Genomic DNA, 288,358 nt, shown 5'->3' on the forward strand with positions numbered 1-288,358 from the left:
AAAGTGGTGCTCCCTAAATCCGTCCAGCTACTGCAAGAGTAGATCTGAACCTTACAGCAGAACAACTCCAAGAGAAATGTGGGGAGTAGTACTAATCCCAACATGTGACCTTCTTCAATCTCAGTAAAGACTGACTCCATCATGCAGAAGTTATGCTCTGTTGCCTGCACCTCTGTAAATAAATTTGCTTCATAATGAAATCAAGCCATAATCCAGTGAATCTACAAGAGCCTGTGTTTGTGCAGACTGAATTGAAGTAAGGCTGTGTCATTGCACTTTATTCCCCCCAATCTTTCTTGCCTCAGTCCTGTACCTCACTTCCAACAAATTTCCATTTAGACTGAAGCACCTGCACAGGACTTCTAGAAAACTGTTCAACCTACTGCATTTGATTTCAGAGCACTGATCATCATAGCCGCACTGGTCAGGCTGTAGTACTCCGGGATTTGCCTTTTCACAATTGAGGCTGAGCTCCAAGTTCTTATCAGCTCATGCAAAGAGGCATACTTGCCTTACGAATGGGCCTTGCATTCAATGTCCTTGACCAACTTCTTCTGTTGTATAACACCTCTGTCTGACAATAAAGATTTATAGTGAAACCTTGGAAAACATGACACACTTCCCACATCTGGGAGCTACTTCTCAGCAAGGGCAGACATTGTTTGATGCAATGCACCACTGTTTTCAGCAGGTTCTTTACCTGACAGTAGATAGGAGTGGTTGAAAATCATTTTCTCAAATCAAGCACAGAAGTCATTGGTGTAACACACAAAGTATTGGAGGAACTCAGCAGTATCTATGGAGAGTCAACATTTCAAGCTGGGACCCTTTATTAGGACACTCAATGTCCCTGATTCAGTTGTCCTCAGCCACCTAGCAGCTTCTAGCATTTGGATTACCTGCAGCAGACAGCTAAAGGCACTTACAACACCATCTCCATTTGAAGGTCGGCACCTTCTCTCAGGCCAATATCCCCAGCGGTAATGGTCTGTTCAGCAAGCCATGTTGCTCACGTGCCCAGATAAAGACTTTTGAAACAGCTGTAGCAGAACGTGATCAGGAGGTGGACAAGGGAAATAGTTCAAAGATATTTTCGAAGCACTCTTGAAAAACACTTGACATTGCCAGCAACCTTTGGCGACCTCTGGCTCATACCTTCCCAGTGTGGCAGTGATGGCTTGAACCCTTTTGTCAGGGTCGCACAGAAGCCCAGCAAATGCAATGGGAGGAACACAGCATTTGATAATTACCACTGTCACGAGCCTCCCCCCACCCCCCCCATTCCACAACCAAGACTGCAGTTGCCATATCAGCCTCATAAGACACATAAGTCATAAGCCTCATAAGTCCTCCAGAGTGTAGGACTGGAGTGGAAGCAACTTGTCCCAAGAAAAAGTATAAAAGGAGGACAGATACTGGTCTGAACACCTGCATGATCCAGTGCATCACTCCTGAATTATCACCATGGATAGTGCCCAGAAAATGTCTGCTCTTAGCCTGAATACGAACTAGGAGTCTGGGCAATAACAGTAATGCTGAAGATGTGACTGAAATCCAAGTGGTAGGATTACAATCTGTCCAATTTTCTCTCCTACATTTTTAAGCGGGCTCCAATAAGCAAAGGCTCATCTTCCCCCCCCCCCCCCCCCCCCACCCAACCATTTGTTTACTGCTGTTTATTTGGCTGCTGCATGAAGTAAATTACAATGTGTCTGCATGAGGAGAAGGATCCACTAACACAATATACTGCAAAGGTGCAATGTAAATTAAAGTTTTTTTTATTAAGTAACCTAAAACGTAATCAAAGCCCAAGGTTTCCCTTAAAAAGATCAAATGAAGTTTGTTACAGATACAAGTACGTGCCCCATTACTTTCCAGCAGGCAGGAAGTGTTCAGAAGATTTTTTTTGAATATACAGTACAGACAGACATGCAGTTTTGCTGTATACATCTGCTCATTTGTCTTCTGTCAGCCTGGTGCTCCGCAGCAATAGTGTTTCATTCCAGCGCAGAAGATTCCTTTGACCAAAATACAGCCTTTAATGGTGCAGTTTGTGATAGTGCACTCAGGGGACATGATAAAGTAGGCAGCTGCTTGCCTCCAGGACAACTTATTTCACTGAAATTTGAACAAATGATGGCAAGAATTTGGCACCAACTGAAAGATAATTCTGAGATTTCCAAAGCTGTTTAAGTATTTTAGTGAAGATGCTTTTTTTTTATAAAAGAAAAGCCATTTGGATTGGCAAGAATGCTTTCTCAGAATTCCACCAGTATGATGATTGTGAACAATGTGTCAACTTTTAAAGCTAAAAGTAACATTTACATTTACAAAAGTAAAGTAAGAATAAAGGAGGCTGCAGATGCTGGTAATAGGAAATAAAACCGCAAAAAAAAACACATTTGAAATTAAGTTGTGGAGGCAGCTACATACATGATTTGTGTCAGAGGCAACAGCTTAGTCAGATTGTCTTGGTCAAGGTTGCTATACCATCCTAATAGGATGTCCCTGTAACCCTAGCCTAATCAGAGGACAATTTACAATGACTATTAACCAACCTGGTACATCTTTGGATTGTGGGAGGAAACCAGGAGGACCTGGTGAAAGCCCATGCATTCCCCGGGGAGAGCATAGGGAGACTCCTTACAGTATAGTGCTAGAATTGAACTCCAGAACCCCAAGCTGTAGTAGCATCCCACTGTGTCTCTTTGCTGGTTTTAAGTGGTTCAGCAGAGGCTACTTGAGAGTTGTGTTCAGGAGCTACTGTGCTGTTGCAGTGTCTGTGGGAATACCCCCAGGAAATCAGGGATGTCATGAGCAACAAACAGAAACACCTAAAGTAACTTGATGATAAACTCACTGCAGAAATACCAGTGTCTGTGCACTCATACCAGGAACCTGTTACATAAACTTTGCTGCAAATTGTTTCAGTCTAATATGTCTCTCACCATTCTCCAGGCAGGAGTTTTTTGGGGTCCTTGGGGAAATGACTTTTTAGATCTTTCCTTTGGGAATCTCCAAGTGCTCTGTTCTTTTGCATCTTAGGTGAATGGAAAGACAATGGAGAATTTCAGGACCCAGAGCTGTTTGTCCTTTAGATCATGTGCTGCAGATTTGAATGTAATGATATATCTGTTGTAAAACAACTGCGGGAATCAGAATTCTATTTAACACCTCATGAGTACCTATACAATACGACTCTCTCTAAATGCTTGTCAGGTGTTGACCTAATTTCACATTGTAGACTGAACCCATAATCTTCTGAGAAGCAGGATGAAATATCTTTAGGGTTTTGCAGAGTGCACCAAAAAACTGTGATAATGCATGTTCAAATGCTTATGTAATAAGTGGGTTGGTTGGGAATTGGAAGTCAGTGTTGGTTCATTGTCCAGCTGCTCCAGACTCAGTCTTCTGAATTGGGTAGTTGGTCAGTGTGGTGCTGCTGACCATGTAGTCTGTCAATATCTTTGGTAAAAGATACTGAATGTCCCCACCCTGAGTTAATTCTGATCCTTATCTTCCAAATCATGTTCAATGTGAAGGAGCACAAACTGACTTCACAGCTGAACAGGTGAGAAGACAGCTGAAACATCTCCACCCAAGCAAGGCTGCAGGCCCGGATGGTGTTAGCCCCGGGGTGCTCAAAGCCTATGCCCCCCAGCTATGTGGAGTACTTCACCATGTCTTCAACCTGAGCCTGAGTCTCCAGAGGGTTCCTGTGCTGTGGAAGACGTCCTGCCTCATTCCTGTACCGAAGACGCCGCACCCCAGTGGCTCCAATGACTACAGACCGGTGGTATTGACCTCCCACATCATGAAGACCCTGGAGAGACTTGTTTCCACTTGGCATGATTAACTTATTATTTAATTAATTATTGTTTTATATTGCTATATTTCTTCACTATTCTTGGTTGGTGTGGCTGTAACGAAACCCAATTTCCCTCGGGATCAATAAAGTATGTCTGTCTGTCTATCTGTTCACCAACCAAGGGAGAGCTATAGGAGATGGTCAATGGGAGCTGTCCTCTGTTTTATTTGTCCTGATTCCATGAGATTTCTTGCAATCAAATCAATGCTAAGGAACTGTCTTCCTCTCTGTGCACTGTGTAATGAACCAAGTTTGCTAGTGGGATTGAAGGTAGAGATAGTTATTGAAGTGGATTGTGAAATTATCAAGCAACATAAAATAAGCATATTTCTCAGATGTGTCAAACTACACAGTGGACAGTAAGAAGCAGAATAGGTCCATAAAAGTTGGGACAGGATTAAAACATAGGCAACAGAAGTGAAGAAGGAGAAATATTAGGAAATAACTTGTTTTCAGTACGTTCCATTGATCAGCACACCCCTGAGTCCATATAAAATACAATCCTGGTATTAGAACATTACAGGAAAGTGCTTGCAGAGTTACTAGTATAAATGAATAATAATTCATTGAGAATGTGTAATGCCTGAGCACTCAAAGATGCCTAAATGAGCACAGTACAATGGACCAGCCCAAAATTAACTTCTCAGATAGGCAGAAGAGGCCCCATGGCATTGTTTGAAAGAGCAAGTTCTCCCTGTGGTCAATATCTATCCCTAATTCACAATACAAGAGAGAATTATTTGGTTAGTTATATTGAGCAGAAGGCGAGGGTGTTCAGCACCATCTACCAGCCTCTCACTGCTACCGGAGGAAGATGTTACGGGTTCTAGGGTTCTCTTTGTTTCGTGGCTGTCTGTGGGAAGACAAATCTTGGGTTTGTATATTGCATACATTCTTTGATAATAAATGTACTTTGAACTTTGATATTGTGATTTTGAGAGCTTATTGTATAAAACTAATTGCCATGTTTCCGACATTACTACAGTGACAACACTTCAGAAGTATCGCACTAACTTTAGGACATTCTGAGTAAGATTTGAAAGGTGTAGATATGCTGGTCTTCTTTTCATTTTGGCACCCACCACATCCAGTTAAAGGGTGCACAGTTTAAGCTACTCAGCTGATGGCATTAGGCAGAGTCCTTCATCTTCATGGAATTTAATGCTGACAAGTGTGAGGTGTTACACTTTGGGAGGATAAACCAGGGTAGGAATTATATGGTGAACAGCAGGGCAGTGAGGAGTGTGGACCTGGGAATATAGGTGCATAATTCCTTGAAAGTGGTTGTTATACAGTAAATAGATAAGGTCACAAAAAGGGCTTTTGGGCAGGAGTTGTGATGTTATGTTGAAGCTGTATGGTATAAGACATTGGTGAGGCCTAATTTTGAGTACTGTGTGCAGTTCTGGTCACAGGAAAGATAACAAGATTGAAGGAGTGCAGAGAAAATTTACTCAGTTGTTGCCAGGATTTGAGGACCTGAGTTACAGGGAAAGATTGAATAGGTTAGGACTTTATTCCCTAGAGAAAAGAAAAATGATGGGAGATTTGATAGAGATATACAAGATAGGACAAATGCAAGCAGGCCTTTCCCACTGAGGTTGCTTGAGAGTAGAACTAGAGGTAATGAGTTATGGTGAAAGGTGAAATTTTTATGGGCAACATGAGGGGGAACTTCTTCACTCAGTAGGTGGTGAGAGTGTGGAACAAGCTGCCTGCGGAAGTGGGGGATTCAGGTTCGATTTTAACATTTAAGAGAAATTTGGATAGGTACATGGATGGGAGGGCAATGGTCCAGGGGCAGATTGATGGGAGAAGGCAGATTAATAGTTCGGCTTGGACTACATGAGCAGAAGGGACTGTTTCTTTGCTGTAGTATTCTATAACTCTATCTGAGAAGGTGTTGAATTCTGGTGTTTTTGATGGTAGTAGCTTGGGTGAGATTCAGTATCTGGTTAGAGTGACCAGTGTTCATTGGATGATCAGCTTTGTCCAAGTGCAAGGCTGTGCTGTACCATGACAGCCCTTGCTGTGGATTTGGCAGCAGCTCTCCTGTGATCATGACTGAAGATGGTCACTGGTCAGCGTCCTTGTATGAGTGTGACCATCTGATCCCAGCTAAACTGATCCAGTGTCCCTGGGTGGGGTCTGACCACTTGATCCAATGCCTGTGTGTGGGGTCTGACTAACTGATCCAAGCCCAATCCCCCAACCTGATGGGACGTGTCACATTTGTCTCAGGGATAAAAGGATTTCAAGCCCACTTGCCCCCTTACTGGCACTGATACTCGGCCTGTGGGGCCTGAGGTCCCTCACAAAGCCAGCAGAGTGTGGGGGATAGCTCTTCCTCCTTGAGCAGATGATAAAAATCTTGGGGAGGGGGAAGATTCAGAGTTACATGGCAGGTCAGGAAGTCTCTGTACATGAGAACTAGTGCTATTGTTTCAGTTTGGTGCTCTTTCATCTATTTAGATATTGTTGACTTACTGACTAACTGTGGCACTGGCTGTTTTTTTTAATTGTTTTTCTGCATTAGCCTTTACCTAACCTTATCCCATTAGGAACCAGGTCTATGTGTCTGGTTCAGGTCAGGCTAGGCATTTAAAGATTACCTGTCCTCCGGCTCAGGTAGAGTCTGAATTAGCCATGCTTAAATTGTGCTTTAATTCTGTCCATGAACAGATCCCTGCCTCAGGGTGAAATGGGGTAGTTAGTCTGAGAGGAAGGAGATGGTGGATGAGTGCTCAGTCACTCGGCTGATGGCCTTCGTCATGTTGTTTAATGGACTGGTCACTTGTCAACTTTGGCTCCAGAGTACAGGTGAGTAGATCCAACCCTCAGGTGAGCCGGGCTAAGGAATTCCTCCAGAACCCTGGAAAGATTTTCACTGACGGTAATTTTAAAAGCATCTGTCAACCACATTGAAGGGATTAAAAATGAGAAGTGCTGATGAAGGGTCTCGGCCTGAAACGTCGACTGTTTACTGTTTTCCTTTGATGCTGCCTGGCCTGCTGAGTTCCTCCAGCATTTTGTGTGTGTGGCTTGGATTTCCAGCATCTGCAGATTTTCTCGTGTTTGTGAGCAGTCCTAAATATTGGTGTTATTTAGTTTGTGTGTTACCCTAATGGTATAAATTCCAAAATAGTTGGGTTGTCAAATTTGATGTAGATCTATAAAGGTGCCTTTTAAGTATCAGCTGAGGTCCAGTTACCTGGGAAGCTCTTGAATCATTGGCTGGTACTTGGCAGGTTTTAATTTGTTCAGCTGTAATTATAGGTGTGCTTAGGTGAAAGGGTTATGAGAGCATTGAACTCTTTTATGAAGTGTGAACGAGCTTAAAACTGACTGCTAAACAATTTCCTGGCAATGCAGAGTGATTATATTTGGATAAGGCTAAGTCTGTGATTGCATGTTATGGCAGAAAGGTTTGTACTGTATAAGTTGTTAAAGTTTGAAGTGTAAATTTCAAGAATGCAAAAGAATTGTTTCACAGCAGGAAAAAATGCTTAGGTGCACCACAAGAAAACATACCCTATGGTGCTGTTGCGAGTCCTCCCTTTCCCACACCTTTGCTAATTATAGCCACAATCATAAGAGATTCTGCAGATGCTGAAAATCCAGAGCAACACACCAAAATGCTGGGAGAACTCAGTAGGTCAGTCAGCATCAACGGAAATTAGTAAACAATTGAGTTTTCAGGCCCAGATCCTTCATCGGGACTCGAAAGAAAGGGGGAAGGCGCCAGAGTAAAAAGATGGGGGAGAGGAAGGAGGACAAGCTAGAAGGTGATAGATAGGTGAAGCCAGGTGGGTGGAAAAGATAAAGGGATGGAGAAGAAGGAATCTGATGGGAGAGAAGAGTGGACCATGAGAGTAAAGGGAGGAGGAGGAGCACCGGGGAAGTGATAGGCAAGTGAGGAGAAGAGGTGAGAAGCCAGAGTGAAAAATAGAAGAGGGAAATGGGAGGAGAAAAATAAAATAATACCAGAAAGAGAAATTGTTGTTCATGCCTTCAGGTTGTAGGTTACCTAGAGAGAATGAGGCATTACTTCTCTCCCCTGAGAGTGGCATCATTGTGGCAAAAGAAGAGGCCATGAACCAACATGTCAAACAAGAATGGGGATAGGAATTAAAATGGTTGACCACTGGGAAATTAAACTTCTGCCAAATGGTTCATGCCATCAGGTTGGAGGCTCTCTAGATGGAATATAAGGTGTTGCTCCTCTAGACTGAGAGTGGCCTCGTCATGGCAAAAGAGACGGCCATGGATCAACATGTCAGAATGGGAATGAGAATAGGAATTAAGATGGTTGGCCACCAGAAAATTCTGCTTTTGCTGATGTACCTCCCCCATTACCTTCATTCAGGGCCCCAAATATTCCTTCCAGGTGAGCCAACATTTCATCTGCAAGTCTGTTGGGGTCGTCTTATTTTATCCCAATGCAGCCTCCTCTGCAATGGTGAGACCCATCGTAAATAGGGAAACCGCTTTGTCAGGCACCTCCAGTCCATCCCTAAGGAGGAATTTCCTGGTGGCCAACCAGTTTAATTCCTATCCCCATTCCCATTCCGACATGTCAATCCATGGCCTCCTTTTTAGCCACGAAGAAGCCACTCTCAGGGTAGAGGAGAAACACTTTGTTCTGCCTGGGTAGCCTCCAACCTGATGGCATGAACATCAGTTTCTCCTTCCAGTAATACTTTTTCTTTTTTTCCCTTTTTCCCTCCTGCTACCCTCTTCTATTCTCCACTCCGGCCTCTTACCTCTTCTCCTCACCTGCCAATCACCTACCCGGGTATCCCTCCTCCTTTCCTTTCTTCCATGGTCCACTCTATTCTCCTATAAAGGTTCCTTTTTCTCCAGCCCTTTATCTTTTCCACCAACCTGGCATCACCAATCACCTTCTTGCTTGTCTTCCTCTCCCCCCCCCCAACCTTTTTTAATCTGGAGTCTTCCCCCTTCCTTTCTAGTCCCAGTGAAGGGTCTTGGGCCAAAACATTGACTGTTTATTCATTGACATAGGTGCTGCCTTACCTGCTGAGTTTCCCCAGCATTTCGTGTTGGTAATTTTAGCTCATTGTTTGAAATCCACATGAAGGCACTGACTGGTTTTGGGAGGTCATCACAGAATTTAGCAGCAGATTCTTGCAATCTTGCAATTTGAACTGCGATCTAATACTCACATCTAGGCTTGGGACCTTACAGTAAGCACAATGAGAACAGGACTACAGGTATTTTACACTTTGGCAACAAACCTTCATTGTGACAAATTGAAAATGAACAATGCTGACCAAGCTTCAAATTCACTAAACGTGACAAAAAATTGAAATTCCGAACTGGAAAAATCATCAACCTAGAGACTCTGTTACTCTCTTCAGAGAAACCAGCCAGGTATCTTCAGCAGTTTTGGAATCAGTTTTATTATGACTGACATATGTTATGAAACCTGTAGTTTTGTGGCAGTAGTACAGTGCAATACATAAAATATAATATAAATTACGATTAGAAATGTATATGAAAATAAATAGTTCTGGTTTTGTTTCAAATTCGCAGCTGTTTGGACAGAGCACAGAACTGTGGAATAGAGTGTGTGTTTTGAGAAGATGTAGGCTAGTGAAACTAGATTTTTACAGACGCCTGCCTGAGCTTGATACTTTTAGCTGAGTTGGATAACTGGACATTGATTTGCAGCAAATGCCCGTCTTACTTTATGCTTACCATAAATGTACCTGTTGCTGCTCAGTAGTAAATGTGAATGATGGTGATATATTCAGTGGGCAATTCAGTCTTTGGGAATTAGGAAAAATTTGTCATTCCTAATGTAAGGAGGATTTTTTTTCACCAGAGGGAATTGAAATCTGTAACACTTACCTGAGAGGTGATGAAAGCAGAGACTCTCCCAACACTTAACAAATATCTAGATGAGTACTTAAATTGTTACTCAGAGAAGGATCGTGTGGTGGCAATCGGGATTAATATAGATAGGTATTTGAAGATCAGGTCAGTGTGGGCATAATGGGCCAAAGGGGTAACTCCATGAGAAACCGTGAGGAAATTGAATTTAGCAAATGTGTGTTCACAGGAATCTGGACAGCTTTATTTGAAGATCACTGGTTGTCAACATGGAGATTTAGCAAGTAATTAGGAAGGCAACTGGATTTTATTACTGTAAGAACACTCCCTGAGTACTTCCTCTCCCACAATGTGGCACTCCCTCAGTATCACCCCTCCAACAGTGCAGTGCTCCCTTAGCACCTCTCTGACAGTACTGATCCCCCCTCCGCAAAGTGTTAACTTCCTCAGTACCACACCTCCAATGCACAAAGGTCCCTTAGTACTGGCACTCCCACAGTGCAGTGCTCCCTCTCCACCCTTCTTATAGTGTGACACTTCTTTTGTACTTCCCTTCTCACAGCACAGCATTCCCATAATATGGCACTCCTTCAGTACTATCCCTCTAACAATGCGACACTCCTTCACTGCTGTCCCCCTCACAGTGTGGTGCTCCCTCAGTACCAACCACTTTCTGAATCCACCATCCTTACAGTCAAGTCTCTGGGGGGTTTTGAAGCCACAGCCTCCTACCTTGGAAGTGTTTTCCACTGAAGGCCATTTAGCACCATCAGTGCAACAAAGCACCAATTATTTGAAGTGCATGAATGTTCCTCAAGCCATCTATAACAATTCCTGCTTTTATGAATTTTGAAATTTATTTGGAGGCTAGGATGAATCTTTGTTTGGATTGGCTGGTGGAGGTTACAAATGAAGAGTCTTTTGGGCATTTTAACCCAACCCTCTTGATTAAAGCTAACTTCTAACTTTAGTGGATCAAGGAATGATTTAGAAATGTTGAAATATTTGTCTGCTAATGTCTCTGACAGTGATTTCCAGACTGTGAATTTTCATTGTCACTTGTCTCATCTACATCCTTTGCCCTCATGGGTGCTGGTCTGTATTTCAAAATGGCACACACATGGCTCCCTTAATCCCAGTCCTCTAGCAGTAGAGATGCCAACATGTATTAATGTGTAAAATAATTCATTATCTAGCATACTGTCACAGAGGGGTGAGAACTGGGCTGCATCTCGAGTGGTGTGCATCCAAATGGCATCTTGAGAGGTGGATCCAAATAGTGTCTTGAGGCCAGGTGGGTCTGGATTGTATTTTGAGTGTGAAGTCTGGCTAACAAACACAATGAGGCCGTGGCAGATTGTGGGGAAGTGCCATTTCGAAGGGGAAAGTAGATAATATGTAAAACCCCTGCTCAGAATTGGACATTTCATTGATTCAATACCTATGAAAAATTAGCTGTGGTTTTCTGTTGGCAGGTATGGAGGCTGCTTTTTGCTCATCCATATCCCACAACCAGGAGAAAGATAACAAGCAGTTCTTTAGTTTGCTCATTGCTTTTGGAGGTACATGGTGTCCACAACAGCAGAGAAACCTCTTGGATCTTTAGTTCACACCTGCCAGATGGCAGGTACTCTGTACCTTACCTGAGAACATAGAACAATACAATGCAGTAACAGACCCTTCAGCCCACAGTGCCTGTGCCTAACATAATGTCAAATTGAACCAAATCTCCTCTGCCTATGTATGATCCATATACCTCCATTCTCTATGTGTCTATCTGAAATCCTCCTAAACGCCACTATTGTATCTGCTTCCATTACTATCTCTGGTAGCCCATTCATTTCAGGCACCTAGTAGCGCTCTCTTGTCTGCACATCTCTTTTAAACTTTCCCCTCTTACTTTAAATAAATGTACTGCCGTATTTAACATTTCTGCTCTGGGGAAAATGTCCTGACTGTCTTCCTTGTCTATGCCTCTGATAACTTTATAACTTCTATCCTGTTAAGGAAGTTTGTATCTTCGATGCTGAGACTGTCACTAATAGCATTCCATTTAGCATGAGAAAAATTCACCTGTACTGTCAGGAATGGGAGACTTCTGATACAACATTTGAAGATACTTATAGATGTGGACAATCTCAATTCAACCATCCAAAACATCCTACACTTGCCCAATACAACAAGTAAAGCTGTTTCTGAAATAATTCACCTGGTTCCTTATCTTTACAAACTGTGTTCTTATCTTCCCCTCACTGTATACTTGGTTGTTTTTCTAACTAACCTATCTCATTTCATTTTGCTCTCTTATATCCTCAGGAACCAGCTTTCTGAGTTGATGCCCATTTCATCACTGATGTGTGTGCGCTATGGGAACCCTTTACCTTCCCATGAGATACAGAGAGCAAATAATGCATCACTTAATGCTGTCAAATTTTGGTCAGTATTCCCTACTCAAGCAATGGCATTAGCAGTCATTGTAAATGCAGCTCCTTACTGATCTGTTTCCTTTAAACTTGAAACCTATTTGTGTCATAAATATTTCATTGCATTAGTGAGGTAAGAGTATTATGGTCATTGTCTGGGCCTGAATATGATATCTATTGCAGAATTATTGCCTTCAGAACTTGTCTGGAGTAGTCAGAGGCAGAGCATTTCACAATAAACCTCTCAACAACAGCAAATTGCTAAAGATCAACTCCTATTCCCCCAGAAATGTGTGATATGCTCCTCTGGCACAGAATCTGAATCAGATTTATTATCACTGGTGTGTCAAGAATTTGTTGTTTTAGTGGCAATGGTACAATGTAAGACTTTAAAATTACTACAAGTTACACAAATAGATAAATAGTGCAAAAGTCAAATGATAAAGTAGTGTTCATGGATTCATAGATCATTCAGAAATCTGATGGTGGAGGGGAACACGGACAGTATTGCTCAATAAAAGAGTTGGCCTGAACATATACTGTGGAAGATTTGTGATCCAGAGACAGTTCAATAAGCCTATCATATTTGTGCTGGCCACTGATAGCTCCTAATCTTCCTATCAATCCCTCTACCAATTTCTGTAAATCTGTGTTCCTGGCATTTGGGCCAAGTACATCACAGCTGAGGACAGCAACTACTCTGCTTCCTCCTTCCCCCTTCCATTGAGTAAGAGATGCAAAAGTTTGAGAACACATACCACCAGGCTCAAGGACAGCTTCTATCCTGCAACTGTCAAACTTTTGATTGGGTCTCTTATATGATAAAGATGAACTTTTGATTTTTCAACCTATCTCATCATGGTCTATCTATCTACCCACACTTGTAACTGTATTCTGCATTCTGTTTTTTTCCCTTTTGTACTACCTCAATATACGTCTGTGTGGCATGCAAAAAAAAAGCTTTTCACTTTATCTCAGCACATGTAACAATAATAGACTATTTACCAGTTCAGCCAAAAGAAATAAACTCTTCCTACTTATTTGTGTGGCATACCTTTCGAAGCACTTCATTGACATGCTGCTCCCTTTTAGGGATCCATGGATCTTCACTCCAAGGCCCAACCATCTATCCCTTTAGACTTCTCAATATTTTTTCATTTATTGCACTTTCTCTCCAAATACATTACATCACACTTCCCTGGATTAAATTCCATTTGCCATTTTATTGTCTAGCCAGTGACATCATCCAGATCTTCCTGTCATTTACATTTTCCTCTTCACTCTCGTCCGCATGACCAACCTTGGTATTATCTGCCTATTTCATTGCATATGTTGAAGGTGTCATGTTTGATTACTTGCACTATGGATCAAAATTAGCAAGAGGTTCTTTTGTAAAGAAAAGGATCTTGTATTTCTGCAATGCCTTTTAGTCCTCTGAATCCTCAAGAATTACTTACAAACAATTTATGCACAGCAGTTCCAAAAAGCAGTAATAAGAAATAAACAGGATATCTCTAAGTAATCTTGGTTGGGGTAAATGATTCATAGAGGATATCATAGACACAGGCCCTTCAGCCTGCTATGTCCATGCAGACCATCGTTCCTATATACACTAATCCCACCTGTCAGCATTAATTCCACATCCCAATAAGCTTGGTTACTCCATTTTCTGTCTAGATGCCTCTTAAATGTTGCTACTCCCCCTTCCTTTGCCACCTGCTCTGGCATCACATTTCAGATACCAACTACTCTATGTAACATTTTACCCCTCATATCTCCTTTGAACTTAACCACTCTCACCTTAAACCAGTGCCCTCTAGTTTTAGACACCATGCCATGCCATTGTTTGTCTTCCTTATCTATGTATCCCATAATTTTATAAAACTATAAGGTCACTTCTCAGCCTCCCTTGCTCCGAAGAAAACAGCCCTAGCCCATCCAAAGCAACACACCTAAAATGCTAAAACAACTCAGCAGGTCAGGCAGTATCTATGGAAATGAATAAACAGTTGACATTTCGGCTGAGACTCCTCTTTAGGACTGGAAAGCAAGGGGGAAGATGCTAGAATAAAAATGTAGTGGGAAGGAAAAGAGGACCAGCTGGAGGTGATAGGTGAAGCTAGGTGGGTGGGAAAGGTGAAGAGCTGGAGAAGAAATAATCTGATACGAGAGGAGAGTGGGCATTGGGAAAAAGGAGGGACCGGGGGAGGTGACAGGCAGGTTAGGAGAAGAGGTAAGCGGCCATAGTGCGGAATCAGAGCAGAGAGAATGGGAGGGGAATTTTTTTAAACACTTTTTACTAGAAGGGGAAATCGATGTTCATGCCATTAGGTTGGAGGCTACCTAGACGGAATATGAAATGTCGCTCCTCCACCTTGAGAGTGGCAAAAGAGGAGGCCATGGACCAACATGTTGGAATGGCAATGGGGTAGGAATTAAGATGATTGGCCACCAGAAAATACCACTTTTGGCAGATGGAGTGGATGTGCTTGCCAAAGCCGTCCGCCAGTTTATGTTGGGTCTCACCAGTGTACGGGAGGCTGCATTGGGAGCACTGGATACAATAGAGGACCCTAACAGATTTGCAGATGAAGTGTTACCTCACTTGTAAGGATTGTTTGGGGCCCTGAATGGAGGTAAAGTAGGAAGTAAATGGGCAAGTGTAGCATATCTCTTGCTTGCAGGGATATGTGTGAGGAGGGAAATAATTGGAAAGGATAAATGGACAAGGGAATCATGGAGGGAGCAATTTCTGCAGAAAGTGGAGAATTGGGGGAAGAAAAGATGTGTTTGGTGATTGGATTCCATGGAAGATGGCTGAAATTGCAGAGAATGGTCTGTTGGATGCAGACTCATGGGATGATAGGTGAGGATAAGAGGAACTCTATCCCTGTTAAGATGGCAGGAAGGTGGGATGAGTGCAGATGTCTGGGAAATGGAGGAGATGCAGGTGAGGGCATCATCAATGGTGGAGGAAGGTGAACTCCGTTCTTTGAAGAAAACATCTTTGATGTCCTGGAAAGGAAAGCTTCATCCTGGAACCAATGTGGCAGAAACAAAGGAACTGAGAAAAGAAAAAAGAATTTTACAGGACACAGGGTTGGAAGAGGTGTAGTCAAGATAACGGTGGAAATTGGTAGGTTTATAAAAGATGGCGGTAGACAATTTATCTCCAGAGATGTAGGCAGAAAGATTGACAATGTGTGTCAGAAATGGGCCAAGTGAATTTAAGGGCTGGGTGGAAGTTAGAGGCAAAGTTAATGAAATTGATGAGCTCAGTATGGGTGCATGAAGCAGCACCAATCCAGTCATCAATGTAGCGCAGGAAGATTTCGGGAACACTACCAGTGAAGGCTTAGAATATGGATTGTTCTACATAGGCAATGAAAAAGCAGGCATAGCTGGGGCCCATGCAGGTGCTCATGGCTACACTTTGAGTCTGGAGAAAGTGGGAGGAGCCAAAGGAGAAATTATTGAGGGTGAGGACCAGTTCTGCCTGACAGAGGGGGGTGGAGGGTCTTTTGTTGAGAAAGAAGCATAGAGTTTTAAAGCCTTCTTGATGGGGATAGAAGTGTATAGAGATTGGACATCCATGATGAAAATGAGGTAGTTGGTGCCAGGGAATTGAATGTTTTTGAGGAGATTGAGACTATGTGAGTGTCACAGATGTCGGTGGGAAGGGACTGAACCAAGAGGGATAAAATGGAGCTGAAGTGTGCAGATACGAGTTCAGTGGGGCAGGAGCAGGCAGAGACAATAGGCCTACCCCATCCAATCTTTATTTGTATCTCAAGCCCTCCAATCTAGACATCATCCATATGAATGTTTTCTGTATCTTCTTTTGTTTCATCACATCCTTCTTATAATTGGCGACTAGAACTGTACACAGTACTCCCAAGTTACAACCCAACCAATGTTTAGTACAACAGCAACATGACATTCCAAATCATGTACTCAATGCCCATCCATTCTATATACCTTCTGCTCTGGCCTCTCTGTCTGCACTTTCAGAGAATTATGTATAAAGACTGTGGAGTACAGAGGTCCAATGAGGTGTGGACTAGTCATCAGTGTGCATTTATTGTCATGAAGGAATTCCACTCATGAGCAATTTCTCATGGTGCCTACTGCCCGGAAGGGTCAGATACAGAGGTTGCACCTGATACAACCATCTGAACTGCAGTGGTGATCTGGGTCACTGAGATCATTGGGATGTCAAGGCTTCCTGTTTCAATTGCCTCTTGGATGCTGCTGGAATGCTGTGGGGTGCTTTGGTGTGAGTTGTGTGAAGCACGCAGGAGGGTAGAGATCACACTTGTTTCATTGATCAGCTTGATCGTGAGCTAAGTGCTGAGTTTCAAGTCGTCTTCAAATACTCTTCCTTAGTCAGGTAGGATTGGCATTTTTCATCACTCAACGTCTCTCTTTACTAAAAGGTGACTTGCAAGGTATGGAAATAAATTGAAAATCAAAACTGCAGATGTTGGAAATCTAAAATGAAAAGAAAAAAAATTCTAGAAATATTCAACAAGTCAGGCCACGTACCTGTGGGAAGACAAACAGAGAATATTTCAGGACGAAGACCCTTCATCAAGATTTTGTGTCTTGGCAACAGGAGTTTGAGGACAAACAGCTGAAAGAATATTCAACATTCTAAAGAACTCCTTCCCCTACTCACCCATCAGGTACCTCCTGCCCTGTCTGTGGCAGAGTCTACAGTTTCCACATTGGTCACATCAACCAGAGGTTCTGCAGTGTCAGTGGGATGTCACATTTCCTCAAAGAGCATTTGAACACACCCTTGAATCTTTCTCTCTGTCCCCCTGGCAATCTCCTGACATGAAGGAGCTCAAAATAGATGTCTGCTGTTGGACATATGAACACCACGCACAGCTTGGTGGATTGAGATGCCTGCTGTAGGTAGTCCAGGTCTCAGATGCATAAAGGAGGCAGGGATCACTGCTGAGTGGTAAGCTGAATTTTGAGCTCAGTCAAAGTTCTTGATTTTCAAGTACTCCTTCCCTTATTCAACCAAAGACTGTATTAATGTATTGAAGTTGGTAGTGAATTTCATCTTCCATGTCTGTCCCAAGAGGTCACCTCTGACATATCCATGTTTTCCAGAGTCACGTGAATATTTATTGTTGAAAGGTAGTGTGGTACAATGAAAAAGTTGGTAAAGGACTTTTCTTTTGTGGATATTGAATGCAGGCCCGTTTTCTCATAGGCTGCAGTGAAAGTGACAATGATGCCTTGGAGCTCAGCACAGAGGGCTGTCTCAGTGTAGCAGCTGGACCACTGAAGTTTGGTGAGCTTGGTTTTGCAGTGTAGGTACTGTGGGTTCAACAGCTTTCTTTTAGTTCAATAGGTTAGCTCCACTCTTACAGGAAGTTCATTAGCGTGAGCTGCAGTCTTCTCTGAGACTGGTTCTGTTGTAGACCCATTGATTAATATTACAGCCACGAGCTGTTGAGGAGAAAGTAGTGAGATGGTGATGAATTTCTGTGAGTTTGAGATGGTGTTCCACTGTCCCACTGTCGTGAGGTTCTCCTGGACTGGAAATTGCATCATTCTTCAAAGGAAAAGAATGAAAATTCAAGGCTGGTCATTTCCCACTTCACTGATGGCAGAAGAAACTGAAACATGAGGCAGAAGGCAAATCCTCAAACAGTCTGATATTGTGAGACTGGTGCAGATCTGTTCAGGACAAGCAATTAACACTTGAAGTTTAGATTCTTGCTGTTATTCTAAACTAAGTGCTTGTTTTATGACCATTTTTTTGAAAATACAGGCTGTACAGAAACTCAGGACCGGGTGTGGGCACCATTGGTTTTCCTTCACAGCCCACCATCACCAACTGAGTTGGCACATGTCCACAGTCCAACCACTTTTCCAACTTGCTGTCCTCAGCTTGTCACAGGCTTGTTTATGTGTGTGTGCCCTGCATACAAAAGGCTTTGGCTATAACATGGTGTTTTGTTTGTTGGAATCCAGTTGTCCCAGGTAATTGGAGAAGGATGCATTTTAAAACAAAGGGGTCCATTAGGAGCACTCTGTGAGCTTCATTGTTTGCTGTGTCTGTATATTGAATCTCTTATAGAGCAGCCCACCCTAAGTTACTAGATGTTCCTAGTAAATTCATGTGAGGCAACAGTATATTACACTTTTTCTAAAGTACATCTGTGTCTAAGGCATCTCATTAAAGCTGAATGGTAATGTTGTTGTGGTTTGAAAAGGACATTTTCACATTTCATGTATACTGATAGACTTTTAGACTTGGAAGTTTGCATTTCAGACATCACCCATCAATTATCACAGAATATAAAGCAGGGTCTGAAATGAGTTAAGAATTTTCAATGACTTACTCATCACCTTATTCACCATTTGGTTTCCAAAGATTAGAGCTTGTGCTTTTAAAAGGATTCCGTCTTCACTAGAAGTGAGAGACACCAAAGGCATGACCCAACAGAGACCATTATCTCACTTATCGTGAACAGGTGGTGGAACAGAGGGCTGTGGAGAAATGGTACAAAAGAGAAGTTGAGGCAGGTGTAGATCAGTCACAATCATACTGAATGGTGGGACAGGTTTCAGGGACTGAATGTCCTGCTTCCACTCCTATTTCCTCCTCCTCCTTAACCTAAACTGGTTCTGAAGTCCTCATTTGGGAAACTTGCTCTCTGATTCAGCCTATCAAATCCCTTTCAATGTTCTGAGTTTCCATGGAGAATACAGTCTCAAACCCTGGAGAACAGGTCCACTCTGACCTGTTCGTGTTTACAAGGTAAACTGGCTGTCTGACCCTCATCCCTCCCCCATCCTTGGAACCAAGTCATCCCATCACTCCTCCATACTCTACCATTACTCCATTCCCTACTCCTCCTCAATCCTGGAGAGTCCCTCCCCATCACTTGACTCTTCCTCCATCCCTCATCCCAACGCCCACCCCCACGTTCTGGAGATAACCCTCCCCTATCACCCACACCTCTCCTGTTCTGGAGACACCCCTCTGTCCTCCACCTCTCCTCTGTTCTGGAGATAGTCATACCATGTTACCCTACCCACTTCTCCATCCTGAAAACAGTCTTCCCCCATCTCTCCACCCCTCTTCCATCCCTGTCTCAGCCCCCGCCACTGTCCCCATACCCTCTCAGTTACAAACTCCTCCTTCATCCCTGTGATACCTTCCCCTGTTCTGGCACCCTCCTTCATCCCATACCCCACCTCTTCCCTGTCCATTCGCATCTACACCCCTCTGCTGTTCTCCTCCCCCATCCTGACATCCTCCCCCTTCTCTTGCCTGGCATTGAGTGGGCTGGAGGAATGGTTGCTGCTCACTTTAAGTTGTTATTTATGCTTGTTGAGTCTGCATCAATGCTCTATTTGTGTACACAGGCTGTGGGCAACTGAGTCTTCTCTGACCAACCCTCAGAGCCACTCCCCAACCAAAACGTCTGATCTCTTCCCAGTGACTGATGAAGCACCACCCTTGTGTTGTACCACCCATCAGGACTGGAATCCCTTGGCCACAGTTGTAGTCTCCAGATCTTCATTAAGCAGGGTGAATGCTCCATGTGAAGAACCCTTGCACGCATTGTGGTTGCCAAGTATTTAACATCAATCCGTCACCAAATTTATTTGCTACAATCCATTCAAAACATAGAAGTTTTACTTTATAATATTTACTTGTACTATAAGATTGTTAAGCTGTCTACCTCCACAGGAATAGTGTAAAGATTATGTGAGTCAGGCACAAGATGAGACAGCAATGGCTCTGTTACACCAATGCTGCAACACATCCCTGTATATGATCTGGTGCTTGGTTTCTTCTCCCTGACACTGTGCATTTATTGGAATGTACATGACTGTCAGCAACATAAGACTTCAAGCTGGTGTGTTAAATCCTTTGCTTCGATTCATGCCAGACATGGTCAGTGTAAGAAATGAATTGCTTTCATATACAAATACAGGCAGTCATTGGTGAAATTCTCTGTTTGTAGCAGTTGGACAGTCGTTGATCATGTTGTCCAGGTGTAGGTGGGATCAGTCATTACTGTACAAGAACAGGTGAGACAAACCGTTGATCATACTGCCCAAGTGTAGGTAAGGCAGTCAATGATCCTGCTGTCCAGGTATAAGTGGAACAAATCATGACATGATCCTGCTGTCCAGGTGAAGATGGGGCAGTCATTGATCTTACCCTCCAGGTGTAGGTTGAATTGGAATTGGTTTATTATTGTCAGAAATACTGAGATAGAGATACAATAAAAAGCTTGAATTGCATACTATTTATACAGATCAAATCATTACTTTGAAGTAGTACTAAGTAAAACAATAACAATACAGAATAAAGCGTAATAACTACAGAGAAAGTGCAATGTGGGTAGACAATAAAGTGCAAGACCATAACAAGGTAAATTGTGAGTCAAGAGTTCTGTCCAGATTTACATGGGAATAGTCAATCCTGTTATCCTGGTGTAGGTGGGGACAGTCGATACTGTTGTCCAGGTGTAATTGGGTCATTTGTTGATCCTACTGTCCATTTGTCACAGTATCTTAGGCTCCAGGTCATTCATTTCTACATATATATATATATATATATATATATATATATATATACACACACACATATCAAATAACATAATGAAGTAGGCATATTCAGATACTACACAGGAATGCTTGCGTAGAGGAAGATTTTCATCCCTCAGTGCACATGCTATCATTCAGCTCCCAATAATTGTAACCTGTAAATGCTTGCAGTAAAAGTAACCTCATGGTGGTATATGATAACATTTATTTGTTCATTTATTTATGTGGCGATGCAGTGCAGAACATGCCCTTCCTACCCAATGAGCTGTGCCACCCAGTAACCCACCTATTTAACACTAGCCTAATCACTGGACAGTTTACAATGACCAATTAGCCTACTAACTAGTCTGTCTTTGGACCATGGAAGGAAACCAGAGCACTTGGAGGAAACCCATATGGTCATGGGGAGAACATTTTAATTCCTTACAGATGGCACTTGAATTGAATTCTGAACTCCAATACCCCAAGCTGCAATAGTGCTGCACTAACCACTACGCTACCATGTACTTTGATAATAAATTCACGTTGAACTTTGAACTTGTATCATACCCCCTCACCAGTGGCAGATTATAACAGCCTTTTATGAACCCTTCCATCTTTGAAACTGTGGAGGATGAACTATGTTAAGTTCAAGCTCATTGGAAAATTCTATCATATTCTAAACCATTATGGGCCCTTGTAACCCACCAGATCATTAGTGAACCCTCCTCAGTCCAGCAACCCAAGTTCACTTCTGTCTGTGTGGAATTTGCACTTTTTCTCCATTACCATATGGACTTCCCTCTGTTGTTTTGATTCCCAACACATCCCAAATACGCAAGCTGCTGTGTAAGTAAGTGGTAGAACTTGGAGGAAGTTCATGGGTACTGTTCAGTAGTCTCTAATTAACTCTACCAAATACTTACTCCCTTGCTGTTTCTTCATCCAGCCTGATACCAATTCCAACATCATTGTCCACATTGACTTCATCTCTTAATACCAGCACTATCCCTGCTAAATGTCAAATAGAAGCATAGAAAACCTGGAACACAATACAGGCCTTTCAGCCCACAATGCTGTGCTGAACATGTACTTACTTTAGAAATTACCTAGGGTTACCCCTAGCCCTCCATTTTTCTAAGCTCCATGTACCTATCCAGGAGTTTCTTAAAAGACCCTATCATATCCGCCTCCACCACCATCGCCAGCAGTCTATTCCACGCACTCACCACTCTCTGCATAAAAAAACTTACCCCTGACATCTCCTCTGTACCTACTTCTGGGCACCTTAAAACTATGCCCTCGCAAGTTAGCCATTTCAGCCCTGGAAAAAGCCTCTGACTATCCACATAATCAAAGCCTCTCATCATCTCATACACCTCTAACGGGTGACTTCTCATCCTCCGCCGCTCTAAGGAGAAAAGGCCGAGTTCACTCAACCTATTCTCATAAGGCATGCTCCCCAATCCAGGCAACATCCTTGTAAATCTCTTCTGCACCTTTTCTATAGTTTCCACATCTTTCCTGTAGTGAGGTGACCAGAACTGAGCGCAGTACCCCAAGTGGGGTCTGACTAGGGTCCAAATATTCTTGAAATTTCTGCTCCTTGTCTTGGTCACCAAGAGACCACACTCCAATATGGCAATTTAGATCATGCCTATTTACTTCTGTCTGGTCAATCAATTCAAGATTGGTGACAAAAGCAAAATGACAGGGACTGAACTTTACTCCCAAATGATTTGATTTGGCAGAACATAATTAAAAACAAAGAGAGTAATTGCGCAAAATATCAGCAATAATGTGTTCTGCAACAACTTGTATTTTTAAAAACCATGAACATTAAACATTGCAAGTAAGATGGCATCCACCACCAAGCCACTTGAGGAGACATAATGGAGCAGGTGACTGAACAGGGTCTTCTGGTAAGATGGAGGTGCCCTCAGTTGCAGTGGCTACTGTGGGGCCAACCAACTGTGTTATTGTTTTTTAAAAACTTATATTTACTGATTGTGAGATCCTGCTGAGCATTAAGAATGTGAAGTACTATCCCATCAGAGAGTTGCTCATTGGCAAAGAAACTGAAGGAGCTGGACTCATTGCGGGCCATGCTGCTGCCTGCGCCGGATTAGTGTCCGAATTAGAGTGCAAAGGCGGTGTGCAGTCTAACAGTCTTAGTCGTTTTTCTTGTGATCGCAACATCCATTGGGCATTGGTAAGGTGGAATACTGCAAGTACAATTCACTGGTTTATTGGTGAGCAGTAGGGGTGGATGGCAGGGAAGCTACGTGACCTTGGTTGTGGCGAGGATTAGGCCTCAAGCTGCGGTGTTGCCAGTTTGTAGCCATCCAGGGGGGAAGTGTCAGAGTCAGTGTGCTCCTCGGTGTTGCTCTCCGTTATTCACTTACCAGAAGATTAGCTCTTTTGTGTTTGACTGCCGACTGCTGCAACATTCATGGACTCAGGGACTTGGACTATATTTTCTTGTGCTATATGTGCCTTGTTCTATGTATGACTGTTGGTACTATGTTTTGCACCTTGGCCCCGGTTTCATATGGCTGTATTCAAGTATGGTTGAATGACAATTAAACTTGAACTTGAAAGCTGGACCAAAGAGCTAAATATTAAAGAAGAGAGATTTTTGCTTTCACAAAAATAGTTGTTCTTTTGAGTAGAAATAGGAAAACCATGAATGACTACCTAAGGAAAGAGGGAGAGAAGCAAAGAGATCTAGAAAGGAAATTCAAAAGCTTTGCAACTAAAGGCATAGCTACCAAAGTTGAGCAATTAAGTTATGATCTGGTGGAGCTTTGAGCAGTACTTGCTCAGGGGGATTGACCCTCGATCAGAGTGAGGTTTGCTGAGTCTAGCTTGAACTATAGTAACACCAGCAGTGAGGAGACGTCTGGGATGTATAAACTCCGTACATCCACTAGAAGTCCTGCTTCAAGGGCAGCAGGTGAATTTGAAAGCCAATAAAGTGGTCACTTACAAGGGTGAAAAATGAACGGACACACAGAGTGAGAGGAGAGAAAGTAGGAGCAATGTAATGACTGTTCACAGCAGCAAGTTATCAGTGATCTACTTTCTTCGGAACTGCCTGTCTGGATGTGGTAGATTTAGAGCAATTTCAATTGTCTACTGTCTGGAAAAGGGGTTTTTATTTGGGGAAAGAAGAGAATGGAACTTGTGCAAAACCTCTTCTGAAGTTGCTGCAAGTTAAAAGTTGCTCCTGATGTTTAGATGTTTCTGATAGCTTCTGAACAATAATCAAATCACGGCGCCTTTGAAGAATAATGGCAATTTTATTTTAGATTCCAATCAGGCAGGTGTTTTAGAATGCAGGTTCACAGACATCATCACATCAACAGAGACAGAGGCATCAGAAATACCCTTTGTTTCACTAATGCTGGGCTGGTGCGTGCTGTGTGTGTGCACCAGTGATGCTCGGATAAGGTTGCACCCTTTGTTGGTGTTCAGCAACATGGAATGCAACAATCTATCAGCACTGTGACTAGTTTATAGTCTGTGTACAGGAACTGCTCCTTAGGTGATAACTGTTACAAAGTTTAGTTCATACCTTTAAATGCAGGTTTTTGTATGCAAAGCCATGGAACCAGGTGCTTAAATTCCATTGGGTAAAGGACTTATTTTAATATTTTTGTCTTTGTTTATTATTTCTTAATTTCTCAAAAGCATTTTAAAGTATTAGGGAAGTAAAGTGTTTCTCTTTATATGCTGTCTTATTTCATTTCTCTATAATGAATCTAAGATTATGAGCACATCAAAACTGTGCAGCTTTGTGTACCCAAGGGTTCTCAAAAATATATTGTGTCTAGTAGCTCAGGCTGCCAAACAGAAGGCTCAATTTATGTGATGTGGCTCTGCCTTAGGAAGTTGCTTATCTTTTATCTCATAAATAAAGAGCATTGGGGAGAGAACCTGTTTCAGTCAACACGTGTTCTTCTATTAGACTTCAATGAAAGGGCCAGTTTTCTGCTCCAGGCACAGTTTTAGCTGACGGGATCTGTCTGTTGGCTCGCAGACTTCCACTAGCACACACTGATGCCAATTCTCGGGTCCTCCTGTGAAGAGTTATTTATAGCTGCCTGCCTGGCTTAGCTCATGCAGAGGGAACCAAACTAAATGGAAAAGCACAAAGTCTGCTTGGCAGATTAAAAAGGGTGCTTGTGCTCTCTGGAAGCAAGGGACCACATGGCATTGTTTCAAATTTAAGTAAAATCACAGTTTTCAATATTTGACAGACTTTAGAGTTGAGCTGATGTGAGTGGAGTGGTGGACAAGGCTAACAAAGGATAAGGACAATAAGCACAGTATCAACAGAGGAAAGCAATACTGCATGTGTCTGTCGATATGGCATCAAATCCATGAAGATGGGTGGGTGAGGTCCCCCAGATATTGTCACAGTTGCCAAACTCTGACGTTGACACTTTGTGGAATGTGCCAAGCAAGAGGCCACTGACCCTAAGCTCAGACCCAGATTATGTGGCACAGTGATGCTGCTCAGTCCTGTTAACATATTGGCAGATGTTTCAGGTAGGCAGAATAGGACATGGTAGGGAGCTGATAGTGTGGGAGACGGTTGGAGCCATTGACCAGCAGAAGTCACAGTCCCTTGAGCCTTCTCAGCCACTCATGGGTGATCTGCTATGTATTTTCACCTCCCCCGATAAAAGCGTAAGATATAAGAGCAGAATTAGGCCATTTGGCCCATTGCATCTGCTCTGCCATTTCATCATGCCTGATCCAATTTTCCTCTTAGCCTCAATCTCCTGCCCTTTCCCTGTGTCCCTTCATGCCCTGACCAATCAAGAATCTATCAACCTGTGCCTTAAATATACATAAAGGTATGGCCTCCATAGCTGCCTGTGGCAAAAAGTTCCACAGATTCACCACTCTGTGGTTAAAGAAATTCTTCCTCATCTCTGTTCTAAAAGGATGCCCCTCTTTTCTGAGGCTGTGTCCTCTGACTCTCCCATCATAGGAGGCATCCTCTCCACATCCACTCTATCAAAAGGCCTTTCACCATTCAATAGGTTTAATGGCCTCTCTACTTCTCCAAACTACCCGCCCCTCCACCTATCTTCACATTGACTGCAAATTCTGCAACAAAGCTATCAATTCCACCATCCAAATCATTGATATATAATGTAAAAAGAATCAGTCCCAACACAGACTCCTGTGGAACACCATTAGTCATCAGAGGCCAGCCAGTAAAGGCTTCCTTCATTCCCACTCTTTGCCTCTCGCCAACCATCCTCTGTTTTTATTCATACTAGAATCTTTCCTGTAATACCATGGGCTCATAGCTTGTTAAGCAGCCTCATGTGTGGCACCTTGTCAAGGGTCTTCTGAAAGTCCAAGTACACAAAATCAATCAATTCTCCTTTTTCTACACTGCATGTTATTTCTATAAAAAATTCCAACAAATTTTCCCTTGAGGAAACCATGCTGACTATGGCTTATTTTATCACATGCCTCCAAGTACCCTGAGACCTCATCCTTAATAATCAATTCCAATATCTTAACCACTGAGGTCAGACTAACTGGCCTATAGTTTCTTTTGCCTCTCTCCCTTCCTGAAAAGTAGAGTGGAATTTGCAATTTTCCAGTCTCCCAGACCCATTGCAGAACCTAGTGATTCTTGAAAGATCATCACTAATGCTTCCACAATCTCTTCTGCCACTTCTTTCAGAACTCTGGGGTATAGACCATCTGATCCAGGTGACTTATCTACCCTCAGACACTTCAGTTTCCCTAGGAACTCTGTCTTGTTATGGTAACTCCACACACTTCATTCCACTTGACACTTGGAACTTCCAGCATTCTGCTGGCATCTTCCACAGTGAATTCTGATGCAAAATACTTATTCAGTTTGTCCACCGTTTTGTTGTCTCCCATTATTATATCTCCAGCATCGTTTTCCAGCTGTCCAATGACCACTCTAGCCTCTCTTTTACACTTCATGTATCTTAAAAAACTTTTGGTATCCTCTTTAATTTTGGCTAGCTTACTTTCGTATTCTATCTTTACCCGAGTTACTTTTTTAGTTGCCTTCTGTTGGTTTTTAAAACCCTCCCAATCCACTAACTTGCCACAAATTTTTGCTCTATTATATTACCTCTCTTTGGTTTTTATGTTGGCTGATGAAAAGTACATGTCCGCTGATGAAAGGTATATAGAGACTCTGCTTCCACTGCCCTTTCAGCAATAGCCATCTCATTTGTTTTAAACAGTGATCCCTGGTTCTAAGTTACCCCACAAGAGGAACCAATCTTCCCACATTTTCCCTGTGAAGGCAGCTCATCGTCTTAGGCATCTCAACCAACTCCCCTCTCACTTTTCTCAACTCCAGTGAATGCAAGCCCAGCCCATCCAACATCTCCTTGTAAGGTTTCCTGCCTGTTCCCAGCAGTAGGTATGACACAAGGAAGGGCTGGGATATTGATATTCCTTGTGATTTCAAATGAGGTTTAGAACCAGCTTGCCATGGTGGTAAAAACCTGAACAGTTTTTCCCTGGATCTGATTTTCCATTGGAAATAAGATAGGTCAGAATATCACAGATCTTTAAAGAATCAGAATCTTTGTTCTGATCAGCAGTGATCTTGAACAGAACATTATTCCATGTAAAGGACACTGAGGGTGTGGTGAACTACATATACCTGTCTGGACTGCTCCTGTGGCTCCTCCCACAGACCCCTGTATAAAGGCGACTGAGGCCTGTTGCCCAGCCTCATTCCCCAGGATGTAGTGTTGTTCGTTCTTCCAGTCAATAAAAGCCGATACCTCGCTTCTTATGTCTCAGAGTGAGTTATTGATGGTGCATCAGAGGGACTTTTGCACAATGCTGTAACATGTATGAAAGTGATTGAGTTTAATTAAATGATCTAACAATTGAAGGTTAATCAGTTCAGCATTGTTGCATTAAGTTGATAGAGCCTAACTATGCTGCCACTCCTGTCTACAGTCAGAGGTGGTGTCTGAACTGTTCACACTCGCCCACCTGTCTGCTCAGTTGCCACATTCAGTCTCGTGAAGGTTGCTGCCCCATTTTTAGCATTTACAGTAAACTAGAAGAGAAGGTATGTGGTGTTAATTTGACTTTGTTAGTTATTGACTTCTACAACAATTCTGAGAAGATACGGTAGACTAATACTCCTATACTCTTTTGTTCCAAAGGACTGCACTGATTGAAGGTAAACTTCTCTAAAATCCCCATTGCGAATTATCAGGTCATTGCCTGTCTCTGTGATGCGAAGTGTCATCTGCTTTCCTTGCTACAAGCTTCCCTAGGGCATCTTATGCATTGCCAACACATTATAAATGTTATTTTATAGAAGTCCAGGTAATGACATGAATTCCTTAGAGTGCATGTTTTGATTGCCCAGTTCCAACTTTAATTTGCTCTCTCCTCTATCCTTGCCCATCTCTTTCTATTTACTGATCAGCTAGAGTGCACCAGCTATCTTTGCCCTCTCCCAGCCAGCAGCAGAACTGCTTGTGCCATTCAGATCCTCCCACTCCCATCCTGTTAGGCACTCATGTTGTTCCCTCCATCCTAACCACTCTGCAACATGTTTGGTTTCTAATTTGAATGAAAGCTCATAACCTACAATATTAACTCATTTTCTCTCTTAAAAGATGCTGCCTAACCTGCTGAGCATTTCTAAAAATTTCCGTCTTTATTTCAGGTTTCCAGTTTTTTGCTTTTCACTGTTTCATAGCCTTCTTGTCACAGATTTAAAAGCCAGGCCGATCTCCAAGTCCAAAGTTCACAAGTTAGAGCCACACTCCAGATATTTCAGCAGATAATCTAGACCGACATTCAACTGTGATAGAGACAGAGTGCTGCAGGGAGGGGCAGTACTAATGGAGTATCAGACTGTGAGATAAGCTGTACAGAGGGAGCCTCATCCTGGGAGGGAAGATTCCATGGAGCTGTCACACTATGAGATGAGCAGTACTGAAGGAGGGGTGGTAAGGAGCACCACACTGTGGGAGGGTGGGGGCAGTACTGAAGGAGCAGCACACTGTACGAGGGGCAATACCATGGGAATGCTGAATTGTAGGAGGGGCAGGAGTATTGCACTGTAGGTGGGCTCTAATAATCTGCATCCCAGAGAAATGAGAGAAGTAGCAATGGAAATAATTAATGTGTCATGGTTATCTCGCAGCGTTCTGTAGATTATTGAATGGCTCCTGCAGATTGGGGGATGGTCAATGTAATCTCAATGCTGGAAAAAAGGAGGGAGGAGGGCTGAGTACCACAGACTAGTTAGTATGGACAAAATTGCACAAAGTCAGCATGGATTTATGATAAGGAAATTGTACAGATGTAGATTATGAGGTCTGAGGATTTCCCATCTTCCAGTTCTTTCAATTTCCCCCCATTCCACCCCCTTCAATTTCTCCAGTTTTATTTTGCTAATTTCCTTTAATTCTTCCTTTTCATAGACACTCCGCTCCAGCATTTTTGGGAAGTTATTTGTGTCCAAATCTCTCAAATAAAACCAAACTATTTATTTAATTACCTTACAAATTCTTAAACTCCACATTATAAATTTTCCCCTTTCTGACTGTAGTCCTCACGAATATTTTATTTTATATTATTGCAGAAGATTTTTGTTTTGTATTTCTGACAAGCTTATTTTTATATTCTACTCCCTCATTTTGAGCAGTCAAGGACCAAGGATCCTCATGCTGATGAGGATGTTCCATCAACTCATAAGAGCATCGGGAACATCCTTGAAATGTTCCCTCATTCTTCTCAGTGATCCCATATTGTGACTGATTAGGAATCTGGTGTTGGGCCTGTGAACAACTTAGCCAACCTGTTACACCTCACTGACTGCACAAAGTTTGAACAGTCCTTGCAGATGAGGCAAAACATCACCTGCAAATCTGTTGGGGTCATCTATTGTATCCAGTGCTCCCAATGCAGCCTCCTCTACAACGTGAGATCCAAAATACTGTAAATATGGAGGACCTCTTTGTTGAGCACTTCTGCTCCGTCCATAAAAAGTGGTATTTCCCAGTGCCCAACCATTTTAATTCCTAACCCCATTCCCATTCCGATATGTCACTCCATGGCTCCTATTCTGCCACACTCAGGGTGGAACCTCATGTTTCATTTAGATAGCCTTCAGCCTGATGGCATGAACATTGATTTTTCCTTCCGTTAATATTTTTCCCTCCCCTTTCTCTCTTCATATTAAAGAATGTCATGTGCTTTAATAATGGGTTTTAGATTGTTCCCATAGAAAGACTGTGTGTGGAAATGAACCAAAGCTCAGACTACAATTAGCTGGAGAAACTCAGTGGGTCAATTAGCATCTTTGGAAGAAAAGGAATTGACGACATTTAAAGTTGAAGCCCTGCTTAAAAACTTGCCCTATCACCACATTCCACCATTTTACTAAAATTGCATTTATTGATGGCATCACCAGCCTGATTCAGAATATTTCTGTGGATTTCAGTGTGTGTTTGGTATTTTTGTTGGAAATGTTGATGCAGATGAATAAATGATGTATGGAAATCTGTCATTGAGCCTGAGTGAAGTAAAGTTGGCAGAGTACAGCTGTTTGTAGCACATTTTAGGCAGACAGACTGAAGGAGTAAACAAGAGAAAAACCTTTCTGTGGACAAGTTCTGGCTGACAGTGGGGAATGAAAATTGATGGCTGCTGAGGGGGGAGAATGCCTTTTTGAGGTTAGAGTTAAGGATACATTCTTTGGGACATTGCACAGGCAACCAGGAATGTGCACAGATATGGCAAAGATAAAATAATTATTTCAAACTTTGGTTAGTCTGTAAGAACATTAGCAGTTTGTGTATGGTAGTGTGGCTTCTGACAAACCATTGATATTTTCTATGAGTCACTAATATTGTAGTCATATTCAGACTTAAAGTTGCAAAATTAGTCTCTTGTGCATCATCAGTTATGAAAGACAATGAGGTATACTTTAAAGAGCTGCACAATTTTGAATGCTTAATTTCTGCCTCTGATATTATCCACTTTATAGAAGGACAAGTCAGTGCTCCTTGGCATTGCTTTGAGTTCAGCATGCGCAATGTGCTGTGTGTAAGTAAGCAGAGTTAGAGGGCAGGTGATAATTTAGATAGAGCACACAGATGTAATTCATTTACCACTTTGTTATTATATTTTTGTGTCCACCTTTATAATGGAAAATAGTCCTGTGAACCAGCACACTGTGGTTATTTGCCCGCCTGGTAGGCAAGTGTAATTACAGCCTAGTGCGTTTATATTGGCAACTTCCATTGTAAATGTTGCTTTTGGAACTTAGAGTGGAAAGTTAAAGAGTATACAGGCACGGAAGATTTTTAATCTGTGAAGGTAAGGTGCGTTATTAAAAAGCCAGTTCACTTATGAAGACTTGGAGGAAACTTGATGTCATCAGTTTTTAAGTCCCTTCTGCAGTGATGACCGTACCTTTCACCAGCGAGTTCTGTTTGGATCATTTGTGTTTTGTAGTTTATTTGAAGAATATACATTTCTGTACAAATATGATAAACCTACTCTACACTGAACGGACTGATATGACTATTTGCTTCATGCTGTAGAGACAGTTTTTCAGAATCCACTAGATCACCATTGTTTCCTAGAGTACATTGATTTTTAAAAAAAATTATTGTATGTTCTGGCAAGCTGATGCATCTTGATTTTTCCAATGTTGATCACCAAACAGATATGCTGGAAGAGTATATTTGTTCTGAGAGTGGCATTCAGTACCAGCATGAAATTATGCAGAACAGATCTAAATCTAGGAAAAAGAGACTTGTTAAAACTTGGATGAGCCACATTGATGAAAAGATCTCTGCTGATTCAAGAACACTTTGAATCAAACTGAGCATACGCCCAATCCTAGGAACTTGGCTGAACGTTAATAACATGTAGCATGCTGCTTCTTTATACTGTTTGACCATGTGAAGATTCAGTCCTTCTCTTCTATATGTAGAAGCAAGTGGCAGATAGCATTTGTATTTTTATTAGTCCTTGTCCCCTGTTTCTCAGAAAGTGATAATGTGAATAGAGTCTGCTTCCTTTCATGAGGATGTCTGTACACAAAAAAAGTGGGTAATTGGGGTACTCTCACCCAGCAGAAATCCAGAGCTGAATTCATATCAGTTATGTAGAATAACACTACAAGGTTCTGTATGGGAGCTTTATAAGGCAAAATGTTGACACTGAACCATATTAGGAAGTATTTTGGTAGGTTTAGGAGAAGGCAAAGAGAGAGAGAGGAAATTTCGGAATTTGAAGCTGTTGTTACGGTGATTAAAATAGTGGGCAATTGTGAAGGCAGAATTAGAGCATTGTAGTGCTAGAGGAGTCTGAAGAGAATGAGGAGAGGATAAGGTTATGAAGCATTTAAATAAAAGGTGAATGTTTTTAATTTAAAACTTGTATCCTGTGGATATTAGCAAAAACCTAAACTGATCCTGCCCCATTTTCTCAATACTCCCCCAAATAATGATAATGCCTCCCTACAGCATTACCAGAGTATAGCCAATTGACCAGTTGTTCAACAACTGCAGCTAAATAGGTCGCATTTCGGTGGATGTGTCCTGTCTGAGTTAATTCCTTCCCTTTTTAACAAATCTCATTGATCGTGCCATTTGAAGTTACGACTTCACCAGAGTTTATAACGGGACTAAAGAATGTTTGTTACCACAGTAACTGTGTGCAATTCATACATGTTTAAAAAAATAATCTGACAGACAATTAACCATGGAGTTCTTCACAATTATAAACATGTTTTGTTGCAAAGAATCCAGTACTTGTTCAGTAAGTTAATGGGTCAGCAATTCTGGTAATCCAGATATCAAGAATTAAAATCCCACTATCATTTGTTGCCAAATTCAGTTGATCAAGGGTAACATAGGCCGGTACTGAAACAAACATCACCATGATAACTCTTGGACTGATAGAAAAACCCAGCTGAGTCAAAGTGAAGAGGATCTAACTCCTGTCCCTGGCCTGCTATGAATCAAGTGCATTGTCATTCACTTTCTTATTATTTACAGTGTTCCATCCTGTTCTTAACTGACATTATGGCTTGCAGCTTTTGAAGGTGTTGGTTCTATTATTCCCTATAACCAAATCATAAAACCATATACCTTTACAATTTCACTCTGAATATTAACCAGCTGAAATTTCACCCTTATTTTTTCTATTTGTAGGCTGCATTTATATGGCTATTTTGAATTATTTTCTGGCTGTGTTAATGCTGGTATTGTGATTACATGGGAAGAGTATTTTTCTTACATATCTGTCAGCTTGTTTTATTTCTGATGTTTATACATTTATGACTGTGATTATACAAATGGCTACAGTGTGCAGCATCTACGGAATGCACTGCATTTACTCACCCATGCTACTGATAGCACCTCACAAGTCTAGGACTTCTACAAGAAGGACAAGGCATCAGGTGCAGGAAATACCAGCACCCTGTATAGCAGGGCTTCCCAACTTAGGGCCTACGGATCCCTTGGTTAATGATAGGAGTCCATGGCATAAAAAAGGTTGGGAAGCTATGGGTTCCTCTCTTAGCCACACATATTCTGATTTGGGAATAAATTGCTGGTCCCCAAGAACTCCCTCCTCAGCAAAATTGTGGGAGTAGCTTCACACCACCCTCTACAGCATTGAAGAGAGAGTTCACCAGCCATCTTCTGAAGGACATTAGGGGTAGTCAGTAAAAGCTGGACATACCAGAAAGGCTCCCAACCCAGAATTAGCTTTTCAAAAAGAATTGCTTCAAACTTTCAGTCTCCAGTGATTGCTTCTTTCTGCAGAAATCTTGCCTGACCTACTGAGGGTTTAGATATTTCTTCTAATCTTAAACCTGTATGTCTCACCATATGACCTAGAACATAGAGGACTATAGATGATTAAAAATAGGAGCAAAACTAGGCTGTTTGGCCAGTCAAATCTACTCTGACATTTCATTATGGCTGATCCATTTTTCCTCTCAGCCCCAATCTCCTGCCTTCTCCCTGTATTCCTTGATGCCCTGACCAACCAAGAATCTATCAACCTCTGCCTTAAGTATACATAAAGACTTGGCCTCAACAACTGCCTACAGCAAAGAATATTACAGATTCACCACCTTCTGGCTAAAGAAGTTCCTCCTCGTCTCCATTCTAAAAGGACGCCCCTCTATTCTGAGACTGTGTCCTCTGGTCTTAGATGCTGCCATCATCAGCCCTCATTCTTCTGAATTCTAGTGTATACAGGCCCAGAGCCATCAAATGCTCTTCATATGACAAGCCATTCAGTCCTGACATAATTCTCGTGTATCTCCTTTGAACTCTCTCCAGTTTTAGCGTATCCTTTCTAAGATAAAGGGCACAGACCTGCTTACAATACTCCAAAGTGAAACCTCACCAGTGCTTTATGAAGTCTCAACATTACATCCTTGTTTTTATATTCTAGTCCTTTTGAAATTAATGCTAACATCGCATTTGCCTTCCTCACCACAGACTCAACCTGCAAATTAACATTTAGAGAATCCTGCACAAGGACTCCCAAGATACTATGAGTCTCAGTTTTTTGTATTTTCTCTCCATTTAGAGAATAGTCAGCCCTTTCATTTCTTCTGTCAAAGCGCATATCCATACATTTCCCGACACTGAATTTCATCTGCCATTTCTTTACCCATTCTCCCAATATATCCAAATTCTTCTGTAGCCTTTCTACTTCCTCAAAACCATCTGTCCCTCCACCTATCTTCATATCGTCAAACTTTGCAACAAAGCCATCAATTCCATCATCCAAATTATTGACGTATAACATAAAGAGAATTGGTCCCAACACAGATTTTCCCTTGAGGAAACCATGCTGACAATTTGATTACGTGCCTCCAAGTACCCTGAGACCTCCCCCTTAATAATCGACTCCAACATCTTCCAAACCACTGAGGTCAGAATAACTTGGCTATAGTTTCCTTTCTTCTGCCTCTCTCTCTTCTTGAAGAATGGAATGACATTTGCAATTTTTCAGTCTTGCAGAACCTTTCCAGAATTTAGTGATTCTTGGAAGATCATTCTCGGGGCCTGACAGAATATTCCCCAGGCTGCTCCATGAGGCGAGGGAAGAGATTGCTGAGCCTCTGGCTAGGATCTTTATGTCCTCGTTGTCCACAGGAATGGTACTGGAGGATTGGAGGGAAGTGAATGTTGTCCCCTTGTTCAAAAAAGGTAGTAGGGATAGTCCGGGTAATTATAGACCAGTGAGCCTTCCGTCTATGGTGGGAAAGCTGTTGGAAAAGATTCTTAGAGATAGGATCTATGGGCATTTAGAGAATCAGAGCCTGATCAGGGACAGTCAGCATGGCTTTGTGAAGGGCAGATCGTGCCTAACAAGCCTGATAGAGTTCTTTGGGGAGGTGACCAGGCATATAGATGAGGGTAGTGCAGTAGATGTGATCTACATGGATTTTAGTAAGGCATTTGACAAGGTTCCACATGGCAGGCTTATTCAGAAAGTCAGAAGGCATGGGATCCAGGGAAGTTTGGCCAGGTGGATTCAGAATTGGCTTGCCTGCAGAAGGCAGAGGGTTGTGGTGGAGGGAGTACATTCAGATTGGAGGGTTGTGACTAGTGGTGTCCCACAAGGATCAGTTCTGGGACCTCTACTTTTTGTGATTTTTATTAGCGACCTGGATGTGGGGGTAGAAGGGTGGGTTGGCAAGTTTGCAGACGATTCAAAGGTTGGTGGCATTGTAGATAGTGTAGAGGATTGTCGAAGATTGCAGAGAGACATTGATAGGATGCAGAAGTGGGCTGAGCAGTGGCAGATGGAGTTCAACCCGGAGAAGTGTGAGGTGGTACACTTTGGAAGGACAAACTCCAAGGCAGAGTACAAAGTAAATGGTAGGATACTTGGTAGTGTGAAGGAGCAGAGGGATCTGGGGGTACATGTCCACAGATCCCTGAAAGTTGCCTCACAGGTAGATAGGGTAGTTAAGAAGCTTATGGGGTGTTGGCTTTCATAAGTCGAGGGATAGAGTTTAAGAGACGCGATGTAATGATGCAGCTCTATAAAACTCTAGTTAGGCCACACTTGGAGTACTGTGTCCAGTTCTGGTTGCCTCACTATAGGAAGGATGTGGAAGCATTGGAAAGTGTACAGATGAGATTTACCAAGATGCTGCCTGGTTTAGAGAGTATGGATTATGATCAGAGATTAAGGGAGCTAGGGCTTTACACTTTGGAGAGAAGGAGGATGAGAGGAGACATGGTAGAGGTGTACAAGATATTAAGAGGAATAGACAGAGTGGACAGCCAGCGCCTCTTCCCCAGGGCACCACTGCTCAGTACAAGAGGACATGGCTTTAAGTTAAGGGGAGGGAAGTTCAAGGGGGATATTAGAGGAAGGTTTTTCACTCAGAGAGTGGTTGGTGCGTGGAATGCACTGCCTGAGTCAGTGGTGGAGGCAGATACACTAGTGAAATTTAAGAGACTACTAGACAGGTATATGGAGGAATTTAAGGTGGGGGGTTTATGTGAGGCAGGGTTTAAGGGTCAGCATAACATTGTGGGCCGAAGGGCCTGTAATGTGCTGTACTGTTCTATGTTCTATCATTACTAATACCTACGCAATCTCTTCAGCCACCTCTTTCAGAACCCTGGGGTGTACACCATGTGGTCCAGGTGACTTATCTACCTTCAGATCTTTCAGTTTCCTCAGAACTTTCTCTCTCGTTATGGTAACTTCACACACTTCATGACCACTGACACCTGGAACTTCCACCATACTGCTAGTGCCTTCCACAGTGAAGACTGGTGCAAAATACTTATTCAGTTCATCTGCCATTTCTTCTCCCCCATTACTACCTCTCCAGCATCATTTTCCAGCAGTCCAATATCCTCTCTCACTTTTACACTTTATGTATCTGAAAAACTTTTGGTGCCCTCTTTAATATTACTGGCTAGCTTTCTTCTGTATTCCATCTTTACCTTCTTAATGATTTTTTTTAGTTGCCTTCTGTTGGGTTTTAAAAACTCTCCATCCTCGAACTTCCCACTAACATTTGCTCTATTATATGCCCTCTCTTTTGGCTTTTATGTTGGCTTTGACTTCCTTTGTTAGCCACAGTTGTTTCATCTTGCCTTCAGAATACAACTTCCTTTTTGGGATGTACGTTTGTATATCTCCTGTGCCTTCTGAATAGCTTCCAGAAATTCCAGCCATTGCTGCTGTACCATCATCCCTGCCAGTGTCCTTTTCCAATCAATTCTAGCCAACTCCTCTGTAATTCCCTGTGTCTCACTGATCCATCTGACTTTAGCTTCTCCTTCTCAAATTTCAGGGCGAATTCGATCATATTTTGTTCACTTGCCCTGAAGGTTTCTTTTACCTTAAGCTTTCTAATTAATTCTGGTTCATTGCACAACATCCAATCCAGAATAGTTTATCCCTTAGTGGGCTCAACCATGAGCTGCTCTAAAAAGTCATCTCATCAGCACTCTAGAAATTCTCTCTTTTGGAATCCAGCACCAACTTGATTTTCCCAATCTACCTGCATATTGAAATCTCTCATGACTATTGTAACATTGCACTTTTGGCATGGATTTTCTATCTTCCATTGTAATTTGGAGGCCACATCCTTGCTGGTGTTTGGGGGGTCTGTATGTAACTCATTTCACAGTCTTTTTACTGTTACGAAACCAGCAACAATAGATGTGGAATGAAGTCGGAAAATTATGGAAAAACAACAAGATTTATTAACACTCACGCAGAAACATAGAAAGTTAAACAAGCGACTAACTTAAACAGAAGTTAACAACACTATACGTCTATAGCTCCTAAACAGTTAAACTTAGAAACAATTCTTAACAAAGTCTTACTCAAGTACAGTTTCAAAATGGCAGTTCAAAAAGTTTCAGTGATTCACGGGGTAGTTGAGAGGAGAGACTTTTAAACTCAAAATGTGGCAAAGAGGCGATTCTTGAAGGAACGAAGATTCAAAATACAGCGGAGAAGTGATCTTGGAGATACACAATACCACAGGGAAGCGATTTTGCAGAGATACACAAATACAGCAGTCTTGCAGAGGTATACAAATACAGCGGAGAAGCAGTCTTGCAGAGGCAAAGCAACAGTTACAGAAGTTCAAACAACACACACAAAATGCTGGTGGAACACAGCAGGCCAGGCAGCATCTATAAGGAGAAGCAGTGTCAACGTTTCGGGCCGAGACCCTTCGTCAGGACTAACTGAAAGGAAAGATAGTAAGAGATTTGAAAGTAGTGGGGGGAGGGGGAAATGCAAAATGAGCTGGAAAGGTGATTGGCGAAAGTGATACAGAGCTGGAGAAGGGAAAGGATCATGGGACGGGAGGCCTCAGGAGAAAGAAAGGAGCACCAGAGGGAGATGGAGAACAGGCAAACAACTAAATATGTCAGGGATAGGGTAAGAAGGGGAGGAGGGGCATTAACGGAAGTTAGAAAAGTCAATGTTCATGCCATCAGGTTGGAGGCTACCCAGCCAGTATATAAGGTGTTGTTCCTCCAACCTGTGTTTGGATTCATTTTCACAATAGAGGAGGCCATGGATAGACATATCAGAATGGGAATGGGACGTGGAATTAAAATGTGTGGCCACTGGGAGAGCCTGCTTTCTCTGGCGAACTGAGCATAGGTGTTCAGCGAAACGGTCTCCCAGTCTGCGTCGGGTCTCACCAATACATAAAAGGCCACACCGGGAGCAATGGACGCAGTATACCACACCAGCCGACTCACAGGTGAAGTGTCGCCTCACTGGAAGGACTGTCTGGGGCCCTGAATGGTGGTGAGGGAGGAAGTGTAAGGGCAGGTGTAGCACTTGTTCCATTTACAAGGATAAGTGCCAGGAGGGAGATCGGTGGGAAGGGATGGGGGGAATGAGTGGACAAGGGAGTCGCGTAGGGAGCGATCCCTGCGCAAAGCAGAAAGAGGTGGGGAGGGAACGATGTTCTTGGTAGTGGGATCCCATTGGAGGTGGCGGAAGTTATGGAGAATTATATGTTGGACCTGGAGGCTGGTGGGTTGGTAGGTGAGGACAAGGGGAACCCTATCCCGAGTGGGGTGGCGGGCGGATGGGGTGAGGGCAGATGTGCGGGAAATGGGAGAGATGCATTTGAGATGCGTTACAGAAGTTTACAGCAGCGCAAAGTACCTTTCCCAACAACCACGGAGTTCGGACACTGAGTAAATGAAGTAGTGGTTGCAGCCACTCCCAGCCGTGACGTAATGTTCCGAAGAGTTCCTGAAGAGTCCACAAAGAGCGAGATTTCACAGCATAACTGACGGGGCTGTCCCTTTCACGGGAATGGCCACTGCACAACACCCGAGACCATGCAGGGGTTAACCAAAAGTGGGTGTCACAAATCCACGTATGGATTTCTCGAAATGTCAGCCACAATTCGAAATGCACAGCGTGCTGCCAACTAACCCACTCCTGTTGGGTTCATTGCAATCTTCACTCTCACTCTTTTCCCGTTGACTCAATGACTCCTGTCCACGCCGACTGCAACTTCTTCCAACACAACTGCCCCAAAACAATTGGTGTTGCTCTTATATACCGTTGGGATATATCATCATGTGAGACTCACAGAAACAAAATCATGGATTCCCAGTAGATCACGTAATGTCCCAGGAATTGAAACTAAGAGCTTCCAACAATACAAGACCATAGGTATGTCATACTCAGTAAACAAAATTAAAATCACGTTGACGCTTACAAGAATCAAAACTGTGGCCATGTAACATTACCCTTGTAGTTCCTTAGCTCCATCCACAATGATTCAATACCTTCTAACCCTATGTCACCTCTTTCTAATGATTTGATTTCATTTTTTACCAACAGAGCAACACCACCCCCTCTGCCCTCCTGCCCGTCCTTTTGATGCAATGTGTATGCATGGGCATTAAGCTGCCAGCTGTAATCTTATTTCAACCATGATTCAATGATGCCTACAACATCATACATGCCAATCTACAACTGTGCTACAAACTTATCTACCTTATTCCACCTTCAGTCCTGTATGCACCCTTTTCAATTTTGGCTTTCTTTTACCTTGAAGCTCATCCTGTTGACTGCAATTTTGCCCTATCACAGCCTCTCCTCACTACACATTGCCTCTGTTTGTAAACCAGCTACCTCATCTTTAGCCCTATATCTAGCTTGTTGGAATTTCATCTATTTTGGTGTGATCTGCTCTCATTCTTCTAAGTCTAGAGACCCTTCAGTAGATGCATAGTGGAGAGCATCCTGACTGGATGCATCACCTCCTGGTATGGAAGCACCAATGCCCTTGAACAGAAAATGTTACAAAAAGTCATGGATACAGCCCAGTCTATCATGGGTAAAACCGTCCCCACCATTAAACACATCTACATAAAGCACTGTCTCAGGAAAGCAACATCCATAATTAGGGAGTCCCCCTCCCCCCCCCACTACACTTGTCATTCTCTCTTCTTGCTGCTGCCATCAGGAGTAAGTTACAGGGCAACTTCACTTGCCCCATCACTGAACTGTTCCCACAACCTATGGAAACGACGAGGAAATCTGCAGATGCTGGAAATTCAAGCAACACACACAAAATGCTGGTGGAACGCAGCAGGCCAGGCGACATCTATAGGAAGAAGCACAGTCAACATTTCGGGCCGAGACCCTTCGTCAGGACTAACTGAAAGAAAAGATAATAAGAGATTTGAAATTAGGAGGGAGAGGGGGAAATCCGAAATGATAGGAGATGACCGGAGGGGGTGGGGTGAAGCTAAGAGCTGGAAAGGTGATTGGCAAAAGGAATACAGAGCTGGAGAATCATGGGACGGGAGGCCTAGGGAGAAAGAAAGGGGGAGGGGAGCACCAGAGAGAGATGGAGAACAGGCAAAGAGTGATTGTGAGAGGGACAGAGAGAGAAAAAAAGGAGAGGAGGGAAATAAATAAATAAGGGATGGGGTAAGAAGGGGAGGAGGGGCATTAATGGAAGTTAGAGAAATCAGTGTTCATGCCATCAGGTTGGAGGCTATCCAGACTCTTTGTCTGTTCTCCATCTCACTCTGGTGCTCCCCTCCCCCTTTCTTTCTCCCTAGGCCTCCCATCCCATGATCCTTTCCCTTCTCCAGCTCTGTATTCCTTTTGCCAATCACCTTTCCAGCTCTTAGCTTCACCCCTCCCCCTCCTGTCTTCTCCTATCATTTTGGATTTCCCCCTCTCCCTCCTACTTTAAAATCTCTTACTATCTTTTCTTTCAGTTAGTCTTGACGAAGGGTCTCGGCCCGAAACGTCGACTGTACTTCTTCCTATAGATGCTGCCTGGCCTGCTGCGTTCCACCAGCATTTTGTGTGTGTTCCCACAACCTATGGACTCATTTTCAAGGACTCTTTGTCTCATGTTCTCAATATTTATTGCTTATTTGTTTATTATTATTATTATTATTATTATTATTATTATTATTATTATTATTATTATCACAAGCTGGTAAAATCTGAGTTATAGGCATAGTCAAGCATGCTTATTTGTCAATTGCTAGGAACCTTCAAACTTTTCTAGTGGTGTTTAGTATTCTGGAGATTTGTATAGATATTGCTGTGTAGCCCTAATTGTTTAATACTATTGTTTAGTGCCTTTGAAATCATACCAGTTGTAGGCATGGACAATGTATACTTTGTTCATGTTCCAAAATCTTTCAATTTCTTTTAATTCAGCATATTATTAATATTACAATATTTATTTTTTCCTTTCCTTTTGTATTTGCACAATTTGTTGTCTTTTGCACATTGGTTGAGTGCCCTGTGTGGTCTTTCTCATGGTGACATGTATGTACTTTGATAGTAAATTTACATTGAACTTAGAATGTTTGAACTTTGATCCATTGTAGATATTGTATTTAGTCTCCCCAGTCACTTACTGTGAAAAGCTGGGAGCCCAAGCCTGGATCCTGTTGACCCTCCACTAGTCATTGTGAAACAGATCCATTTACCCTAATCTCTATTTCCTATCTGTCAATTTTCAATGCAATCGAATATATTACATCCAGTCCTATGTCATTTAATTTAGCACTAGTCTTTTACATGGGATCTTATCAAAAATATTAAAGTTAATTTGCATTAGTCTCCTCTGTTCCACTAGTTAGATCCTTAAAAGCCACTGTGATGTATCACCATATCAGTGCAGTGTCTTGCCACAGCACTTTGACTGAACACAAGTGTAACCACCTGACCAGGGTGGTTGGAAGTTTTCATTGTAAAGGAAAGCATGGAAATACAGGTATGTGATGGAAGCATTTGGCCTGAGGTATTGAGAGGTTGTCAAGGAGTTACAGAGGAAAAACAAACTCCCTGACTGACATTCTCTCTTTACTACTTAATGCCTGGATAAAACTCATGTTTGGCAGAGAATAGAAATTTCAACTCTGGCTAATTTTCATTTGGCAGTTGATCTTTTTTGAGCATAACAAGACTGCTGTAATTTGTTAAACACCAGGCTTTTAAGATCTTGCCTCATTCTTGTTGCTGATTCATCCTGATAGAGATCAGACCAGTTTCCCCAATTCCCATTTGAGGTTTGCTGTAGTATCCCACTGCCAACCTGGTTGAGATAAGCTAACTCGACATAGAGCAGGAATTAGACTGGCTCCATCCAGGTCTGTATGAGCCAGTGTGTAAACAGCAAATGGAATCCTTGAGTCATCTGGGAGCTCAGTGTTAAGCTTTCAACAACTGTTTCATTCAGAAGGTATAACAAAGTTCTGGATTGTGCATAGAAGTTTATTTTAAGTTTAATAATTTAAGATTGTCCATTTGAAATGTTGCATCTCTTTTAAAAATGGTAATTGCAGCAATCATGAAGCAGTTTGAAATCTCGGCTGAGATTAGCTATATGTCTTACTGTTAGGATTAGCATTAGGACTAAAATGACTCAACATAATGAGAATATAATATTTTTTGGTGTGAAGCCAAAATCTTGAAGCACAAAAAAAAAGCAAGCTAGAAAATTGCTTTTCCGATCTAGTAATATCAAACAAGCTCCCCATGGCACCTTGGGGCACACGTAGTGTGTACAGGGCAGTACTTCAAAAGATGAAATGGCTCTGTCTGTGTGCCAGTAGATTTCAGCCTTAAAAGGAGAGTGCCTTTTATTGATATTTACAGATGGAATTAAGCAGTTTAGAAATGAAACCAATGCAGCATTTACATCGTTCAACATTCCACTAATGCATCAATAATGAGCTGCTTCCACTCTTTCAAAGTATGAGCAATCCCTTCACAGCATTTTTTGAATTATAGAAGAGGTTTCAAAGTAGTTAAACACTTAAATACTGTGTATTGAAAAAGTATTCAGACCCCACAAATTTTTTCACATTTTACTGTGAAATAATTTAAAATATATTGTAGGATTTTATGAGCTAATCTATAAAACGTTTTGCATCATGTCAAATCAAAAGAAAAATTCCACAACCTGTCAACAATTTTCTAAAAATTAAAAATCCAACATTGTAAAGCTGAAGAACTATTCATCCCCTTTGTAATTACTATGCTAACTTTCCTCAGGTGCAATACTTACTGCCTTACCAAAACACCCAATTTGTTATTGCAGAAAATTTGAGGATCACCTGAATAAGTACCCCTTCTCTCTGTAAGGTCCAACAATATGGTAGATTTTCAACAGACCAAGCCCAAATTAAGACAAAAGAGCATTCAAGGCAAGTCAGGGAAATGATAGTAGAAAAGCACACATCTGGGGAAGGGTACAAGACCATCTCAAAGGCACTGAACATATCTCAGAGCTCAGTGCAGTCGATCAGGAAAAAGTGATAAAAATATGAAACCACAGCCACACTGCTGAGGTCAGGCCACACCCTCTAAACTTAGACACCAGAGACGATTGGCACTTGGAAGAGAGGCTACTGTGACACCAACAGTCACTCTATGTGGCTGCAACTGGAGATGAAATCCATGGCTCCACAACCTCCGAGGCCTTGCACAAAAAGGGTATGTATGGAAGAATGGCAAGGAAGAAGCCCTGGCTAAAAAAAAAGCATATCCTTTTCCTGTAAAGAGTTTGGAAAGTGTCACCCAGAAGAGACTGTAAAGATGTGGAAGAAGGTCTTATGATGAGATGAGACTAAAGTGGAACTTTCTGGGCTCAACACTAAACGGTATGTGCAATGTAAATCTAATATCACGCATCAGTCAGGTAACACCATCCCTACTGTAAAGTATGGTGGGGGTAGCATCATGCTCTGGAGATGTTTTTTCATCAGCAGGGACTGGAAATCTGGTCAGAATTGATGGGAAAGTGAATGCTGCTAAATACAGAGAAATCCTGGATGAAAACCTGCTAGCCTCTGCTAGAAAAGTTAAGCTGGGAGGAAATCCGTCTTTCAGTAGGACAACAACCCAAATCGCAGTGCCAGAGCGACCGTGGAGTGGCCCAGGCAGACCTGACCTTAACCCGAACATCTCTGGCAAGACCCTAATTTTGCTTCCACTGCCACTCCCCAACTAACATGGCATAGCTTGACCAATTTTGCAAGGAGGAATGGGCAAATCTTGCTCCATCATGTTCAGCAAAGCCCATAGAGACTTGCCCCAAAAGTCTGCTGGCTGTAATAGCTGAGAGGAGTGGTTCAACTAAGTACTGAGCAAAGAGGGATGAATACTTTTGAACTGTGGACATTTCAATTTATAAATTTTTAGTTATTCATGCTTTGCAATTTTCCTTGTACTGTGAGGGGGGAAAGGGAACATGAGATTCACAAATAAAAATTCTCAGTTAAATTGATCAAAATCCCTGGTTGTAATACTCATTTATGTGAACAAAGGGTTGGGGGCAGAATACTCTTACAAGGTACTGTTGTTGACATAATTGTGTGAAGTTGCCATTAAGCTTCTGCAGTTTCATTCTTCCTGCTCAATCTCCACAACCTCAATATTCCAATTTTACAAGCAACTACCTAATTAACTTTGATGCATTGACCTTTCTTTGGCCTGTGCTTTTTAGAGTCAGTATTTCTGATTACTGCTGCTCCAGTAGAGTATTATGCCACATCAGCAATCCATGCTTCTCATGTTAGTTTAGTCAGAGCATTAGTTGGGGTAGAAGAAGAATAGCCCTTAACTCGGCAGTGGAGTTATTGGGGCACCATCTTTTGACAGTGTTTCCGTAGCAAGCTATTCTTATTTTTACGAGGCCAAGTTGCTAGCTCAACGCTCAACCTGACTTGGATTTGAACTCGGGAACCTTTGTTCTGGAGCCCAGCGCTGATATTATTGTGCCACCAAGCGGGACAATTAGTTGGGGTGGAGAACAAAATTTTCAGTAAAGGGCTAGAGCAGCAAGCTTCATTTCTCTCAGCTTCACTTTTGAAACATGTTGGAGCTCCAGAATATGGGAAATACACAACAGGTAATGAGTACACTATATCAGCGCAATCTGAGTGGTCAGAGGAGTGAGTCATTTACAGCCACTATGCCAATCGTGAGCTGTACTGTGAAAAATTCTGTCCACCCAATCTCCACATCACTTACTGTGTTCATTTCAAGCCTATTCTTTAGACCACGTGAACAATAAAAACACCTACGTCAGGATGCTGTTCATCGACTATAGTTCAGCATTTAATAAGATCATTCCCATAATCCTGATTGAGAAGTTACAGATCCTGTGCCTCTGTACCTCCCTCTGCAATTGGATCCTCAACTTCCTAACCGGAAGACCACAATCTGTGCAGATTGGTGCTGACGATCATACACTGGTGCACCTCAGGAGTGTGTGCTTAGCCCACTGCTGTACTCTCTATATACACATGACTGTGGCTAGGTATAGCTCAAATACCATCTATAAATTTGTTGTAAATACAACCATTGTTGGTAGAATCTCAGGTGGTGATGAGAGAGCGTACAGAAGTGAGATATGTCAGCTAGTGGAATGGTGCCACAGCAACAACCTGGCACTCAACGTCAATAAGATGAAAGAGCTGATTGTGGATTTCAGGAAGGGTAAGACGAAGGAGCACATACCAGTCCTCACAGAGGGATCAGAAGTGGAGAGAGTGAGCAGCTTCAGGTTTTTGGGTGTCAAGATCTCTGAGGATCTAACCTGGTCCCAACATATCAATGTAGTTATAAAGAAGGCAAGACAGTGGCTATATTTCATTAGGAGTTTGAAAAGATTTGCCATGTCAACAAATACACTCAAAAACTATAATAGTTGTAGCATGGAGAGCATTCTGACAGGCTGCGTCACTGTCTAGTATGGAGGGGCTACTGCACAGGACCAAAAGAAGCTGCAGAAGGTTGTAAATCTAGTCAGCTCCATCTTGGGTACTAGCCTACAAAGTACCCAGGACATCTTTAGGGAGTGGTGTCTCAGAAAGGCAGTGTCCATTATTAAGGACCTCCAGCACCCAGGGCATGCCCTTTTCTCACTGTTACCATCAGGAAGGAGGTACAGAAGCCTAAAGGCACACACTCAGTGATTCAGGAACAGCTTCCTCCCCTCTGATAGATAGATAGATAGATAGATAGATACTTTATTCATCCCCATGGGGAAATTCAACTTTTTTTTCCAATGTCCAATACACTTGCTGTAGCAAAACTAATTACATACAATACTTAACTCAGTAAAAAAAAATATGATATGCATCTAAATCACTATCTCAAAAAGCATTAATAATAGCTTTTAAAAAGTTCTTAAGTCCTGGAGGTAGAATTGTAAAGCCTAATGGCATTGGGGAGTATTGACCTCTTCATCCTGTCTGAGGAGCATTGCATTGATAGTAACCTGTCACTGAAACTGCTTCTCTGTCTCTGGATGGTGCTATGTAGAGGATGTTCAGAGTTTTCCATAATTGACCGTAGCCTACTCAGCGCCCTTCGCTCAGCTACCGATGTTAAACTCTCCAGTCCTTTGCCCACGACAGAGCCCGCCTTCCTTACCAGCTTATTAAGACGTGAGGCGTCCCTCTTCTTAATGCTTCCTCCCCAACACGCCACCACAAAGAAGAGGGCGCTCTCCACAACTGACCTATAGAACATCTTCAGCATCTCACTGCAGACATTGAATGACGCCAACCTTCTTAGGAAGTACATTCGACTCTGTGCCTTCCTGCACAAGGCATCTGTGTTGGCAGTCCAGTCAAGCTTCTCGTCTAACTATACTCCCAGATACTTGTAGGTCTTAACCTGCTCCACACGTTCTCCATTAATGATCACTGGCTCCATATGAGGCCTAGACCTCCTAAAGTCCACCACCATCTCCTTGGTCTTGGTGATATTGAGACGCAGGTAGTTTGAGTTGCACCATATCACAAAGTCCTGTATCAGTTTCCTATACTCCTCCTCCTGTCCATTCCTGACACACCCCACTATGGCCGTGTCATCAGCGAACTTCTGCACATGGCAGGACTCTGAGTCATATTGGAAGTCTGATTCTTAAATGGTCATTGAATCTTTGGACACTACCTCACTTTTTTTAATATACAGTATTTCAGTTTTTGCATATTTAAACCTATTCAATATATGTAATTGATTTACTTTATTATTTTTATCTTATTTATTATTTTCTCTCTGCCAGATTATGTATTGCATTGAACTGCTGCTACTAAGTTAACAAATTTCACATCACATGCCGGTGATAATAAACCTGATTCTGATTCTGAACATCTGAAAAGATCCAAAAAATCTGGAGAGAAACTGCAATGAATTAAGAGAATAACTCAATTCTATCTGTAAGGAGTACTCCTGCAATGGCCAAATGAAAGATGAAAAATAAACCTTGTTGAGCCATGAGAGATTACTTTTCTTTAAGCAATCCATCAAAATTAAGGATGAATGTACAGAGGTCTGCTCTGTAGGTGTTATTCTCGATCCCTTGCCATCTTTTCTCTCTTTTGGCAGAGTAATTTACCCAACTCAGTCCCAGCAAGAAGCAGATGGTTTCTGCATTGTGAGAAGCACCAGCAAGGAATGGGAGATTGTTTGTACCAAGCCTCTAGTGTCTCCGGAAGAATCACATCTCCATTTACCCCTCATCTTTCTTCCAAAGAGAATCTTCTCCCTTGCTCACAGATTCCTTACATGAAATCAGCTCCACTCATGCCTATTCAGAGTTTGCGGAATATGTCAGTCTCCCTGTCTTTCTCTCTCCTGCTTTTGCCTTATTCCCTTCCATATCATGAGGAAATTTAAGGAAAGCTAACTTAAAATATTTAAGGGATCAGAGAAGCAACAACACAGGAAAAGGGTGGGCGGACTTCAAAAGATGTATTGAGCCCTGTTTCATCCATCAACAGCTTTCCACTGACTGAAATCGTGTTGGGAATTTGTTCTTTATGGAACTCCAGTTATAAGTAAAAAGGACTTTTATTTTACAGCCACTTGATACCGCAGAAAGTGGAAATAGATATGAATTGGCAAATTCAGTATAACCCAGAGCGCACACTTGTATACATGCATTGTAGTAGCTATTTCACAGATACTAAATGTCACTGTCTCACAACTTTGTTTTGCTGCCATATAGAAGTGTGATTCAAGAAACAATTTTTAAATCAACCTTCACTCATCGGCAGATCCAAAGTGTTGAACAGACATTGGTGCCCAAACTGAGCATAAGGATCAGTCGGCAGTGAGGAAATAACCAGTGAATTGGTTGGCCAGGTTACTGGGAGGCATCTTCAGGTTGTCTTCTACCCCAGTGTAGATTATTTTTTCCAGTTAGTTTAACGGAAGGATCTTCTGACAGTGCAGTAGTCCTGAGTACTGCACATGGTAGTATAGCATGCCCTAGCACTGCCCTTCTCACGGCGTGACACCCCCTCAGCAGTGCCCCCTCACAGTGCGACACCCCATCGATACTACCTCTCACACAGTGCAACACTCTCTCTTTACTGCCCCTCCCAGTGGGATTGTTAAACAATCTGAAGTAGACCCATGGGCTCCTGTTCCCACTGTGCCTCACTGACAGGTTCCTTGGAAACATTCACCTTGTTTTCTTTTAATAATTAACATTTTATCAGTAGTATAGTTTGAGCAAAAATAATCCCCGTCAGAAACAAGGTCACATATGTTACATTGACATCACTAAACACAACAGGATTACAGTAAAGTTTAAACCTAATTTCTCAATTTCAGCTACTTAACCAAGTAACTATCCTCCTTTACTTTGGCCTGTTTGGTACCAGGGACAGTTTGAGTAGTTTGTTCTGTGGTTTTCTAACTCCCACATGGTCACATGGACTGTGTCCCTGAGAGCTGTAGTGAACACAGACACTCCTGATAGATTAGCTATGTCTGCATTTAGCCTGCAATCCACCCCGTCAATGTTTCACTCCATTTCCATCCCACTTATATTCTGTCCATATTGTTAATATCAATTACCTCAGCAACCTCACCTAGACTTACAATTCAACTGCTTCTATGGTTAACTTTACTTTGTTTCTGCTCACCAGTGCCTCTCCCTTCCCCCTCACTACCCTTGCCCTACCTCTTACCCCACCCCCTCCCTACCCCACTATCAACCCCTCTATCACTCCCTCTCTCCCCATCCCCATCCCCCTCTCCCCGTCTCCCCCTCTCCCCGTCTCCCCCTCTCCCCGTCTCCCCATCCCCCTCTCCCTCTCCCCGTCTCCCCATCCCCCTCTCCCCATCCCCCTCTCCCCCCCTCCCCCTCTCCCCCCCTCCCCCTCTCCCCCCTCCCCCTCTCCCCCCCCCCTCTCTCTCCCCCTCTCCCTTCCACTCCCTCTTTTTTTCCTCTTTCTCTATCTCTCAGTTGGCTCACTCACAGAATTATTCCTGCTGATTGCTCCTCAAAATGTGATGTTTAATCTGCTTGCACTAATCCTTCTCTGAGTTGGCCTTGTATTAATCTTAATAAAGTTAGAACAACTTGTTTGCTTTTATCACCAATTTTTAATCGAACAACCTTGATACAGTGAACATTTGATTGAACTTGTGTTAAGTTTTTTTTTGTCCTTAGAATGGTCTTTGATTTGAAGGTGAAACTTTGCTGGTCCTGCACCTCTTGCTTTCACTATTAAGAAACCCCTGTTTAAGTGTCCGTCTGCATCTTTACGGAAGATTCAAATTAAAGGGTTGGCATTCTGCAAACATGTTGCCCATGAACAGTTTCATTACTGCAAACCACATGGCTGATGTTCATCAAGACTTTTGCTTCAGGGTGAATGTCCTTACCAATTGCTCAAAACAAGCATTATCAAATGTAGAAGCAAACCCAGTCACCCTCATTGTGTTTACAATAATGCATAGCTGGTGGTGGCCATAGATGTAATTAATTTGCTATTTCTCGTGACATTGACAAACTACTCTTGCTTTGCTGCCATAACTTACAGCATCAACAGCATTTATTAACACTTTGCATTGGTTTTCCATCCACCAATCGATAGTTGTCTATCTAATTCCATTTATCCAGCCCTTCATAAAGTATAGCTTCCACCACAGAATGGTAACTGAGCCAAATGTTGCTTTCAAATATGTTCTTAAGGTTACCCAGACCATTTGAGACAAATTAAAATGTTTTTTAAAAAAATTGATTATAATGCACTCTGCTGAAATCAAGGCCCTTGGTTGTAGGACACAGCCACTTAAACTGCCTGGGACAGTGTAAGAAGCCGAGACTGGTTCAATGTTGGACATTATCCAAGAATGTTTATTGCATGACTTATTTGTTCACTGATGAAAGAAAATCTTATGTGGTTGGCCTATATTTGACTCCAAACCTATGTGAGGGAGTACCCCCTGAAATGGTCAAAGACGTGTCAATTTTGTAAATTATTGCTTTTATCCTGTGCCTTGGCCTTAATTTTCTACTGGATTGTTAAATGAGTGATTCACCATGCTGTTAGTCACATGTGACTACAGATGAAATCATTCATTGTCTTGCTGAACAGAAGCCCTGGATGAACCAGGAGATCTGAGGGTGAGGTCGATGGCATTCAGGTCTAGCAACCAAGTAAAGTATAAGAGGTCCTGGTATGACCTCTGGAAGACCATCTCACATGTGAAGTGGCAATTCCAAACCAAACCTGAATCACAGAAGGATTTTCAATAGATGTGGTGGGCTTGAATGCCTTCATCTCCTACAAAATGATACCAAGTGACATAGATGAAAACAAGGTTTTGCTCCCAGATGAGCTCAATGCCTTTCATGCTCACTTTGACTTGACAAAACATGGAAGCACCTTCATGAACATCAATAGCCCCCAAAAACCCTATGATTTCAGGCTATGGGGCTGATACGAGAGCATCCTTCAGTAGAATGAACCCATTGAAAGCATCTGGCCCAGACAATGTATTTGGCTGAGTTCTGAAGACTTATGCTAATGATGGGCTGGAGTGATAAATGATGTCTTTAATCTCTTGCTTCAGCAGTCTGAGGAACCCACCTGCTTCAAGCAGGCTTCAGTCACGCCAGAAGGATGTGGTAAACTATCTCAATGATGATCGTCCAGAGGCACTTACATTCACTGTGATGAATTGCTTTGAGAGGTTGGTGATGCCTAAGGAGTGACTTGGATCCACTCCAATTTGCCTACCGACACAACAGGTCAACAGCAGATGCCATGTCATTGGCTCTTCATTCAACCCTGGAACTTTTGAACAGTGAAGATGCGTAGATCAGAATGCTCTTCATTGACTACACCTCTGTATTCATACTATCATCCCCTCAAAACTAATCAATAAGCTCCAAGGCCTTGGCCTCAAAACCTCCTTGTGCAACTGGATCCTTAATCTCTTCACTTGCAGACCCCAGTCAGTTTGGATTGGCAACAACATCTCCTCCACAAATTTCCTCAGTACAGGTGCATCACAAGGCTATGTGCTTAGCCCCTTGCTGTGGTCACTTTATAGTAAAGACACAGACTCAGTACAACAGTACTGCCACATTTTAGTTTAATGATGACACCACTGTCGTTGGCAGAATCAAAGATGTTGATGGATCAGCTTATAGTAAGGAGATGGAAAATCTGGCTGAATGGTGCCACAAGAACAACTTATCACTCAATTTCAGTAAAACCAGGAGCTGATTATTAACTACAGGAGGTGGAAACCAGTCATCAGTGAGCCAGTTGTCATCAGGGGATCTGAGCTGGAGAGGGTCAGTCCCTCAGCATTATCTTTTCAGAGGATCAGTCCTAGGTCCAATACATAAGTGCTATTATAAAGAAGACATGGCAGCACCCCTACTTGCTTAGTCGTTTGCAAATATTCAGCATGTCATCTAAGAACTTTGACAAACTTCTTTAGCTGCACGGTGGACAGTGTAACTGACTGATTGCATCGTGGCCTGGTATAGAAACACCAATGCCCTTGAATGGAAAAGCCTACAAAAAGGAGTGAATGCAGTCAGTCCATCACAGGTAAAGCCCTCCCTGCAATAAAGCACATCTACAAGGAGCACTGTTGCAGGAAAGCAACTTCCATCATCGAGGCCAGGCAGCATCTATGGATGACATTTCAAGCCAAAGCCCTTTGGCAGGACTGGAGAAAAAGCTGAGGAGTAGATTTGAAAGGTGGGGGGAGGGGAGAGAAACACCAGGTGATGAGTGAAACCTAAAGGGGGAGGGATGAAGTAAAGTGTTGGGAAATTGGTGAAAGAGACAAAAGACCATGGAAAAAAGAAAAGGGGGAGGATCACCAGAGGGAGGCGATAGGTGGGCAAGGAGATAAGGTGAGAGAGGGAAAAGGGGATGGGAAATGGTGAAGGAGAAGGGGACTGGGAAGCATTACCAGAAGTTCAAGAAATCAATGTTTATGCCATCAGGCTGGTTACCCAAATAGAATATAAGGTGTTGTTTCTCCAGCTTAAGTGTGGCCTCATCACAACATTGGAGGAAGCCATGGATTGACATGCCGGAATGGGAACTGGAATTTCTGAGAAGTGGAATTAAAATAGGTGGCCACTGGGAGATCCCACTTCTTCTGGTGGATGGAGCACAGGTGCTTGACAACGTGATCTCTCAATTTATGTGAGGTCTCACCAATATACAGGAGACCACACCGGGAGCACCAGACACAATATATAACCAGACTCACAGGTGAAGTGTCACCTCAGCTGGATGGACTGTTTAGGGTCCTGAATGGTGTAAGGGAAGAGGTGTAGGGGTATGTGTAGTACTTGTTCTTCTTGCAAGGGCAAGTACCAGGAGGGAGATCAGTGGGTAGGAACAAATGGACAAGGTAGTCGTTTAGGAAGCAATCCCTGCAGAAAGCAGAATGTAGAGGGGAGGGAAAGATGTGTTTGGTGGTGGGATCCTGCTGGAGATTGTGGAACTTTCGGAGAATTATGTGCTGGATGCAGAGCCTGATGAGGTGGTAGGTGAGGACAAGAGGAACCGTATCTCTAGTAGGTTGGTGGGAGGATGGGGTAAGAGCAGATGTGCCTGAAATGGAAGAGATAAAGTTAAGGGCAGCATTAATGATGGAGAAAGCGAAGTCCCTTCCTTTGAAAAAAAACTAATCTCCTTTGTTCTAGAATGAAAAGCCTCATCCCGAGAGCAGATGCAGTAGAGATGGAGGAATTGAGAGAAGGGGATGGCATTTTTACAAGTAACAGGGTGGGAAGAGGTATAGTCCAGGTAGCTATGAGAGTCCATGGGTTTATAATAGACATCAGTGGATAAGCTGTCTCCAGAGATAGAGACATTGAGGTCGAGAAAGGGGAGGGAGGTATTGGAAATACACCAGGTAAATTTGAATTGAATGGAATTGACTTTATTTCTTACATCCTTCACATACATGAGGTGTAAAAATCTTTGTTATGTCTGCATTTAAATGTGCAATGTGTAATTATAGTAATTTATAGTAATTTACAATAAATAGAACAGTCAGTGTAACATAGAAATACACTCAAATCAGCATGAGTTCATCAGTCTGATGGCCTGGTGGAAGAAGCTGTCCGGGAGCCTGTTGGTCCTGGCTTTTATGCTGCAGTACCGTTTCCCGGATGGTAGCAGCTAGAATAGACCATGGTTGGAGTGACTAAGGTCTCCAATGATGCTTCGGGCCCTTTTCTCACACCTGTCTTTGTAAATGTCCTGAATCATGGGAAGTTCACAACTACAGATGGGCTGGGCTGTCCACACCACTCTCTGCAGAACCCTGCGATTAAGGGAGATACAGTTGCCATACCAGGCAATGATGCAGCCAGTGAGGATGCTCTTTGAGGACAGGGTGGAAGTTGGAGGCAAAGTGAATGAAGTCGATGAGTTCAGCATGGGTACAAGAAGCAGCACCAATGCAGTTGTCGATGTAACGTAGAAGTGCGAGATGGTCACCAGCGTAGGCTTGACACATAGACTGTTCCACATAGTCGACAAACAGGCAGGCATAGCTGGGACCCATACGAATGCCCATGGCTACACCTTTTGTTTGAAGGAAGTAGGAGGAGCCAAATGGGAAATTTTGTCAAGTTCCACTAGGTGGAGGAGAGTGGTGGTGGAGGGGAACTGGTTAGGTCTGGTGTCCAGAAAAAAATGAAGAGCTTTGATACCTTCCTGGTGGTGGATGGAGATATATAGGAACTGGACATCCATAGTAAAAGTAAGATGATGGGGGCCAGGGAACCTGAAATCATTGAAAATATCCAGAGTGTGTGAAGTGTCATGGATGTAGGTAGGAAAGGACTGAACTAGGGGGAAATAAGAGTTGATGTAGATATGAGTTCAGTGGGGCAGGAACAAGCTGAAACAACGCATCTACCTGGATAAGTGGGTTTGTGGACCTTGGGTAGGAGGTAGAAACAGCAGGGTGGGGTGCAGGATGAAGGAACTATGAGGTTAGAAATGGTGGATGGGAGATCCCCAGCGTCAGTAAGGTTGGTGATGGTGTGGGAGACAATGGCCCACACTTAGATTGGAGGAACGACACCTTACATTCCATTTGGGTAGCCTCCAAACTGATGGCATAAATATCGATTTCTTGAAATTCCAGTAATGCCCACCACTCCTTCACTATTTCCCATCCCTGTTTCCCTCTCTCACCTTATCTCCTTGCCCAACCATCGCCTCCCTCTGGTGCTCCTCCCCCCTTTTCTTTCTTCCATGGCCTTCTGTCTCTTTCACCAATCAACTTCCCAGCTCTTTACTTCATCCCTCCCCCTTCAGATTTCACCTGTTGCCTGGTGTTTCTCTCTCCCCTCCCCCCACCTTTTCAATCTATTCCTCAGCTTTTTTTCTCCAGTCCTGCCGAAGGGTTTCAGCCTGAAACATCGACTGTACTCTTTTCCATAGATGCTGCCTGGCCTGCTGAGTTCCTCCAGCATTTTGTGTTTGTTGCTTGGATTTCCAGGATCTGCAGCTTTTCTCTTGTTGGTGGTTTTCCATTATCAAGGGCCCCCACCATCCAGGCCACTTTCTCTTCTCACTGAACCCACTAAAGATACAGGAGCCTCAGATCCCATATCACCAGGTTCACGAACAGTTATTACATCTCAACCATCAGACTCCTGAACCAGCATAGATAACTTCACTCACCCCAACAATGAACTGCTTCCTAAACCTATGGACTCACTTACAAGGACTCTACAACTCATGTTCTCAATATTTATTACTTATTATTTATTATTATAATTTTTTTATTTTTTATATTTGCATAGCTTGTTGTCTTTTGCACATTGGTTTGTGTTTTTCCATTGATTCTATTGTGTTTCTTTCTATTTTGTGTGAATGTGCACAAGAAAATGAATTTCTGGGTAGTATATAGTGACATATATTTACTTTGATAATAAGTTTACTTTGAACTTTGTGGACTGTGGGCTGGACTACACATGGACAGTTAGTTTGGGCTTCTGATCTTATACTTTGGGGCACTGAGAACAGGATGCGATTTATTAGTGATGCTCTCCATTGACAAATGGCCTACTCACGAAGTACTGTGTTAAGAAATGCCCTCTGTAACTCCAGGGTGACAGAGGGCAATGTGTGTGCACCCCAGGATGACAGAGGTGTGTGTGTGTACCCCTGGGTGACAGAGGAGGTGTGTGCTTGCACCCCTAGGTGACAGAGGGCCGTGTATGTGCACCTGATGGTGTCAGAGGGGGTACTAGGCTATTTCCGTCCTGGACGATTGTGTCCCGGTCATTAGCATCCCTGGACATTTGCATCTGGTTTTTTATTGCGTCCCGGTTATTTGCATCCCACAGTAACAAACCCCATGTTACATATGCTAAGCCTCTTATCTCAGCTCAAAAAGCAACCATCTAATCAATTAGGGTAATTGTAGGCAAATGAGGGGTGCCTCGTTTGCAACTGAGCTACTTATAAACAAACCCCCACATGTTTCCTATTACAATTTGGCTTTAAATTTACTTTTTTTTCCAGAAACTAAGCTGTGCCACAGTTCTTGAAATCAAGCAAAGGTGGAAGCATACTTGATGATGGAAATTATATCTATCACTATCATAAGAAAAATGCTGCTGGAACGAAAACTTACTGGAGATGTGTGGTATGATCCTGCAAAGCAAGAGTTCATACTGAGAGCGATGTAATAACAAAACGAATTAACGAGCATAACCACGGTTCTGCTGCTGCAATTAGAGCAAAACAATCAATTTTAGAGTTGAAAGAAAGTGCGATATCCTCACAAGAACCAACAACACATCTCACTGGAACATCTTTGTCAAAACATGATGAATTTTCAATGGCAGAAATGCCCTCTGTCTCAGCAATGGGGAGAAAAGTTCGTCGTTGGAGACAGGAAGCTCAAAATGCTCCATCTATACCAAACCAAAGATGTAATTACGAAATACCAGAAGAATATTGTATTCTCCCCACTGAACAAAGGTTTCTTGCAATTGATACTGGCATAAATGATGAAAATAGAATGTTCATCTTTGTTTTGAAGAGGGTTTGGATGACTTGACACGATTTCAGAATTGGGCAGCAGATGGCACTTTTAAAATTTGCCCACAAATCTATTATCAACTGTACTGCATCCATGTCCGAGATGGTACATTCAGTATTCCCCGTGTTTTTGCTCTTCTACCCAATAAGACTAGAGAAACATATGACTGCCTATTCACTCTTTTGTTGCAGACTCGCCCTCAACTTAATTCCAAATTAGTGCTGATGGATTTTGAACTAGGAGCAAGAAAGAGTGTAGCAGAAGCATATCCTAATGCAATAATAAGCTGGTGTATTTTCCATTTGTCAAAATCCATCTTTAAGAAAATATGCAACCTCTGTTTAAGACAATAGTATAATGAAGATCAGGAATTCAATTTAAAAATTAGATATTTTTCTGCATTAGTTTTCCTTCCAGTAAATAATATGGTAGCAGGCTTTTTGGATCTGAGTGAAGATCACAACTTACCTCCCGAATTCATCACATGCTTTGAAGTTGCATACATTGGCCAAGCAAGAGGTAGAAGTGGGCACAGGATTGCAGCAATCTTTTCCATTGCATCTTGGAATGTTCATGATCGAACAATGAATGACTTGCTTAGATCTAACAATAGTTTAGAGGGGTGGCATAATGCTATCCAAAATTCAATTACTTGTCAACACCCCTCTGTTTGGAAATTAATTGATGCATTGAAGAAAGAGGAAGCTATGGCCAAAAAGAAGAAAATTGACAACCAAAGAGGGATTATTGTCCAACCAAGAAATAAGAATATCAATAAGCGCCTTCAATCATTAATTACAATCCTGAGGATAAATTAAGTTTCTTACGAGGGGTTGCCCACAACATGCATACTTTTTAATTTTGGATTTAAAAATTAAAATTTTAATCAATAAAATGCATGCTATAATCCCTTTTTTAATTAATAAAACTGTTATATATTTTCTGAAATATACATATATTGGGATACAAATGTCCAGGAACGGACGCGATTGTCCTGTCACCGTTTGAGGGCAGTGTGTGTTCCCCAGGATGAAAGAGTGTGTGTGCACCCCAGGGTGATGAAGGGCAGTTTGTGTTCCCCTGGGTAACAAATGGCTATGTTTGCAACCCAGGATGACAGAAGGTACAGTCATGTAGTGATACTTTCTATCTGCCCTGTCCTAAGCTCAGGACTGCCTTCTGAAACCGCTAGGCATCTCTACCTCTCACACATCAAGCTGCTGCTTGAAGCCTCCTCTGACCTAGCGGTTGTCAACCTTTGCTTTCGTGAACCAAGTTGGGCGTTCTTTTGGGTGCCATATAAATGGAGAATAAGCTAACCATCTATCCAGCACTGAACTCTTGGCCAGTTCCCATCACCCCACATGTTGCCCCAAACTCTGCATCACTACTAGGCCAGAATTTGGGCAACAAAGGTTTTCAGTCTGTAGGATGGGAATGTGGATGTTTTGCAGTGGGAAGAGATGAGCTCTCCACCTTGTCACTGTGGTTGGGTGGTGTCTGTGTGTGTGTAGAGTGGGATTATTGTATGGATGGGTGTCTGTGAGCACTAGTCTCCAATATGAGGGTGGGATCAGTGTGAAGTGCACCACTGTTGTATAGTGGGTGCATGAGGAGGCTTACTGTATGAGGGCAGGTTGCTGTGTGAGAGACTGGTGGATGTATGGGATGAGTGACGTGGGGGCCAGGTCACTGTGTGGGTTGGTTGCAGTGAGAGGTGGGGGTCACTATGAGGGGTGGATGACAGCGAGGACTAGAAGCTACTGTGTGGGGTGGACCGCGTGCAAGGAGTCAGGGTCACTGTGTGAGGGGTAGGATCACTATGGGAGGGATGCTGCTGCTACATGTGAATCCTGCACTGCTGGACTTGAGTGATGGAAAGTTTAATTGTAGCTGAAAAGTTTGTGAGTTGGCTGACCTTTCAGAATGATATTACTGTAACTGAAGAAATAAAATTCCTGAAACTATGGTAACCATTTACATAATAGAGCAGGCGGACCAGACTGTTGATGTAAGCTACAATATGTAATTTATATTTTTAATATTACTGATTTATAATAATTTGCAATGCGATGATGGGATGGAAATGTTCTCTAATTTTTAATTATTGGAAAAGCATTTTGGGGAGAATAAGGCAGAGAGATTTTGTGAGGTACAGGGTATGAATTAAGAAACAATGGGGGTTGCCTCACTATTGACTCCTTTCCATTTCTACTTCTGTCCTCCCCATCGACTCCGCATCTTGATTTTCCGAACCTGTGCTTATGTCATCCTTTATTCTCAGAGTTCCAATCCTCCTTTGGAATGTTGTACCTTGAATATTTACTTCCTAGACTTTGTTACCTTACAACCCCACCTCTCTAATGATCACTGAATTATACCCATTTATTTCTCTTTACTCCATTAGGGAGAGGCTTTGAATAATTTCTTTCCCCCAACTCCAGCCATATGTGCAGCTGCAATCTTTTCTGCTACACTATCTCCTTCCTTTCACACTCAACTTTTCAAAATCCAGCTCTTTACCTGCTACAACTCCCTTTCCATTTCTAAATTCTTCTCGCCTATACCATTTAGATCTACACCTGCTTTTCACCTCCTCCAGGTGACCCTCCTCATTTCCTTTCCCCTATTGTTCACTCTCCTCTCCAACTAGATTCCTTCATTTCCAAGCCCTTTCCCACTCACCTGGCTTCACCTATCACCTAGCTATCCTTCTTCCCTTCCTCCACCTTTTTATTCTGGCATCTTCTCTCCTCCTTTCCATCCTGAAGAAGGGTCTTGGTCTGAAATGTCAAATATTTGTTCATTTGCATGGATGCTGCCTGACCTACTGAGTTCTTCAAGCATTTTGTGTAGAATTCTTGATCTGAAATTTCAACAATTCCTTTCCCTCCATGGATGCTGCTTGACCCACGGACTTCCTGCAGTAGTTTGTTATTTGCTCCTATTAATCATGACAATTTCTACAAACAAAGTTACATCACAGAACTGAAACAGATGTAATTAAATGTCAGAAACTTGACAACTAATTTATTTGTATATGTAATATTATCTAACATTTATGTTTTTCAAGATATTTCCCGGAGTGCTACAGAAGAAAATGCTATGATTCCCGAAGACAGATAGAACAGATCAATAGCTGGATCTTATCCAGAACTGTTCCTTTTGTGACTCCATCAAGTGGTGCCAGAGCCAAAACAGATGCAGATATAGCTTCTCAAAAACAGCTGTGTAATATCCCTAGCTCATACCTTGGGCCAGCGTGGAGCTTGTGTAAAAGCAGCTTGGAAAGTGGGAGTTTGTAGTACTTGATGTTTCAAATGTTCAAGGAGATTCTGGAGCCAGCCATTTTACCACACTTTCTTTAATCGTCTGGGAAAGACATGGACCCTGTCCAGTACACATACAGCGACACTACTGAAATGACTGTAGTGTGGTAAAGCATTGCTGCTGGGATAACTGTGAGGGTAAGTAAGACTACTACCCAATTTGCATATGTTATTTCAGCACACCCAGCTCTCCAATATAGTGTTCCTTTCGTACATTGCACAGAGCATCAATGTGGTATTTGTGTTAATGTTACAATATTCATGTTATATGATCCCAACATACTGTGTTAACTGGCTTTTTGTGCATTTTTAGAAGCTGCAGAGTTGTGTGACAAATTTCACCTTTTTACAGTTTCTATATACATATTCAAGCAAATAAGAGACTGTTTTATATCTCTTATTAAATGTAAAGTAACTGATTAAATAAACTAAACAAGTTTAACATTTATATTGGTGTTACATTAGTGATCACTAAGGACATATTAAAAAGTTAACAGCCCCTGAATCTTGTAATTGGTCCCCACTGCCTTCATCTTCATTGGTCAGACTGGTAGTTTCCACATTTGACTGATGTGGCATTACATTCCAGTCACTTTGTTTAGCCGGTTACTTTATTAGCTGAGTTCTACATGGGAACAGCAGTGAGATACGCCCCTTAGTTGTATGTGGGTGTAACATGTTTGACTGAGGTTTGGCAACTGGTTCTACCTACTTCCTATTTTTATTTTTATTAAATTCAATTGACTTCCTGTCAATGTGTTATTGGTAGTGTGCTTTATTGGACTAGTTAGCATCTCCCTCAGATTCAAATAATTGGAGAGCAGATTGTTTCAGACCTGCAGGATCATTTGGGTCTGATCATAGAAAGGGGTTTCCATTCCGCTGCAATTGACATCAAACCAGGGACCAACCCAAGTTAAGGAAGGAAAAGGAGGAGTGCCAAAGGGAGCAGAAGAACGGGACCTGATATCAGCAGACTACTGCAGCAGCGACGTTAGCACACAAGTTAACCAGTGAAAGCTACCTGCAATAGACCGAGCTCCTTAATCCTGTCTTCAACAGATTAACTGTTAGCTACAGTCCTGCCACATCCATACTTGAAAGGTGGTGGACAATTAGACAGTCAGTGAGAGGGGAAAGTTTTGTGGTTATCAGCACTCTCAAAGACAGGGGAAAGCAGATCTGAGTGCATAAGACAAGGCTGTTGTGTTAGTAATCACCATCCAAGTTACGCACTAGCCTGATTGTGATCACTTTACTGGCCTTTCATCATCACCAGGGCTACATACTAAACTCAAGTTCCCAGAGCACACAGACATAAGCCGTTCATGATGTGCATTCCCTCCTGCTTCCTGTGAATGGTGATTAGATGTGGACTATGCACACTGTCCTTTCCCTGGCACCTGCAGCCCATCAATCTATTTTAGCAAAAGTACATAGTTTCAGTTTCTGCTAAAGGATTTGAATGTATAACCTATACTGACACCTGTGAAGAAGTTCTGTTAGAAGTTATTAAGCCATGATCCCACCTGCCTTCTCAGGTGAATACAAAAGATTGAATGATTATCTTGAAGAGGAGCAGAGAGTTTTCCCTGGTTACCAAGTTAATGTCAGTCATTCAGGCACATCTCAGAAGAGATGAGGTCATAATTTACCCATTCTCTACTTTGTAATATTTTCTCAACACCTTAATTGTGATAGTGACTTTGCATCAAATATTACTTCAGCTGTGGTCTCTGCTGTTTACTGAGGATGTGAATATTGATATATAACTGCAGGCCCTTTGGATGAAATTGTCCTTTGCCGTTGTACAAAAATGTGAATTGTAAGTGCTGACTTAAAAACTCCTTTGGCTTCCCTCACACAACTTCTGGAATCTTCAGAAGTTATAAGGAAGGTAGCAGAGGTTTGTTTAGTAGCTGATGGTGCTGTCATCCACTCCTTCCCGTTAAAGTTAAGGGGCAGAGAGCAAGGGAACACAGCAATGCAGCAAGCCTGGTGGAGTGAAGAGATCCAGGGAGGTAAGTGCCTACTGTGCAGTCTGCAACACTGAACAACATTGATGCTGGCTCTAGAAGGGAACATTGACGTTTGGCCTACATTAATAGAGGAGGTCTGCACTGAGCTTCAATCCTATTGGTTGCGGTCAGTACCAAGGGTTGTTCTGGTATGCTATAGGAGTCAAAAATTGTTGGCTACACTGATCAGATTTAAGCTGTTTTTAGCATTCAGCTCCAGGATAAAAATAAATGGCACTGATTAGATAATAGCAAATCTATTTCACTGTCGCCAGAGGCATTATCACCACCCACTGTGTTGTTAGAACACCTTCGTAACATTCCACAGTCTAATTTCAGACGTATGTAGTAACACGTGATAGTTGGCTGTAAAATAAGTTAATGACATGTTTGAAGTTCTTAGATAATTCCTAAACTCAGCAAAGAGGATGAGTTACAGCCAAGCCCCCCCCCGACACACTTCCCCCAGCAGCACCATAACTGCCCCCCCCCATCCTCATCCCCAATTGCCCATTTGCAGCTTTTTGGTTCACTGTGATTGAAAGGAACTGACGTACACCCTCCTGCAGGTAAACTGATCCCTGGGATTGCATTCATCATACATTTCCAAAGTCAGGCGATTCCTTTCAACTATTTTTGATGTATTGTCTGTTTATTTAAACACTCTGGACTAATGTAGTCTGCATCAGCTGTGATGCAGATAACAACACTCCCCTCTCTCCCTCTCCCCATCCTTTTCTCTCTTGTCCTCTTCCTAAATGCACCACACTATTTCCTCTCCCTTTCTCTCTCTCCCCACTTTACCTTCTCCCTTCTCCCCACTCTCTCCTCTCTACCTATCACTCTCCTATCTGCCTCTCCTGCTCTCCCCCTCTCCCTCCCCCTCTCTCTCACCTTACCTTCCTCTCTCTCTCCTCCTCACCCTCTTTCCCTTTCACTCACTCTGTCCTTCTCTATTTCTTCTCCTTACACTTCCTTTCTGTTTTGTCCTCCCTCTATTGCTCTCCACACTCTCCCTCCTGCACCTTCTCACCCTCCCCCTCCTTCCCCCTCTCCTCCTTCCATTTCCCCCTTCCCTCTGCTCCATCTCCTCACTTCCTCTCCTTATCCATCTTCCTCTCTCTTTCATCACACACTTCATGACCCCAACACCTGAAACTTCCACCATACTGCTCGTGTCTTCCACAGTGAAGACTGATGCAAAATACTTCTTGTTTATCTGCAATTTCATTGTCTTCCATTGCAACCTCTCCAGCAATGTTTTCCAGTGGTCCAAAATCCACTCTTGCCTCTCTTTTATACTTTATATATCCGAAGAAACTTTTGATATCCTCTTTAATATTATTGGCTAACTTACTTACGTATTTCATCTTTACCTTAATGACTTTTTTGGTTGTTTTCTGTTGGTTTTTAAAAGCTTCCTGGTTCTCTAACTTCCCACTACTTTTTGTTCTATTACATGCCCTCTCTTTGGCTTTTATGTTGGCTTTGACTTCATTTGTTGGCCATGGTTGTATCATCTTTCCTATTGTATTCTTCTTCCTCTCTGGGATGTATATATCCTGTGCCTTCCAAATTGCTTCTAGAAATTTTGGACATTGCTGCTGTGCCATCATCACTGCCAAAGTTCTTTTCCAATTAATTCTGGCCAACTCCTCTCTCATGCTTCTGTGATTTACTTTATTCCACTGTAATACTGATACATCTGACGTTAAGCTTCTCCTTAAATTTCAGGGTGAATTTGATCATATTATGATCACTTACCCATAAGGTTTCTTTTACCTTAAGCTTTCTAATTAATTCTGGTTCATTGCACAACCCCCAATCCAAAATAGCTGATCCCCTCATGGGCTCAATCATGAGCTGCTCTAAAAAGCCATCTTGTATTCACTCTAGAAACTCCCCCTCCTGGAATCCAGCACCAACCTGAATTTCCCAATCTACCTGCATATTGAAATCTCCTATGACTATTGTACCATTGCCTTTTGGCATGGATTTTCTATCGCCCATTGTAATTTGTAGGCCAAATCCTTACAACTGTCATCAAGGGTCTTTTTACTCTTAGAGTTCCTTAGCTCTATCCACAATGATTTAACACCTTCCGACCCTATGTCACCTCTTTGTAATGATTTGATTTCAATTTTTACCAACAGAACATCGCTGCCCCCCTTCCTTCCTGCCTGTCCTTTTGATACAATGTGTATCCTTGGACATTAAGCTCCCAGCTATAATCTTCTTTCAGCCATGATTCAATGATGCCTACATCATAACTGACAATCTGCAACTGTGCTGCAAGTTCATCTATCTTATTCCGTATCCTGCACACAATCCAATATTACACCTTCAGTCCTGTATGCACCCTTTCCAATATTTTCCATCTTTTATGTTGCAACTCATCCGGTTGACTGCAATTTTGCCCTATCAACAGCCTCTCCTCATTACACGTTTCCTCAGTTTGTAAACCAGCTACCTCATCTTTAGCACTATCATCCGCCTTTCCTACAATACTTATTGCATTGAAATATGGGCAGCTCAGGAAATCCACTAACTGTTCTGGTCCTCTGGTTCCCATCCCCCTGCAACTCTTGTTTAAACTCCACTGTGCAGCATTAACAAACCTTCCTGCTAGGATATTAGTCCTCCTTCAGTCCCTTCTGTACAGGACACACCTACCCTGGAAGAGAGTCCAATGATCCCAAAATCTTATGCCCTCCCTCCTACACCAACTCTTTAGCCATGTATAATCTTCCTAGTTCTCACCTCACTAGCACATGACATGGGTAGCAATCCTGAGATCACTACTCTGGAGGTCCTGTCCTTTAACTTAGCACCTAGCTCCCTGAACTCCCTATGAAGAACCTTGTCACTCTTCTTACCCATGTCATTGCTACCTACATGGAGCACAACTTTTGGTTGTTCACCCTTCCACTTCAGAATGCTGAGGACCCAATCTGAGATATCCCTTAACCCTGGCACCCAGGAATCTTGTTCTCGCCCACAGAACCTCCTCTCCGTTCCCCTAACTAACAAGTCTCCTATCACTACAATGTGCCTCTTCTTCCCCCTTCCCATCTGAATCACAGAGGCAGACTCAGTGTCAGAGACCTGACCACTGTGATTTTCCGCTGTTAGGTCACCCCCTGACAGTATCCAAAGTGGTATACCTGTTGTTGAGGAGGGTGGCCACAGGGGTACTCTGAACTTTCTGTTTAACCCTTTTCCCCTTCCTGACTATCACCCAGTTCCCTGTGTCCTGCACCTTGGGTGTAACTACCTCTCTATATACATCCCTTCAATCACCCCCTCTGCCTCCCGAATGTTCTGGAGTTCATCCAGCTCCAGCTCCAACTCTTTAACACAGAATATATCAATTAATCATTGATGCTGGCTTCGTGCTTTCTGTATTTAAGTCATCAAGGTGTTAACGGAATCATATATGTTGGAAGAGGTTAGGCAGTGTGTGGGCAGCAGGTACAATGGTCTTTTATCAGTGCAACAGGCCATATCACTCATTGTGTCTGTGCCAATCATGCCAATTTAAGTTAATCCCATCTTCCTGCACTTGGTCTATATCCTTCCATTCCCTCTGCCTGTCTAAATGCCTGAAAGAGTTGGTATCAGAATCAGATTTGTTATCACTGACAAATGCTGTAAAATTTGCTGTTTTGCAGCAACAGTGCAGTGCAAGATGTAAAATAAGAATAAATTGTAAAACATAAATGAATAGTTCAAAAGAGGAAAAGTAAGGTAATGTACATGGACTATTCAGGGATCTGGTAGCAGAGGAGAAGAAGCTGATTCTAAAATGAGGAGTGTGGGTCTTCAGGCTACTGTACCTCCTCCGTTATGGCAGTAAAGAGAAGTAGGCATGTCCTAAATGATGAGAGTCCTTAATGATGGATGTCGCCTTCTTGGGGCACTGCCTTTTGAAGACGTTCTCGAAGGTGGGGAGGGTTGTGCCCATGATGAAGTTGGTTGAGTCTGTAACTCTCTGCAGCCTCTTTCGATCCTGCACATTGGAACCTTCATACCAGTCAGAATGCTCTCCACCATACACCTCTAGAAATTTGCTAGTCTTTGGTGACATACCAAATCCCCTCAACTCCTAATGAAGTAGTCCTCTGGTCTGCCTTCTTCTTGATTGTGTCAATATGTGCACGTTCTCCCAATTTCCCCCTTCTGAAGTCCACAATCAATTCCTTGCTTTGCTGACAATTAGTGCAAAATTGTTGTTGCGACACCACTCAAACTGTTGATCTATTGCATTCCTATTTGCCTCATCGTTGCCATCTGAAATTCTGCCAGTAACAGTGATGTCATTGACAAATTTATAGATGGCATTTGAGCAGTGCCTCAGCATGCAGTCACGAGTGTAGACAATGTAGAGCAGTGAACTAAACATACATTCATGATGAGCACCTGTATTGATTACCAGCAAGATTGAAATGGTATTACTAATCTGTACCGACTATGGTCACCTAATGAGGCCAGGGATTCAGTTGCAGAGGGAAGTTCAAGACCCTGGTTTTGAAGCTTGTGGTTAGTACTGAAGGGATGATGGTGTTGACAGCAGCCTGATGGTAGGTATTGTTGTTGTCAAAATATTGACGTAATTACAAGAAGACACAAAAGTAGCTATGTTCATTAACAGTTTGAGGAGATTTGGTATGTCACCAAAGACTAGCAAATTTCTACAAATGTACCATGGAGAACATTCTAGCTGGTTGCATCACCACCTAGTATGAAGTGGCCACTGCACAGGATCAGAAAAAGCTGCAGAAAGTTGCAAACTTAGCTAGGTCCATCATGAGCACTAGCCTTTCCAGCATCAAGGTCATCTTCAAAAGACAATGCCTCAAAAAGGTGGCATCCATCATTAAGGACCCCTATCACCCAGGACATATCCTCTTCTCATCACTACTATCAAAGAGGAGATACAGGAGTATGAAGACACACACTCAGCATTTTAGGAACAGCTTCTTCCCTCTGCCAATAGATCATATATACTATATCTCATTGTACTTTATAGTGTTTTTATTATGTATTGTGCTGTACTGCTGCCGCAAAGCAACAAATTTCATGACGCATGCCAGTGATTTTGAATCAGATTCTGTCCAGGTGGTCCAAAACCAAGTGAAGAGCCATTGAGATTGCATCCACTGTAGACCTGTTGTGGTGGTACACAAAATACAGCAGGTCTGGGCCCTTCCTCAGGTAGGAGTTAGTTTTAGCTCTGACCAACCTCTCAAGGCACTTCACAGTTAATATGAGTGCTATCAGGTTTGAAGATGTCCTTGCATGCTCCAGCCAGTTGGTCAGCACAGGTTTTCAGTACCTGACAAGTAGCCTAGGCTTGATTTCTTGCAAGAATTCACCCTCTTGAAGGATGTTCTGACATTGGTCTCCCAAGACAGAAATCACTGAGTTGCCAGATGCTGTGGGGATTCGCACAGGCTTAGTGTTATTCTGCCTTTCAAAGCATGCATTAAGGATGTCAAGCTCATTGGGAAGTAAAATATTATTGTCATTTTTGCTGTTAGGTTTCGCCTTATAGGAAGTGGTATCATATCTGTTTCCACCATTACCCTTGACAGCATGTCCAAGATGCTTATCATTCTCTGTTTAAAAGAACTTTCCTGATAAATCTCCTTTCCCCCTCTCAGCTTAAAGCTATGGCTTTAGTATTTGCCTTTTCCGTCTGGTGAAACAGACTGAATATCTGCCCAATGTATGCTTCTCATAATGTTATGTAGGGTTCTCAGTAATAGTAACTGTAATGTTAACCGTTAACTGCTAATAATAAAATGGCTTCTCTGAAGCGTTATAATGAAATGGCTTCTCTGTAATGTTAACTGATGAGGTAATGTTTGTTGTAGCTGAAATGTTTGGGTTATAATTGTAGTTAATGGGGAATTAACCAATGAAAGTTATGTTATTCTACCTGTATGTGTGGGAACCTGAGGGAGTGCACGGGAAGTTTCGGCGAGGAGCGGCGAAGAGGAAGGACATGCTGGAAGCACTCTGGTAGACCACTGTAGTTGGTCCCAGTCTGAGGGTTGCGGAGTTCAGTGGAAATTGAATGGTGGACCGAGGATATTGCGTGAGCTCCAACGTTGTGCACGAACTGTCTAATTATTATTCTCAGAGCCTTTTTATTTTATATTTTGTTTCTCTACTAACCCCATAGTCACAGTAAGATTTATAAAGGGTAATTCTTTAATCGTACATTGTGTACTGTGTGATATTTTGCATTGTGGGTTTGTTCTGGGGCCATTACACACCATTCACACAAACTTGCTTACCCAGTTTGGCGGGGCCAACGGTTACTCCCCCTAGACGACTGAGAGAGGCTTACAGTTACATATTGTACTTCTATTTGGTCATCACTCAGCTCCAGAGATAAAAAAAATCCAAGTTTGTCCAAACTCTCCTTGTAGCTAACACTTTCTAATCTAGGCAGCATTCTAGTGAATCTCTTCTGCATCCTCTGCAAACCTCCACATCTTCCTGTAATAGGTGACCAGACTGCACACAGCACTCCAAATATGGCCTGACCAAAGCTACAACATAAGTTCCCAACTTTTATGCTCCCTGGAAACCAGAAGAGTGGATCAAGCAAAACTCAAAAGGATTTGTTTTAGTTAGAATATAACAGCAAAATTACTGAAAGGATTTAACCCTCTGAAGGTGTGTGTGTGCTCTGATCATTGTTTCATTATACAGCTGGAGTAAAGCAGCTTGGGGGTGTATAGTGGTAATGTTACTTGGAACCCAGCAGTAGCAGAAATAAATACCCCCCAATCGTTTCTTTCCAAGTAGTCTTTCTGCTGATATTCCTCATGACCTCGTGTTTTTCTTCACACAGGTTAGATGTGTGACCGTAGTAATAACAATATCAACTGGTCAGGAACCACAGCCTCTTCTGGACCAAGGTAACCAGGATGGTTCTGTAAAACTATTGGCTCTCTAATTTCTACCTTGGCTGCAGTTTAAACCCCTTTTCTGCTTCAGTCAGAATTCCAGACTCCAATTCGTTCCTGGAGTGATCTATTTCTTTAAAATGATTTTGTCTTAACCTGTTGTAGGTTTCTCAGCACACTGCAGGACCTGCTAAATCTTATACAGGAAAGAGGCTTTTAAATAAGTTTTACACTAAATTTGCAAAATTACTAGTCTTGAAAACAAAACAGCAGTATGTATCCTCCACCTCTACTAGTTTAAAAACATTTCTTCTTTATAACAGGGGCATGGATGCAATGCTCCAGGTCAAGATAAATGTTCGATAGTTATTAGTGACCTTCACAGTGTTTCATAAAGTGCTATTGGTACCTTGTAAAAAATGGTGATTTCACTGAAGTTGTGCAACAATTCTAATACATGCCAAGTTAATACTGAGATGTTGACAAAATAGTCTATAGAGTTACACCATCTCCACCAGGTTTCAGCTTTAGCTTACACCATGGCAAGGCATAACTGGCTTGATTTGTCATTGACTTTACATTCTGCTCTCTATCCTGACCAGTCACTTCCTCTTCCTAATCATTTTTTTATGAAAATGAGTTGTGTATGTTCCAAAACTCTGAAAGAAAATTCTTCATCCATATCCTACTTTCTCTTATGTTTTAAGAATTCTTTGGCTGGAACCATTCAGTTTTCCTACAGCTGGAAATAAAATCATACCCTTTGGTCATTCAGAATCAAAATTTACAGTATATGGATACAGGGAGAGAGCCTGCCCCAGCAACAGCGAATAAGGGCTTAATTCCCTAGCTTTGTAGAATATAGGTTCAGGCACAGAGTGCTCTAGTTACAAAGAAGTCTGGAAATGGCAAAGCAATGGTTTACCAGGAAAGCAGAGATCATCAGTTGGAGAGAATAGTGGAAGCGATCTAAGTTTGAAATTGTTGTGATTCAACTGAATATAAAAAGACTTCCAGTTTATCCATCTTAAGTAAAAATTATTATTTAAATACATATATGTTACCACTACCTTGAAATTTATTTTCTGGCAAGCATTTACTGGAAAATAAAGAAATACAATAATATTTACAAAAAAAACTAAACAAACTAGAATTGACAAATAACCAATGCAAAAACAGACAAATTGTGCAAAAATACAGAGAACTTGAATTATAGAGCCTTAAAAGTGAGTCTACAGTTGTAGAATCAGTTCAGAGTTGTGGTGAATAAAGTTATCCACACCAGTTCAGGAGCCTGGTGGCTGTAGCTTAATAACTTCCTGAACCCAGTGGTGTAGGACGGATGCTGCCCGACCTGCCGAGTTCATCTAGCTTTTTTGTACAACCTAAGGTTTCTGAACCTCCTGTGCAATGGTGGCAGCAAGAGAGGAGCAGTTCCTTGATAATGGATTCTGTTTTGTTGAGGCAGCACTCCATGTAAATGTGCTCGATGATGGGTGGTTGGGGAAGGACTTATCCTGTGATGGACTGGGCTGTATCTGCCATTTTCTGTAGAGTTTTATATTCCTGAGCATGGTGTTTCCATACCAGGACATGATGCAGCCTCTTAGTGTACTACTGGGCATCCATAAGAGTTGGTCAAAGTTTCTGGTGACTTGCCAAATCTATGCAAACTTCTAAGAAAGTAGAGGCATTGTTGTGATGCCTTTGTGATGACATTTATGTGCTGGTCCCAGGGCAGATACTCTGATATGAAAGTGTCAAGGAATTTAAAGCTACTGACATTCTCCATCTCCGATCCCTAATGAGGACTGCCTCATGGACCACCAATTTCTTCCTCCTGTAGTCAATAATTAGCTCTTTGCTTTTGCTGGCATTGAGTGAGAGGTTGTTGTTGTGCACCATTCAACTAGATTTTCAATCTCTTTCCCATATGTTAATTAGTCACCACCTTTGATTTGGCCAACAACAGTGGTGGTGTCAGCATATTTAATTCTTGATTCCTGATATCTCCAAAGCTGAAGATTAGATGTGCAAAACAAAGTTAACTTCTCAGACCTTTCTTGATCTCTCTGATCTCTCAATCTCATCTCTGGAGACAGACTGTCTACTGATAACTTTTATAAACTAACTGACTCCCGCAGCTATCTTGATTATACCTCTTCTTTTCCTATCCTGTCACTTGTAAAAATGCAATTGCCTTCTCTCAGTTTCTCTGTCTCTGCCATATCTGCTTTCAGGAGGAGGCTTTCCACCCCAGAACATCTGAGTTTTCTCCTACAAAAAACAGGGCTTCCTTTCCTCTATCATTTCTCACCTGTATCTCCTCCATTTTCCAGACATCCACCCTCACCCTATTTTGCCACTGCCATAACAGGGTTTGAGTCCCCTTTGTCCTTACCTGCCACTCCTTGAGCCTGCACACCAGCACACTGTATATTCCACCACGTACAGTGGGATCCTACCACTAAGCACATCTTTCCCTCACCCTACTCTCCACTTTCTGGGAATGGAATTAGGGATCTGACTAATGATCTGGAGGATTCTTCCATAAGATGCTTGTCAATATGAAGAGCTAGAGTGATGAGGCTTTAACGACGGCAACTACTGGGTACTCAGCTCAGAGGATACATAACGATAATAGGCCAGCAACACTCCTGCATTCCAGGCACACTGCGCTGTGAAGCTCTGAATTCCATGGTGTCATCCAGTCCAAAGAGTGAGCCTTGACATAGGTGAAGTATCAGATCCGCTGCTTCCCTTCCACTTCTTGAGTGTTCAAAACCCCAGTGCATCTCGGTGATGAAATTCGTATATGTTGAAAATAATGGCCTTGTTTTCCCAGTGAAGGAGGAGATGAGTAAGGTGATCCTGGCCCAGTCTGTAGAATACAGAGATGGCTGGAGCTCGAAATGTAAGATGCACTGAGACAGGAAGTTGAGGCATCGGGTTGGAAATCCATCAAAGCATTCGGGCACAGAAGGAGGAGGTTGACTGGTGTGGAGTTGCTGCACTGAGGCAGAGAGTTGATTGAGAGTGGTGTACAGATGGTCAATGGTTTCGTGCTGTTTCTGGATCTTGTGCTCATGTCGGTGGATGACTTCTTTTAAGTGAGCATTCTCTGCTAGGTCAATCAAGGGTTTATTCATTCTGTCACAGGATGTAGAGGAGGCTTGACTGAAAATCAGAGACAATTTTGTGGTGAATAATAATTTTAATAATAGACTGCAACATCTAAAGCCACGAGAGGGCCACAAAACGAGAGAACAGAAACTAAACACAAGAGGCAACGAGTGAAATCTAGGAGCGACTGGTTGAGGCTAGCTGGTTTGATGAGTGAACAAGAATTGCAGATGAGAACTGGGATTAAATAGGCTGCAGGTGATGAGTCTGGAATGAGTCAGCAGGTGAATCCTGTAAGCTGGGTGGAGACTGGGAGATGCCTGATTAACATTGATTTCTTGAGCTTCTTCTGATTTCACCAACTCTTTTCCTCACCTGCCCGTCACCTCCATCTAGAGCCCCTCCTTTCCTTTCTCCCATGGTCCTCTCCTGTCAGATTCCTCCTTCTTCAGTCCTTTACCTCTTCCACCTTTCACCTCCCAGCTTCTCATTTCATCCTCCTCCCCCATCCACCACCTTCCCCTCACCTTGTTTCCCCGATCACCTGCCAGATTGTACTCCTTCCTTACCATTTTAGCTTCTTCCCACTTCCATTCCTGATGAAGGTTCTTGGCCTGAAACATCATCTCCCCATAGATGTGGTCCTACTTGCTGAGTTCCTCCAGCATTGTGTGCATGTTGCTTCTGTTCAAAAAGTTGCATCTAACCAATGCTGGTTGGTAACAACATTGCATGAGGGGAGCATGTCAAGATCAAGGAATATGAGGTAGGGGAGAAGTGTAACTGAATGAATTTTTGTGTAGTCAAATAACTTTAGAAGCTATTTTGAAAAGGGGGCTGCTATGAGCTGATAACTGACTAAAAGAAGTAGAGTGTGGATATGGCTTTTAGCCCAGCAGGTTACTGTGATCAGTAGCACTCTGCCTGTCTGCCCGAAAGATGGCAGAAACAAATTCTGCAGGAAATTTCATGAGGGAATTGGATAATACCTGAAGTAAGAGAATCCGTGGTGTTGAGGAAGAATAGGACACTGGATGGTTCTTCCATGAAGATGGGTTTGGCTACTTTTCTCTCTACTAATCATTCTCCTAAGTTTTTACCCTTTCTCCAACAATCTTATCTCCAGCAATACCCATTCCCAAATATACTTGTTAAGTTGGAATCTCTCCAGTCAGGTTAGTGTCCTGAAATATGCCAATTAAAATCACCAGTGGGGTGTATGTGTGACTGACAACGCAGCCCACTATCAGGCTGGGCCACACAAAATCTTCCATCATTATTCTTCTCCCTCAATAACAGCAGGGCCTTTCCCCAGGTCCCTTGGATATTTCTGTCTATCAAATATTCTGCACATTAATCATAGCCAGTGGGATGAGTTACAGAGCAATAGAGGTGTGGTGCAGTTAAAACGGAAAACTACAAATACTGGACTGAGAGTGTTGTATTTGAATGCACGCAGCAGAAGAAATAAAGTAGACGATCTTGAAATTCAGCTATAGATTGGCAAGTATGATGTTGTGGCCATCTCTGAAAATTGGCTAAAGGATGGCTGCCATTGGGAGTTGAATATCCAAGGATATACGGTGTATTGGAAAGATAGGCTAGTAGGCAGAGGGGGTAGTGTGGCCCTATGTATAAGAAATAATATTAAATCATTAGAAAGGAATGACATAGGATCAGAAGGTGCAGAGACTCTATGGGTTGAGTTAAGAAATGGCAAGAGTAAAAGGACCCTAATGGCAGTTGTATACAGGCCTCCAAACAACAGCTGGGATGTGGATTAAAGTTACAGCAGGAGATCAAAAAGGTATGTCAGAAAGGCAAGTCATGATACTCATTGGGGATTTTAACATGAAAGTGGATTGGGAAAACCAGATCAATAATGGACCTCAGGAGAGAGGATTTGTAGAATGTCTAAGGGATGGCTTCTTCAACAAGGGAACAGCTTGTTGTTGAGCCCACTAGGGGATTAGCTGTGCTGGATTGGGTGTTATGCAATGATCCAGAGGTGATAAGAGAGCTTAAGGTTAAGGAACCCTTGGAGAACAGTGATCACAATATGATGAAGTTCACTTTGAAATTTGAGAAAGAAACTAAATTCCAATGTGTTGGTATTCGAATGGAATAAAGGAAATTACAATGACATGAGAGGGGAACTAGCCAAGGCTGATTGGAAAGGGACACTGGCAGGAAGGACAGCAGAGCAGCAATGGCTGGAGTTTCTGCAAAAAATAAGGAAGGTGCAAGACAGTTATATTCCAAATAAGAAGAAATTTTTGAATGGAAGAAGGACACTACCATGGCTGACAAGTGAAGTCAGAGCCAAAGTAAAAGCAAAAGAGAGGGCATACAAGGAAGCCAAAGCTCGTGGGAAGATAGAGGATTGGGAAGCTTTTAAAAACTTGCAGAAGGAAACTAAGAAGGTCATTAGGAAGGAAAAGTTGAACTACGAAGTGTAGCTGGCGACTAATATCAAAGAAGATACTAAAAGCTTTTTTAAGTATATAAAGGGTAAAAGAGAGTTGAAGGTAGATATAGAACCAATAGAAAATGATGCTGGAGATATTGTAATGAGAGACGCAGAGATGGCAGAAGAACTGAATGCGTATTTTGTATTAGTCTTCAGAGTGGAAGACATCTGCAGTATACCAGATGTTCAGGAATGTCAGGGAAGTGAAGTATGTGCAGTGAAAATTACAACTGAGAAGGTGCTCAGGAAGCTTAATGGTCTGAGGGTGGATAAATCTCCTGGACTTGATGGAATGCACCCTCAGGTTCTGGAGGAAGTAGCTGGAGAGATTGCAGAGGCACTAACAATGATCCTTAAAGAATTGATAGATTCTGGCATTGTACCGGATGACTGGAAAATTGCAAATGTTACTCTGCTATTTAAGAAGGGTGGGAGGCAGCAGAAAGGAAACTATAGACCTGTTAGCCTGACATCAGTGGTTAGGAAGTTGTTGGAATCGATTGTTAGGGATGAGATTACGGAATACCTGGAGACACATAACAAGATAGGCCCAAGCCAGCATGATTTCGAAAATCCTGCCTGACTAAATTACTGCAATTTTTTGAGGAAATTACAAGCTGGGTAGACAAAGGGGATGCAGTAGATGTGGTGTACTTGTATTTTCAGAAGGCCTTTCACAAGGTGCTGCACATGAGGCTGCTTAGCAAGATAAGAGCCCATGGAATTACAGGGGAGTTACTAGCTTGGGTGGAGAATTGGCTGATCGTTAGAAAACAGAGAGTGGGAATAAAGGGATCCAATTCTGGCTGGCTGCTGGTTACCAGTAGAGTTCCACAGGGGTCAGTGTTGGGACATTTGCTTTTTCTCATGTATGTCAATGATTTGGACTATGGGATTTATGGACTTGTTACTTAATGATACAAAGATAGGTGGAGGAGCGGGTAGTGTTGAGGAAACAGAGAGCCTGAAGAGAGACTTAGATAGTTTAGGGGATTGGGCAAAGAAGTGGCAAATGAAATACAATGTTGGAAGGTGTACGGTCGTGCACATTGGTGGAAGAAATAAACAGGCAGACTATTATTTAGATGGGGAGAGAATTCAAAATGAAGAGATGCAAAGGGACTTGGGAGTGCTTGTGCAGGATACCCTAAATGTTAACCTCCAGGTTGAGTTGGTGGTGAAGAAGGCGAATGCAATGTTAGCATTCATTTCTAGAGGTATAAAATATAAGAGCAGGGATGTAATGCTGAGACTCTATAAGGCACTTGTGAGATCACACTTGGAGTATTGTGTGTAGTTTTGGGCTCCTTATTTTCGAAAGGATACTGGTATACTGACATTGGAGAGGGTTCAGAGAAGATTTACAAGAATGATTCCAGGAATGAAAGGGTTACTGTATGAGGAACATCTGGCAGCTCTTGGGCTGTATTCCCTGGAGTTCAGGAGAATGAGGAAGGATCTCACAGAAACATTCCAAATGTTAAAAGGCCTTAACAGATTAGACATGGCAAAGTCATTTCCCATAGTAGGGGATTCTAGGACAAGAGGGCATGACTTCAGGATTGAAGGTTGTCCATTCAGAACAGAGATGCGGAGAAATTACTTTAGTCAGAGGGCGGTAAATCTGTGGACTTTATTGCCATAAGAGGCTGTGGAGGCCAAGTCATTGAATGCATTTAAGGCAGAGATTGATATGTTCCTGATTAACCAGGGCATCAAAGGGTATGGGGAGAAGGCAGGGGAGTGGGGTTGACTGGAGGAATTGGATCAGCCCATGATTGAATGGCCGAGCAGACTTGATAGGTCGAATAGCCCACTTCTGCTCCTATATCGTATTGTCTTACAGTCTTATTATCTATGCAGTGGTGCTTGAGAGCCGTGTCACAGTTAACCCACCACATTAAGCTCCAACATGAAGCACAGATTACCACACTTCTACAGCAGCTAATTCAAAACTGGTTGCAACACTAGAGGTTAATAAAACTTAACCATGAGCCACAAAGGGAGACTTTAAGGACCAAAAGCTGAGTAAAAGCTTGTTGCGTTCATGGATTCATGGACTGTTCGGATAGATGGCACAGAGGAGGAAGCCGTTCCTGCAATGCTGGATGTAGGTCTTCAGGTTCCTTCTTCCCTAATGGTTTAACAAGAAGATGGCAAGTTCTGGATGATGAGGATTTTTAATGTTCACAGATGGAGATGCACAGAAATTTTAATGACATTCAACACAAATGCTTGTTGAATATTTTTGGGGAGCTCGTTGGAATATGAGAAGTAGAGTAGGTTGGGTGGTTTGCAGTTGCCAGAGACCACTGTGGGAACATTGGTAGAATCTTTACAATTAAACTGCACAGGAAGCTACAGCAATGTCTTGAAGATGTTGTTGGATCTACATATCTGCTTACATTTTGTTAGTAGTTGCTACCAGGCTATCTACTGTGCAAAGATCTGCTGCATTAGGTAACCAGTTAAGGATGAGGGGTAAAAAGACAGCATGGGCAGATTAAAGGACAAGACACTGTGAATGATTAATTGGGTCCACATAGCTATCAGGCCTGTGCCACATCCAATTGGGTTATGGCTGAACCTCCATCTCATCAGTTTCTTATCCCCATCTCTCCATTCTCACAAACCTCTAACAACCTTGTCCTTAAATATAATCAATTACTGAACAACTGCAATACTCCAAACAACCTTCTTTGTAAAGAAATTCCTCCTGGTCAGGCTTTGCACCCAGTTCTAAGATCCCGCAGCCTGAGCAAATATAATACCCACAAAATTGTGTTTATTAAATGGGATCACTGTTCATTCTTCTAAGGGTAAAGTAATTCCCCTTCACCCAGTAATCAGTCGAATGAATACTGGACCCAGTCATGTACACCCTTCCTTAAGCCAAAAACTCAAAGCTGGTTACTCCCAAGCCCCGTATAACTGCAGTCAAAAATCCTCATCTTTGGGCAGCACTATGTGTAGTGCAGTATTTCTCTTTCTGACTGCTTGTTGTACCTGAACACTTGCTTTCTATATCTTACCAGCATTTTTATAATGTGTATTTAAAAATCTGTTTCTGTGTAACAGTCCCACATTATACTTCTCTTAACTTTATTCCTAAACCTGTCCACATCCTTTTGCAAGCTCTCTATATCCACTTTATAGTTAACTATTTCATCCACTCCATAATCAACAAATTTGGAGGCATTATACTGTACATTTTCAACTAAGTTATTTGTAGGTCCTAATGATGCTTGTGGATAATGGTCTGGAGATCAGAAAAAGACCCTATCAATTCTCTTTTCTGTCCTTCATGTTATTACATTAACCTTAGCCATCTTACCATTTACTTTACCTAATAACTTTTTGTGCCATACCTATTCTGTTAGGAGTTCATAAAAAATGCAAGTTAACTTTAAATAATTCAGCCATCTGGATCTAACCTTGTGTATCACCACTGTGCTCCTTGTACAACCTGTGCAGTGGATTTGTAAAACCAAACATAGAACTGCTACAATGATCTGTGGATGCTGCAAGCCACCCACATCTAAACTTATTTCAAGACACCTTAATGGAAGTTCAGTTCTGTTGTTTTAAAACAATAAATGATGAGTGGAGGTAGATGTTTTATGACATCTGCAAGACTGTGTTCCAGAGCCAACATAAATAATTTTGATCAAGTTAGTTTGTTGTCTGGAGGATTTGCACATAATCTGAGATGTCTCCAAATTCCCCCAAAATGGGAATGTTCAAAATGTTCAGTCAGGAAGTAAGTTTACAAGACTCAACTGGGTAAGCAGTAAGAAACCTTCAGGCAGCAGGCACCTGTCATCAATAGAACCCCCACAGACCAATAAAACCTCTAGCCTTTCACCTGGTAAGGAGCCAGCATTGTCTGCACCATGATTGGATCTTTCTATGGACATTTCTATGGTCAGCTGATTCATCTCAAGTAAAAGATTGAATACTTGTCCATTTACAGAGATCTGTCCCAGTGGTTTCCCAGAAACCTGGCAGAGGACTGCTATTACATTCCACAGTGATGGATCTGCCCCAGCCGTTCATTTTCTGGATATTATGTTTCCTTTACAAACAGAGCACCAAGCCATTGTTTGTTTCAAATCCTGTGGTGCTCTCTCTTTGGGATCCTGTCAACAGCCTTTTTCCTTAATGGTCATACAAAGTTTGGCCTGTTTGTACACATCCATCAGAACAGCAAGGTCACTTGCCCAACCCTTGAGGAACTTGACTGAGGAAGGGCTTACTGTAGCCAAACACTGAGTTCTACAATTCCTTTTGCTTTCCTCATTCATCTCAGATCTACCCACACCCCTTGGCTCCACATATAGAAAACCTACTCTATCCCTGCCTACCTCCTTTCAGCAATACACTTAAGGAATGTCATGGGGTTCTCCTGAATGAGACTCGCCAAGGATACTTGAAGCCCCCTTTTACCCTCTTAATTTATTTCTGAATCAGTTCACATCATCTAATATTGTGAATATTGTGAGAAAAGTTCAAATTAAAATTTATTATCAGAGTACACACATATCACCAAATACAACTGCGAGATTCTTTTTCTGTGGGCATACTTAGCAAATCTTCAAACAGTAACTGTAGATAGGTTCACAGGACAACAAATCTGTGCAAATATAAATATAAATAAATAGCAATAAATAATGAGCATAAAATAACAAGTCCTTAAAGTGAGACCATTGGTTGTGGGAACACCAGAAGTAGAGTGAGTGTAGTTATTCCCTTTTGTTCAAAAGCCTGATGGTTGTGGGTAGTAACTGTTCTTGAACCTGGCGATGTGAGTCCTGAGGCACTTGTGCCTTCTACCTGATGGCAGCAGCGAGGAAATAGCATGGTCTGGGTGCTGAGGATCTTTGGTGATGGTTGCTGCTTTTCTATGGCAACATTTCACGTAGATGTGATCGATCAATGGTTGGGAGGGTTGTACCCATGATGTACTGGGCCAAATCCATTACCTTTTGTAGGATTTTCTGCTCAAAGGCATTGGTGTTCCCATGCCAGGCCATAGTACAGCCAATCATCACACCTTCCACCACACTTATATAGAACTTTGCCAAGGTTTTTGATGACATGCTGAACCTCTGCAAACTCCTGAGGAAGTAGAGGTGCTGTCTTTGCAATTAATATCATCATTTCCATAATCTTGATCAATGAATTACAGAATCTGGGCCTCTGTATCTCCCTCTGCAATTGGATCCTTGTCTTCCTAACCAGAAGACCTGTGCAGATTGGTGATAATATCTCTTCCTCGCTGACGATCAACACTGGCACATCTCAGGAGTGTGTGCTCTGCCCCCTCTTTCCCTATGACTGTGTGGCTAGGCATAGCTCAAATGCCAACTATAAATTTGCTGACAATACAACCATTGTTGGTAGAATCTCAGATGGTGACGAGAGGGCATACAGGAGTGAGATATACCAGCTAGTTGAGTGGTGTTGCAGCAACAATCTTGCACTCAATGTCAGTAAGATGAAAGAGCTAATTGTGGAATTCAGGAAGGGTAAGACAAGGGAACATGAACCAATCTTTATAGAGGGATCAGAAGTGGAGAGAGTGAGCAATTTCAATCAAGTTCCTGGGTGTCAAGATCTCTGAGGATCTAACCTAGTCCCAAAATATTGATGCACAAAGAAGGTAAGACAGCAGCTATGCTTCATTAGGAGTTGAAGAGATTTGGTTTGTCAACAAAAACAGTTGAAAACTTCTATAGATTTTCTGTGGAGAGCATTCTGACAGGCTGCATCACTGTCTGGTATGGAGGGTTACTGCACAGGACCAAAAAAAACTACAGAAAGTTGTAAAATTAGACAGCTCTATCTTGGGTACTAGCCTCTGTAGTAGCCAAGGCACCTTCAAGGAGCAGTGCCTCAGAAAGGTGACATCCATTATTAAGGACCCCCAACAGCCTGGACATGCCCTCTTCTCATTGTTACCATGAGGAAGGAGGTACAGAAGCCTGAAGGCACACACTCAGTGATTCAGCAACAGTTTCTTCTCCTCTGCTATTTGATTCCTAAATAGGCATTGAACTCATGAACACCACCTCACTTTTTACATATATATTATTTCAGTTTTACACTATTTTTAATCTATTCAATATACATATGTATACTTGTGCAATTGATTTACTTATTTATTTCTATATTATCATGTATTGCATTGAACTGTTGCTGCTATTAACAAAGTTCAGGATACATAACAGTGATAATAAACCTGATTCTGATTCTGATTTTGATTCAATTACCTTTATATGATGGGCCCGGAACAGTTCCTCTGAGATAGTGACTCCCATGAATTTAAGTTACTGACCCTCTCCACTTCTGACCCTCCAGTGATTACTGGCTCACGGACCTCTACTTTCCTTCCTTCCCCCGAAGTTGACAATCAATGTGTTGATCCACTTGTGGTGATCTATTCAGGTCAAGTAGAGTTGTCCGTAGTACATTGTAGCCATGTGTGTGAGCTCCAGGCACTTATGCAAATGTTTGTGGGTGCAATTCTTTGTACACTCAGTGGCCATTTTGTAGGAACACCTGTACACCTGCTCATTAATGCAAATCCAATTATGTGGCAGCATCTCAATGCATAAAATCATGTCAAGAGGCTGAGTTGTTGTTCAGACCAAACATCAGAATTGAGAAGAAATATGATCTAAGTGGCTTTGACCATAAAACAATTGTTGGTGTCAGAAGGGGTGGTTTGAGTATTTCAGAAACTGCTGATCTCCTAGGATTTTCGCGCATAGCAGTCTCTAGAGCTTACAGAGAATGGCATGAAAATGAAAAAAAAATCCAGTGAGCTGTAGTGTAGTTCTGTGGGCGAAAGCGCCTTGTTAATTAGAGAGGTCAGAGGAGAATGGCCAGGCTGGTTCAAGCTGACAGGAAGGCGACCGTACCTCAAATACCCACGTTACCATAGTGGTGTGCAGAAGAGCATCTCGGACCACACAACACATCGAACCTTGAAGTGAGTGGGCTACAACCGCAGAAGACCGCAAACACAGGCAGTGGCCACTTTAGTAGGTACAGAGGGTACCCAATAAAGAGGCCACTGAGTATATACGTTGGTGTGTGTGTGAGGCTTTATCTGTGTTCACTACTGAATGCGTACGAACTGCTGTGCTCGTGTCCATGACTGCCCGTGGCAGTGTGTAGCATGCGGGGCTAAAATGTCCAGAAATTTGGAGAGATGCGGCAGGGGCGCGGATGCATCCCGGTCTCTATTGCAGAACAATGCATTATAGCCTTTTCTGTGCTTTCATGATAAATTGCTACTACCTGATGTCAGTGTGATTGAGCTGTGAGCTGTCTCAGGAAGTTAAAGATCGTTCGGCTCTCCCGTCAGAGCCGCAGGGCGCAGGACAGTAAAACTGAGCAGAGTTCCCACGGAGCTCTCAGAAGAGCGCGAGTATCCATCCCCTCGTGATCCCCGCAACCAGAGCTCCCCAGTGATCCTCAGAGCAGAACTCATTGTTGTGGGACCTTTCTGTGGACCGTTTGCCCACTGCCCGGTGCGCCGCAGGAGACTGGACCTGCGGTATCGTCCTCTCCGTGCCCTCGGCCTCGCTCACTGAGTACTCGCTTTTGACATTGAAACTTCTATTGGGAATCCAACAGAGATGAATGCAGACCACATTTAAAAGATTATGCGCATATCTTTAAATCACACGGTAAAACTTGCTCCGAGGGGCTTGGACTCAGTTTTGTTTTATGTTTCTGAAGCCAGTTTCGCCCACGGACACCGCACGCAGTGAACAGGAGCCCCATTCAGCCGAGACTGCGCGCTCTACACACACCGGGCAGCGAGAATTCCCACACTGGGACGCTTCATTCTGAACGGGGCGCCCTCAGGCGTTGCTCTTGGTTCAAATTCGCCGTGCGAGGCTGGGCCCGGCCGCTTTGATTGGTGTGTGTTTGTAACCCAATCTCTCTATATTCCTACTCACCGGCGCAGGTAGGCAGCACTCCCGGCCGTGGGTTAACACTAACCTCGCAGTCAAGAGTCACACGTTAGATTACCTTGAACAGTTGCCAAAGCACTGCTGACAAAAGACCCTTGTTAGCCCCATCTGAGGGTATTTGTTCCTGACCTGTGCAGGATTTATTGAGTTCAAGCCCGTGATATAAATATTTCAGCCACATTGTGAAACATTCCGAACGCAGCTCCCAACGGTTAGACGCGAAGATGAAAAACAGACGGTGCCGAATTATTTTACGTATTTTGGGCTGACTGTAAACTCAGCAATCATCTCCATACATCAGGAGCTATAAAGAAACACCCAGCGGTTAAATAAAATTGCGATCAGCAGCGATTCACTAAGTGCGTTTGAACCAAGCATCTGGAAGACTGGTAAAGGATCTTTTGCAAAAACTAACGTCACTGCACGGTTCACGGCTGCAGTTTAACTATAACACTTTTGCCAGCGAGTTTCACTGAGGTAGTTAATTGCAACTTTCACATTCTCTGTAAGTTTCACTGCTACTTCTCTCAAACTTCACATTTCAATGAAGGAGGCTTTGCTGCATGCTTACAAGTGCGGCAGTTTCATTCGGAAGTCTCACATCGATATTCCACAAGCGTGCTCAAGTTGAATTATCTCCTAGTCTGTGTGGAGATTCCGCGGGCCTCTGTTATTAACGCTCGCTCCATCGGGCTAGGACACGAATTCCCGGGATACAGGTAGGATGCGGATAAACCTTAAAATCAACCAATGCACAGATTGGAGATCCCGTGGGGCTTTGGAGCAGCGGGGGAGCCGTTTGTGTATGTGTATCTGTCTGTCTGTGTCTCGATGGGGGTGGGGTCGCTGGATTCTTACAGAGGGGGGACACGTGTCCAGTAGGGTGTCGAAGTCTGCAGTAACGGGGCTGTAGGTGGATCCGTTTAATGTTTACTCTGTTACAGCGATCAGCTCAGTGCATCAGGCGGGAGGCTGCGGAGCGCACGATCGCGCTGATGCTGAGAGCCTGGTGCCTGGGAGAATGGGGTTGAGAGCAGGGTGAGCGGTTTGTAGTCACTGTGATGACTTGCTCGGGCTGCCTCTGCTTTCTGCTCCTGACTTGGGACATACCGACACCCGCTGTACCTCGCCGGCTTCTTGCCCAAACCTGACTGAGGGATTCGGGCGTCCCAACCCTGCCGAAGTGACATCGTCTGAGGATGCGGCTCGCTGCCGCACGCTGGCCTCGCCTCCGCGGCCGTCAGCTGCTCTGCTTCGCCTTGGTTCTTCTGTCCCAGCTCGCCGTCTCGCCGTCACTGCTGACAGGTAAGGAGCGTCGTGGGCCGGCGAGAATACACGGCGGCGGCCCGCTGTCACTGCACATTGTGATCTCTCTGTTTATGCTCCAGGTTCCGTGGCCGGTTGTGAGGAGGAAGGAGCCGTGATAGAGATCCCACTGATCACAGACAACCCCTGCATCTCCTGTCGGTGTCTGGTAAGGAAATGCGCCTCCCCCACCATTATCCCGGTCTCTCCCACCATTGTCCCGGCTTCTCCCCCACCAGTGTCCAGGCGCTGTTAATACACCCGGCGCACTCTGTGCTGGGCCCCGCGTCTCTCAGAAGCGTTTCTGATGATCTCGGTGTCAACGCCCCTAGTCAGGGACCAGTGCCCACAATGGTCTCTGGTGCTGAGCGCAGTGTTTGGAGTCCATTCCCTCTGCATTTGCGGATGAATCTGTGCGGTTCGTTACTTTGTTACTGCTTTGTCCGCTTCACTATTGGGATTGTGTGTGTGTGTCCGGCAGCCGCTTGCACCGGCCTGTGCCCCACAGACAGCTGTCAATTCTTTGTCAGCGCATGTCTATCATTGTCGGACACCCGGGACTCTGGTTTAATTCTCCCCGGTTGCAGTCTAGCTGCTGGTTTTCTTGCATTCCTGACTATAATTTGCAAACTCCGACTGAGCGCGATTATATTCTTTGGACAGAAGTCACCCGGGCATCTATCGGTCCAGTTGGTGATGGGGTGCCTAAAGTATTATTGTAGGGACGGTCAGAGGGAGCAGACTTAGGAAACTTTAGTACTAGGCTGTGTTGATGGTACAGGGCACCTCCCGGATCTGCAGCCGAGTGTGGCCGGCTTTGGGGCTGCAGGTGCGATGTGTGTGGGTGCGGTAACACCAGCAGGTTTGCCGGGCTCCGAAAGCGCACAACCACCTCTCCATGTGGAACACCCGAACTCAGTGGACTGGGTCAGTTCGAGACTTTCACTATTATTGGCACTCGTTCTCTGAAACGCCGAGCTCGTCACGAAGGAGTTTCGGTGTAAAGCCGATCAGCAGATTTTCTAAAATTCTCAGCACTGTGTTCTCATCGCAGTTACCCTCTGCTCTCAGGGTGAACGGAATGGGTAGTTGCGCACTGTGAGCTCCGGTGCTGTGTTCGGAACACGAGACGCTCTGCGTGTCTAAGGACTCCTGTTGGAGCATATCTGGCTGCTGAATCACTGTGGTCCAGAGCTGGGATCATTGTGGGTTTGCATCAGGAAATGTCTGTGGCTGGTGCAAGTATGAAAGCCTCAGGGAATGATAACTCTGGGCTGGGGTCTTGTCTTGATAGAAAGTAAAATAAAATCTGAATATATCTGCTCTTAGGAACATCCCTACAACTGCCCTCGGCATTCCTCTTACAACATTTCTGGGTGGATTGGTTAATTGCTCCATTGTAACTTCTCTGGACCTGTATGTGTTATGGAATAGAGGGATTTAGGAGTACAAGTACTTCTTCCCTGAAAATGGTGTCACGTGAAGAATGCATTTGGCACGCTGGGTTTTCATCAGTCAAGGCACTGAGTGTGAAAGTTGGGATGTTGTGTTACAGTTGTACCAGAGATTGGTGAGGCTGCATTTGGAATATTGTGTTCAGATTTGGTCACCCTGCTATAAGAAAGGTGCCACTGAGCTGAAAAGAGTGCAGAGAAGTTTAATAAGGATGCTGCCAGGACTGAGTTATGGAGAGAGGTTGAGCAGGTGGTGACTTATTTTCACCAGAGCTTAGGAGAATGAAGGATGATTTTACAGGGACGTATAAAATTATGAAGGGTATAGATAGGGTGAATGCACGTGGTCTTTTTCCTAAAATTGTGGAACCAAGAACTAGGAGGCAAGGGTTTATGGTGAAAAGAAAGACATTTAAAGGGACTAAGGGCCACATTTTTCACCCAGAGAGTGGTCAGTATATGGGATGATATGCCAGAGGAAGTGGTTGAGCCATGTACATTAACAACATTTTAAAGCTACTTGGACAGGTACATGGATAGAAAGATTCGGAGGGATATAGACCAATGTGGGCAAATGGACCAGTTGGGCCCAAGGGCCTGTTTCTGTGTTGTATGTTTACATGAATCTTGCCCTTTCATTATTGATCTTCAGTTCACTCAGCCCCCATACACCATGTCTCCAGTGTAAAGAAAGTGAGCTGTTGCCACAGTCCCTCTCATTAGCTCAGGATGTCCCGTGCAGCCAGTAAATGACTGACAGTCAGAGTGAGATGCACAATACTGAACCCCAAAGATTGTCAGTGAACTCCACTCAGTGACACAGATTCAGGGCTTTATTGTTTCCTTTGTTGTGTCCAGGAAAAAATCTCCTGAGTATTTTTGGGGACTCTCAACAGCTTCTGCCATTCTTTATATTTTCCCACAAAGTGGGGAAATCTTGGATTGGAAGGAGTTTGAGATTGAACCTGGTTGCTCTGTTGGATGGGTCGGCTGTGCATGAGCAGCTCTGAATATCTTCCCTAGTCACGGCTCTGAGAGACCGGGGAAGAAGCAAGGCCTCTGTATTACTGCGGCTGAGCACTTGGGGTAGCCCTATCCCCTAGGGACTGCTGGTGTCTGTACGAGAAGCTGGCTGCTTCAGCGATGCAGTACAGTTTCAACATTGGTTATTTTCCTGGATGTGTGTGCGTGCGCTGAATGTTTACCAGGCACACTGCCCTGTTTGCTTGATTAACAGCTCCGTATGTGGAGAAGTGGGAGCAAATGTTTATCAACACGGGTTGGAGCCAAGACACTGGTTTACGTTTGGAAGTCCAGCTCCTGTTTGAACACATTGAGTAAAGCTACTCATTTGGCTGCGGTCTGTGCTGGATCGCAGGCAGCTTATGCAGTGCACTTTGTCAAGGTCTGTGCGGACTTTTACAGTTGGTGAGAGGTTCAGTTTGATACCAAGTCCTGTGAGTAAAGTGCAGTGCCATACTGTATCACACTAGCCAGTCTCCTGAACATTTGCAGTCTTCAGTTGCAAGGATCACCTTGTGACCCTTGAAGACCTCTCTGGAAGGTAGCATCTGGAGGTGATGGAGCTGGCATTTCTTCACTGCAGCTTATCCAGCAAGTTTTAGGCCACCTGATGGGCACTGCAACCCAGGACCCATCAATGCAATGTCACCACTCCACTATTAGTGTTGTCTTTACTATTCACCGGATTCACAGAAGACATGCATGGCCACCTCGCCCACACATGGACACTTCTCCCTCCACATGACCCACAAACCAGATAGAAAAGATGTCACCAGTTTGACAGCTGTCGTTTGCAAAGGCTATTGTCAGGTAACACCTTGGAATCAAGGGAATTGTTATAGCACAGAAAGATTCAAGTCATGTCTAAACCAGCTCTATGTAAGCTCAATCCAGCCAGTCCCACATTCTGATCCTCTCATAGCCCTGCAGCTCCTGTGGGATGTTAAGGCATCCCCAATGTCTTGTATCCCAAATCCCAACTGCTTGCTGTGTAAATCACTTCACTATTCATTTCAGTTTTAGTTATTTTGCTTATCACCTTCATTCATAGAAACATAGAAAACCTACATGAGAATACAGGCCCTTTGGCCCACAATGCTGTGCCAAACATGTACTTACTTTAGAAATTACCCCGGGTTACCAAGAGCCCTCTATTTTTCTAAGCTCCATGTACCTATCCAGTAGTCTCTTTAAAGACCCTATTGTTTCCGCTTCCACCACCATCACCAGCAGTTCATTCCACGCACTCACCACTCTCTGCGTAAAAAACTTACCCCTGACATCTCCTCCAAGCGCCTTAAAACTGTGGCCTCTTGTGTTAGCCAATTCAGCCCTGGGAAAAAGCCTCTGATTATCCACATGATCAATGCCTCTCATCATCTTATACACCTCTATCAGGTCACCTCTCATCCTCCGTCGTTCCAAGGAGAAAGACCAAGTCCACTCAACCTATTCTCATACGGCATGCTCCTCAATTCAGGCAACATCCTTGTAAATCTCCTCTGCACCCTTTCTATGGCTTCCACATCCTTCCCGTACTGAGGCAACCAGAACTGAGCACAGTACTCCAAGTAGGGTCTGACCAGGTCCTATATAGCTGCAACATTACGTCTCAGCTCTTGAACTCAATCCCACAGCTGATGAAGGCAAATGCACTGTATGCTTTCTTAACCACACAATCAAATTGCGCAGCAGCTTTGAGTGTCCTATGGACTCGAACCCCAAGATCCCTCTGATCCTCCACACTGCCAAGAGCCTTACCATTAATACTATAACCTGCCATCATATTTGACCTACCAAGATGAACTACCTCACACTTATCTGGGTTGAACTCCATCTGCCACTTCTCAGCCCAGTTTTGCATCTTATCAATGTCCCATTGTAATCTCTGACAGCCCCCCACACTATCCACAACACTCCCAAACTTTGTGTCAAATTTACTAACCCATCCCTCCACTTCCTCATCCAGGTCATTTATAAAAATCATGAAGAGAAGGGGGCCCCAGAACAGATCCCTGAGGCACACCACTGGTCACCAATCTCCATGCAGAATATGACCCATCTACAACCACTCTTAGCCTTCTGTGTGCAAGCCAGTTCTGGATCCACAAAGCAAGGTCCCCTTGGATCCCATGCCTCCTTACTTTCTCAGTAAGCCTTGCATGGGGTACCTTATCAAATGCCTTGCTGAAATCCATATACACTACATCTACTGCTCTACATTCATCAATGTATTTAGTCACATCTTCAAAAAATTCAATTAGGCTTGTAAGGCATGAACTGCCTTTGACAAAGTCATGCTGACTATTCCTAATCATATTATACATCTCCAAATATTCATAAATCCTGCCTCTCAGGATCTGCTCCATCAACTTACCAACCAACCACTATCTTTAGTATCAATATCTCCAGTTCTTGAGCCTCTATTAATGGAAATATTTTTTCTCTCTCTCCTCCATTAGATCCATTCACAGCCTCCTCTGTTCCAAGAGGAAACTCCAAATCCTCTCACCCCTGGAATGAATCACTTTGTAAATTTCCTCAGCATCCTCCAAAACATTCACGTCTTCTTAAGTTGTGGCCCAGAACTGGACACGGTTACTTCAGTTATGACATAACCAGTGTTTTATAAAGTTTCATCAAAGCTTCCATGCCTTTCTACTCTGTTTCTGTAAATAAATCCCAGGTAGTGACTGCCAGCTAGTCATAGACAAAAAAGTCAAGGAACATTACAGCTCAGATACAGGCCTTTTGGCCCATCTAGTCTGTGCCAAACCATTAATCTGCCTAGTCAACCAGACCATAGTCCGAAATACCCGACTCAGCCATGTACCTATCTAAATGTCCATTAAATGTTGAAATCGACTCTGCATCCACCATTTGCATTGGCAGCTCATTCCACACTCTCCCAACCCCTTAACTCATGACCTCTAGTTCAATCTCACCCAACCTCACTGTCAATAGCCCTCATAATTTTGTATACCTCTATTAAATCTCCACTCAGTCTTCTACATTCTAGGGAAGAAAGTCGTAGCCTATTTAACCTTTCCCTATAACTCAGGTACTCAAGTCCCAGCAACATCCTTGTAAATTTTCTCTGTACTCTTTCAATCTTATTTACTGTACACCTAACTCTAAGTAGGTGACCAAAACTTCACGTAGTACTCCAAATTAGGCCTCAGCAACATCTTATACAATTTCATCAAAAGTTCCCAACTCCTACACTCAATATATTGATTTATGAGACCAATGTGCCAAAACCTTTCTTTATGACCCTATCTGCCTGTGATGCCACTTTCAAGGAATTATGGATCTATATTTCCAGATCCTACTGTTCTACCACACCTCCTCAGTCCTCTACCACTCACCAGGTAAGATTTACTCTGATTGGTCCCCCCAAGGTACACCTGACAATTATCCATATTTAATTCCATCTACCATTTATCAGCCTGTTTTTCCAACTGGTACAGATCCCACTGCAAGTTGTGATAGTGTACCTCACTGTCCACTACACCCCCAAGCTTGGTGTCATCTGTAAATTTGCTGATCCAGTTTATCACATTATCTATATAGTTGATATAGATAACAAACATGGGACCCAGCACCAATCCCTGCGCACATCACTAATCATAGGGTTCCAGTCAGAGAGGCTGGAACCTCTCTACAACCACTCTTTGGCTTCTTCCATGTCTAACCCAATTTATTACCTCATCTTGAATGCCAAGTGACTGACCCTTTTAGACCAACCTCCCATACGGGACCTTGTCAAAGGCCTTGCTATAATCCATGTAGACAACTTGTACTGCCTTGCCTTCAACTTTCCTGGTAACTTCTTCAAAAGCTCGATAAGATTAGTTAGACACAACTTACACTCACAAAACCACGTTGACTGTCCCTAATCAGTCCCCATCTATCCAAGTCCCTTAGATTATCTTACAATAACTTTCCACTAATGATGGTTCACTGGTCTATAATGTCCTGGCTTATTCTGACACTGTCCCTCTGATTTCATCCAGCCTCTGCATACAGTAGATGAACTTTCTTCTTTCCTCCTCTAGCTCCCCATCATATGCCTTACTCACAAAAGAGAATAAAAATGTTGAATGTTAGACTATGTGTAGTTAAGAGCATAAGATGTAGGAGCAGAATTGGGCCATTTGGCCCATTGAGTCTGCTAACCATTTTATCATGGCTGAACCATTTTTCCTCTCAGACCCATATTTCTCTTCCACTTTCACTGTGGGGAAAATGATGGAAATCAAGAAATGGATGAAATCATTGGTTTCATCTTGGACCATAGAAGAATTTGCAGGGAGGAAGTATGGAGGCTAGAACAGCAGTATGGTGGATAATTCCCCTGGACCTGCCCTGGTGCATTCCCAGACCTTGATGGAAGTTAGAGAATAAATTTTGGAAGGCCTTACAGAAATTTTGGAAGTACCTGAAGACTGGAAAGTGGCTGACATGTTACTGGGTTGTTTAAAAAGGGTGGTAAAAACAAGCCAGGAAACTACAGACCAGTGAACCTGACATCAATGGTGGGTTAAGTCTTGGAAGGGATTCTAAGGTGAAGGATCAGACCATCATTTGGAGAAATGGGTCTGATTTGCAACAGTCAGCACAGCTTTGTGCATAGGAAGTCATGTCTGACAAATCTTAGAGTTCTTCAAGAACGTAACCAAGAGAATAGAGGAGGGTGGGGCAGTGTATGTTGTCCATGTGGACTTTAAAAAGGCCTTTGACAGGGCCATTCATGGCAGATTTGTCTGTGGTCTAGGCTTGCATGGGATGCAGGGGTGGGGGTGAGGGAAATAGCTGATTGGTTCAGTGGTAGGAAACAAAGGATAATGGTCAAGGGTTGTTTCTCCAACTGGAAGCCTGTGTCTAGTGCAGTGCCAAGTCTACATAAGACTTACACAATAGAACTTGCACTCAGTGTGGTCTTCTACTGCTGTAGTCCATCCATTTCAGGTCTCTTCTTAGATCCCATTTCTTTCCCATTCTAATGTTCTGTCTGAACAATAACTGAACCAGTTGACCATGTTTGTATGCTTTTATGCATTGAGTTGCTGCCATATGATTGGCTGATTTGATGTCTGCATTAACAAACAGGTGTACCTAATGAAGAGGCCACTGAGATACAAGGGCAGGTTCCATGGGCTGGGACTTCATTCCCTGGAGTGTAAGAGATCAAGGGGTGATCAAGGGAGACAGGGTGAAAGCACATGGACTTTTTTCCAGGTAGGAGGAGCTAAAAACGAGGGTATCAGTTTAAAGTCAGAGGTGAGAGATTTAAGAGGGACATTCGGTACAGCTACTTTACACAAAGGGTGGTGCATATTTGGAATGAGCAACCAGAAATAGTGGTTGAGACAGCCATACTAGCAAATTTTAAAAGCCATCTAGATAAGTACATGGATAGGAGGTGGTTAGAGATCTGTGAGTTAAACACAGGCAGATGGGACTAGCTTGCTGGGCAACTCAGCACGATCAAGTTGTGTTGAAGGGCCTTTTTCCAATCAGCATGACTCCATGACATACATCAAGCCAAAGTGGAAAGCTTGTTTTGCATGCCATCCATACAAATCACTTCATCACATCAATGCAGTGAAAAACCATCACAGAAGGGAGAATAAAGTGCCACAGTTACAGAGAAAGTGCAGCACAGACAGAATATGCAGGAATGAAATGATGGAGATCAAGCTCAAGTTCAGTTTATTGTCATTCATCCATACACATGTATCTCGCCAAATGAAACACTGTTCTTCCAGACCAAGGTGCACAAGACAGTACACATAATTCACACACACAAGACATAAAATAATATTACCACTAGTAAATTAACAAATAATAAGGTGCACTTATGACACAAATTAAAAAGTAAACAATATAAAGCTACTGGGGCTTCATGAATGATGAGACCTGGGCTGTGACAGGGAGTTCAGTACTCTTACAGCCTGGGGGAAGAAGCTGTTTTCCATCCTAACAGTTCTTGTCTTAATGCTACAGTACCTCCTGTCTGATGGTAAGGGTTAAGAGACATCATTGAACAGATGGGAGGGATCATCAACAATGCTAAGAGCCGTGCATACACAGCATTCCTGATAAATATCTCTGATGGATGGAAGAGAGACCCCAATGATCCTCTCAGCAGTTCTTGCTATCCTTTGTAGGGACTTGTAGTCAGATTCCTTGCAATTCCTGTACCAGATCGTGGTACAGCTGGTCAGGACACTCTTGATGGTGCTCCTGTAAAAATTGATTATAATGGGGTGGGGAGTGGTGCCCCACTTGTCTCAATCTCCTCAAGAGTTGGAGCTGCTGCTGTGCTTTCTTGACCAAAGAGGGGCCAGGTGAGATTGTCCATAAATCACACTCCCAGAAATCTGGTGCTCCTAACTCTCTCCACAGAGGAGCTATGTATCTGCAATTAGGAGTGGTTAGCCTGCACTTTCCTAAAGTCCACAATCAGCTCCAGATAGAAGAGACTGAGTTTAATTTGGCATTGTGTTCGGCACAGATGTTGTGGGCCAAGATTTCCTGTGCTGTACTGTTCTATGTTCACTCTCTGGACACCAGGAGAGCTCAGGTGGGCACAGCTGGAGAGGTTGGTTGTGTGAGCACCTGGGTTGTTGAGAGGACAAAGACCCATTCAGACTTCATGTCCATTTGATCCTTTTTGGGGCACCAGAGCCTCCGGTCAGGGGAGACATTTGCTAACTTCTGGTTCACAAGAGCAGAAGGCCATGATGTTGAAGTCTTCTCCTCCATGTAGTGCATCACAGTTGACCTTCCTCTGTCCTCACTTTTTCTGTCTCATATGCTTCTTAAGAGCAGGACTACAGGAATAGGACTAGAAAATTGGAAGGTGGCTAAAATTTATTCTTCCGTTCAAGAAAAGTAATAGGGATAATCCTAGGAATTATAGACAAGTGAGTCTTACATCAGAGGTGGGGAAACTGTTGAAGACACATAATTTACGTGCATTTGGAGAAGCATAGTCTGATTAGGGATAGTCAGTATGGTTTTGTGAGGAACAGGTTGTGCCACACAAGCCTGATTGGATTCTTCGAGGAAGTGACACGGAAGGAAGAGGGTTATAGTAGATGGAGTGTATTCTGCCTGGATGTCCGCTGACTAGTGGTGTTCGGCAGGTTGCTGTTCTGGGACCTCTGCTCCTTGTGATTTTTATAAATGACTTGGATGAGGAAGTGGAAGGGTGGGTTAGTAGGTCTGCAGATGACACAAAGATTGGTGGTGTTGTAGATAGTGCAGAAGGTTGTCACAGGTTATAATGGGACATTGATAGAATGCAGAACTGGGCTCAATCGTGATAGATGGAGTTCAATCTGGAAAAGTGTGGAGTGATTCACTTTGAAATGTTGAACTTGAAGCCAAAGTACAGGGTTAGTGGCAGGATTTTTAGCCGTGCAGAGGGATCAGGGATCTTGGGGTCCCCTTCCATAGATCCATCAAAGTTACAGTACATATTGATAAGGTAGTTAAGAAAGCGTATGGTGTGTTTGCCTTTATTAGCCAGGGGACTGAGTTCAAGATGTAAAACTCTAGACAGACCACACTTAGATATTGTTTTCAGTTCTGGTCACCTCATTATAGGAATGGTGTGGGAGCTTTAGGGAGAGTGCAGAGGAAATCTACCAAGATACTGCCTGGATTAGAGATCATGTCTTATGAGGAAAAATTGAGTAAACTAGGGCTTTTCTCTTTGGTGCAAAGGAGGATGACAGGAGACTTGAGAGAGGTGCTTAAGTGGATAGCCAGTACCATTTTCCCAGTGCAGCAATGGCTAATATGAGAGAGCATTATTTTAAGGTGATTGGAAGTATGGGGGGTGGGATCTCAGAGGTAAAGTTTTTACAGAGCAGTGAGTGCATGTACTGCTGGAGGCAGGTACATCGGGGACATTTAAGAGATTCTTATATAGGGATGAAAAATAGGAGGGCTGTGTGGGAGGGTGAGTAAGATTTATCTTGGAGTAAGTTAAAAGATCTGCACACCACTGCACATCAAAGAGCCTGAACTGCTATATGTTGTATGTAATATTCAGCAGCTTGGTCTCTGCTGCCCTCTGCGGTGGAGAACTCTGAAGTTCACCATTCCTTGGGTGAAGAGATTTCTCTTCATCTTAGCCCTACTGTCCTCCTTAATCCTAGGTCATGGACTCTTAGTGAGAGGGAAAATTCCTCCCTGTGTTCAGCCTGTCTAATCCTGTAAGAACTTTGTAAGTTTTAAGATCTGTGGAGCACATGATCTAGTGATACCTGTCCGAAGGACCAACGAATGAAATCTGAGAAAATGTTCTTCAATAAAGGGCTGCCCAGTTTCAGAGGATCTTCTGCATTTTCCTTTAATATTATAACCAAACATGAAATCTAGCTGATGTGTTTTGATATAACTTAGTGCATTGTCATTGTCCAGATTAAATCAAAAGTTTGGTGGGCTCGTTGCATTGGAGATGGTTTCCCTTTGAAACTGATTTCACCTGTGCCTCGTGCACAATTCACAGCCTGATAATGTATTTGTGGTCTGAATGAATGTGCAGTGAGGGTCACATCTCACACACACATGAACACTTGAGTCACAGGCAGAGCTCCCTGCATCAAAAACACTATCTGACCTAACTGGCTTCACTGGCCTCCTGGCACTTTCCAAGTTATCTTTGAAGATCAGGTTAAATTTTTGAATATGATCGGGTAATGTTTTGACAGCTTTCCGATGTTAATATTTTTAGTTGCCATAATGCAAGTGATTTTGTAATCCAACCTGTGATCCAGTTGAGAAAACACCAAATCAGGATGAAGGTTGCTGAGAAAAGTGTTGCTTCACACATGGCTCACAGAATGTGAAATTTGTACCCAGACTTCAGAAGGAAAACAATGACAACAAACCTTTTCAATGCAGTGTTTCTATGTTTCTTTGGGAATGGAGCTAGGTATCAAACTGACCCATTCTCTCAGCTGACTGAGAGTTCAGCTGATAGTGAGAGTGGGACACAAACAAACCTGTTGGTATTTATTGCCATTCCTCGATGCCTTGGAGGGGTTTGGGGTGAGCTATCACTGATAGTGAGGATAACACCAGTGAGGGAATCTCTCACTGCATGACGATCTGCTGTCTCTGATGTTGCTACAGGAATTGACCCTCCAGGTGTTTGGTGGCCCGCACAGAGGTCGGTGCTGTGTGTGGCTGGACCGTGTTACCCTGCCACAGCCAGGTTCACTACTCACTGGGTCACCACCATCACCAATGCGGCGGCAGCACCATCTACTGCAGCTCTACTCCACTTCCCAGCTACACCGACACACTCACAGGCTGGCAGGAACTTACACTCCCCACAGCCTAGTGTGGTTGAAACCTCGTGCACAGTGAATGTGCCTGATAGGGTTTCTGCCACTCAGGGGACAGTGGAGTGGTAATGAGCTGGGTGAGTGATGTCGGCAGGGTCACCCACGGAGCTTCTGGCCTCTCCCTTCACTCTGTCATTAGATAACAGAGCCACCTCTGGTTCAGTTAGTCGCAGTGCTCCCAGCAGGGTGAGGGTCCTCTGTGCAACTTCCCATCATAAACCAAATGAGCCAGGGGGTGAGAGGAGGTACCACCCACCTACAGTGGTAGACGTTTGGGGGAACAGTGTCCTGGAGCACCCTGCTTATAATTTGTATTTGTGAGATGTTTGAGGTCCCCAACCCAGCCTCCTACACCTCTCCAGGGTCCAGGTGCTTGCACTGTAATGGAGCCGTTCTTTCCTGGGGGTGTGAGATTGTGGCTGCAGATAATGGAGGAACTGAAGGGAGCCAGAGTGGTTTTACACGTGGGCGTGGGTCACGATGTCACCACTGATGAAGAGGGCTCTGTCCCAGGCTCGGACCAAGATGGAGAGGTGACTACCTGTGGGATGGGGGAGGTGGTTGCAGGAGGGTGGGTATCTAAAATTATCAGTGAGGCTACTTGGCAACCTCTGGGATGTGTTGTCAGGAATGAGCTAATGGAATTGGCCAAGCCATTGTGACATTGTTGCACATAGAGAGAGAGGCACACATCACCGTCTCTGCTGAGCTGGAAATTGGGATTCAGTGGTAAAGGTCCCCACTACTTTGTGTGGAGGCTGGTGTCAGGCAGGCTAGCTCAACTCAACTTGTTACCACGAAGGAAACTCCAAGCCAGAGACAGTAGCTTCCCCCGATTATCAGACTGTGCTACTGTTAGCTGGAGGAGGAGGGTGGAGGTCAGTTGTCAGTTCCAGGGCCCTCTGGTCTATGTTGCCTAGGCAACGGGCTATCCATGTTTGGGCAGAGAATTCTGATCCGGCTTTTGCAGTAAAACTGGATTAACTAACAGAAATAGATTTCACAGATCGATGTCCTCCCTGGGTTAAACATGCCCAAACCTCTCAATCTTCTGGCTTGCGGTATTTTTTGTTTTGCAAGAAGTAACTTCAATCCCTGACCATTTTTTCAGTAAACACTGAATCGTGGCTGTTGTCCTTCAGTAGTAAACCGGAACAAGGAGTCTGGTTATTAATATGTAGTCCTTAATCCAGAGCATGTTACTTTGTTACTTTAACCATTGGCTTTCCATCAATAGAACACGTGACTGAACCTTGCTCTAGATGGTATAATTATTGAATTCCATCTCTCCCGTGGCCACTTCATTAACTAAATTTGACACAGATGTGACTTAAATGTTATTGATTTCATGAAAGATAGAATGCAGAATGGCAGACCAAAGTATTGGTTTTTGCCACCACAGAGGAATTTTGATCAACTGCACTCAGCAGTTCCTGGCAAACATATTCAGCCTTTATTAATTTGTCTGCAGGAAGTGAAATGATCAGTACATGTGTTATACTTTCTGCAGACGGGCCTTGGGTTGTAAAGATTGAGGAATGAAATGTCGAGGTCATTTGGTTCCTGAAAACTGTGGTGTGTGAAAGAGAGCTCCACAAGCCTCTGCAGGAAGGAATGTTTGATAACCCCTTCTGAGACACCTCAGTCCGATCACTCCTCTGTGTCTGGTGTGTTTAACCTGGGGATGGATGTATATGAACTACTGGACAAAAAGGTGTAGATTTGCAGGCCACACAAACATTGGTAGAGTTCTGGATAGTAAGGAAGGTTGTCAAAGGATTTAGCATGATTTAGATCACTTGGAAATACAGTATGGGTGAAGAAATGGCCAATGGAATTTAATTCTGGCAAGTGTGAAGTGTTGCATTTGGAAGGACAAATGTAAGAGGAAAATACACTGTAGATGGCAGGATCCTTAGGCCCTCTGATTTGTCAAGGATCTTGGGGTGCAAGTCCATCGCTTTCTGAAAGTGGCAACACAGGTAGAGAGGGTGGTAAAGCTGTACCTGCATACTTGCCGTCATCGGACATGATGTTGAGAAAAAAGTTGGAAAGTCATGTTGCAGCTGTGTGAAAATTCAGTTTGTAGCATTGTGTGCAGTTCTGGTTGCCAAATTATATGTGGATGCAGTGGGTTCAGAAGAGGTTTACCAGGATGTTGTCTGAGTGTATTAGAAATTGGATAAACTTGGGCATTTTCTCTGGAGTGCTGTGAGATAAGGAGCAACCTAGTCAGTATGAGAGGCGTAGACAGGGTAGATCAGGTTTCCAACCTTTCTGATGCCGTGGACCAATACCATTAAGCAAGGAGTCTGTGGACCACAGGTTGAGAACCCCTGGGGCAGATAGCCAGAGTCTTTTTCCAAGGCTGGAAATGTCAAATACAGAGGTCATGCATTTAAAGTGAGAGGGGGACAGTTTAAAAGAGATTTAGAGGATGCCTGGAATTCATTGCCAGGGGAAATGGGGGAAGAAGAAATGACAGCAACATTTAAGAGGCGGTTGGACAGACAGGGAATGGAAGGGTACCGACCATGTGCAGGCAGATGGTATTAGCTTAAATTGGCATCATGGTCAGTATAGACATGGTGAGCCCAGGATCTGTTCCTGTGCAATACTCTTCTATGTTGTGATCTGAAACCTGGAGAATTTAAGCCAGAGCATTGGCCATAAATTCCTTGTGTGGAGTCAATACAGGAGATTTCCTGGGATTTACAGTAGCTTGTGGGGGTGTGTAACGTCTCCCCCTCATTTAACCCCAGTGCCCTCAGTGCAGGAAGATTGGTCAGATTCTAATTTTCAAATTACAAATTTTGACCAATCTTAGTGACAATAATTTAATCCCTGTGCCGTGTGGGCTTTGTCCGCGCTGGAATATAAAGAACCACATGTCTCTAAGAGAACAAAGAGGCACTTGCCTTGCATTTTGTCCCCAATCCCACCCCCGCCCCCATCCCCATTCCCCTCCTGCTTCCACCCCTCCCTCCATTGTCACCCCTTTATTCTACTGACCCTCCTACTGTCCTCCATGGCCTCTTTCACCTCACCTTTCCCCTTTTCCTGGTCCATCCTCACACCCCAGGACTCCCCACTCCTGCCTCTCCTCCAGTGCTGCTGTTATTACACATAGCTTCTACTCTGAGTTCCCTGTTCATTGTTCATTTCCTTTGCAGAACAAAGAGGTGCGATGTACCAGAGAGAAGTGTCCCCCACTGCCCAAACACTGTGCGCTCGTCATCAAACAGACCGGAGCCTGCTGTGAGAAGTGCAAAGGTGCTCCCAGGTTACAGTCTGTCTGTGTGTCTGTGCCCCGGTCTGCCTGTCAGTGTATCTGAGTGCATGCCTATGTGTCTGTACGGCTGCCTGTGTGTCTCTGCGTCTGTCTGTGTGTCTGTACACCTGTCTGTGTGTCTGTACACCTGTCTATGCATCTGTTACATGATCTGTGGGCTTGTCTGAAGCCTGTGTTTTTGCTCAAGATGTAGTCCGTCAATTTATCCGAGAATGATTTGTGTCCCCAAACTCTCTCTGAGTTGGGACTGGACTGAACACCTTTCACTTCTGTCCCTGACTGTCAGGCACGTAGACCTAGACCCTGAAGCAGCAGCTGTCTGTCTCTCTCTCTCTCTCACTGAAAAAGGCACAGACTCACTTAGTCACTCTTGCAAACGCATTGACTCTCTCTCACACACACACACACACGCGCGCGCACGCAACAACATGAAAGCTGTGCTCAGATCACCCCTTGGCCTTGTCTCTAACTTAACCCCTTGTTTTCAGCTATCCTTCCGGTCAATCTCCAGTGATACAGAACCACTGACAGGGCTTCTGGATTTTGGTCCCTGCTGACATTAGTCCATCTTTGCAGAAATCAAGCCACCAAATGTTTACATTAACACAGATGATGAAAATGTCACCAGTAGATGGCCCTGTAGGGGGGAGGTGAGATCTACAGGAGTGGTCCCAGCATGAGAGCTGCAGACCTAAGGAGAGACTAGGGCAGTCCTGTAGAGGGAAGGGTGGTGACAAAGGGCATAGGGAGACAGGAGTTTATTGAAGCAATAAAAGAGGGCATAGTTTTAAGGTGCTTGGAAGTATGTACAGAGGAGTTGTCAGTGGTAAACTTTTTACTCAGAGAGTGGTGAGTGCGTGGAATGGGCTGCTGGCAACAGTGGTGGAGGTGGAAATGATGAGGTTTTTTAAGAGACTCCTGGATGGATACATGGAGCTTAGAAAAATAGAAGGCTATGAGTAAGCCTAGGTAGTTGTAAGGTGGGCTGAATGGCCTCCCATTGGGTACGGTTCTTAGAAGGTGCTGAGGAAGGTGGGTCATCACCTTATGATCTCAACCAATCTTCACCTCCACCAGTCTTTGTCTCCTCTCTGCAGAGTGTGTCTTGGATGGGAAGGTGTACAACAGCTCCGAAGACTGGCTTGTCCCCTCCAAACCCTGCTTGACCCGGACCTGTCAGGTACGTAATCTGTCTGTGGCCTGCTGGTGATCGCAGGCCAGGGAATGTGAATCGTAATGCAGAAGTTTTGTCAGAATGCTGTCTCCCCAGTGAGACATAGACTTAGTACAGCACCAGAACGGGGTCTTTGGCCTACAATGTTGTGCCAAATGAAATGATCTAGTAATTAAGCACTTCACTAAAACAATCCCTTCTGCTTACACAATGTCAATATTCCTCTATTCTCGTAAATGCATCTATAGTGTTTGCCTCCACAACCACCTCTGGCAGCACATTCTACGTTCAATCACTCTCAGTGTAAAAGGAAAACTTGCCCACACACATCTCCTTTGCACTTCCCCTCTCTCACCTTAAATGCCTACTCTCTAGTATTAGACATTTTGACCCTGGTAAAAAAGATACGGGCTGTCTACTCTGTCTATGCCTCTCATAATCTTACGGACCTCTGTCTGGTCTCCTTTCAACCTCCACTGCTGCAGAGATAACAGCTCAAGTTTGTCCAGCCTCTCCTGATAGCGAATGCCCTCTAATCCAGGCAGCAAGCTGAATCCTCTGCCTCTTCTTCAAAGCCTCCACATCCTCTCTATAATGGCGTGACCAGAATTGAATGCCATACTTCAAAGTATTGTTTTATAAAGCTGCAAAACAATTTCCCAGCTCTTGAACTCATGGCCTTGACTGATAAAGGCAAGCATACATATCCCTTTGATAGCACCTTAACAGCCCATGTAGCCATGGAGCTATGGATTGGACACGAAGGGTCCTCTGCTCATCAACACTGTTAAGGATTCTGCCATTAATTGTGTACTGTCTGATTACATTTGATCTCCCAAAGTGCAGTACCTCACATTTGGCTGGATTAAACTCTACCTGCCATTTTTTCATCCATAATTGCAAAGTATTTATATCCCACTGTATCCTTTGACAACCTTCTACACTATCCAGAGTGCTACTCAAGTTGTCATCAAGGATTGAGTGACTATGGAGTTGTCCTGCTACATAAGAGCAGGAGGAGTTCCCCTCACCCTGCTCCTCCATTTGTGGCCTATCTCAGTCCCATCTTCCTGCACTAATTCTCTATCCTTCCACTCCCTATCCAGAAATCAACACATCTCTAAGTGAACTCAGTGACTCCACAGTTTCCAAACTTCATGACCCCCTTTCCAGCCCCACACTGCTGCTCCCCTATCCCGAGGCTAGGCCCTAGTTCTGACTCCAAGCTGGACAAAATACTTACTGGTACTGAGAATACTTTATTGTCACCAAACAATTGATACTAGAGCGTACAATCATCACAGCGATATTTGATTCTGCGCTTCGTGCTCCCTGGAGTACAAATCAAAGTAAATATAATAAAAGTTTAAATTATAAATCATAATTAGAAAATAGAAAAGGGAAAGTAAGGTAGTGCAAGTCAAGTCCAGATATTTGGAAGATACGGCCCAGATCCGGGTCAGGATCCGTTCAGCAGTCTTATCACAGTTGGAAAGAAGCTGTTCCCAAATCTGGCCGTACAAATCTTCAAGCTCCTGACCTTCTCCCGGAGAGAAGAGGGAGAAAAAGTGTGTTGGCTGGGTGGGTCGTGTCCCTGATTATCCTGGCAGCACTGCTCCGACAGTGTGCGATATAAAGTGAGTCCAAGGATATGAGATAAAACAGAAACTGCTAGGTCAGGCAGCATTTGTGCAGAGATAAGTCTCTGAGAAATACCAGAATCATTATCATTGACATATGTCATAGTTCTTGTGTGGCAGTAGCATAGTGCAAGACTTAAAAAATTACAATGTTTAAATTAAAACGTGCAGAAGAGGAAAAGCGAGGTACTGTTGATGGGTTCATGGACAACTCAAAGCTCTGATGGAGGGAGGGGAAGCTGTTCCTAAAATGTTGAGTGTGAGTCTTAAAGCTCTTGTAATCATCTCTTATGGAAATAATGGGAAGAGGACATGTCCTGTGTGGTGAGGGTCTTTAATGATGGTTGCTGCCTTTTGAATCACTGCTTTTTCAAGGTCCACAATAGCAGGGAGGCTCCTTCTCCTGTATTTACCATATTCTGATTATTCTGAACCCTCAGGCTTCCATGAGGTCAACTTTCTACCATGGAGAGTAGAGGCCTTGTCCATTTAGTCTCTGGAGGCGACACACCCATCAACCCAAAAGATGGTCTGCTGAAAGTTTACCATCCTCTTTTCCCCTTCCATTAGCATGGAGATACTTGACCTCCACGAATGCTCCTGAATCTGGGAGTGATGTTGCGCCCAGAAGGATGTGTGCCCCTCCCCTGCAGTACTGCTCATGATGCAGGAAGAAACCAGCTTTGGAGCTTGGGATGTTGACATCAAATAGGAGATGCAGGGTTTGTGGTGACTGGGAAAGGGACTGTAGTGGAGTTGTGAAGATATTGGTAACCCAGAGATGTGTTTAAATCCATCACAGCTCCTGAGAAATGTATCTTTCATTAATGGATAAATATGTAGCTTAAAAGAAGAATAATAGCAACCACAATGCATCTGGATGTTGTAACAGCCTGTCTGTCATCGAGGAGAGAAAACCCGCCAACCCTCCCTGGCCTGGCCTATGTGCGAGTCAAGACCTTTGACAAGTACAAGACATATGGCAGTCCCTCGGCCCAACTGGTCCATGCCAGCCAAGATTCCCACCTGGGCTAGTTCCGTTTACCCACATTTGGCCCAAACCTTAGATTTAAAATAGAATAAGAATAAAAATGGACTGACTGTGGCTCCAGGTTTAAAGAAACTGTTCCCAGTTCAGCCTGCCTTGCACAGCCTCTCCAGCATCTGGGACTGGGTTTGAAATGGCCATAGCTGTACCACAGACTAACTAACCTGACGTAATTCCGAGGTTGCTGAAGCCCAAGGTTGTTAATGCACGGTCTCAGCATCCATTAGGCTCACAGGAATGTGAGGGAGGCAGATATGACTGGGCAATCAGAGCTTTAGATCTGTGCCTGTAGCACTTCAGCCGATCTGTCAGGGTGTGGCCATGGATGGAGACCTCTTCGGTATCATTCAGTTGCCATCAAACTGTGGGAAGGGGTAAGGGGAGTGTGAATGTGAGTCACTCATCGAGGAGCTGCAGCCCCTGACATGCTCTTGTAGTCATGGTCACCAGGATTCAGTGACCGTAGGGACTCAGTGAGTGCTGAGGGAGTGCCTGTGCCAGTGTGGGCACCTGCCACTGTCATGAGCTGAGCTGACGCTCTGTTTGTCGTTTCTGCCTGCAGGAGGGTGTTATTACTGAGTCAGAAGTGCTGTGTGTGGTCCACTGCAAGCATCCCGTCCAGCCCAGGCATGGCTGCTGCCCAGTGTGTCCGGGTGAGTGGTTGGGAGGCAAAGGGCAGCTTGTGTCAGTATCCGAGTCTTCAAGTCTGGAGGAGGGGCATGTGGGGTTTTGGGAGGAGCTTGCATCAGTGGGCGGGGTTTATGGTATATGGGAGGGCCCTGTTGGCTTGTGTATCTGGGGGAGGAGCTTGTGGCAGTGGGAGGGGGTCTTTAGGATAGAGGGAGGAAACTGGGTCTGAGGGCAGGGCCTGTTGCAGAAAGAGCTGTCGAGAGGGTTAGTCCTGTGGTGGGGCAAAGTGAACAGGTTTCTGCTGTGACCACCATTCCACCCGGGGAGGTGGGGTCTGGGGTTCTGGCTGTGAGATGGCCCCACTCTCTGCAACCTCAGCTTGAGCTCTTCCCCATTGGGTCGTAACTGGGCCATCTCCAGGTCATTACCAGGTTGTTACTAGGTCAACTCTGGATGATTGCTGACTGACCCAATGACTCTTTGTTTGACTCCAGGTTGTGAGTTTGGTGGACACCACTACCAGGAAGGGGAACAATTCTATCCAGATGGAGACCGTTGTATTAAATGTTCCTGCACGGTGAGTGTGACTGGGGAATCTGGCGAGGGCATCAGCTCCCCGGGAGCCCCGAGGAAGATTATTGACCCACACACAGTTGGCAAAGTGCTGCAGGGGACAGGTGGACAAGTGCTGCATTGGTGGAAGCTCGCATTAGCAACCAAGTTAGATCTCTAGCTCCTGCCTCCAGCTCTCCATCCCACCTGAACCTCTCCCTCCTGACCTCCTATTCCCTCCAAGCACCCCATTTTCCCCAACTCTCTGTTCCCTGCATTACCTCATATTTGGATTAAATTCCATCTGCCACTGCTCTGCCCAACTTAGCAACTGAGTTTGAAGCCATATGAGCTATAATTGCTTCTCCTTGAGGAATCCATTACTGAAGGCTCATTAATGTACCCCTTTGTATTACACTGTACCCTATTACATAGCACTGCATTGCATTTCACTAAACTGTACATTACACTGTACTCTTGTCATTACACTGTACCCCATGTCATTACACTGTACCCCTTCTCATTACACCGTACCACATTTCAATACATTGTACCCCACTTCATTGCACTGTTTCTCATTTCATTACTTGTACCTCTTTCATTACACTGTATCCCATTTCATTAAACTGTTTCTTGTTTCATTACACTGTACCCTTGTCATTACACTGTAGCATATTTCATTACACTGTACCCCTTTCATTACACTGTACCCTATTTCACCCCATTTCGTTACATTGTGCCACAAGTTGTTACACTGTACCCCATTTTATTACATTGTATACCATGTCATTACATTGTACCCTGCTTCATTATCTGTATCCGATTTCATTGCAATGTGCCCTATTTCATGACACTGACCCCATTTCACTAAGCTGCACCCTGTGTCATTGTACTGTTTTCCATTTCATTGCACTGTACCATGTTATTACACTGTACCCTGTATCATTACATGGTACCCTATTTTATTGCATTGTATCTCGTGTTGCTGCACTGTACCCCATGTCATTACACTATAGCCTGCCTCCTATGGGAAGGGGTTTGTGAGGTTGGTGCTCTTCTCCTGTGCCTTACCCAGGATCTCTGTATATTCACTATTAGGACTTGATGCTCTCAATCCCATCCCAAAGATGGTTCCACACACTGAATAGTCACAGGCCGGGGATACCAGGAATCAGTGGGAATGTTGCACCATTTTGCGGCAGGTTTGACCTTTCCCTCAGTCCTCTGTTCCTGAGACAGAGCTGGGATCACGGGGCCTCGAAGCCCTGTGTTGCTTTACTGTGGGCACACCCTGTAATGGAGCAACATGCAACTCCTCTAAGTCCAGAGGTGAGCCCGTGTCTGCTGCTCCAGGTGAACATTACCCTGTCCTGGAAGCTAGGTTACATCCTGACTGCCCTGTGGGACAAGGCACAGTGTTACGTACCAGACACTGACCTGTCAGTGGCCAATATCCCGCTCGCCCTCACCATTTTCCCCTTTGGCCCACACTGATTCTGCTTCAGATGGTATTTTAATGCTGTAGTTCCCCATCACTCCTCAGTACCAATCTCATCCTTCATGAATGTAGCTACCTACCTCCTTTCTTTTACTGTCTGTCCTTCTGAAACATGAAATGTACCCTTCCCACCTCCCTGGTTCTACCTTAAACCCGTGTTGGTTGAGCTTCCTGGCTCCCGAGGCCGCACAGCAAGCTCCCGCTGTGACAGCTGTCTTCACGGGATGTGCTCTCCCCGCTCTGTGTCCTGTTTCAGCAGATTCTTCTGCACTGGTACATCTGTCTCAACTCACAGCCCATGCACCAGGCCCAGGGGTCGTTCTGTCGTCCCTCTCACTGACCTTGTACAGTCTGGCCCTGACGGTATGGAGAAGTGTTGATGTTGTGGTCTCTGTTTGTGTACAGGGTGGCGCATTGCACTGTGTCCGTGAGGTCTGTCCCGTTCTCTCCTGCCCGCATCACCTCAGCCGAGTGCCGGCTGGAAAATGTTGCCCCCGGTGTTTTGGTGAGTGAATTCAATTTTCACAGCGTAAAGTCCACTCGTGCTGAAGGAAAGATTTACTGAGTAACATTGGGTAACTCAATGCGTGGTTCAACTGATTACTCCGTGGAGACACTAAGGATGTAACCAAGGAGAAGGTTAGACAGACCAGCCTTCTCTAGAGGACCAAGGAGCAAGATTCTAATTGGGGAGATGAAGGCAGGCAGAAACCCTGGGTGGAGAGGAAATCTCGGCACAGAGCAGACGAGCCGAACAGTCCGTGCCACATACTCTAGAAGCAGTTGGTCTCTGTGAGGGCCATCTCTTCAATCTGGAAGCAAGGTGGGCGTGTGTCCCTCCTGTAACGTGCTGCATGCTTTTGCCTTGGTGCAGGTCAGAGACGGGTGTTTGACCTGAGTGCCAGGAGCTGCTTGTTTCACAGTAAGGTCTACGAGCATCAAACCTCGATTGCCTATGATAACTGCACCTCATGTGTGTGCAAGGTAAGTGAAGACAAGCATACTATCGTGTGGAGAGTGGAGTGGCTGCAGTTACATCCTCCCTGTCAGCACTGGGCAGATGGAAAACAGCCTGGAGTCTGCATCACTAGATGGTGGGGTAGGGACATGGTGGAGGGCTGAAAGTTGAAGGTGGCTGAGATGGAGGTGTCTGGGGAGAGAGATAGGGGTAGGAAAGACAGGTGGGAGAGTTAGGAGTGTTGGGGGGAGAGACATGAGTATCTGAGAGAGGTGGGATCAGGAGACAGGTGATTGTGAATGGGAGAATTTGGATCGGAAAAGATAGAATCAGGACAAGAGAAGGGATGTGGGAGAGATGGGATTGGGAGAAGCCGTGATCTTAGTCTAGGGGTGCTGAGGACTCATGTTAGGGTGGGAACTAAGTCTTTGACCTAGATCTGGTGTCCTCTGGTCAGTTTTCCTGACTGACACTCAGAGGAGATAAGACTTATAAACCCAACAAGTCCACACACCACGGCCACTTTTTGCCTTGGTGTGTCCAGACATCTAAGGGATATTGGAACAGTTGGCCTCTGTATAAGGAAGAGAGGGGTGGGTCCAGCTGGCTTGTGCAGAGGGTACAGTCAACCATGCACTTCTGTTAGGCCACAACTTCAGAGAGCCAGGTTCAATCCCGACGCACCTCCGCACCCAACACCCAGGGCCACTGTGGCCCATGGCTGGACTCGATCCCGGGAGGCTGTGTATCTGGACTGATAACAAGGACTGGGGCCACACTCAAGAAAGACACTGGTTATCTGTAACAGCTTCTTCTGTGAATCTTCAGAACTCTGTGTCCCAGGAGCTGAAGGTTCAGCAGATTCGGTCTGTGTGTTTACGGCATGGGTTGGTACTCGATGTGTTCACGGTGCAGACTAGCATGCACCACAGATTGGTGGATTTTGGGGGTGTTAGTTTCATGTGGGGAAGTGGAACAGCTGTGATCCTGTCGAGTGGCTGGTCTTTGGATGTGGAGTGACCCCTGCTGTTGCTTTAGTTAATGTGCCTGTTAATAAAATCTTGCGGATTTTTTTGCTGTGACAGTCAGAGGCATGTTTCTGAGTCTGGAGTTTGTTGACACACTTGTTTTCACACAGGATTCCAGCGTAATCTGCAGGAAGCACTGTTCTCCCCCCGGGTCCTGCCGGGATCGAGGGCAGTGCTGTGAGGAATGTCTGTCCCACATTTCCGCTGAGCAGTTCAAACTTTGTCGAGTTGGGAACAGGGTCTACAAGGTGAGTGCTGTCACAGACACCAGTACTCACCCCCACAGGGTGGTGGTTGTCTCTTGTGTCCAGTGGTGACAGGAAACCTGTGTGGGAGAGTTTTTAAAGTGGAAAAGCTGTTGTACTGGGGCAGTTCCACTTGCTTGACCCCAGAAGTCTGGATCCAGTGGTATGAACAAGCATCACAACTGAGGTGTTCCTTGGTTGTAGTGGATGACCATGACTAGAGTAGTGCCTTGTCATGGCTTCGATTCCACAGGGTGTTGCAGAGCCACCTTCCTGGCCACTGGATCTGATCTGGAGCCGATTTTGCATGCGAGGACAGGCATGTCCCTATCTCACTGGTGTAATAGGCCCATTGGTTACCAGCACCTGTCAAAGTGGTGTACTGGGGTGTGGCTGCTGCAGACAGCTACTTGGAGCCACAGGTGAGATCTGTGTGTCCGGTGGGGACCAAAGCTTAGTGAGCTACCCCAGAATGGACCCAACAAGCCCTACACCAGAGGTGCTACCTCTCCCTGGACCCCTCATGGGGTAGTAATCAATTAGAGCAGTGATATTGTTGGTGGACTGACGCCATCAGTGTTGGTACAGCCTGATCATCCATTAGTGTTGTCCAAGCATGTGGTAACCACACCTCCAGACTCTTCCCAACGGAGCTTCCTGTTTTCCACTGGTCTTCTTGTTTTCTCCATATTCTGGTCTAGAATAGGAACCACTGTCCCTATTTTTTCTTTGGAACTCTGACATTTTAGAGTTTCTGGAAAGGAATAGGGAACTGATGTATTTAACCCAAAGGTTTCTTGGGTCTTGTATCTCTGGATCTCAGCCTCGGCCCCAGGACACAGAGTTAAGCAGTGGAACCCAGCAGTTGGGCAAAGAGTTGTGGTTGTGGTGTGGGACACCCTGACCAGCTGGACGGGTGAGCCTGTTCAGGGGGAGCACCTGCTGCACCCACAGGTGACAGAAACGGGCTAAGGTTTTACAGGACCCAGGGGCTCAGTATTTATTGGAACATGCACGGGTGGTGACATGTGGTTTAGAAGTTCGGTCCTGAGAAGGTGGTTGTAATCCAGCACTGTCTTTCCTGATCCCTTGCTGCAGGATGGAGAAATGTGGTCAGCAGTTAACTGCTCGCTGTGTGTGTGTAAAAAGGGAGTGACAGAATGTCGGAGGAAGGAGTGTCCCCCAGTCAAGGATTGTCCAGTGGTGAGTGAGTGCAGTGTCCAGTGTAATGTTTACAGTGCCACCTAACCAGTGCACAGTGCCCTGTACGGGTTCGTTGTGTCCAGTGTGTATATCAGACCATTTCTTCCTCATTGTATCTAGTGTTTACGCAGTGCTGTGCTCAGACTATTAGAGTTGTCCTTCACACACTGACACCCAATTCTGTGTCTGGTGCTGAGCCCTGCACTGCATGTCCAGAGGTGAGGATTTGTTTTCCAGTCAGACATAGAAACATTTCCTTCCAGTACTTGGCACTCGAGTGCAGGACAGTCTGAGTGCAGCAGGGAACATGCCCTTCAACGCACCTGCTCCATGCTGGGGCTTATGCTCCCCCACCCCCCATCTCCCATCGCAGTGAATGTTCCACTCCGGGTGTTCCCCAGCTGCCTAGTCAGTGGTCACGACCCCTCCCCGGCAGAGATCTGAATATGACAGACAAAGTGCCAGGGTAGACAATGTAAAATGCCAAAATCTGAACCTGAAGGTGACACACAGCAGGCTAGACAGTGTCTGTGGAGACAGTTAAAATGTCAGGTCAAAGCCCTGTGTTTCCACTCAGACTGCACAGCTCTGAACGATCTTCCGGACAGATTTTATGTCCTTGATTCACTCGTGTGAATTGGTCGACGTGTTCTCAAAGCTGGGCAGAAAGTACCGTCTCCCCCGGTAAAGCGCAAGTCCCACAATTAACTGTGATCTATGTACTGACCAATGTGTTTCACCCACAGGGAAAGACCATCAACAGGAATGGGTGCTGTGCAATTTGTACTGAAAGTGAGTGCAAACCTCTCGTGGACATGAACACTTTTATACTTCATACCTGACTCGCCCCCATCTCTGTTATCCCTTCCAGCCCCTACACCCTTCCTATCTCTGGCCCCTATCCCCCTTCTGGTCTCTGTAACCCTTTCGGCCCCTAATCCTCTCCCCATTTCTATAAACCCTCTGAACCCTATGCCCCCCCGGTAACCCCCTCTGGCCCCTACAGTGCTTCCGGACACTGTAACCCTTTCTAGTCCCCACATGCTACACTTTGACAGTCTGAACAGATGAAATGAGCCCTGAACATCTGGACTGCCAGCCAGCACGGATCCCTGTAGAATTCCACTTCCCACCCACTGCTCCAAACAGACCCCATTTACTTGTTTCCCTTTTCTTGTCTTTTTAATCCACAAATACCTCAGGATCACATATTCATGTTTATACATACCCCAGATGGAGCACCATCTAAAACCACATCACACACATTAGTTCCAAACTTTCCTACCAATCACTTCCTCAGAACCAACTCAGTATTTCCGTTTATGATGTTTACTGAAAGCAATTGATGTGTTTTGTATCTCAACCTCTGGCCCCACCCAGCCACTGAGGCTGGGCTGTTATGGGCCATTCCTGTCTGTCTCTGGGCCCGACCTGTGCTGTGGCCATAATTAAGGATTAAAGAGGGGGTCACAGATGTTTAACATGTACATTGAAGCATACAATGAAATGCGTCATTTGCGTCAAATCCGCGAGGATTGGGCTGGGCAGCCCACAAGGGTCCCCATGCTTCAAGTGGCAACATTCAATGTCCACAACTCACTAACCCTAACCCTACGTCTTTGGAATGTGGGAGGAAACTGGAGCACCTGGAGGAGAAGTTCAAACTCCTTATAGGCAGCAGTGGGAATTAACCCTCAATCGTTAAAAGCTGGCACTGTAAAGCAATGTGCTACTGTGCCATCCCATCATTCCTGTCTCTGGACAATGATCTGTCGAGGTGCTGAACCAGGCTGACCCTGTGTTTATGTTCACACAGAACCCGGCGTCTGTACGGTGTTCGGTGACCCCCATTATAACACCTTTGACGGAAGGGCCTTTAACTTCCAAGGGACATGCCAGTATGTTCTGGTGAAGGACTGCTCCCGTGCTGCCAGTTTCCAGGTGCTTGTGGAGAACGACGCTCGGCGCACACAGGCCTACTCTTGGACCAGGTCAATCGACCTGGTGCTGAGCACGGGGACTGTCAGCTTGCTTCAGCACCTGACCGTGAAGAAGGATGGGGTGAAGATCGCTCTGCCCCATCAGGGACAAAACTTCTCCATTCAGCTGGAGGGCTACTTGCTCAAAGTAACGACAGCAGTAGGTGAGTTGCAGCAGTGGAACCCCTTGTTTTTCCACACCAGGTAAAATCTGCCCTTCCCCTTCCCACCCGAGGTGACAACTGTCCTTCACTCCCCCCTCAGATCCAGGTGAAAACTGCCCCTCACCCCCCTCCCATCAACAATTTCTTTCCTCCCACAGATGCTGCTTGGCCCACTGAGCTCCTCCAGCAGATTGTTGGTTGGTCCGGAGAAGCTTGTGTGGGCAGCACTGGGATGCTGGCAGGGATCAGTTTGCTGGGGTTGGTGGGGGTTACACTCTGCTCCTGGGATCTCTAGGACAGTTCCAGTGCTTTGAGAGGGCAGACCAGACCGAGGGTAATGTGACTCTCCCTTAGTGATGCAGTGGGGGGTGGGGGGGGGGGGGGAGGATGAACCATACTGAGATTGTACGACACTCCAGCAGTACTGCAGTGAGGGGCAGACCAGGCCAACGATGATGTGATACACTCTCAGTACTGTAGTGGGGGTGTGAGGACCAGACTGAGGGTGTGTGACACTCCCACGGTACTGCACAATGGTTGTTGGCCCGGGTGTGAAGGGAGGGAACACTGTATGGTCAGTAACAGATCTTGTGTTGACAGGTATTGAGATCTCGTGGGATGGAGACAGTTTTGTCGAGGTTATGGCAGCTCCCTCACTGAAGGGCAAACTCTGCGGTCTGTGCGGAAACTACAACGGACACAGACGAGATGATCTGATCGGTGGAGACGGCAGTTTCAAGTTTGATGTGGATGCTTTTGCTGAGTCATGGCGTGTGGAGAGGAACAAAGTGTGTAAACAGGCCCAGCGAAGGCTCTGGCCTCACGTCTGCTCCGGCACTGTGAAAGTCAAGTTCCGTGCTCACAGAGAGTGCCAGAGACTCAAATCCTGGCCCTTCAAGAACTGTCATTCCAAGGTCGATTATGTCTTGTTCTACAGGTGAGTGTCACTAGGGTGTTCTAGTGGGTGTACGGGTACAGGTGTGTGTCCCAAGGGGCACCAGTGGCTGTAGAGATACAGGTATTGTGTCAGCAGAGGGTATAAGTGTGTCCCAAGCATCATCATTTGGGTATTGAGGTACAGGTGTGTGTCCAGAGTGTCATTGTTGGGTGCCCCAAGGGTCAGTAGTGGTTGTAAGGGCTCTGAAAATGGGGCTCAGAGGGAGGTAAGATACTGCTTTAGCTGCTGCAGCTTCTATAAGACTCCAGTCTCACTTGTCTGGCATCACACCCATGGGTGGGGGGGGGATGGGTTCTGGGATGACTTGGGGAAACAGGCAACAGCAAAATTGACTTGTACATCCCTGAGAGTTAGGGCAGCGAAATGTGATCCCATCACCCTCCCCATCCCTGTTCTCAAAATTGTCCAGGACCATCTTTGAGCAGACACAGTGGGAATCTGACCTGGTCATCGGAGTTACTGGTTGAAGAACTGTATTCTGCTATGTCCCGATTCACCACAAGATGGCAGACTGTGCCCACATTGGTATCTCTACAGGCACAGAAGAACCGTGCTTTACTTTTGTCTGGGCATTAACTGGGGGCTTTGTGTGAACTCAGGGTTTTGTTGCTGTGTGTATCATTGCTAACTGTTACAGAGATTTAGAATTTCTGTCCAAATATGACTAGATTTGTTCATGGAAACTTGAAGCTCCATAAACTCCTGAGGTGAAGTCTTGGCAAACCACAAAAGCATCACATGAAATGTCACTGGCTCACAAAGTAAATCACTGAATTCCTCAGCGCCTGAGATTTTCCTGTCTGAACTGTCTGTGGTCACATTATGTTCTGGGGCATCTGGGCATTATGATACTTCATCCTATAAAGGTGGGGGGAGGGAAACAGATATTTTGGTTCTCTGAATTACTAAGTAGATTGAAAGACAGAGTTCATTGTTCTATAAAATAGTCAAGATTGAAGGGCAGACAGTTTAGTCATTAAAGATCTGGACTAACAGAGCATTGTGCAATGAGGCTGGTCAGAAACATTGTGGTATTTGGAACAGGAGTAAAGGTGAAGATCTTGCTGTTGGGTCAGATGCTTTATGCTGAACCCTGCTGTGACTTGGACGAAGTTGGTCACTCTCGGTGACTCCACTCTCGGAGCAGTGAACCACTTCCCACTCGACACAGAACAGGGGGAGGGGGCTGCACAGAGACAACTTGCATCTCTACTGCAAGAAGTGGCTGCAGGGCACACGATCACTGAATGTTTTAGAAGTATTTAGTTGTGACACAGGAAGACAGGGCACCTTGTGCATAGCAGTAACTCACCAACAGCAAATTAATTGTCAAATTATTGGCTTTAGTTCTGATAATGGGAGAGTCACTCTGAGTCCAGCACCAGTTACCCCCCTCCCGCCCAAATCCAACCACTCAGGCGGATACAAAGGAAGCAATGAACTCTTCTTTTACATCCACCGAGAGGGTATTGGTGCCTGAGCTTAACATCATAGCAAAAGGCAGGAAAATTTAAGAAAGGCATTTGAAGATGTAACCAGCAGAGTGTTAGTGGATAGGGAATGGTAGCTGTACATGTGGACAAGGAATGGCGGATAAGGACATCGAACTGTAGTAGTAGATGTGGACAGGGATGGTGGATGTGAGGTGAGAATGGCGGAGCTGGGTGTGGACAGGGAATGGTGGATATGGATGTGGACATTTTGCCTTTACTTCTCCTGTTATCTTTCCCACAGATCCTGTGTCACTGACATGTGTGAGTGCCCCATGCACAAGAATTGTTACTGCGAGTCTCTAATTGCCTACACACGGGCCTGTCAGAGGGAAGGTGTGCATGTGCACTGGAAGCCAGAGATGAGCTGCCTGGGTAAGTGGACAGGCAGCCAGCCTGATCTGGTTACTTGTGAGCAAAGTTTGCACAATGAGAGCTCACACTTTGTACTGGGATAAGACTGTGTGGAGTGCTTTGGGAACTTCTGTCTTCTGTGTTCACTTGTGGCACCTGCGTTCGAATTCACAGGGGACTTGGTGCAACTGCCTCTGGAATGCTCACTAGTCATAAGGCCTTCATTGCTTATGTGGCATGGATCTAGAGTAGCCTCACACACCATTCAGTCTCCAGGGATTTAGTGCCCAACCCTGGCTGTTTCTCACCCATGCACTGCAGCAGCTTCCATACGTTTACTGCTAACACACAGCTACACCAGCTCTAAACCGTGCCACTGATCCTGATCATCACGTTCTTCAGGAGACATTGTATCTTTCAGCCTAAACCACAATAAAATAGGATCAGGAGTAGGCCAATTGGCCCTTCAAGCCTGAGTCAACATTTACTATTACCATGACTAATCTACACTGCCTTCAAATCCTGTGCCACTTCCCCTGTATTCTTTGATCTGTCCAATATTTATCCACCTCCAGTTCAAATGATCCAGATTTCTCCACTCAATGGGACAGAGAACCCCAGAGAGTCACTGCCATCAGAATTTTCCCCATATCTCAGTTTTAAATGACCTTCCTCTTGTAGCTATGTTCCCTTGACTGTGAATCCCCTCCCCTTAGCATCTGATATGTTTGAATAAAATCATTCTTGTAAGCCCTAAGGAATAAATATGCAGTCTTCAGTATTTCCTGATAGGACAATCATCTCATCCCAGGAATCAGCTTGGCAATTCTCCTTGGACCACCTCCAATGTTATTACATATAATTTTTAGGTAAGTGGACCAAAACCGTACACAGTATTCCAGCTCACCAACACCCTGATAATTAGAACAAAAGCTCCCTATTTTTAAACTCCTTTGGAATATAGGCCCAAATGGTTTGCCTTCTTCATTACCTTTTGGACCTGCCTGATATTTTTGTGACTCATGCACAACACCTAGATCCCTTTGAACACTCATTTGCAGTCTCTCTCCATTTAGATAACTGTTTTGTCATTTTGTTATTCCTCTTTGCACTTTGTGACGCATTGTGCGGCAACCTTGCCGTTTCTTTAGTATTTTTATGTTTTTTATGAGGCCGTGTTGCTAGCTCAACGATCAACCCAGCACAGAAGTAAAATGTACAAGGAGCTGGCCCAATTCGAACCCAGAACTACTCGCCTCAAAATCTGGTGCTGATGTTAAAGCACCTCTGGCTGGCTATTTAGATAATAATAAGATCATAAGATGTAGGAGTAGAATTAGGCCATCCTACCCATCGAGTCTGCCCTGCCATTCCATCGTGGCTGATTTATTATCCTTCTCAACCCCATTCTCCTGTCTTCTCCCTGTACCTTTGATGCCCTGATAATCAAGAACCTATTAACCTCTGCCTTAAATATAGCCAATGACTTGGCCTGCAGAGCTGTCTGTGGTAATTCACCAACCTCTGATTAAAAAGAAAATGTCCTCATCTCTGTTCTAAATAGACCTACCTCAATTCTGAGGCTGTGCCTCTGATCCTAGACTCCTTCACTATAGGAAACATAGTCTCCACATCCACCCTGACTTGGCCTTTCAATATTTGATAGTTTTCAATGAAATCCCCACTCCCTCCATCTTACAAACTGCAGTGATTATGGGCCTAGAGTCATCAAACGCACCTCATACGTTAACCCTTTCACTCCTGGGATCATTCCACCAACCTCCTTGGACTTTCTCCAATGCCAGCACATCTTTTCTTAGATAGGGGCTCAAAACTGCTCACAATACTCTGACCATTGCCTCATAAAGCCTCAGCATTACATCCTTGCTTTTATACTCTAGTCCTCTCAAAATGAATGGTAAAATTGCATTTACCTTCCTTACCACCAGCTCAACATGCAAATTAACCTTTAGGGAATCCTGCATGAGAACTCTCAAGCCCCTTTGTACCTCTGATCTTTGAATTTTCTTCACATTCAGAAAATAACCCTTGCCTTTACTCTTTCCACCAAAGTTTAAACATAACCATACACTTTCCTACACAATATTCCACCTGCCACTTCTTTGCCCATTCCCCCAATCTGCCTAAGTCCTCTGCAGACACCCTGATCCCTCAACACTACCTGCCCCCCATTTATCTTAGTGTTGTCCACGAACTTGGCCACAAAACCACTAATTCTGTCATTCAGACCATTGTTCCTTTCCAAATTATTGACACAACATGAAAAGAAGCGGTTCCAACACTGACCTCTGCGGCACACCACGTCACTGGCAGCCAAACAGTACACACCCACTTTATTCCCATTCCTGCCAGTCAGCCAATCTTCTATCCATGCTCGTATCTTTCTTGTAATACCATGAGCGCTTATTTTGTAAAGCAGCCTCATGTGCAGCACCTTGTCAAAGGCCTTCTGAACAACCAAATAAATAACATCCACTGACTCTCCTTCGTCTATCCTGTCTGATATTTCCTCAAAGAATTCCAACAGATTGATCAGGCAAAATTGTGTCTTTAGAAAAGCATGCTGACTTTTGCCTGTTCTGTCACATGTCCCCAAGTAAACTGAAACCTCATCCTTAATAATAGGCTCCCATCATCTTTCCAACCACTGAAGTCAGGCTAACTGGCCTATGATTTCCTTTCTTCTGCCTCCCTCCCTTCTGAAAGAATGAAATGACATTTGCTGTTTTTCAGTCCTCTGGAACCATTCCAGAATTCAGTGATTCTTGAAATATCATTTCTAATGCTTCCACGATGCACTCAGATACCTCTTTCAGAACCCTGGGGTATAGTCCATCTGGTCCAGGTGATTTATCTACCTCCTGACCTTTTAGCTTCCCAAACATCATCTCCTAAGTAATAGCAACTCTACTCACTCCTGTTCTCTAGCACTCTTGTATTTCTAGCATTCTGCTAGTATATTTCCCAGTGAAGACTGACGCAAAATACTTATTAAGTTTGTCCGCCATTACTATCCCTCCAGTCTCATTTTCCAGTGATCTGATATCCACTCTTGTCTCTTTCACTATCTGAAAAAAACTTCTAAAACTTATTTTTATATTATAGACTAACTTACCATCATGTTACATCTTTTCTCTCTTTATGGCTTTTTAAATTGCCTTCAGTTGGTTTTTAAAAGCTTTCCAAACCTCTACCTTCCCACTAATTTTTACAATATTATATGCCCTCTCTCTTGCTTTTATGCTGTCTTTGACTCCCCTTGTCAGCCATGATTTCTCAGCCTCCCTTTAGTATACTTCTTCATCTTTTGGACATATCTTTCCTTTGCCTTCTGAATTTCTCGCAGACACACCAGTCACTGCTGTTTTGCCATCATCTCTGCTAGTGTCCCCTTCCAATCAACTTTAGCCAGCTCCTTTCTCATGCCTCTGTAATTTCCTTTAATACTGTAATACTGATACATCCAATTTTAGCTTCTTCTCAAAATGCTGGGCGAGTTCTATCATATTAGGATCACTGGCTCCTAAGGGTTCGCTCACCTTAAGTTCCCTAATCAAATCCGGGTCATTACATAACGCCCAATCGAGAAATGCTGTTCCCCCTAGAGGACTCCAACTCAAGCTGTTCTTAAAAAATCATCTTGTAGGTGTTCTACTAATGCCCTCTCTTGGGATCCAGCACTATTCCAATTTTCCCAATTTACCTGCATATTGAAATCTTCACCATTATTGCAATATTGTGCTTTTTACATTCTTTTTCTACTTTCTATTGTAATTTGTAGCCCACATCCTGGCTATTGTTCGGAAGCCTGTATGTAACTCCCATCAGGGTCATTTTACTCTTGCAGTTTCTTAACTCTACCCACAAGGACTCTACATCTTCTGATCCTATGTCACTTCTTTCTAAAGATTTGATTTCATTTTTACCTAAAGAGCCACTCCACCCCTCTGCCTACCTTCCTGTCCTTTCGATGCAATGTGTATTCTTGGATGTTAAGCTCCCAACTATGTTCCTCTTTCAGCCATGACTCAGAGATGCCCACAACATTATACCTGCCAATCTCTACATACTCCTCAGGATTATTCGCCTTATTCCATATACTGCGTGTATTTAAATATAACACCTCCAGACCTGTGTTCATCACCCTTTTAGATTTTGCACTAAGTTACGCTTCAGCTCATCCCACTGATGCCCTGTCACTTGCTTGTCCTTCCTCAGTCTCACTACACACTGCTCTTAGTTGTACACCAAATGTCCCATCCCCAGCCCTATCACCCTGGTTCCCACCTCCTTGCCAAATTAGTTTCAACCCTCTCCAACAGCTCTAGCAAACCTGCCTGCAAGGATATTGGTTTCTCTTGGGTTGAGGTGTAACCTGTCCTTTTCTACAGATCATACCTTCCCCAGAAGAGATCCCAGTGATCCAGAAATATGAAACCCTGCCCCCTACACCAATCCTTCAGCCACGCATTCATTTGCCAAATCAACCTATTCCTGCCTTCACTGGCACAGGGAGCAGTCAAGAGACCACTACCCTGGAGGTCCTGCTTTTCAACTTTCTACCTAACATTCTATTTTCTGTCTAAAGTAGCTCCTGCCTATTTCTACCTATGTTGTTGGCACCATTATGTACCACAACTTCCAGCTGTTTACCCTCTCCCTTTAGAATGTCGTGGACCCTTTCTGAGACATCCTGAGCTTAGCACCTGGGAGGCAACATACTATCTGCTTTCTGCTCCTTTAATTATGGAATCCCCTATCACCACAGCACTCTTCTTCTCCCAACTTCTCTTCTGAACCACATTGCCAGAGACCCCGGTCACTGTGGTTTCCTTTGATAGGTTCTCCATCACCCCCACACCACAACAGTATCCAAGTGGTACACTTGCTATTGAAGGGAACAGCTACAGGGCTGCTCTTCTTTTGCTGCCTATTTAATTTCACTCTCTTGATAGTCACTCAGGTACCTGCCTCCTGAAACTTGGGGGTAACTACCTCCATGTAGCTCCTATCTATGGCCTCTGCATTTGCCCCTATGAGCTGACGTCATTGAGCTGCAGTTCCAGTTTCTTAACATGGTCTCTATGGAACTACTGCCTGCAGCACTTCATGCAGAATCTGTCTTTATGATGGGGATAAACTCTTGCTGAGCATTATAGACCAGTTGTTCGTTTATCTGCCACAGTTCCTCTCATAACTTGTTTACGCAGTCTACCTCAGACAATTCCCTCAGGCCATTATAATTACCCTAATTTTGATTGAAGACATTGGTTATGGACCTATGGTGTGTATCCTCAGACTGTACCTGGAATTCTGTTATATTGTGCTCACTAGCCCCAAAGGGAATCTTTACCCACAAGATGCCTTAGTAATCCTCCCTCTTTCCATAGACAAATCTGGAATTAGATAGACTCTGCAATGCATTGCTCATGTGTTCCAATAATTTCTATGATACCATTGTCAGTTTGGGTCATCCCATCAATATGTACATTAATATCTCCCATGATAATTGTAGTTACCTTCAAACATGCCATCATTTCCTAATTTATGCTCATGATTTCAGTTCAAACCAATTCCACATCACCGCTCAGGTATCTTCCTTAATGAACAGATAAGAGTGTGGGACAAGGCCCTTCCAGCCCAACAAGCAGCACCACCATCAACCTACCCATTTAACATTAGCCTAATCACAGGACAATTTACTTTGATCTTGTATCTTGCTCACTAATGTGCAATTTTAAACCCTTGACCAATCAGAATTCAAAAGGAAAATTCCATCAGTTAGTTAGTTACCATTGCCTTGTCTGCTGCTGTGGGTGTAGGCTATGCTGGAGTGTTGGGTGCTATTTAAGGCTCAGCCACTGCACTGACCCCTGCTCCCTTGTCTGCTGCCACTGAAGGACACAAGCAGAAGTGTAAGGGCCACCCTTATCTATAAACCCCCTTCATTGTCCTCTGAGTTTTTAATTCTCAAGTATAACCATCGTCCAACGGGTGAGTAACTGCTGAATACAGCCAGCAGAAATTGGGACAGAGCCTTTGCTGCAGGATAATCGTGTTTACTGTTTTTTAACCCTTGCTCTATCTCTTTGCAGCAACTCAGTGTAAGCATGGTGCTGTGTACAACACATGCGGACCAGGCTGTCCAAAGACCTGTGAAAACTGGAATGAAATCGGCCCTTGCAATAAGCCATGTGTGGCGGGCTGCCACTGCCCTGCAAACTTGCTGCTTCACAGAGGACAGTGCATCAAGCCATCCTTGTGCCCCCGGTGAACAGCCCAAGGATCCAGGAGGTGAATAAGGTAATCAGAACGCAAATCTGGGGCAGCCGAAACCCCCACTGCATCTCCAACACAGACAAGAAGGGAACAAAGGAGCATGCTGTTTTTTTCTGGAATGAGCACGCGGAGAGTACGCCATTGGACAGAATATGTGATAAGTGTGCCATGTACACAAAAACTAAAACCTTAAATTAATACAAGATCAAATGGAATGATTTATTTTAGTATTTTATGCATTTTAGTACTCACCTCCCCTGCTTCTGTGTGTGTTTTGAAGAGTTTGCTGGTTGAAGAGTAAACGGATGAACTCAGCAGGGATTCCCAGTGTCACCCTCTTCCTCATCTGCAGGACAAGTTATTCAATTTCTTTTTCTCAGCTGAAGCAAAAAGCAAAGGAGCCTGGCCTTGGGCCAATTGAACTGGTTCTCTTTGATGCTCCAGGTGGAGACATGACCAGGAAGTACGGCATGGACAATGGGCTACCCCAGTGTCGCTGCCCCACAGAATGGCTGCACCTTTGGACCAGGGTTCTTCCTACCCAACACCCTTGGGTGTTTCCGAACAAACAGGGTAACTTTTATGATTCCAGACAGCTGCTGAGGTTGCGTATTCTCCCCCCCAACCGCACCAGGATGACAGCTAACAAGTTTTATTCCTTTATACTGTTGTCCTCTGCATTAGTCCTAGGAGGAAGCTGCCCTCTTCCAGTATGTTATGAACATAGATGTTCTCACCAGCCCAAGGCCTCCACTGTCTATCAGAGAACAGCAGCAATGTAAATGGGACAATTAGGAATACTCTCAAAGTTCAAAATATAACTGAAGCTGAATTTTTATTCACAAAATCTTTATTGAAAATAATCACATATGCATTAACTCCATAAAGACATGAAAATACCTCTTATAAAGGAACTATTACAAAGATCATATTTCTACAATTGTTCTCATGTTCAATCATACTTCCTGTTGCCATCTATAGAAGAAATTTGGATGACCTTTAAGCACAGCAATGCTTAACCGTCTCTGTCCATCCACTGACCTTTATGTCCAGTTGACAGTTTTCTTCATCTTTAACACTTTGTAAACATCATTCTGAAAGACTGGGATGAAGTGTGGAGTCGGCGACTGAGAAACCATGGAGCACAAAGGAGTTTTCTTCGCATTTTCCACATCTTCCACATCCCAAATTTCTGGCATACTGCAGCCTTCTCTATGGGTGAGAGGAAGCAGTGCAATGAAGCTGAAGCACAGGCTCGTATCAGTTTCATCAGAAACTGGACTGGTAGAGGGGAGATGGGCAATATAATGAGGTGGAGGGAAGCCTTGGAGCTAGAATTTGAAAGTGACTGGTGGATCTAGGTGAGGAGGAGTGATGATTGGGAATAGCAGCAGAGACTGGGAGGTGATAGGCAGATGAAACCATGGGCTGCAGATGACAGAATCTAATGGGAAAGGAAGGTGAAGCATGGATCCAAATGAAGGAGGGTGGAGAGGTAGATGGGAACTGTAGGAGGAGGAGACCCAGTGGGGTGAGATGGGCAGATGGAGTGGGTGGGGCAACTGCAGAAAGAACAGAGAGAGGAAGCAGGTTATTTGAAATTGGAGAATTCAATATATATATATATACCATCAGTATATAGACTACTCAGGACGAATGAGGTGTTGTTCCTATAATGCACACCTCATATTCCACAGGTAGTCTACAACTGAATGGTATGAACACTGAATTCTCCAATTTCAGGTAAACTTGTTCCCCTTGTGTGTCTCTCCTCCTGATTCACCCTACATCCAACCCAGTCCTCATCACCCCACTTTTTCTCCTTCTCTATCCACTCATCTGCCCAGCATCCACATACCTCTTCCACTAGGGTCCTCCATCTCCACCTCTACTTGTTTCAAATTCCATCATCTTCAGCCCATTGTCACCTGTCACCTCCTAGCTTCTAGCATTGTTTCCACTTCCCTCTCTCATCTATCACTCCTCCTCACTTGATTCAGCTCTCGCTCCACCCTTTCACCTCACCTCTTTTTACCAGCTACCTCCCCTCTACTCAGTGCAGATAAAGGGTGTTGACCTGAAATGCTGCCTGTTTGTTTCCCTCTACAGATACTGCCTGGCCTGCTTTTAGCTTGCTCATAACAGTAATTATTTTGAAAAATGTCTGCTAATTCTAAAGTCAGCAAAACAAAAATGGCAAAGACCTACCAAGTTAAAGGGACTTGGTTTCAGTATAATCACCACCTCTGGACCATCCCTTTCAGGGAACGCCAAACCGGCAGCTGCCCAGAAATGCAGCCACCACTGAAAAGCAGTCCGAATGGACCAACTGAGTAGCTACCGGACTAGTCAGAGGCTGGGATCCAGCACTGATTGACTCAGTACACAAAGACAGACCCAGCAACATATTGGGGATGCTCTCCATTGCCTGGATAATACCCAAGCTCAACAGGGCACATTGGTCATAGAGAGTTGAAGGATTCTGCAATACAATGGCTTATCTATGGAATTCTTAAATAAAAACTTCATTGGCATTACAGAAGGGATATCATTCATTAATCTGGATGTCTCAAATAAAGACGGAGGAGGGAGTCTGTTTGATTCTGCACTGACACAAAGACTGAAGCAATGAGGAACAATTAGCATGTATGAAGGACTTGATGGCAACTCAGATCAGAGATCTATTAAAGCTTTAAAATCATACGCACCTTGTTTTTCTCAAACACCAAGAATCTTCAAAAATAAAATAATCTACTCCCATGCGAATCAGCCCGTTCTTCACCTCCTCTGCTGACTTCCGACTGTACATTGCATACACCTGTTTTGTTCTTTGTCTGTGTGAGAAGAGATGAAGATGTTGGTTTGGCTTTAGTGGGGGGAGCTGTTTAGGGAGGGGATACTTCAGGAATGAGAATCTAGTTAGGATTAAATAGTTGAAAGCATACCCTTCAGAGAAGGAAGGCACTCAAAATATCAGCAGATAAGTGATCCACAGTAATCAAGGAGGCTGGGACAGGGAAGTGATTGCCAGGTTAGGAAAAGTACTAATAACACTCTGCCAACACGTGAGAACACTTGAATTCAAGGCTTTACATGAGAGGGAGGCGAGGGCAAGAGGCTGGTGGAGGGTTCAGGAAACAACTATCATGTCAGAAAGTGTGACCCTACTGACAGCAATGGAAGGTAGGATGAGTATCGACGTAGTGTGAAGAGACATTATTCTAGTCTGAGCCATCAGTGTAGTGGGAGGGTGTCAGTAAGGAGAGCAAGGATAAACAATGAATGGACAATAAGTGACAATATGTTTCTGTCAACACCAGGTTCTCCAGATTTCCTGCAGCAGGTCAGCTACCGAGATCAGCATCAAGTCAGGGTGACTGGCAGACTCAGGTAGAGAGAAGGGGTTCAGATGAGTGAAGGCAATAGCCAGCTAACCAGCTGCCTTGGTAACAGCTCCTCTTTCATGGGAGCTATTTTGGAAGGAGGAGTAACACTCAATGAACTGGGGAAATGGAAAGTTATTGAAACCAAGGGAGAATCAGGGAGATACAAGGTAGTTAAAATTCTGTAGGTCACCATTCAGCTGAAAATATAATAGGACCATTTGCCTTCAAAGTGTTATTCTTTAACAAAATGTTCAAAGTATTTTCTGAAGGGTTTATCCATCTCTCTATTCCCCTTAATAACTGAAATTGTTGATATTTAAAATACCGTAGCCCTTTAAACAATGAATATTTGAAAACACCAGACATTGAAAAAGCTGCCTAAACCAACCCACTGTAGACATCTCTGTGAACAGAGCTATCACCCACCTCAGACCTGAATCTTCATAGTGTGGGTGATTTACAATGGGCCGTCCAGTAGATAACTTGATGCTTGCCATCGTGGGCATTGCCCCAGCAAACACAGCATCTGAGGGAAGATTGAATGTTTTATTGATGAGAAGACCATCTTTTTATAATTATATATCTATAAATGGTGGCTAGTTATTCCATTTAAAATACAATTAAGTCACATATAAACGCACACGGGCTCATGAATATGTGTTACAGATGCCTTGGAAAAAAAAGTGACAACTGATATTTCTGTCACTGCTGCAGACTGCTCTCCCTGTGTATTCTGCACTAACGTCCCAGGAACACTGTTTTGAGTGACCAGCTTGCACCCCTGACCACACGACTGATTAAAGCACTAAGCCAGACCCCTATTCCAGTTTCTACATTTCCACAGCTTCCCTTTTCCACCCCGGTTGGGGTACGCAAAGACTGCATTAACAAGTAGCAGCAAAACTATGTTTAAAGTAATTTGCACAAGAGATTTTGTAGGCATTGGAAATACAGAATAACACACACACACAAAATGCTGAAGGAATGCAGCAAGCAAGGGAGGAAGTATCAAGTCTATATTCCTTTCTACAGATGCTGCCTGATCTGCTGAGTTCCTCCAGCATTTTGTGTGTTACTCTTAAAATAATTTGCCTTTGACTTCTGAGCAGCTTCTTTTGCTTGGACTCTAACAGCCAGATAAATCACTAATTTCACCCAGCACCACTACAGAGAAATGGAAATATCATGCGACTATATTAAAGGCAAAAGCAAAACACAGTAATCTTTGGTGTATTAAGGAATCTCTAGAACTGAGCAAAAGATCATTAGTGCATTATAGCAGAACCTTATGTGGTAGTTGGTAATGCGATACTGAGATCCATTTCACAGGGTGGCAGCTGGATGAGATGTGATCAGGAGAACTTCAATAGCAGACTTTGCATTGCTACTTGAAAAATGGAGCAGAAGTTCTTAAATGGGGCTAAGCCAGTTGCACATGGTGATTTACAAACCGTTATTGAGGAATAAACAGTCAGGGTTATGTGAAGTTTACGAGGAAGACTCAGATCAAATACCATTTCTGCAAAGCTTCCAAAGTTATCTTGTCATTGATGTAAGGGGAAAGAAAGTTAAAGCCAAAATAGGGGAACATTTTAAACACACAGTACATCCTGAGTCCTGGGCTGAAAGATGAAGGAAAATCCATTTGCACTGCAGACATTGCATTGAAGATGAGGATGAAATACTGGGGATGATAAATAAAGAAATTCAATATTGAAGGCAGCTAAACCACCAACATTACACAAATCTATCCTGAGGAAGATATACTGACTCTAAACATTTCCCTGACTGACTAGGTGCTTCCAGCATTTCAGTTTTTATTTAACAAAGTCTCAATGGCCAGTGTTGTACTGCAGGATTGCAGAAGTTACACCCATAATAAAAAATGATTAAGGGGAGAGCTAATAATTACAGAATGTTTAGTGCTGGCCAAGCTCTCAAGGAAAGTTCAGTGGGCAGGGAAATGAGAAATAAAATTCAGTTCAGATAAAGAGGTAGTGTGTTTGGATGAGTAAATCAGGCCAGACAGTTTACTGTCACTCAACTCTTTAAGAAAGGAAATTATAGACCAGTTAGCCTGACCTCAGTGGTTGGGAAACTGTTGGAGTCAATTATTAAGGATGAGGTTATGGAGTACTTGTGAAACGGGACAAGATAGCATGGTTTCCTTAAGGAAAAATCTTGCCTGACAAACCTGTTGGAATTCTTTGAGGAGATTACAAGTAGGATAGATAAAGGGGATGCAGTGGATATTGAATATTTGGACTTTCAGGCCTTTGACAAGGTGTCACATGAGGCTGCTTACCAAGTTAAGAGCCCTTGGTATTACAGGAAAGTTACTAACATGATTAGAGCATTGGCTGATGGGTAGGAGGCAGCGAGTGGGAATAAAAGGATCCTTTTCTGGTTGGCTGCTGGTGACTAGTGGTGTTCCACAGGGACCACTTCTCTTTATGCTGTATATAAATGATGTAGATGATGGAATAGATGGCTTTGTTGCCAGGTTTGTAGATGATATGGAGATTGGTGGAAGAGCAGTAGTGTTGAGGATAAAGATAGGGATGCAAAAGGACTTAGACAGATTAGGAGAATGGGCAGGAAAGTGACATGAGATACAATGTTGGAAAATGCATGGTCATGCACTTTGGTAGTAGAAATAAATGTGCGGACTATTTTCTAAGTGGGGAGAAAATCCAAAAATCTGAGATGCAGGGGGACTTGGGAGTCCTTGTGCAGAACACCCTAAAGGTTAACTTGCAGGTTGAGTCGGTGGTGAGGAAGGTAAATGTCATGTTAGCGTACATTTCAAGAGCTCTAGAATACAAGAGCAAGGATGTGATGTTGAGGCTTTAAGGCACTGGTGAGGCCTCACCTTGAGTATTGTGAACAGTTTTGAGTCCCTCATCTTAGAAAAAATGTGCTGGCATTGGAGAGGGTCCAGAGGAGGTTCACAAGGATGATTCCAGGAATGAAAGGGTTATCATACAAGGAATGTTTGATGGCTTTGGGTCTGTACTCGCTGAAATTCAAAAAAATGAGGGAGGGTCTCATTGAAACCTTTCAAATGTTGAAAGGCCTAGACAGAGTAGGTGTGGAAAGGATGTTTCCCATGGTGGGAGAGCCTAGGACAAGAGAGCACAACCTCAGGATAGAGGGGTGCCCTTTCAAAACAGAGATGTGGAAAAATTTCTTTAGCCAAAGGGTGGTGAATTTGTGGAATTTGGTACCACATGCAGCTTATGGAGGCTAGCTTGTTGGGTGCATTAAGGGCAGAGATTGATAGGTTCTTGATTGGACACGGCATCAAAGGATACGGGGAGAAGGCTGGGAACTGGGGTTGAGAAGGAGAAGAAAAAATATCAGCCATGATTGAATGGTGGAGCAGGCTCGATGGGCCAGATGGCCTAATTCTGCTCCTATGTCTTATAATAACTTTAAGCAATAGAATTTAGGCAATCATTTAGTGCAATTCTCATAGCTATTGAACTGAGGGGCCAATTACAACTACACCAACTGGTACAGGATAGAACCAGGTAGGGTTTGGTCCTTGCTGTCAAGACTTTTTAATAGGGTACTGGAGGTGTAGCTTGAACTCGTGTCTCTGGATCACTGGTCCAGATCTTTAACTGTTAGTCCCATTATCTTAACCCCTTGGCTAGCAACATATCAACATCATTATGTGCTGTGTCATATGATGTGGGCAATCATGGTTTTTGACCATGATTGTTCTTGGCAAATTTTTCTACAGAAATGGTTTGTTGCCATTGCCTTCTTCTGGACAGTATCTTTATAAGGCGGGTGACCCCATCCATTATCAATACTCTTAAGAGATTGCCTGGTGTCAATGGTCATAACCAGAACTTGTGATATACACCAGCTGCTCATATGACCATCTCCCACCTGCTCCCATGACTTCACATGACCCTGATCAGGTGGGGGGGGGGGGGCTAAGCAGCTGCTACACTTCACCCAAGGGTGACCAACAGGCTAGCGGAGGAAAGAAGGGCTTTCTTTACACCTCCTTATGTAGAGAACATATCTTCACCATGGCACCCAAAGTAACATATGGTTAACATAATTAAATGGTAGAGGGACAGAGGGACCATAAACTGCCTGTCTGCAGATCCATGTAGTGGCAAGAGGTACAGTTGGGATAACTGCCTTCAACTGAAAGCCACTAAAAGCTGAATTCACCAAATGCCCTCAACACCACTCCTAAATTTAAATAAACAAAAAAAACAGAACAACAACAATCCCAGAGACAGGATCTGGCAGAAAAATTCCCCACAAGAAGACCTGAAATACCATACTTAATTTCACACATTTGGAACAGGTGTGTAGATGAATTTTGATAAATTCGTGCTGTAATATCCTGCTGGTTTACATTTTGAAATGATCCCTTCACTAGTATGGGGCTATATGTAATGACAAACGTCTCAAGGGTGACTTACCCTTCTTGGTGTTTTCCTTGATCCACTCCAGTAACTCCTCCTGGGGAAAGTTGCTGAACTCTCCGATTATGCTCCACTGTTCCTTCAGGTTCATGGCTCCTTGTACAGCCATTGCTGCCAGTATCACACACACAAATATCTGGTGGAGGGATTTAGTCCTGATCCACCACAAGAGCTTCAACAAAGGAAGGGAAATCAAAACTCATGAACAAATTATAAATGTAACAAAGGAACCCCCAGGTTGGTGTGGATAGAAAATTCAAAGACGAGTAAATCCACCATTAACAAACAGCAGCAACTGGTTCAAAAGGAAATAAGTGATTTTACAACCTCTTACTGCTGTATAACTCCCACAGTCTGAGTGCAGAAAAGTACCAGCAGCTTAGACAACATGTACAACATTAACCCATTTCCTATGACACAGATCAGTATTGAGAGATTGTTTAATTGCTGAGGGTCTGGAGGGAAGGTGGTGGGGGAAGGTGGTGGGGGATTGTGGGAGGAATGTTTTCAGCATGGAGAGTAGTTGTCCAGACCTCACTTCTGAAATGGTGACGAAGACCAATTTCATCACATTTAAAATGATACTAAGTGATAATTTCATAAAAATACCAAGCAGTAAGCGCTAAAAAGCAACTCATTCCACCATTGCCCAAACCAACATCTGCGATCTTGCTTCAGCCTCTCTAAGTAACCTTGTCGTGGCTTTGCTTCCAAGTACTGATCCAATTTTCTCTCAAAGCCACAGCTGAAGCTGTCAGGAAATGAACTCTAGAAGCAACCACTCACTGCATAACAAAGCTCCTTTTCAGGCAGCCTTTGGCTCTTTAGCCCATCACTTTAAATTTAATCCCTCTGCTCTTTCTGTCAGTGGGAACAACCTCTCAGCTACATCTCTCAAGTATAAAAGCATTATTTCTCCCCACCTATCATTCTTCAAAAGTGACAACCCTAGTTTTTCAGTGTTTCCCTCTAAAACAGGTGCAGGAAGGTGAGCAGTAATTATCAGAAGAGATGAGAAGTCTTAACCAAGGGACACTTTTCCCAAGTCTTCCAGCTCTCCTCATGTTGAGAACTGAAGTCAGAGGAGCACTTTGATTGACTTGCAAAGTGAATGTGATGCTAAAACTGAGAGTTGCTGAACTTGCTCACCCAGGCAAGTGGACAGAGTTCTATCACACTCCCAACTGTGTGTTTTGTCAGGAAGGGGTTCATTCTGTTTCTTATTAATGAAGACTCCAAGACTTTAATGATGGGAAAGCACACAGGACAACAATTTTTTTCAAGCGTTGCTCCTTCAGGAATTCTTTGTGGTTATAATCGACTACTTGAAGCTGAACACAAATTTAATTTCAGACTACTTGTATCACATAGGAATTTAGAGAAACAAGAAATGAACTTTTATGTGTTTAATTGCATAATGGTGCTGATGCTTTGCAATAGTTCAACTAGCTAAAAATGTTTTGTTAATGATTTTCATTTGTACTCAGTGTCCGCATCTTCTTGCTTAAAAGTGTCCAACAATAATCAGCCAGCATCGATGGATTCCAGTTCTCCATGATCGCAATGTCCGGATGAAACCTTTCACCACGCTCGTCACTGACAGTGCCAAGATTTGCAGGGAAGTCGTCTAAACAGGAATGCAACTAATATGAGGATCCCAGGCTTTGTCTTGGTCACCAATGTTATTCCCAAAGTACCTCTCATAGGCTTTCTTAATAAGAGGAGTCATGCTCTGTCTTTGAGATTTAAGCGTATACTCATCATAAATATAACAAAGTTCTGCAGCTGTTGCAACATCAGCAAGGCATTTGCTATCACAAGTACACCTGAAAAAACAATTACTTTATCATGAGTACACACATGCTACGTGTGTAGAACATACGCATCAATGTGATTGCAAACCGATATACATATAAGCGCAATGCATAAAACAGTGTATGCGTGATGCTTTTATAGCCTTTCCAAAACCTGTCCTGCCATGCAGTGTCCATCCTGCCAGACAAAATAGAAAATTTCTCAACTTACATTGTGGGCAACATTTTAATTGACTTGAATTAAGAATTGAAATAACAAATATATTTGATTATTAAAAAATGGTGCATGATATGGAAATGTCATTGTGATTTTCACAAACTTCATAAGACGGACTGAAAAGTATTCAGGAAGCAATGTCTTTGTTATCCAGTGATATCATGAGTGATAAAGATCAGGCAGCTGTCCCAGAGGAGAGAATGCAGAACCTCATCATGAAATCAGAGCATGTGTCTGAATTTGGGCAGTCAGTACTCCTGGATAAGGGAAAGTCAACTTGATCCATCTCAGAGATCTGGAGGTTGGTTCTGAGCTGCCACACTTGAACTAGTGTCAATGCAAAGTGGTTTTAGCTTGATTGCCCTTATCCCAGGTTACCCAAAAGAGACAGAATTAACATTTTGTGACCTTTCGTCAGATCCATTCTGATGATGAAGGGTCATTCAATGCAAATGTTAACATCTACTGCTTTCAAAGTCAGGTGTTAAGCTTTCTCCTCTTGAAGATGTTAGTTGTTTTGTGTCTGCATGCAGTATTTGCTGAGTTTGCAAATGATTTTGAATGTTGTGCAATCATCAGCAAATCTCCCACTTCTTGTGATGGAAGGAATGCCATTGATGAAACAGGTGGTTGGGCCTAGGTCACAGCTCTGAGGAACTCTTGCAGTGATGTTCATGTTGCTTGCTGACGGGCTTCTGTGATAGCAGGGATTTCTGGAGGAAGATTAAATATAACCCCAAAACACTGCAAACTGAAACTTGTCCCACAGAGTGCAGCAACTTTTGTTGGAAATCTCAATTGAGTGTCACATATCAGGCCCTGTGGTAGACACACGTGATTAAATTTCACTCCAGAACTTATCTTACCTGTCTGGAACAAATCAGAGAAGCCATGAGACACAAGTGAGGTGTAAGGAAAAGTTTGAGCCTCATGATGAGAATGGCCAGCAATATAAATGCTACCAACTGCAAAACGTGATAGACCAGCTGGGGAAAGAAACACAAATTACACATATGCATTATACAGTTCCAATCAGAGGCATCTCTGGCAATATCAACACCCTCAAGTCCTCCCTCCATCATTATAGTCCCAAGCTGCAAGACCCCAACATGGATTACCCACAGTTGGCTCAAACATGCAGGAAATCACAGATAGGTGTAGAAATAATGGGGTTGTAATAGTTGGAAATTTTAACTTCCTGAACATTGACTGTGACTAAGGAATTGAATGGAGCTAAATGTGCTGAGAGTGGCCAGGAAGTTCACTGAAGAAACATGAAGACGGCCCTACTAGAGAAGGGGGCTGCACTTCAGCTAGTGTTGGGAAAAGGAGGCTGATGTGTCAGTGGGGGAACACGTTGGGACCAGTGAAGTGACCATAATTGTATTAGTTTCAAGATAGTTATGGAAAAGATGGGACTGGTCCTCAAATTAAAATCTTAAATTGGGGCAAAGTCAATTTTGATAACAGCAGACAAAAAAATCTCAAAAGTTGATTGGGAGAGATTGTTTACAGATAAAGTGATGCCTGGCAAATGGAAGGATTTAAAAGCTGAGATATTGAGAATTCAGGGCCAGCATGTGCCTGTTACGACTGAAGGGCAAGGCTGGCAAGATTAGGGAACTTTTAGTGATGAGGGACATAAAAAGTTTGGTCAAGAAAAGGGAAGCATACGTCAAGTATAGGGAGCTGGAATCAAGTAGTTCCCCAAGGAGCTCAGAGATTTAGTGTTACGAAGGTGGAGCAACTCTGAGGGGCCGAAGGGTACAAAGTCGCCCCCTCCTTTTTGAGAATCGCAAGATCGCTATTATTTCGGGTCTGAGACCCAGGAAATGAGAGAGAGAGAGAGAGAGACACAGAATACACAACCAGGTGGAATGTCTCCTGACATAAGCGGAACGGAACCACTGATTACTGCCATTGTCTCTTGGAGAAGGAATTGTGTATTGAGTACTGTACTATTCATTGAAACTCCTCAGGGGACAACCAGAGTGGTCTGGTTGAGGGATTGCATCATCCCAACCTGATTGACATCTGAGACCCCATGAGTGAGGATAAAAGAGGGGTCTGGGGAACACCCCTCAGACGCACCAGGAGAAACGCTAGAGATCCAGGGACAGCGTTTTATAGCAAAAGCCGGTGAGAGCTTGTGTGCGTCCTCCCTTGCCTGGGTGGCGGGCTCATCACGGAAGAATGGTTTAGCTAAAGGAGAGGTCACACTTGAACGGCCACACCAACGAGACACCGACGGACCGAAATCATAAAGGAAGGTTGGAAAAACCCGTAGCGGTAACTGTTCCCATTCTCCTATTTCTCTCTCTCTCCAACAATTGCAGCACAGCGACAAACGAACGGCGGCAGCCTGTGTGAACTGCAGCGAACTTTATATTTCCATCGGACAATTCATTATCCCCTAGACAACGATAGAGCTTATTTCTTATTGATTATTATTATACCCGCACTTTTAGATTTAGTATTGACGACGTATATTATCTGTATATTTGCATTGATAATATTTTTGTGTATTTTTACTAATAAATACTGTTAAAAATAGTATCACCAGACTCCAATGGACGCCTCTATCTTTGCTGGTAAGTAACCCAGTTACGGGGTTCGTAACAATAGGAGTAGACTTAAAAACAAAAACCAGAAGGGCTAAATGGGGACATGAGATATCCCTGTCAGATAAAATTAGGGAGAATCCTGAAAGATTCTGTGAGTATATAAAGAGTAAAAGGATAACTAGGGAGGAAGTTGATCCCTTAAGGATTAGTGTAGTAATCTACATGTGGAGCTATAGGTTATAACTGAAACCGTACATCTGTATTTACTACTCATCTGCATTTACAAAGAAGGACATAAAAGCCAATGACTTCAGGGGAAGGAACAGTGATCCATGGAGAATATCAGTAATATGGAGCAAGAGGTGTTGGAGGCCCTAAAATGCATAGAGGTGTATAAATCCCTTGGCTCTGACCAATTGTTTCAATGGATGTTGCCAGAAGCACGGCAGGAGATTGCTGGGTGGGGGGAGGGGTGGGATTGCCAGCGATTTTGTAATTTTGATAGCCACAGGTGACCAGAGGATATCTAATACTGTTCATTTATTTAAGAAGGGAAGCTAAGGTAAATTGGGGAAACACAGGCCAGTGATCAGCCTTGCAGTGGTGCTGGTAAAGTTAATGGAAGGAATTCTGTGAGACAGGAAAAGCAACAGCTTATTATGCCTAGTCAGCAAGGCTTTATGTGCAGGAAATCATATCTCACCAATTTAGCTCAGTTGTTTGAAGAGGTGACCAAGTGGATTGATAAGGCCACGGTGGCAGGCATTATCTACATGGACTTCAGCAAGGCACCACATTGTATACTGATCCAGGTTAGATAACATCAGATGCAAGGTGAGCTAGTCAAATGGATACAAATTTGACTTGGCTGCAGAAGGCAGAGGTAGTAGTGGAGAACTTTTCTGTTGGGAGGGTTGTCACTAGTAGTGTGCCACAGAGATTGATGCCAGGTCCTCTACTGTTTGTCATATATATTACTGATCTGGTCAAGAAATAGGCAGCATAATTAGTAAGTTTATGGATGGATCCAAAATTCAGTGTGGTGAACAGTGAAGAAAGTTGGCTATGGTTACAATGAGATTTTGATCAAATGGGAAAGTGGGCCATGGACCTTAACTCTGACAAATACAGATTATGCATTTTAGGAAGTTAAGCCTGAACAGGACATACACGGTGAATGACAGGACCCTGGAGGATTGTTGATAAACAGAGAGGTTTCAGCGTACAGCTACATAGTTCCCTGTCAGTGGCAATGTAGCAAAGGCAGCATATGGCACCCTTACCTTCACTGACTGAGTATAAGTGTTAGGACATCATGTCACAGTTGTACAAATGTAGGTTAGACTGCACTTGGAGTATTGCGAACAGTTCTGATTGCCACATCATTGGAAGGATATAATTAGAGAGGATGCAGAAAAGATTCACAAGGGTGTTGCCTGGATTGCAGGACACAAGTTAAGAAGAGACCAGATAGTTGGGTTGGTTTTCCCTGGAGCCACAGAGGCTGAGAGGTAATGTGGCAGAGGCATATAAAATTATGGGATGCATAGACAGGGTAGCTAACCAGAATCACTCCCATGGCAGGTGTGTCTAAAACTAGAGGCTTTGGGTGAGAGGGAGGAGATTTGAAGGGCATCTGGGGAGTAACTGTTCTCCGGAATGAGCTGCCAGAGGTGGTGGTGAAGGCAGGAATCGTAAAAAATATTGAAGCGGCATCAGGACATGTATTGAATAAGATGGGCATATAAGGATATGTAATTAATACAATTGTATAGAGTGATATGATTGGTAGCATAGATATACTGGGCCAAAGGGCCTGCTGCCATGCTGTACAATTCTGTGACTCTGTGACCCCTACAGCTCCAGGACATTTTAATCTAGGGGCAGTCAGAAAATTCTTGCTGCTCTATGAGCAGCAGGAACTCTTTAGGAGCTGAATAGTCATAAAGTTAATTACCACAGCAAAAGGCCCTTTGGCCCAACTTGTCTATGCTGACCATGATGCCCATTTAAAGTAGCCCAAGTTGTCCATGTTTGGTCCATATCCATCTGAACAATTCTTATCCATGCAATGATATTAATGAAACATGCCTCAGACTCTTCCTTTGGCAGTTCATTCCATATATGTTCCATCCTCTATGTGAAAAAAATGGCCCTCAGGTTCCTATTAAACATTTACCCTCTTACTTTGGATCTATGTCTTGCAGTTCTTGATTCCCAACCCTCAGAAAAAGACTTTGTATATTCACCCTATCTATGCCTCTCATGATTTTATACACCTCTATGAAGTGAACTCTTTACACTCCAAGGTCAGAAAAAGTTTGTCCAACCTCTCCTGAAAGTTCAGTGTACTGGCAACATTCTTGTAAATCTTTTCAACACTCTTTACATTTTAATGACATCCTTCCTACATCACGGTGACCAAACCTGAATACTCCAAGTGCGAACTTACCAGCATCCTGTACAACTGCACCATGACCTCCCAAATTTTATCCTCAATGCTCTGACTGATGAAGACCAGCATATCAAAAGCTTTCTTCACTACCTTGTCCATCTGTGACTCCAATTTCAGGGAACCATATACCTGAACTTCAAGGTCCCTCTGTTTCACAACACCTTCCAGGGCCTTACCATTTACTATGATAGTCCTACCTTGATTTGACTTCCAAAATGCAAAACTTTCCACTTAACTGAATTAAACATTTGCCATTCCTTGGCTCACTTATCCAGCTGACCAAGATCCCCCTGTAATTTTTGATAATTTTCTTAACTGACACCACCACCTAGTTTAGTGTCACCTACAAACTTACTAACCACTACATTTATATTCTTGTCCATATTATTAATATTGGGCCCAGCACCAATACCTGGGGAACACCACTAGTCACAGATCTCCAGTTTGAGAAATGATCTTCCACCATCACTCTTCTTCATACCATTAAGCCAATTGTGTATCCAATTAGTCAGCTCTTCCTGGATCCCTGAAATGGCAGGAGAGTTTTCAGAAACCATACCTGGCATCTGTTGTATGCTGACCTCTCTGGTTAGAGATCAATATAGACTCTATCCCTATTCCTAATGGGTCCAAAGTGATCAACAGAGTGCATTTTCCCAGTTAGCCAAGAAACAGCTGATGACAGCAAACCGGCAGAGATAGGAAGCTACAGAGAGTGGTCCACCTGCCACTCAATCTAGAGTAACATAGGGCAGACTTCCATTCCAGCCACGTTTCTCAGGAACAGTGAGATTTTGCCTATTTTGTATTCTCCCATCTGTCGGGATTTCAGGGCTCTAAATACATAAGTCTTTAATTCATAAAGTAAGCACTTGTGCAGTTGGTAATGGTCAGAAGATATCTAGTATAAATACACTGACATCCAATTAACTCCTCAAGGTCAGCAGCCTGGATAATGGAGAGGGAGAGAAAGGTGCTACTTAAAACCAATATAAGAATGGTGCCTGGCTTCTAAATTACTTGCTGCTTTATGAGTCTAGAATCAGGACTTCAGTGCTACCTTTCTCCAGCAATCTAACCCCAGACGTATAGTAACGATTCATAACATTTTGTTGTAAAATATTGATAAGTACATTACCTCTCCTTGGGTTGCACTCCTGTTCCTATAAGTAAAAACAAAAACAAATACACTTTAACTGGAGGTCATGGGATATGCTGTTTCTCCAGAAATTTGTTGTTTGAAACACATTTTCAACACCTAACTACCACTTGCTTTTAAAGCAGACGTTTGACACAAATGACAGCATGCATCAAGGGTGAGCTAGAATTTGTTTACAATTCAGCAAAGGTCTAAAACTATGATATATTTACTTTCTCTCACTTTGCCAACTCCCAAATTCTTGCCCTCAACTTAGTGCTCAGTCAGAGCCAACTCACCACGTTAGGCACCTCCAAGACCAAGCTCACGCACACCACAGGAAACTTGATGTAAGTGATCTAGCTCCTACTATTCATTTCTCCTATCCTATACTCAACTCACTAGAATGGTAACTGCATACATCCATATCAGTTTCCCAGGGAAGTGTCAGTAGTGCAGAGAGCATGGGGAAGACAGTGGTGTAACACTATGCATGCAGCCAGAAGTGGCATTGGGTTCTGAGATCCTAGATGTTTTAGCAATTGTCTTTACAAAATTATGGGACTTAAAAAGCAAACACTGCTCTGGGAACAATTGGTTCTACATTATTTACCTCTGAAAAAAGCTCAACCTGTTGCAATTCAAACTCTGAACCCACACAGATAACTTCCAATACACTTACTCTTCTGTGATTTGTAAATTTCCTCCTTTTAACAAACACAGCAGCTCCCTCAAAGTCTGCAAATAAAAACACATGATGATTATTTTTAGAAACTTTTGAAGTTGATAAAAGACTGCATTCTACAGCATGTTTGAAAGAACAGATTAGACAAGTTCATTGTTCACAGAATAGCAGTTTAGAAGTGAGAAATATTCAGAAAGGGCTCTGGGACTCAAAGATGCTGAACTAAGTCCTCTGCACACAGGGAGTGTGAGAGTGACAGCTGGTGTAACTGCCACCAACCTGAAACTGCATAGGGTCATTCCCAGTGACTCATTTGTTAAACTATCAATAGATAAGGAAAGTACCAGCTGAAGCCATGATCTCCACAGGATCCACTGCCAATCTCATGGTTAATTTCCAGCTGCGGTCTAGTAAATGGAGGAAAATTCTAGCCTATGAAGCCCCAGCACCAGAAAAACTGTGGGCTCCAAATTTCCGTGTGCACTCCCTGTGAAGCACACTACCAGTATCCAGAACATCTTGATGTATATCTCAATATTTAGATCTCAACGTAATTAAATTTCAGTAAGTCATAAAGCCAGCCTCCAATATAATAAAGGAAAATATGTTTCTAAATAGGAATTATTATTGTAAAATTAAAAGGACAAGAAACAAACTATCATGCTATTTGGCATTAACATCTGCTTATGTCAATAGATATACCTGATTGAATCTCATTCCCTGGTTTGCCCACAGAATTGGTTCGCAACCACTCACTCCCAACTTAAATACCACAATCCCCTTCATCAGAAGTGTTCTAGGATCTAACGGTGATTGGCTCCTTTCAGTCAAGAAGCCAGAAGAATGAGAGTTTGAGCCTACATACTATTCTCCCAGTAGTGTGCTGAGAGAGCACCACACCGTGGGTGGAACCTACTTACACACGTGGCATTAAACTGACGCCTGCTGCCCTCACAAGTGAACACTAAAGGCCTACAATTTTGAAAGCTGCTGTTCAGAAAATGGTTGCTGTGTTTCCTCATTTCAACAAGATCACTCATGACGCAATGCAGTGGTGAGAGGCACTGAAGAAATGTTGTTGCTCCAACTGGAAATTTATATGAATGTTCTAACTCATTGATCAACGGAAGTTCATAGAGTTATACAGTACTTAGACAGGGCTTTCAACCCAACTTGCTCAGTTTGACCAAGATGCCTACTAATCCCATTTCCCTGCATTTGATCCTAAACTTTTTCTATCCATGTACCTGTAATTTTTTTTTTAAATTGTGTAACTGTACCCACCTCTATCACTTCCCCTGGTAGCTCAATACCTACCACCCTCTGTGAAAAAACTTGCCCTCAAGTGCCTTTTAAATCTTTTCCCTCTTACCTTAAACTTATGCCCTTTAGTTTGAGGCTCCTTTACTTTGATACAAAGACTATCTTTCTATGCCCTGCATAATTTTATAAATCTTTATAAAGTCACATCTCAATTCCTTCATTTCAGAGTAGAGAATTCCAGCCTATCCAATCTCTCTTGATAATATAATACTTCCTGTCCAGGATATATTCCTATGAATCTTTCCTGCACCATTTCTAACTTACTCATATCCTTCCTAAAGTCTGATGACAGAACTACACACAATACTCCAACTGTGCCATAACCAGCGGCTTGTACAACTGGAGCCCAATGCCTTACTACTATACTCATTGCCTTGATATACAGTGCATAAAAGCTTGCAGAGGTCCAGTAAATGGTAAAGAGGTCCAGTTGTTGTTCAGAAACATCAGAATGAGGAAGAAATATGGCCTAAGTGACTTTGACCGAGGAATGATTATTGGTGGCAGATGGGGTGGTTTGATTATTTCAGAAACTGCTGATCTCCTGGGATTTTCATGCACAACAGTCTCTAGAGTTTACAAAGAATGGATTAGGACAAGGACTGTTAGGGTGTGAGACTAGGTTGTGAGACTACTGAACTCCTTGCCACCAACCAGGTCTCATCAAGTATCAAACTTCAGTAGCATTATACTGTTTACTTTTTAAATGGCGTCATAGATGCAACTGATTGTTTGTTAATTTAATTCTGGTAATATTACTTAATCTTTGTGTGTGAATTATATGTACTGTGTTGTGCTCCTTGGTCGGGAGGAATATGGTTTCATTTGTTGGTATACATGCGTATAGTGTAATGACAATAAACTTTAACTTGAAAACAAATACATCCAGGGAGCAGCAGTTCTGTGGGTGAAGGTTCCTTGGTAATGAGAGAAATCAAAGAATAGCCAGACTGGTTCAAGATGATAGGAAGGCGACACTAACTCCATGCGTTACAACAGTGGTGTACAGAACAGCATCTCTGAACACACATGTCAAACTTTGAAGTAGATGGGATGCAGCAGAAACAATTTAGAGAAGCAAACACAAACTAGTCTTGGTAATAATGTGGAAAACTATCTGGTCAACTGATGTTCTTGAGGGAATGCAATCTGTTGCCTTTAACGTGACTCCAGACTCACCCCATGTGGTGAATTCGTCAATGCCTCTGAAGTGGCTTTACCATCACTGGTACATTCAAATAGAAGAGTAAAACCAGAAAGACCACTTGGTACCTAGGCACAACATGGACTCAGCAAAGTCACTCGCGCCCAGTTGATCTTGTCCTAACAAACCTGTGGAGACTAGAGAATAAATTGTGAGAGCTATCCCACAGAGTGCAAGCACCTTCTTGAGAGAGCTGTACTCAGATTTGCACCTTACATTCACAAATATGTTTAGCCAAACAGATGATACATTTCACTTCATCCTGAGATCATCACTATCACAAAAGCCTACAACCAATTTAATTCACCTCAGAAAGCTGGGTGATGAGACATCTCCACTGCAATACTGAAGAGCTGAGCTCTAGAACGAGCTGCACTTTTAGCCAAGTTGTTATATTAGTTACATCACATCCAATAATGTGCAACATTGCTTGGGTATGTCCTGTTCAGAAAATATAGGATGCCCAAACCAACTAACTACTGTACAATTTGGGTTCAGTCTTACCCTACCTGGTGCACACATGGTCCTAGGAGATGAATTCCAGAGCTGAGGTGAGGTGAAGGTGATTGCTAGTAACTTCAAGGCCCCCTGTTCAAAGCAAAGTCAGTGGATGAAGGGTGAACAATAAATTTGAGTGTAGTATTGTGCACAGCTCTGGTTACCACATGTGATTCCAGTCCCACCCAATGTGGTTGACTCTCCAATGCCTCTGGTTACTAGCAAGGATGTGGACGGAACAGAGACTGCAGAAAAAAGAGGGAATGTTGTTCTAGGTCTAACCATCTTTACCTACTTCATTGTTCACCTTCTTCCCATAAGACTTCAGAAGTGATGAATGCACAATGTTTAACTCCATTCACAACTCCTCAGGAAGTGAAGCAGAACATGCCTGTAAGTAGCAACACTGAATAAGTAACAAATAAAAGGTATACCCTAAAAGTGCCAGACAATGATCATCTCCAACATGAGACAGAATAATTATCTCACCTTAAGAATTTAAGAATTCAATAGCATTAGTCCTCCACTATCACCATCCTGGGAGTCACCACTGATCAAAACTTTAACTGGACCAGCTACAAAAATAATATTTGTACAAGGACTGGTTGGAAATTGGGTCTCCTGTGGTGAGTGACTCACCTCCTGATATCCCAAGGTCTTTCCACCAAGACTATGGTCATGACTATAATGGAATATTATCCACTTTTCGGGATGAGTGCAGTATTAGTAATTCCTAAATTTGACACCATCTGGGACAAATAAAAGTCTGTTTGACTGGCACTCTATTCCACATGTTAAACATTCTAACTTGAAAATATATCACCACTTCTTCAGTAAGACTGGGTCGAGATTCTGGAATTCTTCCTTATGACCACTTTGGAAGCACACAGGCAGCTTCCTGTTCCTTTTTAGAGTCAACTAGGGATGGACAAGAAATAGTGGGTTTGATGGCAATGCTCAGATTCTCAAAGCTAACCAAACAATGCCCCTGAAGTGGTGGTGGTGGTGAGCTACTGTCATTAACTGCTGCAATCATGTAGTAAATGTACATCTGTAGGGCTACTGGAGAGCACATTTTAGGACTTTGAACTAAGAGTGACAGAGGAATAGAAAAACTTGAACTTGATCCAGTACTGAAAGTGCGAAACTGGGAGGTAAGGTACTCTTTTGAATTTTGGTGAGTACAGCCTAAACAAGTCACTGAAAAGCATGTCACAGATATTGTGGCTACACTGCATTGGGAGAGCAAACTAGTAAGCTGGGAATGATTAGTCCTGTTTCGTAAAAACAATCTGTGATTGGTCAGGTTTTCCTGTTGTTGGGTAGATGCTGGTGTTGCAACTGGAGCAGTTGATCAGGAGTTATTACTGGCTGGGAAATGAAAGGTTCTAGGATTACACCTAGCATGTTGTTTGGTCCCATAGTTTTCTACAATAAACATCTTCAGCCTTTTTTTGATATCATATGGAACAAACTACGAGACACAAGAGACTGTAGATGCTGGAAACTGGAACAAAAGAAACAAATTGCTGGAAGAACACAGAGGGTCAAGCAGCATCTGTGGAGGAAGGGAATTCAATTGAAATTAACCCTGTGACATGGAGTGCTCAGGAGAAAGCTAAGATGAACTATGCACTCAGCACTTCTGGCTGAATGGGGTTCTGAATGTTTCAGCCAACTCACTATCAGACTAAACCACAGCTGAGGATGGCGATATTCTGACCATCCTTCCCTGTGGTTACATAGAACAGTACAGCATATGAACAGGCCATTCAGCCCATCATGTCTGTGCCAAACACCATGCCAATTAAACTGATTTTCTTCTGCCCGTACATCCATATCCATCCATTCCCTGTATGTTTATGTGTCTAACAGCCTCTTAAACACCACTATTATATTTGCTTCCAACACTACCCCCCCCAACAGCCCGTATAAAAATAATTGCTGACACATTTCCTTTAATCCTTCCCCTCTCACTTTAAGTACATGCCCTCTACTACCTGACATTTTTATTCTTGGAAGAAGACTGTTGGCTTACACTATCTCTGCCTTTCATAATTTTATAATTTCTATCAGGTTCCTCTTTCAACTTCTAATGCTTCAGAGAAAACAACCTAAGTTTGTCCAATCTCTCCTTGCAGCACATGCCCTCACATTCAGGCAGCATCCTGCTAAACATTTCTGTACCCTCTTCAGAGTCTCCACGTCCTAATATTAACAGAAAACTCTGGAAATACTCAGTAAGTCAGGTAAAACCTATGATGAGTGAAACAGAACTGACAACTCAGGCTGATGATCTAATGGGGACTGTCCAGCTCAAGGGAGTTGAAGCTTAAGTTGGATGTATTCAGGATCATCCAGGAGGTTGAAGATATTATAGATGAGACTTTTGAAGAGGTGAGTACAGGCTTTGGACAGTAGATGGATGACCACTAGGACAGGTAAGGGGATTAAGAAGTCAGTGAAGTATACCTCTTTGGACACTGCTGGGCACAGCAGCAGTCAGGCTGGTGGCACTGTGGGCAGCTCTGAGGCTCAGTAGGAAAGGGTAAAGTCAGGCAGCATGGTAGTGATTTTGGACTCGATAATTAGGGAGACAGATAGGAGAGATTCTCTGGCCACAATTAGAGACACCAGGATGGTGTGTTGTGTCCCAGATGCTAGGGTCCAAGATGTATTGGTGCGGCTGCAGGATATTCTCAAACGGAAGAGTGAACAGCCAGAGGTTGTGGTGCACATTGGCACAAATGACATAGACAGAAAAAGGGAAGCGGTCCCACATAGTGAGCATACAGAGTTAGAAAAGAGGCTGAAGAGAAGGACCTTCAAGGTAAGAATCTCTGGATTACTCCTGGTGCCGAGGGCTAGTGCAGGTAGGAATGGGACGATAGCACACATGAATAAGTGGCTGAGGAGATGGTGCAGTGGGCATGGTTTCAAGTTTTTGGATCACTGGAACCCTTTCTGGGGAAGAGGTAACCTTTATAAGAGTGACGGGTTGCACCTGAACTGGAGGGGAACCAATATCCTGGCCGGGAGGTTTGCTAATGCTACTAAGGAGACCACAGTCTGTGCGGCTTCAAAGCTGAGTGTCAGACATGGCTATCAGCAACACTGGGGCCCCACAGGGCTCCCTTCCTGTTTACTCTGTATGCCTTGTACTTTAGATACAACACTGAGTCATATCATCTGCAGAAATTCTCTGATGACTCAGCAATAGTTTGATGTATAAAGGGAGGACAGGAGGATGAATACAGGGCCTTGGGGGAGGACTTTGTCAAAGGGTGTGAGCTGAATCATCTGCAGCTCAACATCAGTAAGACAAAGGAGATGGTGATAGACTTTAAGAAAACTAAGCCTGCACTGCTCCCTGTTATTATTGATGGTGAGGACCTACAAATACCTGGGGGTGCACCTGGATGACAGACTTGAGTGGAGCACAGGGGCGATGTACAAGAAGGGCCAGGGTCACCTCTACTTCTTGAGGAGACTGAGGTCCTTTGGAGTATGCAGGCCTCTCCTTTAAGTGTTCTACCTGTCTGTTGTCACCAGTACAATCTTCTAAGCAGTGGTGAGCTGGGGCAATGGCATCAACATGGGTGATGCCAACAGGCTCAATAAACTGATTAGAAAAGCTGGCTCTGTTATAGCAGTCAAACTGGACACACAGGCTGTGGTAGAGCAAAGGACCCTACAGAAAATCCTGGCAATTCTGGACAATGTTTCTCACCCTGTGCATGCCATCTTGGCTGAACAAAAGAGCACTTTTAGTAATAGACTAAAACAACTGCGCTGCTCCAAAGAATGCTATTTGAGGTCATTCTTACCCTTGGCCATTAGGCTCTACAATGAGTCAACCTATAAACTGGGGAGGCGATGACCCCCTCCTGCTAGACTGTTTGGGGTAACTTATTTTTTATTCTTTCTTACTTCTCTTCTAATATTTGTATACCTGTGCACTTGTAATGCTACTATGACACTGTAACTTCTTTTCGGATCAATACAGTATCTATCTATCTATCTACCTTAAACAAGTTTTGCAGAAGGCTGGGAACTACAGCACCAGGTCAGTTAATGAAGGATCAGACAGGAAGGTACGGTAGATGCCAGGGAAAGTATGAAAGGCAAAATCAAGTAACAGGTATGATGGGTCAGATAGTTTAAATGTGTGTGTATTTTAATGCTATGAGTGAGTATTATGGGTAAAAGTGATAAACTTAGAGCATGGATCAGTATGTGGAACTACGATGTGGCCATTACAGAAACTTGGTTGAGAGAGGGGCAGGGATGGATGATTAATGTACCAAGTTTTCCAAGTTTTATAAAAGATAGAGAAGGAGGTAAAAGGGAGGAGGGTGGTATGGTTGTATTATTAATCAGGGACAATATCACAGTTGCACTCAAGGAAGACATAATGGAGGGTTCAGACACAAAACTCATTTGGGTAGAACTCAGGAATAGGAAGGGTGCAACCATACTGATGGGATTGTGCTACAGACCCTCCAATGACCGTCAGGGACATTGAGAAACATATATGTAAACAGATTAAGGAAATTTGTAAAAATAATAGGGTTGTTGTTATGAGGGATTTCACCTTCTCTAATATAAACTTGGATCTTAGTGCAAGGGGCTTAGATGGGGCAGAATTTGTTATCCAGGAGGGTCTATTAAATCAATATATAGATTGTCCAACGAGAGGAAGGTCTACACTGGATCTGGTGTTGGGTAATGAGACTGGCCAGGTGACTAATCTCTCAGTAGGTGAGCAGTTGGGGAACAATGACCACATTTCCTTAACTTTCAGGATAGCTATAGATAAGGATAGGTATGGACCTTGCGGTAGAATTTTAAATTAAAGTAGGGTAAATTATGAGAGTATTAGACAGGAACTAACAATGATTAATTGGGAACACCATTTTTCTGGCAAGTACACTTGTGGAGTGTTTTAAAAGATCATTTACAAAGAGTATAGAAAAGGTACGGTATGTTCCCACTAGAAGGAAGAACAGGGATGGAAATATAAGAGAATCTTGGATGTCCAGAGAGACAATTAATTTCGTCCAGGAGAAAAAGGAAAAGTATGTAAAGCGTTGGAAGTCAAGATCGAACGGAACATGTGAGTATTAAAAAGAAGCCAGAAAAGAACTCAAGAAGGGAATTAGGAAAGCCAGGAGGGGCCATGAAATGTCTTTGTCAAGTAGGGTTAAGGTGAATCCCAAGGTACTCTATATATACATCAAGAACGAGAAGATAACTAGGGAAAGGGTAGGGCCACTCAAGGATAAAGAGGGGAACATTTGCTTGGATGCAGAGTATGTGAGGTTCCTAATGAGTATATTGCTTCAGTATTTACCAAAGAAAAGGGCATGGAGGACCAGGAGATCAGTGATGAGTGTATAAATGTGTTATGATGTTTAGAGGTCAAGGAGGAGGGGTCTCCTAATGAGTATTAAGGTGGGTAAGTCCCAAAGGTCTGATGGGATTTACCCCAGGTTATTGAATGAGATTGCTGGGTTCTTGACTAGTATCTTTGTGTCCTCTTTACGCAAAGGCAAGGTCCTGGAGGACTGGTGAGTGGCTAATGTTGTAGCTCTATTTAAGAAGGGAACAAGGAAAATTCCTGGGAACTATAGACCGGTGTCAGTTGTAGGGAAATTGCTGGAGAAAATTCTTAGGGATAGGATATATGATCATTTGGAAACCTAGGGACTAATTAGGGAGGGCCGGTATGGCTTTGTGAGGGAAGGCAGGTCACGTCTTACCAACTTGATTCTATTTTTTGTTAAGGTTACGAAAGATTTATTAGAGCTGGAGATCTGTAATTAGTGGTGTTCCACAGGGATCTGTGCGGGGATCTCTGATGTATATAAATGACCTGGACGAAAATGTAAAGGGGTGGGTTAGTAAGTTTGTGGGTGATAGCAAGATTGGTGGAGTTATGGATAGTGTAGAAGACTGGCAAAGAATACAGCACAATACAGACCGGTTGCAGATATGGGCTGAGAAATGGCAAAGGGAATTTACCTCACATAAATGTGAGGTGTTCCACCTTAGTAGGGCAAACGCAAGGAATCAGTACACTGTTAAGGGTAACTGCTTGCTGAGCAGAGAGATCTTGGGATCCAACTTCACAGTTCTATGAAAATGGCTACACAGGTCAATAGAGTGGTTAAGAAGGCTTATGGAATGCTTCCTTAATAATCAAGGCATTGAGTTGAAAAATCAAGAGGTTACGTTGCAACTTTATAAAACTCTGGTTAGGCCACATCTGGAGTATTGCAGACAGTTCTGGTTCCCCCACTAGAGGAAGGATGTTGAAGTTTGGAGAGGGTGCAGAAGAGGTTTTACCAGGATCCTGGTTTAGAGGGCATGTGCTTATCATGGGAAGCTGGATAAACTTGGGTTCTTTTCTTTGGAGTAGGAGAGGCTGAGGGGAGATCTGCAGAGGTTTATAAGATTATGAGAGGCATAGATAGAGTAGACAGGGATTATCTTTCTCCCAGAGTAGAAATGACTAATACCAGAAGGCATGAATTGAAGGTGAGAGGGGGTAGGTTCAAAGGGGTAAGTTTTTTTTACTCGGAGTGGTGGATGCCTGGAATGCGTTGCCTGGTATGGTGGTACAAGCAAATACATTAGAGTCTTTTAAGAGTCATTTAGATAGGCACATAAATGTAAAGTACATGCAGGGATATGGACATTGTGTAGGTAGGAGGGATTTTCAGATTTTTTGATGAACTTTTTAGCTGGTTTGGCTGAAGGGCCTGTTTCTGTGCTGTAGTGTTCAATGTTCTATGTAAACCCAATAGTATTTTGCACCTTCACTGTGGAAGACATTAGCAGTATGCAAGAAATTCAAGAGTGTCATAGGACAGAACTGAGTGTAGTCACTTTTACTAAGGAGAAGGTATTTAGAAAGCTGAAAGGTATGAAGGTAGGCAAGTCACCTGTAGAAAATGGGTCTACACCTCAGGGTTCTGTAAGAGGTAGCTGAAGAGACTGTGGAGGCATTAGTACGGTAATAATCTTTCACTGCTAATAGTTCTGTAAGTCTAAAAAATTGCACTCTGTAAGAATGGAGAGAGGCTTAAGAAAGAAAATTATATGCCAGTTAGCCTGACTTCAGTGGTTGGTAAGATATTCGAGTGCATTATTAATGGTGAGGTTTCAGGGTACTATACTTGGAGACACATGGTAAAATAGACTGAAGATAGCGTCGTTTCCTTAAGGGGAAATCTTATTTAACAATTCTGTTGGAATTTTTTGAGGAAGTAACTGACAGGATAGACAAAGGAGAGTCAATGGTTATTTACCTAGTTTTTCAGAAGACCTCTGACAAGGTGTTATGCATGGGGCTGCTTAACAATATAAGAACCCATGGTATTACAGAAAAGATACTAGCATGGATAAAAGCAACACACAAAATGATGGATAAAAGATTGGCTGATTGTCAGGAGACAAAGAGTGGAATAAAAGGAGCCTTTTCTGGTTGCTGCCAGTAACTAATGGTGTTCCATAGGGTCGGTGTTGGGAACACTTCTTTTTATGTTATAAGTCAGTGATTTGGATGATGGAATTGATGGCTTTGTGGCCAATTTTGCAGATGATAGAAAACTAGGTGGAGGGCAGGAAATGTTGAGGAGGCAAGGAGTCTATAGAAGGACTTAGACTGATTAGGAGGATGAAAAAAGTGGCAGATGGAATCCAGTGGAGGGAAGTAATGGTCATGCATTTTGGTAAAATGAATAAAGGAGTAGACTATTTTCTAAATGGACATCGAATTCAAAAATTCTCAGAGGTGCAAAAGGACTTGGGAGTCCTTGTATAGGATTCCTAATGGCTAACTTCTAGGTTAAAACCATAGTAAGAAAGGCAAATGCAACGTCAGCATTCCTTTCAAGAGGACTAGAATATAAAGGCATGTAATGTTAAGGCTTTATAAGGTATTGGTCAGACCACACTTAGTGTATTGTGAACAGATTTTGGGCCCCTTATTTAAAAAAAAGAATGTGATAGCATTACAGAGGGTCCAGAGGAAATTTACAAGAAAGATTCTGCAAATGAAAGGATTAACGTATGAGAAGCACTTGATTGCCCTGGGCCACCAAATGAGGTAGGGAGGGAAATTCATTGAAACCTATCAAATATTGAAAGGCCTAGACAGAGTGGACGTGGAGAAATATTTCCTATAATGGGAGAGTCTAGGACCAGAGTGCACAGCCTTAGAATTGAGGGATATCCGTTTAGAACAGGGATAAGGAGTTAGTTCTTTAGCCACGGAGTAGTGAATCTGTGGAATTCATTGCCACAGATTGCTATGAAAACCAAGTCATTGGGTATTTTTAATGCAGAGGTTGATTGGTTCTTGATTAATAAAGGCAGTGATAAGATCTTGATTAATAAGGGCACAAAATGTTATGGGGAAAAGACTCACTGAGCCAAATAGCCCATTATACTTCCAAGTGCGGCCTAACTAAAGTTTTATATGGTTACTTGTTTAGTTATTCCCCAACATACTGTGAATAAATGAATTTATATGGCAGAACTGAAAAGCTTTGATTTGACCACTTAGCTCTGTTTATAGCATGTTATTTAGTACATATTAATCTGAGTTGCAGCTAAACTCGGCTGGCAGCTCAGCATGCAGTGTGCTTAGAGTTGCTCCCAGCAAGCTCTTGGCACTCCTTACTGAACTATAGTTAATCTCTGGTTTGATGAGCAGTATACCAGATAGTAGAGTGAGGAGTGCACATACAGTAGAACATAAAACACAGCACAGTACAGGCCCATCGTCCCACTACACAGCACTGACCGTTTAACCTATTCCAAGGACCATCTAACCCTTCCCTCCCACATAGCCCGAGTGCCTATCTAAATGTTTCTTAAAAAGTCCCTAATGTATAGGTCTCTACCACCACCCCTGGCTGTGCATTCCATGCACCCACCACTCTCAGCGAAAAAGAAATGCTTCTGCCATTCCCCCTCCCCACATACTTTTCTCCAATCATCTTAGTATTAGCCATTTGCACCCTGGTAAAAAAGGAGTCCACTCTATCCAAGCCTCTTATCATCTTATACACCTCTATCAATTCTCCGCTCAAGATAAAAACCCCAGCTGCACAACCTTTCCTCAGAAGACATGCTGTTTAATCCAGGCAGCATCCTAGTAAATCTCCTCCTACCTTCTCTGAACTTTTCACTTCCTTCCTATAATGAGGCAACCAGAATTGAACACAATATGCCAAGTGTGGAAATGCAGCAAGAAGCAGATAATGGAATGGCCTTGCACTTGCTCCTACAAAGGTTGCCTGAATCTTTGTATCTACTTTTTCTGAGAGACAAATGCATTTTCAGAGTGCACTGCACAAAATATGTACTTCAATACCGCAGCGGTAAATTCGTATAAAAGCTTGAAATCATGAAATCTGTGATAATGATAATTTGCCTCCTGAAGATACATTTCTAATGACATAACCAGATATACTAGTATTACTGGCATGGCTCACTACACATTTAATTAGACTATAGAAAAGTCCAAGAAGTAATCACAGAAAAATAAATGTTCTTACCCCTATACATCAGATACTGATGCCCTTGTCCCAACCTATACGTCACAGAAATAGAACCTGGTGAGTGTACCTCTATTCGAGTTTTGCAGAATCGGTCAGGCAATCTTAGGTTGTGACTATAATAAGCGCCTCGCGTGATGGAGGTTGAGATTTGACATCCTATCCTATTCACCTAAAAGACAATGTAGATACTTCTACTTTGAGGTCAAATTTGTTTTATTTGAATCAAATGCACTAATAACTTAAACACTTTATAATTTAGCAAAATTAGCTGTCTGGATTAACAACAATATTAATTTTGTAATAGCTTCCAAATTCTCAAAAGCAGTTGGAAGTTCAGGGAGATCCTTTTGTTGTTTGTTAATTGCCCTGTACAACAAACTGTGCTTTTCCTGCTACACCATCAGGTTAACCATGAGATCAGAAGCCATTTGGTCCGTAACACCTGGGCTGGCTCTTTCAAAGAAACTTCCACTCGGTCCGACTTTCCCCAGAGCCTGAAATTTTATCTCCTATTATAATTTATCAAATACTCAATCTGACAGGTACAGTGAATTTGCTTTCAGCTGCTATTTAACAGTTCAGTTTGTGAGCTTTGACTTTCAGAGTTAGAAGGAAACAAAAGCCCCCATTCATCTACTCAGTGCTGGACTGATTCTGATTCTGGTGTGAGTACAAGAATAGGGTGAAAGCACAAAGAGCTCTTGCGGAAGAGGTGGTGCAACAGGGAAATGGAGAGATGGGAAGATGGGAGACAGGCTAGGGACACTCAGGTATGGTGTATTTTACACTGTGATCCAGCACCAATGGCTCCCTTTGGCTGTGATGTAATATAAAACATATCTGCATATGAGGGTATTGTGAGCAGTTTTAGAGGTCCTTATCTAAGATGTGCTGGCATTGGAGGGTGCAGAGGAGGTTCACAAAAATAATTCCAGGAATGGAAGGGTTAAAATATGAGGAGCATTTGACGGCTCTGGGCCTGTACTCACAGGAGTTTAGAAGAATGGCTTTTTCTCTCCAGTCCTGCCCAAAACATCAGCTGTACTTTTTTCCATAAAGACACTGCCTGGACTGCTGAGTTCTTCCAGCATTTTGTGTGTTGCTCAGGCATATTTAAAATGGAGCTTGATTAGTCAGGGCACCAAAAGGTTACAGGGAGAAGGCAGGAAAATGGGGTTGAGGGATAATAAATCAGCCATGATGGAATGGCAGAGCATATTCAGAGCTGAATGGCCTAATTCTGCTCCTAACTCTTAATGTCTTTTAGACAGACCTGCAAATCATAAATCAGTATTTTGTTTCACTAAATCAGTGTTTCCAGAGCAAACAGCACATGATTGGCACTTTCCTTCATAAAACCATGTGGTAATTTGTTGCAAACATCTTTGTTTTTATGCATTTCATGGTTTTGAAGAGCTTTTATTTGTTTGTACTGTTGGTTCTTCTGCTAGTACATTAAATCTAAATAATTCATCAGATAACATGAGGTGGGAGTGGGAGGTATAGTGAGGAGTTTGTTTACCTTCAAGAGATCAAGAAAGCCAAACGAGGGTTGGTGAGGCATCTATCACCAGTTTTCTTTATTCCTGGTTGCTTCATTTCACAGGCAAAACATCTTTGAAACCATTCCTCCAATTGGTGACATTATCAGCCTTATCAGCAACTTTATGCAACCCTTGTGTGAAGTATTGTTGCCAGTTAGCTAAGATGGGCACTGAGTACTCACATACAACAGTGCATCAGAGAGAAGGTATGATTCTTTGCTGAGGTTGACCTACATACACATTTAGGAAGGGCCCACCTGCTGCACCCATCGCACTGCTCCTCATTGTGCATCAGATACTGAGAAGGCATTGACACATGACAGACTGACTGCAGCACCAATGATGCTCTGGTACAGCTCTGACCAACAGAGAAAGTCTGAATGCATTTTCATTTTGGCAACGAGATAAAGTGACTTCTAAAATTTAACAGGTTATTACTGTACATCTGCCCAAACTACCAAGCATCATGCCACAAATAGAAAAAGTGTTGACAGTTTTAGAAAAATGACCAGTTCAGTTTAATTTTTCACATATAAAGCTGTCTTGAAAGATATGGATTTCCAAAAAGAACACTTGCAGAACATCAGTCCCTGGAAGTTTTGCTCTCAAAACTAACATTCACAAGTGCAGAGGCTTCGTAACAGTGAAGCATTCCTGAAGCACTGAAATGTTTGAACATGGTTTGCTGGAGCAAAATACGATCTGGTAAAGGAACTCAGCAGGTTAGGCAGCACCTGTAGAGGGAAACAGATAACCGATGTTTCGGGTTGAGATCCTTAAGCTGTTTATTTTTTGCTCCACATTCCACCATCTCCAGTCTCGCATGCCTTCGGTTTATACTGATGGATTCAAGTCATTGTAATGGTTGTTTGCAATCTCAGTCCTGATTGGAAGATTAACAATACTCTTACGATCAGCAGGGTTCATCTGCATTTAGTTCAGTCGTTGGTATTCTCTGAAGTTGACCAATGCAAGAGAAACTGAAAAAATCTTCGACTCCCTTTTCAACATCTAAAGGTCCTGGGATTCTTGATGAAGTGGGTACTTTCCCTATAATTTATTCTTCACAAAACAGCTATTTTATTACTCTGCCTAACTACTAGATTTACAAAGGAATCAATTTAAGAGACAAGATTAGTCTAAATAAATAACTGATGAAGGACATCAGAAACAGATTGCACCAGCTCCTTGGTATGAAGGATGATTTGCTTTCACTTGTTTGATGGGGCTAGCTACTGAGGCCAATTTTGGTACCAGAAGGGAGTGGATGAATTTCTACTGCCACCTTATACTGCACTTTTGTGTGTATCCCCAACACATGAACTCAAGATTTACACTCTCATCCCAAGTGCTCTTTCTCCACCTTAAGCAGCTATAGAATGGAAGTTTCCAAGTCAGTGGTGAGTTGCATTTTTTTAATAAGGCTTTGAGCACATCCTTTAATCCCTTATGTTCTCCTGAAATATCCTCTTTAACAGAACTGAGTGTGTGCTTTGGGAATCCAATGTCAGGTACACGAATGATGTGGCCTGTCCAATGGACCCAACTGGGGCTTCAATGTTGTGTGTACTCTTTTGGGAGAGGATGCTGACATTGGTTCACAATTTTCCAGTGCTTTGAGGATCCTGCTGCAAAGCAAATACGATGGCAGGGATCACAACCACCAACTGAACCATGAGCTTTGTGCACATCTTCAAATTCTTTTTACTAAAATCAACTAAGACATGGAAGGGGTGGATGAATGTTACCATCAACGTCCTTCTTCACCAAGTGGTAGTCTCACTGCAAACCTTTGACTTGGAGGGCAATGTGGTGTGGGACCAAGTTGACCTGCGAGATCGTGGGTGTGTGCTTCATCCTCTCATGTGCTTCAGTGAACAAGCTGAGTCTGCCATGGAGTTTGTACACTCCATTAGCTCCATTACTCAGGCCAGGGTGGCCTTGATTCTGATGTATAGTTGTCATAGGCTGAAGAGGTTCCCTTTAGTTCAGTAGCTTCATTCCCAAGGGAAGTTTTTTTTAAATAAAGAGGTGCAACAGTGTAGTGAATGACGAGGAAAAGTGTTGGATTTTGATGCAACCTCATGTGATACAGGTCTTCACTAAGTTTGGCTTTACTGTCATAAAGAAGGAAAAGATGGAAGACGAAGGCAAGCTAGCCAATAGTGGCATCCATTAGTCTCGCGAGTCCACAGATCTGCACCTGGAATGGTTTCCAGGGCGCAGGCCTGGGCAAGGTTGTATGGAAGACCAGCAGTTGCCCATGCAGCAAGTCTCCCCTCTCCATGACACTGATGTTGTCCAAGGGAAGGGCACGGGCCAAGACAGCTTGGCACCATTGACGCCGCAGGAGTTGCTAGAACGAGGTTGAAGGCAACACAGATGCCTTGTGCAGGAAGGCACAGAGTCGACTGTACTTCCTTAGAAGGTTGGCGTCATTCAATGTCTGTAGTGAGATGCTGAAGATGTTCTATAGGTCTGTTGTGGAGAGCGCCCTCTTCTTTGTGGTGGCGTGTTGGGGAGGAAGCATTAAGAAGAGGGACGCCTCACGTCTTAATAAGCTGGTAAGGAAGGCGGGCTCTGTCGTGGGCAAAGTACTGGAGAGTTTAACATCGGTAGCTGAGCGAAGGGCGCTGAGTAGGCTACGGTCAATTATGGATAACTCTGAACATCCTCTACATAGCACCATCCAGAGACAGAGAAGCAGTTTCAGCGACAGGTTACTATCGATGCAATGCTCCTCAGACAGGATGAAGAGGTCAATACTCCCCAATGCCATTAGGCTTTACAATTCAACCGCCAGGACTTAAGAACTTTTTAAAAGCTATTATTAATGCTTTTTGAGATAGTGATTTAGATGCATATCATATTTTTTTACTGAGTTAAGTATTGTATGTTATTAGTTTTGCTACAACAAGTGTATGGGACATTGGAAAAAAAGTTGAATTTCCCCATGGGGATGAATAAAGTATCTATCTATCTATCTAACATCGGACTTAGGGACTCCAGCTGCGGATTTGTCCTCAGGGTTTACTCCCGAAGCCTTTCCCATGAGTGGGTATGGCTGCAAGGCAGCGGAGGCTTGAAATCAGAGTTTACCCTCTCTTAGCTGGACTGCCTTCCCAGGCTGACGAGCTCCATCTACCCAAAGCACTGGTTTTAAGGTGCCAGGACCCACCTTCTCCTGTCAGTAGAGACAGTTCCGCCGGGCCTAGAGGCTAAGCCACACGAGAAGGCCAGGAGTTGGACTTGGTTGTCAGAGGCTATTTGAGGCGTATGCCGTGAAGAGCATTTTTAGGTAGTGGGAGCTTGTCCCCACTACCACTCCTCAGCTTGACAACCTTTAATACTATTGACAGCCAATAGTATTAAAGAGGATACCAAAAGTTTCTTTGATACATAAAGTGTGAAAAGAGGCAAGAGTAATGGGGTGGGGTGAAGGAAATGGAGAATAAACTGAATAAATATTTTGCATTAGTCTTCACTGTGGAAGACACTAGCAATATGCCAGAAGTTTGAGAATGTTAGCAGGTAGAAGTGTGTGAAGTTGCCATTACTATGGAGAAGGTTCTTGGGAAACTGAAAGGTTTGAAGGTGGATAAGACACCTGGACCAGATAATGTACACCCCAGGGTTCTGAAAGAGGTGGCTGAAGAGATTATGGAGGCATTAGTAATGACCTTTCAAGAATCAACTGATCCTGGCATGGATCCGAAGAAATGGAAAATTTCAAACGTCACTCTATTCTTCAAGAAGGGACAGAGGAAGAAGAAAGAAAATTAAAGACCAGTTAGTCTGACCTCAGTGACTGGGAAGATGTTGCAGTCGATTTTTAAGAATGTGGTTTCAAGGTACTTGGAGACACATGATACAATGGATCAAAGAAGTGGCAGATGAAATACAGTTTCAGGAAGTGTATGATCATGTACTTTGTAGAAGAAATGTGTAGCCTATTTTCTAAGTGGAGAGAAAATACAAAACTCTGAAGCGCAAAGGGACTTGGGAGTCCTCGTGCAGAATTCCCTAAAGGTTAATTTGCAGGTTGAGTCAATGGTGAGGAAAGTAAATGTGATGTTAGCATTCATTTTGAGAGGACTAGACTATAAAGGCAAGGTTGTAATGTAGAGGCTTTATAAGGCACTGCTGAGGCCTCATTTGGAATATTGTAAGCAGTTTTTGTCTCATCTTAGAAAGAATGTGCTGACATTGGAGAGGGTTCAAAGGAGGTTCATGAAAATGACTCCAAGATTGAAAGGTTTGTCATATGAGGAGCATTTGATGGCTCTGGGCCTTTACTCACTGGAATTCAGAAGAATAAGAGTTAACCACATTGAAACTTATTGAATGCTGAAAGGCCTCAATGGAGTGGATGTGGAGAGGATGTTTCCTACGGTGGGAGACTCTAATATCAGAGGTCACAGCCTCAGAATAGAGGAGCATCTATTTACAATGAAGATGAAGAATTACTTCACCCAGAGAGTGGTGGACCTGTAGAATTCGTGGAGGCCAAGTCATTGGGTATACTTAAGGCAAAGAGTGATAGATTCTTGATTAGTCAGTGCATGAAGGTAGGAGAAGGTAGGAGTATGGGGCTGAGAGGAGAAGTGGATCAACCAGGATAAATTGGCAGAGCAGACGTGATGGGCTAAATGGCCTAATTCTGCTCCTATATCTTCTGGTTTTACAGTCCTACTACAGATCCATTGTATGCCATGGTGGAGCAATGTAAAATGGAGATAGATTATCCGTGGGGAGCTGAAGTTGACAATATTCCACTATCACCTGTATCCTAACATCCATGGGTAGATGGTAGATGACAGCAGCAGCAACTATTTAAACATAACCACAGCAATGGCTTCTGGCCCAGTCAAATAGCCCTGCATCTGCTAAAAGTGCACTGAGAAAGTTAATTTCAGCTGTCGAACATCTATGATAGAAATAGAAAGTGCTAGGAACATTCAACAATTCAGTCAGTGTCTGTGGAAGAGAAATGCAGTCTTCAAGCTGAGACGTTAACTTGTTTCTTTTTCATTGAGTAAAGGTTGAACTACTTTCCTGAAAATTTTGTTTTTACTTCATATTTCCAGCATCTGCAGTCTTTTGATATTCTTTATATGACTACAGATTCCATCCCATTCATATGGCTGCTTATTCATATGGAACATTAATGAGACATTAAACATTAAGAGGGATTACTTTTTAAACTACTTGAGCTAGTACTGCAGAAAATGGATAACATTAGCATGTCTGTCAGGAATGAAGTAGAAACAACAGTAATTACTAATAGACCAATATTGCCAAGGTGGGTAAACCCAACACTGACCAGACGTAGTTTGTTTAACATAGGTTGTGTATCCCTTATCTGAAATGCTTGGGGATGGATTTTGGATTCAGATTTTGGAATATATAATAAGATAGCTTGGGATCGTCATCACTTCTGACTCTGAATTTAGTGTGCTACTAGTAACCAGTCTTTGTCTTACACTTGTTCATCACACATATGTACTTAACAGTACAAATTATTATATACCATTAATATAATGAAAATATAATGTGTGCAGGATAACACAAACAGCACAGCAGCATCAGGAGATTACCTGAATCAGTTGTTAAACAACAACAAACGATGGTAGGCTTTCAGACTCCACCCCGATGCCGTGTTTTGATTAAAAAGTTACAGTACCCTGTACATACTTATATTTTATTATTTTTAAAAATGTAAGGTGTAAAAACATTGTAGACTTGTTCTGCTGTTAGATTTTCATCAGTGATAGTCTTCACAATCTCACTGATGAATTTCTTTGCTGCTTTGTGATAAGCAGACACTGTTATCTTTAAAAAATTTTAAACATTGAGAAATTTAATTTTAGAAATTTTCAAAAATTTCTGCAACTGGCTTGCCGTATTTTCACAATTACATTCCATTTTCAGCCGAGATCTTCATTATTGTTTATGCAGCGTTTTTCTATTTTTCATTACATAGGTGAGATCATTTTTCAAAACTGTCTGGGATGTGCAGGGACGTGGAACCTTCTCAGCGCCTTGTGGAATTTTCCATGTGACATCATGTCAGCACACAATACAATTTCAGATTGTGATGGTTTCTGGATTTTGGAATTTCTGCATAAACCTGCATTTATTTACTTAATTGTTTATTTAGAGATACAGCATGGATCAGGCCCTTCCAGCCCACTGAGCCGCACTTCCCAGTAACCCACCTATTTAATACCAGCCTAATCACGGGACAATTTACAATAATCAATTACCCTACCAACTGTTACACCTTTGGACTGTGGGAGGAAACAGGAGCACCTTGAGGAAACTCAAGCAGTCACAGGGAGAATTTGCAAACTCCTTTAAAAACAAAACCAAACTGCTGGAAAACTGACTGATGAAATCCAACCTGGAAACTTTGGAGGATTGAATTTGGAGGCAAAAAACAGGGTTAATCATAGAATTCTTAGCAGTGTGGAGGACTGAGGGATCTTGTTCATAGACAGGCAAGTTGATAGGGCTGTGAAGGTGAAGTAATGTCACAACTCGATAAAACCCTGATTACACCACACTTTGAATATTGTGTTCATTTCTGGTCACCAGAATGATGTGGAAGCTTCAAAGACGGTGCAGAGGAGATTTACCGGGATGATGCCTGGATTAGGAAGTATGTTCTATGCGAATTGACTGAGCAAGCTAGGGATTTTGTCTTTGGAGCAAAGTAGCGGCTTAACAAAAGCATACAAGATAAATGGTATCGATTGAGTGGATAGCCAGAGGCTTTTTCCCAGGGTGGAAAAGGTTAATACAAGGGGTCATAATTTTAAAGTGATTGGAGGAATGTATAGGGATGATGTCAGAGGTAAGTTGTGTGTTTTTTGTAATTTTTCAGAACATTTTTACACAGTAGTGGGTGAGTGGGAAGTACTATCAAAGGTGATGGTAGACGCAGATACCTGGGGAACTTTTAAGAAACTCTTAGATAGGCACATGGATAATATAACAATGCAGGGCTATGTAGGAAGGGTTATATTGATTTTGAGTACGTTAAAAAGTCAGCACAACATTGTGGGCTTGAAGGGCCTGCACAGTACAGAAATGCAATATTCTATGTTCTGTAACAAAATGCTGTAAATACTAAAAGCAGGCGGAGAGAGAAACAGAGTTAAAGCATCAGATCAACAGTCCAAATTCTAATGAAAGATCATGACTTGGAACGTTAACCATTTCTCTTTTGATAAATGCTATCTGACCTATTCAGTGTTTCAAGCATTGTTTTATTTAACTGGACTTCCAAAACCTAGTGGCTTTATATGGTGCACTCAGATTCTGGTTGGTGTTCAAACTCATGACCTTCTCAGTCAGACAGAAGACTGGGACACTGCATCAAGTTGATAACTGGCTTCCACTCACTGAACTCTGGATTTCAGGATTATCAAATGTTGACCTTTCCAGACTTTCATTCAGAGTCTTTCCCAACCAGAAGCCCTGGATGAACCATGAGATTCTCAATCTGCTGAGGGGCAGATCAGAGGCCATGAGCCCAGAGCTCATGATGATCCTGTGATTTCAGTCAGAGGCCGACGTGAGAGCATCCTTCAGGGAGGTGAACCCACAGAAAGCAGCTGGCCCAGATGGTGTACCTGGCCGAGTACTAAAGACCTGTACTGATCCACTGGCTGGAGTGTTCACTGAGATCTCAAACCTCTCATTTCGGCAGTCTAATGTTATACCGGTGCCTAAGAAGAATGTGGTAAGCTGCCTCAAAGACCGTTGTCCAGTTGCACTTATATCCACAGAGATTATGTGTTTTGAAAGGTTGGTGATATAACATATCAACTTTTGCCTCAGAAGCAACTTGGATCCACTCAAATTGCATACCAGCACATCAGGTCCACAGCAGATGCCATCTCATTGGCTATTCACACAATTCTGGAACATCTGGACAGCACAGATGTTCATACATCAGGATGTTCTTTATCAACTACAGCTTGGCATTCAATACTAACATCCTCTCAAAGCTAATCAATAAGTTTCAAGACTTGGCCTCAATACCTCCTTGTGCAATTGGATCCTCAATTTCCTCACTTGCAGATCCCAGTCAGTTTGGATTAGCAACATCTCCTCCACAATCTCCAGGAGCACAGGTACACCACAAGGCTGTGTGCTTAGCCCCCTGCTTTACTCACTTTACATATGTCTGTGTGACTAAGCACAGCTCCAAAGCCATATTCAAGTTTGTTAATGACTCCACTGCCACAGGCCAAATCAAAGGTATTGACAAATCAGCATATAGGAGGGAGATGGAAAATCTGGCTGAGTGGTGCCACAATAACAGCCTCTCACTCAATGTCAGCAAGACTAAGGAGCTGTTTATTGACTACAAGATGAGGAAACCAGAGGCTCATGAGCCAGTTCTAATTGAGGGATCAGAGGTGGAGATGATCAGCAACTTTAAATTTCTCAGTGTTATCATTTCAGATGACTTGCCCTGGGCCCAGCACATAAGTGCCATTACCCACAAAGCACGGCAGCACCTCCACTTTCTTAGAAGTTTGTGAAAAATTTGGTATAACTAAAACTTTGCCAAATTTCTACAGCTGTGCAATGGAGAGCATACTGATTGGATGATCACAGCCTGGTATATAAACACCAATGTCCTTAAACGGAAAATCCTATAAAAAGTAGTGGATACAGTCCAGTCCATCATGGGTAAAGCCATCCTGACCAGTAAGCAAATCTACATTGAGTGCTGTTGCAGGAAAGCAGCATCCATTCACCAAGGACTTCCACCATGCAGGCCATGCCCTCTTCTCACTGCAGTCTTCAGGAAGGAGGTACAGGAGTCTCAGGACCCCCACCACCAAATTATTATCCCTCAACCATCATATTTTTGAACTGAGGGAGATAACTTCACTCAGCCCAACACTGAACTGCTCCCACAACCTATGGTCTAAATTTCAAGGGCTCTTTATCGAACATTCTTATCATTTATTGCTTATTTATTTTTTATTATTTTGTTTTTCTTTTTGTATTTGCATGACTTGTTGTGTTTTGCACATTGTTCGTCCATCTTGTGTGCTGCCTTTCATTCATTCTATTGTTTCTTTGTATTTACAGTGAATGCCCACAAGAAAGTGAATCTCAAGATTATATACAGTGACATATGCACTTTGATTGAAAATGTTATAGAGCTGCAGACAAGCACTCGTTGCTTCACAAGGTGAGTATTTCAGAAAGTAAACTTTCATTTCCTCTTGGAAGGTAAGATGTGGAACAACAGGATGGATCCATCAAAATTTAAACCACTGTAAAGCATTATTTCTTCACTGTGAAGCAGACAATTTCCAGCAGGATACTACTGTCTTCTGCTCAAAGCTTGAGATTAGCACCTCTGAAGTTTACTTTGAATTTACTCAACTTTCATATTTCTCTTTGATCTTTAACTTTAGGTTAAAAAATGCATAACAAGAAAAGCAAATATGTTTGATGACATCGGAAAGCACATGCAAATTACTGGAGAAAAGAAATCATAGAACAGTACAGACAAGGAACAGGTTCTTGCACCCTTGACATCTGTGCCAACCATACCAATTTAAAGTAATCTCATCTGCCTTCACATGATCTATTCTCTAACTGTTCATGTGCATATCTTAAAGACTCTTGATTGTTGTTCTTGTATCCATTTCCACCACCTACTCTGGCAGACACCTACTGCTTCCCTTAAAAAAATAATGCCTTGCAAATCACCTTAAAGGTATGCCTTCTAGAACATATGCCGAGGACAGACTCAGATCAAAGTCTGGCAGAAGATCATGAAAAGAAACAGCTATCATAAGTCATACCGCTTTTGTGCCTCATAACAATAATTCTCAGCTTCACAAAGTGATACTATAAATTTACTGTGCCATCCCTTCACAGCACTTGGTGCAAAGGAAATCTCTACTTTCACCCTGATATTGATGCACCGTACAATGTAGATTAATCACAACATTTAATAAAAAGAACTATTTTTCCAATCACCATTTTCAATCCATCTGAAAAAGACCATTGCACTTCCTTCCAATCAGGAAGATTTTACAGAAACAAAGAGGTTCGAGGTGTTTTTTTACTATGTTAGCATGGTTAGAGAAATATTTCACTCAGAGTCAAACAAAGGTCTAAGCTAAAATAACAGAACTTACCTTTGCAACAATAAGTGCTAAAACACAGGCAGTCACAGGGAGCAGCAGAGTTTTTGTATATCTCACAGGAGTCTGAAAACAAAGAAAAGGCAGATTAACACTTATAATACTGATCTATTGAATGAGTCTGGGAAAGGTTGTGTTACAGTAGGCATTAATCGCCCAACTCATGCAAATTGATTTACCCACCTGCCTATACTTGGACTGTATCCTTCTACCGGGGGGGGGGGGGGGGGGTGTACACAGGCACACACACAACCGTAATTTATAGTTTTATGTATTATGTATTGCATTGGACTGCTGCCGCAAAACTAATTCATGACATACAGTACGCCAGAGATACCAACCCTGATTTTGATTCTTAAGAGGGATTTTTGTTTCACATACTTAATTTGAAGAAGCCAAAGATAAAGAATCAAACTAAGTAGAGATGAAGGAAAGATGGCTCTGCTTTTGAAAAGACACTGCAGACTATACATGGTTGGTGATTGAATTGAGAAGATAAAGGCCAAAGGAACGCAGACTGCCTGGATACTAATCAAGACTAGACTTGAAGCAAGACTGCATTCTCTCAAATTCTCATTCAACCATTTTGAAAATAGAAAGTTTAAACAGTTCATCTAAGAAGCTAAGGTAAGGCATAATCAGAACAGCAGTAGGGATATCACATATGATGCCCCTGTCCTGCCATACACAATGGAGAAAGACAACAAGTGCTAAGATCCTGAAGAGTGCTAAGATCAGGCTGCTAACTCCCAGCAGATGAAGGGAGGAATCACATTCAACGTTAGGCACCAGAAAAATGTACACAGTGGATTCCAAATTATCACTTATTAAAATTAATTTTGCACCTTCTTTGACTCTCTGTGCTGCTGTTATACATTGTCCGTCTGTCTGCCTTGCCTTACACCACTGCTGCTGAGAGACTGGGTGTTCACAGACTCTCCGCCAGTCTCCTTGAGGTGCTTTGCAAAGCCAGAAAATATTCCTTCTCCTTGCATACTTCTAATTCATACTGTCTCTCAACACTCGTGGCAGAATTTAAGAGTGAAGATCAAACTTCTTTTGAGAGAAGAACCACATTCTTTACTGAGCATGGGTTTCCCAATGCTCTGTCATTGCATATTTTTCATTCATCAATAAAAGATCACCTCAATCTCCATGAAATCAAACTCCACAGCACATGTGTACATCAGAGTGTCAAAATCCTTGTAGTTGGTGACCTTGGATTTCAGTAGATTACTTATGTGTGCCTGGAATTAAAGAGAAACAAAGTTAGTTATGGATGAAGCTACTGTAATATAAGAAACACACTAGCTAATTTGCCCACAGCAACTCCCATAGAATACAGCATGATAATGACCATTTTTGAACACATGGGTCATTTTCTAATGTTCTTATGTTCTCACTGTTGGTTACTCTACAGCCGTGGATCTCCAATAACACTACCATAACCATTTATAATCTATTTGTGATGCAACAATCGATTCTACTCTGGTCTAAATGTAACCAACAACACCAAGAATGAGTCAACATGCCCCAGGAACCCTAATATTTCCTCCCTGTATTATCTCTCCAGCCACATAGTCATCTAAATATAAAATAAAACAATGCAGCACAAGAACAGACCCATCAGCCCATCATGTCTCTGCCAACCACAATACCAATTTAAACATCTGTCCACACATGATCTATATCCTTCTATTCCAGACCTGTTTATGTGCCTGTCTTAAGTGTATCCATTACATCTGCTTCTACCATTTCCCTCAGCAGAGCACTATTCTCTGTAAAAAGAAAACTTTGCCTCATAAATCTCCTTTAAACCTTCTCCCTCACATCTTTAAGCTATGCTCTGCAGTAATGTACATTTCTACGCATGGAAAAAAAACTTTTGACCATCTGCCCTGTTTATACACAGAGTTATAAAACACTACAACACAGATATAGCCCTTCAGCCCATCTAAACCAGGCTGTATTATTAATTTGCCTAGTCCCATTGACCCACACCCAGACCACAGCCCTTCAAACCCCTCCCATCCATGTAGCTATCCAAATTTCACTTAAATGTTGAAACCAAGTCTGCATCCACCACTGCTGCTGGCAACTCATTTCACACATTCACCACTGAGTGAGGAAGCTCCCCCCATGTTTCCCCTAAACCTTTCACCTTTCACTCTTAACCCATGACCTCCGGTTCTAGTTTCACCTAACCTCAGTGCAAAAAGTCTGCCTGCATTTACCCTATCTATACCTCTCATCGTTTAAATACATCTATCAGATCTGCCCTCATTCTTCTATGCTCCAGGGAATAAAGTCCTATCCTAGTCAACCTTTCCCTATAACTCAGGTCCTCGTCCAGGCTAAAACCTTGCAAATTTTCTATCTTTTTGATATCTTTCCTGTAGGCAGGTGACAAAAACTGGACACAATACTCCAAATTAGGTGTCATCAAACATCTTATACAACTTCAACATAACATCCCAACTTGTGTACTCAATATATTAATTTATGAAGGCCACTATGCCAAAAGCTTTCTTTATGACCCTATCTACCTGTGATGCCACTTTTAATAAGACCATAAGACCCTAAGATATAGGAGCAGAAGTAGGCCATTTGGCCCATTGAGTCTGCTCCACCATTCAATCATGGGCTGATCCAATTCTTCCAGTCATCCCAACTCCCGTCTTCACCCCATACCCTTTGAGGCCCTAGCTAATCAAGAACCTATACACCCAATGACTTAGCCTCCACAGTCACTCATGGCAACAAATTCCACAGATTTACCACCCTCTGACTAAAGTAATTTTTCCGCACCTCAGAACGGACATCCTTCAATCCTGAAGTCTTGACCTCTTGTCCTAGAATCCCCTACCATGGGAAATAATTTTGCCATATCCAATCTGTTCAGGCCTTTTAACATTTAGAATGTTTCTATGAGATCCTCCCTCATTCTCCTGAACTCCAGGGAATACAGCCCAAGAGCTGCTAGATGTTCCTCATACGGTAACCCTTTCATTCCTGGAATCATTCTCGTGAATCTTCTCTGAACCTCCTCCAATGTCAGTATATCCTTCCTAAAATAAGGAGCCCAAAACTGCACACAATACTCCAAGTGTGGTCTCACAAGTGCCTTATAGAGGCTCAACATCACAACCCTGTTCTTATATTCTATACCTCTAGAAATGAATGCCAACATTGCATTTGCCTTCTTCACAACTGACTCAAAGTGGAGGTTAACCTTTAGGGTATCTTGCACAAGGACTCCCAAGTCCCTTTGCACCTCTACATTTTGAATTCTCTCCTCTTCTAAATAATAGTCTGCCCGTTTACTTCTTCCACCAAAGTGCATGACCATACACTCTCCAACACTGTATTTCATTTGCCACCTTTTTGTCCATTCCCCTAAACTATCTAAGTCTCTCTGCAGGCTCTCTGTTCCCTCAACACTATCTGCTCCTCCATCTATCTTTGTATCATTGGCAAATTTAGCCACAAATCCATTACCGCAGTCCAAATCATTGACATACATCGTAAAAAGCAGCGGTCCCAACACCAACCCCTGTGGAACTCCATTGGTAACCGGCAGCCAGCCAGAATAGGATCCCTTTATTCACACTCTCTGTTTTCTGCTGACTAGCCAATGCTCCATCAGTCTTAGCCTATCTTGTCATGTGCCTCCAGGTACTCGTTAATCTCATCCCTAACAACCGATTCCAACAATTTCCCAACCACTGATATCAGGCTAACAGGTCTATAGTTTCCTTTCTGCTGCCTCCCACCCTTCTTAAATAGTGGAGTAACATTTGCAATTTTCCAGTCATCCGGTACAATGCCAGAATCTATCAATTCTTTAAAGATCATCGTTAATGCCTCCAAAATCTCTGCAGCTACTTCCTTCAGAACCCAAGGGTGCATTCCATCAGGTCCAGGAAATTTATCCACCCTCAGACCATTAAGCTTCCTGAGCACCTTCTCAGTCGTAATTTTCACTGTACAAATTTCACTTCCCTGACAGTCTTGAATGTACGGTATACTGCAGACATCTTCCACTGTGAAGACTGATGCAAAATATGCATTCAGTTCCTCTGCCATCTCTGTAACTCTCATTACAATATCTCCAGCATTATTTTGTATTGGTCCTTTATCTACCCTCGACTCTCTTTTACCCTTTACATACTTAAAAAAGCTTTTAGTATCTTCTTTGATATTAGTTGCCAACTTCCTTTCATAATTCATCTTTTCCTTCCTAATGACCTTCTTAGTTTCCTTCTGCAAGTTTTTTAAAAGCTTCCCAATCCTCTATCTTCCCACTAGCTTTGGCTTCCTTGTATGCCCTCTCTTTTGCTTTTACTTTGGCTCTGACTTGTCAGCCACGGTAGTGGCCTTCTTCCCTTTGAAAATTTCTTCTTATTTGGAATATATCCGTCTTGCACTTCCCTCATTTTTCGCAGAAACTCCAGCCATTGCTCCTCTGCTGTCCTTGCAAATGTCCCTTTCCAGTCAACTTCGAGCAGTTCCCATCATGCCATTGTAATTTCCTTTATTCCACTGAAATACCGATACATTGGATTTTATTTTTTCCCTCTCAAGTTTCATTGTGAACACTGTTCCCTAAGGGTTCCTTAATCTTAAACTCTCATATCACCTCTGGATCACTGCACAACACCCAATCCAGCACAGCCGATCCCCTAGCAACAAGCTGTTCTAAAAAGCCATCTCTTGAGGTCCAGTACTCACCTGCTTTTCCCAATCCACTTTCACATTATTTGTAATCCACATCCTGGCTGCTGTTTGGAGGCCTGTATATAACTGTTATTAGGGTCCTTTTACCCTTGCCATTTCTTAACTCAACCCAGAGATTCTACACCTTCCAATCCTATGTCATCTGTTTCTAATGAATTAATATTATTTCTTATACACAGAGCCACATCAACCTCTCTGCCTACTAACCTATCTTTCCAATACACCGTATATCCTTGGACGTTCAGCTCTCAATGGCAGCCATCCTTTAGCCAAGTTTCAGAGATGGCCACAACGTCATATTTGCCAATCTGTAGCTGGATTTCAAAATTGTCCATTTTATTCTTTATGCTGCATGTATTCAAACAATACTTTCAGTCCAGTATTTGTCACTTTCTGTTTTAACTGCACCACTCCTCTACTGCTGTGATTAAGCCTCATCCCCTATCTGTTCTTTCTATAATCTCTGTGGAATGCTATCTTTGATTTATTTCTGTTTTCCCCTTCCTCAACCCTATCACTCTGGTTCCTATCCCCTTGCCAAATTAGTTTAAACCCACCTTAGCAAGTCTATTAAATGTGCCCTCTATGATATTGGACCCCTTTGGGTTCAGGTGTAACCCATCCTTTTTGTACAGGTTGTACCTCCCCAGTGCTTGAGGAATCTGAAGCCCTGCCCCCTACACCAGTCTCTCAGCCACACATTAATACGTCTGATCATGCTATTCTTGCACTTGCCAGCACACGGCACAGGCAGCAATACTGAGATTACTGCCCTTGAGGTCCTGCTTTTCAGCTTCCTACCTAACTCCCTGAATTCTCTCTTCAGGACCTCCTCCCTTTTCCTACCTATGTCATTGGTACCAACGTGTACCAAGATTTCTGGCTGTTCACCCTCTCCCTTCAGAATACTCTGCACCTGATCCGAGACATCCTGTACCCCGGCACCTGGGAGGCAACATACCATGCGGGTATCTCTGTCAGGCTGACAGAACCTCCTGTCTGTTCCCCTCACTATGGAATCCCCTATGACTACCGCATTCCTCATCTTCCTCTTTCCCTTCTGCACCATGGAACCAGGCTCAGGGCCAGAGATCCGATCACTGTGGTCGTCCTCTGTCAGGTCATTCCCATCAACTACATCCAAAACAAGGTAATGATTACTGAGGGGGATGGCCACAGGGGCACTCTCTACTATCTGAGCTCCTCCCTTCACTTCCCTGACCATCACCCACTCCTGCAGCCTCGGAGTGACTGACTTCCTGTAGCTCCTCTCTATCTCCTGTTCACTCTCTACTATCTGAGCTCCTCCCTTCACTTCCCTGACCATCACCCACTCCTGCAGCCTCGGAGTGACTGACTTCCTGTAGCTCCTCTCTATCTCCTGTTCACTCTCCCTAATAAGCTGTAGGTCATCGAGATGCAGCTCCAGATCCCTAACACGGTCTCTCAGGAGCAGCATCTCAGTGTACCTGGTGCAGATGTGACCATCTGGGAGACTGGAAGATTCCCAGGATTCCCACATCCGACACCCAGAGCAAAACACTAACCCTACCGACATGTTCTCTATTCCTCAAAAAAATGCAGAGAAAAACCAAAAACAAAGTCCATCTACCTACTTACCTCGCCGAAGCCTGAATGAGCCAAAGCACTTCACTTCTACTCTTGTCACTGGCCTGACAATGACCAGTCCCAGATCCCTGTTCTACCACACTCCTCATTGGCCTACCACTTACAGTGCAAGTCCCGCACTGGTTTGTCCTCCCAAAGTGCAAATTCTCACATTGACTGCATTAAATTCCATCTGCCATTTTTTAAGGCAATTTTTTTCATCTGGTCCAAATCCTGCTGCAAGATTTGATCGTCTTCCTTGCTGTCCACTACAATCCCAATCTTGGTGTCATCCGCAAATTTGCTAATCCAGTTTACATTTTCATCCAGATTGTTGATAAAGATGATAAACATCAGACCAAGCAACAATCCCTGAAGCACACTAGTAGTCACAGGCTCCAGTCAGCAAGGCACCAATCTATTACCACTCTCTGGCTTCTTCTGCACAGTTTATCTTTAATCCAATTTACTAACTGATCTTGAACATCAAGTGCCTGAACCTTCTCAACCAACCTCTCATGCAGGACCTTGTCAAAGGTCTTGCTATATCCCATGTGGACAACATCCACTGCTTTGCCTTTATCAACTTTCCTGGCAACTTCCTAGAAAAACACTGTAAAATTGGTTACACACTGACTATCCTTAATCAGTCCCTGTCCATCCAAATACTTATATATCCAGTAATACTTACATATACCTTCCAATAACTTACACACTACCAGTGTCAGGCTCACCGAACTATAACTTCCTGCCTTATTTTTAAGAGCCTTCCCTAAAAACAGAATAACATTAGCTATCTTTCAATCCTCTGGCAGCTCATTCCTGGCTAAGAACATCTAAAATATCTCTGCTAAGGCACCTGCAATTTCTGTACTAGCATCCTGTAAATGTCCAAGGGAACAACATGTCAGGCCCTGCTACCCTAATTTGCCTCAAGACAGCGAACAACTCCTCCTCAAATCTGTATACGATTCATGTCCTCACTGCTGCTTTGCCTCACGACTCTGTGTTCACCTGAATAAATACAGATGCAAAAATCCTTTTAAGATTTTCCTCATCTCATTTGGCTCCATGCATAGATGACCATTCTGATCTTCTGATCGGAATGATCTGAAAGGAACTTTGTCCTTTGCTACCTTTTGCTCTTAATATATCTGTAGAAGCCTTTGGGATTCTTCTTCACCTTGCCTGCTTGAGCAACCTCATGACTTCTTTTAGTGCTCCTGATTTCCCTCTTAAGTGTTTACTTGCATGTCTTATAAGTCTCTCAGGTACCTCATTTGCTCCTTCGTGCCTATACTTGCTGAGCACCTTCTTCTTTTCCTTAATCAGGGCCACACTATCTCTGGAAAACCAATGTTCCCTAAAGCTATTATGCTTATCTTTTATTCTTACAAACATACGAACTCTGTACTCCCAGAATTTCACCTTTGAAGGCCTCCCATTTACCAAGTACACCTCTGCCAGAAAACAACCTGTCCCAAACCACACTTGCCAGATTCTTTCTGATGCCATCAAAATTGGTCTTTCTCCAATTTAGAATCTCAACCCAAGGACCAGACCTATCCTCCATAATTATCTTGAAACTGATGGCATTATGATCTCTAGCTGCAAAGGGCTCCCCTACACAAAAGTGTCTGTCCCCTCACTGTCTCATTCTCTAATAAAGATTTAGTATCACACTCTTTCTCTAGTTGGGACCTCTATGTACTCATTAAGGAAACGATCCTGAACACAATTGAAACCCCAAACATTCACTGTATACTCTTTTCCATTCATGCTGCCTGACCAGCTGAGTTCCTCCAGGATTTTGTGTGATTTCTAGCACCTGCAGATTTTCTCGTTTGTGATCCCTTTCTCATTCCTCAGTTCTACCCATATAGCGTTAGTAGACAAGTTCTCTACTCTGTCCTGAGCACTGCCATGATATCCCTCCCACTCTATTATGTTTAAAAACATCCTCTTATAATTTTATACCCTTCTATCAGTTCATCCCTCAGCCAGTGATACTCAGCCAACCTCTCCTTATAAGTAATACTCTCCAATCCAAAAAACCTCCTGGTGAACATTTTCTGCATCCTCTCCAAAAGATTCCATATCCTTCCTGTAATTCAACAATCATAATTGTACACAATACTCCAAATGCTTTATACAGCTGCAACATGATTTGCCAAGTTTTATTCACAACACCCAAAGGAGAGTATGCCATGTGCTTTCTTAACCAAAGAAGGTGGGGCATGGCATTGTTGATCAGAGATAGTGTCATGGCTGCAGAAAAGGAGAAAGTCATGGAGTGATTTGTCTACTGAGTCTCTGTGGGTTGAAGTTAGGAACAGGAAAGGGTCAATAACTCTACTAGGTGTCTTTTATAGACCTTCCAATAGTAACAGGGACATCAAGGAGCAGATAGGGAGACAGATTCTGGAAAAGTGTAATAACAACTGTGACGTCGTGGTGGGAGATTTGAATTTCCCAAATATTGAATGGCATCTTCCTAGAGCAAGGGGTTTAGATGCGGTGGAGTTTTGTTAAGTGTGTTCAGGAAGGTTTCCTGACACAATATGTAGATAAGCCTACAAGAGGAAAGGCTGTACTTGATCTAGTATTGGGAAATGAACCTGGTCAGGTGTCAGGTCTCTCAGTAGGAGAGCATTTAGGAGATACTGATCACAATTCTATCTCCTTTACCATAGCATTGGAGAGGGATAGGAACAGACAAGTTAGGAAAGCGTTTAATTGAAGTAATGGGAAATATGAAGCTTCAAGCAGGAACTTGGAAGTATAAATTGGGAACAGATGTTCTCAGGGAAATGTACGGCAGAAATGTGGCAAATGTTCAGGGGATATTTGTGTGACGTTCTGCATAGGTACGTTCCAATGAAACAGGGAAAGGATGGTAAGCTACAGGAACCATGGTGTACAAAGGCTGTTGAAAATCTAGTCAAGAAGAAAAGCTTACAAAAGGTTCAAAATACGAGGTAATGATAGAGATCTAGAAAATTGTAAGGCTAGCAGGAAGGAGCTTAAGAATGAAATTAGGAGAGCCAGAAGGGGCCATGAGAAGAATTAAGGAAAACCCCAAGGCGTTCTACAAGTATGTGAAGAGCAAGATGATGAGGCGTGAGAGAATATGACCAATCAAGTGTGACAATGGAAAAGTGTGTATGGAACCAGAGGAGATACCAGAGGCACTTGAATACTTTGCTTCAGTATTCCCAACGGAAAAGGAATCTGGCGATTGTAGGGATGACTTACAGTGGACTGAAAAGCTTGAACATATAGACATTAAGAAAGAGGTTGAGCTGGAACTTTTGGAAAGCATCAAATTGGATAAGTCCCTGGGACCAAACAAGATATACCCCAGGCTACAGTGGGAGGCAATAGAGGAGATTGCTGATCCGCCAGCAATGATCTTTGCATCATCGTTGGGGACAGGAGAGATTCTGGAGGATTGGAGGGTTGCAAATGTTGTTCCCTTATTCAAGAAAGGGAGTAGAGATAGCCCAGGAAATTATAGACTAGTGAGTCTTACTTCAGTGGTTGGTAAGTTGATGGAGAAAGATTCTGAGAGGCAGCATTTATGAATATTTGGAGAGGCATAATATGATTAGGAATAGTCAGCATGGCTTTGTCAAAGGCAGGTTGTGCCTTATGAGAGTGATTGAATTTTTTGAGGATGTGAATAAACACATTGATGAAGGAAGAGCAGAAGATGTAGTGTATATGGATTTCAGCAAGGCATTTGATAAGGTACCCTATGCAAGGCTAATTGAGAAAGTAAGGAGGCATGGGATCTAAGGGGACATTGCTTTGTGGATCCAGATCTGGCTTGTCCACAGAAGGCAAAGAGTGGCTGTAGATGGGTCATATTCTGCATGGAGGTCGGTGACCAGTGGTGTGCCTCAAGGATCTGTTCTGGACCTGTTCTCTTCTTGATTTTTATAAATGATGTGGATGAGGAAGTGGAGGGATGGGTTAGTAAATTTGCTGACAACACAAAGGTTGGGGGTGTTGTGGATAGTGTGGAGGGTTGTCAGAGGTTACAGCAGGACATTGATAGGATGCAAAACTGAGCTAAGATGTGGCAGATGGAGTTCAACACAGATAAGGGTGAGGTGGCTCATTTTGGTAGGTCAAATATGATGGCAGAATCTAGTACTAATGGTAAGACTCTTGGCAGTGTGGAGGATCAAAGGGATCTTGGAGTCTGAGTCCATAGGACACTCAAAGCTGCTGCACAGGTGGACTCTGTAGTTAAGAAGGCATACAACGTATTGGCCTTCATCAACTGTGGGATTGAATTTAGGAGCCAAGAGATAGTGTTGCAGCTGTATAGGACTCTGGTCAGACCCCACTTGGAGTACTGTGCTCATTTCTGGTCACCTCACTATAGGAAGGATCTGTAAACTATAGAAAGGGTGCAGAGATTTACAAGGATGTTGCCTGGATTGAGGAGCATGCCGTATGAGAACAGGCCTTTTTTCCTTGGAGCAATGGAAGATGTGCGGTGACCTGATAGAGGTGTATAATATGATGAAAGGCATTGTTCATGTGGATAGTCAGAGGCTTTTTCTCCCAAGGCTGAAATGGCTAACCAAGAGAACACAGTTTTAAGGTGCGTGGAAGTAGGTACAAAGGAGATATCAGGGCAAGATTTTTTTTACTCAGAGGGTGGTGAGTGCGTGGAATGGGCTGCCGGTGACAGTGGTGGAATAGGGTCTTTTAAGAGACTCCTGGATAGATACATGCAGCTTGGAGAAATAGAGGGTTATGGGTAACCCTAGGTAATTTCTAAAATAAGTACGGTACATGTTTGGCACGATGTTGTGGGCCAAAGGGCCTGTATTGTGCTATAGGTTTTCTATGTTTCTAGTTTTTAATGCAGTTCAAGAGACACAGCAATGTGTTACTTAATGGCTTTTATTTACACAAATTTAAAGAATATTTTTCTCAAATATAAAGAACTGAATGAACTGAAATGTCAAGGTTGTAACATAAATGGGAACTAAATTTTCATACCATTATGTTCCTACACATGTTGTTGCTGGTATGGAGGTGCATGGGTGTTTTGGGGGGGGGGGGGAGAGAAGTTTGTTCTTTTCATTGCAGATGCTGTGCCGTAGCTCCTTGGGTTTAAGATATCAGAATATGTTATTAATATGAACTAGAAATTGAATTGCTATGAAGACATGGCTGTTTTCATGTTGTTATCAGGGGCACAGTATGCCACTCTGCCCCTAATAACAACATGAAAACAACCATGTTCTTTATAGCATAGTGCCAGAACCTTGGGTTCAATCACGACCTCTTATGCTGCCTCTGTGATGTTTACACATTCTCCATGTGACCATGTGGATCCCTCCCCTCCCCCCAGTTGTGCTGGGTTTCCCTCACATTCCAAAGATATGTAAATTGCCCGTAGTGCAAAGGTGATTGGAAGAATCAAGGGATGGGGGGGGGGGGGGGGGGAGGGTAGTCAATAAGAATGCAACGTGAATAAAAATTAATGCAGTTAGTAAAAATGGCTGGTTGATGGTCAGTACCACAGTCAGTGGGCCTGTTTCTGTGCTGTAAAACTATGATCTCCTTCCTCTTCCTTTGTGATATCAACATAGCATAAAATACAAGTATACTCCTCCTCGATCTTGCTGCCATCTATGTCCTTTTCATTCATGAATACCAATGTGAAGTACACATTTAGTACCTCACCCATTTCCTACCTCCTGAAATAAATTTCCTCCTTTGTCCTTGAGTGGTTCTACCCTCTGCCTGTTACTCTCTTGTTTTTAATGGAAATACAAATGCCTTGAGATTCCTTTCAAAGAACATTTCATGGTCCTTTCAATCCTCTTGATTTCCTATTTGTTCTTTCATTTTCCTCAAGGGTCCCATTTCATTTCAGCTCACTAAATCTTCCATATGCTTCCCTTTTCTGTTGGGATAAGTATGATCCATGGCTCCAAGCTGCACATTCTTTTACGTTTGAGTCCAGATTTGCAGCATTCATTTAACATCTTTCAAAATTGTGCTTCTGACAGTGCAGCACTGCCTTAGTATTTTACCCAGATGTGTAAGGCTAGATTTAGTGTTAAGTCTCTGAAGCAACACCTAACCTTCAGTGGAGAAAAGCATTGCAGTGTATTGACCACAGATTACACAGTTAGATGAAAAACATGACTAAAGAAAAACAAAACAACTCCACAGCTGCAGCAACACCTTGCTTAATTAGCCAAGCACTTACCAAATCATAAGTGAGCAGATAAGAACGTCTGCCATTGCTGTATTTCTATAACACAGGCCATCTTGTTGCAGAACCCCCACCCCATCAACACCATTGCTATCTCAAGGTTCAATTACTCCTGATCTCGTCAACCTTCTTCATTCAACATGCTGCCTGTGTTCTAACTGGCACCAGGAACTATCACCAATGCCTTTCCAGATCTCTACGGGATTAAGCAATGGCTTGATATTAAATTCTTAATTCTTGTTGTCCAATCCCCCCTTGACACCAATCATCCAGATTTCTATCTAAACAACCTAGATATCCAACTATCTGAAATGCCCATACTTTTCTCTGCTACAGGGATGACTGCATTGGTGCTGCTTCTTGTCCCCAAGCTGAGTTTGTCAATTTCAACTTTGCTTTCAACTTCCATCCTGCCCTCAAATTTACTTCGTCCATATTTGACATCCCTCTTTCCTTTCTCAAACTCTCTGACTCCATCTCTGGAGACAGACTACCTACCGACATCTTTTACAAACATACTCCCAATTAACTCAACTATACCCTTCACTTATAAAAATGCTATTGCCTTATCTCAGTTGCTCTGTCTCAGCTGCATCTATTTTTAAAGTGAGGCTTTCTATTCTATTTTCAAAGAATGGGGTTTTCCTTCCACCACCATTGATGCTAGCCTCACCCATCTCCTCCATTTCCCACACATCTGCCCTCATCCCATCCTCCCACTATCGTAAGAGGCAGGTTTCCTCTTCTCCTTGCCTACCATCCCACAGGCCTCTGTATTCAGCACATCATTCTCTATAACATCCGTCATCTCAAATGGGATCTCACCACTAAGCACATCTTTCCCTCCCCCTCCCTCCTACACCACCGCTTTCCTTAGGGATTGCTCTCTTTATGACTCCCTTGTCCACTCATTCCTCCCCACTGATCTCCCATCTGGTACTTAACCCTGCAAGCATGACAATTGCTACACCTGCTCCTACACTTCCTCCCTCATCACCATTCAGAATTACAAATAGTTCTTCCAGTTGACACTGCAGTGTAGTCTGTTGGGGGTCATCTATTGTATCCGTTGTTCCCAGTGCAGCCTCCTCCTCTACATTGGTGAGACCCAATGCCAACAGGGGGAATGCTTCATCGAGTGCCTTTGCTCTGTCCGCCGCAAAAGGTAGAACGTCCTGGTGACTATTTCAAGTTGTCTTCCCATTCCAATTCTGACATGTTTGCCCATGGCTCTTCTACTGCCATGATGAGGCCAAACTCAGGTTGGAGGAGCAACACCTCATTCTGCCTGAATAGCCTCCAACCTGATGGCGTGAACATTGATTTCTCTAACTTCTGGTAACTAGTCTCCCCTCACCCTTCTTTCGTTTTCCATATTCCATTCTGGTTACCCTCTCACCTCTTCTCTTCTCCTCACCTGCCCATCATTTTCCTCTAGATCCCCCCCTCCCTTTCCTTTCCATGTCCTCTTCTATCGGATTTCCTGTCCACTCCCATCAGATTCCTTCTTCAGCCCTTTATCTCTTCCAACTATCCCCTCCCAACTTACTTCATTCCTCCTTCCCCACCCCCAAATGTTCTTATTCTGTCTTCTGCCCCCTTCCTTTCCAATGCTGATAAAGGATCTTGGCTCAAAACACTGGCTGTTTATTGCTCTCCATAAATAGTGCCCGACTTGCTGAGTTCCTCCAGCATTTTGTGTGTGTTGCACACATTTCTCCAGTTCTAAACCTTAATCTTTCCCACAATGAGAGCTCCATTAGCTGTCTCCCTCAGTGAGCTTTGTTACCTTATCCTCTGCATCCTTAAATCCAACCACTAGGTCAGCAGCACTAATGTCTAATGAGGTTTGTTGGAATGTATTCACACAAAATCTTTCAAAGTTCAAAGTACATTTATTACCAATGTATAGATCATACAACCTTGAGATCCATCTCCTTACAGGCAGCTACAAAAGAATCTCACCCCTATGAAATGACGAGACATTTGCCACATTAAATGTACTAAATAAACAGTTGCTGTTAGCTTTTGACAGAACCTGTAGTTCCTGAATAATAGATACAGAAAGGTTGTGGTATCATGATGCATAATGTAAAGCACTCTCAAAAGAGCAGCTGCTCCAGATTGCACCATCACACATCTACCAGCTTGGGAATTCGAGTCAGTACACATCTGGCTAATCAGAACTGTAAATCAGAAACATTCCACAAACTATGGACTCATTTTCAAGGACTCTACATCTCATGTTCTCAATATATTTATTTTTGATATTTGCATACTGGTTGTTTGCCCATCTTTGCGATGTATGATTTTACATTGATTCTACTGTGTTTCTTTTTATTTACTGTAAATGTCCACAAGAAAATGAATCTCAGGATAGTATATGGAGCCATTTATATGTTTGATAATAAAATTACTTTGAACTTCCTTTTTTGTAAGTTTAATACAGTATGTTTCTTTCATAATGTGGATACTTACATCATCAGTAACTCCTAACAATTTAGAAGCCACAAATTTGAGGATTATGGTTCCAACAAGCCAGACAGTTCCTTTAACTATCTGCAAAAGATTCAGAAATACTAAAGAGATTATATTTGTATAATTTCACTCTATTAGCACATAAAGTATAAATTTAATACACACAGCAAATCTCAGTTTGAGAAATATTCTTGCGAACTTGTTATTTTACAATACAGTGGATTCCAGTTAATTGAGTCACCACCTATTTAGGACAGCTCTTAAAGAACAAAAACTAAGCAAAAAATAGCTGGGATTTGAGACACTATGCTGAGACAGAAAACTGCTGATGAACAGTTTCTAACTAACATCAGTCATGTGCACTTGTGTGGCCATTAGACACTACACCATGTTTTGAGTGAACAGCTTTAAAATAGCATCAGTTGTGAGTTTGTGTTCAAAAAGAATAGAGAAAGAAGAAAAGGAATAACATGAAATACAATTGCAAAAAGATTAAAGAACGTGCAGAAGTTTACAACAAATGGGAAAAAAACAACAATGTCAGAGACAGAATTATTACCAAAAACTGTTGCCCACAATAATGGGAGTAGAGGCTTTGATATAAAATTGCAGAATGCAATGTTAGGTTAAGAATAGTCTGCTTATCAGAAAAGTTTCTTGCTATAGCAGAGAAAAGACTGCATCAAAACTCAAAAGTATGGCATTTGAATTACTGCTCCACCTGAAAACATGTGGAGCCTTGGCCAGTAGGTAGAAATTGTCAATGTTCAACATTCTGTACTTTTCCCATGAGGCAGCGCGGCACAGCAGCAGCGGCCTTTCAGACCTGGTGTTACTTTAATTTAATTTTCTATTTTAAGTTTGATACACAATTTTCGATTAGGGCACATGGATAACAGAGCGGCTATCTACCATCGCCAGATACTACTACAATACAGAGATCGCCCAAAAACAAACCTCCACAAAGATCTGCTGGCTGAATTACACGATGTCAGCTTGCTGAGGGGAATGGGCCTACAATCCTCGGACTTGCCTGATGCTGGGAGCCAGAGATGGAGACATCGAAAGCAATGTGCGAGGAAGCAGAAGCGAGGCAAACGGGCAGGGGTCCGTGCCAGGCTGAAAGCAAACCCTAGCCGGCCGGCTCTCCCGTCCATTCTGCTCTCCAATGTCCGCTCCCTGGACAATAAAATGGACTACATCCAACTCCAACGTAATACTCGGTGGGAGTACAGAGTTTGCTCCACGTATGTCTTCAGAGACATGGCTCACTGATGGGATTTCGGATGCTGCCATCCAGCTAGACGGGCTAGCTTTGTTTTGTTCGGACTGTTACGTACCCCGTAACTGGGTCACTTACCAGCAAAGATAGAGAGGTCCATTGAAGTCTGATGGTACTAATTTTAACAGTATTTATTAGTAAACATACACAAAAATAATATCAATGCAAACATACAGATAATATACATTGTCAATACTAAATCTAAAGGTGCGGGTATAATAATAATCAATAAGAAATAAGCTCTATCGTTGTCTAGGGGATAATGAATTGTCCAATGGAAATGTACAGTTCACTGCAGTTCCACAAGCTGCCGTCTTTTGGTTGTCGCTGTGTTGCACTTTGTTGGAGAGAGAGTGAGAAATAGGAATAGAATGGGAACAGTTACCCTGCGGGTTTTCCAACCTTTATGAGTTTGATCCGTCGGAGTCTCATTGCGGGTGGCCGTTCACTTGTGGCCTCTCCTTTAGCTAAAGCCGTTCTTCCATGGTAAGGCCGCCAATCCCAGGCAAGGGAAGGACGCACACGAGCCCCCCACCGGCTGTCGCTATTAAACGCTGTCACAGGATTTCTAGCGTGTCTTCTGGTGCGTCTGAGGGACTGTTCCCACAGACCCTCTTTTTATCCTGACTCACAGGGTCTCAGATGTCAATCAGGTTGGGATGAGGCAATCCCTCCACCAACCTCCCCCTCGTTTCATTGCCTGGGGCGTCGATGCATCGTACAGGATGCAATACACAAGTCCGTCTCCAAGAGACAATAGCCGGCATCAATGGGTCCGCCTCTCGGAGGCCAAGACACATTCCAACGACTTGTGGATTCTGCATGTCTTTCTCTCATTTCCTGGGTCTCCTGAATGGACTCAATAGTGATCTTGCGATTCTCACAAAGGAGGGGGCTACCCCGCACCCTTTGGCCCCGTAGAGCTGTGGTACATTCATAACAGGACAGAGATGCATTCATCTCCAGTAAGGTTCGTGGTGGCGGGGTCTGTGTTTACATCGACACGGAATGATGCAAGAACTCTGTGCTGGTTTCCAGACACTGCTCATTGTTAGTGGAGTTTGTGGCAGTTCGATGCAGACCATTTTATTTGCCACGGGAATTCACCTCTGTCCTTATATTCGGTGTCTACATTCCCCCCAGCGCGAATGCTAAGAAGGCGCTCTGTGAACTGTACGGGGCTATTAGCAAACTGCAGAACGCACATCCTGATGGTCTGTTTATTGTCACCGGTGATTTTAACCACGCGAACCTTAAGTGAGTGCTCCCCAAATTCCATCAGTATGTGGACTTTGCAACGAGGGGGTAGAATGCATTGGACCTGGTTTACACAAACATTCCCAACGCGTACCAGGCAGAGCCCCACCCCCACCTCGGATACTCAGACCACATCTCTGTTATGCTAATCCCAGCATACAGACCGCTCGTCAGGCGCTCCAGACCAGTTCGGAAGCAGGTGAAAACCTGGCCAGTAGGAGCCATCTCTGCTCTTCAAGACTGCTTTGAGAACACCGACTGGCACATGTTCAGGGAGGCTGCAACCGATGGCGACTCTACTAACTTAGAGGAGTACACAGCATTAGTGACCAGCTACATCAGCAAGTGCATTGATGATGTTACTCTGTCCAAGACCATCACTATACATGCCAACCAGAAGCCATGGATGACCGCAGAGGTGCGTGCGCTGCTGAGGACCTGTGACTCCGCCTTCAGAGCAGGCGACAAGGCAGCTTTAACAACAGCAAGGGCCAAACTGTCCCAAGCCATCAGAGGGGCAAAGCGTGCACATGCCCAGCTAATCCACAGTTACTTCCAGGACAGTGGCGACACGCGGCGCATGTGGAAGGGCATCCAGGACATCACCAATTACAAGACAACATCACCCGACTGTGCAGGTGATACCTCCCTCCCAAATGCGTTGAATAACTTCTACTCCCGGTTTGGGGCGGAAAATGACATGGCGGCGAGGAAGTCCACCCCTCCTGCGAATGACCAGGTGCTGTGTCTCTCCATGGCCGACGTGAAAAGAACCCTGTGCAGAGTCAACCCACGGAAGGCTGCTGGACCAGACAACGTCCCTGGTTATGTGCTCAGAGGATGTGCAGACCAGCTAGCAGATGTTCTCACTGACATCTTCAACATCTCCCTGAGCAGCGCCACCATTCCAACATGCTTCAAGGCTGCCACCTTTGTCCCCGTGCCGAAGAAGTCTTCAGTGTCCTGCCTAAATGACTACCGTCCCGTTGCACTTACATCCATCATCATGAGGTGTCTCGAGAGGCTTGTCATGAGGCATATCAAGACCCTGCTGCCCCCCCTCACTGGACCCCCTGCAGTTTGCATACCGTCCCAACCGCTCAACAGATGATGCCATTGCCACCACCCTCCACCTGGCCCTAACCCACCTGGACAAAAAAGACACATACGTTCGGATGCTGTTCATAGACTTTAGTTCAGCATTCAGCACAATCATCCCTCAGAAACTGATTGGAAAGCTGAGCATATTGGGCCTGAACTCCCTCTGCAACTGGATCCCAGATTTCCTGACTGGGAGACCTCAGTCAGTCCAGATTGGGAGCAGCATCTCCAACACCATCACACTGAGCACGGGGGCTCCCCAGGGTTGCGTGCTCAGTCCACTGCTGTTCACTCTGCTGACCCACGACTGTGCTGCAACACACAGCTCGAACCACATCATCAAGTTCACCGATGACACCACCGTGGTGGGTCTCATCAGCAAGAACGACAAGTCAGCTTACAGAGAGGAGATGAAGCGGCTAACGGACTGGTGCAGAGCCAACAACCTGTCTCTTAATGTGAACAAAACAAAAGAGATGGTTGTTGACTTCAGGAGGGCACAGAGCGACCACTCCCCGCTGAACATCAAAGGCTCCTCGGTAGAGATCGTAAAGAGCACCAAATTTCTTGGTGTTCACCTGACGGAGAATCTCACCTGGTCCCTCAACACCAGCTCCATAGCAAAGAAAGCCCAGCAGCGTCTCTACTTTTTGCGAAGGCTGAGGAAAGTCCATCTCCCACTACAGGGGTTGTATTGAGAGCGTCCTGAGCAACTGCATCACGACCTGGTTCGGAAATTGCACCATCTCGGATTGCAAGATGCTGCAGCAGATAGTGAGGTCAGCTGAGAAGATCATCTGGGTCACTCTTCCCGCCATCACGGACATTTACACTACACGCTGCATCCGCAAAGGAAACGGCATTATGAAGGACCCCATGCACCCCTCGTACAATCTCCTCTCCCTCCTGCCGTCTGGCAAAAAGCTCCAAAGCATTCGGGCTCTTACGACCAGACTATATAACAGTTTCTTCCCCCAAGCTATCAGACTCCTCAGTACCCAAAGCCTGGACTGACACCTTGCCCTACTGTCCTGTTTATTATTTATTGTAATGTCTGCACTGTTTTGTGCACTTTGTGCAGTCCAGTGTAGGTCTGTAGTATAGCTTTCTCTGTGTTTTTTTTATTACGTAGTTCAGTCTAGTTTTTTGTACTGTGTCATGTAAACCATGGTCCTGAAAAACGTTGTCTCATTTTTACTATGCACTGTACCAGCAGTTATGGTTGAAATGACAATAAAAGTTGACTTGACTTTGCTGATGGAGCAGTGGTTAGAAGGGTCTAACTGGAGAGTGGATCAGGTGCATGGAAGGAATAATACATTGAGAATGCTGAAAGAAGGAGGGAGGAGACAATGTGACATGAGGAAGAAGGTGAAGAATGAAGACAAAGAACACTTTTTGAATCTTGGAGTGAAGGAAAGGCTCCTTTCATTTTCATTTCTTAAACATTCCCCTCGTTCTCTCTCCAGGATGCAACTGGGCTACTTGACCACCATCAGAATCATTATCGGGTTTATTATCACTGGCATGTGACATGAAATTTGTTAACTTAGCAGCAGCAGTTCAATGCAATACATAATCTAGCAGAGAGAGAAAAAATAATAATAATAAAATAAAATAATAAACAAATAAACCAATTACATGTATTGAATAAAATATACAGAAATACTTGTTGGCAATGGAGTTGAGCTCCACTAAAGAATTATCTATATCTGCACTTCTTGGCTCTGCACTCCCTAGCAGTCTGCCCAGATCAATAGCTAATCCTCTGGTTAGACACACTTTGCGTATATGGGCTCAGTTTAGGAAATGCTATGGTTTCCAGGGGTTTTCCGTTTCTAGCCCTGTCGCACACAATCACCTTCTTTTACCTACTACGTACGATTCAGCATTCCATGTTTGGTATAGGAAGGGCATTAGACATTTTGAAGATCTTTTCATTGATAATCGCTTTGCTTCTTTTCAGCAGCTCTCTGTTAAGTTCAACCTGCCTAACGCTCACTTTTTCAGATATCTCCAAATCTGACACTTTATTGCTCCTTTAATTACTAACTTTCCTGAAATGCCTGCGAAAAATGCTATGGACCTATTTCTTTCCATTAATCCACTAGGTAAAGGTTTAATATCAATTATCCGAGATAAACTAGCAGCCTTACGACGGGCCCCTGTGGATAAAATTAAAATGGCCTGGGAGCAGGATTTAAATATCTCCTTATCCGAAGAGAGCTGGGACTCAGTTCTCAAATCGGTTAACTCAACCTCTCTTTGTGCTCGCCATTGCCTTTTACAGTTTAAGATTGTTCATAGAGCCCATATGTCTAAATCTAAACTATCTCGACTCTACCCTGGCATTAGTCCGCTCTGTGATAAATGCAAGAGGGGCGTGGCCTCTCTCATCCATATGTACTGGCTCTGTCCTAGCTTGGAGAAATTCTGGAAAGATGTCTTCACTACATTATCGGGTATTCTGAATCAGCACCTAGAACCAAACCCCTTAATTGCTCTGTTCGGTTTTTGGGGCGAGACAGATTTATGTCTGGGTCCGACCAAATGCCGAATACCATCCTTTGCTTCTCTCCTGGCTAGACGCTTGATCCTCCTTAGATGGAGAGATGTTGCTCCGCCCACTCATACGCAATGGCTTAACGACATTATGGCCTGCTTGGACCTCGAAAAAATTCATTATTCAGTTCTTAATTCGGATCTAAAGTTCCATAAGGTCTGGGGACCTTTTATCGAGTACTTTCATAACCTTCCTCTTGACTAGGGTTTTTTTTTCTTTTTTTTTCTTCTTTTCGGTCCCTTGCTTTCAGCTCCCTTTTTTTTTCTGGTAGTAAGCATTATTATCCTCTGTTGCTAAGTGTATTCACAGTCTGGGAGTTTGACTGTCCTGACCTATACTCTTTATACTGTGTTGTGGTCGGTCTGGAGTTGTTGTTTTTTATCTTGTGTTGTGGGGCTTGGGGAGGACACTAAGCTTACTTGTCTTTAATTTAGGTGCTTTTTTGTTAAATTCTCTTCCTTTGTAGCATATTGTTATTGTATGCTTAATTTTGCACTGTATTAATGCTCCTCATTGGGATTTGGGGTTTTTAATTTGTAAAATGTTTTGAAAAACTAATAAAAAAATGTTAAAAAAGAAAGAAAGAAATACTTGTTACGAAGGATGAACAGCTCTGATGGGCAGAAGGGTGCAGGGTTGCCCATGTCCCCCTCCCCTGGGAGAATTACAAACCATTACTGTTGCCAGGCTGCTAATGAGAAAGAAAGAGATGGAACAAAAACATACTGGGACTGGAACATTTGCTTCACACAAGGGAGAGATAACACCAGGAAAGAGAGACTTGTTCCACCAGATTATGACTCCTGAAAGACATGGCTTCGGAGAAGGATTGTTTACTTGGTACCATTCTGTTCATTAAAATTCCTCAGTGAAGGCCGGAGTGGGCTGGTTTGATGGACTAAGCCATTCAAAACTGATTGACACCTGAGACCCCGTGATTAGGGATAAAAGTGAGGTCTGGGGAGACACCCCTCAGAGACACCAGGAGACGCACCAAGAGACACACTAGTGAGCACTGCTTAAGTGTTGGAACCCATGAGAAGGTGTGGGGGCATCGGTGACCGAACGAAGGATCGGTCAATTTTAACTCACAGTGTTTATAGCGAGGACGGTGGGGGCTTGTGTGTGTGTGTCCACCCTTGCCTGGGTGACGAGTCCACCATAGAAGAATGGTCTAGCTAAAGGACAGAGGGGTCATACCTGAATGGCCACAATAACACATCGACGGATCAAGAATGTAAAGGAAGGATTGACTGGCTGTCACTGTTTGCACACCCTCTCTCTCTCTCTCCACAACGGTTACAACAAAAGAACCAACAACTACCTCAGCCTACATGAACTGAACTGAACTTATATTCACATATGAAAATTCATTATCCCCTAGACATCGATAGAGCTTGTTTATTATTGATTATTATTATACCCACACTTTTAGGTTTAGTATTGCTAACGTGTATTATCTGTATATTTGCATTGTTGATATTGATTTGTATATTTTACTAATAAACACTGTTTTGAAAATAGTACCAGACTCCAACGGATACTTCTATCTTTGCTGGTAAGACACCCAGTTACAGGGTACGTAACATACTGTATTTTTTTTTTAAAGTGAAGTGGTGTCCAAAGATTCAATGTCCATTTAGGGATTGGATGATAGAGGGGAAGAAGCTATTTCTGAATCGCTGAGTGTGTGCCTTTAGGCTTCTGTATCTCCTGCTTGATGGTAAAAGTGAGAAAAGGGCATGCCCTGGGTGCTGAACTTCCTTAACAATGGATGCTGCCTTTCTGAGACACCGCTCCCTAAAGATGTCCTGGGTACTTCGTAGGCTAGTGCTCAAAATGGAGCTGACTAGATTTATGACCTTCTGCAGTTACGTTTGGTCCTGTGCAGTAGCCCCTCCATACCAGACAGTGATGCAGCCTCTCAGAATGCTCTCCATGGTACAACTATAGAAGTTTTTGAGTGAGCTTATTGACATGCCAAACCTCTTCAAATTCCTAATAAACTATAGCCGCTGTCTTGCCTTCTTTATGACTACATCGGTATGTTGGGACCAGGTTAGATCCTCCGAGATCTTAACACCCAGGAGCTTGAAGCTGCTCACTCTCTCCACTTCTAATCCCTCTATGAGGACTGGTATGTGCTCTTTCGTCTTACCCTTCCTGAAGTCCACAATCAGCTCTTTCATCTTACTGACATTGACTGCCAGGTTGTTGCTGTGGCACCATTCCACTAGTTGGCATATCTCACTTCTGTATGCCCTCTCGCCATCACCTGAAATTCTACCACCAATGGTTGTATCATCAGCAAATTTGTGGATGGTATTTGAGCTATGCTTAGCCACACAGTCATCTGTATAGAGTAGAGCAGTGGGCTAAGCACACACCCCTGAGATGCACTAGTGTTGATCGTCAGCGAGGATGATATGTTATCACCAATCACCAAGACTGTGGTCTTCCGGTTAAAAGTCCAGGATCCAATTACAGAGGGAGGTGCAGAGGCCCAGGCTCTGCAACTTCTCAATCAGGATTGTGGGAATAATGGTATTAAATGCTGAGTTATAGTTGATGAACAGCATCCTGACATAGCTGCTTGTGTGGTCTAGGTGTAAAGCTGTGTGGAGAGCCATTGAGATTGCGTCTGTCGTTGACCTATTGTGGCAATAGGCAAATTGCAATGGGTCCAGGACCTTGCTAAGGCAGGAGTTCAGTCTAGTCATAACCAACCTCTCAAAGCATTTCATCACTGTCGATGTAAGTGCTACCAGGCGATAGTCATTAAGGCAGCCCACATTATTCTTCTTAGGCACTGGTATAATTGTTGCCTTTTTGAGGCAAGTAGGAACTTCTGCCGGTAGCAGTGAGAAGTTGAAAATGTCCTTGCACACTCCCGCTACTTGAATGTTATTCCAAATTTGCAGCACTTTAAGTACTTTGCATTAGCAAGGCTGCCACGCCAGACAAGAGTGTAAACATATTTGCCTAGATCAATGGTTCTTAACATGGGCCACATGGCACCTCAGGAGAGCACAAGTAAAGAAATAGACTGGGAGCTACAGGAGTTTCTGAATAGGCCATAAGTTTACTGTTTTGATTAAATATCACCAAAATACATGTATATGAATAAAAAGAGATGAATAAGTTAATTTAATTGGAATTCTGAATAGCCCCGCTCCACATCTACCCCCACTCCACATCTACCCCCAAATCAAACTGCAGATTGGGCAGGCCTGTCAGTCATTATGCAGCAGGAGGCTGGTTCTGTTTACCTTTCACTGACCCATGCATGTTATAAACATGACATGAAGGCTAGCTACTGTGGTGGGGTCATCTGTCAGAAACGGTGAAACTGTGCATCACTATCCACCACTACAACTTCCATTAAATCCCTGTGTAATGCCCTGGGTAAGATTTCTACTGCTATGCTTATGAAAGGTGGCCTTCTCACTGCTGAGCCACATGACTGTTAGCAGAGTAAGTTAACAGGCCAAGTTTGCATATGAGCTTGGTTTGAGGGTTGGTTTGTGGGGGCTTGACCAGGCTTCGGATGCTTTATAAGGATTGTTATAAAGATTGTTATAATCTTTATTGTTATAAAGATTGTTTATAAAGATGTCAAGAATATCGTTGGAAAAATTGACATGGAAATTTGATCTAGGAGGGTTACAACTTCCAAATTTTAAGAATTATTATAAAGCAAATCAACTTAGATTTAGTGCATCTTTTTTTGAGAAAGATAAACCGGCATGGATTAGAATAGAACTAGATAAAATAGGAGAAAACGTACCAGAAGATTTTATATATAAATGGGAATCTAAATGGATACAGGAAAAGAAAGATTCTCCTATATTAAAACATTTGATTGATTTATGGAATAAGATAAATGTTGATGATGAGACAAAAAAATCTTTATTAGCAAAGAGATCTTTAATTCAAAATAGACTTATTCCTTTTACAATGGACAATCAACTTTTATATAATTGGTTTCAAAAAGGGATTAGATACTTAGGAGATTGTTTTGAAGGAGGTATATTAATGTCATTTGATCAATTAAAGAATAAATATAAAGTATCAAATAACACTTTATTTTGTTACTTTCAACTAAGGACTTATATAAGAGAAAAATTAGGTCAAACAATGTTATTGCCGAAATCTAATGAAATAGAAATTTTAATTCAAAAAGGAAATATTTAAAAATTTATATCTTGTATGTATAATTTGATTTAAAAACAGGCAATTAAACAAGAAGTCCATAAGTCAAGACAAAAATGGGAAAGTGATTTGAATATTAAAATTGAAGAAACAAATTGGTCAAGACTATGTCTTGATAGTATGACAAATACAATAAATGTTTGGTTAAGATTAGTGCAATATAACTTTCTACATCAATTATATATTACACCACAAAAAATAAATTAATTAAATCCAAGTTTATCTGATCAGTGTTTCCGATGTAACCAAGAAACTGGTACTTTTTTACATTCTACATGGTCTTGTTCTAAAATTCAACCTTTTTGGACAAATTTAAGACTTTTACTGGAACAAATTACGGGAACACAACTTCCTCATAATCCAATATTATTTTTACTAGGTGATATTGAAGGGATAAAACCGAAACTCAAACTAAATAAATATCAGAAAGAATTCATAAAAATTGCACTGGCAGTAGCCAAAAAGGCTATTGCAGTTACTTGGAAATCGGATACATATTTAAGTATAGATTGTTGGAAGAAAGAAATTTATGGCTGTATTCCATTAGAAAAAATTACTTATAATTTAAGAGATAAATATGAAACATTTCTGAAAATTTGGTGCCCTTATTTACAGAAGACAGGACTAAATATATAGGTGCTCTGAAGGTGAAACAATTGGTTACTTGGGGAAAGAAATAAATATATATATTAAAGTTATTAAGAACTCCATGGAGAATGTGGAGATCTTCCAACAACCAGGCACTCTTTCTTTTTTTTTCTTTCTTACCTTCTCTTTTTTTTATAGGGAAGTTAGGGGGGAGGGGTTAAGGGGAGGGGGAAGGGATATATACATTTTTTTTCTACACTTGTAATTACTTAAAAACGCAATTAAATAAATTTTTTTTTTAAAAGGATTGTTTAAGTGGTTTATTTGTGGAAAGTGAGGTGCGTCATAATTAAGGTACATTATTACGGATGCCACTGGGATTAAGGTCTAGTGCAATACACGTATCCACACGTAAAGCTTGTATTCTGAGCAGGGTGGATGTCTGAATTCCTGACAAACTGCTACTTAGAGTGCCAAGTTCTGTAAAAGTTACACTGACTGAACGGTGTTTTGACCAATCTGCTGGTATAAATGTCATGTTAGTCCAAACTACCAGTTACAAGACTGAAGTCGCTCTGCCCGATAGGCAGAGGTGGTGCCATGGCCAGTTCATATCTCTAGAGAAGGGAGGAATGTAGCTGAGGGTGGAGAATTTAATGACAAGCTGTTCTAATTTCTGCAAAGTGAGGGAAAGGAGTTGTTTGATGTGAGAAGTCTATTAAGTCTTTCAGCTGTTGATTTAAGTTCTGATTTGGTTTCAGCTATTACATCACTGGTTGATAAATGCCAAAGTGTACCTGTGGAGAGCTAAAGTTATCGCAGGCTTAGAATATCCTCTGGAGTTAAGCCCCCACACTCGATAGGGAAGGAGAATATGAGGCTTAGGCTAACCAGAATCTCAGTAACTAGATGAATGGCAGCACTCAGGTAATATGAAAAAAAAGCAGAGACTGGTAGAAAGTTGAAAGGGTCCAGTCGCTGATAGAGTGAGGTTCCTAAAGGTAGAAAGCCCAATTGCCACATCAGCTAATTACCTGCTAGCTTTGGAAGATGCTTTTGGCACTACTGAAAGTTCAGCCAATCTTATGATTAAGTTTAGGCACACATTCCAGGAGGAAGAAGGAAGTTGTCTGCCTATCTTTTCAGGCTGGAGAAACTGCTGCAGTGTTTGTGCCACAAAGGGGGCATTCAACTGTCTGAGAGAAAATGCCTGAAGGTGGAGCAAATTGGGAAGGGTGCATTGTTACATGACATGACTGCTCTATGTATTCAAATGACCTACAAGATGCACTCTCCTCCATATTTTACCAAATTACTCAGAAAAGTTAGAGGAGAAAAACATGATTGTTAGGATGAGATTACAGAGTAGCTGGAGGCATACAGTATGACGAGATGGGCCAAAACCAGCATGGTTTCCTGAAAGGAAAATCTTGCCTGACTAACCTACTGTAGTTTTTTTTGAGGAAATTACAAGCAGGGTAGACAAAGGTGATGCAATAGATGTGGTGTACTTGGTTTTTCAGAAGGCCTTTGTCAAGGTGCAGCACATGAAGCTGCTTACCAAGATAAGAGTCCATGGAATTACAGGGAAGTTACTAGCATGGGTGGATCATTGGCTGATCAGCAGAAAACAGAGTGGGAATAAAGGGATCCTATTCAGGCTGGCTGCCGGTTACCAGTGGAGTTCCACAGGGGTCGGTATTGGGACCACTGCTTTTCACAATGTATGCTAATGATGTGGACTATATGATTAATGGATTTGTGGCTAAATTTGCCAATGATGCAAAGATAGGTGGAGGAGCAAGTAGTGTTGAGGAAGCAGAGAGCCTGCAGAGAGACTTAGATAGTTTAGGGGAATGGGCAAAGAAGTGGCAAATGAAATGCAATGTTGGAAAGTGTATGCTCATGCACTTTGGTGGAAGAAATAAATGGGCAGACTATTATTTAGATGGGGAGAGAATTCAAAATGCAGAGATGCAAAGGGATTTGGGAGTCCTTGTGCAGGATACCCTAAAGATTAACCTCCAAGTTGAGTAGGTGGCAAAAAAGGTGAATGCAATGTTGGCATTCATTTCTGAAGGTATAGAATATAAGAACAGGGATGTGATGTTGAGGTTCTATAAGGCACTCGTGATACCACATTTGGAGTATTGTGTTCAGTTTTGGGCTCCTTATTTTAGATAGGATATACTGACATTGGAGAGGGTTCAGAGAAGATTTACAAGAATGATTCCAGGAATGAAAGGGTTACCATATGAGGAACGTCTGGCAGCTCTTGGGCTGTATTCCCTGGAGTTCAGGAGAATGAGGGAGGATCTCATAGAAGCCAGGGCATCAAAGGGTTTGGGGATAAGGCAGGGGAGTGGGGATGACTGGAAGAATTGGATCAGCCCATGATTGAATGGCAGAGTAGACTCAATGGGCCGAATGGCAGAGTAGACTCAATGGGCTGAATGGCCTACTTCTGCTCCTATATCTTATGGTCTTACGATTGCGAAGCGGAACATTTCTAAAAGCTGAGTAAGGTCTTCAGTGATAGCCTCTGCTGCTAAAGTGATGCCTAGTGCCACAGCAATACAGCTTTTGAAGAATGAGGTGAAGTGCCCGAGTTGAGCTGACTTGATGGATGTCTGCTAATGTTTCAACTAAACATGACATGTCCATTGGAAAACCTGACCCACCTGTAGGACTCACTAAGCAGAGGAATGTTGCTGAAAAGGGTCTTTTGACCAGAGAGGCGACCGGTATTTTCTGCTACAACTGTGGAGAAGAGGGACATTTCAAGCGAGACTGTTTAGGAAAGGAAAAGCTTCAAAATGTCAGCAGTTAATCAAACAGAAAAGAAAAGAAGCAAAACTACAGAGGGACCCAGTAAAGGAACTGGCTGACATCTCAGAGAGAATAGTCTAATGAGTGTACCAATGGAAATATGCAAGTACAAAACCCTATTCCTTAAGGTTTAGAGGGACCAAGCTCTGATGTATCCATACAGATTGAGGACAGTTATGCTAGAGCCAAATTTGACACATGTTCTCAAGTTACTTTACAGATCCTTTTTACAACCAGTATATGACACATTTACCCTTGAAACCACTCAGTGGCCTAGAAATTTGGGGCCATAGTACTGATGATTACCTGTATGATGGCTACTTGTCGTTGAAACTGGAGTTTTCAGAGGCAGATTTTGGAGTAGCTGAGACCCTTCATACACTAGTGTCAGTCTGCCCAAATCTGGCTGAAAAAGATGAAACTTCCTTGCATATGGGCACAAATACTCCCACTGTGAGAAGGCTCGTAGGAGTCTGCAAGAAGTGGAGAATTTTTTGAAAACTTTGTCTATTTACCCAGTGTTCAGAGCTGCATTTGAGAAGGTACAATTTTCTCCTAAGCAGTATGATGAGCATAAACGTGGAACTGTATTTTACACCCAGTCTAAACCTGTCATGTTACGTCCTGGAGGAATAGCTAGAGTGACAGAGGACACCCCTTTCTGAATGAGGTCCAGTTAGGATCAGCAAAGCTTGAAGATGTTGGGCAGCACCTGCTTCAGCTGGGCTCCAATATAATTGGAGATGAAGTGGAGTTCAGTTTAATGGCAGGGGAACCTGAGTCACTGGAAGGTACAAGATATAGGTGGGGAGACATGCCCTAGTAAACAGGAATAGTCATAAGGAGTGCCTGAGGCTGAAGAAGAGATAAGAAGGTCTGAGTTAGGAAACCCCCAGACAGGCTGACATATGATGCTGCTGGGAAACAGTGTAATATCAATCCCCATTGTGAGATATGTTACCTCCATTTGCAAATGGATTGAGGGTCCTGAAATCATGAGGGAAGCTCAAACTGTGGCTGGTGTCTTTCGCGCAGAACATGGGATCTGCACGTGAGTAAAGCGATACATGCATCTACTCCAGAAATAAGCTCCAATGTTTATATGCACATATAGATTGGTTAACTACAATGGGCCCTTTTATTTATTTATATTTTCTTTTCCTATTAATTGTTTGATAAAGTTGAAAACTGCTTTGTGTAATTTCATACTGGTGTATGATCTGCAATTTTTTGGTGACTGTTAATTGTGTATGGACAGTATTTACAAAGCATTCGCAACAATCAATGTTCCTTAATTTGAACATCTAACTTTCCTGTTTGCTTGATCCCCAAATCATACTGACCCCACACGAGCATTGCTTATGAAAGGTGGTCTTCTCACTGCTGAGTCACGTGGCCATTAGCAGAGTTAGCTAATAAGCCAAGTTTTTATACAAGCCAAGTGAGAGGTTTGCACCTGGTAATTATTATATTTTGAAAGGAAGTTCAAATCGTTTTTCTTGATAGTTTTGTAGCATTTCTAAGTGATAAGCAGCTTGGAGAACAAATTATCACTGCTAAATCTGATGTATTTTATCTGTCAAGTATATCTCAAAAACTGAACAGTTAGAAGGAAAGAACTACAATCTCGAATCATGTAAAGAGGTTATTACTGCTTTCCTTGGAAAATTCAAACTTTTCAGCAGCATTATTGGACTATGCAAGTTTATGCAATTTCCTTCAGTGGAAATAAAACTCCAAGATGATGATTTGATTGTATATCTTGATCATATGAAGCAAACACACACTGAAAATGGAATTTTGATTCAGAAACCTGCTGGAGATGCATTTTCTAGATTGGATGGTGAATCCATTTGGGGTGAATGTGAATGATGTTGACAACACATTGCAAGAACATCTTATTGAGCTGTAGAATGATATATAACAGCTCAAGCAAATTTCAAACACAGCAAGCAAAATTTCTGGATTACATGCGGTATTCAAAATTAAGTTTCCACAGCTCTGGGAGAAAGCGAAGTTGTTTTTAATTGGATTTCCTACCTCTTAACTAGTTGAATCTGGTTTACACAAGCTCTTCACCTGCTATCAAAAGCTCATAACGGTCTTGATGTTGAGAAAAGGGGTGATCTTTGATATCTTCAACCAAGTTGCAACCAGATAGTCAAAAACTCACTAGCTTGCATTAATTGCAAAGATCTCATTAAACACCCTAAGTAACAATATTAAGTGCATTTTCATTGCTGGTTGGAAGAATATAATTATCCTATTCAGAGCTTTGAAACCATTTTATTTCTCATATACACCTGTAACATTATCTTTAACATACAATACTTGTAACCTGTTAAAACCTAAATACTGACTGTATATTAGAATAATTAGTACAATTAAACCAAAAAAAAATTTCAGCAACTAACAGAGACTATAAATGGGCCATGTGCAGAAATAGGTTGAGAACCATTAGTCTAGATAATATAGTTTTTATTTCTGATTTAAACCAGAAGAAATGAAACATCAGTACTGCCTTATTTTAGAAGAACACGGTCATTACATTTTCTGGATGAAATCCATGCACCCATTGGAAGCGTACCCATTTGGGAAAACAGATGGCTCTTAAAAGGGCAGAAAGCCCATTACTATTTCTACATAGGGAAAGAAATTTTGAGACTGCAGGACAACTTAACCGATTGCAGCCAAGCAGAAAGCAACAGAATCCTTGCTGTTCAGACAGCCCAAAGATGCAATATCCTTGGGCAAAAAGTACTGCAGCAGCACTGAACCACAGAGACCACAGTGGAGTATTGTATATAGCTTTGGTCACCTTGTTATAGGAAAGTAACTCTCTTAAAGGTTACGCTGGAAAAATAACAGATTTTAAAAGATGTTGCCAGGACTAGAGGGCCTAAGTTAGAGGAGAAGTTGGCCAGGTTAGGTCTTTACTCCTTGGATCATAGGAGAATGAGGGCAACCTTATAATATGCTTCAAATTATAAGTGTGGATAAGGTGGGTCATAACAGTCTTCTCCCCAGAGTAGGAGAATCTAAAACTGGAAGGGATAGATTTAGGTTGAGAGGGGAATGATTTAGATGGGACCTTCATGCAAAGGGTGGTAAGTATATAGGATGATCTGCCAGAGGAAGTATATTGTACCTGGTATGATAACATCATTTAAGAAAGATTTGGATAGGTCCAAGGAAGGCATGTAAGAAGGGCAACATTATGATAATCCTGGGGTATTTCAAAATACAGGAAGATAGGCAAATCAGGTTTATGCTGAATCCCAAGAGAGGGAATTTGAAGAATGCTTACAAGATGGTTGAGCCCATGAGAGAAAAAGGAATTCTGGATTGGGTGTTGTGCAATAAACCAGATTTGATCCAGGAGTTCAAGGTAAAGGAACCCTTAGGAGCCAGTGATCATAATAAGATAGATTTCACTCTGCAGTCTGACAGGGAAAAGCTAAAGTAAGATGTAGTGGAGTAAAGGAAGTTACAAAGGCATGAGAGAGGAGCTGGTCAAAATTGATTGGAAGGGGATAATAGCAGGATGACAGCAAAACAGCAATGACTGGAGTTTCTGGGAGTAATTTGGAAGATGCAGGATAGGTATATCCCAAAGATGAAGAGGCATTCTATAGGGAGGATAAGAAAACCATGGTTGACAAGGGAAGTCAAAGACAACAAAAGCAAATCAGAGATTATATAATATGCCAAATATTAGTGGCAGGTTAGAGGATTGGGAAGCTTATGAAAACCAACAGAAGGCAACTAGAAAAGCCACAAGGAGAGAAAAATGAAAAAGAGTAAGCTAGCCAATAATATAAACGAGAATACAAATAGTCTTTTTCAGATATATAAAGACTGAGAGAGGGGCGAGACTGGATATCAGACCACTTAATTTCAAGTTATATGTCAATGATTTAGATGATCGAATTCATGGTTTGCAGATGAGACGATAGTAGATTATGGGGCAGGTAGTGTTGAGGAAGCAGGGAGTCTGCAGAAGGACATATTAGGAGAATGGGCAAAGAAATGGCAGATAAAATATATTGTAGCAAAGTGCACGGTCATACACTTTGGTAGAAGGAATAAAGGCATATATTTTCTAAATGGGCAGAAAATTCAAAAATCAGAGGTTCAGTAGTTCCATTTAATATCACAGAATGTATGCATTATACAACCTGAAATTCTTACTCTCTGCAGACATCATCGAAACAGAAGAAGCCCAAAGAATGAAAAAAGACAGAAGGACCCCAATACCTCTGCACCCTTCACACACAAGCACCATTAACCCTCCCCCACCTGCCAGTTATTCTAGCATAAAGCATCAGCATTCCTACCACCCACTATGCCAGCAACAGCAAAGCCCTCAAAAAGACCATGGTCTACAGTACATCAAAAACTAACTGCTGACTCCAACATTTTTGACAAAGGAACAAGGGCTCACAGGAACTTGGAGAACCTTGTGCAGGGCTCCCTAAAGACACTTGCAAGGGAGTTTTGCAGTTGAGTTGGTGGTAAGGAAGGCCAATGCCCTCGCAAATTTCTAGATAGACCATGGAGAGTACCAGACAGGATGCATCACTGTCTGGTATGGTTGGGGGTGGGGGGGGGGATGCTACTGCACATGTTCAAAGCAGAGAGTTGTAAAATTAGCCAGCTCCACCATGGGCACTAGCCTCCATAGTATCCAGGTCATCTTCAAGGAGTGGTGCTTCAGAAAGGCGGTGTCCATCATTAAGGACCGCCACCAACCAGAACACGCCCTCTCTTCATTGCCACCATCTGGAAAGAGGTACAGAAGCCTGAAGGCACACACTCAACAATTCAGAAACAGCTTCTTCCCCTCTGCAATCTGATTTCTGAACAGACGTTCTGAACACTACCTCACTAGTTTTTTATTTCCTATTTTTTGCACTACTTATTTAACATAACTATTTCCTATATATATTTACTGCAATTCAGTTGTCTTTTTCTCTATTATCACGTATTGCAATGTACTGTAGCCGCAAAGTTAACAAATTTCATGACATATGCTAGTGATATTAAACCTGATTCTGATACTGGAATATTCTGACATTCACTTTGAGAGGAGCAGGATATAAAAACAACGATGTAATGCTGAGGCCTTGTAAGTCAGACCACATCTGGAGAAACAGGAGCAGTTCAGAGTCTCTTATTTAAGGAAGAATGTGCTAACATTGGAGGATCCAAAGGAAGTTCACAAGAATGAATGGGCTCTGGGGTTATTGTGCTCAAGTTTGGAGGGGAGAGAGGGGAGGGGAGGGAGAGAAGAGGAGAGGGAGAAAAAATGGAAAGGATGTTTCCTTTAGTGGGGAAAGCCCAGAATCATAGGACACAGCCTCAGAATACAAAACTCAAAGTACACTGCAGATGCTGGGGTCAAAGCAACACATACAACACGCTGGAGGAAATCAGCAGGTCTGATGAAGGGTCTCAGCCCAAAATGTTGACTGCTCATTTCCACAGATGCTGCCCGACCTGCTGAGTTTCTCCAGCGTGTTATAAGTGGTGCTCAGAATAGAAAGATGTCCATTTAGAATATAGATGAGGTAGAATTTCTTTAGCCAGAGGATAGTGAATCTGTGGAATTCGTTGCCACAGACAGCTGTGAAAGCCAAGTCATTGGGTACATTTAAAGTGGTGGTTGATAGGATCTTGATTCATGGAAAGTTACAGCACAGTACAGACCCTTTGGTCCACAATGTTGTGCCAACCTTTTAACATACTCAGATCAATTTAACCTTCCCTCCTACATAGCCCTCCATTTTTCTATTCAATTTAATCTTGATCTAACTTCAAAGTGTCTTCCCTTTAAGGGAAACCTACTGACTTAAAGTAGTATGAAAATGAACATACAATGAACAGTGTTGCAGAAATCGTTATAAATTGAACAAGAAACACAAATATGGTGTGCTTCCCAAATCAGAAATAATATGGGAATTACTGATGTCCCATGAAGCTCATAATTATTTTTAGGAGTTAACTAATTTAGTCCCTAAGCAAAGCAAACACCACCTTTGGCTCTAAGGAATTATGCTTTTTCAGCAAAGCTTAAGGCACTTTGCAACTGAAAAAACGACTTCATACCTTGACAAATTACAGTTCTGCAACAATTATTATATAAATAGGTATATGAAATATAAAACTTTAATTTGGGAATTATATAACTTTGATAGCATCAAAAATGGGAAAATTAGAATAGAATCAACAACATGAATAGCAATAAAAGAAAATGATCTAACGTTTATGAGGTACTTCTACAATGATATATGTGTTGCTAGAGGGGAATCTTATCTGTTTTTTGAGCAAACTCTGTCAAAATTTTCAGTTACAGTAAATTCTACCTCAAAATTCATTGCTTGAATAAGTAATTCAATTTTGTATTTTTGAATGTGCCAGTTCACTGGCCTAAGAAGTTTAAAATTGTCATTTCCAAAATGTACTTGAGTATTTTTGCTTTGGAAGAAGCATTGATTCTTCATTGAGCTTTCTGCATTAAATCTCTTGCTTGCAATTGTTACCTCCATCTATACTTCATTTACTTATTCATTCCAAAGGTTACATTGAAGTGAAAGAAATGAAAGGGCAAGATATAACCAAGATTTCACTGAAACATGTTTTTTATCCATAAAGCCAACTTATATTCGTCAGATTATCAAAGGTTATGGGGAGAAGGCAGGAGAATGGGGTTGAGGGGGGTAATAAATCAGACATGATGGAGCAGAATGACCTAATTCTGCTCCTAAGTATGCCTTAAGGAAGAGTGGGGCATAAAGTGATATGTGCTGAACGCAGGAAATTGGAGATTAGCTAGGTTGACAATATGGTCTGCATGGGCTCATTGAGCTGAAGGGCCTTGTATCTATGCTGTATTACTTTATGACACCAAATAGTAACAAGATGACCGCCAATGAGATCAGCCTATATTCAGTCTGAAGGAATTACTTCAATGACCACAACTGACCAGAGAGGAATTTCACATCCGTACACATATAAAAAGACCCTAGCACTATACAGATACGGTTCTTACACCAAGCTGAAGTTGTATGATGCTCCTATTACTCTTCCCATGTCAGAAGAGTTCCTACACAGTTCCCATGACAGCCAGATCATTACGAACCCGCAGGTTTCATTTACTGTGGACTGTTGCTTTAAGCGTCTGAGTGAGGCTGGACTATGACGTCAATCACAGGCTGAAATGGTTTGTTTCAGATTTAGAGAGCGAGAGAGAGAGCAACCTTCAGTCATAAGAGAGGAGACTGGACAGGCAAGCTGAAACTTCAGCTTGTTACTGCTAAGGTTTGGAACTCTTCGATGCCCAAAAGGTTGGGTTAAACATCGGCACACAGTGCACAACGAATGTGTGAGTGTCACTTCGTATAATCCATTGGAGTGGAGTTTGGGATATCTTGTGGGACCACTTGTGTAGCCCTTGCCTGGGTCTGTTGTGTGGTAACCACTGGAAGACGATATTCCTGTGACAGGTCACTTTCAGTGATAATTCGTATGTGGATTCGGAACGACACGACAGACAAGATCTACGGCGACTGTTATCTCGTTTTTACCAGTGTGGAACCTGTGGAATACTTCGTACTTACCTTCTCTCTCCATTACAACATGGATTACAAGTATCTCTCTCCCAACATTTATTTCGTGGATTACTGAACTTTCCTATTTTACCATCTCAAGACTCTAAGCCTTTTCTCCCCAAGCTCAATAGTTTGGGAGTTATATTTACACACACACACATACAGATGGCCCCTGCTTTTCGAATGTTCGCTTTACGACAACTCGCTGTTATGAAAGACGTACATTAGTACCTGTTTTTGCTAACCAAAGAAGATTTTCGCTTTTACGAAAAAAAGACGCCCGCTTTATACATGTGTTTACCCGAGAAAGACTACAATGACCAAGAAGCCTTGTGCGGACAGTTGTTTGCACATGCGTGTATGTGCGTATGCATGTGCATATGTATGCGTGTACACGCCAATTTTTTTTCTCCAAATCGATTTTGGCTCGCGGCCTTCCCGAGTTGTTAAGTGAAACTACACCATACCTACAATATTTCTACTTTATATAGGGTGTAAATTTATCATATCATTCCTGCTTTTACTATATGTTAGTGTTATTTTAGGTTTTATGTGTTATTTGGTATGATTTGGTAGGTTTTTTTTGGGTCTGGGAATGCTCAAAAAATTTTCCCATATAAATTAATGGTAATTGCTTTTTCGATTTACGATATTTCGGCTTATGTAAGGTTTCATAGGAACACTCTACCTTCGGATTGCAGGGGAAATCTGAAACACAAAACACTGTTAACTTCTAGTTATTTTGTTGAAGCTACTATAAGTAGTTAATAATAAAGATAATGGTTTTAACATCAAAACCAGACTCCATGTGTAATCTATTGCTGCTGCTTCGTTTATAAAATGTTACATTTCATAACACAGATGAAGAATGCATTAAATTTTGTTTACGCAATGTTCACAGCTGCCTAAATGGCAACATCTGAACTTGTATTGCATGTCCGAGGAATAAATTGCACTTCACGTCTTGGCATTTTCTCAAGGACACAAGTAGGCACTTAGGGAAGAACAGTAACAGCTCTGCTGCCTTCCAACCTTGTACTTTGGGAGAAGTAGATATTAGCATATTCTAACCTGTGCTGTATGCACATTGGCATGAACAACCCTTACTTATCCCATTATTAAGCAGAACTAATAACCAATAATCCAGCTCATGACAACCTGGTGTCAGGTCTATCCCAGTTACATGAGGGGCATGTTGACTAGGAAGCACAGTCCCAAAGGCTTTGTGAACTACTTGGTACTGAGGTTAACGAGTGTAGAGAATTCAATTCCCATAATCTATGCAGAAACCAACAACATTAAAACAAACAGGTTCTGAAGAGCGTACAAGCAGCTGAGGTTTGAGAATGTGCAGATTATACAGCTACACAATAATGCATTTTATAATATTAAATCACACATAGCTGTAAAAAGAGAACAACCTACCCATGAACCCAGAAGATGTCGTGGCAAAAATTGTGAAATATGCGATTTCAAGGCAACCATTCCCTAAATAAAAGGAAAAAGATAATCCTTAGGTATTGGTTACTGAATACTATATGCTAATTTTAATACAGAATGAGTGAGATTATTTAGAAATATCTGGTAAATTGATCATTTATTGGTAATTTATGCTTTTCTATTGTTTAATACTGGCATACTTTTCATTTCACCCAAATTCCCCCCCCCCCCCCCGAACCAACACATTTTAAACTCAAAGCTGTACAACTTGTTTCTTCTGACAGTCTCTTCTGTCAGATCATCCTCCCCATTGACCTTCACCCATCACCCAGATACATTATAAATGAAACTTGCCTTTATTTCTAAGTTGGTAATTATTATCTATTTTTAATTTATTTCTCCCCCACATGCAGGAATAAATTCTATTTAAATCACCAACCACTGAGTTGAAAGATCCTGGCATGAAATAAAACGTTTTTAACTGGATGCATTGCATTTTGGTTACAATACACCCTGTCAGTTTAATACTGTTCTATGAAAATACACCTACAATCTCTACTTGGCTGTATTTGCTTCTGAATACAGGCTGGACCTAGAAAGGTAAGGTTGCCAGTGATCCTCTCAAACTAGTTTCTTTGTTATTCCCTCGGCTTCAGATGGAGGTTTAGAATGAGTCAAATGAATCAAACACTTCCAGACCTTGATTCTTTTGACTCAGTCTAAACCTCCATCTGAACCTTGAGTTAGGTACCTGTTTAGAGCAAGCACTGATAACCATGTTAATCCACATGCTCTCCAGAGATGGGAGTGGAGAGAGCTATTCTCACCTAACCAAAAACAGAGAGGAGCTGAAAAATGGACCAAATCTACTCTCTAGTCATATTGTTTGTTTCCTTGCTCTCACTGTGTTGTAGAAAGGCTTCTGCTTTCCATCCCAGATGAGAATCAAATCTGGTCTACGGCACAAAGAAAACACTGTAAAAAAGGAGGAAGTGCCTCCTCACGGAGAGCAGGGCAAAGTGGAGAAGAGGTGCTTGTTGGCATTGCAGATTTTGTGGCTGTGATAGAGGCTAGAAACCAACCCTCTGATCATAACACAGCTGTTATACATTCAGACCAGAGAAACAAAAGTAACCACAATTTCACAACACTAGCAAAAACAGAATAATAATTTAAGTCCTATTGTGTCCAATCTACTTACATAAACAACAGCCAGAGAGGCAGCATAATAGGAGCTTAACAGCATGGCATTTCCGAACATCAACACAAAACAAACCAACAGGGAAATCTGTGAAAAACAAAAGTAAAAACGGGTAATTAGTAGATGTTACCCTCCTGCTCTTCTGACCATCTCAATGCAGATACCATTAAACATAACAGCACAAAAGATCATTCATTCCAATGAGTCTGTGCCAGCTCCCAGCACTGTAGTGCCATTCAGTGTTCTTTCTCATACTAGATTATTCTTTTCCAAGCCTCCATTCATAATTGCTACAAACTGAAGGACTGAAATATTGAAAATTCTTTTCTCCACCACAGATGCTGCTTGACGCATTGAGTTTGCTAGTAGATTATCTATTGTTCCCTTGAAAAACACTGGGTAAAGATGAAACCATGACATATTTCTAAATTACTAGAGTTTAACTGAGAAGGGAACTTGTAAATGGTGGTGTTCCCATGCAAAGTTCACCCTCTCACTCAGTGCTGCTGGTCCCAAGTGTAGAAGATGCCAAAGATTCTCTTTGTAGTTGTGGTGCACTGGTGGGAAGAATGATCATAATCCCATTATCTCTAGTTCATCTTCAAAGCTAAAATCTTTCCATTAATTCTGCTCTGCATTCTATCTAGGTCCTCACATCCTTTCTGACCAGAGCGAGAGACCAATATTCCAATTATGTCTTAACCAGGTGCTTTATAAAATTTACATTATTCCCTGCTTTGGTACTCTATGCCTCTATTAATGAACACTGGGATCCTAGATGCTATGAAAATAACCCCTTGATGTGCCCTCCAACTTTAAGGATTCATGAGCATATACAGTCTGATCCCTCTGTGCCATTTAGCCCCCAGTAGCCGAACAGCCAGTCCATGATTCATACTGCAGATTTTGTCTATCCAAAAGCACAATGGGTTTGATCTTCACTGTGCACCACCACTAATAAAATGCAGGGAGCAGCACCAACCACAACAAGTGGCCTCCTTTAACCTCACCAAAGCCTTTGACTTCCCTCAACTTTGCTAGATTGATGGAGGAAAGGGGTGTTTGCAAATCAAGACCTCAGACTTGGCAGTGGAACTCACGGTCTATCGTGCAGCACACCAGTAGTTCTCTGCCAGATCTCAGGTCTTGACCCCTAGCCCTCCATTATGCTTCTGAGCCCTGTACTTTCTGCAGAGGCCATCTGAAGCACTGGAAAATATTCTACCATCTATGTCTGCATAATGTCATCCATCTTCACTGGAACAACATGAACCACCTGGCCCCAGACCACAAATTAAGCCATGATAACACTCAGTCAGCTCTTCTGAGCAGGAAACATTGTGCACATACCCAACACCACATTCATATAAAGAGAAGATATTACCGAGGAACAGAGGGAAAGATTTCAGACAGTGTTCAAAACTTTCCCTGAAGAAATGCAAATTCCACTCATTCCTGGAAACCTCCATGACTGCGCAAAGAAGCACTTAGGATGGTATTGGCCATGTATTGCGAGCACACAAAAACCCCGTGTAAACAGCAGGGGTGCACCAACTAGTTGCTCACCTACCCAGCCAGCTCGTGCTGAATTTGGAAGAGTCTGGGTTTCCTATACTGACCAAAATTATTCATCTGGTCCAGGTCACTTATCCACTTTCAACCTTGCAGCTTTCCAAGGACATTCTCCTTAGTAATAGCAGCTACACTCACTTCTGCCCGCTAACATACTCAAATTTGTGGCATGCTGTTGGTGTCTTCAAGAAAATATTTATTCAGTTTGCCATTTCTTTCTCCACCAATACTACCTGCCATCATTTAATGGCTAATCTGATCATAACCTCAACCTGTAGTCATCACATGGTAACCTTTCAGTCCCATTGATTCCCTTGTTCATGAAAAATAAATCTACCCCTGCCTTAAAATCATAGCCAACTTTCTTTACACCACTTTTTGAGGAAGAGAATTTCAAAGATTTTTATTGGGCAACCCATTATTTCTAAACAATTGCATTTAATTCCTAGATTCTCTTACAAGAGGAAACATCCCCTCCTCATCCATCTTTTAAGATTCCTCAGCAACCTGTACATTTCAATCAAGTCCAATCTCACTCTTCTAAACACCAACACATACAAGTGCAACTTGCCCAACATTTCATTCAATTCCTTTCATCAATCCGCTGTTAGCAGAGCAAAATAATTCCATCAGACACTTGTAGGCTGCCCAAAATAATCTTTGCTGATTTGACTCAAACAAATGCTGTATGTTTTCAATGTACATTACACTAACCTTTATCCTTTAAGGGCCTGGCAAGCTATGGGCTGAACAGAGGGACTTCAGATCAGCATGTTCTTGGGCTCACACCTAACCCATGCCAACCAATTTCCCTAACTGAGCTAGTCTAGTTTGCCTGTGTTTGGCCCATAAACCTTGCACCTGACAAATGTCTTTTTAATATTTTAACTGTATCCACCTCTACAATTTTCTCTGGCAGCTCATTTCATATATTCACCACTGGCTGGCCCTTCGATCCCTTTTAAATCATTCCCCTCTGACTTTTTTTTTCCCTCTAGCCCTTGAAAAAGAATTTGGCTATTCACCTTATCTATGCCCCTCATGATTTTATGTCCACAAATGTCACCCTTCAAACTCCTATATTCCAGGGGGGAAAAGGCCTAGCCTATTCAATCTCTCCAGTCCTAGTAACATCCTTAAATCATTTTTTTGCACCATCTCCAGTTTAATAACACCTTTGCAGGCAAACAGAACTGTATGCAGTACTCTCTATGTGGAATCACTGATGCCTTGTACAGCTGATGTCCCAATTCTTACTGATGAACGCAAGAATGCTAAACACCTTCTCTGCCACCTGATTTACCTGTGTTGGTATTTTCAAGGAACTATGCACCTGTACTCCAAGGTCTCCCTGTTCTACAACAATTTCCAAGACTTTGCCATTTAAGTGCAGTCCTGCCCTGTTTTTTTAAAAATTATACAATATCTTATTTTTTTAAACTTTTATGGCAGTGACTTGTGGTAGTGATCTAAAGTCACACAACGCCTGCAGCCATACCATATGCACTTGCCAAGGCTATTTCACATTCCAAACCAGTGACTCCTACCGTCAAACAGAACAAGGACAACAGGTGCATGAGAACACCACCGCCTGCAGGAGCCCCTCTAACACACCTCTCTCTTATGAAACTATATCAGCAGCTCTAATATTTCTGGGTCTAAATCCTGAAACTCCCTAAGAACCAACACTGTGGGAGTAGTGTTCCACGTAGACTGTATCAGTTCAAGCTAGTGGCTGATCAGCATTTCTGTAGGGGCATTTAGAGATTGGTACGAATGGATGATAAAATTAACAGGGAACACAGTTCACTTTACCATGTGTGCATATACAATGTCCAGCAGCTTACAGGCATCAATATAACCCAAAACGTATGTTGCAAAGAGTGAAGCAACCTGACGGGAAGAATAAAAAGAACTTTAGTATCACAGCCTAATTAGAATTATAAAAGAACCAACATAAAGAAGTGTTGTGTTAAGGAATTACCATGTAACTTAAAGAATTCTGTGACCAAGCATTTATTTAAAAGAATGAATTTTATCTTTTAACTTCACACACACAAAATATTAATTCAGATCAAATAGGTGAGACTGAGGATGCTGAGTGATAGAGGCCTTCTGTCCTCTCCTATTAGATTCCCCCTTCTCCAGCCCTGTATCTTTTTCAACTCTTTCAATCAACTTCCCAGCTCTCTACTTCACCACTCCCAGTTTCACCTATCACCTGGAGTTTCTCCCTCCCCTCTCACTATCTTCTAACTTGACTCCTCATCTTTTCTTCTCCAGTCATGCTGAAGGATCTCAGCCTGAAATGTTGACTGTACTCTTTTCCATAGATGTTGCCTGACCTGCTGAGTTCCTCCGGCATTTTGAATGTATTGCTTGGATTTCCAGCATCTGTAGATTTTCTCTTGTTTATGTTTGGAAGGAGATGCTGGCAGGGATGACAGCAGAGCAGCAATGCCTTGAGTTACCAGGAAAAATGAGGAAGGTACAGGATAGATGTATTCCAAACACGAAGAAATACTCCAATGGAAAAATAGTACAACTGTGGCTGACAAGGGAAGTCAAAGCAAAAGAGGGGGCATGCAACAAAGCAAAAATTAGCAGTAAGATAAAGGAATGGGAGGCTTTTAAAAACCTATAGAGAGCAACTAAAAGAATCATTAGGAGGGAAGAGATGAAATATGAAAGCAAGCTTGCAAACAATATCAAAGTGAATAGTAAAAGCTTTTCAAGTATGAGAAAAACAAAAGAGAGATGAGAGTGGATCTCGGACCACTAGAAAATGAGGATGGAGAAATAATAACAGAGGACAAGGAGATGGCAGATGAACTAAATGAGTATTTTGCATCAGTCTTCACTGTGGAAGACACTAGAAGTGAGCCAGGTGTTGAAGTGTGTGAAGGAAGAGAACTGAGCGCAGTTAATATAACAAGGGAGAAGGTGCTCAAAAGGCTGAAAGACCTAAGGGTACATAAGAATGGGCAAAAAATTGGCAAATGAAATACAATGTTGGAAAATGCATGGTCATGTACTTTGGTAGTAGAAATAAATGTGCAGACTGTTTTCTAAATGGGAAGAAAATCCAAAAATCTGAAATGCAAAGGAACTTGGAAGTCCTTATGCAGAACACCCTAAACGTTGACTTGCAGGTTGAGTAGGTGGTGAGGAACACAAAATCAAGAAGTCTAGAATACAAGAACAGGAATGTGATGCTGAGGTTTTATAAGGCATTTGTGAGGTCTCAGCTTGAGATTTGTGAACAATTTTGGGCTCCTCATATAAGCAAAGATGTGCTAGCATTGGAGAGAGCTCAGGGGAGGTTCACAAGCATGATTCCAGAAATAAAAAGGTCATCATGTGAGGAACGTTTGATGGCTCTGGGTTTGTACTCACTGGAATTCAGAAGGATGGTGGGGGGGGGGAATCCCATTGAAACCGTTTGAATGTTGAAAGACCTAGAAAGAGTAAATGTGGAAAGGATGTTTCCCATGGTGGGAGAGTCTAGGACAAGAGCATACAGCCTCAGGATAGAGGGACATCTATTTAAAACCAAGATGCATTGAAATTTCTTTAGCCAGAGGGTGATGAATTTATGGACTTTGTTACCACAGACTGCTGTGGAGGCCAGATTATTGGGTGTATTTAAGGCACAGCTTGATAGGTTCTTGACGGGACACAGCAACAAAGGTTATGGGGAGAAGGCCAGGGAATAGGGCTTAAGAGGGGGAAAAAATGATCAGCTATGATTGAATGGTGGAGCAGACTCAATGGGCCAAATGGCTTAATTCTCCTCCTATGTCTTATGAAAACAGAAGATTGAAAGAAGGACCCAGGCAGGAGGTGGGAAAACAAAATCTCAATACTATCTTCCTGGGTCAACATGCAGACCAACACCATCATTTTTCATTAATTCCTTGGTCCTTGCTCCCACTAAGGGACGACAGCATGTCAAGAACATGTCTAGTCCCACTAAGGGAACATGCAACAGAGTCATGGGCATCACCCTGGGCACACCTGATGTGTTAGTTTAAGAAGTTGATACATCAACCTTTTTGCTTTGCATGATAATCCTCTAAGCATGGTTCATCAACTCACATTGGATATTACATTCACCACCATACTAAAATAGGCTGCACAATTTATAAATCTCAAGTGTTCAGACCAAGTAGAAACAATACATTTTTAATTATCGGAGGGGAACATTCTGCAAAGCATCGACAACTGTGCCCTTGAGTGTGTTACTCCCAAGCCATTAATCTGTGCAAAAACACCTGGAGAATTAATGAGAGCTAGTACAGTAAAATTAGGCAGCCACAAAATAACACCAACTCCCCATAAAGTTGTATGAAGATTGCACAAAGGCATAGAAGGATAATGTCTTTTAAAAAATTATCTGAAATGACAACTTCTAACATTTATGTCCTGAATTATGCTTCCAAGATCTATAGATAAGAATGTGCAAGTGACAAGAACAAGAAAATATTAGGAATACACCATCAGCCCTTCAAGCTTGCCCTACCATTCAATAAGCTTATGGTTAATCTATGCTGGCATCAACTCCTTTTCTGTGTCAGTTCTCCATCTCCTTCTATTCTTTGATCTATCAATATTTATCCTTGGAGTTCAGTTACTTACTCCTTTGTTTAGTCGAATGAGGGGTGACCTTATTCAAACACACAGGCTTTATATGGTAAAATATTTACCTGCCTCCATTTTAAATACTCTAATGGTTCAGCTTCCATCATCCTTCATGGCTGAAAATTCAGGAGATTCACCACCCAATGCCAGAAGAAATTTCTACATTCCTCATATTTAAATGATAGCTTCTTGTCCGGTAGTTATACTTGAAACACTCCCACTAGCAAAATCATTCCAAACTCTCCATGTAAAGCCTCAATGTTTGAATAAGGTCACCCCTCATTTTACTAAATTCCAAGGAATAAAAGAATAAAGGCCCAAACTATTTAGTCTCATTAGGGAACATGGGACAGGTTGACTTTGACGGCACTAAATTACTATGCCACAGCAATGGCTTTTGGACTGCCTGGTAAAGGAAGCCACTGAAATACAACTAGAGGAAAAGAACTTTAACAAAAAACAAAGGTCTTGTCCTAAGAAAAGAACTGGAATTCGATTGTAAACAAGGTGGGAGAGCAGAACCTGATTGGTTGAGGATTAACCAATCAGGAGGTACTGACTACAGGGGTATAAATATCACCAGTCTAGACATACCCAGGCATCAACCCTGAAGAAGATGACAGAGTTTGTCATCGAAACATCAGTTATAATAGATACCTGCACCTGGCTGGAAGCCAAAGAAGAGTTTATAGGTAAACGATGTTCAGCTTTCATAAATGATTAATTATTTCCTCTCTGATTAATGATCCTAACATCTTGCCAACAATGCCTGTTAAACTAACTGGCCTGTTCTTCCCTGCCTTCTACCTTTCTTCTTTATGTCACATCAACTTTAATATCAGTTTAATATTAAATCTCTAAACAGAATCTTCATTGTCACCAACATCTCTCACCTGTGTGAGCAGCACAAACTGTGCAAATTGCCATGGAAGCAAGAAGAGGATATTTGCAATACAAAATGCAGCCAAGGTCTTCTTCTCTACACAGACACTTCTGTTCAGGAAAAAAAAAATTAAATATTTTCGTTGAGGAATCACTTGTCATTGCACAAGCAATAAACATGAGAAATTCTCAGGCAGTGAGACTGAGGTTAGTACCTTAGTATGTGGGTTAAAAGCAGCATCTGCAGAATTAGGAAGGGGTAAGAGAAGCTCTCACGGAGAGGTGGGGTCCACATGACTCTTGTGCACTGTAATGAAAGCACACATTAAAAAAATTTTTGGTAAAGTAAATCCAATATATTATTCCAACCTAACCATTTCACCAATCAAACTATCAGCTGCATCCCATGCACAAGGACTGCAACATCAGTACTTGGTAGCCTCAACCCCACCCCTCCTGATACTCTACCCAGTGTTTCAGTTGACATTAGTGACTTATCACTCAGAGGAAAAGTGTTGAGAGAACACTCAATTATTTAATGAGCAGTCAAATTGCCAAGAGCAGACAGACATGCCAGAGAGTAAGGATAAGGATTTTTAAAAATCAAAACAAACTACAATTTACATACAGTGCCTCTCCTTTATTCAGCCTGGTACATTTTACTTGCCAATTTTCTTCTCTCCAGAGTGGCCATTACACAGAAGATAACTGATCTTGGGAACACTCTTAGAGAGATCCATGCATCTTCACTGTTCTCACTTGAGCACCGATGAAGTTGAAAAAGCAAATATTTACTCACAGCCAACAGCTAGGGAAGTTGTGCTTTCAAGCCACGCTGCAAAATATCAGGGGATCATCCAGGGACTCAGCAAATTGTTTTTATATGATGCTTTTCAGATGATACAATGCAATGGGGTATGTATGGAGAACGTCAGGTATGTATGCACGATAAAGTCACTCTATAAGCATAAATTCCTCTTCCTACTTCAAGGTAATGAAGAACTCTTCCACCGATCACTGGGTAACAGTGACTCAGCTTTTCAGTACAGTGACAGATCCAGGGATCCACTACTTCTGCTGTGTGCCCAGATTCTCTACAGCTAGATTCTCAACAGCCAGATTCTGACTGAAAGCAGCACTGTCATCAACCCCTTCATTGCAAGTACGAAGCTGAGGAAGGATGGCATCACTCCAAGTGGTTACCCATGATTTTCCAATCACTGATTCAAGATTTAGATGAGTATCAAAACTCTGGTTATTTTGTACAGATAAAACGGCATCACTATGCAATACTTGTTTGTACGGATGCATTCCATAACCAAGTTAACATTCCTGTTGCTAAATATCTGCATGGTCAAAAAGTTAATTCGTAGAACATTCAGAACATGTGGCACTGTTACATTAAAATGATTAAATCCAACAAACGATCATAGTCAATAATGAATCCATTTTGTATCAGGAAGTCAACACTTCTCAAATGGGGTTGGCAATGGAAAACACAAAAAAACAGTCTAGTTCCCAAAAAGCCTGATGTTGATAGTTGCTCACACAATGAAAAAGAGTGGCTGGCTCCTCTGAACATCTCCCCAAGATGATGCAGGAAGGTTAGAGCAAGAACATAAAACAATTCTGGGTTGGTTTGTCTGGCTGAGACAGGCAAAGTTTGGCAGGGTGAAGGAACTATGGTCGACAAGTCATGTGGAATCTCTGGTCAAGAGGAAGAAAGAAAAATGCTTAAAAGTTTAGAAAGCAGGGATCAGACAGGGTTCCAAAGAGTTACAAAGTGGCCTTCAAATTAGAAAAGCACATGAAAAGGCTTTGACAAAGAATTAAGGATAACCCCTTGGTATCCTACACGTTTGTGAAGAACAGGAGGATAACTAGTGTGAGGTAGGACTGATCAGAGATTAAAGAGGAAACATGAAACTGAAGTTGAAGGAGGTAGGGGAGTTCCTTAATGAATATTTTGCTTCAGTATTCACCAGTAAGAAGGACTTTAATAAATGTGAGGGCAGCATAGATAGGTTAATATGTTGGAACATGTCAACATTAAGGAGGATGTGCTGGAACCTTTGAAAAACATTAGGACAAATAAGTCCCCAGGACTGACAGGAAATACCCCAGGCTACCACAGAAAGCCAGGGAAGAGATTGTTGCGCATTTGGCAATTATCTTTAAGTCCTCACTAGCTAAAGGAGCAGTACCAGATTGGAGAGTGACAAATGTTATTCCTTTGTTCAAGCAAGGTAATAGTGATAATCCTGAGAATTAAGAACTAGTGAGTTTAACATCAGTGGTGGACAAACTATGGAAAGCATTCACAAGGGCAGGATCTACGAGCATTTGGATAAGCAGTCTGATTAAGGATAGTCAGCATGACTGAGGCACAGGGCATGACACATTAGCTTGATCGAATTTTTTGAGGAAGTGACAAAACAAATTGATGAAGGTAGAGTAGGTGATTTGGTGTATATGGATTTTAATAAGGCTTTGACAAGGCTCCCCATGGTAGGGTCATTCAGAAAATGGGGAGGCATGGGATCTAGAAAAACTTAGCTACATGGATTCAGAATTGGCTTGCATACAGAAGTCAGAGCATGATAGCAGATGGAACGTATTCTACTTGGAGGTCAGTGATCAGTAGTGTTCTGCAGCAATCTGTTCTGGGATCCCTGCTCTTTATGATTTTTATAAATGACTTGGATGAGGAACTGAAAGGGTGGTTTAGGAAGTTTGCAGGTGACATAAAGGTTGGTGGTGTTGTGAATAGAGTAGATGGTTGTCCTTTCTTACAATGGGACATTTTTTTGGATACAGAGCTGGGCTGAGAAATAGCAGGTAGAATTCAATCCAGAAGTGTGTACACTTTAGAAGGTCGAACTTGAAGGCAGAGTATAGAGTTAATGGCAAGATTCTTAGCCGTGTGAACGAACAGAGGAATCCTGGGGTCCATGTCCACTGATTTCTCGAAGTTGCTGCATAGGCTGAAAAGGTGGTTAAGAAGGCATATGGTGTTTTGGCCTTCATTAGTTGGGGGATTAAGAGTTCAAGAGCCGCAAGGCTCTTGAGCTCTTTTGCAGCTCAAAAAAAATTGTGCTTAGACCACATGGAGTATCGTGTTCAGTTCTGTTCACCTCATTATAGGAAGGATGTGGAAACTTTAAGAGAGGTTGCAGAGTTTCATAAAGATGCTATCTGGATTAGAGAGCATGTCTATGAGGATATGCTGAGCGAGCTAGGGCTTTTATCTCTGGAGCAAAGGAAGATGAGCACTAACTTGATAGAGGTGTATAACGTGATAAGAGGCAAAGATAGAGTGGACAGTCAGATACCTTTTTCCCAGTGTGGAAAAGACTAATATGAAGGGGCATAATTTTAAGATGATTGGAGGAAAGTATGGGGGAATGTTAGAAGCAGTTGTTTCTTTTTAAACAGAGAGTGGTTGATGCATGGAACACATTGCTAGGGGTGATGGACAGTTAAGACACTCTTGGATAAGCACATGGATGAAAGAAAAATGAAGGACTATGTGGGAGGGAAGGATCAGATTGATCTTAAGAGTAGATTAAAAGGTCAACATCATAGGTTAAAGGGCCTTTACTGTACTATTTATGTTAAGTTCAGCCTCCATTTTAAATCTCACAGTTACCAGATTTTACAGAGAACAGCAGTATTGTTCTGCTGGTAGGTTGGTATAGTGTGTGGGATTGAATGAGGGACTTAGAAAATTACAACTACAACCTACCACTTACAGATATTGGGCTTATGATTAATAACCTTAAATAACACATTTCAAATATTTCTAATCCACTAACATATAGAGGATGTGCTGACGGTGCTGATTCTTCCTGTAATAGATGGTTTCTAAGGTTGTCACTGAGATAAGCTGCCACTACCTATGAAGTGCTCCAAATGGCATACGTCTCTAACAACCAAGTCCAACTCTTGGCCTTCAGGTGTGGCTTAGCTACTAGGCCCAGTGGAACTGTTTCTACTGACAAGAGAAGGGGCAAAGGCAGACCAATGGCACCTCAAAACCAGTTGCTTCGGACAAGTGGGGCTTATCAGCCTTGGACGGCAGCCCGCCTAGAAGAAGGAAAACTCCGATATTAAACCTTCGCTGCCTTGTGGCCATACCCACCCATGGGAAAGGCTTCAGGAGTAAATCCCTTGGACTACATTAGTGATGTGGAGAGGGAGAACTCACTGCATGGGCAACAGCCGTTTCTTCAAACCTTCCCACCCAGACTTGCACCCTGTAGAGGACACAGTCCACCAGAGGCGTAAACCCATGATCCCCTGGGATCGACGGCTGCCTACTAACCTAGATGTCATTATAGCTAGTAAACAAAATTTGGATGCACAGAGCCATTATAATCATACAGTGTATTTCTCAAAACCTAACCAGAGTTTCACAGGTTAAAATGTAGATTGTATCCTCAGTTTTAATGGAAAGCTTTATCCCCTGACATGCTGATTTTTAAAATCACTGATATAACAATAGCATGTTCTGTACCAAAGAGGAACTTTAATCTTATTGTTGAACAGCGTTTAAAAGGTGAATACTCTTCTCATATCACAGTTTAATTAAAATCTGCACCATCTGTATAGTCAACAAGATGCTATTTTAAATGCTTTGGTATGAACAACATTCATTAGCCATGTATGCAATCACCTTCAGAAAGTGTCAGTTAAGCCTTCTTTTGAAAATTAGCTGTGAATTTTCAGACTGATACATTGGAACTTGGAGAGTCACTGCTGCCCCAGTGGGCAAGGTAGGCAAAGAGTGAGGGGAATGGAGGAGTGTGGAAACAGTGGTCATGAAGAAACGTTCAGCAAAACCTTCATGGCTTTACTGATGCCTGCATTGCAACAGGAGTTTAGTTGCTTGCGTGTTACTGATTCCCATGTTCAATTTTGTACATTGTGTATCCAACAGTAAAGCAGCTCTTGTCTTGAACAACCAACCATGATCTTTTACACAGGGTAAAAGATCAAATACAGCAAATCTGAAGCTAAACATTGAAATATTAATATCATAAATATATATTCAAAAGAAACAACTTTCACACTTACCTCACCATGATTAAAAAAAAAGCAAGCTACAGTGACTATTCCACCAAACCTGCTCCCACTGGAAAAGAAAAAAAATATTGTTTACAATCTAATTTCTTGAACATTTTGCAATATTCAGTTAAGTTTCACAGTTTGATACCCATTAACTATTTTAGTATAGAGCCATTTTCTCTTCAACAAAATGCAACCTGTCAGCATTGCTTGCGCTCACCTCTTCCCGGAATTTTGTTCCTACCACTACTGTCTCAGCAGCAATCCACATCCAATGAGAAGTGAGAACAAAGAATAACCTTCTTTGGTTAAGTTGGAAAGTGATGAATGTTAGCTAGGACACTGGGAGAATAGTGCCTGGGAATGTCCACCTTGAGTACAGTGACATTGAAAGACTAAACCGTATAGGTGCAGGACTGGGCTCAAAATACAATAAAATAGGTGTAACAGGCTATAGCTTATAAAAGGCAGTAATTGGAACATTGGTAAATTAAGATAGAGAAATTGTCCCCCAAACACAATGAAGTATTCAAATATAAAATTTATACATAAAAATTATGTAGTTCAGTATAAAATACTTCGGGAGAAAATATATTCAGAGTTGAAAACTTACTTTATGTTGATCATCCTTTATATACCGCCACTATAAAAATATAAATTAGTTGAATTGCTAGCTTCATTTAAGATTGAGAGTTGGCAGGAACAGGAGCCATTGGGAACTTTCCATGACTTTCCATAAGTCATAGGCTTAGTCTGCTTTCATTAAGTCTGAGAAGCCAGAGAGGGGGTAGTAGATGGTTGCCTCTCTGAGTTGAGGCCTGTGATTACTACTGTGCCACAGGGGTCCATTGCTGTTTGTCATTTATATTAACGATCTGGATGATAATGTAGTAAACTGGATCATCAAATTTACAGATGACACCAAGACTGGGGCTATAGTAGAAAGTGAGGAAGACAATCAAAGCTTGCAGTGTGATCTGAACTGGCTGGAAGAGTGGGCTGAAAAATGGTAGATGGAATTTAATGCAGACAAGTGTGAGAGTAGGTCTAACACAGTGAGAAGCAGGGTACTGAGGAGTGTGGTAGAACAGAGGGAACTGGGAATACAGATCCATAATTTCTTGAAAGTGGCATCATAGATAGATAGGGTCATAAAGAAAGCTTTTGGTACACTGGCCTTCATAAATCAATGTACCAAGTACAGGAATTGGGATATAATGTTGAAATTGTATAAGACATTGGTGAGGCCTTACTTGGAGTATTGTATGGAGTTTTGGTCACCTACCTATAGAAAAAATATAAATAAAGATTGAAAAAGTGCAGAGAAAATTTACAAGGACGTTGCCAGGATTTGAGGACCTGTGTTATAGAGAACGGTTAAATAGGTTTGGACTTTATTCTATAGAACATAAAAGACTGAGAGGTTATTTGATAGTTATACAAAATTATGAAGGATATACAGTGGTGCTAGAAAGTTAGTGAGCCCTTTAGAATTTTCTCTATTTCTGCATAAATATAACCTGAAATGTGATCAGATCTTCACACAAGTCTTAAAACTAGATCAAGTGACCCAATCAGTAAACAGGGATGGCTGGGCACAACATGGGTAAATATGTAATGACTAGATTGGTGGTTGTTCAATATAATAGGATCTCAAACATACAGAAATTAGGGCAGGGACACAACCTATTCAGTCATTGCTGTCCATATTAGTTTATCCTTTGTGTTAGTAATATTCTGATTTATGTGTCCAGCCAGTCCCCATACTCATTTAGTTCCCCACCTGCCCCCTTCCCATCCCCACTTCAACATACAACTCCTCAAAATTTCACAACCTTGGGTTGTGTTAATGTATCCCAATAACTCATCTGTAAACAGAGAACCATCTGTTTTTCTCACTATACTTCATTAGGAATATGAGATTTAGTATGTCACCTAAGACTCTAGCAAATTGCTACAGATGTATCATGGACAGCATTCTGACCAGTTGCATCATTACTGGTATGGAGGCACAATGCACAGGATTGAATAAAGCTGCAAATGGATGTAAACTCAGCCAGCTCCATCATGGGCAATAGCCTACCTAGCATCGAGGACATAAGGTGATGCCTCAAAAAGGAGGCATCCGTCATTAAGGACCCCCATCACCCAGTACATGTCCTCTTCTCATTGCTACCATCAAGGTGGTGGTACAGGAGCCTGAAGACACACTCGGCTTCGTAGGGAGAGCTTCTTCCTCTCTGCCATCAGACATCTCAATGGTCCATTAACCAATGGACAATACCTTACTATTTTGCTCTCTTTGTACACCATTTTTATATAGGCTTATTGTAACTTACAATAGTTTTTTAAATGTACTACTGATGCAAATTTTACAGCATGTCAATGATAATAAAACTGATTCTGAATTTCAACAGAAATGGGCAAACTGAGGGTACAATACATACCCTCAAAAATTATTAAATGCCACATTGAGAAGAGAACACAGGTTCCTTAAAGAGGCAGGGGCGGGGAGGTAAATGGGGGAAAAAAAATCACCCTTCCATGAACTGGAAGCACACATTAAAATAGCCACATCATCAGTAGATGCCTGTAGACTGAGTTTGCTCAACAGGAGCGCCCTCCAGTGGAATGCATTCGCTCCCAACCAGCCCATTAAAATCTTGAAAGTCTCAGGCCAAAAAGAATTACAAACAAGAGGAAAAAATCTGCAGATTGTTTATTTGTTTCTATAGATGCCGTCTGACCTCCTGAATTCCTCTAGAATTGTATGTGTTGCAATCAAACAATTCATTCCTCAACTCTCTACAGAATTAAATCATTTGGCAACTTAAAGAACAAAACTGCTTTAATCACAATACAAATAGAATGAAAGCAAGTTTATTTGTGTTGCACTTTTCAAACACAAGGCAGTTCAAAGTGCTTTACATAGAAGTTATAAAAAACAAACATCAAATTTCAGACAATATATGAGAATAAAATCCCAATAAACATGATATGATAAATGGAAGTTACAGTGCAGGAGATTCTAATTAAAAGCTACAGCAAAAAGTTTTACACATCAATTTAAAAGAGATTAAATTTGGGGCAGACTTCAGATCCTCTGGAAGGTTATTCCAGATATGTGGAGAATAGTAACTAAAAGCTGCTTCACCATATTTAGTTTTGACCCCGAGGACAGTAAGCATACCCGCCCCAGATGACCTGGAGAGCTCGGGAAGGTTCATAATGCAGCACAAGATCGGAGATGTATTTCGGCCCTAGACCATTCGGTGCTTTATAAACTAATAGCAATATTTTAAAGTCAGTCCTCTGATGGAGAGGACGCTAGTGCAGCAATCTGAGAACTGGAGTGACATGTTCTATTTTCTTGGTCTTAGTGAAGACTCCAGCAGAAGCGTTCAATGAGCTGAAGCTGTCTGTGGGATTTGTTTTTAATATACAGAGACATGAAAACACCATCACTGCAGCCAAGCCTACCAAAAGTAAATGCATGAACGAGTTTTTCAAGATCTTGATGAGGTATAAGCCCTTTAACTCGCTATATTTTTAAGATGGTAGTAGGCTGCCTTTGTAATTGTCTTAAAGAGACAGTTAAAATTTAAGTTGAAGTCCATCACAACACTAAGGTTTCTGGCTTGGTTTGGGGTCTGTACTGACAGGGATTCGAAGTGAGCACTGGCTTTTAATCGTTCTTTTTTGGCACCAAAAACAATTATTTCAATTTCTCTTTGTTTAACTGGAGGAAATTTTGGCTCATCCAATCAGTGATTTGTTCAATACAGTTTCTTTAGTGATTGTATGGGGCCATGGTCACTTGATGACACTGTTATACAAATCAGAGTGTCATCTGCATAATTAGTGTCATAAGCAACAAGATTTCTTTGCTTGCACATGTTAAACAGAAGAGGCCCTAATATGGACCCTCGAGACACTCCACATGTCATTTTTGATTTGGTCAGATATGCAGCTTCCAATCGATACAAAATAGTCCCTGTCCTGTAAATACGATTTAAACTACTTAAGAACTGTATTGCAAAGTCCTACCCAGTTTTCCAGTCTGTCCAGTAATATGCCATGGTCAACTGTGTCAAAAGTAGCACTAAGATCCAGTAAAACCAAAACTGAAATTTTATCATCATGGTTTAAATGGATGTCATTTAAAACCTTGACCAGAATATTATCAGAGCTATGGTGATTCTAAAATACAGACTAGAAAACATTCATTCAATTGCTTAGTGCCAAAAAGCTATTAAGTTGCTGATGAGCAACCTTTTCTTTTTTTTTTGTAATTTTTTTTTATAGAAGTTCATCATCAAACATTTCCATAAGATGTATTTCAGACATTATACATATATATCATATAATCCTATATATCACAAATCTCCACAAAATATTTATCTGAGGTATACACTTCTAGAAAAGAATGGAAAGAAAAAACAAGCAAAAGGAAAGAACTATGTACAAGTAGGGAGTGATCTTTTTTTTTACAACATATTCATTGATTTGTGAGAATAAAATCAGGCCTATGAGGGATTATGTAGTTAAACCATTTTTCCCAGTATGAATCAAGTTGTTCCAGATTATGATTAACAGATGCTGTTATCTTCTCCATTTTGTAAATGTCCATTGTAATTTCCATCCATGTATTTAAAGTTGGGCTGTCCTGTGATAACCATTTCCTAGTTAGAGTCTTTTTACCAGCCACCAACAGTATATTCATTAAATATTTATCTCTTTTCAACCATTCTTGAGGTATATATCCAAAATATATGGTCTTACTCTCTAAGGGTATTTCACATTTAAAGATGTCTTGTAGGGCATTGTGTATCCCCCTCCAATAGTTTTTGATAACAGGGCAGTCCCAAAAAATATAATGATTTGCATTTTGATTTCCACAATTTCTCCAGCAAACAGGGAGGTTACTATCATAATGGGATCTCTGAGAGGGTGTAATAAAATATCAAGTTTTTCCATCCAAACTCCCTCCATTTCTGTGAACTGCTACACTTCCATTAACATGGTATGCTTGATGCAGGCCTGTAGTTATTAATTACTGAAGCATCTAGGTTGTTCTTTTTTTTAAAAAGAGGCTTAATAACTGCAGTTTACAGGGCTTTTGGGAAGCAACCTGAAAGATTTGCAAAATGTCTGGCACCATGCAATTAAAAACAATTTTTTTTAAAAGAAAGGTTGTAGGTAAAATGTCAAGGGAACAGGAGGAGGATTTCAGGTGTAGCACAATTTCTTCGACTGTTCTTTGGTCAATAAGTTTGAATTGCGTCATCTTAACTAAATCAGTTCTAAGTGAGTGAAAGGATGACACTGACATCTGACCTGATGCAGAGCCACTGACAGGCAAGACTGTCTCTGCAACAAGACATAAAGTGGAACCTGTTTCAAGACTCTTTCTCTCAAGGTAAATATATGCTGCCCTTATCCCATAAATAACTGAAGCAGTCAACACCAATATCCTGACATTTAAGATAGCTGTAAGAGATTCCATAGCAAATTTAAACAGAGTAAGTTCTTCCTACGTTCAGCCGAAAAGAAAATCACCCACCAATATCATCAAAAATGAAGTTCAATTGCTTACCATGTGAGAGATTCTTGAAATTAACTACTGGACTTCACACATTAATTACTACAGTTCAGAAGTACCTCAGGTTAGAAGTGCTTTGGGCATTTTTTCTTTACAGCTAGGAGTTGAGAAACCTAATGGCAGAGTTCTGTTTAATAGGGCGGCTGAGACAAGCGAATAAACAATACATGAAAGAATATTGAACAGAACTGACGTATACATACCCTGAAGATATCAAGTCTGGTACACAGAAGTAGATTGGCTTCATGCATGGTACATTATGTCCAACCAATCTTACAGAGTTTTTCGAGGAATTACCAGAAAAGTGGATGAATACAAGCCAATGGATATTGTCTAAATGGACTTTAAGGCATTTGACAAAGTCCCGCATGGTGGTGGGTCAAGAAGGTTCAGTCACTCACATTCAGGATGAGGTAGTAAATTGGATTAGACATTAGCTTTGTGGGAGAACCCAGAGGGTGGTAGTAGAGGGTTGCCTCTCTCACTGGAGGCCTGTGTCTAGTAGTGTGCCGCAGGGATCAGTGCTGGGTCCTTTGTTGTTTGTCATTTATATCAATGACCTGGATGATAATGTGGTTAACTGGATCAACAAATTTGCAGATGACACCAGCTTGGGGATGTAGTGGACAGTGAGGAAGGCTTTCACAACTTGCAGGGTATCTGAATCAGCTGGAAAAATGGGCTGAAAAATGGCAGATGGAATTCAATGCAGACAAGTGCGAGGTTTTGCATTTTGGTAGGAACCAACCTGTTCCTTAAAGTTGTTATAGGCGGGGGTAATAATGAGGGTAACTTCCCACTACCTATTAAATGCTCCCAGTGGTGTTAGCCTCAAATAGCCTCTGACAAATAAGTCCACCTTCTGGCCTTCACGTTTCTAATGACAGGAGAAGGGGAAAAGGTGGGTGACTGACGCCTTAAAACCAGTCACTTTGGGCAGATAAGGCTCGTAAGCTGTGGTTGGCAGCTCATCTAGAAAAAGGAAAACTCGGATCTCAAACCTCTGCTGCCTTGCAGCTATACCCACTCATGAGGAAGGCTTTGGGAGTAAACCCAGAGGGAAAAATCTGGAGCTGGAGTCCCCAAGGCAGTCCTACTTTGAGTTCAACATAGACGGGCAATTCCTGCAACGACGCTGGTGCCAAATTGTACTGGTCTTTGCCGTTCCTTTGGGTTCATCAGATGTGTGGAAATGGGGTGCTTGCTATATGGGCAACAGCTTTCTCTCCATATCATAAAGCAGCACACACAAAATACTGAGGGAATTCAGCAGGCCAGGCAGCATCTATGGAAAAGAGCACAATCCGCATTTCAGGCATGGACTAGATGGGCCAAAGGGCCTGTTTCTGTGCTGTACTTTTCCATGACTCAAGATAAATTAATATGTGGGATATTTGCTATTATTGGGTTTTGGGGTATTGTTGGAACTGTGTAAGACATTAATCACATCACAATTAGAGTAGTACAATCAATTCTGGTTACTACACCACAGGAAGGACATATTAAACAAGAGAATGATACAAGCGCTGTAAAGTGCGACAAGGACAGACTGGACATGGGTGGATGTATAACAAGCAGCCCAAACAGGGTGAATGGGGAAGATTCATTTCCCTTAGCAGCAAAGCTAACTGGGGATGTGGGATTAATGTAAGCGTATGGCTGATGGTTGGAACAAACTTTGCGAGCTGAAGGGCCTGTTTCTCTATGAGAAAAGATGGGGTGGGGCCTGGGAGCATTTGCTTACTGGAAGATAAGGACGTGGTTCAATCACTGGCTGAAGACATAGAGGTAGTGAAACCCCATCACATATAGGAACCCGAACTACAACTTGTAAGATATCAGCGTTACAGCTGTGAGATTAGAATGTGTAAGTAACACACCCACATTCTTTCCAGACCTGATGAAGGTTCTTGGCCTGAAATGTCGACTTTATTTATCAAGGAGAGGACCACGTATCAAAAAAGCTTAAATCCAATCCGCTGCAAACTGCCAAATCATGGGAGATGAGGATCGATGTGGGGAGGAAGCTGCAGTTCTCGGAAATGGTGCAAACCACACTGCAACCAAGCATCATACTGTGGTCTGCTGAAGACAAGAAAATCATCCTGGTAGAGCTCACAGTACCATGGGAGGAAGGATGCGAGGAGGCTCATGAGAGGAAGGCCCCGAAGTTCCAGTCCTTAGTCCAGAAGTGCAGGGACAAAGGATGGCAGGCGTAGCTATTCCCTGTTGAGACTCGCTATAGAGGGTTCCCAGCAAGGTCAGCATGGAGGTTGCTGTCTGTGCTGGGCCTTGATGAAAAGAGTAAGAACCAAACAGCTCATAAAAACATAAGAAATAGGAGGAGTAGGCTATCTGGCCCATCGAGCCTGCTACGCCATTCAATAAGATCTGGCCATGGATTCATCTCCACCTACCTGTCTCTTCCCCATAACCTCAATTCCCCTACTATGCAAAAATCTATCCAACTCTGTCTTAAATATATTTACTGAGGTAGCCTCCGTTGCTTCACTAGGCAGAGAATTCCAGATTCACCACTCTCTGGGAAAAGCAGTTCCTCCTCTTCTCCATCCTAAATCTACTCCCCAGAATCTTGAGGCCATGTCCCCTAGTCCTCTTTCATAATTTTATATGTTTCTATAAGATCTCCTCTCATTCTTCTGTATTCCAGCGAGTACAGTCCCAGGCGACTCAATCTCTCTTCATAGTCTAAGCCCCTTCCTCTCTGTAATCAACCTGGTGAACCTCCTCTGCACCGCCTCCAAAGCAATATCTCCTTTTTCAAATAAGGAACACCTGACAGCATCTACTCCTGGCCAAAGGCTACAGTTACCTCACCAGGTAACTGAAGAGAGCACCCCAGTGTATGATGCAAGCTCTGACAGATGCTGCCAAACCTGAGTTTCTCCAATTGGCCAAATGGCCTGCTTCTCTGTTGTAACTTTCTACAATACTGGAATTCACATTTTATATAATACCAAGTCTTCACAGGGCTTTCCAAATGCAGACTTCTTTTATGCATGTCTAAACATACAGGGTGATTAGCAGGGTAACTACATTATTGGATCACTAGTCTAGATCTCATCAAGGTCAGCCTTTATAAGAGTTACCATGAATCTGGATCGGCGTCAGACAATATCCAGGATATTAGAGTCAGTAGTTGGGAAATTTAGTATGTGGCTAGAATTTTAAATACTAATAGCTCAGTGTGAGGAAATCTCTTCACAACTAGCACTGAATCTCGAATACCCAGGAGATGGTCCTAAAGGTGACAAGTTGTCAAACAGCACAAGGAAGCTGACAGTTTTAGGATGAAGCTGCCAAGGCACAGCAGAAAGATAAGAAAAAGGAGGGTCTCACCTGCCCACTCAGTGTAAGATTACAGGAAGTATTTTGAAGAGAATGTGAATTATTCTATAGTCAATTTTGATCTCTCAATCAAGTTACAAAACTAAAGACACTGCTTGCTTCTTAACACATTTCTGCATAGGTTTGGTTGCTATCTTTCCTCTGGAACAGGGATCTCACATCATCAATTGAAAAGTGCTTTGTGCCATCTTAAGACTAAGAAAAGCACTAAAAAAATGCAAAACCAGTAGACTGTCTACTAGAGAGATCAGTAATCAGGAGGAACAAGTTCATATAACATTGGAGGGATGCATCAACTTAAGTTCTGAATATCCGCAGAATAGCATAACTACCAAAGTTTATGCGCAGTTTTGGTCACTGAATTACCGGAAGGATATTAATAAGGTTGAAAGAGTGCAGAGAAGGTTTACAAGGATGTTGCCGGGACTTGAGAAACTGAGTTACAGAGAAAGGTTGAATCGGTTAGGACTTTATTCCGTGGAGCATAGAAGAATGAAGGGTGATTTGATAGAGGTATATAAAATTATGATGGGTATAGATAGAGTGAATGCAAGCAGGCTTTTTCCACTGAGGCTAGGGGAGAAAAAAACCAGAGGACATGGGTTAAGGGTGAAGGGGGAAAAGTTTAAATGGAACATTGGGTGGGGCTTCTTCACACAGAGAGTGGTAGGAGTGTGGAATGAGCTGCCAGATGAAGTGGTAAATGCAGGCTCACTTTTAACATCTAAGAAAAACTTGAACAGGTACATGGATGAGAGGTGTATGGAGGGATATGGTCCAGGTGCAGGTCAGTGGGACTAGGCAAAAAATGGTTCGGCGTAGCCAAGAAGGGCCAAAAGGCCTGTTTCTGTGCTGTAATGTTCTATGGTTCTATAAACTAATCTAACTAATGGGCAAAGGAGGACAGTTGCTGTCCCTTCATCAATCTAGCATAAATACATCACCAGGCAGAATCTGTTTGATTCAAAATTACTCTAAGGTGGCCCAGTTAGCCATTCAGTTCTGAAAGTACAATGACAAAGTTCAATCTGATGATGGGTCAATGAGCTAAAAGTTAACTCAATATCACTCCGCAGATGTCACCTGACCTGGTGAGTGCTTCCAAACTTTTCTAGTTTCATTTCAGAAGTACAGAATCTACACTTCTTTTGATTTACATTCCAGCAGATAAACACCATCTTCTCACAGCCATTGGGGACCAGCAGTGAATGCTAGTCCTGTCAATAACATCCAAAACCAAATGAGATTAAAATAACATTTAAAATAATGCTCAATGCATTCTGCACCATTTGTTATAGATTTAACAGACTGATTCTATCTGATACTTCCTCCTCCCTGACAGCATTGAGGAATGATTGGGAATGGAGAAGGTCAGAAGGAAGAGACAACCAAATACTATTAATTTTTTCATAGTTATTCCCATCAAACAACTACAATCCCCCAAGCACGCTTTCCATCTGTGCTGAGTTGAGCGCCGAGCTAGCCATGCGGCTTCGTAAAAAAAACAAGAGTCGAGTCAGGAACGTTCATACTGTGACCCGGTTAATCTGAAAGGAGACCAATCCTGACACTACTCGCCAGACAAGAATGGCTGACTGTCTGGTGTTACAACCTATGAAATGAAACTACATTTGCTTATTATATTAGTGAGTTCACAAATTGACAGAAGTTCCCGTGCTACTGCCTCTCTGCCTGGTAAAATACCAGGAATTTCATTAAACTATTTAAAGAAGAACTACTTCAAAGGATTAAAAATCTGTGACATGCGAACAACAGTTCCAATCTAAAAAACTGATTAGCGCTTCAGGAAGTGAGATTGTAAGATCCGGGAGCAAAGACACTGAAAGAGAGTGAATTCTTAACAGGAAATTAAATCCAAGAGGATTTTCCACTCCTTGTGTTAGATTACCAAAACCAGCTCTAAAAGTAAACTAAAACAATCCAAAAACAAAAGCTCAATGAAAATGCAAATTCTGAGGACCAAAAATGAAATATGGATATGTTTTGACCTACATACTATGTGGAAAAATCCAGATTTACTTCTGATTAGTGAGTGAAAATGTGAAAGCTTTTAAATAAAGCCATTGGAAGATTCCTTGCAGTTGCTGAAAAATGCCAAAGCTCTAGATTTTAAACACTGAACCATTAGAAACCACTTCTGCTAAACCTGAGGTATTAGAAAATTGCCAGATGGATTAACATTTTAAAAGAGAAACGCCTGCAGTGCAGGAACTCCAAGGAGTTGTTATTGCCATGATAATTAGATATGCAAACTGATTCGGACTGTGTACATCTTACAGAACAGACAGGAGATGCTAATACATCACAGGCAATTTACTTCTCCCTTCACTTCCACATCCTACCCAAGCTGTTTGCCTTTTGATGCCATGAACTATTCAAAATAGAGAAATAAGATTTACCCAACTCTTGTTTTCATTCTGAACCAAAGAAACAACAAAAATGTGAGAGGCGAAAAGAACATGGTTGGCTGGGAAACTACACTAAAAGGTTATGACAGCAATGGCTGGCATCTAAAGAAATACTATACAGTTTGTAAAAAGAAACATGTAAAGTAGTCTATCTTTGGCCAATATGAGACAGTTATAAATTTGCCAGAAATAGCAGGAAGTATGGGGACTGGGAGCACTTTAGAATGTGGCAAAGACTAAAGAAACTGATAAAATAATGGAAGATATCAGTTAGCAAACATTAGGAAATATAAAACCAGAATATAAAAAATATATACAAAAGGAGCAAAAAAGAAAAAGGAACATAAGGACAAATGCCAGGCCTTTACATTAACACTTGGGAGACATCCACCACCCCCAATATTCCCAACAATTCCATCACCCACCACATTACCAATTAACTTACTAGTAAATACTTCATTGTTTTCACAGGGAGAACATGCAAAATTCACACAGATAGCGCCAGAGGTCAGGATCGAACCTGGATCACCAAAACTATGAAACAGCAGCTCCACCAGCTATGCCACTGTGCTACCTACCCACCTCCCCCCCCCCCCCCCAACCATCTCTCCTCAACAAAACAACAAACTGCAGTAGAGTTTCAGTTTTCATTGGGGGAAGCAGTAAAGTCTGTGGGGGGGGGGGGGGGGTAAGGGCCTATAAGAAATGCATTTTCTCATAAGTAATATGTCTGATTATTTCTTTGTTAAGAACTGACAGGAGATGCAGAAAGGGAACAAAAGACACATCTGTTAGGAGCAGCACAGATGCCAACCTTTTAGCCTAAGTCCATGTTTGGTGATGAAAGAGACCAGTTGGTTCAACTTCCCAGGTCAGATTTTCCTCTCTGGAATAACCCTGAAGGATGATAAAATACCTTTAACCCAATAAAATGTCCCAAGGTGTTCCTCTGGAATATTAGCACACAAAATTTGGCACCAATACAGATCTGAAGATAATAAGTCAAAGAAGTAGATTTTTGTAGATGATTTGGACATCTGGATTTCACCAGAAAATAGGAAAATACTGAAGTACTGGCCACAATCTCACTGCATCAACACTTCCAAGGAAATGTGAGAATTTTCAAACTAATGCAGCCTCCTAAAATATACTTTACACAGAGTTATTAACATATTAATTGCAGCCTAAATACACAAATGTACACATCAACAAGAATCTCATTGATAAAAAAAAAATCACAGTTGATCTCCAAAGAAAATTTTAGGTAATTTCTTCCATGACATTCCCACAGTTACTGGTTCATTGCTAAATTACTGAATCCTCTAGTTGGGCAGAGCAAGTCACTGGCCCAGAACAACGTGTAGCAGATTAATCTATTAATGGTACTGGAATATATGCTTACCTCAAGTATGTTCCATAGATGAAAAATAGTGACATCATGAACCCATTTAAAATAAAAACAAATGTGACATAAAAGTAGGCAGGGTCGCCCATTCCTGTTGAACAAAATAAAATCATATTTTAAGCTTATTACCACATAAATACTCCAAAGCAGGTTCTGAAGTACACGTAACGACTTACCTTCACAGCTCTCCACAGGAGTGAAACCCTGACCTCTGTCTACACGCCAACATATTTTGGTTGGAATGCCAAGAAAATCTGCAGAGGCAATGTAAATGCGGTACCAGCTAGCCAACACTACCTACCAAAACAAAAGAGTCAGGTTTACCCTTTACACAGGGCTCAGTTTTATGCAAACTATTTCTCTTTAGATAGATTTCACTAAGTGATAGCTGGAAGTAATAGCTTAAACAGGCTCAAGAACACTACCCCTTCCAATCCCAGTAATAGGGTTCATCACCCAAGCATTGAATAAATTCCTGATAGCACCTGACTAGTCACCCAAAAGTTGGCAAACAAGAGAGGAAATCACTATTGTCAACAATATCCAACTTTTTTTGAAAAAAGCAATTATAATGATGCATGTTAATAGCAATTGTATGGCAGAAGGCTGAGGGTTTGTGACCCACCCAAGACTTAAACACTGAAGTGCATGGCACCACAGTAGTGAATCAGTACCATATCAATGCAAAATAAGGACTTCGGTGCTTTTCTGTCAGTGCACGGAAATATTATGGAGCTGGAGGCATTAATTCAAGTGTAGTGACATCTACGAGTTTATCAACCAATATTTCTACTCTAATTACTGCTTGCAACATTTCACCCCATGGCAAAAATTCACTTGTGGCACTGCCTTTTAAATAAACTGTTGCTACCTACCTTACAGCAGCCAATGCAAGTCACAAAATAACCAACTCTGCATTGAGCAACAGAGACACAGGAAATGTTAAGATTCCATTTGATGGGCAAGCAGGAATAAGCATGAATCAAGTTCCCAGGAAGAATGGGAGACACAGTAAACTAGAGTTGAGATTGATGAGGAAAGAGTAAGGATGCTGCATGTGCAGGATCATGGACAAGACTACATTAGGGAATGCTGTTTTAAATAATGTGGAATTTGTGCAACAGCAGGGCAGGATGGGAGAACATTAAAGAACTTTCCTAAATGCCAGCTAGTTTTCTGCCTGTTTTAATCTTTATACTGATGAATAAACAGAACTTGATGCATTGTCATTCAGAACCAGATGTCATGAAAATAATAAATTCTTTCAGGAGATTACCAACCTCTGGATAAAGATTGAACCGCTTCAAGGTGTTGATAACCAAAGGATATTCAGTCAAACAATCGTTCATTATGGAAATTAAACCTTCAAAATATGAAGGTGCCTCTATAATGGTCTTAAAGAACGAATAATACAATCCCTAAAATGAGAAAATATTTTAAAGCATTATGTCAATATAACTAAGATAAACTCCAACATGTCCAAAACAGACTTTGAAAAACAAACCAGAAATGTCAAGGGAACAATGAACTCTAGCTCACTGTGCAAACATATTGTGGAAAGAATACTTCATGCAACTCTAGCTTGCTAAAGTTTATTCCTATTACAGAACGGTATTAAAAACCACTCATTCTGCATTGTAACCAATATTTCAATTGATTGTATATCCAGATTTTTAAAATATCAGATTAACTACCGGTATTCTCATTCAAAGATTATTCCAACCTCCCTCCACATACATACATTATAAATAGTTTTAATTTCTAAATGAACAGTGATGATTTGTAGGCAAGGTTAATAAATTTACTTTAGACATATCCCTCCAAACTACCGTTATATCTGTTCATCCTTAAACAGTTCCAAATTCACTGAGCCAATGTGCTGAATACCTCAGTCACTGTTTCTTAACACTACCTGCAATGACATCTAGTAGAGAGAAAGACCAAGATGAACAATACAATTAACCAGTCACTGATCAAGTGTCTTAGTTCAATTCCTCATTCTGTCATCTTACTTTATTTCCATGTTAGACTTGGGGAGGTTCTGTGGGATGTGGATAGAATTATAACCTTAAAGGAAACCAGCTGAATTTTGTTTAGACTGGAAAGGATTGAGAAAGACATTGGGTGAACATGAGAAATCCCAATAAACAGAGCAGAGATCAGTCATAATGAGCCCACAATGGGCCACGTATAGTGTGGGAACAAGATCTGATCCCATAAAGGTACTCAGTTCTGACCAATCAAATGTAGAACACAGTTGAAGGAAAAGCTCAGACTAGCTCCACATAGTGCGGTGCAACCACATCAAACCTGAAAGAAAACATGTCTTTCTGAGGCCAAATAAGGTCACAATTTTCTATAGTTTTTCTGTTTGCAAACAAAAATGATGATTCTCCTTCCTCTTTTCATGCTCAAATACAAGGTTTCCACTGCCCTAATGTTCAAGGAACAGAATGAAGTGCTAACTGCAGAACTAGTCCTCTTTATTTTCTCTAATTTGGTTTCCTCCACAGCATCTGTATCAAAATGTCAGAATATTCCAATCATCCAATCTCTTCCAATGACCAACCATCATTGTAAATGCAAAATTAAATTGGTAAAATCTGAGGTATTTACAATTCAATTTTGTCTGTAGTATGAAATGCTATGTGAATTGTGTTTGCCTTACAACTTGGTTTGACAAAGCAGCTCATTTTGAGAAACCAGATGCACTTTATCAAAAAGAAGGTTGCTGACCAGAAATCAACTAATGCAGAAAACAAGCTACTGGCAAACTACCAATTAATTGCCATACTGTTGTCTTTGAGTACACTGGGACTCTGAGTTTAATCACTAATAAGCTAAATCAAACGCTTACCATTTCAGTACGAAAGGCCATTTCACGTTCCAATGTTGAAAGATGAGAGAAATGTTGATTATTTTCAAAGAGGCTGGCTATGTGGTACCTGAAATAAATTAGAACAATGTTTAAACATTACTTCAACAATTGAAAAAAAGGTCTATAAAATAGCTGTTTATTCAGCAGGCATACACAATTCTGTCACCAAATGACCAGTAAATATAAACAGTTGGATACTAGCTTTCAAACAATTTAGAAATTCCTTCAATCTATTTGTCTCTCACTAGATAGAAAACAATTACACGGAGCTCAAGCAAGAATATTAACAGCAGAAGAACCACAGATCTGATATACATATGAGACCCTAAGAATGAGGGGTGGGGGGTGTGTGGGAAGAATGTCTGATGAGACTACCTTCAAATTACATAAAACTTTTCAAAACTAAGAACACAATGTAGCCAGTGGTTCAGCTGAAGAATACTTGATTTCTTCAGAACAACAGCGTATTCAGAGCCCTTCTCTGTGCCATACTGTGAAGTATGCAAAGATATTCCTCCTGTCTTTAGTCTGCACTTAAGAGATCTCATCATCTAGAGACTTCCTCTAGATCTCTGGTGTAGTTTAATACAACTTTTGCTTCACATGACACTTCAAAAAATGCAGTCATATTTTGGAAACTGAAACAGACTTCAAAAATTATGAAGGTCCAAAGGCAATGCTTTATAGCTGGTAAGGAGATTCTTCTCAGAGTTTTGAGCCTGATTTGAAGAATCAACAATATTAAAAATAAATGACCTGGACATTATCATAATACTGATTTTGTTGGACCTTGGTGCCCAAATTAGCTTCTGTATTCCCTACACGAGTGACTATACATCAAGCATACCTCATTGATTGCAAAGCATTGGTAACGGTGAGATTCTGATATCCCACAGAAATACCAGCCACAAATCTTTCTCTCATGCACGCACAATTGTCTCACACAAGTCATGTTTGACAGATTTGTAATGACTTTTCTAAAATACTTCCCACATTTTGAATGTCTCGGAAATTATTTTGAATTAGGATGCTAAGAAGCTGTCTGCCTGTCTAAATAGGTTTGAAGTCACCTGGTTTATTTATACCACAAATTCTCTTTCAACAATGCTACCAACCCAGTTGTGATTCTAGATTATCAACACAGAAGCCCAGCTCAAAGACACTGCCAACTCTTTCAGTGAAGTGTCAGAGATGATGGACCTCATATTAACATCCTTAAAACAATGGTCCTCTACAAAGCTGCCCCCACTGTATAATGCAACCTCCATAAAAAGGTACACCGCGAGATCCTGGCAAGCATGGTCCACTACTCATCTCCAGCCCTCAGGAAAGGCAAAGACAAGTCCAATGTACCAAGACTATCACTGGCTGTCTGAAGAAATGAGTAAAGAGGAGATTCCACCAACTCAAGCTCCACAAAACCTTCCAAATCCAATGAACAAGCAAGTGAATCAGTGAATCTCTCCCAGGCCAACATCCCTGGCAGTTAGGCCCTAATTACATACAGTTGACACTGAGGAGCAGGTCTAGTCCTTTATGTGCCTGACTCCAGACATCCAACAGACACCTTATTCTGAGTTCTGTCAGAAGATTACCAGTCAGGCAGTGAAAAGGATTCAAGGATATTTTCAAAGCCACTTTGAAAAAAGTTTAATAACACTACCAACTCATGTGAAAACTGTAACATGACCATTGGAAGTTGAGAAGCAGTGCTCAGCATGGCACCAAGGACTGATATTATTTGTCTGGAGCCAACAGAGCCCAGTATAAATGACAGAGACTTCACCACACAAACTACCCATTGCCTGTGGCAGTGATTGCGAGTCTCATCAGTTGTCTCTGAACTTGCAGGATTAGAGTAGAATGATGCAAATCACTCATAATCCTGCACAAAGAAGAAAATATTAAAGAATGACCAACAGAGCCCTGCCCTTGACACAGCACACTGCAATGTAAGCAATCTGAAGAGGACTAACTAGCTTTCAGTTCCTTAGTCTCAGCACTCCTGCGGAGTTGAAGGCAACTTGATTCCACCCCTGTGCTGTGGCTTATTGCATGGCTAATAAACTAGGACATTTGTTGCAGGGGGATCAGGAAGTGCCAGAGAGAAATGGTGGTTGGGAGGAGGCATACTCCTTCTGCCATTTACACCAAGCTCTATGTGTCCCAGTCAATGGGCTCAACATCATCCAAAATGCAATGTCTCCATTTTCAGAATCACAGGCCAGAGATTCTGAGGTGTCAGTGGGAATACTACACTTTGCCAAAGTAGTTTTGGGAACAACTCTGAATCTTTTCCTTCAGTTACCTGATAATACAGCACTAAATAGAATTATGTTTTGAAAGTTCTCTGTCAACGCCCTTCTACATTAAACTTCATCTGCTGAATTTTTTTGCCTTCTACATCCTACAACAGAATTCAAATAAGTTCATTATTGCACATACTTCCACTGCCTCTATGTCATCAGCAAACTTGGATACCTTACACACCACTCCCTCTTCCATACTAAATAAGGAGGGGCCTGAGAAAGGCCTATTTATTCTGACTTTGCACTTTTTATGAAATAACCAATCATCAAACCACACTTCCTTCGGTGTTACAACTCATCGTGTGCAACAGCCTTTTGGATGGCACTTTATGGAATGCATTCAGAAATTCCAAATACACTACTATCACTGGTTCCCTTCTATCAAATCTGCTTGTCATATCCTCAAAAGAACACAGGTAAATTATCAAATACAAGTTTCATTAATAAACTAATATTGACTTGGTTTGGCTTTATTCAGTTAAGCTTCTTCGATTATAGACTCCAAGATCAAGCCAACAATAAAGGTTAACTCAACTTCTATACTTTGAGTCTCCCTCTCCAGTCCTCCTGCTGTTCCTGTTTAGAAAGTATTTTGATTTTTTTCAATGCAAAGCTCCTTCCACCATCTCAAACATTTATCTGACCTCTTTGGTATTATTTGTTAGCTCTCTTATCTGACCAAACTTTGTACAAAATAAATACTAAAATATCCCTCAGTATCCTGCTGGAATCAATCACACTCAAATTATATGACCGAACACATTTCAGCAAAATTCAGAGGAAATAAATGTTCCTACTTTTAAAAACCCTGCATCTCCTAAAAACAAAAGCCACTAATTCATTTGATAACAAACTGCAGCAAATTATTGAGAAAGATGGGAAAATGATATGCTCAGCTCCCTAGTTCAAGTTTCCCAATTTCTCCCAGAAAAATAAATTTGATGTTGAATCCAAAGATCTTTTTCACCTAATAGGTCATCCAGAACTGATTATCTGTTATTTGTGAAGTGGGGTGGCGTGTGCAATCATAATCGATTGAAAACGTACGTGGAAGCACGGAGAAACATCGGGAAATTCCAGGAAGACCTTTATCGTTGCTGCTGCTGTTGTGAGGTCCGGGACTCTGCTGGGAAGAACAGGCCCCCAGTCCTCGGAGTCGCGTTGCTGATGGCCGTTGGCGGGGCCGTCTTAATACGCTCGGCAGAGGATGGAGCTCGGAGAAGCTGTGCCGGAGGGGATGGTCGTCGGCTCCGAGGTTCTACGGACTCAGGTCGCTTTTGGTGTGTGCTGCGTCTGCGAGGCTGGTTTCGACGGAGCTTCCATTGTGTTCTGCGTCTGCGAGGCTGAGTCGGGCGGCGCCTTGGAAGTCCATAGCAGGGGTACTCCCTTCTGCCGCCGGCGTGGGATGGCGAGTCTGTCAGGACCCTGGGGACTTGTGGAAACTGTGGTGATTTCTTTTGAACTTACAGTCCTTTAACATCTTGGACTATTTTTACTGTGCCCATAGTCTTTTTTTTAATCAATTATGCTATTGTTTGCACTGTTGTAATTATGTGGTTTTGTGCAGGTCTTGTAGCTTTAGTTTTTGTCTGGTGGATTTGGAGCTCCTTGCTGGGGAACGCACTAGATGGTAGCGCGATATTAATACGCAGCAGCCTCTCCGGACTCTGGATTGGGGATTGCCAAACGTTGTGTGGATTTTCTGGTGTAGTCTGTTTTGTCATATGCTTTTGTGATATCATTCTAGGGGAACGCTGTCTCATTTTTTAACCGCATTGCATTTGTGGTTTCTAAATGACAATAAACTGAATCCGAATCTGAATCCAAGTAATAAAACCATCCTTTTGTTATATTCTGCATCCTCTTATCTCCAATTCACTTGCCTGTATACACTCGGTGGCCACATTATTAGGTACACCTGCTTGTTAAAACAAATATCTAATCAGCCAATGAGGCAAGAACTCATTGCATAAAAAATGTAAACATGTTCATGTGGTTCAGACCAAATATCAGAATGGAGAGGAAATGACTCTAATCATTGAATGATTGTTCATGCCAGACAGGGTGGTTTGAGTATCTCACAAACTTATGATTTTAACAACAACGCTCTCCAGAGTTTACAGAATGGTGCGAAAAACAACAAAAAAATCCATTGAGTGGCAGTTAATAAGAGTAATCAAAGGAGAATGGCCAAATTGGTTCAAACAGATGGGAAGGAGACAGTAACTCAAATAACCACCTGTTACAACAGTGGTGTGCAGAAGATCATCTCTGAATGCATAACATGAAAAACCCTGAAGTGGATGAAATAAAGCAGCAGACCACACTTAGTTCCACTCCTGTACCTAAAAAATGGCCACACTGTCTATGCAATTGTACCAAACTACCCAGGCACTGTTTGTGGCAGAATTTGACACTTATCCAGCTTATTAAAGGAGACTGAATATTGGTATATAATGACGAACATTTTATTTTCTTTCACAAGGATAGCTATACAGTCAGTTTGACATTAATGCATCTTGACAAAACTAAAATGTCACTGGATTCTGCAAACAGCAGCTTTGATAACCTTAAGCAAATCATAATATACTCACCAATGCAAAATTCCCACGATGATAGCTATGAGAGAGGGATGCAAATGATCAATAAGGATCTGATTTTGTATTTTTACAGTTATCCCACATTTTACCACCAGTTTTGCTTCCCAATAAAAGCTGATTGTACAGACCAGAGTGAAAATGAGTTAATTCTCGTTACCTATCCCCTCGCTGTCTGTCCTTCCACCACTCCCTGCAACTGCATTTACCCCCCCCCTCCTCCCCCGCTCGGCTCACTCTGTTACATTTCTACTCCACCTCAACTAACTGCATTCCCTCCAACACAGCTTCTTTTACCTCCTTCCTCCCCATCCACCTTGTCCTCCTCACTATCTCACTAACTTCCCTTTCCTCCTCCTCTTTCCCATCCTGTCGCTTTTTCTTCAATCCCTCTCGACCCCACCACCTCACTCCCTATCTTCATCTCCCCTTTCAAACTCCTGCCGTCCCCTTTTCTCTATCCCAACCCTCCTTCTCAATCTTCCATTCCCTCCCTCTCTCCCATACCCCGATCCCCAGCCCCTCCTATTTCACCTGCATCAACCCACCACTCTCTGCTCTACAATCCCTTCCCCTCCCACCCATTCATCCTCCCCTGCTCAGGCTGCCTCTCACCCCCAACCCTCACCGAGTAGGATGGTGGTCCCCAGGCCGCTGATCGCTGCATCATGGAGGCCGAGCTGCTCCCCAATGCCGGACACCCATTTGCCGGAGAATCCCAAGCCGCCAGCCTTGGCCTCGGGGGCTGCGCAGTCCCTCCGCCTGTCTCGGCGTGGGCTAGTGCCTTTCTGCGAGACCCTGGTTTTGGCGGGCGGACAGCGCTGCCGCTCCTCAGCCAGGCCTCGGTTGCCCCTGCCGCCGCTGCGGATCTTCATCGCCATTCCAGGGTCGTCTGCAGGCCAGGCCGAGGCCCGCGCCGGAGCCTCGGGCGAGCGTAGCGGCGGCACCAGCCCTGCACTCCTCTCCTGAGTCCGAAACCGCCACAGTCACCACGGCAACATCGCTAGGAGAGGAGGGCACAATGCAGACAAGAGGTGACACCAGCGGTCGCAGCAAGTACTCCAGGCTCACAGCACGCACGCCCAACGTTCAGAGCGTGCAGCGCAGTCCAGCAACAAACCCCTGGCAACTCAAACTCTGCCAAAGCCAGCCCTCAGCCCCCGACAACATACACAAGCAACCAAAACCCAGCAATTCACCCCACCCCCTGCAACAAACCCACCTCAAGCAACACCTATAGTAACCAACTGACCTCCAACAGCCCACCCTGAGCAATACAGTCCTTGTAAGTCACTCTGAGTAACCAAGTCTAGTCACAACCAGAAAGTTGTAAAGCAATACAGCACAGGTCCTTGCCCTTCAACCCAACCACTCCATGCCACCCAAAGTCTGCACAGCTAGTCCCAATCTCCTGTATTGACCCAATTTCCCTCTAAGTCCCACTCCTCCATACGTATCCAAGTATTTCTTAAATCATACTATTGTACCTGCTTCAACCATTTCCTCTGGCAACTTGTTCAATATTCTCACCACCCTCTGGGTGAAGAAGTTGCCCCCTTAGGTCCCTTTTAAATATTTTCCCTCTCAGTTTAAACCTGAACTTTGGACTTCCCTACCCTGGGGGAAAAAACTGTTACCATCCATCTTAACTATGCTTCTCATCGTTTTAAGGGTCATTCCTCGACATTCAGGGGACAAAGCCTGAATAAGAAGAGGGGGAGGGGAAGGAATACAGCTAGAAGGTGACAGGTGAAGCCAGGTGGGTGCAGGAAGAAGAAATAGGAGGTGATAAGTAGAAAAGATAAAGGGCTGGAGAAGAAATAATCTAATAGGAGAGTGGATGTCATGAGCCCACAAAATACTGGAGGAACTCAGCAGGCCAGGCAACATCTATGGAACAGATCTGGGCCAAGACCCTACTCTTTTGCATAAATGCTGCCCAGCCTGCTGAGTTCCTCCAGCATTTTGTGTATGTTGCTTGGATTTCCAGTATCTGCAGATTTTCTCTTGTTTGTTATGAGCCCTGTAGGCCTCTACAGCTTTCATGCCATGGACCATTGGGTTTCTCAAGCACTTGTGTTTACTAATTGTTGTTTTAACATGAATCATTAAGCTCTTGTGCTTTCTGTTTAATCTGGTCAAGGTGACACAGGTTTCACACATCCTGTGATTATTTGAAGGAGACTCTCATTTAATACTGTGTTTGTGGAGAGTAATTTGCCTCACGATGTTGCTCGGTCATACCTCCAATGCTCTGTTTGTATTCCTATGTACAACTTCTTGTTTCCTCCACTGTTCCTCTGCACTTGGGTTGAATTGTTGCAATGCCCACTGTAACAGAGTCTGTCGTTCCTCCGCACCTGGGTCCAGTCCGGCCAGTGACCACCCTGACAATGGAAAAAGGGAAAGAGGAGGGGCACTAGAGGGAGATCATAGGCAGATGAGAAGGGGAGAAGTGAGAGTGGAACCAGAATGGGGAATGGAAGGAGAAGGGGGAGAATTACCTGAACTTAGAGAAATCGATGTTCATGCCATCAGGTTGGAGGCCACCCAGATGAAATATGAGTTGTTGCTCCTTCAGTCTGTGAGTGGCCTCATCATGGCTGTAAAGAAGCAGCAGGTCAAAATGGGAATGAAGCTTGGAATTAAAATGGTTGGGCACCAGGAAATCCTGCTTTTTGTGGACGGATTGAAGGTGCTCGACAAAGCAGATCTCAATCTACATTAGATGTCACCAATGTAGAAGTGGGCACATCAGGAGTATCAGATACAGTAGATTACCCCAACAGAAGTGTTCTCCAAGTGTAGCCTTACCAATGACTTGTACAACTGCAACATATGCCCTAGCTACTATGCTCAGTGTCCAGACTGATGGAGATCAGAATGTTTGACACCTTTTTCACCACCCTGTCTACCTGTGATGCTGCTTTCAACTATACATTCTTGTACTCCTAGATCCCGCTGTTCCACTACATTCCCTCATTCCCTACCATTCACGGTTTCAGTCCTATGCTAGATACACTTTCCAAAATGCATCACCTCACAATTATGTGTATTGAAATCCATTTACTCCTCCTTTGCCCACTTCTCTACCTGGTCAAGATCCCCCTGTCATCTAAGGTAACCTTCACTATCAACAACATTTCCTAATTTCATTCTCAGTGAATACTGTCACCCTCATCTCTGACCCTCAGGGTGTACCAGAATATCCCTCACTGGCTTGGGTTTGGTATCTGAGATCTCGAACCCCGTGACCTTCAGACTGGTAACTCTGACCACTTACCCTAAGCTCAAAGTTTCAACTCCTGACCCATCATTTTGACTCTTGGCTCCCAGATTCAAGGCTCCGACCATCAGTCCCACTAGCTCTGACCACTGTCCCCTGACCCCTAGGCACCTGGTTCTGATCCTTCATCCCTCCCCCAGCTCTGACCCCTAACCCATAGCCTCCTACTTATGACCCCCACCCAGCCCCTAGTTGTGACCTATGCTCTGGCTCTGACCCTTAGATCTGATCTCTGACCATAGTGTCCCATACTCTGGTCCCTGGACATCCTGCTCAATCCCAGACCCTGGAACTCTGATATTCAGAGTGTACCTCTCCCCCGGTTACAATCAGGCCTTAAACCCACAAACTCCAGATTTAAGTCTCTGACCCCACCACCTAAGTGAGCCCCAGCAACCCCTCTCTCAATATCTTCTCTTTCAATGTCCATCACAGTGCAGACAGCTGGAGAACTGCTGCTTCACAGCTCCAGTAACCTGGGTCTGTTCCAACATTGCATGCTGTCGGTGTGGAGTTTGCACATTCTCCCTGTGATTGCATAGTTTTCCGGGGTCCCCAATTTCCTTCTACATCCCAAAGATCAGTGGATTAATTGGACACCGTATCTGGCCACATTGTGTTGGTGAGTTGTGGAAGCAGGGATGTGGGGAAGGAAAGAGTAGAGCATGGGAATATGGGGAAAATAAGTTACAGGGAAAATTAGTGGAAGAAAGGATTCCTGTGTGAGTTGGCATCAACTTGATGGGTTGAATGGCCTCTTTCTATGACAATTGGAAGTATGAAGGACTTGCACTACTTTAGCTCCACACTTCGTCTAATGTGGAGGACAGAAGGGGCCTGATGGGAAGGTTTACTCATATTCTATCCATTACTCTGGGCTCCCATCAAACACACTTAGGTCACTGCTCTGGAGATTCCTACAGGAATGTGTGAACATTCCCCTTCCCAAGGAAACCTCTGATGTTTTCTTCTGCCTGACGTTTGTACATAGTGGGGCTGGGAGTAGAAGGTCTGTTCTGAGAGGCGGATGTCAGTAATCCATTTCTAGGAATCTGTCTGTACCAAGCAATCCAAAACTAGAAAATCACTTCTCAGAATCTACTCATAGCCATTCCCAAGTAATCACTGCTAGATACTCACTCCTCCAACTTCCAGAATTCCCAACTGGATTTATCAATGACTCTGATTGTTGGCTGCTTTTTTAGCAGCCATTGTTTTAACTTGAGATAGTTACACATTAGACAAGATCGCTGCAAAAGGGGTCCATATGTGCCAGCCCTATAAAAGTGTTCTTTTGGTCTAACTCTCATACCCACACTCCAGCCTGACAGATGTTTTTCAAGCACCTACTCCTAGCGCTGAGGTCTCCTCACTAGGTGGCAGGCCAGCTCCTCCTGCCTTCTGTCAAGACTCAAGAGCTAGAACTACCTACTCCCATTTTAAAGTTGAGGACTACGATGATGGAGGACAGGAGGGGAGTGGTGAACATTCATGCAGCAGAGAGGGGGAGAGCATACAGTCCATTCTCGGGGAAGGCAGTATATGGTTGTGGGAGAGGAGGGGAGATAATTTTGAATCCATGTTACGCTTGCTGCTGCTCTCTCTCTCTCTCTCTCTCACACACACACACACACACACACACACACACACACACACACACACACACACACACACACACACACACACACACACACACACACACACACACACACACACACACACACACACACTTTTATCCCCTCTTTTACTTCCTCGCTGAACTTTCTGTAATCAGGCTATCTGGCCATCTGTCACATAGTCTTCCTGTCTGCTCCATTCCACTCCAGCCTTCTGGTCCTCCCTCCTCTTCTCCCTCAATGGAGCCTACCCAGACTGAAGCTGAAATCTCTCTACTGTTAAAGGCTTTGCATTGTTCTTTTACAGCGTGTTGTTCTTATGAATCTGAAATTACAGGACAGAGCAATTGTACTCCCTCCCCTCCCGCACCACCTTCTGACTTCTGCCCTCTTCCTTTCCAGTCCTGATAAAGGGTCTCAGCCTGAAAAGTCAACTGTTTTCTCCCCTCCATAGATGGATGCTACCTGACCTGTCAATTTCCTCCAGAATTTTATGTGAGTTGCTGGTCAGCTCTTGTCCATCACGTTCAGTTCAGACTGAGCATTTCCTGCATAGATGCTGCCTGACCCGGCGAGCTCCTCGGTCGTTTTGTGCATTGCTCCAGATTCCATCATCAGAGAGTGTTTCCAACTTCTCTCTCTGAGTTCAAGAATGGCTGCACTCCCACTGCTTTCAGAGGTGAGGGGTCTCACTGAAGAGGGTGTCACACTGCAAGGAAGCTGCTTCTCAGACTGAGTGTTAACATATATGGTCTGGTGATGGAGCAGAACACCCCACATTAAAATCAGACCAGAGCAAGGGGTCACATTGACCCACGTTGGTGGGAGGGGTCCACTCTGCAGCATCAGCTGAACATCAGGCTCTCCGTTGGGGCATCCAACCAGGTGGCTGATGTGAACATCACTGGGTGAAGGAAACCTTGTGACAGGGGCCCTAGGAACGGAAAGGTGGAATGCAGAGACGCTGTCAGATGCTGGGACCAGGTTGGGATGAAGGGGGCTAGTGAAACAGGGTGCGTGATTCCACCCTCCCATAAAAGCTTTATGGCCGTTGCATGCACAGCAAAATCACACAAAGCTGCTCTGTGAATATCAGTTGATGATAATGATCAATCCCAAATAATACTGAGAGGCAGGAATGGGCCACACCAGACATTACATCCTTTGCCACTGCCCCACCCACAATGTGACACTCTCTCGGTATCACGCCTCTTACAATGCAGTGCTCCCTCAGTGGGAGGGACGGTACTGAGGGAGCGTCACACTGTGGGATGGACGGTACTGAGGGAGTATCACACTGTGGGAGGGACGGTACTGAGGGAGCGTCACACTGTGGGATGGACGGTACTGAGGGAGTATCACACTGTGGGAGGGACGGTACTGAGGGAGTGTTACATTGTGGGATGGACAGTACTGGGGGAGTGTCACACCGTGGGAGGGACGGTACTGAGGGAGAGCCACACCGTGGGATGGATGATACTGAGGGAGCGTCACACCGTGGGAGGGACGGTACTGAGGGAGCGTCACACTGTTGGATGGACGGTACTGAGGGAGTGTCACACTGTGGGAGGGACGGTACTGAGGGAGTATCACACTTGGGAGGGGCAATACAGAGGAACTATCACGCTGGCAGAAGGGCAGTACTGAAGGAGGGTCTCACTGTGGATGGGGCAGTGCCAAAAGCGGTGACATCTGCTGTGGCCCTTTCCACAGTGTGGCATACCCTCAGTACCAGCCTCACAGAGTACAATGCTCTCTCAGTACCACCACGGCCAGAGTGTGAGGCTCCCTGAGTACTGTCAGCAAGGGGAACTCACAACACCATGGACAGTGCAGTGCAGTGTGGAGGCTGTGATCACAGTTGGCTGACAGACCATGTCCAACAACCTGGGTGGCTGGGATATTGTGTGTCTGATCCTGGGGATTCTCCGTCTGGTGAAGGGACAAAGAAACAAGTGCAAAGACTGCTCTCTCACAGAGCTGCTGACAGAATTCGATGGCAAGGCGTCAGTCTGACTGAGAGTTACTCACCTCTCCAGGACACTGTCAGCATGCAGGAAAACGTCTCGGGTCAGTTCCTGCAGTTCATGGCAGCTATTCCTGTCTGCATAATCCCATTCCATTCCAGGGCTTACTCCAACCTGATCAACAGGCAACTCTTGTCCCTAATCTACTCTAGACCCTAACCCACCATAGTCCTCAACCCATCACAGCCCTTAACCTGTCACTGTCCTTAACCCACCGTAGACCCTAACCCACCATAGTCCTGAACCAACCCCAGTCCTGAACCTGCCACAACCTTAACCCATCCCAATCCTTAACCCATCACAGTCCTTAACTCGCCCCAGACCTTAAGCCACCCCAGCTCTGAGCAATCCAGTTCTGCTTATCCACTCCTGCCATCCTATCCATTCGACTGCAGCACAGGAATAACTATTCTGTAAACACTCAGTTAGGGGGTAACATCTATGGAGAGAGAATCAGATTAATGTTTCCGGTCAATGGCCTTTCATCAGGACCACTGCAGCTCAGTCATTGCTGGTAATCCACTCATGGTAATCCAGCCCAGTTATTCCTGCATCATTCAGTGAAGCCTTCCCAGTCCAGTGAAGTCCAGCCCTGTCCATTTCACCAGTTCAGGGATCCGATGTGTAGAGACTTGTGTTGGACACTGGTGGTACTGTACTGCAAGAAAGCCCAAGCAAATTAGATATGGATTAAGTGGCGTGAGTTAGTTCTCCTGGAATGGGGATCTACACTGGGACTTCGGGAATTGAGAAGTGGGATTCAAGCCAGTCTGAGTGACAATCAAGAAGACAAACTGAGAGCCTCTGGGGGTTTATAATAGTGAAAAGTGGCAAAAATGAATGTGGGTCCCTAACAGATGGAGATCTGAGTAAAATATATCCGGAAGTCAAGAAAGAGTGAAGGAATTAAATAAAATCTTTTAGATGCAGAAAAGGTGGGGAGTGACAAAGAGTGACTGGGGAATTAGGATCAGCGGAAACCAGTACTGAGGAAATGGATGAATCTGGAAGATGATGAACTCAGGACCAATGACCTGCATCTTTTGAAGGAGGTGATGTTGAAGAGAATGGATGCTAGTTGTCATCTTTTCGAATTCCACAGATTGTAAAACATCTTCCACTGATCGGAAAGCTGTGATTGAAGCCCATTATTTATAAAGTAGACAGTGACCAACGAGAACAAAAGGCCCATCAGTGGCAGGAAAGGTACTGAAATACATCTTTAAAGAAATGGTAGCAGGACCGTCACAGTGGAAAAACAGGACCAGTGACCACCGGGATAGTGGTCAGGTGATAGTGCGGGCTCTTACTGGCTATTTTTCCATGCTTGTCTCCTCCCATGACCGCCCCCCCCCCCCCCCCCCGGATTGGCCAGGGAGATCCTAAAGGCAGATGCAGGCTGAGGGAGGGATGCGGCTGGTGGTGGTTGTGTGGGGGGATTGGGGAGGTGTGGGGGGAGCCACAGGACCCTGGCTGTCAGTCATCTTGTGGTTTGGGAAGAATGGGTTTCAGCCTTTCGATGTTAGTGGTCCCGAAGGGAGACTAGATTTAATTTTTGAGCACTTGTGAAACAAAGTGCTGTAGGGATTACAAACCATCAAGTGACAGATATGGAAATGAGACATATATTCACAGGATGACTGGGAACAGTTTCGGTAAGAAGTAAATAATGATCAGGGCTCACCAGTACAGTCTGTCAGTTCCAGCAGGAGGATCTTTCCCAGATGGTCTTTTCCATGATCCAGCGATCCTGAATGTTGACCCTGGGAAATTCCTGCCATTCTCACTGTTTTGTTCTGTGATAAATATTTGATTGACATCGATGTTCTTCTTTCCCTCCTCCTGCCACTGATCACCTTGGAGACAATGACCTGAATGTGTGAAAGTATGTGCATGTGTGTACGTGCACACATGTATGCATGGGTCTGTGTGCACACATGTGGATGTGTGTGTGTGAGCATGCGTGAATGCATGTGCATGGGTGTATGGGCATGTGTGAATGTGTGTATGAGTGCCTGAATGTGAATGAGTGTACGTGAATGTGTGTGGGTGTTGATGAGTGCATGTGAGTGTGTGCTGGGATGTGTGAGTGTGTGTGCACATTTGTGTGAGTGTCTGTGGACTTGTGTGTGTGTATATTCATGTATGTGAGTGTATGTGAACGTGTGTGAGTGTGTGTAGCAGGTGTGAATGTGTGTACTGTGCATGAGCATCTGTTAACATGCAGTGGAGCCCAGTGCCATAAACTTCTCTGTCATTGGACATGAATCACATACAGACAGACCCATATACCTGCAGGAGTAGAACAATGGTCCCTGATGACCAACACTACATGTTCACCTCACACTTGTCCTGCAGTGGAACTGACCCTTCATTGACTAGTTGAGGACAGTCCAGTTCCCCATCATGTTCCTCATTCTACATCGCCCGATCCCAGCAGATAGCGGACTGTTGAATGGCTGATTAAATTAACCTGCAAGTAGAGCAATTATTACAATGAGAGGAAGGCCTTAGTCTACAGCACTCTTCATATCAAGATAGTGAGTGTAGACAGGGCAGGCATGTGGCACAGGGCTGCAGAAATGGGGGCCACATGGTGTGGACATATTCCAACATCAGCCCAGGTTCTGTGGATGGTTAGTCTCAGCAATCTCCTGAGTTCCCAGTTTCGCAGAAACAGACCCCTTGGCAATTCCTTTAGAGAAACAGCTTAGTGCACTCGATACAGAAAAGTCTACGGGACCTGACAACATCCCAGCTGTACTACTGGGAACCTGTGCTCCAGATCTACCTGCACCTCTGACCAAGCTGTTCCAGTACATTTACAACACTGGCACCCAGGCAAGAATGCAGAAAATTATCCAGGTTAGTCTTGATCACTGCCTAAACTAGTCCACTCAAACATCAGCACAGTGAGAGATAGTATAAGCAGCACTTAGAGTAATTGACCCGCCAGTAACCTACTCACCAATACAAACACAGAAAATGCTAGAAACACTCATCAAGTTAAGCAGCATCTGTGGAGAGAGAAATACAGTTAATGTTAGCGATTGAAGGCGCTTCACTGGAGTTGCCTGAGCTGCTGAGTGTTTCTAGTATTTTCTGTTTTTATTTTAGGTTTCCAACATCTGTAGTTTTGATTTGGATATCTGCAGGACCACAGGGCTCAGCCTCAACACGGCTTTAGTCTGAACTTGACCAAGACCTGAACTCCAGATGTCCAATCATCCTTCTGGGCCCAATCATCTTTATCCTCCCATTATGTCAGACAGGGTGTATTCACTTATGATCCCACAATGTTCAGTTCCTCAACAAGAGAAGCAGCCCATGCCTGCACATAGCATGACTGAGACCACATTCAGACACGGGCTGGGAAGTGACAAGTGATATTAGCACCACAGAAATGCCAGCAATAGAGAACCTTCCCACCTACCCTTGACATTGGATGGCATCACCACTGAAATTCCCCCCTTCCCCCTGCATTAATATACTGAGGGTCCCCACTGATCAGAAACTCAGCTAGACCAGCCACGGAAATCCTGTGCCTCGAGCAGCAGGTCAGAGGCTGGAGATCCTATGGTGAGCGACTCATCTCTGACACCCCAACTGTGATGGAACATTCTCCATTTGCCTGGGTGAGTGTGTCTCCAACTCTCTCAAAACCATGCAAGACAAAACAGTCCACTTGATCAGCACCTCTTCCACCACTGCAGTGGTGCAGTATTCACAGTCTCCAAAATGCACTGTGGTTACTTGTTCCAACATCACCTCTCTCAACTAGACAGACAAGTGCAGGGGATTACAGCCACCTGCAGGTTCCCATCCTGATTTGTAAATCCAGGGACTCCCCCCCAGTGCAGATCCTTCCCATTTGGGTCTGAGGGACCTCCATCTCCACCCTCTCACCTTTGAGGATGTTCTGCCAATTGTTTACCAGCAGTCTGGATCTACCCCTACCAAAGCAGCCGACAAGCTCCCACTCAAGGGCGCTGTCCTCAAAGGGGTTTCCTCCCTCCGCCCTGGGTGGGAGCTGATCAAGTTCTGACCAACGGACAATGGACTGGCTAAGCTCAGATTTCAGCCTGTATTATGATTAACCCTTTGGTTGCACTGTTCACACCTCCAACAGCTTGTGTCATTAGCTTTATATGTGACTCACTGGAACATAGGCCCTCCATTTATCATTCTTCACCAAAGTCTTTTTTCAACATCTGTCAGCTCCTTTCTGTGAATTATATTTCCTCAGAGACAAAGCTGTTGGTATTACCAGGCCATTCACTGATACAGAGAATTCACCACTGTTTGGTTGACACTGACTGAGACACTCTCCCCCACCCCCCCACACACAGCCTGATGTTCATCCCACATCCAACAGCACATGAAGGTAAAGAATGATATGTCTCCGGTCTTCAACGACCTGGCCCACAACCCACCTCTTCGCGTTCACCTATCCTCCACCTCGTCCCATTTTGATCAAACCTACATATTTCCCATTGCACCAGCCCCCACCCCCCGCCCCATCGTTGCATCCAGCTGTGTGACTGGTCTTCCTACAGTTCCTGTGCTGGCCAGATGTGGGCAGGATGGCTGGCTGTCTGTGTAAAGTCCTCGGCCACTTCCCTCCTCGCCCACCGTAACCAGCAGGTCCTTGCACAGCTCATTGTCTCATTTCGCAATTTTTATTTTCCATTTTGTTCAGTGAGTTCCATCTTGTCTTCTGGTAACTGGCTTTTATCCAATCAAGTTCCTTTTATCTTTGACCTTTCACTCTCGTCTCCAGCCCTGATGTGGAATCTAATTATGTCCCGAGCTGTTTACAGATTTCCTCCCTTCCTGGCCTCGGGTGGGAAGCTGTTCTTCAGGCTCAGCTCCTGTGCTGACCCCATCCCCGGACATAACACTCAAATCCCTACTCCCTCATCATCCCTCCCTTCCCTAAGCACACAATTCCCTACCCCCTCATTACTACTCCCTTCCCTAAGCACACAATTCCCTACCCCCTTATTACTACTCCCTTCCCTAAGCACACAATTCCTTACCCCTTCCCCGAGCAGGACGCAAGCCACTGCTGACACCACTAGTGTGTGCACCAAAACCCCTGCTCACTCTCCTTCCCACCTTGAAAAACCTGCAGCCACAGTATAGGGGATCCCCACAGACCTTCCACCTTGGTCTCTGAGGCACACTAACACTTGCCAACCCGGCCCTCTGGGACAAATGCAACACCCTTCATGCCCTTGACTCGTCACCACTGCTCACTGCAGCTGCTCATAGATTCTGATTGGACCAGACTGATTCCCCACTTCTCTTATTCTGTTACTCCCACCAAATAGGAGAACGGTGCAATGTCTCATCAGTGATTCATTGCCCCCTCAGTACTGACCCTCCCACAGTGTGACACTCCCTCAGTACTGCCCCTCCCACAGTGTGACACTCCCTCAGTACCGTCCCTCCCAGTGTGACACCCCCTCAGTACCGTCCACCCTACAGAGTGTCACTCCCTCAGTACCGTCCCTCTCACAGTGACGCTCCCTCAGTACTGCCTCTCCCACAGTGTGACACTCCCTCAGTACTGCCCTTCCCACAGTGTGACACTCCCTCAGTACTGCTCCTCCCACAGTGTGACACTCCCTCAGTACTGCCCCTCCCACAGTGCAGTGCCCCCTCAGTACTGCCCCTCCCACAGTGTGACACTCCCTCAGTACTACCCCTCCCACAGTGCAGTGCCCCCTCAGTACTGCCTCTCCCACAGTGTGACACTCCCTCAGTACTGCCTCTCCCACAGTGACACTCCCTCAGTACTGCCCCTCCCACAGTGCAGTGCCCCCTCAGTACTGCCTCTCCCACAGTGTGACACTCCCTCAGTACTGCCTCTCCCACAGTGTGACACTCCCTCAGTACTGCCCCTCCCACAGTGACACTCCCTTAGTACTACTCCTCTGTTAATGCAGGGCTCCCTCAGTATTTCCCCTTCCACAGTGCAAAAGTCCCTCATTGCTGCCTTTCCACAGTGTCACACTCCCCCAATATTACCTCTCCCAAAGTGTGATAATTCCTTACCACCCCTCCCGCAGTGTGATGCTCCCTTACCACATAGAGTATACTTGTAACCAACACTCTTACTATGTGGGCACTGATTAACTGTTGCTGTTAATGTGTGGGCACTGTGTAACCAGGCCCATTAATCTGTGGGCATCGAGCACTCTGGGCTAACTGAATTAGGAATGTATGACAAACTAATGATAGATGGACCTTTTTGCATGGAACTGTGATAAATGGTTGATCCAGGTGTTTTCAATAATCACAATAAGCACTCGAGTAAAAAGTATTTTAGGTTGGAGTATAATGCATTATTAAACCATTAAAGGTTGGATTGAGAGGCCTATTGTACATAGAGCTATCAATAACCTTCTGTCGGAGTCCAGACTCATGGAATTACTCATTCCCTTATTCTATTTAATAAAAATCAAAACAAGACGCATAAAAAAAATCTCATTACATTTTAACAGGGTTACTGCTGCCCATGAGAACCACAAGTTTAATTTCCATAAGAGCCCCCATCCTTCAATTATGTCAACAATGAAATGTAAATGGTAAATTTAATGCTAACAATATCTCTCCAATCACATTGACAGGTGGACTCCACACTGAGTGGGGGGGGGGGGGGGCGCAATCTGTGTCATCAGCCGAATGCTCCAGACTGGGACTCTGCCATCCCAGGATATGGTTCTGGGAACAGCACCAGGCCCTGTGAGAAATCCTCGGCCTCTGTCAGCCCTGCACTGCTGTCCTCTGCTCTGCCGGGTCACTTTGCCTGCTGGTGTTGGTACAGCACAGTCTACCATACCATTCCAGCTGGTAAGTGTAACTGCAGCCAGGGTCAGAACTACTGGACCATGGAGGGAGATGGGCACACAGGAGAGAGGAAGGAAGAATGAGTCAATGTGGCGTGAGTAAAGGGGAGGGGCTGTGTGGGTGACAGCTGAGGAGCAGAGGGTAAGGTTAGAGGCAGAAAGGGAGAGTGCAGTTGAAGGGGAGTGGTTGATGAAGAGAGGATGAGGGTGAGTGTGAGTGAGGGGTGACAGGGGTTCTGAAGGTGAGGTAGGGCTAAGAGGGCTGGTGAAGAGCGAGCAGGAGGGAGCTGTGGGTTCTGGTGGAGGGTGGGATGATGTTGGAATGAGGAGATGGGAAGTTGGATAAGACTGGGATACAAGGGGATGGGATGGGGATCAATGGGAGGTGGGATATTTTAGGGTGGAATTGATACAGGGGGGAAGGACAACTTCTCACAAAGTTTGTGCTTTTCACAATCAGTCACTGCCTCCTCCTCACTCTCTCCGGTCTCCTTCTCCAACCTCCCTTCCCATTTCTCCCCTCCCCTCAGTGTGTGGAATGGGATCTAACCATGAAAGCGAGTATGAAGGTGGACTGAATGATCCACCTGGAACTTCATCATAACAGCAACAACAATATTTGGGACCGCATTCTGCCAATTCCTCTCTGTGTCCATGGGAAAGAGACGTAGACTCTGAGTGGAGAAGAGTTCATTAGGAGTGGGGTCAGGAGGAACAGTCTGTTAAACCTGTTCTCCCTTCACCAAGGTAGTGGCCAATTGCCTACCTCAGCACCACCTTCCTGTCCTATCCCCAAACCTCTGATTGCTTTAGTGTCCAGAAATCTGTCCATAACGGCATTAAATAAACTCATGACTGAGGTCTACAGTGTCTGGGGGCAGAGTTCCACATATTCTCCTTCCCGTGTGGAGCGAGTTCCCTGCGTTCTCCAACCCATGTGGAAAGAGTTCCTGAAGTTCTCCATCCCATGTAGAAAGAGTTCCATATATTCTCCATCCCATGTGGAGAGAGTTCCACATATTCTCCAACTCATGTGGAGAGAGTTCCATATATTCTCCATCCCATGTGGAGAGAGTTCCTGAAGTTCTCCATCCCATGTGGAGAGAGTTCCATATATTCTCCATCCCATGTAGAAAGAGTTCCATATATTCTCCATCCCATGTGGAGAGAGTTCCACATATTCTCCATCCCATGTGGAGAGAGTTCCACATATTCTCCATCCCGTGTGGAGAGAGTTCCATATATACTCTATCCCATGTGGAGAAAGTTCCATGGGTTCTCTATCCCATGTGGAGAGAATTCCATGGTTTCTCCAACAAATGTGAGGAGAGTTCCTCAAGTTCTCCATCCCATGTGGAGAGGGTTCCACCATGTCTGGGAGACAGAGTCCCACAAGTTCTCCATTCCAGGGACAGAGTTCCATGGATTCTCCATCCTTGGGGACAGAGACCCACAGGTTCTCCATCCTTGCGGACAGAGACCCACAGGTTCTCCATCCTCAGGGTACAGAGTTCCACAGGGTCTCCATCCCTGGGGGACAGAGTTCCAGGAGTTCTCCATCCCTGGGGGACAGAGTTTCATAGGTTCTCCATCCCTGGGGGACAGAGTTTCACAGGTTCTCCATCCCTGAGGGACAGGGTTCCATGGGTTCTCCATCCCTGGGGGACAGAGTTTCACGGGTTCTCCATCCCTGGGGGACAGAGTTCCACGGGTTCTCCATCCCTGGGGGACAGAGTTTCACGGGTTCTCCATCCCTGGGGGACAGAGTTTCACGGGTTCTCCATCCCTGGGAGACAGAGTTTCACGGGTTCTCCATCCCTGGGGGACAGAGTTCCACGGGTTCTCCATCCCTGAGGGACAGAGTTCCAGGAGTTCTCCATTCCTGGGGGACAGAGTTCCAGGAGTTCTCCATCGCTGGGGGACAGAGTTCCAGGAGTTCTCCATCCCTGGGGGACAGAGTTCCATGGATTCTCCATTCCTGAGGGACAGAGTTCCATGGGTTCTCCATCCCTGGGGGACAGAGTTCTATGGGGTCTCCATCCCTGGGGGACAGAGTTTCATGGGTTCTCCATCCCTGGGGGACAGTTTCACGGGTTCTCCATCCCTGAGGGACAGGGTTCCATGGGTTCTCCATCCCTGGGGGACAGAGTTTCACGGGTTCTCCATCCCTGGGGGACAGAGTTCCACGGGTTCTCCATCCCTGGGGGACAGAGTTTCACGGGTTCTCCATCCCTGGGGGACAGAGTTCCACGGGTTCTCCATCCCTGGGGGACAGAGTTTCACGGGTTCTCCATTCCTGGGGGACAGAGTTCCATGGGTTCTCCATCCCTGGGGGACAGAGTTTCATGGGTTCTCCATCCCTGGGGGACAGAGTTCCATGGATTCTCCATCCCTGAGGGACACAGTTCCAGGAGTTCTCCATTCCTGGGGGACAGAGTTCCAGGAGTTCTCCATTGCTGGGGGACAGAGTTCCATGGATTCTCCATTCCTGAGGGACAGAGTTCTATGGGGTCTCCATCCCTGGGGGACAGAGTTCCATGGGTTCTCCATCCCTGGGGGACAGAGTTTCATGGGTTCTCCATTCCTGGGGGACAGAGTTCCAGGAGTTCTCCATTCCTGGGGGACAGAGTTTCACGGGTTCTCCATCCCTGGGGGACAGAGTTTCACGGGTTCTCCATTCCTGGGGGACAGAGTTCCATGGGTTCTCCATCCCTGGGGGACAGAGTTTCACGGGTTCTCCATCCCTGGGGGACAGAGTTCCATGGATTCTCCATCCCTGAGGGACACAGTTCCAGGAGTTCTCCATTCCTGGGGGACAGAGTTCCAGGAGTTCTCCATCGCTGGGGGACAGAGTTCCATGGATTCTCCATTCCTGAGGGACAGAGTTCCATGGATTCTCCATTCCTGAGGGACAGAGTTTCACGGGTTCTCCATTCCTGGGGGACAGAGTTCCAGGAGTTCTCCATTCCTGGGGGACAGAGTTTCAGGGGTTCTCCATTCCTGGGGGACAGGGTTCCATGGGTTCTCCATCCCTGGGGGACAGAGTTCCATGGGGTCTCCATCCCTGGGGGACAGGGTTCCATGGGGTCTCCATTCCTGGGGGACAGGGTTCCATGGGTTCTCCATCCCTGGGGGACAGAGTTCCAGGAGTTCTCCATTCCTGGGGGACAGAGTTCCAAGGGTTCTCCATCCCTGAGGGACAGTGTTCCAGGAGTTCTCCATTCCTGAGGGACAGAGTTCCATGGGTTCTCCATCCCTGGGGGACAGAGTTCCATGGATTCTCCATCCCTGGGGGACAGAGTTCCATGGATTCTCCATTCCTGAGGGACAGAGTTCCATGGGTTCTCCATCCCTGGGGGACAGAGTTCTATGGGTTCTCCATCCCTGGGGGACAGAGTTTCACGTGTTCTCCATCCCTGGGGGACAGAGTTCCAGGAGTTCTCCATTGCTGGGGGACAGAGTTCCAGGAGTTCTCCATTGCTGGGGGACAGAGTTCCATGGATTCTCCATTCCTGAGGGACAGAGTTCTATGGGGTCTCCATCCCTGGGGGACAGAGTTCCATGGGTTCTCCATCCCTGGGGGACAGAGTTTCATGGGTTCTCCATTCCTGGGGGACAGAGTTCCAGGAGTTCTCCATTCCTGGGGGACAGAGTTTCACGGGTTCTCCATCCCTGGGGGACAGAGTTTCACGGGTTCTCCATTCCTGGGGGACAGAGTTCCATGGGTTCTCCATCCCTGGGGGACAGAGTTTCACGGGTTCTCCATCCCTGGGGGACAGAGTTCCATGGATTCTCCATCCCTGAGGGACACAGTTCCAGGAGTTCTCCATTCCTGGGGGACAGAGTTCCAGGAGTTCTCCATCGCTGGGGGACAGAGTTCCATGGATTCTCCATTCCTGAGGGACAGAGTTCCATGGATTCTCCATTCCTGAGGGACAGAGTTTCACGGGTTCTCCATTCCTGGGGGACAGAGTTCCAGGAGTTCTCCATTCCTGGGGGACAGAGTTTCAGGGGTTCTCCATTCCTGGGGGACAGGGTTCCATGGGTTCTCCATCCCTGGGGGACAGAGTTCCATGGGGTCTCCATCCCTGGGGGACAGGGTTCCATGGGGTCTCCATTCCTGGGGGACAGGGTTCCATGGGTTCTCCATCCCTGGGGGACAGAGTTCCAGGAGTTCTCCATTCCTGGGGGACAGAGTTCCAAGGGTTCTCCATCCCTGAGGGACAGTGTTCCAGGAGTTCTCCATTCCTGGGGGACAGAGTTCCATGGGTTCTCCATCCCTGGGGGACAGAGTTCCATGGATTCTCCATCCCTGGGGGACAGAGTTCCATGGATTCTCCATTCCTGAGGGACAGAGTTCCATGGGTTCTCCATCCCTGGGGGACAGAGTTCTATGGGTTCTCCATCCCTGGGGGACAGAGTTTCACGTGTTCTCCATCCCTGGGGGACAGAGTTCTATGGGGTCTCCATCCCTGGGGGACAGAGTTCCATGGATTCTCCATTCCTGAGGGACAGAGTTTCACGGGTTCTCCATTCCTGGGGGACAGAGTTCCAGGAGTTCTCCATTCCTGGGGGACAGAGTTTCAGGGGTTCTCCATTCCTGGGGGACAGGGTTCCATGGGTTCTCCATCCCTGGGGGACAGAGTTCCATGGGGTCTCCATCCCTGGGGGACAGGGTTCCATGGGGTCTCCATTCCTGGGGGACAGGGTTCCATGGGTTCTCCATCCCTGGGGGACAGAGTTCCAGGAGTTCTCCATTCCTGGGGGACAGAGTTCCAAGGGTTCTCCATCCCTGAGGGACAGTGTTCCAGGAGTTCTCCATTCCTGGGGGACAGAGTTCCATGGGTTCTCCATCCCTGGGGGACAGAGTTCCATGGATTCTCCATCCCTGGGGGACAGAGTTCCATGGATTCTCCATTCCTGAGGGACAGAGTTCCATGGGTTCTCCATCCCTGGGGGACAGAGTTCTATGGGTTCTCCATCCCTGGGGGACAGAGTTTCACGTGTTCTCCATCCCTGGGGGACAGAGTTCTATGGGGTCTCCATCCCTGGGGGACAGAGTTTCACGGGTTCTCCATCCCTGGGGGACAGAGTTCCACGGGTTCTCCATCCCTGGGGGACAGAGTTTCACGGGTTCTCCATCCCTGGGGGACAGAGTTCCACGGGTTCTCCATCCCTGGGGGACAGAGTTTCACGGGTTCTCCATTCCTGGGGGACAGAGTTCCATGGGTTCTCCATCCCTGGGGGACAGAGTTTCATGGGTTCTCCATCCCTGGGGGACAGAGTTCCATGGATTCTCCATCCCTGAGGGACACAGTTCCAGGAGTTCTCCATTCCTGGGGGACAGAGTTCCAGGAGTTCTCCATTGCTGGGGGACAGAGTTCCATGGATTCTCCATTCCTGAGGGACAGAGTTCTATGGGGTCTCCATCCCTGGGGGACAGAGTTCCATGGGTTCTCCATCCCTGGGGGACAGAGTTTCATGGGTTCTCCATTCCTGGGGGACAGAGTTCCAGGAGTTCTCCATTCCTGGGGGACAGAGTTTCACGGGTTCTCCATCCCTGGGGGACAGAGTTTCACGGGTTCTCCATTCCTGGGGGACAGAGTTCCATGGGTTCTCCATCCCTGGGGGACAGAGTTTCACGGGTTCTCCATCCCTGGGGGACAGAGTTCCATGGATTCTCCATCCCTGAGGGACACAGTTCCAGGAGTTCTCCATTCCTGGGGGACAGAGTTCCAGGAGTTCTCCATCGCTGGGGGACAGAGTTCCATGGATTCTCCATTCCTGAGGGACAGAGTTCCATGGATTCTCCATTCCTGAGGGACAGAGTTTCACGGGTTCTCCATTCCTGGGGGACAGAGTTCCAGGAGTTCTCCATTCCTGGGGGACAGAGTTTCAGGGGTTCTCCATTCCTGGGGGACAGGGTTCCATGGGTTCTCCATCCCTGGGGGACAGAGTTCCATGGGGTCTCCATCCCTGGGGGACAGGGTTCCATGGGGTCTCCATTCCTGGGGGACAGGGTTCCATGGGTTCTCCATCCCTGGGGGACAGAGTTCCAGGAGTTCTCCATTCCTGGGGGACAGAGTTCCAAGGGTTCTCCATCCCTGAGGGACAGTGTTCCAGGAGTTCTCCATTTCTGGGGGACAGAGTTCCATGGGTTCTCCATCCCTGGGGGACAGAGTTCCATGGATTCTCCATCCCTGGGGGACAGAGTTCCATGGATTCTCCATTCCTGAGGGACAGAGTTCCATGGGTTCTCCATCCCTGGGGGACAGAGTTCTATGGGTTCTCCATCCCTGGGGGACAGAGTTTCACGTGTTCTCCATCCCTGGGGGACAGAGTTCTATGGGGTCTCCATCCCTGGGGGACAGAGTTTCACGGGTTCTCCATTCCTGGGGGACAGAGTTCCATGAGTTCTCCATTCCTGGGGGACAGAGTTCCATGAGTTCTCCATTCCTGGGGGACAGGGTTCCATGGGTTCTCCATCCCTGGGGGACAGAGTTCCAGGAGTTCTCCATTCCTGGGGGACAAGAGTTTCACGGGTTCTCCATCCCTGGGAGACAGAGTTCCAGGAGTTCACCATTCCTGGGGGACAGAGTTCCATGGGTTCTCCATCCCTGGGGGACAGAGTTCCAGGAGTTCTCCATTCCTGGGGGACAGAGTTCCAGGAGTTCTCCATCCCTGGGGGACAGAGTTCTATGGGGTCTCCATTCCTGGGGGACAGAGTTTCACGGGTTCTCCATCCCTGGGAGACAGAGTTCCAGGAGTTCACCATTCCTGGGGGACAGAGTTCCATGGGTTCTCCATCCCTGAGGGACAGAGTTCCAGGAGTTCTCCATTCCTGGGGGACAGAGTTTCACGGGTTCTCCATCCCTGGGGGACAGAGTTCCAGGAGTTCTCCATAAGTGGGGGACAGAGTTTCACGGATTCTCCATCGCTGGGGGACAGAGTTCCAGGAGTTCTCCATCCCTGGGGGACAGAGTTCTATGGGGTCTCCATCCCTGGGGGACAGAGTTTCACGGGTTCTCCATCCCTGGGGGACAGAGTTCCACGGGTTCTCCATCCCTGGGGGACAGAGTTTCACGGGTTCTCCATCCCTGGGGGACAGAGTTTCACGGGTTCTCCATCCCTGGGGGACAGAGTTCCATGGGTTCTCCATTCCTGAGGGACAGAGTTCTATGGGTTCTCCATCCCTGGGGGACAGAGTTTCACGGGTTCTCCATCCCTGAGGGACAGAGTTCTATGGGTTCTCCATCCCTGGGGGACAGAGTTTCACGGGTTCTCCATCCCTGGGGGACAGAGTTCCATGAGTTCTCCATTCCTGGGGGACAGAGTTTCACGGGTTCTCCATTCCTGGGGGACAGGGTTCCATGGGTTCTCCATCCCTGGGGGACAGAGTTCCAGGAGTACTCCATCCCTGGGGGACAGAGTTCCAGGAGTACTCCATTCCTGGGGGACAGAGTTCCAGGAGTACTCCATCCCTGGGGGACAGAGTTCCATGGGTTCTCCATCCCTGGGGTACAGAGTTCCAGGAGTTCTCGATCGCTGGGGGACAGAGTTTCACGGGTTCTCCATCGCTGGGGGACAGAGTTCCAGGAGTTCTCCATCACTGGGGGACAGAGTTTCATGGGTTCTCCATCGCTGGGAGACAGAGTTCTATGGGTTCTCCATTCCTGGGGGACAGAGTTCCAGGAGTTCTCCATCCCTGGGGGACAGAGTTCTATGGGGTCTCCATTCCTGGGGGACAGAGTTTCACGGGTTCTCCATCCCTGGGAGACAGAGTTCCAGGAGTTCACCATTCCTGGGGGACAGAGTTCCATGGGTTCTCCATCCCTGAGGGACAGAGTTCCAGGAGTTCTCCATTCCTGGGGGACAGAGTTTCACGGGTTCTCCATCCCTGGGGGACAGAGTTCCAGGAGTTCTCCATAAGTGGGGGACAGAGTTTCACGGATTCTCCATCGCTGGGGGACAGAGTTCCAGGAGTTCTCCATCCCTGGGGGACAGAGTTCTATGGGGTCTCCATCCCTGGGGGACAGAGTTTCACGGGTTCTCCATCCCTGGGGGACAGAGTTCCACGGGTTCTCCATCCCTGGGGGACAGAGTTTCACGGGTTCTCCATCCCTGGGGGACAGAGTTTCACGGGTTCTCCATCCCTGGGGGACAGAGTTCCATGGGTTCTCCATTCCTGAGGGACAGAGTTCTATGGGTTCTCCATCCCTGGGGGACAGAGTTTCACGGGTTCTCCATCCCTGAGGGACAGAGTTCTATGGGTTCTCCATCCCTGGGGGACAGAGTTTCACGGGTTCTCCATCCCTGGGGGACAGAGTTCCATGAGTTCTCCATTCCTGGGGGACAGAGTTTCACGGGTTCTCCATTCCTGGGGGACAGGGTTCCATGGGTTCTCCATCCCTGGGGGACAGAGTTCCAGGAGTACTCCATCCCTGGGGGACAGAGTTCCAGGAGTACTCCATTCCTGGGGGACAGAGTTCCAGGAGTACTCCATCCCTGGGGGACAGAGTTCCATGGGTTCTCCATCCCTGGGGTACAGAGTTCCAGGAGTTCTCGATCGCTGGGGGACAGAGTTTCACGGGTTCTCCATCGCTGGGGGACAGAGTTCCAGGAGTTCTCCATCCCTGGGGGACAGAGTTTCATGGGTTCTCCATCGCTGGGAGACAGAGTTCTATGGGTTCTCCATTCCTGGGGGACAGATTTCCAGGAGTTCTCCATCACTGGGGGACAGAGTTCCAGGAGTTCTCCATCGCTGGGGGACAGAGTTCCAGGAGTTCTTCATCACTGGGGGACAGAGTTCCAGGAGTTCTCCATCCCTGGGGGACAGGGTTCCATGAGTTCTCCATCCCTGGTGGACAGGGTTCCATGGGTTCTCCATCCCTGGGGGACAGAGTTCCAGGAGTTCTCCATCCCTGGGGGACAGAGTTCCAGGAGTTCTCCATCCCTGGGGGACAGAGTTCCATGGGTTCTCCATCCCTGGGGGACAGGGTTCCATGGGTTCTCCATCACTTGGGGACAGAGTTCCATGGGTTCTCCATCCCTGGGGGACAGCGTTCCATGGGTTCTCCATCCCTGGGGGACAGGGTTCCAGGAGTTTTCCATCCCTGGGGGACAGAGTTACATGGGTTCTCCATTCCTGGGAGACAGAGTTCTATGGGGTCTCCATTCCTGGGGGACAGAGTTCCAGGAGTTCTCCATTCCTGGGGGACAGAGTTCTATGGGGTCTCCATTCCTGGGGGACAGAGTTTCATGGGTTCTCCATCCCTGGGGGACAGAGTTTCACGGGTTCTCCATCCCTGGGGGACAGATTTCTATGGGGTCTTCATCCCTGGGGGACAGAGTTTCATGGGTTCTCCATCCCTGGGGGATAGTGTTCCATGGGGTCTCCACCTCATGTGGAGAGAGTTCCACACAGCATGGGTAGGTGTAGTAGCACTCAGGCCACTTACTGAGAGTGCCAGGAGGGAGATTAGTGGGGAGGGACAAATGGACAAGGATACCCTATTTCCATTGACTGTGGCAATCCTTGGCCTGTGACAGAGTGGAGGAGAAACATTCAGACCCTTGCATCAGATGGCCCTATGTATGGGGAGGAAGGAGTTCGCCAACTCTACTACCCCACCCACTACGTGCAAGCCTGAGGGACTGCCTGTGAGGTAGACTAGTGGATGACATAATGTACTCAACTCTACAATAACATCTCACCTCTGCCTCTTCACTTACCACACTGTGCATTGGTTCTCACTGACTTGTGTCCAAGGATGCCTTGACCCTTTGAACATCAACATCTCCCAATCTCCTATCTACAAAATTCTCCATGTTCCTTCTTCTCCTACTGAGTTAACTCACCACCAGTTAAACCTTAGTCTCATGTCACCCTTGGGAATGTTACACTTGGCTCCCTCGGATAAACCTAGTTAATGTTTAGCTTACCTGAGGGTCACAACCTTGAGACAGTACTGAGAGCTGGGATTTTGCAGAGACAGGGAGTGTATTGAGCCCAGAGAGGGTTACAGAGGTAGAATCCAGAAGGGGTTACAGGGACAGGGAGGGGTATAAGGGTTAGAGGACTCACAGGGAGAGGTAGGGGTGTAGGGGCTGAAGGGATTTACAGAGACCAGGAAGGGTGTAGGGACCAGGGTGGTTACAGATAGGGAGGGGTGTATGTTCTGGGGGGTTTTCAGAGATGAGGAGGAGGTTACAAAAATAGCGTGGGGAATAGGGGAGACGGGTTACGGAGAAAGAGTGTCTGTAGGGGATGGAGGGGGTTATAGAGACAGATTATGGGATCTGGTCTACAAGAGGAGGAGATGAGCAGAATTCATCCATGAGATTGAATGGTTAACATTTTGAAGGGTTGATTGATTTCCCCATGCCCGTGTCTACGTCTGAATGAACAGAAAGTAGAACTGAGAGTAACAATTTTTTAAAATCAAAAATGGTGTACAGGGAAGAGAGAGTGGCAGATGCAATACCCAGACCAGGTCCTGTGTGTAGTGAGGAGAGTGCTGTGGCCTGCACCATGGAGGATGAATGAGCTGTCACTCCACTGTGACAGGTCCTCAGGCACTGAGCACAGGACCATTAAACCCCTTTATGTCTGTTAATTTACACTTGTTAAGGAAAACTGATAGTTAATGTAAATATTGAATAAGTTAGAATAAGGAAACAGTCATTAATCTTTATTCAGATCCAGAGCTGAGTGCTGATCTGTAGCTGAATAATTCACTGTGCAGACTCCAAATCTCCTTCATCAGCTTGAAAGCAAGTCACTTCCATGATTGTGTGTGTGTGTGTGTGTGTGTGTGGGTGTGTTCGGGAGGGGTGGTGTTTGTGTGTGTGTGTCTGTGTGTGTGTGTGGGAGGGATGGTGTTTGTGTGTGTGTGTGTGTGTGTCTTTAGGAGGGGTGGTGTTTGTGTGTGCTTTTGCCCAGAAGCCCCCATTTCCCTGACTTTGACATGACCTGAAGAAATCCACTAACACACCTCAGCACAGGAGGAGTCCACAGACACTACCCTTTGGGCTGTCCTACAGTTGAACCCCACCTCCACTTTGCTCCCCACTCCCCAGTTCACTACATGCCCATCTCACTGAGTGACAGAGCTCCCTCACCCTGTTAGGTCAGTGGTGAACTCACTCACCTGAATGTATAACGTAAGATACCTCATCCTGAGTGAAGTCAGTGAGGAGTTTCCTTGCCCTGAGGAGTTCAGAAGTGATGAGTTCCATCAGCGTGACTGAGGTCAGTGAGGAGATCCCTCACCCTGAATGCGTCAGTGAGGAGTTCTCTCACCCCTCTGAGGAGAGCTTCACTCTCACTCCTTTTGTTGAGGGTGTACAACTCACTACCACCCCAGTGAACCAACCACCACACCTACTGGTCTTGTATAAAGTGGGAGCTCCCAGGAGCCAAGCCCTCTTTATTTATCATTTACTTTTTATGGTTATTCACAACACTGTCAGCAAGATTAGGTCTTGATTCTCACAGTGTGTACCCTTGCTGTGTAACAGCCAACTCCCTGAGGCTAAGGTGGAGCAGCTGGTTTGTCTGATAGAGAAGGGATTACCTTCAGGAGCCATGATCCGCTGACAAAGTGTAGGAGGTTTTGAGTGGGGCTCAGGGTCAGCCAACTAATCCCAGGCAGACACTTGAAAGAGATGAACCAAGGCTCAGCACTTAGCTGTGGACAATACGATCCGGTGAGGTGGGAACACCAGGGATTCACTATGAGGACACTTGCTCTGACATTGTTACTGGGAGGGAGGGAGGCAGGCGCGGCGTCTGGAAATGCCCTGGTAATCCCAGGCAAGAGGATAGCTGACACAGGGCTAGACCACCCAAAACATGTCCAACCCCTCGGGATCAGCAGGAGACTTCTTCCACCTGACAGGTGTCTGAGTGGAGGATCCCTCCTGACTCTGCCGTCACTAGGTAGGTACCTCTTCCACCCACCACCACCACTCATTCTCACCCAGCTTGCTAAGGGATCTACACTGTGAGTTCCAAACTGAGTTTCACAACAAAGTTCTCTGACACCAAACAAGGAGATACAGGGGGAAGCTTCTCACCCTTCAAGGTGTTCTGTGATAGAGCCTTCAGTCTCAGACTCTCACTCTCTGCCCTCTAGCCTCTCTTTCTTTCCAGCTCTCTTCATTGTTCTGTTGAATCTGCTTTCACTGCCCTATTGGAGTGCAGAGAGTATTCCAACATCCCTCTCTGTTCACTGCAGACTGATGCTCCTTATCTTTTCTAATGCCTGACAATATGCAACGTGGCAAATCTGTGGTATTTTCTTCCCAGAGTTGTGCAGGCTGGACCATTAGAGTATGTAGAATGAAGACAGATCATTGCGTTCTTGTCTAGAACTAACTGCCAAGCACAAAAAACCAGTTCCTTGACATTTCTGCACTGATTGAAGTCTCTATATACACTCTGTAGTATGTGTACCCCAAACTCTAGACATTCATCCTAAAGTTAGATAGAAAATTAATGACAGTCTAATTAAATAATCTGCAATAAACAGTTAGTTTCAATACTGGGGACCACAGAACTGTGGACTGACAGGGAGATTTGAATGTTTGCCACTATCCTTCAGGAACAGACAATGAACAGTCTAACAGCCCAGTCCAAGGCTGTTACTGAGAGGAATCCTGCACTTCCTTCTGGATGCAAGAGCCAGCAGGTCATTCAGCTTCATCAGATCCAGTCACTGGACGAAGTCTTGTCATGCAGCTCGCTCATTTAACACCATCACCTCATCCTAACCAGAAGACCACAATCTGTGCGGAAGTGGAGAGAGTGAGCAGTTTCAAGTTCCTGGGTGTCAAAATCTCTGAGGATCTAACCTGTCCCAACATATTGATATAGCCATAAAGAAGGCAAGACAGGGGCTATACTTCATTAGGAGTTTGAAGAGATTTGGTATGTCAACAAATACACTCAAAAACGTCTATAGATGTACCGTGGAGAGCATTCTGACAGGCTGCTTCACTGTCTGGTATGGGGGGTGGGTACTACTGCACAGGACTGAAAGAAGCTGTAGAGGGTTGTAAATTTAGCTGGCTCCATCTTGGGTACTAGCCTACAAAGTACCCAGGACATTTTCAAGGAGTGGTGTCTCAGAAAGGCAGCGTCCATTACTAAGGACCTCCAGCACCCAGGGCATGCCCTTTTCTCACTGTTACCATCAGATAGGAGGTACAGAAGCCTGAAGGCACACAATCAGCGATTCAGCAACAGCTTCTTCCCTTCTGCCATCTGATTCCTAAATGGACATTGAACCTTTGAACACAACCTCACTTTTTTAATATATAGAATTACTGTTTTTTGCACAATTTTTGATCTATTCAATATACAGTATGTATAGTGTAATTGATTCAGTTATTTATTTATTATTACTATTATTTTATTTTGTTTTTTTCTCTCTTCTATATTATGTATTGCATTGTACTGCAGCTGCTAAGTTAACAAATTTCACGTTACATGGCGGTGATAATACACCTGATTCTGATTCTGATTGATTTTAAAGTGTTAGTAGCAGAGTATGGATTAGAAATGTTTGAAATTCACCATTTAAAGTTATTATCGATTGTAAATCTAATATCTGAAAGTGATAGTTTGCAGTTGTAATTTTATCATATCCTTTATTCATTCCCACACAATGATTGTGTAAACAACCTACCAGCGCAACAATGGTGCTTTTCTTTATAACGTCTGGTAATGGCGAGATTTAAAATGGAGGCTGAAGTTTATATAGAACAGTACCAGTCCTTTGGACCAGTATGATGTTGTGCCGACCTTTTAACCTAATTCAAGATCAATCTAAACCTTCCCTCTCACATAATCTTCTATTTTTCTTTCATCCAAGTATATATATAGGCAGCCGTTAGTCTCGAGAGATCATGGATTTGCGCCTTGGAAAGTTTCCAGAGCACAGGCCTGGGCAGGGTTCTACGGAAGACCAGCAGTTGTCCATGCTGCAAGTCTCCCCTCTCCACGCCACCAATGTTGTTCAAAGGAAGGGCAAGGCCTGATACAGCTTGGCACCAGTGTTGTCGCAGAACAATGTGTGGTTAAGCGCCTTGCTAGCAACCTTCAGATCACTGGACCAACACCTTAACCACTTGGCCACGTGCCAGTGCCCATCTAAGAATCTCTTAAATGTCCATAATGTATCTCCCTCCACCACCAGCTACGGTAGCGGACACTTACCACACTGTCTGCAAAACCTGCCTCTAACATCCCCCCTATAATTTCATCCAGTCACCTTAAAATGATGCCCTCTTGTATTAGCCATTGCCACCCTGGGGAAAATGCACTGGCTATTATTTTGTTTATGCCTCTTTTAATCTTACATACCTCTACCAAGTCACCTCTCATCCTCCTTTTCCCCAAAGAGAAAAGCCCTACATCACTCAACCTTTTCTCGTAAGATATGCTCTCTAATCCAGGCCACATTGTGGTAAATCTCCTCTCTACCCTCTCTAAAGCTTTGACAACCTTCCTACAATGAGGTGACCATACAATACTCCAAGCATGGTCTAACCAGAGTTATCAGAATTTTAACTGGAGCAACATTAGCTTTCATCTCTTGAACTCAATCCCCTGACTAATAAAATCCTCACTCCATACCCCTTCTTCACCACCATATCAGCTTGTGCAGCAACTTTGAGGGATCAATGGACATGGACTCCCAAGATCCCTCTGTTCCTCCACACTGCTAAGAATCCTGCCATTAACCTTGCTCATGGATACTAGGATAGTGGAAGTTAGCAACAGGACAGTGCCATCTTCTGCTCTTCATCTGGAACTCAGTAGAACAATTGCAAGGTGTCATCAACAGCACAATCAAGTGACGCTCACCAGTAACTTGCTTATTCATGTCCAGTTTGTGTTTCTCCAAGAACTCCCACCTCTGATCTCTGAGCCTTGGTTCAAACGTGGACTAAAGGACTGAACTGCACAATGGAAGATGGTTGTGATTGTTGAAGGGTGGGATTCTAGGCATAACCATTCAGCCACTTCACCAATGACCCTCCCTCCATTATAAAGTTGGTCATAGGGATGTTCACTGAAAATTATATCACGTTCAAGTAACATTTGTGCCAACAGAAGAGTATCTAACCACCTGTGCTTAACATTTAATGTCACCACCTACGTCCTGGGGTTACCATTGACCTGATGCTCTGCTGAAGTGAAGGCAGAAATAATGTGGCTGTAAGAGTAGTCCAGAGGTTGAGTAGTCTGAATGATTACAGCTCAACACCCCAAAGCTTTCCAGCATCTACAGAAGAAAACAGAGCAGAGTGGGATGGGATACTCTGCACTTGTTCAAAGAACACTCAATCCAAAGGGGTGTCATGTAAGGTTTCCAGGAGAAAAGGGATGAAGTTTGGGACTGGTTTAGAATTCAACAAAGAATGGAGCAAGAGTTTGATTGAGAGAGGGAATGCAGTGAGCATGAATATGGACTGTAGAAAGATTAATTTAAGTAGATATGAATCCTTACAATCACAAAGAGGTGGATTTATAATGGGATTCTACAAAATGGCAAAGTAAACTAACAAACATTTTGGTTCGCTTCACAGAATTAGACTCAAATAACATCTCAGAAATGCTGGAGCCAGCAGTCAAATGAAAAGGAGGAATTAAAGGAAATTAGTAAAACAAGCTGGAGGAATTAAAGAGGTAAATCTCCAGGCCTAGTAATCTGTATCCCTGAAAAGGTAACCATGGAAACAGTGATGCATTCTACAATTCTGCAGATCACGGGACAGTTCCTGTAGACTGGAGAGTGGCAAATGTAACCTCACTGCTTAAAAGTGAAGTGAGAGAGGGAGCAGGGAAATACAGATATCAGTAGGGAAATGGCGTAGTCAATTGCAAAGGGGACAATGAGGATGCTTAGAAAATATCAATTTAATTAGACAAAGTCAACATGGATTGATGAAAGAGAAACGGTGTTTGTCAAAAGTACTGAAGTGTTTCAGGATGCAGTGAGCAGAATCAGTGGAGTATTTACATAGACCTTCTAGGCATATGGTGAAGTCCCACATAAGAGGCTAATGGTTTAGAATTGAAGCACAAGTTGTCAATTCAAGTCAAGTTTGTCACAAGTATAAGTGTGGTAAGGTACAGGTATAATGAAAAACTTGGTAACAGTACCATCACAGGGATCTATGTACAGACAACATACAAAAATAAATTATACCTGCATTTTATACACAATGCAGAACAAAACAGAATGTGCAAAACAAAATATTAGTGCAAAAATAAACCCACAATCATAGGTAAGTCCATGGTAATTTGGGAGGTGGTCTATAGTGTAAGGATAAGTAGTGTGGTGGAATCCTACAGGGATCAGTGCTTGAAACCATCGGTGATATGGAGGAGGGAAGTGAATGTGATATTTTTAAGTTTGTTACCAATAATAAACCAGGTGATACTGAGTTGTGAAAAGGATGCAGAGGCTTCAAAGTGATTTAGACAAGTTGAGGGAGTTGGTAAATACTATACATAGCTACTTAAGTATACATTGGGTAAATCTGAAGTTATCCACTGCGGTAAGAAAAGCAGAGTACTGTTTAAACAGCAATGGACAGAGATGTAAAAGGACCTGTGTGTTGTTGGCCTTTGCTGCAAGAGCTTTGAGCACAGGAGTAAAGATGTGGTCCTACAGTTATATGGGACTTTAGTGAGCACTACTTGTACACTGTCACAAGGCTATCCATACCCAAGGAAGGATATTCTTGCTGTCAAGACTGCAGTGGAGATTCATCAGAAAGGTTCCTGGGATAGTGGGACTGATGGATGAGGAAAGATTGGGTTAACAAACTATATTCATTAGCAGTTCGAATAACAAGTGGAATTTCACGGAAATATACAAAAATTCGACAGGGCTCTACGGGCTGGATGTAGGGAATGTTTCACATCACCGAGGTCTAGAACCAGGGTCACATTCTCAGGATATGGAGTGAGACATTCAGAACTAAGATGAGGAGAGATTTCTACACTCAAAGAATGGTGAGACCTTGGAATTCTCCACACAATCAGAAGTGGGGTTCAGTTAATTGGATATAACTGTATGTAAGTAAGGGATAGATTTACAGACACAAAAGGCATTAAATTATCTGGGGAGAGAATAGGGAAGTGGTGATGAAATAGAGGAATATGCATAAGATATTAAATGAGAAGCAGTCTCGAAGGGCAGAGTGGCCTTCTGCCTTCTAGGCATCTATGTTGCCTGGGTGAGTACATACCAACAACATTCAAGAAGGTCCACACCAACTAGGACAAAGTAGCCCATTGTCGACATCCCATCCACCATCTTAAACACTCCTTCCCTGCACCATGGGTGCACAGTGGCTGCAGTGTGGTCTATCTACAGAATGCCCAGGCTACTCCGACAGCACCTTCCAAATCCACAACATCTACCACTAAGCAAGACAAGGCTGGCAACACACAGGAACCCAATGCCACATCAAACTCCCCTCCCCGTCGCACACCATCTTGATTTGGACATGTCTCACATTCCTTAATCATCGCCCCGGGTCCCAGTCACCGAAAGGATTGCAATAGTTCCAGAAGGCAGTTCACTCTCACATTTTCAAGGGCAATGGGGGACGCTTGATAAATGCCAGCCTTAACAGCAAAGGCCAGAATCTGCCAAGGGCTTGTTTGTGTTTCATCATTGCCGGGAGGTTGGTTCTTGCCAATTCTCCAAATGTAAATCACTGAGCTCAGAACTACATTTATCTGGAAGAGAATCTAAACTTCAATTAGAGCCGAGATTCCTTCTTCTCTCAAATAAAGAAACCAACCACTTAAAGAAATTGATTTTCGGAGAAGCTCGCAGGCATCCATCAGGTACACTGTAAACCAACACCTGACATTAAGACCCTGTTGTCCTGTCCAAATACAGTTGAATAGACATGAGCTCTAGAGAGCTCAGGGTAGAAAGCTCCAATGCAGCTGAAGTAATCACCTGATCAACTCACACAGCTGCAAGGCTTCCAGCTGTGATAACATCTCCAGGGGATTTACAAATGGCTGACTGCCAGCCCCAGACAGCCTAGCGTGAGAACACACCATAACCTGATACGGCTGCTGTAAGTGCACCCAACAACTAACCCAGGTGTCACAGTGAGAAAACTGGCCTTCAGACCCCACACCGCAATTAGCAAACCCTAACACTGCAGACTCCAGTGTGCACTAGAAAGGGAGTCCCTGAACTTCACAGAGAAAGAGAAAGGATATCTGCAGAAATACAGGATAGGTCACAGAAGCAGCCACCGGAACCTGTTGTGAATTTTATTTTTTACTCTGGCTTAGAGGGATATGAACCAAAGGTAGGCAAATGAGACTAGCTTGGTGGACACCTTGGTCAGCATGAATCACTTGGGTCAGAAGGCCTGTTTTTGTGCTGTATAACTCTGTTCTGATCACAGTTACTCAGCCTGCTCTTCCTTCATTCATCTATTCAATTCAGGCTCCAGTTTCTGCCTTCAGAGCCCAACTCCAAATCAAGCTCCCTTCCAGTTAACCTGCACCCGTGGACCCTCGCTCTCACCTGCTTAGCTGCCAGACATAGTCCACTCTCTAGGTCATTTCCCCTTTCATCAATTAAAGTGTCCTAATTTCTCAAACCTACCTTTGCATTCCAGTCTCAAGAACTGGCAGCCTCAGGGAATGTGCACAGTGCCCTCGACCTCTCTGACCATGTCAGCAGAACAAAAATGTCAGCAGAGAGAGACCATTCAGCCCTTGAACCTGCTCCTGTCCACACACACACACCTCTTACTCCCTCGGTGAACCCTGTCTTTGAATGTACGCAGACTGAGGATCCATTAGTGACTTACATTCTTCAGAATATTAGACACAAATTGTACACTTAATGAGAATCACTGCTGATGCAAATCCCTGCTAAATCTTAGCTTTCAAAACTCCTTGGAGATAAATGGAGCCAGCTGATGTAAATCAGGATAATGAAATCTCCTCCAGTACCTGTCCTGCTTTTCATTAACTTTATGTTTTGTTTACTTAAAGGGCTCAGGTTCGATCAATGAATCCTCTCCTGCAGTAAAGACTAAGGGAAGAACTTCATTAAACTGCTCACCAGAGGATAGAAGGCAAACAAACAGAAACCCTCCGGGAGCAGGCTGCTCTCCCTCCGCCCAGTGGAGAGAATATGGTTCTGACTTGCTGAAGCCGAAAGCCCAGAACCTGAGAAGGGGAAGGCCGTGACTCATGTACCCTCTCTACTCTTTGTGCGGGAATTAAGGAGTGACTTCTGCTCAGTGTTGATTTCAGCAGGCTCTGCTATCAGGTGGACTGGCCCCGAGGCACCTTTTCCATCTTGTGCTCTGCCTCTGGCCTCCTGAATATTAAATATAGAACAGTACAATACAGCAACAGGCCATTTGGCCCATATGTTTGTGCCCACCATGATACCAATTTAATCTAATCCCTTCTGCTTGCATATGATCCATATGTTGTTCACGTGTCTGCCTATATATCTCTTAAATACCTCTATCATATCTCCTTCCACCATCTTTCCTGGCAGCCTGTTCCAGACACCTACTAATCTGTATTTTAAAAAATTGTAAATCTCTTTTAAACTTTCCCCCTCTCTCCTTAAATATTTGTCCTCTGGTATTTAGAGGAAAAGACAGACTATCTACCATATCTATGCCTCTCATATTTTATATATTTGCAACAAGTCTCCCCTCAACCTCTGGCGCTCCAGAGAAAACAATCCAAGTTGGTCCAGCTTCTCCTTAGAGCGAATATTCTCTGATCCAGGCAATATCATGGCATTAGACCTCACAAAGAGCAACACTTTACACTTGTCCATATTAACCTTCATTTGCTGTTTCTCTACCCATAATTTCAACTGATCTATATCCTACTGAATCCTTTACTGATCTTCCTCACTATCCCTATACCTCACTAAAGGTGGGAGGATCAAGAAATACACTCCCACGACTCCGCCTGCTCCAGCCCCTGAACCTCAATTTTCCACTGTTCCCTCGCCCTCCAATCTCTGAACCTTGACCCTCCACTTCTGCAACTCTGCCCACATCTCAATGACCCCTACACCTCCTCCTTCTCAATCACTCCCCAGCTCTCGATCCATCCCGTTCAACTTTACCTATCTTCATCCCTTCCTCCCCACCAAGCAGACCCGAGATTGCCCCTCTGCCCCCACACTTCAATCTGAACCCCCCCCCCCCGCACTCTCCTAGAACAGATTCACGTCCCACCACTGTCCTAACATTTGAGCCTGACATGGAGGAGGAAGGCACGCTGGTGCAGAGATGGGCGTTCCCCCTTAGCATCTGGCTGGCATTATTGCAAGCTTGTGGGTGCTTGTTCTGAGCCATCCGCCGGGTAGTCTCAGTATTTTGTGTGGTGGCAGGGGTCTGCGTGAGACTGGGCCCGTGTCTACCTTCCCCTGCTCATCACAGCTGCCCCAGAGCCGTTTCAGACTCGCCAATTCAACTAGGCTTTGAAAAATGACCAAAATTAAACTTTGTTTTAACGTTGCCCCTGAAAATGAAGAAGAAAATTGCAGGTGATTATGAAACAACTCAAGGTACCTAGCCCAACATATTTACTCAAACATTGGGAAGGATCTGATCGGTAGTGCTGGTAGAATTTGCCTCTGCTCTCACATGTTCACCAGGAGCTGATGATGGATGCTGGGAAATGGGAGCGAGGATTTTTCAGCCTAAACTTTGGAATAGAACCAATGGACAGGAAGACAACAAGGTAATTAGCATCTTTCCAATTAATAAACCACAGTGCTCTTTACAGTCACAAAACCATTTACTCCTAACCTGAAATCAATAACATCTCTCAGGCAGTCTGGAAATTAGATTATGACATTCTATCTCGATTTACTTAAGAGACATTTTAAAAGCTTTTGTTATGAAGATATAAATGAATAAAATTAAAAGCATTGTCTACAGTATATAGAATTTGTACTGATGCAGAATTGATCCAAAGATCGCTCACATTTAGATGTTTATAGAAACAGTTGGAGACATCTTGAAGCAACTTATGGACACAGACTCTGAGTGGTCGGTGGGGAACGGAGGTGGGATGCCTGTACTGCCTGGGTCCAGTCCTTGCTGGTTGATTCACTTGGGCCTGGGTTGTACCGGGTCACCGTGCACACAGGCAGTGTCAAAGCCCAGTGTTCTCCCAGCACCTCGCGATGTCCCAAAGCACCTTCAGCTCGTGAAGGGCTAGTGAGGTGTCGCTAGATAGGAAACAATGAGATCCCAGAGACTGTGTTTGTTGTAATGATGCTGACTGAGGGATGGGTTGGCGGTCCAGACGTTGGAAAGGCCCCCCCCCCCCCACAAGTCTTCTCCAAAACCCCGGAGCTGTGGGAGCACTGGAACAGTGGGTCCCAGTTGGCGCACAGTCAATCCCTATCCAGGTACAGCCAGTCCACGGGTGCCCAAGGTACAGACTGTCTGTGGGTGCCACAAGGGTAGGTGGTACATGGGTGTTGAGGCTCAGGCAATGCACGGGGGTCCCGGGCACGGATGGTCCAGGGGTTGTCCAGGCACAGGTGATTTGTGGCCCCCCCCCCCGATACAGGCAATCCATGGGTGCCCCAGTAACTGGGGGTCTGGGGAGGGGCACTGGTGCAGGCAGAGCCCAGTATTGTGCAGCTGCCTCAGCCCAGATCTTTCCACTTGGTCTCCTGAGTGAGACCTGAACCCACAAACTTCTGGTAGGAGTGGAGATCCACGCTGGGGCATAGGAAAGGAGCATGTCTGAATCCTGGCTGATCTTCCATTTATTTCAGATCTGCAGGCAGCAGCAGGTCTCAGGTGGCCTCCCATGATCCCCTTGGTCTGTGTGAGGAAATGTGGGTGGGCTGTGTGGGGTGGGGGGGAGTGTGTCACAGTTGGGGTGGATGTAGGGCGGTGTGCGGGGTCTTTATCAGGAGCTACTGGCCTGGAATCAGAAGGCTAACCAGTCCCTGACACCCTCCCTCCCCCATCCACAAGGTACAGACACTGCCCCCTGTACTCACAGGCCACAATCGATCCAAATCCCATTGCAGCACAACAGCTCAATTGTAAGTGGATTCCAGCCTTCACAACGGACTCTGGAATGAACAACTTTAAATCCTGACCTCCCTGCCCATGGCCTTGCCCAGTAACCACCCAGTTAACCATTCGTCTGCTCCATCACGGGAAAGGACCCTCTGTCACTATCCACCTACAGTGCAGGCTGTTTAGCACCAGTCGTTACTGGAACCCATTTCCCCTGGGGTAGTGAGGCGGGGGAGGGCAGTGAGAGAAAGCAGGAGGAACAATGCAATTCCCGGAACTGAAGCAGAGACGAGAATGGAGAGTAAAGGCTGAGAAGGAAACACCAGTATAACCACTGCATTCCATCTTAAACAGGACCGGCATTGGGAATGGGACCAGTCCAGGGCCAGAGCTGAGGAACACACAGTGACACACTTTCAAAGGAGCTTGCTGCCAGTGAACGAGCCATCAAGCAGTGCAAACTACACACCCTTCCCGTCTCAATAATCCCCTGCCCACTTTTGTAATCCCTACCAGTCCCTACACCACTCCCTATCTCTGTAATCCCTACACACCTCCCTAGTTCTGTATTCCCTTTCACTCCCCACACACCTCCCTGTCTCCGTAATTCCCTCCACTCTTGACCCCACTCCCTATCTCTGTAATGCCTCTCACTCCCTACACCCCTCTGTCTCTGTAATTCCCTCCACTCCCTACACCCATCCGTATCTCTGTAAGCCCCTCCGGTCCTACACCCCTCCTGTTTCTGCAAACCCCTCCACTCCCTATCTCTGTAATCACCTCGTCCCTACACACCTCCCTAGTTCTGTAATGCCTTTCACTCCCTGGGAAGGGGCACTGGTGCAGGCAGAGCCCAGTATTGTGCAGCTGCCTCAGCCCAGATCTTCCCACTTGGTCTCCTGAGGGAGACCCCTCCCTATCTCTATAATCCCCTCCACTCCCTACACCCCCATCTCTGTAATTCACTCCCTACACCCCTCTGTCTCTGTAATCCCCTCCACTCCCTACACCCCTGTCTCAGTAATTCACTCCACTCCCTACACCCACCCTATCTCTGTAATCCCCTCCACTCCCTACACCCCTCCGTCTCTGTAATTCCCTCCACTCCCTACACCCTTCCCTATCTCTGTAATCCCCTCCACTCCCTACACCCCTCCGTCTCTGTAATCCCCTCCACTCCCTACACCCCTCCGTCTCTGTAATCTTGTCCAGTCCCTAAACCCCTATCTCCATAATCCACTACAGCCCTCCTTATCTCTGTTATCTCCTCCACTCCCTATACCCTTCCCTATCTGTGTAATCTCCTGTTCCTACAGCCCTCCCTATCTCTGTAATCCCCTCCTGTCGCTACACCACTCCCTGTCTCTGTATTTCCTTTGACCCTACTCCACTCATCACTGTAATCCCATTCGGTCCCTACTCCACTCCCTACCTCTGTAATCCTGTCCAGTCCCTATACCCTGAACTGGACAGGGTAGCCCCTCTCTGTAAACCCCTCCAGTCCTTATACCCCTCCCTATCACTGTAAACCCCTCCAATTCCTAGACCGCTTCCTGTCTCTGTAATCTCCTCAGCCCTACACCCTTCCTTTCTCTGTAAATGCTGTCAATTCCTACCCCCTCCCTGTCTGTAATCCCCTTGTCCTAACACCTTTCCCTATCTATGTAATCCCCTCCAGTCCCTAAACCTCTCCCTACCTCAGTAACCCTGTCAAATCCCTACAACCACCATCTCTGTAATCCCATTGTCCCTACTCACCTCCCTATCTCTGTATTCCCTTCGACCCTACACCCACCCATCTCTCTGTAATCCCCTCAAATCCCTCCAGTCCTCCCTATCTCTGCAATCCCCACCACTGCCAACACACCTCCCTATATGTGTGATCCCTCGGCCCTACAGCCCTCCTGATCTGTTATTCCCTCATTCCTACACGCCTCCCTATCTCTGTAAACACATCATCCCTACAGCCTTCCCTATCTCTGTAATCCCTCCAATCCCTGCCTCCCTATCTCTGTAAACACATCATCCCTACAGCCTTCCCTATCTCTGTAATCCCTCCAATCCCTGCCTCACTATCACTGTAATCTTGACCAGTCCCTACACCCCTCTCTATCTCTGTAATCCCTCAACCCTACATCACTCCCTATCTCTGAAATCCCTTGACCCTACACCCATCCCTATCTCTGTAATCTTGTCCAGTCCCTGCCTCCCTCCCTATCTCCATAACCCCCTACACCCTTCCCTATCTCTATAATCCCCTACAGACCCTACAGCCCTCACTATCTCTGTCATCCCATCTTGTCCCTAAACCCCTCCCTACCTTTGTGATCCTCTCCAGTCACTACACCACTCCCTATGTAACCACCTCATCCCTAAACCCCTCCCTACCTTTGTAATCCTTTCCACTCCCTACACTCCTCCCTATGTAATCACCTCATCCCTAAACCCCTCCCTATCTTTGTAATCTTTCCACTCCCTACATTCCTCCCTATGTAATCCCCTCCAGACTCTACACCCCTCCGTCTCTGTAATTTTATCAAGTCCCTACACATCTACCTATCTCCATAATCCCCTACAACCCTCACAATCTCTATAATCCCATCCAGTCCCTAAACCCCTCCCTACCTCTGTAATCCTTTCCACTTCCTACACCCTTCCTATCTTTGTAATCCTTCCAGTCCCTGCCTCCCTCCCTGTCATTGTAATCTTGTCCAGTCCCTACACCCCTCCCTATCGCGGTAATACCCTCGTCCATACAACCCTCCCCATCTCTGTAATATTGTCCAGTCGCTACACCCCTCCCTATATCCATAACCCCCTACAGTTCCTACATTCCTCCCTATCTCCATAACCCCCTACAGTCCCTACACCCCTCCCTATCTCCATAACCCCCTACAGTTCCTACACCTGTCCCTATCTCCATAACCCCCTACAGTTCGTACACCCCTCCCTATCTCCAAAACTCCTACAGTTCTTACACCCCTCCCCTATCTCCATAACCCCTTACAGTTCCTACACCCCTCCCTATCTCCATAACCCGCTACAATTCCTACACCCCTATCTCCATAACCCCCTTCAGTTCCTACATCCCTCCCTATCTCCATAACCTCCTTCAGTTCATACTCCCCTCCCTATCTCCATAACCCCCTACAGTTCCTACAACCCTCCCTATCTCCATAACCCCCTACAGTCCCTACACCCCTCCCTATCTCCATAACCCCCTACAGTTCCTACACCTGTCCCTATCTCCATAACCCCCTACAGTTCGTACACCACTCCCTATCTCCAAAACTCCCTACAGTTCTTACACCCCTCCCTATCTCCATAACCCTCTACAGTTCCTACAACCCTCCCTATCTCCATAACCTGCTACAATTCCTACACCCCTATCTCCATAAACCCCTACAGTTCCTACATCCCTCCCTATCTCCATACCCCCCTACAGTCCTGACACTCCTCCCTATCTCTATAACCCCGTACAATTCCTACACCCTATCTCCATAACCCCTACAGTCCCTACACCCCTCCCTAACTCCATAATACCCTACAGTTCCTACATCCCTAACTCCATAACCCCCTACAGTCACTACACCCCTCCCTATCTCCATAACCCCCTAAAGTTCCTACACTCCTCCCTATCTCCATAACCCCTACAGTTCCTACACCCCTCCCTATTTCCATAACCCGCTACAGTTCCTACACCCCTCCCTATCTCCAGAACCCTCTACAGTTCCTACATCCCTATCTCCACAACCCCCTACAGTCCCTACACCCCTCCCTATCTTCATAACCCCCTAGAGTCACTACACCCCTCCCTATTTCCATAACCCCCTACAGTCCCTACACCCCTCCCTATCTCCATAACCCCCTACAGTTCCTACACCCCTCCCTATTTCCATAACCCCCAAAAGCTCCTACACCCCTCCCTATATCCATAACCCCCTACAGTTCCTACATCCCTAACTCCATACCCCCTACAGTCCCTACACCCCTCCCTATCTCCATAACCCTCTACAGTTCCTACATTACTATCTCCATAACCCCCTACAGTCCCTACACCCCTCCCTATTTCCATAACCCCCTACAGTCCCTACACCCCTCCCTAACTCCATAATACCCTACAGTCAATACACCCCTCCCTATCTCCATAACCCCTACAGTTCCTACAACCCTCCCTATTTCCATAACCCCCTACAGTTCCTACACCCCTCCCTATCTCCAGAACCCTCTACAGTCCCTACACCCCTCCCTATCTCCATAACCCCCTACAGTTCCTACACCCCTCCCTATCTCCATAACCTCCAAAAGCTCCTACACCCTTCCCTATCTCCATAAGCCCCTACAGTTCCTACACCCGTCCCTATTTCCATAACCCCCTACAGTTCCTACATCCCTAACTCCATACCAGCCTACAGTTCCTACAACCCTCCCTATCTCCATAACCCCCTAGAGTCCTTACACACTTCCCTATCTCCATAACCCTCTACAGTTCCTACAACCCTCCCTATCTCCATAACCTGCTACAATTCCTACACCCCTATCTCCATAAACCCCTACAGTTCCTACATCCCTCCCTATCTCCATACCCCCCTACAGTCCTGACACTCCTCCCTATCTCTATAACCCCGTACAATTCCTACACCCTATCTCCATAACCCCTACAGTCCCTACACCCCTCCCTAACTCCATAATACCCTACAGTTCCTACATCCCTAACTCCATAACCCCCTACAGTCACTACACCCCTCCCTATCTCCATAACCCCCTAAAGTTCCTACACTCCTCCCTATCTCCATAACCCCTACAGTTCCTACACCCCTCCCTATTTCCATAACCCGCTACAGTTCCTACACCCCTCTCTATTTCCATAACCCGCTACAGTTCCTACACCCCTCTCTATTTCCATAACCCGCTACAGTTCCTACACCCCTCCCTATTTCCATAACCCGCTACAGTTCCTACACCCCTCCCTATCTCCAGAACCCTCTACAGTCCCTACACCCCTCCCTAACTCCATAATACCCTACAGTTCCTACATCCCTAACTCCATAACCCCCTACAGTCACTACACCCCTCCCTATCTCCATAACCCCCTAAAGTTCCTACACTCCTCCCTATCTCCATAACCCCTACAGTTCCTACACCCCTCCCTATTTCCATAACCCGCTACAGTTCCTACACCCCTCCCTATCTCCAGAACCCTCTACAGTTCCTACATCCCTATCTCCACAACCCCCTACAGTCCCTACACCCCTCCCTATCTTCATAACCCCCTAGAGTCACTACACCCCTCCCTATTTCCATAACCCCCTACAGTCCCTACACCCCTCCCTATCTCCATAACCCCCTACAGTTCCTACACCCCTCCCTATTTCCATAACCCCCAAAAGCTCCTACACCCCTCCCTATATCCATAACCCCCTACAGTTCCTACATCCCTAACTCCATACCCCCTACAGTCCCTACACCCCTCCCTATCTCCATAACCCTCTACAGTTCCTACATTACTATCTCCATAACCCCCTACAGTCGCTACACCCCTCCCTATATCCATAACCCCCTACAGTTCCTACATTCCTCCCTATCTCCATAACCCCCTACAGTCCCTACACCCCTCCCTATCTCCATAACCCCCTACAGTTCCTACACCTGTCCCTATCTCCATAACCCCCTACAGTTCGTACACCCCTCCCTATCTCCAAAACTCCTACAGTTCTTACACCCCTCCCCTATCTCCATAACCCCTTACAGTTCCTACACCCCTCCCTATCTCCATAACCCGCTACAATTCCTACACCCCTATCTCCATAACCCCCTTCAGTTCCTACATCCCTCCCTATCTCCATAACCTCCTTCAGTTCATACTCCCCTCCCTATCTCCATAACCCCCTACATTTCCTACAACCCTCCCTATCTCCATAACCCCCTACAGTCCCTACACCCCTCCCTATCTCCATAACCCCCTACAGTTCCTACACATGTCCCTATCTCCATAACCCCCTACAGTTCGTACACCACTCCCTATCTCCAAAACTCCCTACAGTTCTTACACCCCTCCCTATCTCCATAACCCTCTACAGTTCCTACATCCCTCCCTATCTCCATACCCCCCTACAGTCCTGACACTCCTCCCTATCTCTATAACCCCGTACAATTCCTACACCCTATCTCCATAACCCCTACAGTCCCTACACCCCTCCCTAACTCCATAATACCCTACAGTTCCTACATCCCTAACTCCATAACCCCCTACAGTCACTACACCCCTCCCTATCTCCATAACCCCCTAAAGTTCCTACACTCCTCCCTATCTCCATAACCCCTACAGTTCCTACACCCCTCCCTATTTCCATAACCCGCTACAGTTCCTACACCCCTCCCTATCTCCAGAACCCTCTACAGTTCCTACATCCCTATCTCCACAACCCCCTACAGTCCCTACACCCCTCCCTATCTTCATAACCCCCTAGAGTCACTACACCCCTCCCTATTTCCATAACCCCCTACAGTCCCTACACCCCTCCCTATCTCCATAACCCCCTACAGTTCCTACACCCCTCCCTATTTCCATAACCCCCAAAAGCTCCTACACCCCTCCCTATATCCATAACCCCCTACAGTTCCTACATCCCTAACTCCATACCCCCTACAGTCCCTACACCCCTCCCTATCTCCATAACCCTCTACAGTTCCTACATTACTATCTCCATAACCCCCTACAGTCCCTACACCCCTCCCTATTTCCATAACCCCCTACAGTCCCTACACCCCTCCCTAACTCCATAATACCCTACAGTCAATACACCCCTCCCTATCTCCATAACCCCTACAGTTCCTACAACCCTCCCTATTTCCATAACCCCCTACAGTTCCTACACCCCTCCCTATCTCCAGAACCCTCTACAGTCCCTACACCCCTCCCTATCTCCATAACCCCCTACAGTTCCTACACCCCTCCCTATCTCCATAACCTCCAAAAGCTCCTACACCCTTCCCTATCTCCATAAGCCCCTACAGTTCCTACACCCGTCCCTATTTCCATAACCCCCTACAGTTCCTACATCCCTAACTCCATACCAGCCTACAGTTCCTACAACCCTCCCTATCTCCATAACCCCCTAGAGTCCTTACACACTTCCCTATCTCCATAACCCTCTACAGTTCCTACATCCCTCCCTATCTCCATAACCCTCTACAGTTCCTACACCCCTCCCTATCTCCATAACACCCTACAGTCCCTACACTCCTCCCTATCTCCATAACCCCCTAAAGTTCCTACACTCCTCCCTATCTCCATAACACCCTACAGTCCCTACACTCCTCCCTATCTCCATAACCCCCTAAAGTTCCTACACCCCTCCCTATCTCCATAACCCCCTACAGTCCCTACACCCCTCCCTATCTCCATAACCCCCTACAGTTCATACACCCCTCCCTATCTCCATAACCCCCTACAGTTCATACACCCCTCCCTATCTCCATAACCCCCTACAGTTCATACACCCCTCCCTATCTCCATAACCCCCTACAGTTCATACACCCCTCCCTATCTCCATAACCCCCTACAGTTCATACACCCCTCCCTATCTCCATAACACCCTACAGTTCATACACCCTTCCTTATCTCCATAACCCTCTACAGTTCATACACTCCCACCTATCTCCATAGCCCCTACAATTCCTACACTCCTCCTTATCTCCATAACCCCCTACAGTCCCTACACCCCTCCCTATCTCCATAACCCCCTACAGTCCATACACCCTTCCCTATCTCCATAACCCCCCTACTGTCCCTACACCCCTCCCTATCTCCATAACCCCCTACAGTTCATATACCCCTCCCTATCTCGATAACCCCCTACAGTCCCTACACCTCTCCCAATCTCCATAACCCCCTACAGTTCCTACACTCCTCCCTATCTTCATAACCCCATACAGTCCCTACACCCCTCCTTATCTCCATAACCCCCTACAGTTCCTACACCCCTCCCTATCTCCATAACCCTCTACACTTCCTACACCCCTCCCTATCTCCATAACCCCCTACAGTCCCTACACCCCTCCCCATCTCCATAGCCCCCTACAGTCCGTACACCCTTCCCTATCTCCATAACCCCCTACAGTCCCTACACCCCTCCCTATCTGCATAACCCCCTACAGTTCCTACACCCCTCCCTATCTCCATAACCCTCTACAGTCCCTACACCCCTCCCTATCTCCATAACGCTCTACAGTTCCTACACCCCTCCCTATCTCCATAACGCTCTACAGTCCCTACACACTTCCCTATCTCCATAACCCCTACAGTTCCTACACTCCCCCATCTCCATAACCCCCTACAGTCCCTACATCCCTCCCTATCTCCATAACCCTCTACAGTTCCTACACTCCCCCATCTCCATAACCCCCTACAGTCCCTACATCCCTCCCTATCTCCATAACCCCATACAGTTCCTACACCCCTACCTATCTCTGAAATCCTGTCCAGTCCCTACACCCCTCCCTATCTCTATAATCCCCTCGTACCCTACACCCATCACTGTCTCTGTAATCCCTTATCTCTTCAGCCTTCACTATCTCCGTAATCCAGTCCAGTCCCTACACCCAACCCTATTGCTGCAATCACCTCGTCCCTACGACTCCCCTAATCTCTATAATCCCCTTGTCTCAACACCCTTCCTTATCACTGTAATCCAGTCCAGTCCCTGCCTCCCTCCTTATCACTGTAATCTTGTCCAGACCCTACACCCCTCCCTATCTCCATAATCCCCTCCAGCCCTCACTATCTCTGTAATCCCATCTAGTTCCTAAACCCCTCTCTACCTTTGTTAACCTCTCCAGTCCCTACACCCCATCACTGTAATCCCCTTGTCTCTACACCACTCCCTATTTCTGTAATCCCTCATCTCTACAGCCTACCCTATCTCTGTAACCCTCTCCAGTCCCTACACCTCTCCCTATCGCTGTAAACCCCTCATCCATTCAACCCTCCCTATTTCTGTACACCCCTCGTCCCTACACCCCTCCCTATCCCTGTAATCCCTCATCTCTACAGCCTACCCTATCTCTGTAACCCTCTCCAGTCCCTACACCTCTCCTTATCGCTGTAAACCCCTCATCCATTCAACCCTCCCTATGTCTGTACACCCCTCGTCCCTACACCCCTCCCTATCTCTGTAATCTCCTAGTGCCTACATCCCTCCTTATCTCTGTAATCCTGTCTAGTCCCTGAACCTCTCCCTATCTCTATAATCTCCTCCAATTTCTACAATCCCCATCTCTGTAATCCCATCATCCTTACTCCCCTCCCTATTCTGTACACTCCTCCAGTTCCTACACCATTCCCTATCTCTGTAATCTCCTCCAGTTTCTACACCCTTCCTTATCTCTGTAATCTCCTCGTCCCTACACCCCTCCCTGTCTCTGTAAGCTCCTCCAGTCCCTACATCCCTCCCTGTCTCTGTAATCTCCTCCAGTCCCTACACCACTCCCTATCTCTGTAATCTCTTCCAGTCCCTACACCACTCCCTATCTCTGTAATCTCCTCGTCCCTACATCCCTCCCTGTCTCTGTAATCTCCTCCAGTCCCTACATCCCTCCCTGTCTCTGTAATCTCCTCCAGTCCCTACATCCCTCCCTGTCTCTGTAATCTCCTCCAGTCCCTACATCCCTCCCTGTCTCTGTAATCTTCTCCAGTCCCTACACCACTCCCTATCTCCGCAATCTTCTCCAGTCCTATCTTTGTCTCTGTTATCCCCTCCAGTCCCTATACACCTACCTTTTTCTTAATCTCCTCCAACCTCTATACCCATCCTTTGCCTTTGTAACCATCCCTCTAACCTCGTCTCTGCTCTCCTGTTTCTGTAACCGTTCCCCCAACCCCGATTCCCCTCTCTGTTTCTGTAATCACCTCTGGCTTCTACACCCTTTTCCATCTTTGTTACCATTGTGTGGCCCCCAACACCACCCCGCCCCATTTCTTTAACTCCTTCCTGCTCCTATAATCTCACCCCCATCTCCATAACACCTATCTGTCTTCTGCAACCCTCCCCTTCTCAGTAACCGCCTCCTGCCCATACACCCCTTCCTGTCTGTGAACTCTTCTGACCCCTACATCCCTCCCTTTCTCTGTAAAATCTTCTTGCTGCTCCTTAAGGGAAAAGAAGAGCCTCCTCTGGAAGGTGTTTTCTGTTTGTGAAATATCTAAGAGTCTGGAGGGTGATTGGCTCACTTCCACTTGTGTATCCACATCCCATTCTCATCCCAGATTCAAGATTGTTTCATGTCATTTCCAGCACACAAGTGTAAAGGAGAATGAAATAATTGTTACTCCAGATCTGATACAGCACAAAAAACACAAGTTAAAGAACACAATGATAGCAAAGACTACAGTAAATATTAATACATAGGGTAGTTTATATACATAGATTGATTGTATGTACATAAAGTGATGCTGGGTCCAGTATCTGTATATAGCATGATAAAGTGGCGCTCGTCAGGGGTGTGGTGGGTTGGGTTAGTGGGTGGGGTTGATCAGCCTTATTGCTTGGGGTAAAGTATCTGTTTTAGAGCCTGGTGGTTTTGATGTGGATGCTACGTAGCCTCCTCCCTAATGGGAGTGGGACAAACAGTCCATGAGCAGGGCGAGTGGGATCCTTCACGATATTGCTGTCCTTTCTCCAGCACCTTTCTGTTTATGTGTTTGTGATGGTGGGTAGGCCGGTGCTTTGGGCAGTTTTGCCAACCCTTTGTAGAACCTTGCTGTCCGTCGCAGTTTCCGTACCATGCAGTGAGACAGCATGTTCGGACGCTCTCTGTTGCGTATCTGCAGAAGGTAGTGTGTATTGTTGTGCACAGTCTGGCTCTCTTGGTCCAGTATTGGAGATGGGGGGTCAACTCTATGCCACTCCCCCAGCCACCGACATTCACAAATCCGACATAAAAAGATTAAAATTACATTCCAAAACTAATGGAAGCTAATTTAATTTTTAATATATCTTCTTTTAAGTTAAGTCATTCGGCTGATTTAAGTTGAAGCCAGTAGCTTTTAAACATTACATTTTAGCAGGGGAAAGCTGAATTTAATCAAAAGGCAATAGGAAGAAGTAGAGCGTGTTCCGGGCATCAAATACTTCAGGTCTAACACCAGCGCCATCCCAAAGGTCTGTGATGAATTGAACTGAGGTTTGCACTTGCCCTGTGACTCAGAACATGGCAGTTTTAGCTACAGGAGTTCAAGAAGTCAGTAATGGGGGGCATACTGAGAATCTGGGCTATTTCAAAGCAAGTTGATGGGAAATTTGTCAAGAGTTGCCTAACAAACTAGGCAACTGAGCAAATCAAATGATTTCCAGAGCAGGCAGAGGGATGTCCGGTGGAATTAGTGAGAAGAGCGGATGGAGGCAGGGAGGTGTTTCTATGTGGTGAGTTACTGTGATCTGGAACATGCCATCTGAATGGACATTGGAAGAAGAGTCAGAGAAAGGGGGAGTGGAGAAATAGTAAGGACTGGGGAGGGGGCAATTAGATATTCTTTCATTCAGGCAGCATCACCCCAAATGGTCTTTTCTTTACTGTGTGACCTAGAACACCTCAAGGTGGTCCTTGAGTAGTGAGCAGCTTTTTGTCTTCACTTGGTAGAGGGGCAGTGACCCACACTGGGAAATCTCTTCCTGCTCTGATTGGGTAAGCCTGGATGTCACAGGGTTTGGAAACAGGCTCTTCAGCCCATCAAGTTTATGCTGACCCAGTTACAATTATTCCACATTAATCTCAGTTTACTCTCGGATTATCTCTCCCTGTATTCCACCAATCACCCACACACCAGGAGCAACCTGCAGCAGTCAATTAACCCAGCAACTGACATACCTGTGGTCGGGGGTGAGGGAGGAAACCAGAGCACTTGGGGAAACCCACATGCAGAATGTGCAAACTTCACACAGCCTGCACCAGAGGTCGGGATTGAACTCTGGCACAGTGAGTCTGTGGCTCTACCTGTATTATCCCTGCACACCCCACCTGCTGATAATCCTCTCTCTGTCAGGTGGGTGGGAAACCACTGAGCCAACACAGCCTCTGGCTTTGACCACTCTCATCCCTGCACAGTGACGCAGTGAAACTGTACCTGGGCTCGTGGCACTCAGTCAGAGTTCATACCACAGCTCAGACACACCAGGTCAGCCACAAAGCTCTGGTTATGCTGAATGATGGGATCGTCCTGCCTCCCCGGCTTCTGATCAGAATATCCAGATCCCCTGCCCAAGCTCCCTCTGGCCACAAGGGTGAGAAACATCAGTAATTGGGAACTAACTGCCACACAGAGGGGCCAGTGCTGGGAGGTAACTGCTCCAGCCTGTCTGATGGGAAGATGATGTAATTACATTAGTGTGGTGGCTGGCCCAGCAGATTGTGTGTAGATATAGAACCAGATTGGGGAAGGAGGGAAATCAAAGACACAGTGGCAGGCAATGGTGAGAATTGTTAATGGGCCTCTGAATGATAGTTGTGATGCACAATATAAATAAAGAAATTACAGCTACAGTACATGTAATGGGGCAATTCGGTAATGAGAACTTAAATGTACACATACTGTAGATTGTGGAAGGTAAATTCTACAAGACGTATAGATCAGTGTGTTGCGGGACATATTATTATAAATCCAGTAATCTACTAACAGAAAGGGTCAATTAATAATCTTGTTAAGATTCCACAGAGAAGGAGTGACCACATATGGCAGAATTTTCAATGTTGACCAAGAGAATGGAGAAGCAGGTTGGGAAATGACATTAAAGAGTCTGACAGTGGATGGCCAATGGAGATGAGGAAGTCAATGTTTGCTACTAATCATGTATTGGCACAAAGACACAGCAGGAAAAGTGATCCAACCTGGGGCTAAAGGAAAAATTCAAAAATCAAGAGCTAAATAGGGACTTGGGAGTCCTGATGCAGGAGTCCCTAAAGGTTAATTTGCAGGTTGAGTTGGTGGTAAGGAAGGCAACTGGAATGTTGGCATTCATTTCAAGAGGACTAAATATAAAAGCAAGGATGTAATGTTGAAGCTTTATTAGGCATTGATCAGACCATACTTGGAGTATTGTGAGCAGCTTTGAGCCCTTTATCAAAAAAAATATGCTGGCATCAGAGAGAGCCCAGAGGAGATTCACACGAATGATTCTGGGAATGAATGGCTTAACATTTGAGGAACGTTTGAGGGCTTTGCTCTGTCAAAGGAGTGCAACAAAAATTCACCAGATAGTTCCTGGATGTACAATGTGGGAAGAGATTGAGTAGGTTAGGCCTTCATTCTCTTAGAGTGCAAGAGCAATAGGTAGTGAAAATTAAAATATAATCGTGATACTCCTCTGTATTCTTGTGTTCAAATCCTCTCACAATAAAGGCCATTGGACTGTACACAGGAACAGGTCCATTGGCTCACCATATCTGTGCTAAACACAATGCCAAATTAAACAAATTTCTCTTCTGCCTGTATATGATCTACATAACTCCATACCCTGCATGTTTGTATGTTTATCTGACAACCTCTTAAACACCTCTATAGTATCTATTTCCACTACCTCCCCTAACAGTTCATTTCACCCTTTACAGTAATTCCATTAAGATCATTAAAACACATACATTAAACTTTCCCCTTCTCATTTTAAATGCATATCCTCAAGTATTTGATCTTTCTACACTGGATAAAATGCTATCTATCACATCCCATGCCTCATAAAATTGTATATAATTCTATCAGATTGCCCCTCAGCCTGCAACATTCCAGCACTCAGAGAGAAAAAAATGTTTGTCCTTGCCTTGTAGCCCTTACCCCTGCGTCCCTGGTATGCCTCTTCTGCACCCTTTCCACAGCCCTTACCCCCTGCATCCCTGGTATGCCTCTTCTGCACCCTTTCCACAGCCCTTACCCCCTGCGTCCCTGGTATGCCTCTTCTGCACCCTTTCCACAGCCCTTACCCCCTGCATCCCTGGTATGCCTCTTCTGCACCCTTTCCACAGCCCTTACCCCCTGCATCCCTGGTATGCCTCTTCTGCACCCTTTCCACAGCCCTTACCCCCTGCATCCCTGGTATGCCTCTTCTGCACCCTTTCCACAGCCCTTACCCCCTGCATCCCTGGTATGCCTCTTCTGCACCCTTTCCACAGCCCTTACCCCCTGCGTCCCTGGTATGCCTCTTCTGCACCCTTTCCACAGCCCTTACCCCCTGCGTCCCTGGTATGCCTCTTCTGCACCCTTTCCACAGCCCTTACCCCCTGCGTCCCTGGTATGCCTCTTCTGCACCCTTTCCACAGCCCTTACCCCCTGCGTCCCTGGTATGCCTCTTCTGCACCCTTTCCACAGCCCTTACCCCCTGCATCCCTGGTATGCCTCTTCTGCACCCTTTCCACAGCCCTTACCCCCTGCATCCCTGGTATGCCTCTTCTGCACCCTTTCCACAGCCCTTACCCCCTGCGTCCCTGGTATGCCTCTTCTGCACCCTTTCCACAGCCCTTACCCCCTGCATCCCTGGTATGCCTCTTCTGCACCCTTTCCACAGCCCTTACCCCCTGCATCCCTGGTATGCCTCTTCTGCACCCTTTCCACAGCCCTTACCCCCTGCGTCCCTGGTATGCCTCTTCTGCACCCTTTCCACAGCCCTTACCCCCTGCATCCCTGGTATGCCTCTTCTGCACCCTTTCCACAGCCCTTACCCCCTGCATCCCTGGTATGCCTCTTCTGCACCCATTCCACAGCCCTTACCCCCTGCGTCCCTGGTATGCCTCTTCTGCACCCTTTCCACAGCCCTTACCCCCTGCATCCCTGGTATGCCTCTTCTGCACCCTTTCCACAGCCCTTACCCCCTGCGTCCCTGGTATGCCTCTTCTGCACCCTTTCCACAGCCCTTACCCCCTGCGTCCCTGGTATGCCTCTTCTGCACCCTTTCCACAGCCCTTACCCCCTGCGTCCCTGGTATGCCTCTTCTGCACCCATTCCACAGCCCTTACCCCCTGCGTCCCTGGTATGCCTCTTCTGCACCCATTCCACAGCCCTTACCCCTGCGTCCCTGGTATGCCTCTTCTGCACCCTTTCCACAGCCCTTACCCCTGCGTCCCTGGTATGCCTCTTCTGCACCCTTTCCACAGCCCTTACCCCCTGCGTCCCTGGTATGCCTCTTCTGCACCCTTTCCACAGGCCTTACCCCCTGCGTCCCTGGTATGCCTCTTCTGCACCCTTTCCACAGCCCTTACCCCCTGCGTCCCTGGTATGCCGCTTCTGCACCCTTTCCACAGCCCTTACCCCCTTGTGTCCCTGGTATGCCTCTTCTGCACCCTTTCCACAGCCCTTACCCCCTTGTGTCCCTGGTATGCCTCTTCTGCACCCTTTCCACAGCCCTTACCCCTTGTGTCCCTGGTATGCCTCTTCTGCACCCTTTCCACAGCCCTTACCCCCTGCATCCCTGGTATGCCTCTTCTGCACCCTTTCCACAGCCCTTACCCCCTGCGTCCCTGGTATGCCTCTTCTGCACCCTTTCCACAGCCCTTACCCCTTGTGTCCCTGGTATGCCGCTTCTGCACCCTTTCCACAGCCCTTACCCCTTGTGTCCCTGGTATGCCTCTTCTGCACCCTTTCCACAGCCCTTACCCCTTGTGTCCCTGGTATGCCTCTTCTGCACCCTTTCCACAGCCTCCACATCCTTCTTGTAATAGAACAACCAGAAATGCACACAATATTTCATGTGCAGCCTAATGTTCATATCTCCTTACTCTTACCCCTTCCAATGAAGTCAATCATGCCATATGCCTTTTTGGCCAGGGAGCTATGGGCTTGGACCCAAAGGTCTCTGTATATCACTGATCTCACTAAAACTTCAAGATCCTTACAGAGTTTGTAAGCTTGGAAATGGAAAGGGCAATTCCCCTGTTGCTGAGTCCAGAACCAAGGGCCACAGATTCAGGATAAAGATTCAACCATTCAGGTTTGAGGCATGGAGGAGTATCTTCATCCATAGGGTAGAGAATCTTTGGAATTCTCAGCACCAGAAGATCATAGGGGTTCAGTCACTGAATTCAATACAACAACAACTGATAGATTTCTGGATACTAAGGAAGTTGAGGGTGTGATGGTTGTTAAGGAAAGCGGCATTGATGTAAAAATCAATGGATGAGTGATGGGGTCAAATAGCTGACTTCTGCTTCTATTTCTACATTCCTGTAAGCGTTGGTGTGAGTGAATGTTGAGTTCATTTCTTAACCAGGACAAGGGGAGAGTCAACACACTGGCTGCTCCAGGAACTGAACTGAGCAAATCCCATGTTAAGGCAAGCTCGTGCAGGGAATATGAGCCTTGCATCAGACTGGCCATCTGGAAACTACACTCCTGACTGCTGCTGCAGGGAGATACTGTGAAAAGTACTGACTGCTACCTCCTGTCTACAGGAGCCAGTTTCTCACTCCATACATTTCCAGGCCCTGGCAAGTGTCAGCAGTCGGCTTATCCAATCATCATTTACAAACTGCAGGTCTTGTTCCAGCTCGAGTACTTCGTCATCGCACTCAGCAGCTGCTTAAAATGGCAATGATCTCTCAGAGACAGGCAAGATGAGGGAGCCTACAGCACCGCAGTCTGGCCCTAACTCACTGCCTTCCTGATGTTTGCCTCCTCACTTGCAAAAGCTGATCCTTCTCCCACCAACTGTGGTTCCACTGACCAGCACTGGTCTCCACTTTGCCTGGAGACAATGGGCAGTTCTGGCCACGACTGTTCCCCTGTTGCTGAGTCCAGAACCAAGGGCCACAGATTCAGGATAAAGATTCAACCATTCAGGTTTGAGGCATGGAGGAGTATCTTCATCCATAGGGTAGAGAATCTTTGGAATTCTCAGCACCAGAAGTGCTACAATACCATTAGTGGAGAGGGGAGGGAAGACAATTCAAATTTGGCAGCACTTTTATAGAGAGAACACCCCAGAGTTGCATGGGAACACCATCAAACAGTCAGGCCCAGAGACCAAACACTGAGCTAATGGGAAGTTTTACAGAGGTGAGAGAGATGGAGGGGTTTAGGGAGCTGAGGGAATGGCCACCAGTGCTAAAGCACTTAAAATCAAGGATAGTCAAGTGGACAGGAGTCCAGCGAAGATCTCATAAGTGACTACATTCATCAAACCAAGATACAGACCATTTCTCCCTGCACAGATTCTTCCTGACCTGCTGGGTGCTTCAAGCACTACAGAAATACTGGGCTGGAGCATCGAGGCACATGTCAGACAGCATTATCAGTATTTATCTGTGTTCCCAGTTGGTGGAGTCACTGACCTCATCACAGACCTTCCGTCTGCCTGTACATCAGCCACTCTGATTCCATGACCATGTCCCTGAATTCTCACAGAGCTCACTGCATGCTGATATTCCCACCATGTCCTAACTTGACAGTGCAACTAGTGCCAAGATTTATTGGAGTGATGAAGAACTCCCACCTCCTTCCAATGTTCCAAAAACTGTCCATTCCTTCATGCTCAAAACTGGCTTCAGAATCAGAATGAAATCAGAATCAGATTTATTTTCACTGTCTTATATGATGTGAAATTTGTTGTTTCCAGCAGCAATACAGTGCTAAAACATCATAATTACTTTAATTACATAATAGATAGATAGTGCAAAGTAAAGACATACTGAAGTAATGTTCATGGACCATTTAAAAATCAGATGGCAGAGAGGAAGAAGCTGTTTTTGAATCATTGAGTGTATCCATCCTCCCTGATGATAGCAACAAGAAAGACAGAATGTCCCAGATAGGGAGTGTCAGGAAATGTAGAGGAGGTTTGATCCAAACACAGAGCAGAGGAGATGATTCAGCAGTGAGCGATAACTTTAATAATAAAATGCAAAATAACAAGCCATGAGGGGCCACAAGTAAGACTTAACTCGGCAAGGCAACCAGGTAACTAAAGGCCAGGAGCAATTGGCTGAGGCTGGCTGGTTCATACGAGTGAGCAAGGATTGTGGATGAGAGCAAACACAAGGAAATCTGCAGATGCTGGAAATTCAAACAACAACACACACAAAATGCTGGTGGAACACAGCAGGCCAGGCAGCATCTATAGGGAGAAGCGCTGTCGACGTTTGCAGGTGGTAAGTTGGAAATGAGTAGCCGGTGACTCCTGTTAGTTGTGTGGAGATTGCATGTGAAGGCCTGTCAAGACCCCCTCCCCAATGGCCCAGGATGATCTGGATAGGTCTGGTGGAACTCCTCAAAGAGCAACGGATTCAAGATGTAACTGAATGGCAACCAGTACCTCTCCTCCAGGCCGTACCCCTTCCAGTCAATGAGGTACTGCACACCCCATCCACAACGATATGAATCCATCAACCAGCAAACTATGTACACTGGACCTCCTTGCACCATCCTGGGTTCCAGAGGTGCAGGCTCAGGTGGGTTGAGGTGGGACAACGGGCTTAAAGCAGGACACTTGGAAAGTAGGTGTGATTCTGAGGGATGGTGACAGCTGGAGACAATAAGTGATTGGTTTGATGCAATAGGTAATCTTAAAGGGACCAATGAACTGGGGTGAGAGCTTGCAATCAGGATCTCTGCTTGCATCCCTGATGTGCAGGGATGGATCTCAGGTGGACAGCCAGACATGGCCCCAGGCTGAATGCTGGCAGCAATAGGTGCAGTTGGCAGCTAGGATGGCCCTGTTTGTCCTCTTCCAAGCATTCCAGCATAGGTGAACCAGGGCCCTGGTGGATGGGAGCTGTGGCTCCTCTGCGGGGAACAATGGGGGTTGTTCCACTTCAAAGGGTGACATACCCATAGTAGAGGAGGTGCAGATTGTGAGACAGCTTGGCCCAGAGCAGGTACCTCTTCCATGGGAAAGGTTAGAGGCAGCAAAACTTTGCAGAAATTTCTCCACTTGCTAATTGGCTCTTTCTGACTGCCATTAGTTTGCAGATGATAGCCAGAGGACAAACTCATTGAGGTGCGGAGGAGGGAGGGAGCAATGAAGTGGGTCAACTTGGAGATGTGAACCAGCAAGAGACACAGGAGTCCAGGGGGCCATTGGTTGAAGGAATTAAACTGGGTGCATTGAGGGCAGCCAGCAACAGACTGACGTGCATCTGAAATCATGATGGGCCACCAGAACCAGAGTCACTGAAAATCCAGGGTCCATTGTGTGCCTGGATGGCCAGAGAGAGGTGAAGCGTGGGCCCACTGGAGTGCTTCAGAGCACAAAGCCACCAGCATGAACAGGTGAGTTGGCCAGAGCAGGCTCATGGTGTAGGGCCTGGCAGATCCGGTTCTCAAGATATCAGATGATCAGGGCAAGTATCTGAGAGGATAGAATGATGGGCTGAGGGCTGATTTCTGTTTCAGCTGGCTTGAACTGTTGTAACAGAGCTCCTGCCTTAGTTTCTTGGAGCTGGGTCAGTAGGACATGGT

The 288,358-nt window shown here is 43.9% G+C and overlaps 3 protein-coding genes and 1 long non-coding RNA gene across 16 annotated transcripts in view; 2 read left to right on the forward strand and 2 right to left on the reverse strand.

The window, feature by feature from the left end:
• bbs9 (Bardet-Biedl syndrome 9) overlaps nucleotides 1-60,652 on the forward strand; it is a 372,439-nt gene extending 311,787 nt beyond the window's left edge. For 3 of the 4 annotated variants that reach the window (XM_073049803.1, XM_073049822.1, XM_073049812.1), the window contains one exon: nucleotides 3,543-4,704. In XM_073049803.1, coding sequence (XP_072905904.1) covers nucleotides 3,543-3,856 — 314 coding nt within the window. In that variant the 3' untranslated portion in view covers nucleotides 3,857-4,704. Of the gene's footprint in view, nucleotides 1-3,542; nucleotides 4,705-59,677 lie in introns of those variants that run through there. The other variant, XM_073049830.1, reaches the window with a different exon arrangement.
• Nucleotides 60,653-69,929: 9,277 nt separating this feature from the next.
• Nucleotides 69,930-81,995, reverse strand: LOC140729766 (uncharacterized). The gene is made up of 2 exons (XR_012099409.1): nucleotides 80,737-81,995; nucleotides 69,930-72,048 (listed from the first exon to the last, which is right to left on the reverse strand). It is a non-coding gene; the product is annotated as an uncharacterized lncRNA (long non-coding RNA).
• A 337-nt stretch (nucleotides 81,996-82,332) lies between these two features.
• Nucleotides 82,333-132,542, forward strand: bmper (BMP binding endothelial regulator). Of its 6 annotated transcripts, none has more exons than XM_073049918.1 (16): nucleotides 82,337-83,757; nucleotides 83,841-83,926; nucleotides 98,776-98,875; nucleotides 99,992-100,074; nucleotides 103,319-103,409; nucleotides 103,881-103,963; nucleotides 105,842-105,941; nucleotides 106,311-106,420; nucleotides 107,533-107,670; nucleotides 108,766-108,870; nucleotides 109,617-109,662; nucleotides 110,687-111,013; nucleotides 111,614-111,950; nucleotides 113,706-113,836; nucleotides 119,932-120,139; nucleotides 129,443-132,542. In XM_073049918.1, the coding sequence occupies exons 1-15, from the start codon at nucleotides 83,652-83,654 to the stop codon at nucleotides 120,108-120,110; spliced, it is 2,022 nt and encodes a 673-aa protein (XP_072906019.1). In that variant the 5' UTR covers nucleotides 82,337-83,651; the 3' UTR covers nucleotides 120,111-120,139; nucleotides 129,443-132,542. The 6 variants fall into 6 exon arrangements, with proteins under 6 accessions (XP_072906039.1, XP_072906019.1, XP_072906028.1 ...); XM_073049927.1 differs by having other exon boundaries at nucleotides 129,467-132,542; XM_073049889.1 differs by lacking the exon at nucleotides 129,443-132,542 and having other exon boundaries at nucleotides 82,421-83,171; nucleotides 83,397-83,757; nucleotides 119,932-122,877.
• On the reverse strand, nucleotides 120,948-235,720 carry dpy19l1l (dpy-19-like 1, like (H. sapiens)). 5 transcript variants are annotated; one of them, XM_073049843.1, is made up of 25 exons: nucleotides 235,562-235,670; nucleotides 235,302-235,444; nucleotides 233,686-234,060; nucleotides 233,055-233,079; nucleotides 228,131-228,218; nucleotides 226,554-226,691; nucleotides 225,450-225,570; nucleotides 225,271-225,364; nucleotides 212,478-212,535; nucleotides 207,617-207,708; nucleotides 207,413-207,512; nucleotides 203,694-203,771; nucleotides 200,307-200,393; nucleotides 199,091-199,153; nucleotides 176,224-176,304; nucleotides 162,299-162,400; nucleotides 161,148-161,219; nucleotides 149,493-149,594; nucleotides 136,826-136,881; nucleotides 136,144-136,168; nucleotides 130,853-130,972; nucleotides 127,953-128,127; nucleotides 123,928-124,027; nucleotides 122,824-122,949; nucleotides 120,948-121,327 (listed from the first exon to the last, which is right to left on the reverse strand). In XM_073049843.1, the coding sequence occupies exons 3-25, from the start codon at nucleotides 233,936-233,938 to the stop codon at nucleotides 121,159-121,161; spliced, it is 2,325 nt and encodes a 774-aa protein (XP_072905944.1). In that variant the 5' UTR covers nucleotides 233,939-234,060; nucleotides 235,302-235,444; nucleotides 235,562-235,670; the 3' UTR covers nucleotides 120,948-121,158. The 5 variants fall into 5 exon arrangements, with proteins under 5 accessions (XP_072905944.1, XP_072905949.1, XP_072905968.1 ...); XM_073049848.1 differs by lacking the exon at nucleotides 149,493-149,594 and having other exon boundaries at nucleotides 235,562-235,671; XM_073049867.1 differs by lacking the exons at nucleotides 120,948-121,327; nucleotides 122,824-122,949; nucleotides 123,928-124,027; nucleotides 127,953-128,127 and adding an exon at nucleotides 129,347-129,781 and having other exon boundaries at nucleotides 149,423-149,594; nucleotides 235,562-235,720.
• Between the last annotated feature and the right edge of the window lie 52,638 nt (nucleotides 235,721-288,358).

Source organism: Hemitrygon akajei, chromosome 1 (genome assembly GCF_048418815.1).
Source record: "Hemitrygon akajei chromosome 1, sHemAka1.3, whole genome shotgun sequence".
Taxonomy (NCBI): Eukaryota; Metazoa; Chordata; class Chondrichthyes; order Myliobatiformes; family Dasyatidae; genus Hemitrygon; species Hemitrygon akajei.

Coding starts and splice junctions, on each gene's coding strand:
- dpy19l1l (XM_073049843.1), bottom strand. CDS start 233,938: ATGGCGATGAAGATCCGCAGCGGCGGCAGGGGCAACCGAGGCCTGGCT. Junction 161,220..162,298: donor TTGATTTCATGGAGATTGAG/GTGATCTTTTAT, acceptor CTTTGTTTTCAG/ACTCCTGTGAGATATACAAA. Junction 136,169..136,825: donor AATTTACAAATCACAGAAGA/GTAAGTGTATTG, acceptor TTTTACTTATAG/GAACAGGAGTGCAACCCAAG.
- bmper (XM_073049918.1), top strand. CDS start 83,652: ATGCGGCTCGCTGCCGCACGCTGGCCTCGCCTCCGCGGCCGTCAGCTG. Junction 83,758..83,840: donor CTCGCCGTCACTGCTGACAG/GTAAGGAGCGTC, acceptor TTTATGCTCCAG/GTTCCGTGGCCGGTTGTGAG. Junction 105,942..106,310: donor ATGTTGCCCCCGGTGTTTTG/GTGAGTGAATTC, acceptor GCCTTGGTGCAG/GTCAGAGACGGGTGTTTGAC.